General features: G+C 40.7%; 3 protein-coding genes, 2 non-coding genes and 3 pseudogenes across 10 annotated transcripts; 6 read left to right on the forward strand and 2 right to left on the reverse strand.

Moving 5' to 3' along the window:
* Positions 1–31,942: 31,942 nt before the first annotated feature.
* Positions 31,943–32,764, forward strand: LOC116584333 (annotated as a pseudogene).
* Positions 32,765–36,365: 3,601 nt separating this feature from the next.
* On the forward strand, positions 36,366–40,434 carry RPS3A (ribosomal protein S3A). The gene is made up of 6 exons (XM_032332508.1): positions 36,366–36,492; positions 37,229–37,332; positions 37,679–37,866; positions 39,207–39,415; positions 39,985–40,094; positions 40,262–40,434. The coding sequence occupies exons 1-6, from the start codon at positions 36,431–36,433 to the stop codon at positions 40,381–40,383; spliced, it is 795 nt and encodes a 264-aa protein (XP_032188399.1). The 5' UTR covers positions 36,366–36,430; the 3' UTR covers positions 40,384–40,434.
* Positions 38,446–38,518, forward strand: LOC116585445. The gene has a single exon (XR_004283634.1). It is a non-coding gene; the product is annotated as a small nucleolar RNA SNORD73 (small nucleolar RNA).
* Positions 39,691–39,762, forward strand: LOC116585446. The gene has a single exon (XR_004283635.1). It is a non-coding gene; the product is annotated as a small nucleolar RNA SNORD73 (small nucleolar RNA).
* A 12,718-nt stretch (positions 40,435–53,152) lies between the features above and the next one.
* Positions 53,153–55,849, reverse strand: LOC116584332 (annotated as a pseudogene).
* LOC116584329 lies at positions 54,119–55,845 on the forward strand (annotated as a pseudogene).
* Positions 55,850–58,548: 2,699 nt separating the features above from the next.
* Positions 58,549–237,896, reverse strand: SH3D19 (SH3 domain containing 19). 5 transcript variants are annotated; one of them, XM_032332503.1, is made up of 22 exons: positions 157,301–157,813; positions 146,934–146,973; positions 112,971–113,011; positions 108,103–108,143; positions 106,721–106,763; positions 104,314–104,452; positions 104,020–104,179; positions 102,089–103,090; positions 93,019–93,126; positions 88,384–88,496; positions 82,600–82,661; positions 80,750–81,014; positions 78,420–78,488; positions 78,110–78,250; positions 73,799–73,871; positions 72,449–72,579; positions 70,358–70,416; positions 67,847–68,049; positions 67,322–67,374; positions 64,629–64,815; positions 64,132–64,229; positions 58,549–60,486 (listed from the first exon to the last, which is right to left on the reverse strand). In XM_032332503.1, exons 4-22 carry the CDS (start codon positions 108,116–108,118, stop codon positions 60,370–60,372), a joined length of 3,039 nt encoding a protein of 1,012 aa, XP_032188394.1. In that variant the 5' UTR covers positions 108,119–108,143; positions 112,971–113,011; positions 146,934–146,973; positions 157,301–157,813; the 3' UTR covers positions 58,549–60,369. The 5 variants fall into 5 exon arrangements, with proteins under 5 accessions (XP_032188394.1, XP_032188395.1, XP_032188392.1 ...); XM_032332504.1 differs by lacking the exon at positions 157,301–157,813 and adding an exon at positions 148,684–149,014; XM_032332501.1 differs by lacking the exons at positions 108,103–108,143; positions 157,301–157,813 and adding an exon at positions 237,426–237,896 and having other exon boundaries at positions 104,029–104,179.
* Positions 178,935–183,174, forward strand: PRSS48 (serine protease 48). 2 transcript variants are annotated; one of them, XM_032332506.1, is made up of 7 exons: positions 178,935–179,158; positions 179,301–179,339; positions 179,504–179,663; positions 181,137–181,420; positions 182,219–182,382; positions 182,581–182,835; positions 182,928–183,014. In XM_032332506.1, the coding sequence occupies exons 1-6, from the start codon at positions 179,107–179,109 to the stop codon at positions 182,824–182,826; spliced, it is 945 nt and encodes a 314-aa protein (XP_032188397.1). In that variant the 5' UTR covers positions 178,935–179,106; the 3' UTR covers positions 182,827–182,835; positions 182,928–183,014. The 2 variants fall into 2 exon arrangements, with proteins under 2 accessions (XP_032188397.1, XP_032188398.1); XM_032332507.1 differs by lacking the exon at positions 182,581–182,835 and having other exon boundaries at positions 182,928–183,174.
* Positions 237,897–258,068: the final 20,172 nt, after the last annotated feature.

Consider the following 258,068-nt stretch of genomic DNA (forward strand, 5'->3'; position numbering starts at 1 on the left):
TGTCAAGTAAATAAATAAAATCTTAAAAAAAAAAGAAAAAGAAAAAGCAGAACAAAGGAAATCATCAAAATAATTCTTCCAGATTTAGAAAGCCCACTAAGTGCCAAGGAAGACAGATGAAGACTGACTCAAACAAGTTGTCCATTGTGAAATTTTAGGACACCTGGGCAGAGAAATGATTCCACTAACTTTCAGGAGCAAAAGTAAAGAGGTTACGCATAAAGGATAAAGAAATGTAACAGCTTTGGACTTCACAGCAGCACTGGAAGCAAGGCAATAGGCTTTCAAGAAGCAAGAGAAATATATTCAAAATCCTGAACAAAATAATCTCCATCCTAAAATCCTTTCCTCAGACACTCTCAATCAAGAATGAGGATTAAACAAAAATATTTTCAGACATTCAAGGTCTCAATTTATTTCTCATGTATTTTTTCTTAAGAAGCTACTAGAATATGTGCTTCATCAATATGAGAGAAAAAAACAAGAAAGAGGAAGACATGAAATACAGAGAGGACACAAGGGAGAGGGAATCCCATATGACAACGGTGCCCCACACATAAGGGTAACCAGGTCAGGTGGGGAATCTAAAGAATCATGATCAACACTCTCATCATCAAAATCCTCTGCCTTATATCCTCTTTTAATCTGATGATAGAGTACCTGGGTGAGCCTGACCCATGTTCTTTCCTGGGTTTGGGTGTCTTGACCATGTATTGATGAAGTTTCTGCTCACCTCTTCATCTGAGGACCATCAATTCACCTCAAAAGGATTTGAGCTTGACTTAGTCCTCAGACCTAGAGGGAGACCATAGGAGTTAAAAGTAGAAACTACAGAACAGCGCTCTCTGAGCAAGCTTCCACTGTGTGACCAGTATCTACTCCATACTACATACGTGTCAGATGGGTGGATTCTGATAAGCTATTTTCCAGGAGTCTCTGTGGAAAGAGACATTTCTTATAAACTCTCAGAGGAGCTGAAACCACACTATGACCCAGAGACTTCATTCGGTATATTTTCTCCCGATAGCCTTCAACAAATGATGAGAATATTGCCTTTTCTTTATACAACTAGGTTTGTGATTGCTACTCTAATTTTCAAAACTAAATAATATATTCTTTGGTGATATATATACACAGATGGTGGGACAAAGCAAATGAATAGTGGACACAAAATCAAAATAATAGTTGCCTCTGGGGAGAAAGAGGAAGATGTTATGGGAAGGAGCACACAGTAATGCCATTTCTTCATCCAAGTGGGGGGTAGACGGATTTATCATGATTATTTAAAACCATGCATATGTGCATATGTAGCTTATACATTGTTCCATTTAAATGCTACATTCTATAATAGAACACCTAAAAATAAAAAAATTAAATAGACATTTTATTAAGGCTATTTAACTGCATTTCATTAAAAGATGCTTCTATTTTATAGCAACTTTGATTTCAGATTTTAACCAAATTCAAAGCGTTTATAAAACTTAGTCTCTCCATGGGCGCTAGGTGGCTCAGGGAGTTAAGCCTCTGCCTTTGGCTTAGGTCATGGTCTCAGAGTCCTGGGATGGAGCCCCACATCAAGCTCTGTATGGAGCCCCGCATTGGGCTCTCTGCTCAGCAGGGAGCCTGCTTCCCCTCTCTCTCTGTGCCTGCCTCTCTACCCACTTGTGATCTCTCTCTGTCACATAAATAAATAAAATATTAAAAAAAAAAAAACAACAAAACTCAGTCTCTCCTGGTACAACTATCTGATTCAAATAAAAACTTAGACAAAACAAAAAACAAACAAAAAACCCCCAACTCATCTATCCTCTATTCATAGAACATTCCTAGCAAAAGGAAATCAAATGAGGGGCGCCTGGGTGACTCAGTTGAGTAAATGTCTGCCTTCTGCTCAGGTCCTTGGATCAAGCCTCACACAGAGCTCCCTGCTCAGCTGGGAGCCTCTTTCTCCCCCTGCCTCTGCCTGCCCCTCCCTGCTGCTTGTGCTCTCTCTCTGACAAATAAATAAAATCTTTATAAATAAATAAACAGATTTTTTTAGACTCTGTTTCATTATGATAAATAAAACATGATCCAATTTGATTTTCTTAGGTGAGAAAGATGAATAAGATTAAGAATGACCATTATGGTTTGCTTGTTGATTTTGACAATATCAAAATGTCATACCTGGCAACTTTTATTTTGTTTTGTCCTGCATCTGCAGATTCTGGAGGCAACTCCAATGTGAAATTTTTGGGGGGCGCCTGGGTGGCTCAGTCATTAAGCATCTGCCTTCAGCTCAGGTCATGTTCCCAGGGTCCTGCGATGGAGTCCTGCATCCGCCTCCCTGCTCAGCCACGAGTCTGTTTCTCCCTCACCCTCTGCCTGCCTCTGCCTTTGCTTGTGTTCTTTCTTGATATCTCTCTGTCTCTGTGTGTCCAATAAACAAATAAAATCTTTAAAAAAAAAGGAAATCATATGATACAATATTGAGGCTATGTTAAAAAAAAAGGAATTTCCTCTCAAATAAGCGTAAAGAAACACGTTTTTGCATTATGTAAGTTTTCCCTGACTGGCAATACACTTTTTTATACTCTAAATATAAAAAATTAGGGGTGCCTAGGTGGTTCAATCACTCGAGTGCCTAACTCATGCTTTCCAGTCAGGTCAGGATCCCAGGGTCTTGAGATGGAGCCCCGCCTCCAGGTCCACGCTCAGCAGGAACTCTGCTTGTCCCCCTCCGTCTCTCACTCTGCCCCTCCCCCTGCTCATGCTCTGTCTCTCAAATAAAATCTTTAATTAAAAGGGTCTTCTATATATATATATACATATATATGTATATATATATATAAATCTGAAAATATTTGCTCTATAGGAATATAGAATTCATAGTTCTATAAGGTATTTTATAAGCTATTCAAATAAACATCAGATATATTAGTAACATAGGCAATTTATTAAAAGTATATTAAAAATTAGAAGATCAAATGTTGCCACAGATTTACCAATCTCAAGTATTATTTACTTTTTAAAACACTGAAGTATAGTAGAGCATGCCACTTTTAATCTAGGGGTTGTGAATTCAAGCTCACATTGAGTGTAGAAATTACTTAGAAATAAAATCTTAAGGGGCACCTGGGTGGCTCAGTCATTAAACATCTGCGTTTGGCTTGGGTCATGATCCCAGGGTCCTGAGATTGAGCCCTGCATCGGGCTCCCTGCTCAGCAAGAGGCCTGTTTCTCCCTCTCCCATTCCCCTTGCTTGTGTACTTCTCTCGCTGTGTGTCTCTCTCTGTCAAATAAATAAATTAAATCTTTAAAAAAGTAAAAATAAAACACCGAAGTATAGAGGCATGCTGGCTCAGTTGCAGGTGTGTGCAGCTCTTGATCTCGGGATTGTGAAGAGGGGAGCAGAAAGAGAGAGGGGAGAGAGAGAGAGCCCCTTGAGGGGTTGGACCTCACAACCCTGAGATCATGACCTGAGCAGAAATCAAAAGCCAGCCACTCAAGTGACTAAAAAACCCAGGCATCCTGAAATACAGTAATATTTTGATGTACTGTTTTGGATTTTGGTTTGTTTTATTTTTAAACCCTGAATCATTGCTAAGGTGAAGTAAAGCAATTTTACAAAGGTTCATAAAACACAAATATTTTTCTAGCTTGGCTAAATATAAGCTATAGTTAAGAAAATTTTGATTTTCCTCTGGACATACTGCCTCGGGCAAATATCTACTTTTACCTATGCCCAGGGGTTGTCTGATTCATCACTTACTGAAACTGCAATTCACCTGATACCTGAAAAATGCTAATTATATCTACTTTTTCTAATTTGTGCTGCAATTGCAAAGCAAGTGTCAATCTACAACCAAAAATAAGTCATTTTCTCTAGTTATCAATAGCACAAGTGCTTTTTGTAGAAAAGTCTTCAGTATAAAAATTGAAGCCTTGCAAATTAACTAATTACAATTTTATTGAGTACTTGCTATATGCCAAGCACTGAAGTAACTGCTTTTGACACATCCATGTATGTATAAAACAGAAAAAAAAAAAACCCTGACTTCAGAGAGTTTATATTCTGATGAGGGGAAAGATGGTCAAAAAAATATAGGTACATTATATAGCATGTAAAATGGTATGAAGACATGTGGAGGGAAATATAATAGGCAAGGAATATGTATGTCATGACAGTTGTGATTTTAAATAGGGTGGTAAAGGAAGGCCTCACTGAGAAAGTGGTAAGGGCGAAGAGTTAAGGTGGCAAGGACGTGTGTGAGACCTGAAGCTCTCTGGGACAAGGCATTCTACGCAAGAGAAGAGCAAGTACAAAAGTCCTGAGATGAGAGTTCGTCTAGTATATTTGTGAAAAAGCAAGGAGGCCAGTGTTACAACAGTGGAATGAATGAAGATTGTTGCAGGTGAGATCACAAAATTAAGGAGCTAGATCATGAATGCCCTTGTAGGCCATTGTAAGGAATGCAATGGAAAGTCACTAGAGGTCTTGAGCAGAAGATAGACATGGTTGGCATATATTTTTAAAGAGTTGCTCTGGCTGCTGGATTGTGAATAGGCTGAAGGAGGGGCAAAAGCCAAAGTACAAAGGCCAGTTAGAAGAATACAGACAAGAGATAATAATGGCTCTGATATGGAGAGTAGTAAGAAGTAGTCAGATTCTGGGACACCTGGGTGGCTCAGTCTGTTGAGTTTCTTCAGCTCAGGTCATGATCCTGTGGTCCTGGGATCCTGGGATCAAGTCCTGCATCAGGACTGCATCTTAAAAAAAAGAAAGAAATTTGCAACATTTATCAATTTATCATTAATGGCAGCTGAATTTTTCTAGTAGTTTGCTTTAGAATTATCCTCAAGTCCTCTTTTTGTCATATTCCTCATCTTAAACTTATCAGCTCTATCTTCAAAATATATTCAGAATCTGAGCACTTAAAAAAAAAGATTTTATTTATTTATTGGACAGAAAGAGATCACAAGCAGGCAGAGAGGCAGGCAGAGAGAGAGGTGGGGAAGCAGGCTCCCTGCTGAGCAGAGAGCCCAATGCAGGGCTCGATTCCAGGACCCTGAGATCATGACCTGAGCCGAAGGCAGAGGCTTAACCCACTGAGCCACCCAGGCACCCCAGCAAATTTATTTCTAAATAATGTTTCACTACTTACCAAAGTATTTTATGGGTGAGAGATATTTATAAGTAATAAGCCAGTTGGATCAGAGTGTAATTTTTTTTATTTCTGAGGATCTGATAAATGAAAAAACATTCATGATGGTTGTTTAAAACAGTACTTCTTATATAATTGTTAAGTATAACTTACAATCTTTGCTCTAGTTGATCTGCTTAAGTCCTTTTCTTATGGTGGGTGTTCAAGTGCTGGTGACACATGCTGGTGCTGTCTATACAACACTTTAATTGTAGGAATTATCACTTAGCCTACCCAGCTCCTGATTTTTAATTATATTTAGAGAACTTATACATAGAAGTTCCACAATGATTACCTACTGTCCTACGCTAGTAACTCCCAAACCTGTTCATTATGATGTAAAGGGGACAAGAATATGTTCTCTGCTCCACTTCCTGGGGTATATTTCACTGTAGTGTCTCTCTCCATTTCTACAAATAATCCAAATCTAAAAATGTATGGTTTTCTCTTCTCTTTTTATTTCTTGAAAGATAAAATTCCTGTTTTCACAACTTTACTCTTGCATTTTATCCTGGTATCCTTTTTATTCTAATTGAAATCTAGCTGACATACAATATTTTATTAGTTTCAGGTATACAACATAGTGATTTGAGAACTATATACATTATTAAATGCTCACTACAGTAAGTGTAGCTACCATCTGTCACCATACAAAGTTATTATAATATTATTGGCTATATTCACTATGCTGTGCTTTTCATTATTCTGATATTAATTTTAATTTATTATTATTATTAATGAATATTAATATTCATTTTCATATTAATGAAAATGCACTGCTTATTTCTATGAGGCAAGTTTTGCTTTTAAGATCCTATAATTCTGTTTTTATTGCCATGGTAAATATTGGTCTGTTTGTAGTCTATTAAACCTTAAAATTAATATGGAAGCACATATTAGGCTAGGTTGGAAACCTGGAAGTAATCTGATTCAACTCAATATCTAATTACACAGATACCCAGGTCATTTATTTTAACCACATACAGTATCAGGGAACCCACTAAACCACATAGCAGTCATCACATTCTTTTTTTTTTTTTTTAAGATTTTATTTATTTGACAGAGAGAGATCACAAGTAGGCAGAGAGGCAGGCAGAGAGAGAGAGGGAAGCAGGCTCCCCGCCGAGCAAAGAGCCCAACGCGGGGCTTGATCCCAGGATCCTGAGATCATGACCTGAGCTGAAGGCAGAGGCTTAACCCACTGAGCCGCCCAGGTGCCCCCAGTCATCACATTCTTAAAGAGCTCCATTGGTTAGAAAGGTTTTCTTCACAACCAACAAAATAAAGTTGGCTTTCCTATACCTTTTATCCATAAATCCCTGAAACTACAAAAGCACAAATGTCTTTGATTCAGACATCCAGAGTTACATTATCAGGTCAACCAGTAACTAGCCATGTGACATTGTCAAAATCATAACCACTTTGAGTCTCACCTTTTTTAAAAAATTTATTTATTTGAGAGAGTGAAAACATGGGTGGAGGGGCAGAGGAAGAGGGAAAGAGAACCTTAAGCTGACTCCACACTGAGCATGGAGCCTGCACGGGGCTCAACTCGGGTCTCATCTCACCACCCCAAGAGCATGACCTGAGCCAAAACCAAGAGCTGGATGCTCAAGCAACTGCAACACCCAGGTACCATGAGGCTCACCGTTCTGATGTATAAAATGAGGGACTGGACCATTGAATATCACTAGTAGATCTTAAGTTCCATGTTTCTAGTAGCTCTTTCATAGGATCTTACAATGCCAGAAAGTAGCTATCATATTCTTCCCTAACTTACTTTTTTCCTACCCTAAGGTCCTGAGTTCACTCAAGGATTACCTTAGTGACATGGTTTCTAGCTCCTCCACAGTCCTTACTGTACTTGCCTGATAGACTCCAGACTGTCAACATGCTTAAAGACAGTACTCAGAACTGAGGAAAATAAATGTTCTAGATGTGGTCTGGGTCTTGAGCTCCATGTTCCAGTCCTCCATCTTTCTTTATTAATTATCTATACCTGTGTAACAAATTACCCCCAAATTTGACAACTTAAAATAGCAATAAACATTTAGTAATTCATAATTCTGGAAGTTAAGAATTTGAAAAGGATTTGGCAGAGTGAATCTGATTTAATTTCTCATCAGGTTGCAGTTAGGTCATTGACCAGGGCTGTAGTCATCTCAAGACTCAACTGGCCTGAAAGATCTCTTCTAAACTCATTCATGTCATTGCTAGCAGGCTGAACTTTCTTATGAGCCATTGACTTGAGGGTCTCAGTTCCTCATCATACTATGTGAGTCTCCTCTATAAGACTGCTTACATCGCAAGGCACCATGACAGCTTGCTCACTCGAAAGCAAGTGATCCCAGAGAGAGAAGGAGTGGAGAGGAAGAGAGAGAGAGAGAGAGAGAGCAAGACCAGAGTCTTTATAATTCAGAATGAGTATCCCATCACTTCTGCCATGTTCTGTTAGAATTGAGTCACTAGGTCCAGTTTATAGGATTATAGCTAGACATTGAACATCAGGAGGCATTGGAGGCTATCTTAGAGGCTGCCGCTTCAGTTGTGAATATCACCTTTCTATAAATGCAGCCTAAGGTTACCTAATAGCTTTATAACAATGGTTCATGTTGAGCTTCTGGTCAATTAAAACACAAAAAGATTGTTTTTTTTCCAAGCAATTGATTTTGCACTTAGTCCTTTGAATCTAAGGCAAGAATTATCTCTGATTTCATCGCTAGTGCATTTTTTAAAAATTACCTCCTATATCTTATAGTTTAAATTCCTATTGAGAGAATAGAGCTCTGCTAAAACACTGTTTCAGATGTTGACCAATTTACTTTAAGTAACTCCTGTGATATCCCTTGATAGGAGGATTAAAGTTGTCTCATCTACTTTAAATCAGTAAATCAGTACCTTAAAAGCCTTCAACATCTCTTATAAAACTTGATAAACATTCTTCATTAAATTAATTGAAGGTAATTATAAATAAACCATTCTTTTTCTTTTTATGGAGAAAAGAGAACTAAAAAGTATGAATAAAATGACTTATTTAAATGTTGTAGCTGTGTTAAAAAATGTTGTAGCTGTGTTGTATTGTTTGTAAAATATGAAATAAATATCTTTTGAATGTCTGTTTTTAGTAGCATAGTACAGTTGTATGCTGTAAATTAAGGAAGTGTGTTCCAAGTTAAGAATCACTGATCTGACTCAGAAATCTAGTCAAATAAAATTATGTAGGTTTTTGATACATGGGAGAAAAAGAGGTTTCAAATTGGTTTTCCTTCTGTCAACAGGAAAAACTGTTTTATTCATAGTCAAAATACCTGGGCTCTGTACATGGCACTCACTGTCTGTATGGTATAATCTTAGACCAGTCATCAATTCCTCTTTATCTTGATTACTGGTCTGTAAAAGGATGTGGTTGGACCAAGGTTTCTTTCAGATTACAAAGTTTCTGTTTTTATTAATTTCTTACCATTCTCACCAACTTCCTTTAATATTCATTTCAACCTAAAATGAAGGAATTATACAGAAGGGAAGCTTAGGCAAAATTAAATGTGTGGTGTCTGGCTCCTGGTCCACTACTATACTTTGGAATTTTAATTTATCTTTCTTTCTTTTTTTTTCATGACTTGCCTGGAGCAATTTTAGGTTTACAATACAATTCAGAGGAAGGTACAGATATTTCATATATTCCCTACCCTCACACATGCACAGCCTCCCTCATTATCAACATCACTCAACAAAGCGGTACATTTCTTTTTCTAAATCAAGGATGAACCTACATTGACACATCAAAATAACCCATAGTTTACCTTTGGATTCACTCTTGGTTTTGCTTTCTCTTGGTTTTGTCCAAAACTTTTATACAAAAGTGTAGTGCATGTATTCATCATTATAATATTATATAGTGTATTTCACTCCCCTAAAGTCACTAATCTTTAAGGATTTTATTTATTTATTTATTTATTTATTTATTTATTTATTTATTTGCAAGAGAGAGAGCCTGCACACAGGTAGGGGAGGGAGGAGGCGTAGGGAGAGGGACAAGTCGACTCTGTTCTGAGGCCGAAGCAGGGCTGATCTCATGATCCTGATATCACAACCTGAAGTACCTGGTTGGAAATCAAGTGTGGGATGTTTAACTGACTGAGACACTCAGGAACCCCTAAAGTCACTAATCTTTAAAAAAAAAAAAAGCAGATTTTTTTTTGGATTATAATTCATATAATCTCTATAAGAAATTCAAATATTTCAAAAATTATAATTTAGAAAAGTCTACCGTAATTTGATAGATTTTAAATGTACATTTTAACCTGCATATTAATTTGTTCTAACCTAACCTACATATTTAATGAGCACCTATTATGTACTCAGTTTATATAAAATCATATAAATATTAATTTTTCAGAAATGCAGTCACCTATTCTTCCAATACATACTATTTAAGCCAGTTTCTTTTTCACCTAAGGAATAATCTTGGACTACTACATGTTACCCCTTGTGTGGATATTTAAGTTGTTTCCAATTTACATTATTATGAATAAATTTGCAGTGACTATTCTTATACTTACATCTTCATGCACTTGTAAAATATTTCTCCAAATAAATTCTTTGAAATGGAATTGCTGAATCAGAGGATATATATATTTAAAACTATAGTCAACATTGCATATTACCATCCAAAACAATCATATGTTTACATTCTCTCACTATCAGGAAATGAGAGTGATTATTTCTAAACACTCTCTTCCACACTGGATATTATCAATCTTTTAAATCTTTCCCAATCTGGGGTGCCTGGGTGACTCAGTGAGTTAAAGCCTTTGGCTCAGGTCATGATCCCAGGGTCCTGGGATTTAGGCCCACATTAGGCTCTCTGCTCAGAGGGGAGCCTGCTTCCTCCCTCTCTCTCTGCCTGTCTCTCTGTCTACTTATGATCTCTGCCTGTCAAATAAAAAAGAAAAATCTTTTTTAAAAATATGAGTACTATTTTTGACTTTACCCTGAGTTAGTGGCAATAGATGGGCTATTACTTTAGTTGTACCCTTTACCTCCTCAAGGACATTTTAAGAGATCTCTAGAGGTAGTTGTTATTTCAGCGCAGAGAATAGTATGTCAGGGGAAACAAATGTGTTTGTAAATCATGGGGAAAATATTTGAGAGAGTATAATATGAATTTGGATATGACTAATCTTTGTTGACTATTGATGTTTTTCTATATACCCCTTACCTTGATTCAGAATGTATTTGTGAAATTGAAGTTTTCTTATAGGGGTGCCTGGGTGGCTCAGATGTTAAGCATCTGCCTTTAGGTCAGATTATGATCCCAAGGTGCCAGGGTGGAGTCCACATAAGACTTCCTGCTAAGCAGGAAGCCTGCTTCTCCCTCTCCCACTAGCCCTGCTTGTATTCCTTCTCTTGCTGTCTCTCTCTGTCAAATAAATAAAAAATCTTAAAAAAAAAGTTTTCTTATAATAATAGGACCTAAATAGATAAAAAATTAAAAATTTTTTGAGTTATAATTCCCATATCATACAATTCACCCTTTTATAGTGTGCAATTCAGCAATTTTTAGTATATTCAGAGTTAATCACCATACCATTATCCAATTTTAGAACATTTTCATCCCCCAAAGAAACCCCATATCCATTTTTCCTTTGTCTCTCTGCAGCTCCTGGCAAACATTAATTCATTTTTCAACTCTTTAAATTTGCCTATCTTGGAAATTTCATATAAATAGAATCATACAGGGACACCTGGATGGCTCAGTCAGTCAGATGACTGCTCAGGTCATGTTCCCAGGGTCCTGGAATTAAGCCCTGCATCAGGTTCCCTGCTCAGCCCCACGTCAGGATTCCTGCTGCTGCTCCCCTTGCTTGTGCGCTCTCTCTCAAATAAATAAATAGAATCTTTTAAAAATAAATAAATAAGTAAATAAAATCATACATGTGGACTTCCTTGTCTGGCTTTTTTTTTCTTTAATGTAATCTTTGCAAACTTCATCCATGGGTATAGCACGTATCGATTCTTCATTCCTTTTTATGACCTGTCTTAGTCAGCTTGGGGTGCAATACAAAATGCCACAGGCTGGATGGCTTAACCAACAGACATTTATTTCTTATAGTTCTGGAGGCTGTGAAGTCCAAGATCAAGGTATTGACCAGATTTGATTCTTGGTGAGAGCCCTCTTCCTAGCTTGCAGTTGGCCACCTTTTCACTATATCTTTCTGTGGTGGAGAGAGGAAGCTCCAGGGCTTCTTCCTTTTCTTTTTTCTTTTTAAGATTTTATTTATTTACCTGAGGCTTGTGGGTGGGGCACAAGCAGAGAGGGACAGAAGAAGAGGTAAAAGTAAACTCCCCACTGAATGTGGAGCCTGATACCAGGCTCAGTCCTAGGACCCCATGACCTGAGCTGAAGTCAGACACTTAATCAACTGAGCTACCCAGGCGCCCCTCTTCCTTTTCTTATAAGGGCACTAATTCCATTATGGGGGCTCCACTGTTATGACCTCATCTAAACCTAATTACTTCTCAAAGGCCCCACCTCCTAATATCACAATAGGGGTAAGGGCTTTAACATAGGAATCTGGGTGTGGGCACAAACATTCTGTACTTAACATGACCCTATATTATTCCTTTGTATGGATACACTTAATTTTGTTTATCTTATTAGTTGAGAGGCATTTCGATTGTTTTCACTGAAGTTGGCTATTAAGAATAATGCTCTTCTATGAGCACTTGTGTACAAGTTTTGTGTGGACACATGTTTTCAATTCCCTTAGGTACACACCTAGAAGTGGAATTGCTAGCTTCAAGTTTAACCACTTGAAGAATGGTTTCCCAAGTGGCTGCACCATTTTACAGTCACACCAGCAATATATGAGGGTTCCAATTTCTCCAAATCCTCACCAACATTTGTTACTATCTGTCTTTTTTAGTATAATCACCCATCCTACTGGGCGTGAAAGGGTATCTCATTTTGATTTTTATTTCCCTAATGACTAATGATGTTGAGCATCTTTTCATGTCCTTGTTGGTCATATGTACAGATATCCTCAAGTTAAGTCAGTTGGTCTGCTTTTTTTTTTTTTTTAAAGATTTTATTTATTTATTTGACAGAGAGAAATCACAAGTAGATGGAGAGGCAGGCAGAGAGAGAGAGAGGGAAGCAGGCTCCCTGCTGAGCAGAGAGCCCGATGCGGACTCGATCCCAGGACCCCGAGATCATGACCGGAGCCGAAGGCAGCGGCCCAACCCACCGAGCCACCCAGGCGCCCAGTTGGTCTGCTTTTATGAAAGATCTACATTCATACCTGTTTTCACTAACCAAAAGAAATCTGGAAAGGATTTTTGCTTTTATGTAAAAAGGCAAAAAGCAAAAATAACATTTGTCATGTTTTGCAGTGAGCCGTTATGGAGGCAGAGCACACCCTCAGCGGCAAGAGCAGCATAACCAAGTTCCTTCCCTGGGAACTACATTCAACATCTCACCATCAAGCTGCCACAGCTCTGAACCATGCCTGTGAGCGCCTATGCTCTACCTCTCTTTTGTGCATCTTTTCGCAAAATGTGTCCTAAGGTATCAGAAAAGCCGAAATAGGAGAGGGTTTTTTGGGGGATTTGGACTCAAGAAATTCTCCATATAGGTGTGCCTGGCTGGCTCAGTTGGAAGAGCGTGGGACTCTTGATCTTGGGATTATGAGTTTGAGCCCCACATTGGGTATAGAGATTACTTAAAAATAAAATCTTTTAAAAATTAAAAAAAATTTTAATTTAAATTTTTTTTAAAAATAAAAAATTTTAAATAAAATCTTTTAAAATTTTTAAAATTTTTTAAAATAAAAGATTTTAAGTAAAATCTTTTAAAATTTTTTTAATTTAAAAAAATTTTTTAAATAAAAGATTTTATTTTTAAGTAATCTCTACACCCAACGTGGGGCTCAAACTCACAGCCCCAAGATCAAGAGTCCCACGCTCTTCCAACTGAGCCAGCCAGGCATACCTATATAAAATCTTTACAAATTCTTTCTCTAAATAAATTAATGGTAATTGCTTCTTTGTTATATGACAATTTGGCTTACAAACGATTTCATAGGAATGCTTTCCTTTCAGATAGTTTGGGAAACCTGTATATTTTCTTTGGAGAAATGTTTATTTGAATACTTTGTCCATTTTTAAATGGGTTATTTGCCTTTTTGTTACTGACTGTACAGATTTTTAATATATTCTGGATAAGTCCCTTATCATATACAATTTGCAAATATTTTCTCCCATTCTTTGGGTTGTCTTTTTAGTTTCTTGATACTAGTCTTAGAAAAAACTTTTTTTTTAAAGGCTTTATTTATTTATTTGACAGACAGAGATCACAAGTAGGCAGAGAAGCAGGTGAGGGACCAGGGTGGGGGGGCAGCAGGCTCCCCGCTGAGCAGAGAGCCCAATACGGGGCTCCATCCCAGGACCCCAGGATCATGACCTGAGCCGAAGACAGAGGCTTTAACCCACTGAGCCATCCAGGTGCCCTAAAAAGACTTTTTTTTTTAACTTTGATGATAAATTGCTTTTTAAAAAAGCCTTTGGAGATCTAGTTCCAGAATAATGTTTTCCTAACATATAATGAATTTTATAGCAGGTAGGAAAGTAATTCAGGAGTGTAATACAAGAACATGAGAGCTTAACTGATAATTAAAACAAAAAATATCTTAATGGGCAGGAAACTAAATTTCACATAGTTAATACATATGAGGAAAAGCTCTGTGATATATATTTAGAATCTTTTAATATGTGCAAGTGCATATAAAGCAGATTGCAAGACATTATTTTATAAGTACAAGCCAAAGAAAACTCTGTGCTTACCCCTAAACTTACTAAGTGGACCTGAAAACAGAGGTGATTACTTAGGTTAATGGACTGATGTCTATAAATGACAAGAGGCTATATTAAAGAAGTCTTTAACTTTATATACTGAACTGTTACTAATGATATTTTAATAAAAGTTGCTCTTGAATTTCACCTTTCTGGCTAATTTCTCTTCTCTCTTTGGAATTTTTGGTAGTTAAAAAAAAAAAAAACTACTGAATTCAATATGCATCTGCAACTTTTACAACAGTTCATGTGGAGCATACAAAATTAACAGCTTATAAATTCTCCTTAACTCAAAAAAGAAAACGGGCATAAAGACACTATGAACCACTGTTGTAGTCACTCCTGTTAAAATAATTATCCAATATACTTTGGATTGTTCATTTCCTTCTTGTAAATACATTTTAACATTCTTTAAATAAACATGAAGATACCAAAAGCCAAAGAAGGAATAGAACAGGAATTTGAGTAAGCAGATGAGGTTTAAATAAGAAGGGAGCTCTTTCCGGTAAACTCGGAGAAAGTCTAACTTGTGTCGTCACACAGGGGAGAAAGGCCAAATGAAGGCAGAAATCTATTCCAAGTTGTCTAGTCAAAAGAGTTGAGAACTTAAGAAGAGCTGAAGCAACAGTCAAAAACAAAGTAGAAAGCAGGACCTTAACACCTTTTATATCCTTTATATTAAGGAAAGAACTTTTATGTGCTTCCTGTTAAGGATTCTCAGACCTGGCCTGGATGTGCAGTGGAAGTCAATGGGGTACCTGGCAGAAAGAAGAGAATAGTAGCTTCTGACAGAAATGAATCCTGACAAGACATTGAAGGATGGGTGTCTGGGAGAGTTTCTAAAATTCTGGAGCCATGTATATTCCCCAGAGTGTTCTCAAACTACACTGGAAAATATGGGATAAGTTGAAGAAAGCATTCTATCAGCATCTGGGGGAAAATCAATGTTACCAAGTGGCGCTAACATTTAGTAGATCAGTCGGAATGCTTTGACTATAAATAATTACCAAACCCCACTCATACTATCAATACTACCTATACAATAAGGAAATGTATTATGTCATTTAACAAGGGGATTCATAGGAAGGATCAGAGATAGATGCAGTTGCATGACTAAGCCAGAAAAGACCCAGGGTTCTTCCATCTCTTGATTTCAACATCTATCAGGTAAGAGCTTCACCTTATAGGTAACAGCTTCATCCTCAGGCAACAGAGAGATGGTTCAGAAATTCCTGGCATCACAACCTAGACATGCCAACATCCAGAGAAAGAAGACCACTCTTAGGAGGAGATATTTCTATGACCCTTGGCACAGTTGGTCAGCTGAAAATTTGTAATCAGTTCTTGGTAAGGCAATAGAATAAACTATGACTAGTTTAGACTAGTCATCTGGGGTGGATTAAATTTCAGGGTCTGTTATTTATATAATCTATTTACGCAGATTTTTGCTTTTGTTGGGATTTCCTTAGTTTCTCCATAAGTTGTCTACATGTTATTGTAAGTTAAAATTTTTGTATGGTATAACTAAAGATGTATCAGTTAATCATTTGCTCATCTGTTTTGGTAAAGAGCTCTTTTTTCCCCCTCAAGCCATGAAGCCATAACTGAGGGAAATGGATATTTGCCCTGCTGGCTTGTAAACCAACATATAAAATGATGAAAAATGTCTAGGAGAGAAATAGATACACATGAACTATGGCATACACATATGAAACAGTTTAGTCACATTTAATTCAGGATGATTAAGTTCAGAATTAATGCTATAAATACATACTATTGAACTCGAGGCAGCAGAGGGTATGAGAGGGGCATTGTGACCTTCTCTTGATTCCAGAAAGATAGATAGTAAAATTATGCAGTGTCATTTGAGTTTATCTAGCATCACAATAAAGACTCAGGGACCAGGCAGTGAGGGATTATAAATAGTAGTTCATTGTCTCTGAGATTACAAATGGTGGTCTTTCAGGTGAAGAGTCACAGTGTCCCTGTCCATCAAAAGGCCTGGCTGAATCGTGCCACAGATGCAGCAGAGGAAAGCCTAAACCTTTCACTCTTAAAAGAAGTAAAGAGGTTAAAGAAGTTCAATTCCCACCAAAGATCATGATTTCCAGGCACCTAAACTCATTTGTTTGTTTGTTTTTAATTTTATTATTTTATTTCTTTACTTGACAGAGAGATCACAAGTAGGCAGAGAGGCAGGCAGAGAGAAAGGGGAAAGCAGGCTCCCTGCTGAGCAGAGAGCCCCAGGCGGGGCTCAATCTCAGGACCCTGAGATCATGACCTGAGCCAAAGGCAGAGAGGCTTAACCCACTGAGCCACCCAGGCACCCCTAAACTCATTTGTATCTTCATCCCTGGCACGCCAAAGGTGTTGACCTGTGAACTATTAAACAGTGCCTAATTCCTGAATGAAAGCACCCAAAATAATTTTTTAAGGGAATTATTTTTTACATGTGTTAAAGGGGAAAATCCCTGCATGTGCAAATTCTAAAGTGAAAGAAAAATACAGTGAATTGTAAGAACCTCCTTTTTTCCCCTTGATTAATGGATTTTGTTAGATGTATACTTGTCACAGTGGTTTTAAAACTATTCTGATCATAACCCACAGTGAGATCCACATTTTACACGAACACACACTTTGTATTTTTAAAACTGAAACAAAAGCTCACGAAACAATAGTTAAACCTTCTAAGTGATAGTTTTTATTCATTTCATTTAAAAGTAAGTGCTGACTGACACCCAGTGAGTTGATTTGATGACCTACTAATGGGTCTGACCTGCGCTTTGAAAAACATTGTCCTAAGCCAAATGGGTGAAGAATGTTCTGAGGTCCTTAATACAAATTATACCTCTGCTCCTCTTTAACAGGTGGTGGAGGGAAGGAGACTATCCCATAGATAATGGTAAGGAGTGTCTGGGCTGCTTAACCCCCAACTGTGATGTCTGAGTTTTACCTTCCCTTTGGGAGGTCACAATTCTGCCACCACCTACCCGGCCTCAAGGGGATGTACTCTTCACTTTTAGCCTCTGGTCTAAAGGGGGCAGAGCTCTCAACTCCCTGTGGCCTAGATAAATCGGATTGAAACATTCAAATGACATTTCACCAATGGCTGAGGGTATAACAAGAGGGAAATGAACAAAAAGAGTAATAGGAACCTAGATAATCTTCTATTAAGATAAGGCTCATTTATTTTCAGCTTTAGTGTCTAGGTCATCAGCCTCTAGGGTGCAGAGGTCGCCTTTTTCTTTTCCTTCTAGGAGGGCCTTGAAATGAATTCTTAAGAAAACAACAGAGTGGCTCCCAGCCAAGTACCTGTAGTTCCTCCTCCTGACCGTCTAGTTTCTGGTTTCCTGTTTCAGTTCCTACCTCTGCTCTGATACTCAGCCCGGTAAAGGTCCAAATCTTTGGTTGAGGTCTTCACCCCCATGTCAGGAGCGTGATCTTACTCGGAGGGTTTATCCTTCTCAAACTTTAAGGCAAAAGCTTTACATTCTTAGGAGAGATGTATATAAACTCTTTTTTGTGAGTCCCCAAAGGACTGATGGAAAAAAAGAAGTCTGAACATCTAGAAAGTGAATTTACCCTGGTCCTTCTGAAATACAATAAACTCAGATGGAAAAGACATAATTAGAGCAGCAAAAACACCATGCTTCTCAATTTTAGAATCCCTTCCTTTCTTCCTTCTTAAGAGCACAGACTTCAGAGTCAAGTGTGAAGTCCAATTCTCCTTACCCTAAAGGGCAAGTTTCTTATTCTCTCTGAACCCCAGTTCCCTCACCCATAAGATGGACAAAAGTAGTACTCACTTCCCAGGCTTATAAAAAAGAATGAAATGAGCTAACCCACAAATAGGTATAATTCACTTAGCAAATAATCAGTAAATAACGGCTGTTGCTTATCTTAGGCTCGTTGGAGACAGACTAAGAAAGCAAACATTGTCAACTCGTTGCTTAACAATAAAATCATTTCAGACTGCCTATTTCCTGGTCTGATGTTTTCCTTGGGGAGGCTCTAGATTTGCCTATACCTAGAAGGATACTGCTCTGGTCTGCTAACTCCTGCTACTACAGAAATTGGATCGCTGGTGCAGTAGATATAAAAGAAGACCAAAGGGCAAATACAGGCATTCATATATTTCTTTCTATTCCCACCACACCCACCTTAAAGTCTCAAAAGTCTCTGACCATTACAAGAAGTCCATGCCTGTAGTCCATCACCCACCAACCAACCTTGTAGTGCCAGATGGATTTCCTAAAGTACAGTTCTGATTATGTCACTTTGTTGCTCAATAAATTTACTTCGCTTCCTACACCTGATCAAAGGAACTCTGAACTGTATATTTTGGTACCTGGTGTGCCATATGAAGTAAAAGGTTCTAACTTGCTTTTTTCTTTTTTTTTTAACATCTAGAAACCCATTTTGATTGTTGAAGTCAGTTTGCTTCTTTGTATTTGACATTTGTCTTAAACTAGATGGTAGGTATATGAGTTTTGTCTTTTTATAATTATTATTGTGGCAAGTATTTACTCTACCCACCCTTGCTCTCCCTGCCCTGGGGAACCACTAATCTGTTTTCTGTCTTTAAAGATTTGGAAGTGCTGGTTATTTCAATAAATGGAATCATGTAATATATGTCTGAATTCCTTCACTTAGAATAATGTTTGTAATGTTCATGAATGCTGTAGCATGCACCACTCTTTTTTATGGCTGAATAATATTCTACTGTATGGATCTACCACCTTTTGTTTATCTACTTATTTGTTGAAACACTATTTGGGTTCTTTCCACCTTTTGGCTATTGTGAATAATGGCACTATGAATACTTGGGAGCAATCTTTTGTTTGAACACCTTTTTTAAATTCTTTAAATGACATACCCAGGAATGGAATTGCCAGGTCATAGGGAAATCTATATCTAACATTTTGGGAAATTGCCAGTATGTCTTTCAAAGTTTGTTTCCTGTGATTAAGAGTCTTTTATGGTTTGTGTCCCTCTCTAATTTCGTCTTATTTTTTCCCTGCCTTCCTCTATGATCCCGTTTTGTTTCTTAAATTCCACAAAATAGAAAGATCAAATGATAATTGTATTTCTCTGATTGACTTATTTCACTGAGCATAATACCTTTTAATTCTATCCACATTGTTCCAAATGGCAAATTTCTCTTTCTTTCTTTCATTGCTAAGCGGTATTACATTGTATATATATATATACCACATCTTCCTTTTTTTTAAAGATTTTATTTATTTATTTGACAGACAGAGATTACAAGTAGGCAGAGAGGCAGGCAGAGAGAGAAGGGGAAGCAGGCTCCCCGCTGAGCAGAGACCCCTGATGTGGGGCTCGATCCCAGGACCCTGAGATCATGACCCGAGCCGAAGGCAGAGGTCTTAACCCACTGAGCCACCCAGGCTCCCCAATATACCACATCTTCTTTATCCATTCATCTGTCGATGGACTTCTGGGCTCTTTCCATAGTTTGACCTCTGTGGACATCGCTGCTGTAAACATTGGGATGCAGATGCCCATTCATATCACTACATTTGTATCTTTGGGGTAAATACCCGAAAGTATTTTGAGGTATTTGTATCTTTGGGGTAATTGCTGGGTCATAGGGTAGCTCTGTTTTCAACTTTTTGAGGAACCTCCACACTGTTTTCTAGAGTGGCTGCACCAGCTTGCATTCCCACCAAACAGTGTAGGAGGGCTCACCTGTCTCCACATTCCCACCAACTTCTGTCATTTCCTGACTTGTTAAGTTTAGCCATTCTGACTGGTGTGAGGTGGTATCTCATTGTGGTTTGGATTTGTATTTCCCTGATGCCAAGTGATGTTGAGCATTTTTTCATGTGTCTGTTGGCCATTTGGATATATTCTTTGGAGAAATATCTATTCATGTCTTCTGCCCATTTTTTTAAAAGATTTTATTTATTTATTTGACAGAGATCACAAGTAGGCAGAGAGGCAGGCAGAGAGAGAGGAAGGGAAGCAGTCTCCCTGCTGAGCAGAGAGCCCGATGCAGGGCTCAATCCCGGCACCCTGGGATCATGACCTGAGTTGAAGGTAGAGGCTTTAACCCACTGAGCCATCCAGGCGCCCCTCTTCTGCCATTTTTTTATTGGATTATTTGTTCATTGGGTGTTGAGTTTGATAAGTTCTTTACAGTTTTTGGATACTAGCTGTCAGGGATTTTTTTTTTTTTTTGGTTGTTGTTGTTTATTTATTTATTTTAGAAGGGGGGCATCAAGAGAGAGGAGAGAATCCTCAAACAGATTCCCCACTGAGCACAGAGCCCAATGTGAGGCTCAGTCCCAGGACCCTGAGATCATGATCTGAGCAGAAATCAACAGTAGGACGCTTAACTAACTGAGCCACCCAGGAGCTCCAGGGTTTGTCAGTTTTTGATCTTGTCAAAGGACCAGCTTTTGTTTTGTTTTTATTATTTTTCTATTCTCTATTTCATTCATCTTGTCTCTAATGTGTATTACTTCCTTTCATCTGCTTGCTAACTATTTAGTTTGCTCTTCCTTTGCCAGTGTCTTAAGGTGGAAGGTTAAGTTACTGATTAAGATCTTTCTTCTTTAATATACACATATTCAGATATAAGTTATCTTCTAAACACTGTTTTAGCTGCATCCTATAAGTTTCATTTGTGCTTTCATTTTCATTCATCTCGGAGTATTTTCTTTCTTCCTTTCTTTCTCTTTCTTCATTCCTTCCTTTCTCTCAAGGAGGCTCCACACTCAGTTTCCTGGGGTTGAACTCAAGCCTGAGGGCTCAAACTCACAACCTTGAAATCAAGAGTTGGATGTTCTAGCAATTGACCCAGCCAGGCTCCCCTCACAGTATTTTCTAATTTCCATTTTGCTTTCTTCTTTAACCTTTTGGGTATTTATGAGTGTGTTGTTTAATTTCAACATACTTGTGAATTTCCCTGAATTCTTTCTGCTACTGATTTCAATTTCCAATTTCTTTCCATTCTTGTGGGAAAACATACTTTGCGTTATTTCTATCCTCTTCAACGTATTTGTTTGTTTTTATGGCTCAGCATATGGTCTATCCTGAAGGGCTCTATGGATGTCCATTAGAGCTAGTTGGTTTATAGCATTGTTTAAGTCTTCTATTTTGTGGCTGGCTTTTATCCAATTCTTCTATCCATTTTTTTTTTTAAAGATTTTATTTATTTGACAGAGAGAGATCACAAGTAGGCAGAGAGGCAGGCAGAGAGAGAGGAGGAAGCAGGCACCCTGCTGAGCAGAGAGCCCGATGTGGGACTCGATCCCAGGACCCTGAGATCATGACCTGAGCCGAAGGCAGCGGCTTAACCCACTGAGCCACCCAGGCGCCCTCTTCTATCCATTTTTGAAAATAGAGTATTGAAGTCTCCAACTATATTGTACAATGAACGCTCCCTTCATTTCTATAAGTTTTTGCTTAATGCATTTTGGCAATCTGTTGTTAGATGTATGTATGGTTACAATTGTTATAGCTTCCTGACATTCATTATAAAATGTCCCTCTTAATCTCAAAGAACATTTTTTGTTAATTGATTTTTAAATCTCTTTTGTCTGACAGTAGTAAAATCAATTCCAACTTCCTTTTGTTGTTTGCATGATATAACCTTTTTCATTCTTTTACTTTCTATTTGTATCTTGGAATCTAAAGTATATGTCCTGTTGACAGTATATAGTTGGATTTATTTTTTTTTAATTTTAAAAAAGATTATTTTTATTTATTTGACAGAGAGAGAGAGACCAGAAGCAGGGAGAGCAGCAGGCAGAGGCAGAGGGAGAAGCAGAACTCAACCCCAGGACCCTGGGATTATAACCCAAGCTGAAGGCAGACTCTTAACCAACTGAGCCATCCAGGCACCCCAATGGGATTTTTTAAATCCAGTCTGACATTGTCTGCCTTTTTACTGGATTGGTTATACCATTCACATGTAATGCTATTGGATTAGATTTACACTTACCATTTTAATTTTCTTTTCTCTATTCCTTGTTTTTTACTGTGTTTCAAGAGGGGTAACCTGAGTTGCTCCCTAGCCAGTATATCCTAGGTTTCCAATCCAATATTGAATTTTGCATTATAGATTCTAGGTGATAAATACATGAGTCTTGCCCAGTGGTTCTTAAAACATGGACTCCAAACCAGCATAATCAACTGCACTTGGGGATTTGTTAGAGGAAAAAAGTTAATTTTGGTGATCAAACTTGGGTTTGAATCCCAGCTCCACACTTAGGGCTGTGATTTGGGGCAAGTCACTAAACAACTGAGTCATATTTCCTCAAGAACAATCTTATCCTACAATATTGTGAGGACTAAAAAAGATTAGTGAGATAATGTAAATAATTCTACTACTAGATCAGGACTTCCCTAATGTTAATTTTCTTTCCCATTACTATAATATAAGAAAAGCTTCTACTGTTTTCTCAGTACTTTCAGTATAACTATCAGGGGCTTAAATTATTTTTAAACCACTTCTCATTTCAGCAATTATTAGGAAGGAAAAATGCAGAAATAGGAATAGGAATAGAAAACATGAGGTTGTGTGGTAGTAAAAGAGTGAAAGAGAAATCCAGCCTGAGCTCATCTTTCAAAGTGCTCAGAAAAATCAGATGCAATTTAAATACTACCCTGGGTACTGGTATATGCTCAAGGACTGGAATAATAGCAATTAAAAAGAAATCATTGTTCTATGTATTTTTTACTTTTACTGAGAGCATGGCAATAATCCTGTGTGGTAAATAAGGTAGGCATTACTAGCTCCATTTTACAGAGACTTAAAACTCAGAGGGATTAAGTGCCTTGTCTGTGATTACATGTTGGTGGGGAAATTGGGACTGAAGTCATGTCAATTAATTGCAAATATCATAATATCACAATTTTTGAGAGGGCCTCAAAATAAAGAACCTATGAAGAAGATAAAGGTCACTATGTAACTAGAAAATCACTATGTAACTAGAAAACTATTGCATAAATAAATATCTGATTAACAAGTAAAAATTTTGTTGCAGTGAATACCATTGCAAAAACCCTATTTAAGAGGTTCTCCATGCTATTGAAGAGGAGACCCTATGCTATTTGTAATACTGATTTTGGGAGTAGAAGGTAGGAAGTGTGAATGTGGATATTCATTCTGACCAAAAATTTAAACAACATACATAATGTTTTTGAAGTCTTTATAATTTGACTTGACCATACATGGATTTTATGGTAATATGCACATTGCTGTCTTACTATAACATTTGAAGGGGTCACTGAGTGGAATACATGTATAGATTAGGTACTGTGCAAATATACAAGGCTATATTATTCAACCGCCATAGCATACTACAATTTTTGAGGACAGATCCTATGTTTCTCCCCCTGATTTCACTGTTCCTGCCATTAATGAGTAAATAAACACATAAATGAATAAATGAATGCACTTTCTTTAAAATCATCCTTTGTTTACTCCCCATTTTGTCAAAAACACCCTTCTCTGTTTCTGACCTTTGACATTTACAGTCACTATTCTCTCTTGTTAGTCAAAATATTTCCACCCAGACCCAGATTCAGTTCTCTCTAGAACCAAGATCCTTTCTTCCCCAGACCACTGATTTATCCCCTACCTGACAGATCAAAGTGATTCTTGCAGTTATTTTGATCATATCTTGGGTCCCTTGAGCTGCTCACATGAATTTGCTCATCAACATTTCCATTATTCTACTCATTTCTTATGAACCAAGCTACTAATCAAAATCAGCACATTCAAGATGGTTTCTGGTGCTTCCCTTTTCCTTTTCTCTTTCCCAAGTCTGTTATTTTTGCAGCACCTTTCATATACTTATTACAGTGTTCCACATCTTCTTATTATTTTATTTTAAAAGTTTATTTTTTTTTTAATTAATCTCTACTTCCACAACATGGGGCTCAAACTCACAACCCTGAGATCCAGAGTCACATGCTCTTCCAAATGAGCCAGCCAGGCACCCCCACAGCAAAAATAACAGTTGTGTGGGTATCAAAAAAAAGTGAGTATCCTCTGAATGTCTGGTTCTTAGTGATAGCAGTTGTAAGGAATCTAGTTTGATTGTACCACGGGGTTTTTGTAAAGACATTAATATCCCTATGTATGGATTTATTCACTTATTTTTAAAGATTTTATTTATCTGACACAGAACAAGAGAGAGAGCCAGAGAGAGAGCACAAGCAGGGGGAGCAGCAGAGAGAGAGGGAGAAGCAGGCTCCCCATTGAGCAGGGGACTCTCTCTGGGACTGGGATCATGACCTGAGCCAAAGGCTGACACTTAACCGACTGAGCCACCCAGGCGTCCCCTGTGTACAGATTTAATCTCAATTTTCCTTCTCAGTTCTCTTGCTCTGCTTCCTGGAACAAGTTCCTCCTATCTGCTACCAACAACAAACCACACAAACCATGTGAGCAGGGGAGCCCTTTCTCTAACAAGAACACACTTTAAATTTAACAAGGTTAATGATAGAGAGGTGTTGACAAGAGTGCAACTGGGCAGGTATTTGTTTTGGAAAAGAGAAAAGGAGAGTTAAGAGTTTCTGAGCACTTCCTACATGCTAAGCCCTGTGCTAGGCTTCTAATGTATATTGTGCCACTTAAACCTTGCAATAACCACAGGGAGGTAGGTATTACTTCCACCAAGCTGTGACAAAACAAAGACAGTATAGTCACACGGCAGGTGACAGAGCAGTGATTTGAAACCAGGTCTCAGTACAAAATCCATGTTCTTTCTATTATATCTTGCTGCCTTTTAACATTTTAAAGTTCTTTCGGGGGCACCACGGTGGCTTGGTGGGTTAAAGCCTCTGCCTTGGGCTCAGGTCATGATCTCAGGGTCCTGGGATCAGGCCCACATAGGGCTCTCTGCTCAGCGGGGAGCCTGCTCCGTCCTTTCTCTCTGTCTGCCTCTCTGCCTACTTGTGATCTCGGTCTGTCAAATAAATAAATAAAATCTAAAAAAAAAAAAGTCCTTTCAAAAACAATGTTCTCATTTTCAAATACATCATCCCCTCTATATGACTCTGCAGATTATCTTGGGACTTAAAGAAATTTACCAGGCCTCTACTATGTTTGGCATGTCCAAGAAAAATTCTATAGCATTCAGAAAATCCAGCTGATCCTTTGTTGTAGTATAATAAAAAGTGCCAGTGGCAACAAGATAAGGAGCTTAAGCTAGAATGCAAATCTGCGTCCTACTTCCTTAATAAAGTTTTACTATGGAAAAAAATGTAAAAAAACAACCACAACTTCACTCTGTCAAGAAATCCTTATCTTGGGGAGCCTGGGTAGCTCACTCATTGAGCGTCTGCTTTGGCTGGGGTCATGGTCTCAGGGTCCTGGGATTGAGCCCTGCAGCATCCGGGTCCCTGCTCCCAGCTCAGCAGGAAGCCTGCTTCTCCCTCTCCCACTTCCCCTGCTTGTGTCTCCTCTCTCGCTGTCTCTCTGTCAAATAAATAAATAAAATCTTCAAAAAAAAAAAAAAAACCAAAAAACAACTCCTTATCTCATTGCCAACTGGTAATAGTTTGTTGACTGGTAATCGTTCTGATGGCTGTATTTGGGGAAGCACTAGTGCAGGGTGTTTTTTAATAATCCCATCTAGAATACAATGAAACCTCATTATTATACAATACTTTCTCTTTGTAAATCGAAAAGCAAGGAGAAAGCTATTTTCTCAAAGAAAAAAGGTAATCTGCTCTAATGTAAAAATTTCAAACAGGATTCATCCCTTAATTGAGGCATTCATTCATTCATTCATTCAAGACTAGTTTACAAAGAAAGGTACTTAGGACAGAGCCTGCCTTCTGCTCAGAGGGAGTAGGGCAGGTAAGAACCAATGTAAAAAAATTATTATTATACAATGTGATTATCCTTGCATCCTCTTTTTATTCTCACACAACAATTCATCAGCAAATTCTGTTCTTTTTTTTTTTTTAAGATTTTATTTATTTATTTGACAGACAAAGATCACAAGTAGGCAGAGAGGCAGGCAGAGAAAGACAGGAGGATGCAGGCTCCCTGCAGAGCTGAAAGCCCTGTGTAGGGCTCTATCCCAGGACGCTGGGATCATGACCTGAGCTAAAGGCAGAGGCTTTAACCCACTGAGCCACCCATGCGCCCCAGCAAATTCTGTTCTTATCTTCAAAATATAACCAGAATTTTCAAGGCATCCCTCTACCCTGGTCAACTGCATTTCACCACTCCAGAGATGTCATTTGCATGTTAATCTCTATGAATGGTGTCCTGTTCCCACCATTCTTCAACCTCTTGCACCTCCTCCTCTAGCTCCCTAAACCAAGCTACCATCTCCTCTTTTAACTTCTTAATTCTATTCTTGCTCTATTACATTGTATTTTCCACACAGGAGTTGGAATGTCACTCCACTGCTCAAAAATCTCCAACGGCTTTTTAGCCTATACAGAAAAATACCCGAGTCCTTGCTGAAGCCTGCAAACTCCACATTATCTCGAGCAGGCAACAAACTTATTTTCTAAAAATGACAGGCGATAAGACTGAATTGGGGATGGGAGGATCAGGGTGAGGGACTGGAATGTTCAGACATTTTGAGAAGTAGGGGAAGGTAGCTGACAGGTAAAGGACTGATAGGGACTGCAAGAACCCAGGTGAGATGTGATCTGATTAATTTCTAACAGTTCTAGCCTCAGCTATGCAGTTTTCCCTAATCGTGCCACGAAGGTAAGGGTAAATGTAAGGTTAGAGAAAATGCATGTTAGTTTTTGCTGCAGAACAAATTCTCTCAACGTTCCATGACTTAAAACAACAAATATGTATTATTCATCACAATTCTAAATGTCAGCAAGGTAGTTCTTTTGTTCCAGGCTGGCTTAGTTGGACAAAATGGTCTAGAATGGACTTCTTCAAATGCCTAATGATTGGCAAAACAATTGTTCTGGAGAGACCTCAACTGGGGCTACTTATTTCTACTTTAAAAGAGCTCTCATTCTCCAGCAGGCTAATAGCCTTCTTAGTGAACTAAGAAGTGTTCTAAAGAGCAGACAGCAAGGTCCATATGTGCCAGCATTTTTTTGTTTGTTTGTTTTGTTTTGTTTTTTAGAGGGAGAGAGAGCGCACAAATGAGCAGGGTGGTGGGGCAGAGGGAGAGGGAGAGATAGAATCTAGAATCCTAAGCAGTCTCCACGCATAGAGGGAACTCAATCTCATGATCCTGATGACCTGAGCCGAAAACAAGAGTCAGGCACTTAACTGACTGAGCCGTCCAGGTGCCCCAATGCCAGCATTTTTTAAGCCATTGGCTTGAGTCACATTTGCTAATGTCCCTTGATCAAAGCAAGTCACATGATCAAGCAGTTAGTGTAGGAAGGACTGAACAAGGTCAGTACAGGGAGGAGTGAAAAAACTGGGACCTACACAATCACAAAAGTATAAACTGCGCAATGAACTTGATTTAGGGTTTTCTGGGCAGGGTCAGACAAGAATAAGGCTATACGGAAGTTTAGAGTTTCTCATCAAAGATGAGAAAGTTTGTTGCTCAAATGAGCAACCATGGGCTGCAGCTGAGAGGAAAAAGAAATGAGATCAGGACGTATTTACAGACTGAGAGAAAATGATGTTAAATGATCCTGGAACCCACCGATGGGTGTCATTCCCACACCAAGCAATTCTCAGACACCAGCTGGATGTGCTACAATTGAACTCAAATTTTTAAAAAAGATTTTTATTTATTTATTTATTTGACAGAGAGGGAGAGAGAGATCACAAGTAGGCAGAGAAGCAGGCAGAGAGAGAGGGGGAAGCAGGCTCCCCGCTGAGCAGAGAGCCTGATGCGGGGCTCAATCCCAGGTCGCTGGGATCATGACTTGAGCTGTAGGCAGAGGCTTAACCCACTGAGCCACCCAGGTGCCCCTGAACTCAATTATTATACTACCTATCCAAGAACAGCATCAGACCCCACAGGTGACGTGCTCCATCCTTTGAGACTGCCACCCCACCTCAGACAACAATCGCAAGTCCAGACTATCACCTGTTTCTGACTGGCTGTGGATCTGCGGTCCCAATGATCCCCTCCTTGGATTAACTTGATAGAGTGGGTCACAGAACTCTGAGAAACATTTTCCTTACTTTACTAAGTAAGTTAACCTTTGATTTACTTACTAGTTTACTAAGTTAGTAAGTTAACATTTAGATTACTGATTTATTATAAAAGGACAGAACTCAGGAACAACTAGATGGAGGAGATGCATAGGGCAGGCTATGGGAAAAGGGTGCAAAATCTCCATGCTCTCTCCAAACACACCAGCTTCCCCACATCTGCATGTGTTCACCAACTTGGAAGATCTCTGAACCCTCCCATTTTGGGTTTTTATTTTTATTTTTTAAAGATTCATTTTATTTTAGAGAGAAAGTGTGCATGAGTGAGCAGGAAGAGGGGGAGAGGGAGAGAGAAGCAGATTCTCCATTGAACATGGAACTAGATCCCAGGACCCTGAGATCAGGACTTCAGTCAGCTGAAATCAAGATTTGGAGGTTTAACTGACTGAGCCACCCAGGCACTCCCTTGCCATTTTGGATTTTTAAAGAGGCTTCATTGCATGGGCATTACCAACCACTGACCATTGATGATTCAGGGAGGTAGGACAGAAAATTCCAACCCTATAAATACAGGGTTGGCTCTTCTGGCAATTAGCCCCCATCCTTAGGTACATCCAAAACTATTAACATAACAAGAGACACCTTTACTGATCTCATCCCTTAGGAAATTTCCAAGGGTTTTTGGAGCTCTCTACCAGCAATGCAGAGGAAGATGTAAATATGTATTTTTTTTTATTATAAATCACAGTGTCACAGATGTATTAAAGAGAATGAAGGTCTCATGAGAAAGAGGATAGTTGGGGTACCTGGGTGGGTTAGGTGTTAAGCAGGGTCCTGGGATCAAGCCCCTCATTGGCCTCCCTGCTCAGCAGGGAGCCTGCTTCTCCCTCTCCCACTCCTCCTGCTTGTGTTCCCTCTCTCGCTGTCTCCCTCTGTCAGATAAATATATAAAAACTTTTAAAGAGAGAGAGAGAGAGAAAGAGGATAGATGTGTTGGTAGCAGTGGGGAGGGAGCTGGGAAGACTAAAGTTAGAATAATATCTAATTGTAAGGCTATAGGATTGACAAATTAAATATTTTAAAAAGCTCAAACACTGGGATATTTCATAAGCAATATTCACTTTAGAAATTATGTTTTTAATTTTTTAACAACAGCTTTTTCAGCTATAAAATTCCCCTTTTAAGGTACACAATTAAATGTTTTTAGTATATTCAGAGTTGTGCAACCACCACCAATATGTTATTTTATTTTAATTTTCAACTATTCATTTTATACTTAATGTCATAGGAAACTTGACAAGAACAGAAAAAAAGGAATATCACTCTAGTACAACTATGTTGACTTCCTCTGAGTCTGATATAGATGGGCTCACAAAATAACCTGAGAGATTTTAAATTGTTATTTCTTGTGGTTTTTTCTTTAAAATTTTAAAAAGGTTTTATTTATTTATTTGACAGAGAGAGAGCTCACAAGTAGGCAGGGAGGCAGGCAGAGGGAGGGGGGAAGCAGGCTCCTCACCGAGCAGAACCTGATGTGGGGCTGGATCCCAGGAACCTGAGATCATGACCTGAGCAGAAGGCAGAGGCTTAACCCACTGAACCACTGAATACTCTTGTATTTTTTTTTTAAAGACTTTATTTATTCATCTGTCAGAGAGAAAGAGAGAGAGACCACACAAGAAGGGGCAGCAGCAGGCAGAGAGAGTAGCAGGCTCCCTGCTGAGCAAAGAGTCTGACAGAGGACTCTATCCAGGACCCCAGGATCACTACCCCAGCCTTAAAGCAGATGCTTAACCAACTGAGCCATCCAGTTATCCCAAGTTTCTTGTGTTCAATATGTCTTTTTTTTTTTTACTGCCTTCTGCCTTTTATATAGTTATGATGAAGATGGAAATAAATTTTATATCTTTCATTGACTACTTTATCATAAGCATTTTCCATTTGTCTAAACACTGTTCATACTCATATTTATAATAGCTGGGTAATGGTATACCAAATGAGTATATCATAATTTACCATTTCTTTATTATTTTTTTAAAATGTAAGAATCATCATCCTTTTTACTATTTATTTAAATATTTATTTATTTTTGAGAGAAAGAGAGAGAGAGAGTGTGTGTGTGTGTGTGTGAGTGTGGGGGGGTGGGGGCAGAAGGAGAGGGAGAAAGATTTTAAGCAGATTCTGGACTGAGCTTGGAGCCCAAAGTGGAGCTCAATGCGGGGCTCATCTTCTGACCCCAAGGGTACTACCTGAGCCTAAATCAAGAGTTTGAGGCTTAACTGTCTACACCACCCAGGCATCCCTTCCATTTCCTTATTTTAAAGCATTTAGGTTATTTCTCATCTTCTAACTTTATGATTAAGACTGAATAATACTTTATACATACAGGTTTTCCCCAATTTTATTTCCTTATGATATATTTGCAGGACACTGATGGTTTTTGAATCACATGGACAAATTACTTTTCAAGTGGCTTATCTTTGTAAAATACCAACAGGTATGAATTAGAGAGCACTAGTTTCACTGCAATCTGGTTAGCATTTAGTAATACCATTTAAACATTTAAGATAACCTCATCTGCAAAAACACAAACTTGCAATTATTTTGTCAGGATGGTAACAAAGTAAGATTTCTTCAATTTTTCTCCATTTATGGAAGACATTTCTAAACATCAATTAAATGAATGATCTACTGTTCCCCAAACTTCTAAACAAAAATTCTACTTAAAATGCTACTCCTGGGACGCCTGGGTGGCTCAGTCCATTAAGCCGATGCCTTCGACTCAGGTCCTGATCCCAGGGTCCTGAGATAGAGTCCCACGTCGGGCTCCTTGCTTGGCAGGGAGCCTTCTTCTCTCTTTGTCTCTGCCTGCCACTCTGCCTGCTTGTGCGCTCTCTCTCTGACAAATAAATACATAAATAAAATTTTTTTAAAAATGCTATTCTTGGGGCACTGGGCTGCCTCAGTCCGTTGACCATGAAACTCCTGAACTTGGGTTTGTAAGTTTAAGCCCCATACTGGGTGTAGATACCTTAAAAATAAAATCATTAAAAAATGTTTCTTTTTAGTAAGGAATTAATTGTCCAAAACAGGATGGGGGCGGGGGAGGAATAAACAAATACCAAACTGCTTTTACCCTAAGTGTATTTCTTGGTTCCAGATAATACGTACACCCACTTGGATAGCCACTCTGGGTGACAGGGACATAAATCCAATCCCAGGATCCATGGGAGGTATGAACTCTAATAGGAGGTCCTCCCTTCAGCAAACTGTGACCCCAAAGGGTTACACCATTAAGAGCTGAATTTAAAGTAGGACACCTACAAAGAATTATATCTGCATTTGAACCTCCTGGGTTGCCCAGGAAGCCTAAAGGCAAAAAAGCTGGTTTACATGCCTGCAGGACTCCAGCAGAGGACTGTACCCGCTACTTTACCTTCTGGGGCTGGGGGCGGGGTGGGGTGGGGGTGGGGGGAGTTGTGGGGTAGGGGCGGGGCCTCGAGGGTGATGGTCCCGAGGGGGTGGGCGCTGGGGGCGGCCACACCCCCCACCCGGCTGAGTTTCCGACCCTACAAAGGGCCGCAGTGGGAGAGGGTCCTGGTCCCCAGCTCTGCCAGACCCCTCCCAGCATTTTAGGTGCCCCCGTGGCTGGGACATCCCAGTTCCTCTTGGTCCTCCTCGCCCAGGCCGCGCAGCCAGCCCAGTTCATCCAATGCACGCTGCACGCTGGCCGGCCCGCCCGCCCCCCACCACAGCCATGGGCACAAGCAAGAAGATGCAGATGCTATAGCCAGACAAGAAGAATGCCATCAACCGGGCGGAGCAGGCCGACGCCCATAAGAGGCCGGCTGAGAACCATTGCAAGCAGCTGGAGGAGGAGCAGCAGGCCTTCCAGAAGAAGCTGAAGGGGACAGAGGATGAGGTGGGAAAGTATTCTGAGTCAGTGAAGGATGCCCAGGAGAAACTGGAGCAGGCCAAGAAGGCTACCAACGTGGAGGCAGATGTGGCCTCCCTGAACCGCTGCATTCAGCTGGTAGAGGAGGAGGAGCTGGTCCAGGAAAGCTGGAGGAGGTCAGCAGACAAGAGTGAGAGAGAAATGAAGGTCATTGGAAACCGAGCCATGAAGGGTGAGGAGAAGATGGAGCTTGAGATGAGGGATGAGGGATGAGCAGGAGATGCCCCTGAAGGAGGCCAAGCACATCTCTAAGGGGTCTGCCCGCAAATATAAGGAGGTGGCCAGGAAGCTGGGGATCCTGGAAGGAGAGCTGGAGCGCCGGGAAAAGAGAGCAGAGGTGACTGAGAACTGTGCCAGGCAGTTGGAGGAGGAACTCTGAACCAGGGACCAGGCCCTCAAGTCCCTGATGGCCTCAAAAGAGGAGTATTCAACCAAAGAAGATAAATACGAAGAAGAGATCAAACTGCTGGAGAAGCTAAAAGAGGCTGAGACCTGAGCTGAGTCTGCCGAGAGTCTGTGGCAAAGCTGAAGACCATCGATGACCTGGAAGAGACCTTGGCCAGTGCCAAGGAGGAGAATGTGGAGATTCACCAGACTCTCGACCAGCCCCTACTGGAACTCAACAACCTGTGAGGGTTGCTCTGCTCCCAGCCGGGTTGCCCTCCCACCCCAACACAATAAAATGGATGTTACTCAGAAAAAAAAAAAAAAAGTCATATCTGAAGAGACTATCTTCATCACAAGCCTCAAATTATTCCCACAAATATTAGTTTTCACTTTTTTCAGATTTTTATTTATTTATTTATTTATTTATTTGAGAGAGAGAGCGCGGGAGAGGGAACAGAAGAGAGATTGTGAGTGGGGGGGAGGGGCAGAGGGAGAATCAGACTCCCCTGCTGATCAGGGAGCCTGATGTAGGGCTTGATACCAGGACCCTGGGATTATGACCTGAGCTGAAGGCAGATGCTTAACTGACTGAGCCACCCAGGCGCCCCAAATATTAATTTTCAAATGCAATGGCCAGTACACAAAGATAACTAGAAACTAGACTCTACTCAAAGAACCAGCACAGAAACAGACAATAGAAACAGACTGAGAAAGAATTCAGATACCAGAATTATCATACAGTGACTATAGAACAATTATGCTTACTGCCTTCAAAGAATAAGAAACTACAAAGTGACATAAATTGAAAAAGAACTAAGCTGACCTTTTAGAAATAAAGGCACAGTAATCAAAATTTAAAAATCACTAGATCAGTTTAAGAGATTAGTCACAGATGAAAAGAAAATCAGTGAAGCAATTTGACACTTTACTAGGTTTGATGCAGTGTGACATTTTTCTGTTCCATTTTATTCTATCTGAATTTTCAAATTCTCGGATGGTTGAGACCCAATAACCTGATTTCACATGCCCTGGGCTGTCTTTTATTCAACATAATTAAATTAAAACAGATAATTGCACCATTTAATGTAACAATGTCAAGGAACATAATTTTTTTAAAAAAAGCTTTTATTACAAATAGAGGATTCAAATATGTACCTCTGACAAATCCCTTATGTGCTGATTTTGCTAGAAGAAACTAGATGCAACTGACTTCATTACTGCCTCCTCTGTGGCTTTTTTACTCTTGGGCAGAAGGAGGAATCAGATTGGGAAGAAGACAAGTTTGATTTTAATTCTGGAATAGGTAGCCTTGGGGTCTATAACATTTTCCACTGGGAAGGTTTTAAACTAGTGAACTGCCACCTCTGAAGTAAACTTAGTCAGGGTTACTGTAAGTATAGAACTAATAAAGAGAGTTTATTAGACTCAATATTATATTTAGAAGGACTCACTGATTTCCATTGTCACTAGTTTTCACCAGCCTGCAGTGAGACAAGAAAAATATGATCTAAAGAGGTTTTCATAAAGTTGATTTATTTATTTAAAAGGACTGACTTTTTAGAGGATATGTTCTTTATTTTTATTTTGGGGTCAAAATATAACTTAAAAATGAAGTGATACAGATAATAAATGGCAGTTATCTTTTTTAATAGGTTGGTAAAATTAAAAAATTGCAGTTCTATTGGTTCTAAAATTATTTTGAAAATCTGGATTGATCCATAAAGTCCAAAAGACTGGGAAAACCACTGATGTCATCTACCTCTTATTTTTTTATACAACAAACTTTTTGAGGGCCTATGATGTGCTAAGAGAAAGGGCTACAAAATAAGAAAATGACTGCACTGTCACTCCTGCTGACAGTAAGAAAGGAACAGGTTTAATCCATAGTTACTAAGAAGTTAAGTAGTATTAGGTCTTCTGGGAACGGGTCTGAGGGAAAGCCGGTTTGTCTGGGGACTCCAACTCTTACTAAAAGAAGAAATGAGGCTAAGCCGTCTTACAAATGCACAGAGGGAAAAGGAATGAGGGAAGAGAAAACTGTTTAGGGTAAGGAATTTTATTTTATTTATATATTCTTAAGACTTTGAGAGAGAGAAAGAGCACGAGCAGGGGTCGGGGCAGAAAGAGAGAAGCAGACTCTTCGCTGAGCAGGGAGCCCTCAATCCCAGGACTCTGGGATCATGACCTGAGCAGAAGACAGATGCTTAATAACTGAGCCCCCAAGGCGCCCCGAGGGTCAGGAATTTTAAACAAGGGTTGGAGATCTGGTGAAGGCCAAGATGTAGTGATGATGAAAAGAGATGAGGAGGGCCAGATAAAAGAGTTTTTGTTGGCTTGGCTACGGACTTTAATTTTTGTTGTTGTTGTTGTTATTGTGAAATTGCAGTAAACAAACAAAAAACCCAAACCATGCAGCACCTGGGTGGCTCAGTCAGTTAAGCATCTGCATTCAACTCAGGTCATGATCTTGGGGTCCTGGGATTCAGTTCTTGCTCAGCAGGAGTCTGCTTGCTTGCCTTCTCCCCATGCTTGCTTGCTTGCTCTCTCTCTCTCAAACAAATAAATAAACAAAATCTTAAAACAACAACAACAACAACAAAAAAACAAACCCAAGCCATTTACCATATTTACCATTTTTTAAAAATTTTTTTATTTTTTTATTAACATATAATTATTATTAGCCCCAGGGCATCTTTACCATTCTTAAGTGCACAGTTCAGTAGTGTTAAATATATTCGTATTGTTATAAAATAAGGACTTTATGGTGTAAGCGCCTTAGATTAATGGTATTACTGAAAGATCTCAGAATAGGATTGGAGATTTAGGAAGACTGTTTTGGATGGTGGGAGTAGTAGGAGGTAGGGGATGGAGGTTAGGAGGACTGAAAGGGATTACAGGATTAAAGGTTTGTGGGGCCTTGTGAGTGGGAACCGGTTTCTGGCTTGGTCACAGGGTTTTTGCCAGAGGGAATGTTAGGGACCAGAACTCAACGTACCTCTGGCTAAGGACCAGGCTTGTATGGGCCAGCTTTCCAGGGGCTGCACTCTTTGAAGCTGTGAGCCTCATCTAACCAGGATGTATTCTGTTAAAACCCTAGAATTAAAAAGACTTTTTTTTTTTTTTTTTGCATCAGTTGCAGAAAAATGAAGTTTGGTGATTTTCAGCTTTTCTTGAAAAATTAAAATATCTTTAATTTTGTAAATTAAAGTGGAATCATAGACAGTGGAATCATAGTCCCTCAAGGAAACAATCACATTAACTTCGTTTTAATGTATAATAAACCGATAGAAAAGTGCACAAGTGTGTAACTTGATGTTCACCAGTGAACATTCCCCACTAACCAGCAATCCTATCAACATGCGGAACACTCCCAGTATCTCTGAAGTTATTTAATACTGCTTATTCAAATCCTACTAATTTATTTAATCCTACTAATTTATTTAATCCTACTAACAACCTTATGAGGCAGATTGTATTACTATCTCCTTTTTAAACACGAGGAAACTGAAGCACAGACCAGCCATCAGGCTAAATATTGAAACTAGCATTTGAACCTGGATCTGCTGTCCGATTCTGAATCCCACACTCTCCAGAAGAAAAGAGCGAACCGGTAAGTTCTTTTTTAACTACGTGGAAAGGCGGCCTCCTGCCACCGACACTTACTTCCGGGCGTCAGAGCCACGGAAACCACACGCCACCACTGGCTCGAACCTGAGGCCGCCAGCGCCAGCGCCAGCGCCCGCCCCTCCCGAGCGCGGCGTCCTGGAGAGCCGCCCGCGGCGTGCTGCGCAGTCTCCACACACGTGAGGGCGCTGTCGCAGCTTCAGTCGGAGTTCCTCTTTCTGTTGTCGCGATATCTTTGACGCCGGAAAAACGCAAGACCGAAAGTCCCGTAGATGGCACGCCTCTCCCAGTACGCCTAAGTTCTCGCGTGAGTTTTACTTCCGCCCTTTTGGCTCCCTGAGCAGCGCCATGGCGGTCGGCAAGAACAAGCGCCTTACGAAAGGCGGCAAAAAGGGAGCCAAGAAGAAAGTGTAAGTGTCTCCTGTCCTGGCCCCCAGCTTTTTGGGGTCATGCTGGGCTCGGCAGGCGGGTTCTGGATGGTGGTGTGAGCCGGATGGTGAGGATGTCAAGTGGATTGCGAGGGCCGTGCCGAGTTGGTAAACTCAGAACGGCGGCCTGGGGGGTATGGGTGCTGCATCGCTACGGGCTGGTTCCTTTCCTTTGGCCTTTCGGGTCTTGGGCGCCCGCTTTTGAGCGAAATTGCCGATGATCTTTGGGGCTTGGGTGTTTCGTATTGAGGGTTTCTTGGCATTGTAAATTTCACGGGTAGTCGATGGTACTACTCCCGAGAGCTTGTTCACCCGAGACCCCGCACCCCTTCCTCCGCTTGGGCCAGGTGGGACCCTTGGAGTTCCTTTTGGGTTCGTGTGAGTCCTTGCAGTGCCAGGGCTACCACTACGTGTTTTCATGCACCAGGAAGGTTCAAGAGCCGTGCATGTAACTTGGAGGCAGTGCTTCTTGTGAAGCCGAAGAAACGATGGGGTGGGAAGTGTGTACATTTATGGCGTAACTTTTTCGGTGTCCGGTCTGTGTACAGTGAAGCCGACCGTGGGAAGAGCTAAGTTTGCACCTCCCTGAAGGGAGTAGGTTCTTAGACTCCAGTTGCTTACATGAGCCATTTATGATCCTTAGAATGAGGAAAGTTTTAAAAACTCAGTAAGAATTACGTGATCTGCGGTAACAACTTAACTTGTTCTTAAAATACAGGGTTGATCCATTTTCTAAGAAAGATTGGTATGATGTGAAAGCACCAGCTATGTTCAATATAAGAAATATTGGAAAAACATTAGTCACAAGAACTCAAGGAACCAGTGAGTATTTTCTCGTTTTGTTTTTTGTTTTTTAAATACGCCTGCTGGTGGGAGAACTAAGTAGAATGGTCGCAGCTTTGGCCACGGTGGTGCTTGTTTGGTACAACACTTGGGGAAGGAAGGTGGTGCTTTGAGAATTAGTTAAGAAAATGTGCTTAGGTATTATTTTAGTTTCTTGTGAGGATTGTCAGTAAGTCATGGGTGTCCACATGGAATTAGGCTAACAAAAGTTAGGGTCTTTATAATTTACATTAACTTTCTAAGTTCAACCTTGTGCATGAATGTTCTTGGCTGGCTTGACTTTATGTGGTTCTTAATGATAAAAACACAATTTATTGGTTTCTAGAAATCGCTTCTGATGGCCTCAAGGGTCGTGTATTTGAAGTGAGTCTTGCTGATCTGCAGAATGATGAAGTTGCATTTAGAAAATTCAAGCTAATTACTGAGGATGTCCAGGGCAAAAACTGCCTGACCAATTTCCATGGCATGGATCTTACCCGGGACAAAATGTGCTCCATGGTCAAAAAATGGCAGGTAAGAACAGAAGTTTCTTAGTGCATGGTGTTCTAGCGTGCATGGTCAGGGATGCCCTTTTCGGAAAAGAAGGAACATATGTGATTGAAGTAGATTATATTTCAAATCCATGACGTTTTGTAGCTTTTATCGAGTGCTGACTCCGGGATTGGCACTCTTGAACTTGAGTAAAGCAGTGAGTGAGCCATGATCATCGTATTTAACTGGAGTTCAAGATTTATTATTTTTTTTTCCAAGTTTTTAAAATTAGGTTATCAGAGTTGGTAAGAGTGGCAAAGCTTCTTGTGAGGTTGGAATCTTTGCTCAGTTTCCCAATTGTGTTCTCTTTGGCAAGTAACTTAAAGCTTGCTGGGCTTTGATTCCTTTATCTAAAATGATATGTAGGTAAGAGTATCACTTCTTGGGAGTTACAAAGATGAAATAAAAGAGCCATGAAAACATGCTTATACACAGAATTTGTGCATAATGCACAGTGCTTTGACACAAAGCACTTAGAAGGCATTGTTACTACAGGAAATAATTACATTGGTTCAGATGTGTTTGACTAACCGTTCAGTTTTGGGATGTTTTGTATATGGGAATGAGTGATGACAAAATGTTTCGGTCCCAAATGATACATACTGATTATACCGTTACATTTATTTCTGACATTCCCTGAAGGTTTTATGGTTGAATTTCTGGAAATACTCTAACGTCCTTTCGCTATAAGTGTATTACTCATTTTTTTAAACTAAAGTATACAGTTTACAAAATGCAAAGACGGTATTTGTTTTTGTTGCTACCTGAGGTAGTTTTCATTTTTTACTTGAGGCAAAAATATGAGTAGTTAGTGGATTACTTACTAACATTTTAGCTGTGAAATTGAATATTTAATCATCATCACACTTTAGTTTGGAACAAAAGTTACATTTAAAAATAATGCATTTAGGGTTGTAGTAGTATTTCACCTATTCAGACAATACTTTTTAAAAAAGAATGACCTAAGTGTAGACTAGAGTCTCAGAACGGGTTTTCTTAGATGCAGAGGTATATAGTTGATCGGTGGGAAAAAAGTCTGGCATGTAAAAGAAACGGGGCTGGATGCTGCTGAGATTGGGATAGAAGTGTTCACCTAGGGTAGAGTGTTGAGAGGACTTGGTATTTATTTAATTAGACATGAAGGGTAGTAAGATTTGGAGTAACTGGGTAAGTTCACTTCAAGGAAGTTAATTCTGTAAATTAGGCGTGTAGTTTGTGTGATGATCATGTACTTGATATTTCTAGCATTTTTATATTAGAATTTGAGGGCTGTAAATTAATAACATTAAAACCTGGTACATCTGACTATCTTTTTTCACTAGACCATGATTGAAGCTCATGTTGATGTCAAGACTACCGATGGTTATTTGCTTCGTCTATTTTGTGTTGGTTTTACTAAAAAACGGAATAATCAGATTAGGAAGACCTCTTACGCTCAGCATCAACAGGTCCGCCAAATTCGGAAAAAGATGATGGAGATCATGACCCGAGAGGTTCAGACAAATGACTTGAAAGAAGTGGTCAATAAATTGTAAGTGTTTGTTTTCCTCATACCTCATAACAATGAATCTCTTCTTATCCCTCTGATGAAGGACTTCTCAGACCTGTGTTTAAATCCTGTCTGTGAAACTGTCTGGCTATATGTCCCTTAAAATATTTTAAGTGCTCAGTAAATGTGATTTGGTTTTTTTATCCTTATTTGAATGAAGCAATCTCATAGTGAGACCTGAAGTATAGGAAATGTTTTTGTCTTAATTAGAAAATATACTGAAAAGGCTAAACTTTCTACTGTCAGTGATGTATGGGAATAGATGATGACAAGATGTTTCGGTCCCAGATGATGTCTGCTGATAAAACTGTTAACATTTTTCTGATGTTCCCATGCAGTTGGTTTGAGAGGGAGAATAGAAAAGGCAGAAAGATCAAATGCTAACTTTCTTACTAACTGGCTATATAATTTAGGTCATTTTACCTCTACCCTTAGAAGTACTGTCTTACAAGACTGTCTTATAAGAGCACTGTCTTGCAAGAGGATTTGAGTGGATTAAATGAGGTGGGTAGTAATGTGTATATATTTATCCTTTCTTTACTGGTTTGCAGGATTCCAGACAGCATTGGAAAAGATATAGAAAAAGCTTGTCAGTCTATTTATCCACTCCATGATGTCTTCGTTAGAAAAGTAAAAATGCTGAAGAAGCCCAAGTTTGAATGTAAGTTAAAAGGTCATAGGATTCCTGAGAAAAATGTGCAGCAAGATATATTGGTGTCTTGTTTTTTTGAGTCTAGATAATCTTTTTTCTGTCCTGTGTATATAGTATTGAAGACATTGTTTTAAGAAAATGGTGTGCTATAAAAATTCTTTCTTTCTTTCTTTTAGTGGGAAAGCTCATGGAGCTTCATGGTGAAGGTAGTAGTTCTGGAAAAGCTACTGGGGATGAGACCGGTGCTAAAGTGGAACGAGCTGATGGATATGAGCCACCAGTCCAAGAATCTGTTTAAAATTCAGACATTAAATGGTGACAAATAAAAAATCTTATTTGTGATGTTTAATTTCTGATGATTCTTTTTAATAATGTAGGCTTGTTGAATCAGATACTCTGAACTGATGATGATGCAAACTTTTCTGAACTGTTGAATGGATTTTATCCATTGCTTTGGGTTACTAAATAGCTGCAAAAGGTAGTGATCTATTTTAAGTTGTAGTGATCTGGATGGAAGTACTATAGAGGGGTAATAAAAGGAAATCTTTCTTTTTTTTTTTAACATGGTGTATGTTTTAAAATTTTTTTTTTCTTTTTTCAGGTTTTGTTTATTTATTTGACAGAACACAGGCATCCCTTAAATGGTTCTTGAACCATCTGGAGGGCTTGTTAAAATAATGGCAGGGCCCTGCCCCAGAGCTTCTGATACACCGATTGCAGTGTGAGACCTGAAAACTTGCCCTTCTTTTGAAATTTGAATTAACAAAGTTTCCAGGTGGTGGTGATGGCCAGGGACCATACTTGGAGAACCACTATGCTAGATTGAATAATGGGAAGAGCCCGTTGACTTTTTTTTTTTTAAAGATTTATTTATTTGACAGATCACAAGTAGGCAGAGAGGCAGGCAGAGAGAGAGGAGGAAACAGGCTCCCTGCCAAGCAGAGAGCGGGACTTGATCCCACGACCCTGAGATCTGACCTGAGCTGAAGGCAGAGGCTTAACCCACTGAGCCACAGGCGCCCCTAACTTTTATTTTTTTAATCTAAATGATTTTTTCCCTAAAGCCTCAAAATGTCATATTGTGTACTAGTAACTGGGAGTTGAACTTGGCTAGAGAAATTGGTTGTTGATACCTGTTAATAAATGGGTATTTGATGTTGCACACTAGCCAGTAATTCCTTTTCTACTGTTTACCCATTCTTTTCTGTAGTCCTGCTCACCTCCAACTTTCTCATTTTCAATCAGCTGATGACCTTAAAATCATTAGAATAGTTTAAAGTAGATGAGAGAAAAGAACTTGACAAATTCCCACTCTGCTGTGTATGTATATAGTGGCATTTTTGCCTTCCCTCTTGGTTAATCAAGCTCATGGCTTTAGCAGTTTTTACCTTTATGGGTATTTATTCGACCATTCCCTTCCATCAGCATACATTCTGAAGTTTATCCTTCCAGGTGGCACCCTACCCAAACCCTTTGTAGAGCAAAGCTCAAAAAAGTTGACGATACATACTTTTTCTTGGAAAGTGAGTTTTTTGTTTGATGTTTGAGTAAACCATTTTCATTGTATCTTAATTTTACTTTTAAAATTATCCAGTTAGACACATCCACAAGCTGTTGGCTGTGAAAGTTACAGTGACTTCGTTGCTAAGTCTAAATGGTCTTTTTATGACCTTTTATGTGCCTCTAGTGGCATTTGACAGTTGATTTTCTTCGAGAATCTTTTTTTTTTTAAAGATTTTATTTATTTGTCAGAGAGAGGGGGAGAGAGTGAGCACAGGCAGATAGAATGGCAGGCAGAGAGAGAGGGAGAAGCAGGCTCCCTGCCGAGCAAGGAGCCTGATGTGGGACTCAGTCCCAGGATGCTGGGATCATGACCTGAGCTGAAGGCAGCTGCTTAACCAACTGAGCCACCCAGGCGTCCCTCTTCGAGAATCTTAAAAGATTTCCTCCCGTGTCAGTAACCATTACTAGTTCATCTCAGACTTGTTAGAGAGGCCTAGGGCTTAGTCCTTGGACAGTTATCAGTACTCTCCCTAGATACTATCCAGTATATATATATATATATATATATATATATATTTTTTTTTTTTTTTTTTTTAAGATTTTACTTATTTATTTGACAGATCACAAGTAGGCAGAGAGGCAGGCAGAGAGAGGAGGAAGCAGGCTCCCTGCTGAGCAGAGAGCCCGATGTGGGACTCGACCCCAGGACCCTGAGATCATGTGGGACTCGACCCCAGGACTCTGAGATCATGACCCGAGTTGAAGGCAGAGGCTTAACCCACTGAGTCACCCAGGTGCCCACTATTCAGTATATTAAACTGACTTCCAGATTTTTTATTTCTAGCCTATACCTTTCTTTGAACTGTAGGTTTGTCTATCCAACTGCTTACTTGATATCCTTACTTGAATAGAGAATAGGCATTTCCTATTTGACAGGTCTAAAATGGTATTCCGGATCCTAACAGTTTAAACTACTCTTAGGTTTTAGGCCAAAATCTTCTGGTCATCCTTGACAATTCAGTTTATTCAAAATAATATCTGGAATGTCACCATTTCTTTTTTTTTTTTTTTTAAAGATTTTATTTATTTATTTGACAGAGAGAGATCACAAGTAGGCAGAGAGGCAGGCAGAGAGAGAGAGGAGGAAGCAGGCTCCCTGCTGAGCAGAGAGCCTGATGCGCGGGGCTCGATCCCAGGACCCTGGGATCACGACCTGAGCTAAAAGCAGAGGCTTTAACACACTGAGCCACCCAGGCGCCCCAATGTCACCATTTCTTAACCAACTCCATTGTGATCACTTTTGTCATCATTACTAACCAGATTGTTACTGCCCATGGTCTGTCCACTCAAGGCCCAAATTGGAATTGTCCCCGACCTCTTACCATTCCTTAACTTTCTAGCCAGATTGCCCTCGCTATTCCTGGATGGGCTTGGTACATTGTTAACCTTAAGGATTTGGCACTTGTTCTCCCTGTGCTTGGAATGCTCTCCCCTTAAATGTCACAGCCCTTGCTCCTTAACCTCTAAATCTCTAAGACCCCCATGATGGGCTTGGCCTATTAAAAATTGTGCCATATCCTCCAGCATTCCCAATTTCCCATTAAACTTTTTTTCTGTAGTTTTGTGTCTACTAGAATGTTCCATGAGGATTGCTTTTTGGTCTTGTTCACCAATATACCTCCAGTGCCTAAGAGTTCAGTGTTGAAAAAGGAATGATGTTCCTATTAATACCTATGGTGAAGTAAATGTTTTCAGTGAAAAACAGGAGTTGTACATTTGGATCTGAAATACAGGGGCTTCCTTTCCAGGGCGGACAGAAGTTGGGTCTAAAAAGTTTACTGAGGGTAGGGTTCAGGAATTGAGTTAAATGGTTTTTTATTGGTGTTAATCAGTCAAGCTCCAATCTGCTACATCTATATAGGGCTTGGCATAGTTCTGTTTTATCTTAAGGGTTCATTTGAAAGTGGTTCAGAAACAATATGTGATTGGATTTTTTTTAAATGGTTCAGCCTGTTTGATGGTCGATTTAATTAAGTTACATTCTTGGCCAGCTTGAAGGTGGGTAACTTCCAACCAGTGGAAAATACGTAAAGGGTAATTCTGTTTCCCTTTTAAATCTTATAAACTTAATACATAGATCCTAAGTGTTCACACGTGGTTTTTCTCTGCTTGACTCTAATTGGAACAATTTCACTTCGTGAAATTGTCTTTCCTTGGAAAACAGCTGCTGTAACCAGGGATACGGGAACCTTCAAAAACAAGCTACTGAAGAGCTTTGTGTTCAGGCATGATTGGATTAGGCAGTAAACCTAACAGGTGACCTTAAACTGGCTTCTGCCCTTTTTTTTAAAGTGGCTTTTGCTTCTGAATGTGTACAGTTGAGAGGTATTTGAAAGTGTGTACTAATGTGGGGAAAAAAATGCTTAAAAGAGTATCCGAGATAATTTGGGTGCACATTATGTAATTCTACAGGTTTTTAACTGGAAAAACGAGGCAGAAGAAAGAGATAGGGGTAATGGAGCGTGAGGATTCTGCTTTGTTACTTGCTTTGAAGGGGAAAGGGCCATAGGCCAAGGGAAGTGGGTGGCACCTGAAAGCTGGAAAAGACATGGACATAATCATGTCACAATGGTATGATAGAATGTGGCATCATTCATCCCACGTTGATGCACAGTTGTCTTACCACCACCAAAATAAATTATTGGACAGTTTTTTAAAGAATGTGACATGGCCTGCTAATTTTTAACATTTTATTTGTTTTTAAAGAGAATGCACGTGTGCAAGTGGGGACAGGGGCGGAGGAGGGGAAGGAAGCCGTTCTAAAGCCAACTCCGCACTGAAGCACTGAGTCACAGCTGGACATGGCGCTCAACTCACCACCTGAGCCAGAACCAAGAGTTGAATGCTGAACTGACGGAACCGCCCCACAGCCCTGGCACAGTAAATTCTTAGAGCTGGCCTGACATTGCTTGAGCACAGAGCCATTACTTACATTCTCCTTCTTAGGCTTTAAGTAGTTTCATTGCTACAAGTATGTCGATCTTTAATGCCCACTTCCAGTTCTTGCATTGATAGCTATGTAGTTAAACTTGTTTGAAGCTTGTTCTCTGGTCAGTTCCTCTGGAAGTTCTCATGGGATTATTTTTTTAATTCTTGCATGTTTAGTATAGTTTGTGTCTTTATTCCTGAAAGTAGCTTTTATTTTCTTTTTTTCTTTGAGCATCTTAAATATGCTCCTGCATTTTCCTCTGCCATTAAACATTACGTTGCTAATGAGGGTCTGATGATGATTTTCTAGTTTTCTTTCCCTTATAAGTCACTTTCTGTTTTCGCTAGAAGCCCAGATTTTTTTTTTTTTTAATCCAGTGAGTTTATAAAATATATCTTGGTAGTTGTTCTGACCAAATGTCTCAGGTATGCAGTATACTCTGTAAATATGTAATTTCAATTCTTTTGGAGGCAGAATTTTCATAAATTAAGGTTGTTAGCATTTGTTCCGTTCCCTTGATTGGTTTCCTTTATTGGGACTTCTTTGCCTGTCATTACCTGGCAGCTGTTGTAATGCCTACCTGTCCATGTGATAAACTCCTTAGATTGTATTTTTTGTAGGATGTGTTGCCTAATACTGCCCATAGGCTACATCTGGCCACTGTCTGTTTTTTGATGGCCTGCAAGCTAAGAATGGCTTTTCCGTTTTCATATGGCTGAAAAAAAATAGTTATTACATGTGAAGATGACATGAAATTCAAATCTCAGTATACACAAAGTTTACCTGGAACACAGCTGCACATTGAGTTTTAGGTACCGTCAGTCACTGCCTCTGGCCCTGCAGTGGCAGAGTTGAGTAGCTGGGACAGACCAGCTGCGGCACACTCATTGCTTCACACTAAGGGGCAGCACAGTGCACACTGCAGCAACACAGTAACAACTACCTGAAAAGATCACTTTGAAGGCGCAAGACATAAAAATCTCATTACAAATCAGCATTTATAGATGAACATTGGCAGTTTACAGAGATTGCTGACTTGAACACTAAGGAAATGTCACCCCCAACCCCAAAAGAAAACTATTACTAAACTATTATTAAAAAATTTACTCAGAGCGCCTGGATGGCTCAGTGGGTTAAAGCCTCTGCCTTGGGCTCAGGTCATGATCCCAGGGTCCTGGGATTGAGCCCCATATCGGTTTCTCTGCTCGTTAGGGAGCCTGCTTCCGCTTCTCTCTCTCTGCCTGCCTCTGCGTACTTGTGATCTCTGTCAAATAAAATACTTAAAAAAATACTCAACTGTTACAGCTTCTACTTAAAATTTTTGCAGTATTTTGTTTCTGCTCATTATGCCTACATAGTATCCTCAATTTTGCTCCTTGGCCCCTTATAGAGAAGGCTTACTGACACCCGCTATAAATAAGAAAATAAAACATTCAAATTAACTGACAGGGTTTGGGCAAAAGTTGCAATGGAGAAAAAAAAAATTATACTTGCTGAATAAATGTGTGTGCGCTCACACATGTACTTCTGGGTCAGTCCAGCATACTACTGTATATTAAGGCTGAGATCGATGTATACATGCTTGTGCTATAAATGCTTGTAGAGTTTCAAAGATTATCCCATCCAGGGCACTGCTACTTTTAGAAAGTGTTAATAAGACAAACTCCCCTGCCATTTACCACCAGTGGGTGGGCTAGGATTTAACACAAGGGCCTCTACCCTTTGGTGGCCAGTATTTTCACTCTGTAGATATCATATTAGTTGGTAAGGGAGGATCCTTAATCTCATAGGCCTTGACTAGTTTTTTTCAATAGGGGTGTTTGAAAAACTCCAATAAAATACAGGACCTGCTCACCAAGTAGTTTCTTGGGACTGCTTGGGTGGATTTAGAATATTTAATCCTTTTAGTAATCAAGGCAGGTCTCTTGACCTGCTACAAAAGGAGGCCCAACTCCTTGGAGGCTTTGGGTATTGGAGAAAGCATACGTCTCAGTAAATGGACCTTTCCGGTCAAGTAAAAATGGCAGCAGCTTTAGCATCTTCATTTTGCATGAGGTTGTGACAGTTACTCTTGGGAATCCGTGTCTCCCAACCCATTGGCTGAAGCATAGCTGCTAGCTCATGGGGGCCCTCACTTCATAGAGATCCCCTAAATACACACTCTCAATCACTGGTGTCTCAGCCAAGCTGCAAGCTGATGGTACTCATTACCAATGTGGAACTAAAGGGAGTGGTCACTGCTCAGTGAGCTGAGGCGGTTCTCACAGACCTGCCAATCCGTCCCTTGATCAACAGTCCCCTTTGCTGACTCTTTGCCCACGGCCTAGCCATCTGGTCTGCCACTTTAAAGACTATATTCAGGCAGATTAAAAACATCCCTTTTTTAGGGCTGTGAATTGTGGGAACAAATTGCAGCTACTGATTGGGCCATCTGGTAAAGGCCAGCTCTGACATGACCTAGTAGAATCAAACTACTGATCAAGCCTGCACCACCTGGATTGCCACCACACACGGCAACACATTCACCATTAAAGGCTGTGCACACAGCAAAGAACTCTTTCTCATGCATGCCGGATGTGTGACTCCTGCCAAAAGCTGGCCCATGTGTCCCGAGGGGAATGAAGGCACAGACCGACTACTGACAGGCTGACTCCACTGGACTATGTTGCCACCACTCAGGGCAACTGATGGTTATGATGTTGCTGTTCCACTCTCATCATCTGACCATACAACTGTAGCCCCTGAAACTAATACCATACATGCCACGTTCTTAGCTTTTCAGACCACTCGCGATCTGACGTTGGGCCACTTTTTGTCACAAAGGCCATTTAGCACAGTGTCTGAAGGATATCTCATGGCTTTCTGCCATCCACAGATATCTAGCATCACTGGGCACTGGGAGCAGGTTTCTGATTCTACCACCCTCACTTCCTCCCGGTTCTACATACCTGAGTAAGGTAATTGGGGGTCACAGAATATGGCAGTCCCCAGAAAAGGATCGTCTCTTGGCTGCCTTCTGGGTGATAATCAGGACAAAAGATCTGGGTGAAAGTGGGGATGATTGGAGAAAAGATGAAATTAATGTCTCCTCTGGCATTGGAGGAGAAAACACCTTAGATCCTAGGAGGGAGGGCAGCACAGCAATCAATGTACTCTTTGTTACCTAGATCATTCTCAGTCTTGGCACTGTTAATATTTTAGGCTAGAAAATTCAGTTTTGTGCATTGTGGAATGGTCAGCAGTATCACTTGCCTCAGCCCACTAGATGCCAGTAGCTCCTTTCCCCTAGTTGTGACAATGACGACATTGGACATTGCCAATAGCCAAAAAAATTGCTCCCAGTTGAGAACAGCTAATCTTAATCTAAAACTCCTACCTAAATCATGTGGCAGTTGCAGCTAACAGTATGACCTGCTCCTGGGTTTCTCATCTGTGTCCATGTGCCAAAAAAACAAGAAAACTTGTATAGACATGTATGGTCCTGAACTATTCTATGCCTGATGCCATCAACCGCAGCTCCCAAATGCAAATGTGTACAAACTGGCAGATCAACACAGCCTTGATTTGATCTGGCTGATCACATGCTTTTTATGTCTGAGTGGCTTTCAGTTAATGCCAAAAATGGCAACTGGAGTTGTAACTATTTGATGACACTGTCCCTGTGACTTAATCAAACCAATGTGATGATAATCCCAATCACGCTTGACAGCAAAATCTGAAGTGAAGTTAGACCTTTGCCCTTTTGGTTGTATTTTTGGATGGGGGAAAAAAATATGGGTCATGTCCACTGAGACAGGGGTTGCTTTTTGCCCATCTACTCCCCTGTAATGATTGACGACTCCAAAGATAAGCCCATCAGTTGAAACTTATTTGCACAGTTTTTTTTTAAAGATTTTATTTATTTATTTGACAGAGAGAGATCACAAGTAGGCAGAGAGGCAGGCAGAGCGAGAGAGAGGAGGAAGCAGGCTCCCTGCTGAGCAGAGAGCCCGATGCGGGACTCGATCCCAGGACCCTGAGATCATGACCCGAGCCGAAGGCAGCGGCTTAACCCACTGAGCCACCCAGGCGCCCCTATTTGCACAGTTTTAAAATGAATAAAGGCCTGGCCTTAGAATCAATCATGGCTGCCTCAAATAAGAGCTACTGCTACCCTCTTGGGCTTATTCCCAGTTGGCTATGTGTGGAAGGAATGAGATCAATACCACACGTTGGCTTCATCTGTTGCTTCAAGTTTAACTGATGACAGTCTTAGCTATGTGCTGTGAGATTCTAACCTCTGTTGATTAATCAGAGTGGTTGATGGAGAAGCATATTCATATAAAAATTCAAATTTGGCTATGAATGTGTCACACTGAGTGAACTGAGAAGCAGTCTGCTATAGAGCCCAAGTGTCCCTGCATGTCGCTTGCTCTTTGGGGCCATTTCTCAGGTTTGTGTTTGCATCCCTGTGGCCAATCTTGAGGGATGATGTGATGTCTCCCCCTGGAAAAAGAGCAGGCTTGCTTCCACTTACTACGCAAGTGCTAAATCTTAGTGTTCCTCTTTTAGTATGCAATCCACTATATGACGGGCCCTTTGCATTGCCTCTGTGGGATTTGAGGGGCATGGGAAACTGGAACAAATGAACGTGAAGCTTCGGCTATTGGTTTGCTATGAGTAAAAAAATCCTTTCATTTCTAACCCAGGAGTCTCATGTCTTCTGCCAGCATCCATGAAATGGTGACAGGCTAACTTTTCAGACTGTATGTTGGGTAAGATGTCAAACAGTGCACAGTTCCTGACACTTTCTCTCCTCAATTATTTTGAAGCAAATTTCAGATATTAAATGTAAATATTTCATCAGGTGAGTCTAAAACAATTTCTTAAAACAAAAACATAACCACAATTCTATTAACATACTTCTAACTTTCAGTAATTCCGTAATAGTATTAAATATCCAGTCACACCAATTTAACTGGTGATTAATTCTCTGTTGGATATAATATTGTGATAGGCAATGCAAGTGTGAAAGCAAGGGTAGTGAGCTTCCATTTGCTAAGACCATTCACGAAGTCTACTGCAGGTATCATTAGCTCTTAGTCTGTTTGTGGAACGGTAATTATTTCTGTTCAAAAGAAAATATAATTCACTACAGTGACAGAAACAGACAATACAATTAGACTGTTAAAACCAAATGCTGGGGCACCTGTGTGGCTCAGTGGTTAAGTGTCTGCCTTTGGCTTGGGACATGAACCCAGGGTTCTGAGATGGAGCCCTGCATCAGGCTCCCTGCTTGGTGTGGGTGTCTGCTTCTCCCTCTGCCTTCCCCTTTCCCCTTTCCTCTGCTTGTGCTCTCTTGCTCTTTCTCAAAATAAAGTGTCTTTAAAAAAAAATAAAGGACAAACCAAATGCTGTTAAGAAGTGGAGTAACTGAACTCTCAAATATCACTAATGGAGTGTAAAATGGTACAACACTTTGGAAAACAGGCAGCCTTTTTTTTTTTTTTTTTTTTTTTTTAAAGGGAGAGCGAGTGAGCGAGCCAAGGTGAGCAGAGGGCGGGGCAGAGAATCTCAAAAGACACCCTGCTGAGCTGGGAGCCTGACGCAGGGCTAGATCTCACAATCCTGAGGTCATGACCTGAATTGAAATCAAGAGTTGGCCACTTACCTTAAACTGAGCCACCCAGGTGCCCCAGACAGGCAGCTTTTTAATAAAATTAAATATGTACCTATTTCACCCCTTAACAATTTTACTCCTAGGTATTTATCCAGGAGAAGTGAAATCCTATGTGTGCAAAGGACTTAAGAATATTAATACTAGGGCGCCTGGGTGGCTCAGTGGATTAAGCCACTGCCTTCGGCTCAGGTCATGATCTCAGGGTCCTGGGATCGAGCCCCGCATCGGGCTCTCTGCTCAGCAGGGGGCCTGCTTTCCTTCCCCTCTCTCTGCCTGCTTCTCTGCCTACTTGTGATCTCTGTCTGTCAAATAAATAAATAAAATCTTTAAAAAAAAAGAATGTTAATACTAGTCAACGATAAAGCTGGGGGAGGGGAATGCAGATACCAGTTTTATTCATAATAGCTAAAAACTAGAAATAAATCGACAGGATAAGTTGTGGTCTATTCATATGATGAAATACTACTGAGAAATAAAAGGGAACCAACTATATTACACAAAACATGGATGACTCTCATATATGTTGAGCAAAAGAAACCAGAAGAGTAGATACTATGTTATTTCATTTTTATGACATCCTAGAATGGGCAAAACAAACCTTTAGTGATAGAAATCAGAACAGTGACTGCCTCTGCAGGGGGCAGGGGGTGGAACAGGAGAGCAGGATGTGATCATTGAATGGAAGGCGGCATGAGAAACTTTGTGGTGATGGAAATGTTCTATGTATTTATTGATGGTTTTGAGTGCACAGAATTGTCAAAACTCACAGAATTGCATACTTAAGTTCTACACATTTTATGCAAAGTATGCTACAAATTAACAGCAACAACAAAAAATGGATCTCAACCAGCTATGTCATGGACTTGCTGCATTTTAGTATCTGTCACATTCTGGAATATGCTTTCCATTCTATGAGCTTCCTCCTTCATATCTACTTCGGTCTGGAACCAAATCTAAATACACTTGTTTGTCATGGGCTTCTAGGCCACCACAGGATTCAGGACCTTGGCTCCATGTATGGCTCTGCACCGAGGCTTGGGCATCATCTCCAGGAACCACGCCAGATCTGATCACAACGTCCAACATTCCAGTGGTTATGGTTATTACTGCCATCTATGGCCTGATGGCAGTTGTCCTTATTACCAAATTCTAAAGAAGAAAATCCTACTTTGTGCACTTGGACACCAGCTTGAGTGATTTGGCTACTGGCTTTGCGCAAGGTCTGCTCAGCAGCACTATCTGTGAGTGGATTTCTGAGTCTAATCTTTCCAGAGGAACTGTTTCTTTGGTCTCATCATTTGCCTTTATTCTCTTTATAAAGTAGTCCCTCCTCGTGTCCATCAAATAGAATGTGCTGTAGCAGCCATCCAGCCCGCTGAAACAGGAACAGCCTGACACATTGCGCCAGGGTAATCATCCCACTTAGCAGTTAGTCTTCCGGATGCATGGTGCTTTAGTGCCCTCTATTCTCTTGCTTTCTGACCTTGCCCCGAACTGTCTCATTACAGTGGAAAACTAAGCCTTCTCATAGCCCAACCAGGCCCCTCTGACCAGCAAAGATGCAAGCCTCTGTCTGCTCACCAATATTCTTCTTCCCTGAGAGAGCTCTGTATATATAAATGAATTTGATAATTTTTTTCATCACTGTACTTTTATTAATTATTTTTACTAACATATAATGTATTATTTGCTCCAGGGGTACAGGTCTGTGAAACATCAGGCTTACACATTTCACAGCACTCACCTTATCACATAACCTCCCCCATGTCCATAACCCCACCACCCTCTCCACAGCCCCCTCCTCCCAGCAACCCTTAGTTTGTTTCGGGAGTTAAGGTTTGTCTTATGGTTTGTCTCCCTCCTGATCCCATCTTGTTTCATTTTTTCCTTCCCTACCTCCCACCGCCCCCACTGCCTCTCAAATTCCTCTTATCAGGGAGATCATATGATAACTATCTTTCTCTGCTTGACTTAATTCGCTCAGCATAATACCCTCTAGTTCCATCAACATTGTTGCAGATGACAAGATTTCATTTCTTTTGATGGCTGCATAGTATTCCACCGTGTGTGTGTGTGTGTGTGTGTGTGTGTGTGTGTGTGTGTACACACACACACACACAGACACACTCCACATCTTTTTTTTTTTTTAAAAGATTTTATTTATTTATTTGACAGAGATCACAAGTAGGCAGAGAGGCAGGCAGAGAGAGAGGGGGAAGCAGGCTCCCCACTGAACAGAGAGCCCAATGCGGGGCTCGATACTAGGACCCCAGGATCATGACCCGAGCCGAAGGCAGAGGCTTTAACCCACTGAGCCACCCAGGTGCTCACACCACATCTTCTTTATCCATTTTTCTGTTGATGGACATCTAGGTTCTTTCCTTCAGATCTGTATATTTATTTTTTAACAGCTCTGACATTTCATATGTTAAAGAGAAGACACCACTGGTCTCCTTAGTACAGGTATAGCTCATTTTGTTGTTGTTGTTTTCTTGTTTTTTCATAAGTTGGAGGTCTGTGGCAACCCCACATCGGGCAAGCCTATTGATGCCACTGTTCCAACAGCATTTGCTCACTTTGTGTTTCTGTGCCACATTTTGGTAAGTCTTGCAATATTTCAAATGTTTTCATTATTATTATATTTAAAATGCTGGTGATCAGTGATTTTTTTTTCCTTTTATTGTGCTGTATGACCTTTATTTATTTATTTATTTATTTTTTAAAAAGATTTTATTTATTTGACAGACAGAGGTCACAAGTAGGCAGAGAGGCAGGCAGAGAGAGAGAGAGGAGGAAGCAGGCTCCCTGCTGAGCAGAGAGCCTGATGTGGGGCTCGATCCCAGGACCCTGGGATCATGACCTGAGCTGAAGGCAGAGGCTTTAACCCACTGAGCCACCCAGGCGCCCCTGTATGACCTTTAATTAGGTATGAAGACTTCCAATCATGTCACCTAGGGACCATTTTACCGGCTGCTCTGTTTGGCTGCCAGTCTTATCTCCCTCTTCAGCAATGGTGGGGCAGATATCCTTTCTATGGGGAAGAGAAATCTATAGTTTGTTGCCTTTGCCAGTATCAAAAATGTTGGTAGTTGGGTAGCAAAGCTGTTGCCAATGGCATCTTTCATGTGAACAACATCAAATGAACTGGGGTGTCTCTCTCTGTTGGTGATCACACCAGTACTTCCCAGGCTAGCACCCCTAGTCACCATACACAGATTATCAGTGTCAAACTTGATGAAATCAGTAAGCTTTCCGGTCTCCAGATCAATCTGGATGGCGTCATTCACCTTGATGAGGATAGCGGATGGTATGAACCTTGTGAGTCACCAGATGGGGGATTCCTTTTGTCCCCACAAAGATCTTTCTCACTTTGTACAACTTGTACTTGGCCTCAAGTGTAATGCGATGAAGAGCAAAGCGACGCTTGGTGTCATAGATCAGAAGGAAATTCTCCCCAGTCTTGTCCATGCTGATGACAGCCATAAAGCCAGCTGGGTCGGTCATATCAGTTTGGACCTTGCCATTGATCTTAATAAAACCCTGCATACATATCTTCTTTACTTCATCTCCTGTTAGGGAATACTTAAGTCTGTTCCTTAGGAAAATGATGAAAGGGAGACATTCTCTCAACTTATGGGGAAAAGCAGATGGGTGAGGAGCAAACACATTGGTCAGTTTATCCAGCATCCAATGCTTTGGCGCTGCTACACGCCTCAGATGCTTCTTAGGACCACAAGCCATGGCTGTGCTAGGCACGAAAAGAGGACTGCCTCCTTCTGGCACCAGAGATAAGACGGTTGGAGGCTGCGTGCCGATCGGTGATCTTTGATATTACTATTATATCATTTCCTTGAGACCCAACAATGTTGAAGTTAGGCCAACTAATAACTCTACAATGGCCTCCAAGTGTTCAAGTGAAAGGAAGAGTCGTGTGTCTCTTACTTTAAATCAAAAGCTAGAAATGATTATGTTTAATGAGGAAAGCATATCGAAAGCAGAGATGGGCCAAAACCCAAGCTTCTTGCACGAAAGTTAGCCAAACTGTGAATTCAAAGGTAAAGTTCTCCGAGGAAGTTAAAGGTGCTACTCCAGTGAACAGTGATTAAAAAGTGAAGAGCCTTATTGTTGATATGGAGGAAGTTAGAGTGGTCTGGATAGAAGGTCAAACCAGCCACAACATTCCCTTAAGCCAAACCCTAACCCAGAGCAAGACCCCAAGTCTCTTCAATTCTGTGAGGGCTGAGAGGTGAGGAAGCTGCAGAAGAAAAGTCTGGAGCTAGCAGAGGCTGGGTCATGAGGTTTAAGGAATGAATCCATCTTCATAACATCAAAGTGCAGGAAGAAGCAGCACGTGCAGATGGAGAAGCTGCAGCAAGTTCTCCAGAAGTTCCGGCTAAGATCATTCATGAAGGCGGCTACACTGAACAAGAAATTTTCAACAGAGATGAAACAGTTGTATATTGGAAGAAGATGCCATCCAGAACTTTCAGAGCTAGAGAGGAGAAGTCAAAAAACTTCAAAGGACAGGCTGACTCCCTTGTTGGGGGCAAATGCAGCTGGTGACTTCAAGCTGAAGCCATTTACCATTCCTCAGATCCTAGAGCTCTTATGAGTTACGGTAAATCTACTGTACCTGTGCTCTATCAGTGGAACAACAAAGCCTAGATGACAGCACATCTGTTTACAGCATGGTTTACTGAATATTTTCAACCCACTGTTGAGACTTACTGCTCAGAGAAGACGACTCCTTTCAAAATATGACCGCTCGTTGACAATGCACCTGGTCACCCCAGAGCTCTGATGGACAACATCAATGTTTCCATGCCTGCTAACACAACATCCATTCTGTGGCTTGTGGATCAAGGAGTAATTTCAACTTTTGAGTGTTCTCATTTAAGAAACACATTTCCTAAGGCTATAGTTGCCATAGTTTCTCCTCTAATGGATCTGGACAAAGTAAACTGAAAACCTTCTGAAAGGATTCAGCATTCTAGATGACATAAAGAACAGTTGTGATTCATGAGATGTCAGAACATCGACACGAGCGGAAGTTTAGAAGAAGTGCATTCCAAACCTCAAGGATGACTTTGAGGAGTTCAAGACTTCATGCAGGAAGTAACTGCAGATGGGGTGGGATGAGCAAGAGAACTGAATTAGAAGTGGAGACTAAAGATGTGACTGGGTGGCTGCAATCTCATGATCAAACTTGAAGGGATAAGGAGCTGCTTCTCATGGCTGGGCAAAGAAACCACTTTCTTGAGATGGAATCTACCCCTGCTAAGGATGCTGTGAATATTGTTGAAATGACAACAAAGGATTTAGAATATTCTGTAAATTTAGTTTGAGAAGACTGACTCAAACTTTGAAAATTATTCTACTGTGGGTAAAATGCTATCAGTCAGCATCACATGCCACAGAGAAATTGTTCATGAAAGGAAGAGTCAATTAATGAGGCAAACGTCACTGTTATCCTATTTTAAGAAATTGCCACAACTACCCCACCCTTCGGTAGTCATCACCCTGGTCAATCGGCAGCCATCAGCATTGAGGCCAGACCCTCCACCAGCAAAAAGATTATGACTTGACTGGCTGAAAGCTCAGATATGGTTAGCATTTTTTAGCAATAAAGTATTTTTAAATTTAGGTATATACATTGTTTCTTTTTAAGAACTTAATGCTATTGCACATTTAACAGACTACAGTATAGTGTAAACATAATTTCTATACACACTGGGAAACCAAAATATTCATTTGACTTGCTCTGTTGTGATATATACTTCATTGCCATGGTCTGGAAATGAACCTCCAATATTACCAAGCTTTCTCTGTAGAGAGCGAGCTTAGGCAGAGTACTGAATTGAAGGGTTAGTGACATGCTCTGATGCTCTTTGGAAGTACATCTGCCCTTCGGCTGTTGCTACTTGGAATCAGGAGAACACTGTGGTGGGCCTCAGTGGTCCCGGGTCAGGGCTCTATGGAATAAATAAACTTAGATACAACTAGAGAAATAACTGTTGCTGTCCTTTTTATTTTAATTGTAAAGAAGAACTAAATAATGCTATTTTGGTATTAAGACTGTCAGCTGATTCCTGTTAAAAGAGGATAGACAACCAACAGGTAATTTTCCTTTCTAAATTCTAAAGGAATTTGAATCACTATTTCTCCTGAAAAATATTTCAGTGAGTTATTTGCAGTATTTGAAGATAAACAATCCATGGCTTATATGCAATTAAGATTCCTTAAGAAATCCAGACTCTGAAATATAAATTTATTGGCTTAACAGTGCCTGAGTTAATCTATTAGACTACAAAATACTGTAACAGTGTTTTGCACTACATGAAAACTTAGGTTTAGGAATTTTTGCTCTTACCAAGAGCACAGCCCATAGAAACACCTTTTCATGATCTGATGTTTCAAGCATTCATAAATTCCCTATTAAGCCAAAAAGGAAACCCCACTAATGGATCAGTTTATGTTTGAGTTTTTAGGTACCATCAATATAAACTGTCTACATAAAATTGAGAAGCCAAGAAGGAATTTTCTTTTTTTCTTGAAGAGAAATAAATTTAAGGCTGTAATTTATTCTCTGCAACTTTTTTTAAAAAAAGATTTTATTTATTTATTTGACAGAGAAAGCTCACAAATAGGCAGAGAGGCAGGCGTGGGGGGTGTGGGGGTGGGAAGCAGGCTCCCTGCTGAGCAGAGAGCCCAATGTGGGGCTTGATCCCAAGACCCTGAGACCATGACCTGAGCTTAACCCACTGAGCCACCCAGGCACCCAATTCTTTCTTTTTTTTTTTTTTAAACTGGTATTTATTTATTATATTCGGTTAGCCACTATATAGTTCATCGTTAGTTTTTGATATAGTGTTCAATGATTCATTAGTTACCCATAACACCCAGGGCTCATCACAACACGTTTGGCAAGTCATTCTAATCATATGTATCATACCTGAGAAGTTATGTATACAAGAAAAACAGATCTACTTGTTTAATTGCTAGAGAGAAATGCATCATGTTAGCACAACAAATGGGAAAAGGTACTCATCCGGGAATCAGTAGAGCTAGCTAGGTTTTGCTTTAGGCTCTGCCATACCTGTATGACCTTAGGCAAATCATTTACCCTCTGCAGGTTGAGCTCTGGTGTGCAGACTCTTCTGTGGTTTAACGGGACGAGCTTGCAATTAGGAGAGAGGCCCCTAGATGGTACTGTTGTTCTGACTTAGGCTTTGTATTTTTTTCCCCTCTAGCATTACAGTGAAGTAAAAAAGCATAGGTTAGAAAACGATTTCCTCTTAGTTCTGAAAAAATTCACTTAAGTATTCAAAACGGCATTGAGTTATGAATCATAAGGCCCATGTGCATCTGGCATTAATTAAAAGGAATTAACCATAAAAAGGAATAAACCATTAATGATTATAATGAATATCTCCTATTATAATTAGCCCAAATATCCATCACTATTTCTCTAGATATATGTATCTAGGCCTAAGAAACTGAATAAAAACCAAAAAAATTACCTTTAAGAGTTGATGGATAACAAATACTATAGAAGAGTATTTTGTTTTTCTCAAATGCTAGTTCTAACCAAAAATCTTGACAAATGCACTGATGGTTTTTCCACTATGAATGTTCCAGGCTATATTTAAAACCTGTGATTTCCACAAGCACAACGACAGATACATTGCATTACCCCCCACCCCGCTCAGCTATGTAAACAAGGACATCTTTTTTAAAAAAAATCTACTTTAAGTATTTCAAAAGGATGAGAATAATGTATTAAATGACTTCTCTAGTTTCAACCCACTAATGACAAAGGATTTGAAGATTGTAGTTTGAGCAGGCTTTGGATGTACACTATCAGATTTCATCTAAAATTATGGAAAGGAAAAGTAATACATTCTTATTTCTCCCCTAAGAAATTCACTGAGTATGAAAATTAGGTTCAATCAATACAGAGAATAAGGAGGTACCTATTGAAACCCATCCTGAGCAACATCCTGGCCTCTTGTCAGTTGAGTGGGTAATAAGTGGCAAGCAAAAAAGGTGCCTTGAAGGAGTGAAATGATACAAAACTGAATTTTGTTTCAATAAAAACTTTTGTCAACAAGTTCAAGAGGTTAAGATATTGGATCTTGGTGTATCCAATATAGTACTGCTGTGTGTGAAATCTTTCCATCCAACCAACCAATCTACCAATTATCCAACCAACCAACCAACCAACCGTTTATTGAGCCCTGTATGGTGCAAAGGGCTGGAGACACAAAGGTATCACCTCCATTCTCAAAAAATTCAGTCTAGTATGAGAAAAGGACTTTGAAAAGTTCAGTTCAGTTTATTATAGTGTCAAGTAGATTTACAACTATTGCACTTATCATTCTGCTAACACAAGGCCAAAATTTAAGAGGGATATTTTTCTCCAATAAAGCTAGGCTTTCACGATCTTTGATATATGATGTCACAATTATAGGCAAAAATAATATACCTCATGTACTATTCCAGACACATCCCCCACTTCCAGCGGTTGTGCACCTTACTGCAAATAAGACTTTACTTGAGACAATACTCTAAGTCATTCATTTCTCATGAAATTACTCTTATGTGAGATTTGACAAGTTTTCTTTATAATGTCCTCTAACCAAAATGTATGAAAAACAGCTCCCATACTCCAAAATCAATGATAACCATGTAACTGAAAAATGAAGTTCTATCAAAGACAAAGTAAGTATCTCCTCCCTTACAGAACCCCACAGGGTGTTCAAATAATTGTTGAAAACTGGCTGCCAAACTTTTTGGACAGTGGGAAACAATGACAAAAGCTAAAAAGTGACCAAGCATATGAAACTCTTCTCAAAAATGGAAGAAAACTGGGAGGGCTGTTGGGGAAATGTTTTACATTTCCAATGAAATTCCATTCCATTGATCTGTTTGGAAGATTGTCTTCGACCTATTTGGCTTAAGCCCATAAACTGTAATTGATTCAATCACATAAAGAACCACTTTTATCTTAAGTCTGGAATGCATAACAAATGGATAGCAGGAAAGTGGTTTTTTAATTTACTCTAATAATTTGCACAGGAATAAACTGGGGACAAAAACCCAAAGAAGTATCAGCCTTGGATCTCCTTCAGTTATTTTTCATTCTGATTATAAGGAAGAAACGAGCTGTGGGGGTTTGGTGTTTTCTGTCTTAATAGTTGCTCTGTATTCTGAGATATATGTGATTCATAATGTACCAGTATAACAAGACACAGGTTTTTATGTATTACTGGGGTAACACAAAGAAAATGAATTTCTCTTTGGGTACCAGTAATTGTCAAAAGAATGATTGCAGATTCAGAAAATGTGCTTTATAATAACCCTGTTAGCATGAAGTATACGTGGAAGAAAGAAGGTGTGGCCGGTGTGTGGAAGGGTTAGTTGTATTAGCAAGGCGTTTCAGGATGGTTTGGGTTCTTTTGACTAAGATACATCAAATTCTAACCCCCTTTAAATCCTTGGACAAAGGGAAAAATACTTAGGAACAAAAGAAGCATTTGATAAGCACGGGCTGATTTACCAAGTGCTTATAAAGGCTCCAGCTAGTTAATAAACTGCCCCACCAGAAGCAAAGATTTGCCCTGGTAATAAGGATAATGGGCTTAAATGGTTAGAACGAATTTGAATGTCAAAAATGAAATTTAGATTACCAACCATGTCCTGACAGTTACAGCACAGAGAATATCAAATTATCAAACGTCCTCTTTTTAAACTAAAGTGAAAAATGAAGAAGCATGGTTAATTTCCTGGTGTTGAGGTCTAGATGTCCAAGTGCAACCTCTGCTCATAAGCCTCCCCACGCCGCCACGCCACCTGACGCTTTCCCTGGGGGAAGTGGGTACCCGCCTTGCTGATCCCACCAGACGTCCACCCTGGCAGGATACCAGGGTGGTTCACAGGTTTCCATGTGCATGTTTCTACTGTGAATGAAAGCGGACTACAGAACCTGGACATATTCTGCTTTCAGAAAATTCTAGTGTACCATGTAGAGCACAGATATTTCAGTTTACAAAAATAGTGCAAAAACGTATCTGATAGTCAAAGTAAGAGTTCAAGTGAGTGCTTGTGCCAAAGAACACAGTCATTCTTCACCTTTAGCTGACTTGTAAAAACTGAACGTAGTTTTTGGGAAATATTCCAGATTTTCCCATTAGTTCTCCACTCATCCAGTCATCATCTACAGATTCCAGCTCTGTTATGATGTCTCCAGCCTGTCAGAAGACATAAATTGGAAAAGAATGATTATTTTCTGTTGCGAATTAAGTGTGGAAAGCAGCCTCCTTGAAGAGGCATGGTTAATCTTCTCTTGGTGTCACTTGCTGATCTTGATCTGCCCAGTGGGTTACACGATGGGCCACACAGATGATGGAGACCTCACGACACCCTCTGCTTGTATGCCTCTTCTCAGAGCCCGTTCCTTCACTATTGTCACCCTTACTGCACTTTTATTTTCCCACTTGCATTTTGTGCCCCCCAAATTCAGTACTCCTAATCTCAAATTCTTCTTTAAGAACAGTCCTAGATGTCATATATGTTATATATAGATTTTTCATGTAACAATTACTTCCTGAGCACCCAGCATGTGTCAGACCCTGTTCTGAGTATTATGGACACAGAAGGAATAAGAACCTCATTTTATTTATTTATTTATTTATAAAAAGATTTTATTTATTTGACACACAGATCACAAGTAGGCAGAGAGGCAGGCAGAGAGAGAGGAGGAAGCAGGCTCCCAGCTGAGCAGAGAGCCCGATACGGGGCTCGATCCCGGGCCCCTGGGATCATGACCTGAGCCGAAGGCAGAGGCTTTAACCCACTAAGCCACCCAGGCACCCCAAGGACCTCACTTTAGAGTAGGGAGGCAAATAAATAAGCTGGCCCAAGAGGACAGAAAGTGGGGTTCACATCTCATTAGTTCCAGTCAGGGAACACCCCCCTGAAGGTGACATTTAAGCAGACTTAAAGGTAAGAGAGCCCATGTGTTTACCATAGGTAGTTCTACTCTGTGTACTTTACAGGAATTAACTCGCTTGAACAACACCATAGTCCTAGAGGTGGACACTGTTATTTTGCTGTTTGAGAGAGTTTTTTTTTTTTTTAAAGATTTTATCCATTTATTTGACAGAGATCAGAAGTAGGCAGAGAGGCAGGCAGAGAGAGAGAAGGAAGCAGACTCCCTGCTGCATGGAGAGCCCAATGTGGGGCTTGATCCCAGGACCCTGGGATCATGACCTAAGCCAAAGGCAGAGGCCTTAACCCACTGAGCCACTCCAGTGCCCCATGAGAGAGATATTTTTATGGACTTCTTCATTTTAAATCTCTCTGAAGCTCAGAGAGATTCAACAGCTTCCTCAGGGTTGCATGTCTAGTTAGTGGTAGGGTCAGGAGTCCAGTCCAGTGTGATTTCAGGGCCAGTGTTGCTAACCATTGGGGAACACGGCCATCACAATTTACAGTGGACTTTTTACTTTTATCATTTCCTTTTCTCAACATCCTGAGCATTTTGTACTGTACATTCATTCTTCCACATAATGGTATCCTCCTTTACCATTTAGTTCATTCCATGCTCCTATGGTCTAACAATCAAATTTATATTCATTCCTGTCTTTAAAGAGCTTCTCCCTGACTCAGAACATCTGATTTACCCTCATCAAGTTACCATCAAAGGGACTATGTGTCTTATTCATGCGTGAATTTTAATTCCTCAACAGATGAAGACATCATTTTTGAAATTTTCTCTTGAAACTATTTTGTTCTTTATGGATTCTAACCATTTCTTAGAATCTGGGCTTAAGATTCTTTAATGGTTCAGGATGACCCTGGCTACTTTTAAGAATATCTTTATCAGGCTAAATGGATTTTATTTATAGCACTAGTACACTGCCCTCTGTAAAAATGGTTTGATTTAAGGCCTTTCTTTATGGAAAATGGAAGGGAAAAATGCTGACTATCAAATGTCATTAATTTACTTTACTCTGCCAAAATCTGTAAAAATTCTGGCTGTTCAAAGTTTCTATTATAAATAAGTTCCTTCTGGTTTCTAAATTATAACATAATAGTTAAATGACGATTGTTTTTGGCTCTGGTCTATATGTACATACTATGTCAGTTTTCTGATGGCAAGGAAAATTTCTTTTTCAAAAAAAGTTCTACTAATATTCTGTGAATATTTAATAAAATATTAAAGATTAACAATGAATCCCTTAAGCTTAAAAAAAAAAAAACAACTCAGGAACTACCCTGTTTATATTCAGTCATTTGTAAAATGAAGACATCCTATTTTCTGGAGAATACTGTGAATTCTGTTATTTACACTGACATAACTTAAACAAAGGCCAACATAACATCCAAAAAGTTTGAATCCAGATTGTTCACTTGCAGTAACATTTTACGTAACAATAAAAAGAATTAACTCTGAGCCACTGATTCCCATGACTGAAAAAGATGGGGGCAACAGTTTCCAAACATTTGGATTTTGAGAACCAAGAAACTAAGGAGGGAAAAAAGGGAACTGATACAAGGTTACCAAAATATAATTCTGCATAATAAATAGTATTTACTCACAGCATTTTATTAGAGAAATGACATTTTAATATGAAAAGGAAGAAATTCCTAGAAGAATGGAAAACTCCGTAACAAAATAGGAAAGTTAGCAACTTTCTACTGACTTATCTCCGCATGCCCCTTACTCCACGACTTCTCCTTTGTTTTGTTTTTGATAGCTGGTGGGGTACCTACTTGTTTAAGTTTCATCTTCTCCAATCACTCCCTGATGATTTAATTTTTTCTATGGCAACTCTGCCTCTGGCCGAGCATCCGGTGATAGAGAACTTCCCAGCATCGGATGCAGGCTGCTCTGATGGCAACTGAAGGAAACCCACCCTCTTTCCTCTTGGAACAGTCCCAAAGTCCTGTCCTGAGTGCCTTCCTCTGACCATGGTCAGAGGAAATATTCTGTTCTTACTCTTTAAAAAACAAACAAAAAAGAGGAGGTACTTCTTCGGGAAAGTAAAACTGAATTTTAGGCTGCTAAAAACAAAAACAACACATTTGCAGGGGCACCGGGCTGATTGAGTCAGAAGATTGTGCGGTATTTTTTTTTTCTTTAAAGATTTTATTTATTTATTTGACAGAGATCACAAGTAGGCAGAGAGACAGGCGGGGGGCGGGGGGGAGCAGGCTCTCCGCTGAACAGAGAGCCCGGTTGCGGGACTTGATCCTAGGACCCTGAGATCACGACCTGAGCCGAAGGCAGAGGCTCAACCCACTGAGCCATCCAGGCGCCCCAGACTGTGCGACTCTTGATCTCAGGGGCGTGAGTTCAAGTGCCACGCTGGGTGTAGAGATGACTTAAATAAATAAATAAATAAGCCTTCGCATAGGAGCATAACCTTTTGGGATCATTTCCCCAAAGTCTAGTCAGTATCTTTGTAGACAAGACTCCAGTGTTTTATGAAGCCTGCTGCCGTGGCCAGCTGTGGCAGGAACCATCTGATTCTTCCATTGATTTCGAAGACATGATAGTAGCAGGCTGCAAAGGCCATGGAGAGAATTATCCTTCACTAGGGTTACCAATGAAAATTCCAGTATTGTTGAGCTCAGATGTTACAAGGCCCAGGAATAAGGAATTTGTTTGGGGATTGTGGGTGGTAAGGTTTTAAGTACTTAAATGCCTTGCTGATAATTTAAATGTGCCCTATTCACCTTCTCTAATCCTATCCATTAGAGTTAGGGTCTAAGATCTGTTCATTCCTGACTAATAATCAATTCTCCACCCAAATGTTCCCCTCTTCACTTGAAGACACTTCAAAATTTAGAGCCATTTAATGCAGTTACAAAAAGATACACATTCTTACCTTGAAAGAAAGTTCATCTTCATTCTCCCCATGGAAATCATACAAGGCTTTGGCCTTCTTCCCCTTCAATGCCAAAGCAGACATACTTTTTGCCTCTGCTGTGAAGACACCAAAAATCCAAATATATAGAGAGAGACACTGGACTAAAACACAAATCAAACATTTCAAGAAGCCCCCACTTCTCATTCCTGGGACAGAATAATTTCAATTAATTTTGTATTTATTTAACTTGCAAAAAGATGATTTTTTTTTTTAACCAGGAATAAAACTAGACAGCATATATTTAGTAGACAAAATTAGCCATTATTAAGTGAAGGCATTTTTGTCTTTATTTTCCCCCCAAAACAAGAGAGTGTGCATACATTTATGAATCACCTCTTTCAAATACAGGCAAGCAAGTTAAACTGAGCATGGCCAGAGGGAAAAGGAGTATCTACCGTTTCTAAAGGTCTCAGGCTCCCCTTGGAGAGAAACAGTCATTTCGGTAGTTGCTGTACCTGGGCAGGGCCGCACGAAGACTGCTGGGAAGATCCCCTCCCTGTCCCGCAGTCTGCCCTTGTACCAGTCAGCGTCCACACGCTCAAGGATCAGGATTCGGTCTCCCCTCCGGAAGGATAAGTCATCACTGGTCTCTGCTGTAAAACTGTGAAGGGCTTCACACCATTCTCCGGAAAGACTAGTATCCTGTTACAAACCACAGGTTTGGTAAGAAATGGGAGATTTTATTTGACGTTGATTCCTACAAAGCTTAAAAAAGTCGTGGGGGAAAGAAAAAAGAAGAAAAGCTAAGGGCTCAAAGATTTCAAAGCCTGAAGGCTTCTTTAAATCACCCAAGACTTCATGTTTTCTACCAACTTTCAGAAATAAAAGCGTCCAATAACTTTTTTCTTAAAATAGAATTCCAAATGACAGATATGATGAGATTTGCAGCTTTTTAGTTTTTAAGGTATACATACAATGCTTAAGCAAAACCTTTTTTCTAATTGAGATTTTTTTTTTTAATTTTATTCATTTATTTGACACACACACACAGAGAAATCACAAGTAGGCAGAGAGAGGAAAGGAAGCAGGTTCCCTGCTGAGCAGAGAGCCGGATGCGGGTCTCGATCCCAGGACGCTGAGATCATGACCTGAGCCGAAGGCAGAGGCTTAACCCACTGAGCCATCCAGGCACTGTCTAATTGTGATCTTAAAATAACATCTGTAATATGAGTTACATTAAAAACATTAGGTAAAAGCATATGGTGTTTACATATAGTATTTATGATGCTTTGAAAAAATTCTGGTGAAGCATATAAATTTCAGTAAAGCTCTTCTTTACCTAAATTAGGAAGGCTCAGAATGGGCACTCTGTTAATTCCAGATCTTGATCTGATTCAGAGGCTATCAGATTCCATCACATGGGACTTCATTCTTCACACTTTTAATTTTACGAGGTATATAGTTAGCTTTAAGGCTGGCGCGGTAATGACCCAAACATGGTGGGCTAGTATGAGGAAACACTCCAACAAGAATGCTTTTACCTCACACCCAACAGAGGAAGGTTTTGCTCTGTAAAAACATGTCTCTGCCAAGTCAGGATGGGAACCCCATGTTCGAGGAGCTCAAGCAGGGAGGAGAGGAAAATGCGAAGGCAAAGGCTTGGAGCCAGACAGGCCTGGGTTCTAGAACCGAGCCTCAGATTCATGTTAGTGCTGCTCGGTGGTGTTGTGAGGACGGAATGAGGTAATGCAGGGTGCACGCTGGACACAGCGCCTAGCATAGCTGCAGTTTGCCACAACTGATGGGTTACTATACAAAAACAAAAATATAAGCAAACAAACCCCCTCTTTTTCCTGAACTTGAGTAACCCATCTTCAAGAATGGCACTTTCAACCCCCAAGAAATGCAGGCAACTAATGTGAACATTTCCTTCTGGAGAACTGTAGTCACTCACCATCCTTCCTGTTTGACTTTATCAGTGAACGGGGATCAAAGAATTTAGAGGTATACAGCCCAATTACCAGTGACGTTTTGATAAACAATGACCCCATCAGGCTCACTCTTCTAAATAGGTCATAAAAACAATGGCAGTCACCCACATTCCTATTCCATTTAAACACTCTAAAGTCACATTATATAGCATATTCATTTATTTGACACACACACACAGAGAAATTTTAATATTTTTTCTTTTTTCCACTATAAAAATAATAAAATGTTCCCAAACATTTGGCAAGTTGGAAAATGTATGAAGTTGGGGAAAAAACACTACCCCTTACAGCAACTTAAGTATATTTTCTTCTAGTCTTTTTATGCTATATATTCAATTTCCCTATGTTTTCCTCCCATGGCATTTACTTTATAAATCTAGTATTCATGGTCTCAGAACATCCTCCAAATAATGGAGGTTATATTTTATATATATATTATATAAATATTAAATACATATATAAATTATATGCATTTTCTATATATATAATTTAGGTTGCTCCTAATTTTTTTCTATTATACAAATACCACCATGACCATCTTTGTGAAGAAAACCTTTTTTTTTCCTCCTTGGGGGGTGGGGAAGCAAGGGGAAGGACAAAGGGAAAGGGAGAGAACCTCCAGCAAACTCTGTGCTGAGCATGGAGCCCCACGTGGGGTTCGATCCCACGAACCTGAGAACACAACTTGAGTTGAAACCAAGAATCAGATGCTCAACCAAGATACCCAGGCGCCCTTTAAAATTTTTTTTAGTATCAGTCACTTATGCTGTATCTTTTATGAATATTCTAATCATGTCTCTTTGTTTTTATAAAAAAATTTGCACATCTTTTTTAAAAAATTATTTATTGACAGAGACAGACAGCAAGAAAGGGAACACAAACAGGGGGAGTGGGAGAGGGAGAAGCAGGCTTACTGCTGAGCAGGGAGCCCAATGCGGGGCTTGTTCCCAGGACCTGGGATCATGACCTGACCTAAGCCAAAAGCAGACACTTAATAACTGGGTCACCTAGGCACCCTGTTTGCATGTCTTCCTAACCCGTCTTTATGAGCTCTATTATACAGAATAAAGATAGTAACCTTCTAACCATTTATTTCAAACATTTGCTCTGTGAATTGAAAAATGGTTTATAACATTTTCTCTTGGTAATTATGATTTTAATATTCCTCCCAGAGTTGAAAGCAGTTTTCACTACAGTTGCCTATTCAAGCAGCCTACCTGAGAATTTACACCAGAATCTTCTTTTTTGGTCTTAGGTGGTACCTTTGTGCCTATGTTTAAGGAAAAAAAAAAAAAAAGTTAAAACTTGAGATGTTGCTATTGGAAATGCAATAGATGTTGGAGAAAAACCACAGAGAGAGAATAAAAATTCTGGGACTCTAGATCAGTTTCTTTATGTCCTGGTTAACTCTGACCAGTACCATCCTCTCTGGCCTTGTTTTCTTTACTGAGAAGTGGAGGATACACACTAGTTATACTAGATAGTCTACTTCTGTTTCATAGTCTATGATTCTTTACAATTTCTGATATGAAGCAATTGCTAATTACCTAAAACACCAATGCCAGATCCTTGAGAGATTACCACAATAACGGCTATCCCAATAATGATTATTCTCATTTAAAAATAATTTTTCTTTCTACTTTAAAAAATATAAATTATTAAGCAGCTCAAGAATTATCCTATTATTTGGTTTAGCTGAATTAGGATAGAACATAATAAAAACCCATATTCTCCATACTCACTGAAAACATTTGTTCCAGAGATGGGATGGTCCTCCACAAGTTCTACAAAATTAAGGGGAAAAATCCCAATTCTGTCTCGAAGTTCTCCTCTGGCCCATTCTTCACTCACATACTCTTTAAGAATAATAATTTCTCCCTCTGAGAAGCTTAACTCATCCTTCTGGTCTCCAATATATTCAAACCGAGCGACACATCTTGGGCCCCTGAACAAAGAAGATCATGCTGTGGGTTAACCTAGAGAGTACTAACTTTCAAAATGCTTTAAAACTTTCACTCGGTCTTTCAATAAACATGTATTCTGTGTTTATTGTGGAACAAGATACACGAGGCATAATTTAAAAATTCCTGTGGAAAAGAGTAAGCTATATTTCTAAATGATAGTCCTTACTTTCTGGATATGAACCTATACTCTCAAAAAGAGTAAAGAAAAAAGGCCAAAGTCAGGGTCACAGAGTACATGTAGAATTCCAAACAAGGGTGGGGGGGGGGGCGATGGTCAGTCTACACTCGTCACCTTTTGGTCCCCTTTACTTCATTGCATGCTTGTGTATGCCTGGGCCACAGTAATCCATGGCTGAATCCAAACCCTCTCAATCGGAGAGGGTTTAGGAGCTGAGTTTAGGAGCGCCCACCCTGAGAATCTCGGAGCAAGACACAGAACTTCCGCGGCAGAAGGCAATGGGCATCAGCTGGGCAGAGGAAACCGCAACACGTGGTGACTCATCCGTGAGTTGTCTATAGGGATACGTGGTCTTCACAACCAGGAAGTTGGAAGAAAACAGAAACTGGGCAAATTGTAACAAAAGTAAACTTAATGTGGTTTCTTTAAAAGATGATTTCTGTAATCACCTTTAAAAAGGCTTCACTTCTGAGAATAAGAACAATCCTTCAATGATCTACAATTGTGACTATAACAAGGTAAAAGTAAAGATAAAACAGTGTCTCCGGAAGGCACGGTTTAATACCGAACCTTCGATAAGGCTTCAGAAAGGAAGTCTCAGTCGGAGACTCAGAAGCAACAGTCACAGGAGACACAACTGCCTGAGGAGACAAGGTCAGTCCCGACACCAATCAAAGTCTGATTTAAGTCTGGTCAATGGACCAACGGCTGCGAAAGCCCACTTTAAATTCAACCTGCTGACACAGTAAACACTGCTTAGAAATAGGAGACAAATTGAACCGAGATAGAATTCAACTATTGTGACATCAGAAGTTTTCTTATTTGTGGTAACCTTTGCATTTATTTTCTGAAGTCCTTGGGGAGCATCTCCTTATGTCTGACCTATTCAAAGACAGGTTTACAGTCTTCAGCAGGTAGTGAATTCTACTAATTTGCTCCTCTACTGGAATATAAAGTTGCAGTATGGCAGTGTTTTAAATCACAAAGGAGTTACGGTGGTGCGTAAAAGGGTATATAAATTCACGGAAAGGTCTTTAGGCATAAAGGCAGACCCCTCCACCTTAACTCTTCCTTTACTTCCTTCTCATTCCTCTTAAAAACAAAACAATATAAAATGCCTAGCAGTTTTTGTGGGGTTCCTATTTCTATAAGGTTAAAATATTTTCAGTGACTAAAATATCTAAATAGCCTGTTGGTAGACAGACAGAAGGCCCAAACAAAATGCATCGATAACGAACCTGTCTCTGCTCGAACTCGGGCCAGGCTGTGTGTGAAAAGCTGCAGGAGTTAGTCTGTGGCTGTCTGTCTGTCCTGCATGACATGGAGCATTGCTCCTGCCAGCTTCTATCGGCATGTCGCATTTATCAGAATTTTAATCCACTATGGCTTTTTATTTTTATTTATTCATTTATTTTTTAAAAGATTTTATTTATTTATTTGAGAGAGAACGAGAGAATGAGAGAGAGAGAAAGCATGAGAAGCAGCAGGTCAGGGGGAGCCTGAGCAGAAGCGGAGCAGGGAGCCTGATGCGGGGCTAGAACCCGACTCCAGGATCATGGCCTGAGCCAAAGATTGTCGTCCAACCAACTAAGCCACCCAGGCACCTATTATTCACTTATTTTCTAAAAAGATTTTATTTCTGGGGCGCCTGGGTGGCTCAGTGGGTTAAAGCCTCTGCCTTCGGCTCGGGTCATAATCCCAGGGTCCTGGGATCGAGCCCCACATCAGGCTCTCTGCTCAGCAGGGAGCCTGCTTCCTCCTCTCTCTCTGCCTGCCTCTCTGCCTACTTGTGATCTCTGTCTGTCAAATAAATAAAATCTTTAAAAAAAAAAAAAAGATTTTATTTCTAAGTGATCTTTACACCCAACATGGGGCTTGAACTTACAACCCTGAGATCAAGAGTCACATGCTCTTCCAACTGAGCCAGCCAGGTGCCCCCCTCCCCCCACCACTAAGGCTTTTTAAACAAGTTAAGTTTTCCTCATCATTACAAAGACACACTGAGAAGGTGAATAATCACACATGTGAAGTGTTTAAAGTTTGGTAATTCTTTATGACATAAATGCATGCCTCCTTTGCATTTTGTGCAAAAGAACACAAATCAAACTTACTTAACACAGTGAGATGAAACAGATTCTCTTTTCCCATTTCCTCCTTCTGGAACATCAACCTGTAAAGACAACGTCAAGGCAACAATTTTATGTTTTCAAATTTTAGTAAGATAAACGTAAGCCTCGGTAATTAGGAAATATGTGACTAAAATGAGCCAATTTACATAGGTATTAAGCTGATGAAGTTGTACCACAGGTGCTAAAAGATAAGAAAACCAGAATTGAGGTTTTGAAAAAACATATGTAACCTGTCTTTCTGCAGTAGCCTTTTTTTGAATCGCCAATCAATCCTCTTTCTTGCTGGAATAAGCCCACTGATACTGCTCTACAATGGACTCCGTTTTCTCTCTCCCACATCCTCTAAGTCGAAAGCTTCAGATGAGGAGGACTGAAGACGGAAACTAGGCAGCAAGCACTCAGGCACCAGCCCGCCTATTTCAAAGCGTTAGTAGAATTCTGCCATACTTTCCTGACCCCCAAATAAAAATTTTAATCAAACTCGTGGATTCTCTCTCTTTTCCCCACTCTGGACCATTTTCTTTTCCTTCAGTGTGAGTGGGGAAGGAAGTAAGGAGTGAGTACTCAGTGAGCGTCTATTAAATGGCAGGCACTTTACAGAATACCTTGTTTTCAAGGCTCAGTAGAGCGGGGTTGTCATAAAATATTTGACCATAATGCACTACGCCTGAAAGCTACGTTAAGGTTTTCAGGTTTATTTGAAATAAATCAGCACCCTTCCCGATCAATTCTGAAAGTTCAAAAACAATTTTTAAAACTAGGAGGCTTCGAAGTGGCACTTATACCAATAAAGTGGCAGATTCGGTGTGACTGATTTCACTGTGGTTACTGGGCTTTTTAAAGTACTGCCATATTGGGCAGAAGAAAAATAAGGAAGAGTGCTAAAACAAACATTATTCTTAATATTAATTTAGAGAGAGTGGTAAAGATTTCTCTAAAGAGTCAGGGCATATAGAGATATCTATCTATCTATATATACACTGCACAATTTTTAAGACCCTCATTTTGGAATTCAAGAGACTCAAACTCATTTATCTTTGAAAAATACAGTTTTTTAAAAAAAGATTTTATTTACTCATTTGACAGAGAGAGATACACTCAGAGAGAGAATGAGCAGAGGGCGAAGCAGGCTCCCCAGTGAGCCAGGAGCCTGACATGGGGCTCGATCCCAGGACCCCGGGATCATGACCTGAGCTGAAGGCAGACTTTAATCATCTGAACCACCCAGGTGCCCCAGGTTTTCTGTTGTTTTTGTTTGTCTTGTTTCCTAGGTTTCTGATGTAATGGAAAATCCTTGGCTTTTTCCCCTTCAAATAAGCTGTTAATGCTCAACGACTTAAGCTAGCTTTATTGATATCTTCTGATATCAGTAAGTTATATTAGGGACTGAGTCATACTCTTCCTATTGATATAAATGTTCAAGTGGCATTCTGATTTTCTGTACGTGTTTCACAGACATCTGGGCTTACTAGCACTGAGGGCTCTACAATATGGACTCACATATTGCAGGCTGGGAGGGTGTAAAAAATTCTGATACTTTAATTTTCCCCAATCAGATTTGAAGTTATTATGTGAAAAACCATGAATGGACCACTACCTCTAATTAAAGTACTTTAGTAACCCCAAACCTTTTTTTTTTTTTTTAAGATGAAAATAAATGGGAATGGAAAGAAAGAAAGAAACCAAAATTGATATGTAGTCCAAAGAAAGTAAGTGGCACCATAACCTCAGGGAAAATTCCTCTGGGACTATCTGGTACCATTTAACTGTTGTTTACTAAAGTATCGTTTAGTGCCTACCCACCCCTCCAAGTTGGTTTGCCTGTTGACCTGCAGTCATTTCCCACCTTCGGATTTCAGACAGCACTGAGGCATTCAGTTGTATACTCCACATAATATAATAATAATTAATCATTATCTAGTTAAACAAAATTTTATTTTTCGAATTTTCCAAATACCAGATGCATCAATGTTAGAACAGGAACAAGAATGTAAGAATCTAGGCTTCCGTCTTTTTCCAAACTGCAAGTTACACAGAATATATGACAAATTTAAATAAGCATTACCCACTTACAATTACTCTGACGTAGTTGGCAGGAAATATGCCAGTCTGGTTTCTACATCTCCCTCTATACCAATCTGGGTCTATTTTTTCCAGAAGATAAACAATTTCTCCAGAAGTGAGGTGCAAGTCATCAGCTTGCTCTGTAACATAAAATTATAATTACGTATATGATGAATTCTCTTGGTTGCAGATTTGATTAAAGCAGAGCACAAAGTAACATTTACTTCTGTCCACTGAGGCAGTATGTTCCAGTGATTCTGAGAACAGATTAGTTCAATCAAATTGACTTAAAAATATATTCTTTTGGGGGGGGATATTGTTATTATGAGCTTCCTCTTTAAAGACCAAATTAGATGCATTTACCAAATTAGATGCATTGATTGATAGGAAATGGTTAAAAAAAAAATACTGTGCTGGCCAACGGTTCCTACAGGGCCAATATAAACGTTTGCTGAATACATATTGAACAATGAAAGATTTTATAGACATAGTATAATATTCTTATTATTCTCAATCATGCTTAAAAATCATTTTAATCTCAAATATTAACTAAGGGACTACTACAGCTCTTTAGCAAGCAAATGTACTCACACTAAAATAAAGATCAGTCTACCAAGCAGATCAGAAGAGATGTTAAATAAATCAGGAGTTTATTTGTAGTCCTGTAATCTTAGATATAAAAGGTATCTAAAAATTTATTACAAAAATGTGTATTTTCATCTTGCAAATAATAGCTAAGCTATGTGTGCAAATTTTGCAACTGTTAGGAGAAAATTATTTCACTTATTAAATTAGAACTAATCTCATTATAATTGCTAATTGGTATGCACTGTTTTTTTTTTTTTTTAAAGATTTTATTTATTTATTTGACAGAGAGAAATCACAAGTAGATGGAGAGGCAGGCAGAGAGAGAGAGAGGGAAGCAGGCTCTCTGCTGAGCAGTGAGCCCGATGCGGGACTCGATCCCAGGACTCTGAGATCATGACCTGAGCCGAAGGCAGCGGCTTAACCCACTGAGCCACCCAGGCGCCCATGTATGCACTGTTTTTAAAGAGTTAAAAGTTTGCAGTTGGTAGGCAATTTGCTATTTGTTCATTTTAAGGAACCCTCCCTCCTTTCTGCCTCCCCTCACTCTTTCTCTCTCACTGGGAGTTTCAAAGACAAGGGAATGCAGCTAAGCTCTCTGGAATGGTTGGGTCCAATCGACTCTTCCTTGAAGGCAGGGCGATAGATAAAATGACCTTTCCAATTCAGAACTCCACTGGTACAGAATAAGAAGATGTCCTTGAGAGGTTAGTTCAGGGAAGAAGGCTGCCTGGTGATCCTAAGGCTCTAGCACCTGATTACTCATGTGCTTACCTGCTGGAAAATCATGAAGAACAACAGCATGAGGGGCACTACTGTCAACAGGCTTCTGGGCATGGTTCGGATCCTGAGGGAGAAAACAGGGCTGGGAATGAAGTGTGCAGGATGGATGCTGGATTTGCCAGTCACTCTGAGACCATTTTTTTTTTCTCATTAGAATCCTCCTGACACAATTACATTCTGAGTACAAGATGCAAACCACACAGCTGAGCCAAACAAGGGAATCATTATCAAGTTGAAAAGGCATGTGTCCTTGTCAAGGGAGGAGAGGAATCACTCAACTGTAATATCCGCCAGCACTTTTTTGAAACCAAGAGAGTAAAATAAAAGGGAATTAACTTTTTATCATCATTATTATTATTTTTTAAACTAGTACCATTCTCCTCCGAAGTAGTGGTTTTTGATCTGTGCACCTTGCCAAGGTCGCTTTTTCCTTAAATTACGATCAGTACTATATTTCAACAGAGCCTTAAAAGTTGAATCTTCATTAAAATGGAAAAAGAAGAAAGCTCTGCAATTTATGCTCTTGCCTTTCATAATGAAAAGAGCTAATGACTTCCACACAAGTATAATTCACAAAAAGTAAAATCTATTTCATTTATTACCACTTAACAGAATGCTTTCTCTAATTTGAAGGCCAACAACACTACTTCCCATGCATCGTCTGGATTTTCTATTTAATCTAAATTGTTTATTCAACAGTAATTCTAAGTAAATTAGCAAAGAGAATTCAACACTCTCTACTCATGTAGCCAACTTCCTAGATTGGCTAGGGGAGAAGGTAAAGTTGAAGAGTGACATTTTCTCATTGACAAGCAGTTGTTACTCTTAGTTTAACATGAATTGGTTATCATCATCATCATCTAATCTGACTAAAAGATATTATTTGGAGTTATAACTTCAAACTCTTCAATACTCACAAACTTGTGAACTGAATGTAGATTTATTACCTCATCTTTCAATCAAAATACCTCCCCCCCGAGGCATGCTATATTCTCAAGTTAGGTAAACATAAATACTAATTTAGGCTAAGACAGCTTACCAAAGTAACACTGATATTTTCTTGGAAGCTGCTCAGTGCTTTTCTCTAACTAAATGAGCATGATGGGAATTTCAGGAAAGGAGCTGTGAGGTATCTGCAGTCTGGAGGGGCTTTAAAAAAAAATTCACTTAAGGGGGCACCTGGGTGGCTCAGTGGGTTAAGCCGCTGCCTTCGGCTCGGGTCGTGATCTCAGGGTCCTGGGATCGAGTCCCGCATCGGGCTCTCTGCTCAGCAGGGAGCCTGCTTCCTCCTCTCTCTCTCTCTGCCCGCCTCTCTGCCTACTTGTGATCTCTGTCAGTCAAATAAATAAATAAAATCTTTAAAAAAAAATCACTTAAGTTATTATAGGTATGTCTGTATGATTTTCATTTTTTTCTGATTTACCTGTGTGGAAAAAGGAATGACTGTTCAGTGAATAGTGTCAGGCTAGATGGCTATCCACTGGGAAAAAAATGAAGTCAGAGGCTTACCCCACACCAAACACAAACAAGAATCTTCAAAGGGGCCCAACAATCTGAACATTACCAAGCCTGAGAGGGAAGATGAGGTGGGACAGTAACTTGAGCCTCCCAATTAGTTTCCCTTCTCCGCCTTCAATGCAAGGATTTCCCCAGCAGTGAGGCCATGGACCTGGCCTGGCAGCTGAGGGGCAGAGAACAGGGTTGGCCACCAGGGGTCAGTACGACTCCGACCACGCCATCCGGGTGGGTATCTGGTAGGTACATGGATTATATTCCAAAACTCTTCCTAATAGGACCATAAATGCTGACACAAATGAGTAATAAAAAATGCTAATATTCAGTGTTTACTCACTACGTGCTATTCACCAGGTTAAACACCTTAATATGCATTAATTAGTTCTTTTAAGTTGTTTTTTTTTTTAAGATTTTATTTTTATTTATTTGACAGAGAGAGATCACAACTAGACAGAGAGGCAGGCAGAAAGAGAGAGGGAAGCAGGCTCCCTGCTGAGCAGAGAGCCCGATGTAGGACTCAATCCCAGGACCCTGAGATCATGACCTGAGTTGAAGGCAGCGGCTTAACCCACTGAGCCACCCAGGCGCCCAGTTCTTTTAAGTTTTTAAACATCTCTGAGATATCATTCATGGATCATAAAATTCACCCCTTTAAAGTGTACATAGTTTGAAAATTCACAGAACCGTGCAACTCTCACCGAAGTGAGAATTTAGACCATTTTTAGGTCTAAGTTTAGACCCTTTTTACCACTCCCCAAAGAAACCTTCTCCTGGTTAGCAGTCACTCCCCCTGCACCGTCCCCGTGGCCCTTAGGCAACCACTGGTTTACTGTCTGTATTTACCTCTTGTGGACTTTTTATAAAAATGGAATCATACAATAAATCAATTCTAAAGAAACCTCTGTGGTGTTATCACAACTATTTCCCACATTTATTTATTTATTTATTTATTTAAAGATTTCATTTATTTTTTTGACAGACAGAGATCACAGGTTGGCAGAGAGGCAGGCAGAGAGAGAGGGCAAGGGAAGCAGGCTCCCTGCTGAGCAGAGAGCCCGATGCGGGGCTCAATCACAGGACCCTGCGACCATGACCTGAGTTGAAGGCAGAGGCTTTAACCCACTGAGCCACCCAGGCGCCCCTATTTCCCACATTAAAAAAAATGAAGGTAGAGGTTAAGAACGGCCTGGTGACGTACAGTGAACTGAAACCATGATCTGAGACATTCAACCTCAACTGATAATGTTCACTATTTTCTGTTTACTAAGGCCGGGGAGAGTAGAACTCAGCTGTAGAAATCTTTACCTTAAAACTAAGCTTACAAATAGGTAAATTTTATTTTTCTGAAAAATGTAATGCTAAGCCATGAATGCAGAGTCTACAGGAGGCTTCATTGTGGCATCACGAATAGTTGGCCAAAGGAGGCCGGGTGTCTTCAATTCTATGGTACAAGGGGAAGGAGGTAACGTTTAAAGTGGAAAAAGCTGGGGTTCCTGGGTAGCTCAGTTGGGTGAGGGTCCTGGGGTCCTGGGACAGAACCCTACATCGGGGTCCCTGTTCAGCAGGCAGCCTGCTTTTCCCTCCCCCGCAACCCGCTCCTGCTCTCTCTTGCTATGTTCCTCTCTCTCTTAAATAAATATTTTAAAAAATAAAGTGGAAAAAACTTTGGACTGTTATAAAAGAATAACTTCTAATTTTTTTTTAGCTTTTGTTTTTTTATCGAGGAAAGCTTTTTGGCAGTACAAGTCCCACTATTACCCATCGGTGCGTTCTGAGAGAGGAAGGACAGCTGGGACAGATGGATAATGCTGTATCAAAACAAAGGGAAAATGAGCAACAGGGCAACTCTAGCTATGCGGACTAAACTTAGAATTTCAGTATCCTAGCGGTGAGAATTTCAGTATCCTAGCGGTGAGAACTTCAGTATCCTAGCGGTGACTCGTTTCATGCATATCTTCTCTGCTCTCCGAAATATCATCTCTTACGTTTCTTAGCAAACTTCAAAAGATAAACTGCCTTCTGGGAAGAAAGAATTGGACTAGATTTTGAAAAAGCAGGACAAATGGCCAATCAAATAAACCCCCTTGTGTTAAGTGATAGGCGGCTATTATTTTTCATGTGTGCCACGTTAACTACCAGATAGTGAAAACTTAACAGGGTAACTTAAGAAGCTCTTTTACAAACAGACCTCTGTAAATCATTTGGTGCTACTTTTCTGGCGAAACAAATGACCTTCAACATGCACCGCATTCTCCCAGGCTCCGCAAATTTGTTAGGCCTACCCTGTGACTTGAGGTTGTTGGATTACATTTCATTTCATTATTCTGAGCTACGATGAGAGAAATGAGGCTTGCTCTAAGCTTCAATCTTACAGGGAAGTGCTTCTTAATGTCAGACTTAGCATTTATAGGGCCCCCTTAAAAATAATTACCCATTCTGGTAGAAAACTAATCTCTGGCACTTTGGTAAACATGTTTACATTATTTCAAAAATAAATAGCTCTCACAGTTGAAAATTAATGACGGAGTGGCCTCCTTGCTCTAAGTCATCATGAGATGAAGAAGGCTAAACACATGGTAGTCATTCTCTGTAGCCAAGTGATTAGCATGGCAGAGGCAAGTCTTTTAGAAGTAATTTATTCTTAAAATGAAATAAAATGCTACCGTCATTTTTAACTCTGGTTAAGATAAACGTGCTAATAAAAACCTGAGGATGAGATATAATTAATAGTTCTATGAAATGTGCTGCCATGTGTGATACGAGGGCCGTACAGCATTAATTCCTTACATTTGGTCTGCTTCTAAGATGTTCATCAAGTGGAGTGATAATCTTTATCTGAGACAGGTGAACTCTGCCAGTATCTTCTCCCTTTTGGCATTCCAAGTAATTATTTTCTGCCTGCTTCAGCATCACAAGTACGTCCCCACGCTGTAAGGCACAATACCACACTCTGCAGCAATTATTATTTAATAAAACATTATTACTTTTTTCACATTTTAATCTTCAGAGCCTAAAGCATTTAATAACGTGTAAAGCAGTAACAGAGGCCAGTGATTTTTTTTTTTAATCAGTCAGTAAAGAAAGAGCTCTACTTTACCTTACAGGAGAGTTCTCCAGGGTTTTGGGAGACAATGTCTTCATTGGCAATTCCATGAGGCACAGACAGCTTAAACACAAACCCACAAAAGTATTATTCGCCATCAAATGACCTACTCATAAGCTGCTGATAACATGGGAGATTTCACATGTGTGCAGACGTGCGCGGACAGTGCAATGTCTCTAGCAGCTCAGCTGTCTGGGTTCCTCAGGCTCTAGATCTGGTGGGGCCTGCCACTCTCATGGATCCCTCAACAGTCCCTGGGGAGGTGTAGTTGAGCACACAGGACGGTGGCTTAACACGGCCCCAAGTTCCCTTTAACAACCACAACCTGCAAGTTCTGCTGTGCAAGACAAGGCCCACCATGTCTCCTGGGCATATGGATCAATGCTCAGCACCCAACCTCAAGCTCTGTCAGGACAGGGTCCTCAGTGGTTGTCTTCTAAAGGCTGACAGGGGGCTGGAGTGTCCTCTGTTGTGCTTGACTGACTGATTCCATCTGCCTTGCATCTCATTTTCTCCTAATCTCTTCGACACCAAGTGTCTACTTAAAGCTAGTTCACTGCCTGACCCCAGTCACTTCCAGGTCTACCCCACTGCTTTTCTATCTGCAGCCCACCCTGGCCAGAGGACTCTGTTCCCGGCCTCTGGTAAATTCAGGCCCGTGAGTGCAGATCAGAGGGCCTGTAAAATATAAAAGGCATACCCAGGAAATGTGAGCACACAAGCTCATTTCCAACAAGGATAAAGGAGGTTGCCTGGGCCCTTGGATCACTCAGGAGTGAAGACTCAAGAGTGCCTGGGCCCTTGGATCACTCAGGAGTGAAGACTCAAGAGTGCAAGAACATGTGACCCTGTAAGGCTGGTTGGGTGGTACTGATTCCCAGGATCTCTGTGAAGAGTCCCAGGCTCCTGAAGTAACCAGATTCCTGATTAGCAATTTAATGAAAGGGTCGCCATGGAAAAAATGGGAGATTTAAAGAATCATTTCACAATGAGACACTTTACTACCATTTTTAATTTATTAACTTAAGACATCTAAATGTTTTACACAGTTATGCTAAGAACCATAAGCAAAATGTGGTTCTTCCTAAATGAGACTCTGAACATGGAATGGCCAAAACAAGTAGACTTTACAGCTAGTAACACTACTGTTGTAGTATGGTTTAATGGCTACGAGCACGGACTCCAAGCCAGCTGACCTATGTTCAAATCTTGGCTCTACCATTAACTGGCTTTGTGATCCTGAGCAAATTCCTCAACCTTCCTGTGTCTTATTTTCCTCATTGGTACAACAGAGATCATTATAGTATTTACTTCACAGGGTTGGGTGATGAATAAATGAGTTATTTAAAAGGCATAAAGCGTTTCAAACAGTATTTGGCTCATAGTAAGTACTTAATACATCAACCACTGTTTATTATTTTAAGTCAAAGAACATCTCTGGGTTTTAGCCATTAAAATTTCCTCAGTTTAAATGAAAATGAAAATGAATATACTACATCTTCCTTACCTATTTCTTATCTGTCTATACCCTTCCCTCAGGGGGACTAGAAAATCCTAAATGGCTTAAGGTAGAAACAGATTCTGGCATAATGATGGAAATGTAGAACATGGACTTATTCATTAGTATCCTTGTTAAAAACCATTGTCCTATAATTGTTTAAAAAGTGCGAACAGTTCTGTTCCCCTTCTTTTTATTTGCTTTGCATTTTATCAGGCTAACCTGACCAAAGTAGAGACAGCACATCAGCTCTGTTTTCAAGCGTGGTGAATGGACAAATGTTTAAAGTCACACGGAAAAAAACCTTCAAAGAGAACAGAATTAATACCTCAACGATCTCAGTTATCGATTAAAAACTTCTAACCGGTGACTGTTAAAGGGGCCATGATAATTAGGTTTAGAAAAGGGAAAAGTGAGGAAGAACGTACCCATCCTAAAGAGGAATTCCCTGCTATTGTAATCTGAATTTTAGTCTGTGGGCAAGGTAGCTGTAAGACACAAACTGTATCAAGTTATGAACTACAACATCTGTCAGAGCTACTCCCATCAGTATAACACACTGGGTCAGGTTTTTCAGTTTGTTTGGTCAAGCCAGACAGCAGGTTACAATCTCTGTCTGCCCTACTTCCTTTTCCTTCATTTCTTCTAATAAGGAAACCCCGCTGGAAAGACCTAGGTTTCACTCTGGCCTACTTATCTCAAGCCTTCTTGGCGCTCAAGGGGCAATTCCACATTTGTCTCATCATCTTTTTCTAAGGAATAATGGGTCTTTTATGTACTTCAGGACAATCTCTTGACCAGAAACATTTTTAAAAGCTACATTTACCATGTATTTCCTGTAGAGAGGGTGTCCTGGTTTGGGGCGAGGGGGCAGCACCGGATCTTGAGTTCTAAATACTTGACTCTTGGCTTTAGAGAGTCCAGATGCCAAGTTACTTTGCTTTTTCTGAAGATCCATGTCAGAAGAAGACCGATTAAAAGGCAGTTTTTTACTGGATGCTCTGGTTGCAGAAAGTTTGGGGGGAGGTGGTCTCTCAGGGGCTCCCCTGTGAGGAGGTTGTCGAGCTGGTATCGCTTTTCCATTTACAGGTCTGAAATTCAAGTTGGTAGCTCTAAGTCCGTGCTTGATCAATATTAGGGTCCTGGTTGACTCTTTATTACACACACACACACACACACACACACGTTTTTGCTGGTGTAATATAATTTGCTAAAACATGCAGGGTATGCTATTTTTGAGCAAATGACTGCTGCATTAAACATTATATTATTAGAGGAAATGCCATGGTGCTCCAGCTTCCTCTTATCTTGCACTAGAGATTCATTAGTTTCAGACAAACAAGGCTTTACTATCATGAGCTCTCTAAGGCCCCATTTACTCTGAAACACACCATGATGACTTCAGAAGACTAAGCACTTTCTACCAAAGTCTCAGATAAGAGCTAATAATAAGGTATCAGGTGTATCTATGGGGTCTTAGACGTAATTATAAAAGGAACATCAAAGTCCAATATTCGTATTACAGGAATTATTATTAAAACCCCAATTTAGAGGGACGCCTGGGTGGCTCAGTTGGTTGGACGACTGCCTCCGGCTCAGGTCATGATCCCGGAGTTCTGGGATCAAGTCCCACATAGGGCTCCCAGCTCCACAGGGAGTCTGCTTCTCCATCTGACCTTCTCCTCGCTCATGCTCTCTCTCACTGTCTCTCTCTCAAATAAATAAATAAAATCTTAAAAAAAAAAACAAAACTCTAATTTAGATTAATATAAAGCAAGCTAGTTCTGCAAATGGGGTTGGACAACTATTATTTTGAAAGCCTTCCCTTAACTCCTATGATAAAAATAATTTCCAACATAGTAACATCTTCCATTAGCATCTTAGCTTTTTGTTCAAAGAGCCCTGGAACTCAGGAGGGCAGGGAACCCCTGTGCTCACAAAGTCTGTCTCTTTTTGGAGATAGTTCCCAAATCCAGGCTAGTTCTCACAGCAGGAAGCTTGTGTGTGTGTGTGTGTGTACGTACACATTCCAAAAGTGGAGTTGCTTTAGGTTCAGAAAGCAGTTTTGTTTATTTAATTGAGGAAAAGAAATAAAGATCCATGTCTGTGTTCTAGGAGTTGTGGGATTGTGTGAAAAGAAAGAAGGAGCAGAGATTCCTACAACCTGCCATGGGAAGCAGACCAGAGGTTGGTTAGTGCTCTGGGTGTTTGTGAGTTCAATGCATCTCTAAAAGATCTAAGACCAGCGACTCTCAGTTTTGTTTTGTTTTGTTTTGAAAGAACTTATTTATTTATCAGAGACAGATGGAGAGGGAGAGAACATGAAGGGGGCACTGGGAGAAGCAGACTCCCTGCTGAGTGGGAGCACAATGCGGGGATCGATCCCAGGACCCCAAGATCATGACCCGAGCTGAAGGCAGATACTTAACTGACTAAGCCACCCAGGTGCCCCAACACTCAGTTTTGGTAACAGAAAAGAGAGTCTAGTCTTTGAATCATTAGTTTTTCTCTAATTTACCTTTTTTTAAAAAGTTTATTTATTTTTTTAATAATCTCTGTACCCAATGTGGGGCTTGAACTCACGACCCCGAGATCAAAAGTCACATGCTCTTCTGAATGACCCAGCCAGGCAGCCCTTTAATTTACTTTTTACAAGTTTTCCCACACTTTACTTACCTTGGTGGCAACCTTGGGGGTCCCCGCACAGAGCCTCCTGTTTGACCCGTGTGGTCAGATTCCTACAATTATCAGAGAATTCTTTTAAGTTAAGGTAAATCTGAAACAGGAGCTTGTCGAGAGGAATTATGGACAACTTGTTGGCTAGATCTCTAAGTGAAAATGTAGCTGAGTTATAGACAGTAGCTTAAGAGTTTCTGGTCTTAAGCAATATTAACTCATTACTTGTTCCTACCTAAGTTTTCAAGTCCTAATATAAGTGAAAACAGAGAGGAGACCAGCAGGTGGACCACAGTGCAACCGAGTGGACAACGTGGTTATGCATGCAGGAGACCCACCACGTATGAAAGATGTTGCTGAAATCCTATATAGCAGCAACTTAAGCAGGCACTGTGGGGAATTAAAAAAAATATGGCCTCTATTTATCCCATGGTAACACCTAAAGTATGCACTACGCCTCGGTTTAAACATATAGTAAGTGAGGTGGCGGTTAGTTTGTTTTCCTTCGAACAGGCAGATCTCACATCGCTGGATGGTTTATATTTAATGTGGTGGCTTTTCAACTAGGAGAAGGAGAACACAGAAGCTGCTTAAGGGATGGCCTGAAAGCAAAGTATGTGAAGCAGAATAGAAAAGGCCCAAGAAAGAAGAGAGGGTAAAAGGGGATACCTGGAAAAAGAAAAGAGGTGGAGCAGGAATGTAGGTGCCTAAGAGCAGAGGGGAAGAACTGGAAGCGTGGAGAACAACAGGGAGATTTCTTTAGGCTAAAGGAATCAAACCGAGTTGTTTCAACAGGTTCTTCAAACACGGTGTAGCCCAAGGACGGGGACATGAATACAATACAAAGGGAAAATGCTAGTCCTTTAAAATTACACTGCCCCCCCCTTTTTTTAAAGGGAGACTGAACTGTTGCTTGGGGTTCTTTGGGCTAATTTAGACTGTTTTCCTCCTTCTCATCTGATAAATGAGTTAAAATTCACTTCCACAGTGTTTTAATTTGAACTGAATATTAACTTTTCCTTAAATACCAAATGATTAATCACCAATAACTGCGATCATTTAAGTATGTTTCAAAATCCCATTTTTAAAAACAAATTAAGCTTGCCCTTAAAACCTGGTTTCACTAATGAGTTCAGTTAATGTAGTGAGGCGAGTCACCAGCGCATAAACCCTGCAATATTCCAGTCTAATCCATGCCTTATAAATACACGGCTGCCCATTTCCCCCCCACTGATGAATACTGCTATGACTCTGAAAAACTCACTCATATCTTTGGCCCTCTTTAAGATTAACAAACAAACAAACAGAAAAACCATCTAGTAGACAGGCAGGAACTCTTATTGTTTTTTTTTTTTTTTTTAAATTACAGTTGTTAGGTAACTTAACAATTAAGGGCAAATTAAACAAATACATTCGGAGAATCTGACGAAGTTATAGGGGATGTACTTTAGTAACGACCCGCCACAGAATCCTAATCTTGTGTCAAATACGAGCTGCGATTTTCTCTCAGTGGTGTTCTGTTTATATGGAGGATCTTAAGTATCTTTTGAGTTTCTCAAGTTTTCTGAGAAAATTTTAACTCAGGAGAAAAAAAACGAGGAGGGGACGGGGCGCCCCCACGGGCCAGGAACGGCTGGCACGCGGGGAAGGCACTGCTGTGTCCCGCATCCGCAGTGAGTACTGAGAAGAGGGGAGGGGACTGTCCTCCTGTTCGCTCGAGTCCAGCTTTGCGCCCGGTTCCGCCAACAGTCTCTGGAAGATGACTGATTAGCGATTCCCTCCTTTCCAATATTCCGCCCCTAACTGGAGCCTCTCTGCATCTGCTTTTTTGTAGTTTTTCTTTAGCTCTGACATCTCTGCACTTTGGCTTTTGATGTGTCTGGACAGGCGTTTTAGTGCCTGGAGACGTTGGTTTTTCCGCTTGTACTGTTCCTGCGGATGCCATCTTTTTGTTCATCGGCTTTGAAACGGCTTCTTACTTTCTAACATCAAAATAACCTCCCAGTTTTTTGCAGAACTTCAGAAGACCAGGGGGTAGTCTTGTCTGTCCGAACTACTGAGCAGCCTCCACGGATGCTCCTTCTGTTCTTTCTCCAGGAAGTGGGGCCACTTCTTCGCTCCGGAAGGCCGCGGCCAGCGTGTGCGCCAGCGTGTGCGCCAGCGTGTGCGCCAGCGTGTGCGCCAGCGTGTGCGCCAGCGTGTGCGCCAGCGTGTGCGCCAGCGTGTGCGCCAGCGTGTGCGCCAGCGTGTGCGCCCGCCCGGATTCCTCAACCACGCCAGGGGGCGCCTCCTGCCTCCTCCTGCACCGGCTGCAGCTTGCCTGAGGAGTTCCTGAGGCGTTCCTGCGGCGAGCACGGGGCACACAGAAGCACCCGTTCTCGCTCCGGGGGCTCCGCATGGTCCTTACCCTTGAGTCGAGTGTGACATTCTGTAACGGTTCTCTTGTCCTAAGATGGGAAGTTCCCTGGCTCTCAAGGCAGGAGAAACAGTGGAGCGTTTTCGTCCTGCGCCTCGTCAGAAGACACGACCGGCCAAGACCAGGCCTATCCCCACCGGTAATTACACTGGTCAAATAATCTCTCCAGGTATCCTCCCCGATACCTGAAGGCTTTATGGTCTCTGGTCTATTCATTCAGTAATTCTAATTTTCAAACAGAAGGAATTTCTCAGGCATAGACTGGACTTCCTGGCCCTGGAATTCTGTGTGTGTGACTTGAGCCGGCTCCTGTCCCTTGCGGTCTGTTTCTTCTCTCTTCCTGCTCCAGACCCAGTGCGTCTCTCGTGGTATGGACTGATTAGAACACGGCACGGAATGCTTGGCCTTCCTTCGTCAACAGTGCAGGACAGGATTTTCCTGTTCACGTGAGGTGCCATTGTGATTACAGGACCTCTCCAGATGGTCTAGTTTATTCTAACTTCCTCTTCTTGTTTTTCTAGAATGTGGGAGTTGCTTCGTGGTCCGCTTAACACCCAATGTAATAATACCTAATACTTTAATAGAGCTTTACGGTTTACAAAAGCTCATTACACGACTTCCTGAATGAGGTATATGCCTGCTCATCATCCTCTCACTCTCCTTTACAGCCCTTTAGAGCAGAAGCCAGTAACCTTCTTAAGTAAATTTTCCTCCATGGAAATTTGGGATTCTCTCCTATTCAACAGTATTATAGGGACCCTATCATCCCCTTTTGGGCTTTCTTGGCCCAGTTTTAATAAAAATTTATTACCAAGTACTTTGAAAATGCAAATGATCACTAAATTTTAGTTCAGCCTACAGGAAAATCTCATTAACTTGATATTGGCTAATTCAATTTAATGTCTCCTTCAAAGAAATATCTTTTCACTAGATGATTAGATGGGTTTGCATGTCTAATAAAAGCATAGTTAATGCACAGAATAAAACTACTATGAAATTTGAATTGAAAATTTGGTTCAAAGGCATTAAGAATTTGTTCCTTAAAATTTTTTTTAATTTTGTTTTTTAATTTTTATTTTCTTATTGAATAATTAATATATAACATTGTATGAGTTTCTGGTGTACAACACAATGATTTAATATTTATATACATTAAATAATGGGCATTACAGTAAGTCTAGTTACCTACTCTCTGTCACCCATATGAAGTCATTACAGTATGTCTTCTTTGGAGAAGTATCTGCTCATGTTTTCTGCCCATTTTTTGACTTAATTTTTTTGGGGTGTTGAGTTTCAGAAATTCTTTATAGATCTTGGATACCAGCCCTTTGTCTGTACTGTCATTTGGAAATATCTTCTCCCATTCTGTGGGTTGCCTCTTTGTTTCGTTGACTGTTTCCTTTGCTGTGCAGAAGCTTTTTATCTCGATGAAGCCCCAAAAATCCCTTTCGCTTTTGTTTCCCTTGCCCTTGGAGAGTGTCTTCAAAGAAGCTGCTGTGGCCGGGGTCAAAGAGGCTGCTGCCTTGAGGATTTTGATAGATTCCTGCCTCACTCGGAGGTCGTTCATCCATTTAGAGTTTATCTTTGTGCATGGTGTAAGAGAATGGTCGAGTTTCATTCTTCTGCATGTGGCTGTCCAATTTTCCCAGCACCATTTATTGAAGAGACTGTCTTTTTTTCTCACTGAATATTTTTCCTAGTTTGTTGAAGGTTAGTAGCCCATAGAGTTGCAGGTCCATATCTGGGATCTCTACTCTGTTCCCCAAAGTTGTTTGACTATTACTGACCATATTCCCTATACTGCATACTACACCCCCATATCTTTATTTATTTTAAAAGCATAAGATTGTACCTCTTAATCTTCTTCACCTATTTCATCTATCCTACCCCCCCCCCACCCTTCCACTTCCCCTCTGGCAACCTCAGTTTGTTTTCTGTATCTATGAGTCTGTTTCTATTTTGTTGTTTGTGTTGCTTTTTAGATCCCACATATAAATAAGTCATACAGTACTTGTCTTTCTCGGCCTGACTTACTTAACTTAGCTTAATACCCTCTAGGTTCATCCATGTTGTCACAAATGGCAAGATTTCATCTTTTTTTGTGGCTGAGTAATATTTTATTGTACATAGACAGCACATCTTCTTTACCCATTCATCTATTGATGGACACTTAGGCTGCTCCCACATCTTTTTTTTTTCTTTTTTATTTACTTGACAGAGAGATACACAATGAGAGAGAGAATACAAACAGGGGGAGTGGGAAAGGAGAGGCAGGCTTCCCACCGAGCAGGGAGCCCCATGCGGAACTCGACCCCCAGACCCTGGAATCATGACCTGAGCTGAAAGCAGGCGCTTATTAACAACTGAGCCACCCAGGAGCCCTGCTGCTTCCATATCTTGGCTACTGTAAATAACGCTGTGATGAACAAAGGGGTACACACGTCTTTTTGAATTACTGTCTTCATTTTTTTTCTTAGGTAACTACCTAGAAGTGAAATTGCTGGATCATATGGTAGTTCTGTTCCTAATTTTCTGAGGAACTTCTACACTGTTTTTCACAGTGGCTGCACAAATTTACATGCCCACCAACAGTGCAAGAGGGTTACCTTTTCCCCACATCCTTGCCAATACTCGTTAACAAACCTTAAAAGATAATCTAGCATATGGGAATTAGAAACAGTATGGGGAAAAGGTATTGAGATTGAAAAAAAAAAAATATATATATATATAATACTTGTTAACTACCATTGTTTCACAAGTACATGGTAAGGTACTATTTTTTATTTAAAAAATTATTTTCCTTAAATTTCTTATGGTAATTATCTTAAAATTATGTCACTAGTTGGACATTTTAAATAAAACTGATGACTAAGTCTAATTCCACAAATATTAAAGGTTTTCAGAGATGTCAATAACTTTCTCATTATTAGTGCCATTTAAAATACAATATAGGACAGCATAGGACAAATTATTTTATGATGAAGTACAATGAACTGGCCTAATTCTTTTGTTCTACAAGAATTTTAAAAATATTGAACAACAGGGATGCCTGGATGGCTCAGTGGATTAAAGCCTCTGCTTTCCCCTTGGGTCATGATCCCAGGGTCCTGGGATCTAGCCCCGCTTCGGGCTTTCTGTTCAGCAGGGAGCCTGCCTCCCCCGCTTCTCTGCCTACTTGTGATCTCTCTGTCAAATAAATAAATAAAATCTTCAAAAAAATATTGAATATCACATTAAATAAGTACTGGGGCTCAGAACTGGTTTGCAATAGAAGTCTTTATGTGACCAACAGTAAAATAATTCACACATCATAATTTAAAATTAGTAGCATTGTCTTTGATCTAAGACAATTTATAAGGACAACTTACCAAGTTTCTAGTTCTGTCAACAGTACTGAGCTTTCCAGACACTGTACTGCAAGTATTTCCAATAGGTTTTTCAATAGGGAGAGGAGGTGGGCTTTGTGGATCCTCATGTAAACCTGGAAAAATAGCAGTAATTCATCAGTAATTTCTGGCCTTTGGGGATTCTGAAAGATGAAATGCTTGCAGCTTGTTTCCTCAGGAAAAAGACCATTTTAAGAGAGCCACACAAAGAATGGACAGCGAAGTAAATGAGAAGGAGCTAGGAAGCCTCAGAAGACTGATGGGTTAGGAGACATCAGGCAGTTTTACTGAATGTTGTACAGAGTAAAAATAATACCGAGTAAATAGTAGCAGTAGCAGCCCGCATTTTTGAGAACCCTCAGTGCGCCAGGCACTAAGTTAAGGCCTTTTGTTCATATACATTTCTCCAGTTGGTATCTATGTGCTCTATCTGCACAGTTCCCTGGCTAGTCGTCACATGTGGTGATTTAAACTTACATCTTAAACAAAATTAAAAATTCAGTTCCTTGGCTGAACTAGCTACCTTCGCTCAGTGGCCAAGCGCTCACAGCCACATCTGGCTAGCGGTTACTATCATGGACAACACCGTCCTGGAACATTTCCATCTTTGCAGGAAGTCCTACTGGACAGCACTGCGCTACATAACAACTTACCTATTCTATAGATGAAGAAAGCAAAGCTGAGAAGACAATAAATAAGCCATTCAATGTCTTAATGCTAGTAACTGTCAGATCCAGGGTTTTGAACCCTAAAGCCTGTGCTACTGTAATATGGCATGTTGCTTCTTAATAAGTTGTGTAATCCAGATGTCCCCCTCCCCCAAATAATTAAATGTTTTCTAATTCATTGGCTCCAGATTAGTGGACTTAATTGCCTTCATTTTAACAAACAATATCTTTACATCCAAACCATATCCTTAAGTCAGTGATAGCATAGGCCCCTTAACATTATTCTAAAAAGAAGAAAAAGATCAGATTTAATTAGTGACAGCTAATTAAAATCTGTGTGCAAAAACACTTGGAGAAAGGATGAGTTAACATACTAAAGGAGGCTAAAGTCACCATTCACACAAATTTAGACACTTAAAGGAGATGGGATTTTTTTTCCTTCTTTCAAATGAACACTCTCTACTCTCATTTCACATGAAACACCTATAAACAAGAGGATGATCTGTCAGGTTCCTATTTTATCTACAGGCAGGAAAACACTCTCTAAAGGAGGAAAATACCCAGGCCAGCTACTAGGAAACAACGAAAGAGAGACAGACAAGCATTCCCAGCGAGAAGCAGGTCTGCTCTGGAAATGAAGACACACAGCAACATTTCAACTCAGCTGCCATCTTGAAGACTCTCACTCTGGTACAGTTTTCTTATTCTTATAAAGAAACGATAAATCACACAGGATACTGTATTGCTCTGATGAACCATTAAGGGTACAAAGTCGTAATAACATGAAAGTAGAGAGGAGATACCTTACTGGCAGGACGGGACATAGGGATTATCAGGCATGGGTGTGTGGGCTAAGTGGAGAATTCCAATTTCAAATCATGTGGTCAGAGGAGGTCTAAATGAGAAAAGTGGCATCTGAACAAGACCCGGAGGAGTGGTGAAGGAGGGAGCCATGCACCTATCTGGGAAAAGGACATCCTAGTCAGAAGAAACAAACCTCAAGGGGAAAAATCTGACAGGCTCAAAGAAGACCAAGAAGTCTTGCACCACAAAGCTTTCCTTTCTTCATTTGACCATTCCAAGTTCTTCCAACACCGAGGACATTTTTTTTTCCTCCACAGCACATATGAATTGCTTAATAACTAAAATAATACAGTCCTGGGGAACTGGTTTTTAATAGAAATAATGCTCTAGAAACTGGCATGTCCGTTCTCTCATCTACGGCAGTTAGAATCCAACTTTCGAAGAGTTCCTGGAACTTTGTCAGAATAATAAATAAAGGTGCTTTCTCAATACATCCACTACAGGATTCTAGGACTATGAATCCAATTTGTAAATATGCAGACAAGAATGAATGTAGCAGGCCTGGGACTGCTTATTCATAGAAAAGCCTGCTTCCAGGGCGGGTCCTTGCTGGCATCTGGGAATTTGGGAGTTGGGGAAGGTTCCCACCAGCCCCAGAACTGATAAAATGAAAAAATATGGTTGATGCCGAATACCTGCTTTTCTTCTCAGAATCTAGAATTTTAGAATGTGCCCAAATTCCCAGAGGTGCCTACATGACCAACCCCTAATGAAAAACCCTGGGTATTCAGTGTCTAATGAGCTTCCTCAGCTGACAACATTTCACCTGTGTTGTCACAACTGGATCCTGGGGGAGTTAAGCAGAGCCTTTGTGATTCCCCTGGGAGACAACACCTAGAAGCCCGTGCCAGGTTTCCTCCAGACTCTGCCCAATGCACCGTTTCCTGTTGCTGATTTTGTTTTGTATACTTCTGCTGTAATAAATCGCAGCTGTGAACATAATGCTAAGTCCTGCCAGTCCTCCTAGGGATTGTCAAACCTGGGGTTTTGGGGGACCCTGGTGCAACAGGAGAATAAATTTAAATGTAAAAACTGTATTACTTAAAACCTACATGAGCGTCAGGCAATATTTATGCTCACTGTATTTCACTGGGCCTGTTAAAATCCAGAATACATTTTGACAAGGTAACAGCAAACAGACAAACAACCCACTGAACTATCATCTGGGAGACTTACATACAGCCCACTGGTTTGCGGGTTATCTAATGCTGTCAAAAGAAATATACCACCAGTTCTTTAACCTACCACATAACCTCCTAAGAAGCAAGAACCCACCAGAATTTGGTACCCTTGACTTTTTCTCCTCCGCATTCTTCATAGTCACTGTTTAATCTTCTATGTGGCTTAGAGCCACCAATTAATAAAAAAACACTCAAAAGACCAAAACCAGTATGATCCTTCTGGGTAGTTTTTTTACAGAAAAACCAAACCCCTGAACTAAAGGGGTTTCATGGCATTCTAGGGTATGCCTGGAGAATAGGCTGGGGATGTTACAGACCGGTAAAGGACAGGGACACTTGATCTGCTACCAGGAGCAACGGAGTGGCAGGATCTCCTACTGACTAGAGGCAAGGATGCATCTGGACCATGCAAAGGCACTGAATGAAATGAAATGAGAGCAGACGCTCCTGGCAAAAACTGCGTGATTGCCCCGAGCAATGCCAGGAACCGCTTTGGAAATCAGTGCACAAGCACGTGCGCACACATGTACACACACCTTTACACACAACTTTTAACCATCTCCAGGGTCTAAAATAAATGCGCCTGGCCTTCTTGGCCTCTCTTACAATAATTTCTTTGCAGTCCTTATAAAAGCTCACAGGAAATATCATTTATTGTACCGTTAAAAAAATCAAGGCAAATAATATCAAAATGGAAAGTTACACTGATTTTTAAAAATGTTAGACATTATTATGTCTTCATAATTCTTGGTTACTGCTCTTCATATAATTCATACATACTTAGACTATGGTATCCAGGCAGACACACACAATGTTATTTGCTATCACTTTCAATCAGAACTGACATGTGAACAACGTGAGGGTTAGAGGTGCTGATACCCTGGTGCAGCCAAAAATCCATAAGTATCTTCTTCTTCTTTTTTTTTTTTTTTTAAAGATACTATTTATTTGACAGAGCCCAAGTTGGGGAAGGGCAGAGAGAGAGAGAAGGAGAAGCTGACTACCTTTTGTGCAAGGAGCCTGATGTGGGGTCCAATCTCAGGACCCTGGGATCACAACCTGAGCCGAAGGCGGACACTTAACTGACTGAGCCACCCAGGCACCCCCAACATGTAACTTCTGATTCTCCCGAAACTTAACTATTAACAGCCTACTGATACCATAAATAGCCAATGAACACAGATTTTGTATGTTATATACATGACATACTGTATTCTTACAACACTGTAAGCTAGAGAAAAGAAAATGTTATTAAGAAAACCATTAAGAGGGGTGCTTAGGCGGCTCTGTTGGTTGAGTGTCTGCCTTCGGCTCGGGTCATGATCTCAGGGCCCTGGGATTGAGCCCCACATCGGGCTCTCTGCTCAGCAGGAAGCCTGTTTCTCCCTCTCCCTCTGCCACTAGCAACCCCCAGTTGAGCTTGCTCTCTCTCTCAAATAAATAAAATCTTTAAAAAGAAAAATAAGAAACCACAAAGAAAATACCTTTATAGTACTGTACTGTAAAAAGTCTGCATGTAAGTGGATGCACAAAGACTATACTTTCAGGGATCATTTCTATAGTTTGTAAGTGGATGCACACAGTTCATACCTGTGTTGTTCAAGGGTCAACTGTACTTTCCCACCACCTTTACCCAAGGCACTAACAAGATACTACAAGTTTTCTGAGTTTCAGTTTCCTTCTTCTCTCTGCCTCAAAACCACGGTATAGATAAATGAAATCCATATTTACTGTACCAACTGTCTAAAGAACTGTGAAAAAAAAACTTGTTTTCAAATATCCTTTGACTGTAAATAATAGCAAATGGCCGATCACACATAATTTCAAAAGCAGACATTTACAAATTAGTATTATATTTCTCCCAGGCTCTGAGAAGCAAAGAAAGAAGGCAGGTTAGTGCTTACATTTTCCTGGTTTGGCTGGAATTCGAATCACAGTGGGCTTCCTGGTGGGTGCTGGTTGAACTGCTCGTTCCTTTGTTGGTTCTGTTTTTATGGGGAGCTGAAAGGGATCTAATGAAAAACACAGTTTATTTTGCATGTTTTAGTTAACACGGACTCAAAACAAAAAATCTCATTCATAATTAAAGAGTCATATTTTCATGCCCCAGGGAAAACTATTCATGGATAAACAAAATCTCAGTTTGCAGAGACAAAAACAAAGTCGGAGCTCATGAAAGGAAATAAGTTGGTGCTCTGTAAATAATTCATGTGGCTTTTCTTCCTCTCTGATGAGAGAGATCCAGGACAATCTTGAATTATGTAGAAGCTATCTTCCACGGGAGTACAATCATTTCATAAGTGTCGCCTGAAAATGAGGGGCAATTGAAAGAGGAGCCAATTGCCCCCCTGCTGGGAGGCCTCCTAGATCCCCCAGGCAAGAGGTCTCTTCTCCCCCACACTGCTGCGCCTGGACTGGAAAACTGATGCACAGGGCTCACCAAGGGCCCTCATCCTGCCCAGCACCGTGCCTGGCACAGAGCAGGTACCCAGCGGAGGAGCGCCAGTCGTTCAGTCAAACCACACTTCAGTCAACGTGAAAATGGAAAGTGTTTTATCCTGGAGATAAAATCAGACATCTTCCTTCAAATATTTAATTTAGGGGCAAGGACACCGGGCTGGGCACTTCTCCATTTAACGGATTCATTTAAAATTGACAATACATGTTCAAAGAAAGTATTTTAAACAAAGACATAATTACCAAACTTTTTTTTTTTTTTTAAGCTGAAATAAATAGTCTTTTTTTTTCTTTAATGTAAATATTCTTTTCAGTACTTTGGGGAAATGACCATACAATTTCTTAAAGATGAAAAATCTAAAAATACTAGATCAGCAAAAAAATAAAATAAATGCTGTATAATGGATACTCTGTGCAGCACACAGACTCTCCTGAGCTGCCTCTGCCTTTAATTCTACAAGAGGCTGTAATTCTGCACCTGTTCTACACTCTTCACTATAGGGAGATACTCCCTGTAAAAACAACATACACCATAGCTCCTGTGATGAACAGCGTTCATATTCTGCCGATTCTGAGCTCTAGTTCCAGAAGCACCTTCTGCTGACCAGCTATTTTCAGGACACATGAAGAGCTGGGCTAAGGATAAGGAGGCCGTCCAGTCCTCCGATACCTGACCTTCCCTTGCCCCACGGCTCGCAGGCAACCCTACCATTATCCATGCCACCAAAGGCATCATCGCTCACTCACAAGCCACTTGCTCCCATGTGTATGTCTACCACGTGCCAGGAACAGTGATAGGTGGGGAGATACTGTGGTAAAGTACAATCCCATTTTATTATCTCCCACCTAGGAATGGCCCTCAAATGGCGTGCCAGGTAGAACAATTACTACTAGGCTACTGAGAAAAATAATATATTAGATGACCCTTTCATGGAAACATATTAGCTCACAAGTGAGGAAAGTCTTGTCTAAGTTCAAGAAACCAACTGGGGATTATCAAAACAATATCAAACTTGAAAAAAAAGTTGTAATAATACAACTTTCTTCTACTGTAAACTACGGGCTCACAAAACAAAGTTCCTTCTAGATTGAACCACATTTTTAAATTCTATATTTTGTTGTACCATTTTTTACTTCAAAAGTAGTATTTACTATAAAAATGGGAAACATTAAAAAATCTATGAGGCAAGGTCTCCTGTAATCCCATCTCTCCGGTAATAATGAAACTTTGGTGATCTGCCTACAGATTTTTTTTTTACTATATTACATGTATTATTATGTAGGTATTTGGATAAACAAAAACCCCAGGATTTTATACCTTGCCTTGTAATCTGCTTTTTTGCTTTTTTTCACTCGAAAGTGACTGGATGTCTGCTACAAAGCAAATGCTGTTCTATGTTGCTGAGAATACTTCAGTGAACAAAGCAAAGAAACCTGCTCTCGGCACTTACATTCCAGTAGGGAGATGGCAGTAATTAACAGTAAATACAATAGTAAGTAGTTTATGTGGTATTCCACGTGAGAAGTACTACTGAAAAAGGAAAATGTAGGGCATGGTGAGAGATTCCAGGTGTGGGCAGACTGAAAGCAGGATGCAGCGTAAAACAAGAGTGCAAAGGTGAGGGAGGGGGGGTTCTCTACTACTGTCTCTCCAACAACTAGATTTCACATATTCTAATAGTTCTTCCAACTTGGATTATATGCACCAGTGTCCGGGAAACAGCAGTGCCAGCGGGTAAAAAAGGGGTATGCTCATTTGTATTAAAGTCCATTATTGCAAATATTATCTGAATGTGAACTCTCTAAAGCGTTCATCTATTCTGAGTGATACTAGCTGAAGTGAAAGATTTTGAAGTGCCTTTGTAATCCTGATATGCATTTTATTCAAACACAGAAACATAGTATCTTTCATTTGTGTTAATCTTTCCTTCCTATTCATCTTTCCCTACTATTGCCCTTGTTCTGCCTCCTTGACCCTTATTGGACCCCACTGACTTCCAAGGACCCACCTTCCTTTTCCCAGCTGTGGAAGACACTTGACTGTTCAGAGACTTGACTGTCCTTCCTCCCCCCAGTCTTGGTTGTCACATCCCATTGTATTGGGAGTCTGTTTTCTGTTGGGAAAAGGACCAAAAACTCAAGGAAAGGATTAAGGCTGGTGACTGTTCACTGTGTCCTACCTTTCAAGTGGCATTTCTGCTTTAATAGTTGTTTCTGATACCTATAATTTTTTGGTTATTAGTTGAGGGTTTTTTTGGGGGGGTGGTATGGAGGGGGAAGAGAATCTTGAGCATGGGACGACTTCAATTATTTCCCAGCTCATAGTATATTCTGAGCCAGAATACCACCTACACTCTCTCACATTCCAGGGGGACGGCATGCATAAGGTGGCGCAGGGAAAGGAGAAAGGACACCCATCAATGCCTTGAGGGGCCAAGCACAGGGGCATCCAAATTATGCTTGCTGTTGCCCTCAAGACACCCGCTCCAAATCCTGCACACTGTGCAGAACTCACCCCTATTACATGGAAGGGTCCAGTTACTTTTTTTTAAAACCTAAAGGATTTACATTGAAGTAGTATAGATAAAATTTATATAACAAACTATTCCAAGTGTCCTAGTTACCTACCCACTCTTTCTCTTTCTTGGTCTTTATTTTTAATATCATTAGCTACTCTTTCGTAATTGGTACTCAGATCATGAAGCAAGGAAGTCTTCGGGTTCTAGTACGGCGGGCTGTTTGGCAGGAGTGGGTCTGTTTAATGACCTGCCCCAGCTGTGCTCAGTGAGTCAGTGAACTCAGCATCTGCCTCTCTGTCTGCATGCTGTCCAGGCTATAATCCAGATGAGGTGTGCGGATTAGTGGGGAGGGCACAGAGCATCACTTCAATAAGGGGGAGGAAAACTGGAGGCCTGTTTTCCATCTTGATGATGGTGTGCAAATCTCTTTAGTCAAACAGTACGCAGTCTACTTTTTATGTCTATTCATGAGCAGGGTATTTTTTCTAACAGAAATGAAAGTGCGCAACATATAAAGCAAAGGTGGCATCTCATGTTTGGGAACTCCAGGCGTTGCCAAGTGGGAAACTGGATCGCTGGTACAATGAAATGTTTCAAGTTCATAACCCCTGACCCAGCAGTCTCACTCCTTGGAAATTTATCCTTCAGAAATAAGAGCCGTAGTAGGAGAGGCAATATTTATGAATGTTTACTACAGCATTATCTGTAGAGGAAAAAGAAATCCAAAAAATCAGAAGCAATGTCCGTGGATAGGGGAAATGTTGACTCAATCGCAATATACTCACACTAAGAAATATTAGGCAGGTATAAGGAAACAAGGAATTAGATTTAGACCGACTGGACTGAGAAGTCCATAAATCTCACTGTTATATAAACAAACAAACAAGGGTATAGTATGATGAAAATGTTCGTAAAAAGTAGGAAAAAGTACATATATGTATGTTTGTAAGTTTTGGTTTGAAATGTCCAAAGGCACAGAAGACCATATACAAACAACATTGAGGATATGGACAGACTAGAGATAAAAATTTTTTTCTTTTAGTAAATGTTTGTATCATTTCACCTGTTACAGCAAATATGTGTTACTTTGTAACTGAAAAAATCCAGTAAAATAAATTCAACCACAAGAAAAAAGTTACAAGATGAAGCTGAAATAACTCCCCTGCCAAACAAACCAAAAATCACTTAAAAATAAGGGGGAAAAAGAGAAAATTCTAGTCCTTTTAGTTGCTTTTTAAAGGCAATAATGGGGGGCGCTTGGGTGGCTCAGTGGGTTAAAGCCTCTGCTTTCGCTCGGGTCATGATCCCGGGGTCCTGGGATCGAGCCCCACATCGGGCTCTCTGCTCAGCAGGGAGCCTGCTTCCTCCTCACTCTCTGCCTCTCTGCCTACTTGTGATCTCTGTCAAGTAAATAAATAAAAAAATCTTAAAAAATAAATAAATAAAGGCAATAATGGGCATAAAATTTTCCATAAGGTAATTAGAAAAATTAAAGCTATACGGAAAATTAAAACTCTTTTTTTGAGTCTATGTAATAGGATTTAATGCACATTTTTTTTTAAAGATTTTATTTATTTATTTGACAGACAGAGATCACAAGTAGGCAGAGAGGCAGAGAGAGAGAGAGGAGGAAGCAGGCTCCCCGCTGAGCAGAGAGCCCCATGTGGGGCTCGATCCCAGGACCTTGGGATCATGACCTGAGCCGAAGGCAGAGGCTTTAACCCACTGAGCCACCCAGGCGCCCCAAATGCACATGTTTTTGAATGTCTTATTTACACATATGTAGTTCAAAATAATAGGCTTTCATTTATAATCTTAATAACAGCAATTTAGAAAAATCATATACTATTATTTTTAACATTTCTACTCATCCTATGACTGAGGGTCAGTGCGGGAAGCAGCTATCTCTCTGCGGCAAAGATGACAAGCGCTAACTCCCCCGGGGTTTTCTTTTTCTTTTCTTTTCTTTTTTTTTTGAAGATTTTATTTATTTGACAGACAGAGATCACAAGTAGGCAGAGAGGCAGGCAGAGAGAGGAAGGGAAGCAGGCTCCCTGCTGAGCAGAGAACCTGATGCGGGACTCGATCCCAGGACCCTGAGACCATGACCTGAGCCAAAGGCAGAGGCTTAACCCACTGAGCCACCCAGGCGCCCCTCCCCCAGGTTTTCATCCTAATTCTGCTTATGGTTAGCTATTGGAAAACCAGGTTCCCCATCCTCTCCTGCCAACCCAGTTCCCTCATAAAGAAAACCTTTGTTACCAGCTTTTTATATATTTTTCCAAAGATACTACATATCTATATGTGTGTGTGTTAACACAAACAGTAGCTAAAATGCCACGAATATTAACTATACCTTGCATTTTTCACCTAACGATATCTTGGGCATTAGAACACAGCAGGAAGTAATAGGTGGTGTGCCTCCTTTTTAATTAGCACACAATCCTTCACTGCATGGGCGTACCAGTCCACTGGAGGTTATCACAATATTCTGTGGAAGTGTGCTTCATTTGGGGTCCAAGAATGGGCCCTTGAAGGTCTGGAAATTGTGCATACGTGAGCTAAAGGGCTATTTTCAAGAGAGAAAAAAGAGTCCCAGGATAATCAGATTCTCAGAGTTCTGTGATTCCCAGGAGGGGTTAAGAACCACAGTGCCACGACTGGACCACAGAGTTTGCTCCGGCTTCTAAAGAGAAAACACAGAGCATCTCAAAAAAAACAAAAACAAAACAAAACAAACAAACAAAAAAACACAAACAAAACAAAACAAAATCCAAAACGCTTGCCTATCTAAAACTAAGGAATGTCCATGGCATTTTTCTCTACTTTTATTTGCAGTAGTTACTCTGCCCTCCTTCCAGCGTCTCGCACCAAACCAATTATTCCACACCTGCTGCCAAACAAGCCGGCCGCTTTTACACTTCTATCCGCATGGTCTTCATTACTGGGCTGAGAAAAACACTGATGGTAATGTAGTTTTCTGCCCATTACCTGTCTCTCATAATATGCTTGTCATCATAATTAGTTTCACCATCCTTGGCTTGCTTTTCTGTCATTTCTTTCCCTTGAGTTCTGTTAATAGCAGAAATTGGCTGCTAAACTATTATTCTGGTCTGTGTAATGGGGCTGACAGCAGAGGCATTCTGCTTTTTTTTTGACAACTGGGTATGATTTGTAAAGGTGTGAAGAGGAATTGCTAATACTTCTCAGCTCCATTACATTAACCTGGAAGGCATTCTACCCAAGGAATGAATCCAGTATTAAATTGCTTGTTTTATGAGTTTTCCCTTAATAATTTTTCTAATCTTTACCATGTTTTCACAGCTTCAGTATTTTCTGATCTCTATTTCCTGAGATTAATACAGCAACTTCATTTTATGAAAACCAGCTCATTAGATTTTCTTTATTTTTGAGGGAAGGAAAAGGAGGAAAGACGTATTTGTGAGTTCCTCTCCTTTCTTTCGCATTCCTATCTCAGTTTCTGGCTAATGCCAGGATGATTAAGTAAGGTCTCACAAAGAGACCGTGATTCCTTATTTACAAAGACAATGCTACTGATACACCATCAAAAAGTCACGGAGCCCCAGATCGATAAACGAACAGAAACTTCTCTACATGCTGAGGAATTCAGGGTGATCCTAAAGGCCTCTGGAGGACATTAAGTGGGAGAGCAACAAGGTCCAGGGTATACTCTAGAAAAATCCCTTGGGTAGCCATAACATGGAGGATGATGGGTTTGAAGCAAAAGCAGGGGCTCAAAGTAGGAGGCCTCTGTAGTAATCTGGCATAAAGACCCAAAGTGGGGCAGTAAAGGCAGATGAAAATGAGAGGGCTCAAGAACTACTTCGAAGGTTAAACCAGCAGGAGTTGCTATCTAATTGGATGTGAAGGGCAAGAAGTAACAATGATTACTACTTAATAAGCACTTGCCACGTTTCAGACAATGGGACATGGCTTTCCTGCACAATCACATTTAATCCTCGCACTGCCTCCAAGAGGAGTATTATTACCATGTTTTATAGATGAGGAAATCGAGGCACAGTAGGGTTAAGTAAATAGCCCAAAGTCACACAGCAATTAAGTGGCAGATTCTGGCCTGACCCCAAGTCCAAACAAACAGCATGACACATAGGAAGACTCGAAGATGATCTCTAGGCTTCTCCAAGGAAGGCTGGGGACATGCTGGGGACATGATGGGGGACATGATGGCATTATTAAGTGAGTACAGAAAATAGGAAAAGGAGCAGATTTAGAAAGATGATGAGGTAAGCATTCAGTGACTCCACAGTCAAGAGCAATGGTTCGAGTCAGGTAGGGCAAGCAAATTACATACTTCGCTAAGAGACTGCCTACATAATTAAATATTGTGCAACGAGGTGGTAGAAATCAAGGGACAGAAAAGGCTGAGTATGAGGCATGAGACTATATTCATGTTGAATGTATACTGTTGACCTTCTTTTGGAAGATGACTATGATTATCCATTTGATGACAGGGAATAAAGTCTCAGCGGTTATTAATCAAGTTGCCATCCCCACAGAATCTAGCAGTTTCTACTAAAGGTGGTATTTCTTCGGCTTGTGCTGATTCCACCCCTTAACAACTTGCTGTTGTTGGTTTTACCATCCCTATCCCACCGTGAACCTTGTAACACCAAAAAGGTTTAAATAAGAAAATGATGTAACAAAGTCTTGAAGTGTTACCTGGGTTAAGGATTTATACAATGTTGGTTAGCAATGTCATATAATGAAAAATACACTAGACCTAGAATAAAAAGATGGGAGTTTGAATCATGCCTTGGAAGCTGCTAATGTTATGACACTCGGCAAGCTATCCACTGATTTCTCTCAGTCTCATTTTCTTCTTCTGCAAACTGAGGCCAACAATACCAATACCTTGCAGAGGTATTGACCAACAATACCAATACCTTGTAGGTCTGGGTACCTAGCGAAATGTTTGGAACACTGCAGAAGCTCAGTACATTCTAACGTCTTTCCTCCTACCTCTTATAGACAAGAGGCATGCTGTAGCCACACTAACATGTTGTATGCATAATAAATATTTAATAAATATGTTTGTTATCATTGAAAATACACCTGTGCTGTACAGAATTTGGTTTTGAATCACAGAGCTTATCCCATTTTGATGCATGTTAAACATTTATAAGATGACAGCTAACCTTTTGAAAATACTATTAAGCTCATATGTTCACATATGCTACCCAAATAAGTAGACAACAGTAAAAGGAATCATCAACGACAAGGAAAGCAGCTTACTTTGACAAATCAAAGGTAAGGTTTACCATCATAGCCTCCATCTGAATAGTGTGAGCAAAGAAAACATACTCTCTGAATTTCCTCTTGAGAAATTTAATTGTCCTGATCCTGGCAGGAAATGTACAGCTGTCGTATTTTATTTACAAAACTTTGCATTCCCCAGGGAAGATGTTCTGTGAAGATTAGCGAAAAAATTTTTGCTACATAAGGCTGGGTCGTCATTCCTGGCTTTGCTCTTGCCAGAGTCCTCCCCAGAGTCGATGCCTCTCCTGGCATTCCCCATGGGGCTGGCTCAGTCTACGGAGCCCTTCTGGGGCCACACTATTGACTTCTCATCTATGAGAAGTTTTCCCTGCCTCCCCCTAGTGCTTGACTCTCCACCTGCCAGAGTTAGGAAGCCAGCCTCACACCTGGTTTAGTCGCTAGACCCAGTCTGCTTATTTCTGGCTCACATAGTAGTCTACACGCGTCTCCTGCTTTCTCTGTCTCCATCTCCCCCATTCCAGATTTTCCTATCCCTCTGTCTCCATCTCCCTCCCAGCTCCATGTTTCTTAATCTGTGTTTCTGTCTCTGTACACACACAGGCATGAGCGCGCACGCGTGCGCGCACACACACACACACCCACCCTCCAGAAATTATGTCCTAGAAACTAAAACAGCAAGTGCCATTCAAGATGCCCTCTGGTGAGTTCCCACTCCCTCCCACTTCTCCTTTTTACTCACCTAGAACTATCTCTGAACCAAGAGATTCTTCAACCAGGTTCCCAGCTGGTGTGGGTAAAACATCATCATCAAAACTGATGAGGTCAATGTCCCCTGGAGGCTTGCTTTGCTGAGCTGCAGCCGGGGAGACGGCCAGGGGCCCTTCTCCCAGTGACCTGAATGCTTTGGCCTGTGACGCCACTGAGAGTCGGGGAGGAACGGTGACCGGTTTCAGCAAAGCTGTAGAGTTGGGGATTTCTAAGGAGACGGATTTCTTCGGCAACAAAGGCCGAGGAGCAGGGGTTGGGACTTTCTTCCCACCGTCAGGGCTCTCAGCCATGGGCCCTCCTCCCAGAATCTCATGATTAATACTTCGTGTAAGGCCAGCATTTGGTTTCTTTGGCAATTCAGGTTTGGTTACTGGGATGCTCCCTACTTCTTGTGGTGTAGACTGTGGGGTGAGCCCTTCCCTGGGGGCCACCTTGAGTCTGTTTTCAGTCCAGGAGTCCCACTCTCCAGAAGCTCGGTTGGCAGCTGGCTTGGGAGCCACTGAGGGTTTCCCTGAGGGAAGAGCAGGCCTGGGGGGCAGTGTGCGGGGAGCGATTTCTGGTTTCACGGGTGGTCCCGAGGTTTCTTTATTTGTCTGGCCCTCAAATGCTTTGATTCTTGAAACGACACTATTTTGGCTTCGTTCTGTGTTCATAATGTTCATCACTGCCTGACTATCCAAGTTGTTGGTACTATCCAACAAAGACTGGGGCTGGCTCAGCGAGGACTCCTTGTCTGTGGCTGTGGGGCTGGTTTTCTGGTGATTTTGCTCTTTAATGTGACTGTCTCTGGCTACAGGTCTGAGGTTGGCTTTTGATCTTGGTCTTGGCACTGGACATCTTGTAGCACTGGAGTTCTCTGGACAGTTCTGTTCCTCTGAAGTATCAAAGACTATTAAAGGTGCAACATTTGTTGGAAGATCACTGGCCGAGACCACCGGGGAAGGCTGGAGAGGCTTGAGAGGTGCCTGTAGTGCTGACAAGACCAAAACCCACAGACACAAGTTGCAACATTGTAATTTAAAAGAAAAAAAAACCCAGAAGATACAGAGACTGTTTAAATATACATGTAGAATATCAAGAGATCTTGGTTTCCTTAATTAGTAAAAAGTAATTCCAAAATCAATGCGGAACTGTTTACACTCAGCTTCTCGCAGGAGTGTTCTTCAAGTTGTATTTATTCATAAGAGAAATATTCATTACATAGTATTTTTAAAACACCATTAAATTCTCAATTCCCAGCAGACTCACCACATGAACCCTTTCCCTCTCGTCAGAATTCCAACATTGCTTGCTTTACTTTTCCAAAGTAAGAACTTACTCTTATCTGTTATACAAACACGATGCTTTTTAAAAGCCTAATGGAACAACCCATCTTTTACACTCTATCAAGTTTAAGGTTGCTAAATAGAGCATCCTTCTCAATGGGCATAAAGGGGATCAACAGTAATACAACCATGAGTTAAAAGAACGCTGTTTGGGGCACCTGGGTGGCTCAGTGGGTTAAAGCCTCTGCCTTCGGCTCAGGTCATGATCCAGGGTCCTGGGATCGAGCCCCGCGTCGGGCGCTCTGCTCCGCAGGAAGCCTGCTTCCTCCTCTCTCTCTGCCTGCCTCTCTGCCTACTTGTGATCTCTGTCAGATAAATAAATAAAATCTTTAAAAACAAAACAAAACGCTGTTTTTGCGATATGAACAGGGGTGAGCCCCAGACACTGGGGCTGCAGCTCATGGGAGTGATCTGTTGTGATAATCACAGCAAATCAAAATAATGGAAGCACACAGTGATCACACTGACTGGGAAGCAGAGCTCAATGAATTATGCACAAGTCACAAATTATTTTAAAGGCCAGAAGCCTACTGATAACTCCCCTAGATCTAGGTCAGAATTAGGGAAGACAAATTACTTGCATTACTTTGAGGCAGCTGGTTGTCTATTTCTTCTGGAAAGTCAGTCTGAGTTGCAGAAGTAATTGTGTGCCTTGGAGTGGCAGCAGCATTATTATTCGTAGTATTCACTTGAACTTGGTTGATTTCTTTTATGACTTGTTCATAAGATGGTGGGAGCTGTAAAATAAAGAATGAAGATTTTAGACATCTATGGACAAGAGCCAAAGTATTGATGTATTAATAGTCTCACTCTTATCTTTGAACTCACTTTAAAAAATAAAATGCAGAGAGATAATGTGATATTTATTTACCTCAGCAGGAACCAGCTCACTGGGCCTCCAAGGACCTGCTGCAGAAGATGGGGGAAATCCCAGTCCCGGGGGTGGGGCTCCTGGGAACCACGAGGCCGGCCTCAGGGGCTCAGCTGCCACGATGGTGATCTCTGGGCGCCTAGCAGACAAGACCTCAGTGAGGGTTTGCAGGTTGATAACAAGCTATTGTCTGCCTCAAACATTCAAAGATTCCTAAAAATAACCACTGCCTCAAAAAAGTTACATAAGAATTGCCGTAGTCCTAGAAATGACCTATCTGGCCTGGGCTATCAAGGAGCAGAGGACAGTCATCTTCCAGGACTCCAGGGCTCAAAGTTAGAGATGTACCTTAAGCATACTCAGCTCTGCCTTGCTGGATAAGAATAAGGGCTAAGGAAGGCTCACACAATCTCTTATTCCAGGGTTCTGCTATCCAGCCTATACCATGAATATAAATAATATATGGTAAGGCAGAAAGTACACCGGTCAAATAAAACTGCTTCATTTTCTGCCATTATAAATGATATACTCTGACATGATACCAAAAAAGAACAATATCCTTTTCCTCCTCACCCAGCCTCTGCCCCAATTCAAAGTCTTCTCTAAGTGTTTAGAGATTGCATGTTCATCTCTAGACCCTGCTATGTGTGTCTGTGCTCCTAGTCAGTGTGGTATATGACTCTGGTAACTAACCTTTAATACTGGCACCACAGTAGTTCAGGCAACTCAGGCATGGCTCCTTTCATCATTTTCTTAATCTGATTCTACATTCTCATGTTTAAACTTTATAGTCAACCTCATTTCCTAACAAACACCAATTGTGTGACTCTGAGCAAGCAATCAACCTCTCTGAGCCTCAGTTTTATTATCTAACAAGCAGGGATGATGAGATCTGCCCTGACCTTCTCTAGCACTCTACAGAAAATGAAAATAAAAAAGCACTGCAGGGGCACCTGGGTGGCTCAGTGGGTTAAGCCGCTGCCTTCGGCTCAGGTCATGATCCCAGGGTCCTGGGATCAAGTCCTGCACTGGGCTCCTTGCTTGGCAGGGAGCCTGCTTCTCTCGCTGCCTCTGCCTGCTTGTGTGTATTCTCGCTCTGTTGAATAAATAAATAAAATCTTTAAAAAAAAAAAAAAGGCATGGTATTGAGGCACCTGGGTGGCTCAGATGGTTAAGCATCTGCCTTTGGCTCTGGTCATGATCCCATGATCCTGCGATTGAGCCCTGGCATCAGGCTTCCTGCTCAGTGCAGAGCCTGCCTCTCCCCTCCCATTCCCTCTGCCTGTGCTCTCTGGCTCTATCTCTCTGTTGAATAAGTAAATAAAATCTAAAAAAAAAAAAAAAAAGCCCTGCTATTATCAAAACTGGGCATATGCACACATTCTCGGCTAGCTAATGAAACAGTAGAACCTGCTCATTGATTAAATTTGAATTGCATTACCTAAAGACCTCTGCTTAAAGCTTTTGTCTAACTAATGAGTTATTGGCTAATAAATATTAAGCACTACGCATGCAGTAATCCTTATGACAGCCTTGAGATAGGTATGACTAGCAACATTTCTCTTTAAAGATTTTATTTTTAGTAAATCTCTGTACCCAACACGGGGCTCGAACTTAAAACTCTGAGATCAAGAGTCGCAGGTTGTACCCATTGAGCCAGCCATGTTCCCTCATTAGCAACATTTTAAAGATGGGGATACAGAAGCTAAGAAAAGGTTAAGCAGCTTGCCCAAGGCTACACAAGAAGGCAGTGAAATCAAAATTCGAACTCGGTTATGTCTGACGCTAAAATTCTCATTCTTCATTATTCTATATTACCCTGTAAGAAATGTGAAAGCAGGTACCCTGTCTTATAAAAATCCCCCTATCCATGCTGCTTCCATCCATTCAACCATCTGTCTGTCTACTGGTACTTCCTTCTGTCTATCCAGCGACTCTCCCCTCCCTTCCCCCTCCTTCCCTCCCTCCTCCTCTCCAACCAGTCATCCAGCCATTTATCCAATTAGTTATCCATCCATCCTGACTCTTCTCCTGTCCTATTCTTCCATTGTTTCTATCTTTATCTATGCAACATTTACTAAGCAGTGAGGAGGTACAAAACATTTCTTTGAGCAACTCTTTGAAGCAGTTATGACAGTTCTTTACATAAAGCACTTAATAAACATTTAAACAATTAACTTCAGTAAATAATTATTGCCAAAAGAACATTCTGAGGTTTGTATTGCTCCTTTTCCCACTAAAATTTTCATCATTCGAGCTTACAGATTAATTCAGGAAATGTACTGATGAGGCAGAACACTGCTTATGTAAACACACTGCTTACGAAAGAGAAATATTTAACTTGTTAACGGGCAGCACACTTTGATTTCATTATTAGCAGAATAGATGACCTCTGTTATAGCCATACCTCCTATCTCGATGAAGCTCACTCTGAAAAGAAGTCCGAGAAGCTACAGAAGAAAGAATAAACTGTTAAAATACAAAATCAGTACATTCAATTAAGGTTTAAATTTTTCTGGGTACATTATTGGAAAAAGTTAGCTGATACTTCAAATCATAGAGGATATCTGAATTTTAACATCCATAAGTAGAAAAGCAAATCAAACTGATCTTTTTATATGGCATAAAAATAATTTTATTTACATATTTGAATTGCATAAGAAAACACAGATTTCAAAAACTCCCCAAAGCACATCCCATGGTTCTGAAAATAATTTGAAGAGTGAAAGGGAAAAGAAGACAACTATTAAATACAAATTGCCTGGTAAGAGCATTACGACAATGACATGAATTTACAATGGGCAGAAAAAATTTTAAATATCTATTCTAATCCATGAGACTGTACTTTTGCAATAGCTGTTAACAACTCTATTGTAAAGAAAGTGAAAGGGCTCTGATTTCCATCTATTTTCTAATATTTCTGGAATTTCATAACCTTTAAATTGTTTATTACTTAATTCAAAGATAATGGTAAGAAATGCAAAAACTGTTCGTAACACTTTTATAAACATGTTTCTAGCACATACTACTGTATACACAGCACCAAGTTTTCCTTTAAGCCTCAAACTCAAAAAACTAGATGGTTCAGACTTTTTCCAAATTTATTTTTAAATTAAATCAAGTCTTAATCATATGATCTGGAAAATGTCACATAACGGTGCCACACATTACACGTATGTGTAATGGAGAACAGTATTCCTATTTTCAAGAAGCACATTCTTACAATTCCTTTAAGAAAACCTTCAAGTACCAAACTGTAAAGATATGCACACAAAGGAGAAATTGTTTCTGATATAAACTATTTCTACCAGCTGCCTTTCTCTCTCTCTAGTAGTCTACTTTTCCATTCTTCTGACTGAGAAGGCTAAGCACATGAATTCCTCCTTCCTTCCTCCTATTAACTTCGGATCCTCTCCGACGACGGAGGCTGCCAAAGCCGGGGTGCAGGGGTGGAGGTTGGGCCAGTGGGGGATGAAATCTAGGCTGGAATAGGGGGAGCTGTGACAACTGTTGGGCTGGTCTATCAGGAATCCTACATGTGTATCCTTAGCCGATGGCATTGTCGAATTTTTATTGAGAGCTAAACCAAGCAGAGGTACGTTTTGTCTCCTGGAGTAAGAGAGGACAGAGAGGCTCAAGCTCTGAGAGGGGTATCTGATTCGTAAGAACGGTTGCATTAAGTCAGACAGAGGCACAAGAGTGCTATGATCACGTCACCACCGTCGCGACAGCCAGAATCAGCAGACACAACACTATTAAAAAGATACCATGTCATTGTCACAAACGTACCTCTTCCACGGGGCATTTTGGCTGTGCACTATTCATGAGTGCTAAGGGAAAAAAAGAAGGGTTATAGAAGAGGAAAGGGAGAAAAAAGAAGAGTGAACCAGTTGTCTAGGCTTTAAAGGGAATTCAGGAACAGGACTGTTCTGCCATGCTGCTGTTTCCTCCCATCTGCACACTGGGACAGAAAAGGGAAGTTGATGCGCCACAGTTTCAGAGAGTAAAGAAACAGACAAGGAGACATCTCTACAGACCAGGACATTCACCTACATAACCCCAGTAAAAATAAACCTACCTACAGTTTTTAACAACACTGCAAAAAACAAAACAAAACCAAAAAAACCTAAAAACCATTTTTGAAAAATCAATACGCTACTTTAACAGGGATTAATTTTAAACTATGAATATAGTACTTAAAGGGGAACCCGGGAGTCAATTTACATTCTCTTAAATCAGTGGCTTTTCACTTGATTTCGCTCCTTCACAGCAGAGGTGATTAGTGGCAGGAGTCCCTGATTGGCAGAGGGATACTCCCCCTCGGGAGGGGGCAGAACCAGGGACAGGCGATCTCCCAGCCTTCCTTGTCGATCTCCTCCACGTCCTTTGGGAGTCACTGCTTTCCTCTCTCCTGCTTTGAATTTCTTTTTCTCCTTCGTACTCACTGATGTATGAAATCTCTTTTCTCTCTTGATCCTTATAGAATGACCGACTCTTTTTGCCAGTGTTGAGCAAGGTTAGCTGCTAGAAATATGTCAGATTTTCATACAGCATCTCTCAGTCTTCCTGCTAATAAGTCAACTATCCACTTCCTCTCATTCTCGCTTTCCCAGATCAAACAGACTTGGTGTAGGTGTTGCCAGGACCATCAAATTCGCCACTGACGCTCATACAGACCAACATGTTCCTTTGAACCCTGCCACAAACTGCTAGCTACTCTTCTGTGTCTTTCGGATTAAGGCCACAGTTAAAAGTTATCCTGTTGTTCCACAGAATTATTTTCAAACTTGTCTAGTTCATATGGTTAAATTCTAAGTACAAAATAAATTCATATTCAGCTGTTTATAAAAGACAGAGATCTGGATTTGCAATATTACTACTAATAAGGAATCCTTCTAAATTCCAACAGGATCATAAGCACAGACAGACGCTCAGTGATTATCCTACTCTAACCTTACAGATGAGGAGGATGGGCCACAGAGAGGTTAAATGAATTCTCCCAGGTCACACAGCCTATTATGAGAAGGGCTGGGAGAACTTTGGTCCTTGAAGCAGTTTAACCCCTCATGGAGCCAAGAGAGGTGGAAGCTAATCCTGATTCTAAATAATTCAAAATTACTGATTAAATGATGATCACATGAAATAAACACATAGAAGGATTATTATAAGCATCATTGCTACAGGACCACCTTGCCAATGAAAACCACAATAATCACCAAAAAAAAAAAAAAAAAAAAAAAAAAAAAAACCAACTCCCTAACATTTCCTTGGGATGGTATGAGTCACGTGTTTGACATGGTAACAAGAACATCTGTAGTTTCAAAGCTCAATGACCTCGTAGTCAGGCAGTTTGGATTAACATCTCAAATCTACCTTGTGCAGCCATTTCATTTTTCTGAGACTCAGTGATCTACCATCTGTAAAATGGGGTTAACATCTACCATGTAGAGAGCACTGTCTTATAATGTATGTGAGCAGTTCCAGACTCACAGCAGGCAATGAATAGTAGCTGAATCTGAATTTCAGAGAATAATTTTCTCTTAAAAAGTTAATGAAACGAAAAGCATGAAATTCCAGATATATCCAATTATAATCCTTCAAAATCTTTACCCATAATATTTAGGGCTCACAAGAATGACTGCAAAAAGAAGGACCTCCAGACTTGACTGGAACCAGTATCATTATGGAAGAATTTAAAATACCACCCATGGGGCGCCTGGGTGGCTCAGTGGGTTAAGCCGCTGCCTTCGGCTCAGGTCATGATCTCAGAGTCCTGGGATCGAGTCCCGCATCGGGCTCTCTGCTCAGCAGAGAGCCTGCTTCCCTCTCTCTCTCTCTCTGGCTGCCTCTCCGTCTACTTATAATTTCTCTCTGTCAAATTAATAAATAAAATCTTAAAAAAAAAAAAAATAAATAAAATAAAATAAAATAAAATACCACCCGTAAAGGAACCTTGCTTTTCAAACGTAATGGAAGTCCTCCTTACTGGAGAAGGATGACTAAGTATGGGAGAGTAAAACAGGCATTTCACTGCGTTGAGTAGGCCAAAAATTGTTTACAGCTTTTTCTTACAGAATGGGCAAAAAGTGCAAAAGAGAAGGGGAGGACACAGTTATTCTTCATTCTGCATTTACATGGTATTACATGAGGATGTCTGACCTTCTTGCCTAAACATCCAGGAATAATACGGAATAATACAACTAACAAGTATTTCTCTGAGTATACGCAAAGTAACTGATAAATAAGAATTAAAAGACAACCGAGTTAGTTTTTTTTTTTTTAAAAAGATACCTCAAAAGCAAGTTTTCCCTCCTTTCATCTCCCTCCTCTGCTATTTCACCAAATGCCCCTTTTAACGTGCCAGTCTGATCTCTCCACAAATTCCTTCCCTACTGCCTACAAATGTCTCCAAGCTTCCAATTCTGAATAGGCATGTTCAAATCTCCCCTCTGTTTTATACTCCTCGGCCTTTCCTTCCTCTATTTACCACCAAGTGTCATAAAAGAGTAGCCTACCCCAGCTGTCCCGACCTCCACATATTCTATTCATCATTCAAATTGAGGCGTGGCTTCCAATGTCAGTGTTCCACTGAAAGTGCTCTCTCCAAGGTCACCACTGGCCTAAGGGCCACACATGATGACCTATTCTCAGCCACCTTTGGCTTGTTCTTACTGAAACATTAAGCGCTATTTGCAGTTCACTTATCCTTTTAAAAAATCTCCCTTCCCTTAACCTCTAAGGTACAGTTGTCTCCTGTTTTTTTTTTTTTTCCATTTTCTGATCATTATTTTTCAGTCTTTTTTTCTTTTTTGCCCCCTCCACCTTGTCTGCCTTCTCTAAAAGCCTTGCACAGCACAGGGGCCTCAAGGTAGAAGCAAGACCCATCCTAGAGGACCTATGGGAAGTCAGGTTCAAATTACAGTCCCCAACAAAGAGGTCCTAATATCCAAGAAGAAGCCAGCAGACAGGACTCAGTCTCTCCTCCTTAGCAAGGAAGAATTTGGGGGGGGGGGGAGTCATTCACCTTTTGCCCTATGGCACCCTAAAGGCAGAGCGTGGCCTCTCAGACATCAATTATTTCCCAGGATTCTGCCCTTTATCACCTTCTCTGGCCTCTAAGTTTCCTCTTTAAGGGTTCAGCTACTCCTAGGTTTTGCCTATAACCTTGACCACCCCAAATTATATCTCCAGCAAAAAATTCTTGCCTAAATTCCAGACCCTGATTTTTTTTTTTTAATTTTCTGTGCCCCCTCCCAATCATCTCCATACACCACCCTGCCCTCAAAGGGCTCTAAGGCATGAATTTTCCATTTTCATATCCGAATTCCCTTCAACATATACTGTGGCATTCCCATATCTTTATAATTCACTACCAACAAAAATAAAACGTGGGAAATGCAGAATATCCTTCTGTATGGGCACCTTGCGAAATTTCACTGCAATGGTTCAAATGCATGCTCTTCACAATCCATGGATATCCTAAATTTATACTCAGTACTACAAAATTATGTTTTCAAAAATAGGGTACATTCTCCTCGGGGTGGTGACCTCAGCTCAAATACTGCAAAGAACATCTAAAATCCCCACCTTATCAGAAACCTCATTCTGAAGGAGGTGAGAGGCTGGCAGGGGGAGCTCTCATGCTCTACCACTTGTCGCCAATTGCAGATCCAACAGGGAGAGACGGGAGCTCAGCAGATATGTGATACTCCGCCTTCAGGAAGAAGAAGGGCTTTCCTTCTCCCCTAGCAAAACCACAGTCAATGAGAGACCGTCACAACTCAGCCAGTGAGAAGCCACTATATTTTGACCTCCCCAGTTTACTCCAATGGGCTTTTTGTTTGTAGTAGTCTTCCCAATTCCCCCCTTTACTTTCTAAAAGAATGTTTTTATGTTTTTCTCTTTTTGTTCTGCACACTTGCCTATGGTTTTGCTGTAGCTTGCTTGTCCCAGATTGCGATTCTCTGCTACTCCTGAACGGAATCTATTCTGCTGGTTTAAAAAAGAAAAAAAAAAAAAATCCCCTCCTTATATTTAAAACAGGTAATCCATGTTCTGTTTAGTTTCCCTAAAACTAAAGGGAACTTTGCAGACTCTTCTGTTAAAAACAATGTAAAAATTCTGCACCAAAAGCAAGTTTTAACCAAGAGGTTTGGTAAAGCTTTAACTAAGAGGTAAGACTGAAACGTATGAATGCACCATTTTGGAGAGAATTCTATTCTGGCACTTGTATGTGAAAATGAGCCTATCTCCACAGGCATTTATTCAGTTAAATAAAAACACTACAGAAACAAATGAATCAAAAAGGACAGGGTTTGATTTTTCTTTTTTTACACCCATCAGATGTTTCTACCTATAGAAAATGGTAAATTTATTTTAGATCATAAAAATTGACCATAAAATCCGTATTTTTAAAAATAGTTTAGTTCTGTGAGAGGAAAATATTATTCTGAGGAATGGGCTTATCAATAAATGAAAGTTGAAAAGAAAGTTGAAAAACTAATGTCTGAAATGGTTTATTATTCCTTAGGAGAAGAGGGAAGCTACTTTTGTTGGGTTCTTTATAAGATTCATCAAATACAATCACTTGCTGGAAGCCTAAACCATCATTTAAAATACCACAGAGGAAAATACAGAGCAGGAAAAAACCAACTTACATCTCTTGATTACCGCTCTAATGGATGACAAAGGTCCTTGGCTAGAAAAAGAAAGAAAGAAAACATTATTGTATTCATTAATCCTTTTGAAGAAGAATCTTTCATAATGCCAGGTCATTTCTGGGACTCAATATGGCGCCAAGCAGCAAGTTTGATGTATTAGTTACTGGCTTATCCTCCTTACAAAACATAAATTAAAAAAAAAAAAAGTTTTTAAATTGCCTTGGATATAAAATGTTTTATGGGAAATGAGAAGGCTGGTGAAGTATATGTGCAGTGCAAATAAAAATCTGCCTTAAAATTGCTTTCACAGCTACCTACACACTGCATCTTCCAGTGATGCTTTGGACAGCCCTTGAAGCCAGGCAGCAATTACACGGTAATCAGAAGAGTTCTGACCCCCTATATGTCTCTGGTGTTTGACACGGGAATTCCTGTCTTTTCACAACAGATCAAAATAGATCATTTTTATAGTTAATTTGACCTAAGAACGAACAGCATTTCTTCCTAAGATTAGAACTTAGAACATCACCACCTAAAAATGAAACTCTTCTGGTTGCTTTGAGTTTTGTTCAACGGCTGGTTGGTCCTGGGTGTCCCTGACTGTGTGACCTTGGGTTAACAAGCACAAATCCTTCTGAGCCTCCATTCACTCACCATCAAGTTGTTAGCTGCAAAGGTTTATAATCACTAGTTGGTAGGGCTTTTTTTTTTTTTTTTGAAAATTTTATTTATTTATTTGACAGAGACACAGCAAGAGAGGGAACACAAGCAGGAGGAGTGGGAGAGGGAGAAGCAGGCTTCCCGCTGAGCAGGGAGTCCGACAAGTGGCTCCATCCCAGGACCCTGGGATCATGACCCAAGCTGAAGGCAGCTAGCTACTAGCTATCTAACGGCTGAGCCACCCAGGCGCCCCAGGCTGTTTGTTTTAAATTTTATTCAAACAAGCTGGCCTAACTGCTTTGGAATCATTTAGAAAAAATACACAAACCTAAAACATTAATGATAATGACTTTTTTAGGGGAAAAAACTGCCTTGTTTATAAAATTCTTCACTTTTTTCCCTGAATGCTCTTAAAATTTATACTTATTTTTTATCTTATTAAACTCATGCTTTTGGTAATCTGTATAAATCCTCTTGCTGTTTCTTAGGTAAATATGATAAAACTTGGAGAAGATGCAGTAACAGATCAGTTCATTTTATGGCAGACACTTTAAGAATATACTGTTCTGCCTGACCAAACAAAAACATTACAGGAGGTCATTACAAGGTCATGAAACTAGGACCGTAATATAAAAACATGTGTTTTCAGCAATACTGATTTTGTTATCTTAGATTTAAAGAAAAAAATCCACATATAATTAAGTTGTAGTATCAGGTGTACAACACACTGATACCACAATTCCATACATTACTCAGTGCCCATCACAGCAAGTGCACTTTTCACCCCTTCACCTACTTCAACCATCCTCTCACCCGCCTCCCTTCTGGCAGCCACAGGTTGTTCTCTGTATTTAAGAATCTCTATTTTTTTTTCCTCTTATTTGTTAAGTCTTAAATTCCACATATGAGTGAAATCATCCAGTATTTATCATTCTCTGACTGACTTATTTCACTTAGCATAATACTCTCTAGATCCATCCATGTTGGTTGGATAAGCAATGCTCATTTTTATTTTAAGTTTATTTTTTAGTAATCTCTACTACTCAACATGGGGCGCAAACTCACAACTCTGAGATCAAGAGTTGCATGCTCTTCTGACTGAGCCAGCAATGTTATTACTGTTTTCATTTTATTTATTTTAGAGAGAGAGGGAGAGACAGTATGTGTGGGAAGGGCTGAGAGAGGGAGAAAGAGTATCAAGCACACTCCACGCTGATTACAGAGCCTGATGCAGAGCTTGATCACAGTGAGATCATGACCCGAGCCAAAACCAAGAGTTTAATGCTTAACCAACTACACTACCCAGGTGCACCCCAGCAATGCTCATTTTTGAAAGATCTTGGGGCGCCCGGGTGTCTCAGTCAGTTAAGTGTCTGCCTTCAGCTCAGGTCATGATCCCAGGGTCCTGTGATCCAGCTCTGCATCAGGCTCCCTGCTCAGCTATGAGCCTACTTCTCCCTTTCTCTCCCTCTGCTCTTCCTCCCTGCTCAAGCTCTGTCTTCTCTCAATTAAATAAATAAAATCTAAAGTTAAAAATATTTAAAAAAAGAGTTTTTGAAGGCTTTCTGTAAACAACTACTTGAAAAAATTAGCATAAGGTCACTCAGAAGAATAACAGTAATAAAACGCAAATAGGTTGGCTGAGGTTGAGGGGGGAACTTCTGGGTGCAAAACTGGAGAGACTCTGCATGTTAATATTGTATCTGCTGATTCAAGTTTAGTAATTAATAGACTCAAACTCAGTACTTAACAGGCAGGGCCAAAAAAGCCACAATTTCATGCATATGTCCAGGCAGAACATATGGAATGTTACTGAATGTAACTGAATATTACATCCTTGCTCATTACCACTGATTGGTGGGATGTTATTATTTAAATAATAATATTGTAAGTATTACTATAATATTACCATGTTAACCAAAAAACCACTGTTACCTTTGTGAAGGAGGAAGGTGAAGTGACTGGGGTAGAATATAAGGGTGTCTGGGTCGAAATATTCCTCTCCCAAAAAAGATACGCTGAAATTCTAACTCCAATACCTCAGAATGTGACTTTTTTTGGAAACAGGGTCATTACAGACATAATTAGTTAAGATGATGTCATATTGGAATAGGGTGGTGCCCTAATCCAGTAAGACTGCTGTCCTTAGAAGAAAACCATGAGAGAGACACAGAGGAAAGGCACCAGGTGACAATGAGGCAGAGACTGGAGTGACAAGGCTGTAAGCTGAGTAATGCCCAAGACTGTCCACAAGCAAGCAATAGCCAACCAAGGATTCCCCTACAGATTTCGGAGGGAGTGTGGCCCTGAGGACATCTTGCTTTCAAACTTGCAGCCTCCAGAGCTGTGAGGAATTACATTTCTGTTGTTCTTAGTCACCTAGTTTGTGGCACATTGATAGGGCGCCCTAGGAAACATATACGTGGGGTCTTCTGGGCGCCAGGTAGATGTGGTTAATTCACTGAGCTGCGTACTTTGTAAATATATGTTACACTTCAATAGAAAGCTGGGTGGGGGCATAGAAGGGTGGTAGAACCTTGGCACAAAACAGAATTCTGTCTGAGGTCATCCCAGGTTCTACATTCTTAAGATTTATAGCATCATGTTTAGGCTAGCTCTATAAACCAACCAGCCAACCAACCAACCAGCCAGCCAACCAACCAATCAGTATCATATCTAAAACAGCGTTTTCCAAACTCTAAAGTTTAATGTTCTCCTTTCTTTCTTTTTTTTTTTTAAAGATTTTATTTATTTATTTGACAGACAGAGATCATAAATAGGCAGAGAGGCAGGCAGAGAGAGAGGAGGAAGCAGGCTCCCTGCTGAGCAGAGAGCCCGATGTGGGACTCGATCCGAGGACCCTGAGATCATGACCTGAGCCGAAGGCAGCGGATTAACCCACTGAGCCACCCAGGCGCCCCTAATGTTCTCCTTTCTAAGTTAACAGGTTCTGTGGTAGAGAAAATAAAAAAGGAGGCAAATGAAGACCCCCCTTTCTCCATCTGTATACAAAGCAGAGGATGTAGGTGAAGGTTTTTTTTTTTTTTTAAGATTTTATTTATTCATTTGAGAGACAGAAACAGAGCATGGACAATGGGGATGAGGCAGAGGGTAGAAGAAACAGCAGATTCCCCATTGAGCAGGAAGCCCAATGCGGGGCTTAATTCCAGGACCCTGAGATCATGACCTGAGCTGAAGGCAGATGCTTAACCAACTGAGGCAACCCAGGTGTCCCTCCATCCATAGTCTTAAAAGAATCCCTCATGGAAGTTCTCCCTTAGCATGATCTCAGGTTCATGTCTTAGCTGGGAATGTCCAGGAAGGATGGGCACTGTGGGACATGCACATTTTTAGAAACTAAATATACTGTTGATAGGACTGACACACTAATATTTAATGAGATAAATAATGAGTGGAGGTGGGGAAGATAGAGGTGTGCAAGAGGAGGTTTCTGAAAGTGCCAGGAAGGCAATGGAGAAGCCTGGGGTGTCTTATTTATGCATTCAACTATTCAACCATGGAGCACTTACTATGTACCTGGTGTCATACCCCAGGCTGGGGAAACCCATATGAATATACAACCACCACCCTCAAGAAGAATGCAGTCATGTTGATAAGATCAATAAATAAGGGACGCCTGGGTGGCTCAGTTGGTTAAGCGGCTGCCTTCGGCTCAGGTCATGATCCCAGCGTCCTGGGATCGAGTCCCACATCGGGCTCCTTGCTCGGCAGGGAGCCTGCTTCTCCCTCTGCCTCTAGCCTGCCACTCTGTCTGCCTGTGCTTGCGCTCTGTATCTCTCTCTCTCTCTAACAAATAAATAAAAATCTTAAAAAAAAATCAATAAATAAAAGATTAAAAAAATGTTATACAAAAAAAAATGTTATACAAGGAGTTGGAGAAAACAGCTGATGCTGGAATAGAGCTAATACAAGTTCTCCTCCTTGGCATGATTGACATTAGTAAAGGACGAGAGGTTGTCCTATTTATTACAGGATGACTGGCAGCGTCCCCGATCTACTGGATACCAAGAGGATATTTCCTCCCACCCCCTGCCAGCTGTGACAACCCACAATGTCTCCAGACATTGCCAAATGTCCTCTGGGTAGGCAGGGGAGGGGAGAATCACCCGCACTAGAGAACCACTAAGTTATTGGCAAAACAGAGCAATAGGATTTATTTGGATGCAAAAGCAGGTGACTTTGTCATTTCTGGTTGCCAGTTGATGGTGGCAGTAGTGGGATAAAATTGGGGGCTGGATATGAAAGAACAGGACAAAGGCAATGAGGAGAGAGGAAAAAAGTAAAAGAAATTTCTAGCACCAAGTTTTAGAAAAGTGGTACTCTGGTTATACCAGATGAAAAAATGAATCTTTTTCTGATGGACATTTTTTCATTCTATGACAAATATCCCTAGGTCAGGTGTTTATAAATCAAGGACGGACTGCACTTAAAAAAAAAAAAAAAGATAGTTATTTCAGGACTACAATAAGCAAAAGTCCTTGAGTTGCTCCATTTCAAAAAAATGAAAACCCCAAAATACCTTATATGTACTTTTATAAACAAAGCCTTAGGTCAGCCCTGATTTGCTTCTCAAAACAGAAAGCAATAATGCTATATCATGACAAATACTGTGTTTCACTCAATCTTTTATCATCCTATGTTATCTGCTAAAGTAAGGTAATATTATGTAATGGGAGAAGAAAGTATGAGTTAGTAAATAATAGTGTGCTACTGAAACAAATATAGAGCTATAATGCCATTTTAATAATACTTAAATTACTATCATCATCATAATATGTAGAGTCATATCTGATAAGCTGTAGGGAGTAGCAAAGAACAGTGTATTACTTGAAATTAATGAACACAGATTACCTGTTAGTTCTAAAACTCTGATGAACCTCCATAGTTTTAAGTTTGGGTATATAGCAAGGGGGTAATTTCTTCTTAAGAATTAGAGAATAGGGAGGTGGGGTTATGGACAAGGGGGAAGGTATGTGCTATGCTGAGTGCTGTGAAGTGTGTAAACCTGGCAATTCACATACCTGTACCCCGGGGCTAATAATACATTATAGGTTAATAAAAAATTAAAATAAATAAATAAAAGAATTAGAGAATAAAAGGGTGCCTGAGTGGCTCAGTCGCTAGGTGTCTGCCTTCGGCTCAGGTCATGATCCCAGGATCCTGGGATATAGCCCCACATCAGGCTCCCTGCTCTCTGCTCAGCGGGAAGCCTGCTTCTCTCCCACTCCCCCTGCTTGTGTTCTCTCTCTCACGGACTCTCTCTCTCTGTCCAATAAATAAATAAAATAAAATAAAAAAATTAGAGAATAAAGATGAGTAAAGAAAAATAATTGAGATCCCACCAAAATGGCTTTTGCTAAAGTTAAAAACTCTAACAAAACTGCAAAATACTTCTATTAATACTCTGAAAGCTTTAGGGAAAGAGTTATAGGAGTTCTGATTTCACTTTTTTATCACCATTGACAGCTCAATTATAGTAATTAAGATCTATAATACAACATGAAGTTACACAGGAAGTTTTTCTACTTAATCTTTTTCAAAGCAAGCAAATCATATGTACAACCTTTATTTACACAGTTTCAGAATAAATAAAGCCAATGCATATTTAAATGAGCTTTCATTAATATATCTACCCATTATAAATTTGTAAAATGAGTTTCGGGGGTTTTTTTGGTGGAAAATTTATAAGGGAAGCCTGGGTGGCTCAGTTGGTTAAGTGTCTGCCTTTGGCACCAGGGAGGCTGCTGCATCCTCTGCTTGTGCTCTCTTTCTCTGACAAATAGAATTTTTTTTTTTAAAGATGTATTTATTTATTTGAGAGAGAGAAACAGAAGGGGCGAGCAGAGGAAGAGGGAGACCAACAGACTGCCCACTGAGCAGGGAGCCCAATGTGGAGATCAATCCCAGAACCCTGAGATCATGACTTGAGCCAAATTCAAGAGTCAGATGCTTAAGCAACTGAGCTATCCAGGCTATGCTGTAAATTAACAGTCATATCAGTGAGCATAAAGAATATGGAGGAGGACAGGTAGAGAAAAAGCAAATAGGATGCATGATGTGTCTATTGGGGGCATCATGACTGTAGTGGAAAGAATACAGAATTTGAAGCCAGCCAGATACCTGCTTTCATATTTCAATTTACTTATTTGGTAGAATTATTTTCTTTGTAATGAGGATACTACTGTCTATCTTATGACTTGTTATTAAGATTGAATGAAAAAAACTACGTAAAATATACAGCACAGTGCTTGGCACATATTAGAACCTTAAAAAATGTTACTTATATTTCTTACCTTATTTTCCAATACACAATTTTGTCTAGTCCATAATTATGAGGCTGAAATTTTGGGGGCTATCCTGCGGATACCAGTTGAGTTACCCTACAGTTACCGTAACACTACCTTATAAATTCGAATAACTGATCATTTGCATTTCAGTTGCAATTATTATTCACTACTTGCAACCCTTCTGAGGTTCACAATGCATACTTCTCATATATCTAATCTCCTACCAAGCTGATGCAATAACAAAGCCAAGAGAACAAAACAGATTGACAAGCTTTTGTGAGCACTGTATAATTCCTGAGAACACAGATCTCTATTCCTTTCCAGGACCCTTTCCATGATGTTTTTCACAAAATGGACACGGTGAAGAGTAGCTCTAAAGAGTTTCATATTCCTTTAGCTCTATTAAACAAAAAAAATCCTATAAGTGTTCAAAGATCCTGGAAGAAACTTTCAGCTCTACTATTAATAACTACACTACATTTAAAATTAGAGTATGTTGCCCTGTTCTTCCCAATTCTTTGTTTTCTGTTTTTTTCCCCCAACACATAAATGTCTTGACTTCCTAATTAGACTGCCAACTTCTCAAGGAAAGAGACTGCCTTTTACTCATTTTTACAGTGCAAGTCAGTGGAACAATTATCGTGTGCTCGCCGAACTCCTGTGAACTCAATACTACTCACAGAGAGAAATAAACATAATTTGAATAGTACAAGCAATCCCACCTACAATTTACTTCAAAAGCAAATCCCCCACAAATAATTTTGCTGCTGGCTTTGTTCTGCCCATCTTTATTCCCAGTTACATCTTGCTGTATGCTCACTTTGTTAAGGGTACTGGGCTCTAATATTTAACAAGAGGTATTTTTCATACAAAAAGTCACCTTGATGAGCATCTGGTACTCAAGAGGCAGAAAACTGGCAAGGTTTGCCTTAGGACATGGTACCTGAGACTCCAACATGGCACCGGGTTTGGCAACAAACATACTTCAAGTGTCAGTTAATGGAAATTTCAGGGGTCAGTCTGCCTAATCACACATTTACATTGTACTCTATCTTTAGAACCTGTCTCTTTATTATATTTAAACTGTGGTAATTCCCAACTAATAAGCAGCACAAAATCTTCACTGGTGTGCTAAATTTCAAACCATGTATAATATACAATAACACAGAGTGATATTAATCAGAAAAAACTTATCTGAGTGGGTTTTATGATGTAGAACACATAAAACTAATTTGAGAGGAGATATAGGGCATAATATTTACTCAGCACCTCAGGAAGGTGGTATTTACTGTAACATGGGACAGCAGAATCTTTAACCTCATCAAATGTGAACACAAAAAAGGTTGAAAACTAATGATCTGAAGTGTGACTGTATTCAATAAAATATACTGAATAAATTAAGGAATTAATAACCAAAATGTATTTTTTCTAGGGTTATATATTTCCTCCACAGCCTTCCTAAAGTGATTTGTAGAAAGGGTTTAACAGAAAACCTAGGTAGACAAAAAGGGCTAAAATCTAATCCTTTCTTTTTTGGATATACAGCAACATAGTAGGATTAAATTTTATGATTAGAAGTTATTTGTTGGTAAAAGGCAAAAAAGGGATAGCATAGCTTTTTTTAAAGATTTTATTTATTTGTAAGAGAGCAAGAAAGAGAGAGCACGCGTACAAGTCAGGGGAGTGGGGGGGCGGCAGGCTCCCCGCTGAGCAAGGAGCCCACTGCAGGACTCGATCCCAGAACCCTGGGATCATGACCTGAGCCAAAGGCAGATGCTTAACTGACTGAGCCACCCAAGCATCCCAGGATAGCATAGTTCTAAAGGGGTATTCACTGTGTGCCAGGAAAAAGTAGGAAGAATAAGAAAATACTAGACAAATATAAGGCAGCTGCAGTTTGAAACAGCCTAATTACACCCAGAGACTGGTTTTTCAAATTTTGTTTTATTAGCTGGTTGTTTCTGTATTTTTGACCAAAAGACAAACATTCACTTAACTGTTCAGAGTAAATATTAATTTTCAGGAAATTTAATGCTTATGCTATTCCAGGTATTATGCTAAGTACCAAAGAAACAAGATCAACTAGGACATGGACCCTGCCCATAAGATGCTCATAGTCTAGTCAGAAGCCTACAGACAACAGAAGGGCTTATGCTCTGCTTGTGTTTTGTTTTTTCTTAAAATTGGGGCATTCATATACTTTCTACCTTGTATTAGAAGTATTCTGGTATGTTAGTTCCTCACTAGACTATAAAGTCCTTCTCAGGCAATGCACATATTGGAATGATGTTAAACCTTAAATTAAAAAAAATAATAATTATGACAAAATTTAAAAATTATAGTAATTTTTAAAGTCCTCTCGGCATGTTCAGAGTCTATGCCATATAGTATTTTAGATCGTACATAAGGAACAAGTCTTCTAAAAACAACTGACTCATCCAATTATATCCTACTTAACAATGACTTTTAAAAGAATGTAAAGAGAAGTTCTAAAAAAAAAAAAATAGAAAACTCACACTTTTCTCTCAAACCCATCATTCTGGTTTCCAAAACTACATGTATCAGAGCTTCTACCTAAAAAGGCTGACACACCCCTTTGGACACTTCCTTATGGACATTCAAGGAAAACCTGGTATAAAGTCCTAGGACTGACAAGAGACCGGCACGGGATCCTATTTGGCAAGAGAAATTAGAACATGGAAAAGTTTGGCAGAAATCCAAAGAGTCACTTGGTCATACTAGAGAAGGAAAACTTAAAAGAAGATGTTCCTTCCATCACAGTCCCTATATGGAATCCTAACACCTACAGAATAAGAAACAAACATCAAGTCAAAAAGCCCTCTGTCCAAAGATGAAAGAATACTCGAGAAAAGAAAGGAAAAGGTTTCTCGAAACCTACTAGTTTATCACCTACCTGGAAACACCTGCTTTATGCTGTTTGTTTTTTACTAAATATATACATATATAAATATTCCAATACAATGGTTAGCATCAAAACACATAATCTACTTTTGTCTTCCCTTGGTTCTATGATGCAAAACGACAGAAGATATTGGAATGTAGAAAGTCCTACCAATACTGTCTCCCACACTTGCTGCTGTGAACTCAGATGTAACCCTCTCGATGTGAGAGTTACGGAGAAGAGCTCTCTCAATTCTTACATTTCTGATTATAACTTTTAGCTATCTGTTTACTTCCTTAATGCAGGAACAAATCTAATACTTTAAAAATAACCTGAGATTAACTATTCTTTCAGGGACATTGAAAATCAAAGGAACATATATATGGGTAAGAAAAGGACAATATCTGATTAATAAATTATTTTAATTTTAGGTCATATAAAGGATAGAGGAAAGGGTAGGAAGGACGGAAAGATGAAAAGTGGAATTAGACTCCTGGTAAGTCCATCGAAGTAAAAGTGGGGAGATTAATTATTTAGCCGAGATACAATTAATATAGACCAATACTTTTGGGTTTTGTTTTGACAACTTCCTGACCCATTTTGAATCATTCAGTACTGAAACATACAAGACATAACTGCATAGTACAGGTGCCTGGTATTTCTTTGATGTGGCAACCAAAATCAGCACTAAAACTCAAAAGTTCCAGAAGCAGCTGATACTTGGAGCTGAGTTGGCAACAAAATATATTAAAAACAAAAGGGTGTGTGCCTGTATATGAATATTTGGAAACATGTCTTAACCTTAGCATTCCCAATGAGACCAAATTTGTCTCCATTAAAACTCAGCATCTATGAGCAGGGTCCATGTCCCAGTATAATAAAAAATAAAACCTTACTATTAATAAAAATGGACAAAAAATCAAGAGGGTTTGGTAGAAGGCAGCAGAGAAATAAAAAAGGTGAGAAACATGATTTTGTGTTTCTCCATTCTTTGTGGAATTAAAATAACACTGCCTCAAGGGATGATACCTTGCTGTTTCTCACTGCAAAAACAAATACATATTTTAAACATCTGAAAATGATTAAAATATTAATTAAGTGATGCTTCCAACAAGTTAGAAAGAAATTAGGCCAGTTTGAAACCTTGACTCTAAAATCTAAAAAAGGAGGCACCTGGGTGGCTCAGTGGGTTAAGCCGCTGCCTTCGGCTCAGGTCATGATCTCAGGGTCCTGGGATCAAGCCACCATCAGGCTCTCTGCTCAGCAGGGAGCCTGCTTCTTCCTCTCTCTCTGCCTCCCTCTCTGCCTACTTGTGATCTCTGTCTGTCAAATAAATAAATAAAATCTAAAAATAAAATAAAATAAAATACCAAGGCAGATAGTTTTAAAAAGATGGGATTAAATGTTATTAATAAAAATAATAAATTATTGAGGTTATAGGATGCTACAAGATTTTTCTACCCTAGTAATTTTTTAAAGTATCTTCTAAGGAGAGTGCCTTAGCCACCCATTTCTCACCTTTGTAATCTCTTGATCAAAAGTATTATGTTCGCTAAGCCCTTCCTTTTGCCCTTTATAAAATGCATTACATTTCTATCTTTTCACAAATCTAAGTAATACCTAAAACAGAGTGGACTTAATCAATGGTGGAGAAAACAACAATGAAGCAATGAACATATACACAACAGCAAAATCTAATCAATGTAATTTCATGTATTAAGAGCCTTAAAGAAGGTCTTTATTTTACTAATAAAAGCAAATTCTTCTTCAACGTTTTTATTCAAATGCCAGTTAACCTACAGTACAATATTAGTTTCAGGTATACAGTACAGTGATTCACACTTTCATGTATCACCCAGTGCTCATCACAAGTGCCCTCCTTAACCTCCATCATCTGTTTCACCCATCCCCCACTCACATCCCCTCTGGTAACTATCAATGTGTTCTCTGTAGTTATGAGTCTGTTCTTCTTCTTCTTCTTTTTTTTTTTTTAATTTATTTGACACAGAGAGAGATCACAAATAGGCAGAGAGGCAGGCAGAGAGAGAGGAGGAAGCAGGCTCCCCGCTGAGCAGAGAGCCCGATGCGGGGCTTGATCCCAGGACCCCAAGATCATGACCCAAGCCAAAGGCACCTGAGCCACCCAGGTGCCCCAAGAGTCTGTTCTTGATTTGCCTCTCTCTTTCTTTGTTTTTCCCCTTCCTAGTTTGTTTTCTTTCTTAAATTACACCTATGAATGAAATCATATGGTATTTGTCTTTCTCTGACTGACTTACTGCACTTAGCATAATACTCTTTAGCTCCATCTATTTCATTGCAAATGGCAAGGTTTCATTTTTTATGGTTGAGTAATATTCCACTGCATGTATACACCACATCTTTTTCCTGTCTCAGATTTAGGGTTAGTATTAGGGGTAGAGCCAAGATTACGATTAGGATTAGCGTTAGGGTTCAGGTTAGTGTTCGGAGTTAGGGGTTAGCAGTTAGGGTTCTAGTTTGCACCTGGCATCCTGCTTTGCTGGCAGCAAAGAACTCACATGACAGAGATCTACTGAGCTGAGGCAAAAAGGGGTTTGGGGGCTCTAGATAGTCTTCCTTAAAAAGAAACTATTTTTTGAAAATTCATTTAACTGAGTCCTTCAAAAACAGGCAGTTATTTTTTTTTTTAAGAATTTATTTGAGGGGCGCCTGGGTGGCTCAGTGGGTTAAGCCGCTGCCTTCAGCTCAGGTCATGATCAGGGTCCTGGGATCGAGCCCCGCATCGGGCTCCTTGCTCAGCGGGGAGCCTGCTTCTCTCTCTGCCTCTGCCTGCCTCTCTGCCTGCTTGTGATCTCTGTCTCTCTCTCTCTGTCAAATAAATAAATAAAAGACCTTTAAAAAAAAAAAAGAATTTATTTGATAGAGAGAGATCACAAGCAGGCAGAGAGGCAGGCAGAGAGAGAGAGAGAGAGAGGAGGAAGCAGGCTCCCCGCGGAGCAGAGAAGCCGATGCAGGACTTGATCCCAGGATCCTGAGATCATGACCAGAGCCGAAGGCAGAGGCTCAAATCTCTGAGCCACCCAGGCGCCCAAAAAACAGGCAGTTCTCAAAGACTTTCTGTTAAAGCCAAAGGCTTTGACCAAGAATGTAAGACAGAATACAGAAACAGCTGAGTTCATTCTAACAACACATGGATTTGTTTTCTGAGAATCAGAACACAAACTTCAACACTGAGTAGGCATGGAACCTTTTACTTCAAATGTTCAATAACTCTCCATTAGCAAATATCTGTTTTTTGCAAATATCTGTTTTTTGCAAAGCCACTGGAAAACTTTAGCAATGGAGAGCAAGAATATATATGGTACCTAAAGGACTTTAAACTTTTTTAGAATCATGACTATCAACAGTTCTATGAGATTACCCAAAGCAACAGACAGGTATAGGCTGGGGAGCAGAAAAGCTGATTATAGAATACATATTATGTATTTGAGGATACCTTCTTTTAAGGGTATGTCTTCACTAAGACTGTAGGCACTGAATCCATCTGCCTTCAAACAGGTAGTTCTGTATTTATAGGATTCAAAAAAGACTCAGAGAGAGTACAATGTGCCTCCTGTAAGCATCAGAAGGATGCAGAAAGGAGGGAAGCAAGAAAGTAACAGAAGAGGATACAGGAAAAAACTAAGTCTGGGGTCCAGCTGAACAAGGACAGAGCACCACATGGGAGGATGAGGAAAAGAAGGTTTCCAAACACTCTTCCCGTAAGGACTCTGCCTGAGGAATGATGAAGCCCATACTGGCACCACACTTAGAAATAAACAACCTGCTATGCAGGAGATTTACGCTGCCCCTGTCCCTACTCATTCTCTCCTCCTGCACTCACACTGGAGAGGAGAGACATTTTATTCAGCTACTCTGACCAAGTCCCCCTTAAGGCTGACATGGCTTTGCAGTCTGGGGCAGAGACACAGAGCATGACCAAAAGGTATTAGAATTGACTTCAGTAAGGTAGATAAGCAGATCCCCAAACCAAATACTTAATATGAGCTCATTGTTTTTATTATTTTTATTTTTTTAGATTTTCTGAGACAGAGAGAGCATGAACTGAGGAGAGGGGCTGGAGAAGGAGAGGTGTTGGAGAAGGAGAGGCAGACTCCCTACTGAGCAGGGACCCAATGCGGGCCTTTATCCCAGAACCCTGAGATTATAAACCGAGCCGAAGGCAGTTACTTAACCAGCTGAGCCACCCAGGTGTCCCTGAGCTCATCATTTAAAAAAAACAAAAAACAAAACACATAATTAAAAAATGCCTTATTTTAAAAATCTTACTTAAAAAAACTTATATGTGTATATACAAACACACATATACATAAACATATACATACACACATACAAATACGTATTATATGTATTTTTTTAAGATTTTATTTTTTTATTTGAAAGAGAGCGAGAGCATGAGAAGGGGGAGAGTCAGATGGAGAAGCAGACTTCCCGCTGAGCAGGGAGCCTAATGCAGGACTCGATCCCAGGACTCTAGGATCATGACCTGAGCCAAAAGTAGTCGCTTAACCAACTGAGCCCCCCAGGTGCCCTATATATGTACTTCTATATTTTTTTACTTATATAAGAAAAATGAGAAACATATCCACCCAGTGGTGGGCCAGAGCCACCTCAAACTAGCTTATGAAAACAGAAAAATGTTCAGACATGTTGCAGGCCAGTTGTTAGACATAGCCATTATTAAAAATTGTATCAACTTAGGTCCAAGTCCCTACTCCAGTGCATCAAATATACCTGGGCCCAAGCTTAAGCATGTCACCTTGGGGTCCAAGTCCCTACTCCGCTGTGTCGGGTATACTTGGGCCCAAGCTTGTCAAATAAATCCCCGTGTGATTGCATCGGTGCTTGGCTCCTTGGTGGTTTCTCAGACGTGAAAACTCAGGCACAACATCTGGAGGTCCCACCGAGATCTGGGAGACTTTTAGGACCCCAACCTGGAAGGTCTTGCGCCAGCTGTTCGAGTGGGAGGAGTGAGGAACTAAAGAGAATGTAGACAGTTGACATACTGAGGCCGTCTCTGAGAAAAAGCCCTGTGCTTCATGTTCCAGTTTTCAATTCCAGGGGGTGGAGAGAGAGCACAAGCAGGAGGCGTGGCAAGCAAAGGGAGAGGGAAACCGACTAAAACACTCTTTGTTCCATTCTGAGTAAAGTTTATTAACTAGTCAAAGAAATAAAATAAAATAATAAAAAATAAAAAATAAAAAAAAATTGTATCAACTTACAGAAATTATATGACCTTACAATGAACAAATCACATAAAGACAAAGGTAGTAAGTACTCAAAACTTATTTCCCACTTATTTTACCATTATCTATGCTCCTGAGATTATGTGTGCCTATGACGTCTGTTTGGTGGCAATACTTCTACAACAATGTGCTACTGAGCAACCCTTTCCAATTTACCACCAGGGCTGTCATGTTCTTAGCGTGTAACTGGCTACGGGTGGTGTGTGTACAAACAAAATCTGGCCAACCAGGGCTTAATTTATCATTTTACTGATTGCTTAGATTTAAGAAAGTGATGGGGGAAAATGTTAATAATACAGATTCGACATAAAAGCATGTTGTGTTTGTAGAGGTTACATTATGAACAGCACAAAACACTGAGGAAACATTCTCCCAATATTTGAACACTATGATCCAAATCCACAAAAAAGCCTCTTGGGTCATCAGCCAAACGGGTGGAAATCCCGACATATACTTTGGTTGTTTCACTTTCATCCTACTCATTAATATAAACAACAATATCAACTAATATTCACAACGGAGTTACACTCAAAGAGCTGGTTGTTAGGTATTGATTTATCAACACATGACTGCAAATGCCCAAAATGTTAACTACTGTAATTGTTTCTAAAAGGTACAGAATTATGATTTTCTGTCTGCCTATAATGAACATTATTGTTTTTATAAGTTATCTTTAAAAGAGATTTGCTGTAGAAAAACAAAACAAAACAAAACAAAACAAAGAGTAACAGACCTGGCTGGCTTGGTCAGTGGAGCACACAATTTCAGCCTCGGGGTCGTGGGTTTGAGCCCCACACTGGGCATAGATATTACTTAAGAAGATTAAATTTAAAAGGTTCATGTCAAATTTATGACTCTTGAATAATTAAAGTTGCATGCAAACCATCATATAATCAATCACCTTCTGGAAATCACAGGCAGAGATCAAATCAAGATGCTATGCACAAACAGTAGCACGCCTACAACTTCAAAACAATTTACAAGAAGAAAGCCATGTATTTCACAAATCTCTACTGCTACAGCATAAAATAAAAAGCCAAGGAGCTAATAATCAAATTAAGTGAATATAAACATTGATAATTTAAAAATCACTGAAGTAACTATTATTCTCTTAGCAAATTCTTTGTTCCAGGGTATTCTTTGTTCTCCTCAGTGTCAGGCAATTAGAGTAAAAATGATGAGCCCCGGTCCAGTTAAGTGGAGAAGACAGGAAAGTAAACAGCCAATTTGTCTTTAAGTGACTAATATTTAATACACATTAGGAAATGTGTAAATGCCCAAGGATATCTGGAATCTTTAAAATATATATCACACATACTGAACTAACCGTGAATGTCAATTCAAATGAGGTACAACTGACAGAGAGAGGAAAATAGAACCAAGTTTTAAAAAATAATAAAATAGATTCTCCGTGGCAAGACTGTGCAGCTATGAACAGTAACACTTATCTCCTTGCAGCACTCAAAGCCGGAGTCACTCCTCCAACTCCCACAGCTCGTCCAGCGTGTCGGAATTTTCCGAACTGGCTTGGCATGATGGCCCAGTCTTAGATCACACTTTTAGTTGCACTCAAGATCATCCTGCTCACAGCTATAACCAATGGCTGTCACCTGAAGAATGTCTGTATGATATGCAAGTTGTTTCTGGGCAAAGCAAGGCCCTTCCTGTTAGATTCCCAACAACTGAAATTAATGTGTATATGGACAGATGGACAGGCAGGTAAGCAGGTGGACAAATGGTCAGTTAAATAGATGGATAAATTTTGTTCTTAACAACATTTCTTTTGAAAAAGAAGATACATTATTTAGTAATTTGTAGTACCTGCAGGTCCCACCTATCTAGGGAGCAAAGACCTTCCTATTTTATTGATGGGAGTGACAGAGGGAGGAAAGCCTTTCCAAACATGGGAAGCTGCTGTCATGAAGTTACACACCTGGCTTCCAGATAGACACTCTGTTAAAACTGGGGCCACAACTCTCCTAGGAGACATATACAGCTGTTCTGGGCTGAGGTGAACCCAGTCAGGTGATATTTGGGATTATCTGTGGAATCTGGAGAAGAGAAGGTGGAGACAAAAGAGAAAGAGAAATGTAGCTGTGGGTGGTAGGCTGAGCATCTAAGACATGCTTTCAAACTCTACTCCAGATATTACCCTATTCCCACAAGCCACAACCCTGACACCAAGGGTCTGAGAAAGACTGGGTGCAATTCCCCTGAAAGGACAGTCAACAACAGCAGCAACCGTTCCCCCACCATTGTCACCAGCGATGTAGAACAATCCTGGGAAGTGGGGTAGGGTAGCAGAGCTACCAGATGATTTCGGCAGCCTGAGAAGACAACAGTGTGTCAAGATAACCAACACACAAATAAAAATCAGGAAGGTTTTCTCCAGCTCACTTATTTATTTTTGCAAGTAGCTTCAAAATGGAATACATTTCTTGAGCTCCTCAGATTTCTAGGTGTTTCTAGTCCTTCTCTCAAATCAAGGAACATTAACTTATCATCTGTTCTGTATCAAACCTGAAGTCACAAAGACGAGCATAATTCTTCCGGTGCGGGGGGCCAGACTTACACATATAAACTATAATACGAGATGATCTGTGCTCCAGCTAGAATTATGCTAAAGTAATTAGGGAGGGATCTTCAGTTTGTCCATTTTAATCCTTGTGATCTCAAAACATTTCAAATAGTAACTTTGGTCCTGATTTATTGTAAGTTTAACATAAAGACTGTACTTGTATTTCCTTTTAACGCCAACATTTTAGAAGTGTTCGTTCTCAAACTAGCATTTTTTATAGGAACAAAGACCTTTCCCTCACTGAAGTAATTCAGCCTCACTCACTTCATCTTATACTACCTGGTGAAGCAGAAGGAAAGCTGCTCGCTTTGCTAATATTGAATCGCTGCAACTTATTTTGCCACAGTAATTTTGTATGTTATGTTTTGTGGGGGAAGATCTCTTTTAAAATTGTAAAATTTTGTAATAGCTTTAGATTTGTGGAAATGTTGAGTTTTCTTATACCCCACACCTACTTTCCCCTACTGTTTACATCTTATACTAGTATGTGACATCTGTCACAATTATGTATGTGTTTTTGAACACTCTGATCATGTAAACTCTACTTTTCCATGTTTTATTTGTAAGAGATTACAGAAGGTTCTAGAAAAGATCTCCTACAGGAATTGGTGTAACACTGAACTATAAACACTGAGTGACAGCATTGTTCACCAGAACAACAAAAACACTGTCAAAACCCAAACATTTCTTCTCAAGGTTAAGTTAGGTCCAAACTGAGAAAAGGTCAAGCCTATTCATGGGGCATGCCACTTTGACTAGCTCCATATTAAGACAAGATATTTGGGATGGTATTTTATGAATAAGAGAATTTACCAGCAAACGGAAAAAAAATTCATGAGATATGAAGACTGCTACCCTTAACAGAGTTTAAAGTAAATTAGGATGAGGTGAAATTTTTGTAGATTTATTTTTTAGGGTTCTGTTTCCCTGGATTTAGTATAAACTACCTCAGTGCCTTGTAGAGTGTTTACCACATACAACTATTTGTTGAGTATTAGTGAATCCCACTTTCAAATACGTCATCGTACAGAAACCCCCAATACATCTGTTTGATGTCAAATTTGCATTCCTCAATGTTTCATGGAGATGTTACTTTTTTAGTCATGATTCTTCCAACATCAGGCCTAACACAAATATAATTTGTGATTTTCCCTCAGGATTAAGCAGAACAAATCTGTGGGAGATCTGAAGGCTTTGTTGAGAATCAACAATCACTGTTTAAGAGTAAGAAAGGGTAGTATTTTATTTAAATACTGAGATCAAGTCTCTTCTGTATGCAAGTAAAAGGCCAGGGAGAAGTAAGAGGTGACCTACCCTTGTACAGAAAGCACCTGTTTCATTAAGACTACAAGTAAATTCACAAAAAATGAAGGACTTAGGCCAAGGGTCCCTTTGATGGTGGTCAGATACAGCGAGTGGACTGTGTGAAGAGTTCGGAGGAGTGAGATCTGGGCTCAGCCCTGTCACTACTCACTTGTGAGCACAGTCGTATCTCTTGGTACAAATTTCCTCATCTCTAATATGACATTACTGGACTGGATCTCTTTTACCCACTATACTAAAAATTTTTAATATCAAACTTAAAAAAATACCAAGATCCCAATTTCAGTTCTACTTAATAAGAATCAATCACTTAATCTAACTTGGAGGGAAGGGAGTTAGATGTGGTAACTGATGCATTCTGGGAATAACGACCATGAAACCTGACTGAGTGTTGCTCTAATTTTTCACGTCTTTCAACTCTCTTGATCAACACACCCACTCCTAGTGGTAGGTCCTATTTATATCCCAGATTTACCAATTAGAAAAAAGGTGTTTATAATTTAAATGACCAAGGTCTCACAGCTTGTGACCAAGACTTGATTTAAACTTGGACAGTCTGGCTCTAGAGCTGGAGGTCTTAGCTACCATGCCTCACTACCTCACAAAAAGGTCACCTACAACCAAATGCTGTTGGGGAAAACACACATACACAAAACACTTATGCAAGTGAGAACCATGGATTAGTTACCAAGAAACCTTGAGAACTTGCTCTCTTTCACCACACAGCCCAAGGCTGGAAGATTTAAATCAGAAGCGGTAGTGGAGGAAGGGAGAAGGTGTCTTGAAAAGTATTAGAAAATGATTTAAGACTTCCATCACTTTTGGGATTTATTTATGATATGTAGTATGTCAAGAAGTATATGCAAACAAATGTCTGGAAATTCATGGATCTAGATGTATTTTGTGTTGCTTGAGGAGGTCCCATATTAGGGAGTTTTTTCCTTTGGCTGGTGGACGAAGACAAGAACGATAGAGACCTCTGTTACTCACTGAGGCACAGATCTGGTTTGTCAGTTTTCATAAGACAAGCAATGTATTTCCCTTTTCATGCACCATACTACATGGGATTTGGTGTGTACATAAATACCTTACAAAGTACTACTCTGCTCTGTTTTTTAAATATATTCACGGTGCCCTCACCTATGTGGAAATAAATCCTAAAATCAAGGCTATTGTCTGGGAAAGTCCTCAAGCCAATGTGTGCTAACTATGTAATTTTCATTTCTAAGTTTCAACACTGTTCTTGTTGTATCTTCTAATGGTATTAGATTATCTCGTGAGCTTAAAAGCAACTGAACTGCCTTTAAATTCAAATTAAATAAAAGAGGTTTAAACTATGAGGACGTAAGGTATCTTAGGAATCCCCACAAACAGCGTCCACACCGTCGCTGCTTTACTCCTCGCATCTGCTACAGTGGGACTCTCACTGCTTGTTCACCAACATACACAGCAGTATTCATCAGGACGTACATCCCGCCGAGCCAAAATCTAAGTAATTTTCAAAGTCCAGAAATCCTGGCTCTCAGCTCTGTCTTTGGTCTAAAATTTCAAGAGAAACAAGTTGATGATCACAGCATATAGGTCAGAAGTCCATCAGCTACGGCCAAAGAGGGCAGGGCCATGTGGAAACGCGCTCACAGGGAGACAGTTCTCAGAGGCGCCAGCGCAGGCTGGCTGCATAGCAAACACACTACAGTAAGTTACTCCCCCTCACCACTGCACCTCGTGGTGTCAAGGGCAGATGCTGCCCGGGTCAGGGGGTTTCCACAGAGGCTAGGTTATGTTCCCGGGTAGACTCCTGCGTGACCAGACACCAGGGCTCTGGCATGAAAAACTCTCTAGGGTCACAAATAATGTAACTGCACAGTTACTTAGGACAAAACAGATATACTTACCAAACAGATCTCTCAGAACTGCTGGATGAAAGACCCTTGAAGAGTGCTGATCTTGAAAAGCAGAAAGAACAATGAAACACCTATCCAGGTGAGTTTCATCTGCTTAACCGAGATCCAAAGCAACTGTGATGGCCAATGTTATGTGTCAGCTAGGCTAGGTTACAGTCTCTGGTTATTCAAACATTAATTTACGTGCTGCGGTGTAGGTCCTGTGTGGATGTGGTTAAAGTTAATAATCCGTTGACTTTAAGTATGAGCAATTATCCTAGAGAATCTGAGTGGGCCTGATTCAGCTGAGAGGCCTTAAGAGCAAAACGGAGCCTTCTCTGAAGAAAACCTGCTTGTGGAGAGCAGCTTCAGTCTATGCACTAAGGTCCAGCCTGTGCTTGGAGGAGATCTACTCTGTGGGTGTCTGACTTGCCTGGCCAGCCTTCATAATCACACAAGCCGATTATCTGCAATTAACCTCTTGATACATACACATCTCCTATGGGTTCTGTCTTTTTGACTAAACCTTAACTGTTACAGCAACTAAATAATCATTGTAATAACCCTAGGGAACAGGTATTATTAGACCCGTTAGACCCATGAATAGATGAGGAAACCAGTACAGAAAAATAAGAGCCTGCCCAAGGGAACCCAGCTCCTGGGTGGGAAAGCTGGATTCTAACTCAGGCAGAACCTATGTCTGAACCCAAACACGTTACCTTCTATTCCACAGCCTTTCTGAATGTTTCTACGAGTATGAACAGAGCCTAAATAACTAAAAAGGTTTATTTAGAAGTTCATTTTGGAGTACCCTAAAAGGTTCCCCAAACTTGAACACAGATATTCCCGATTTCAAATACAGGCTCAAGGGATATGAACATTGATGTCTACACCTCAAATCCAGGTACTCTCAGCCCCGAATGCCCTTGGATGGGCTTCTGAGAGGCTCTGGGTAAGGGGATCTCCAGAGGCTGTGGATTAGTACAAGACTCCTTTGGAAAGTATTATTTGGGGCCTAAAATAAAGCTTACAGAAATGGGTATGCTTAACAAACCTAAGTATCCTAACAGAAAAATGAGTTCAATTGAAAGAAGCAAAATTCTTAGTGTTTATTTTCTTCTGAGCCATTTACAACAATGCAGGGCCAGGGATGATCTTCAGCCCTGGTGAGAACTAAACCCTTTTCTGAGCAATTCAGTAGTACTAAGAAAAATCTTAAAATGTTTTTTTTCCACTAATTTTAATCTATTAATTCCACTGCTAGGAATTTATCACAAGGGGTTAATCCATGATGGTCCGTAAGAATGCAGGTTTAAGAATCTTAATCACATTGGGGTGCCTGGGTGGCTCAGTGGGTTAAGCCTCTGCCTTTGGTTAAGGTCATGATCTCAGGGTCCTGGGATTGAGCCCCGCATGGGACTCTCTGCTCAGCAGGGAGCCTGCTTCCCCCCCCCCCCACCGCCTCTCTACTTGTGATCCCTGTCAAATAAATAAACTCTTTAAAAGAAAAAAAAAAGAATCTTAATCATAGTACTGTTGATAATAGTAAGAAATTAGAAAGAAACAAAATGTCTAACAATAGGAAATACGTACCTGATGGAATACCATTAAAAATCATATCCTAGGAAAATTTTGTAAACTATTTTTTTGTGATAAACAGTACGTAACAGTATTATTACATACATATATATGTATGTATTTTAAAATTATATATTATATAAAATCACATGCGCACAGAAAAAAAAGACAACCACCAATTTACCAAGTTAGCATTCAGTGGTTGGACTACGAGTAATTTTAATTCTTTTCTTTTTAAAAGTAAACTTTCGGGGGGGGGGGGCTGGATGGCTCAGTTGTTAAGCATCTGCCTTCAGCTCAGGTATGATCCCAGGATCTTGGGATCAAGCCCCAAATCAGGCTCCCTGCTCAGTACAAAGCCTGCTTCTCTCCTCCCATTCCCCCTGCTTGTGTTCCCTCTCTCACTCTCTGTCAAATAAATAAATGAAATCTTTAAAAAATAAAATAAAATAAACTTTCTAAAATAAAAATTTATTATCTTGTAGTACAAGTTTTTTTTTTTAAGATTTTTAAAATTTATTTGACAGAGATCACAAGCAAGCAGAGAGAGTCAGGCAGAGAGAGAGAGAGGCGGGGGGAAGCAGGCTCCCTGCTGAGCAGACAGCCTGATGTGGAGCTTGATCCCAGGACCCTGAGATCATGACCTGAGCCGAAGACAGAGACTTAACCCACTGAGCTACCCAGGCATCCCTGTAGTACAAGTTTTAATCATAATTTCTAAGTTTAGTGAAGTGGGAACATTTCATGATATAATGTTAAATAAAAATAATTTTATGAAGCAGTGTATTCATGAGCCTCTATGTTAAAATTAGTGTCTATTTGAAAAGATACAAACCAGAAAAAAAATGAAAATGTAAGTGATTATGAGGAGGGATTATAGATTTTTTTCTTTTATATACTTATTTTTTCCCCAGATTTTCTATCATGAACATAATCTGCTTTATAATCAGAACAAACGAATGCAATTTCATTGGGGAAAAAAAAACAATGGTGTTAAATATTGGAATTCACCACATGGAAAAATTTTGAACAGTATAGTCCTGCTAATAAGAATTTTTTCTATTTGGAACTTCTCTTTAGAATCTGTAACCAGAGAGAAACTACTGGGGAACAAAGAGGGCTAAACTTTAAGTCCTGCTTGTCATCCCTGGATAAGGCAGTGGGCCAGGGACAAGACTATCTACAGGAAACCAGTTTACAATGGAAGTCATGTTTGTATCTTAGACATAATCTAATCCTTCAGACAATCAGATAACCAACATTTTCCCTTTATTCTTGTAATTTCTTAACTTCCGGAGGGTACTGATTCTCAACCCTCCTTTCCGAAAGGAGAGACAGACACGTGAGTTGTTCTTGGGCACACCTGTCTCCTTTCTACTACACTTAGTTCAAAGTGTTGCACAAGGGTGGGCAAGTCCACTGTGCATCTTTGCAGAGGTCCTCTACAGCTCAAACGAGAACCAAAGTGACAAAAACTTGATTTCTACCTGATTTATTATCTAGAGGAGGACATAGTCAAAAGGGAAGCCCCCAACCTTGAAATTATATTTTTTGGACAAGGCCTGATTTCTGGTTTGAGAAGGGTTTGGTGTGTAAGAACAGAATGAATTTGGATCAATAGCCGTTAACTATTAATGAGATAGGAGGTGACTGGGATACTGAGTGACTGTGTAGCAATACTGTGTGCAAAAAGATTCTACCAGGAATTAGGTAGTACGTGTCTGTGGTTTATAGTCCTAATCAATGCTCTTGAAGAATGTGATATACACTGTGCCACTAAGGGAAGAGATTTCAATTAAAAACTGAAGTCCAGCTGTATGAGGATATTTATTAGCTGGGGTAGAACCGTAACCTAGGAACATACTGAATCCACAAAGACGTATACAAAGTTCATCCCACTAAAGGCCATTTATCATAGATGCTGTAGAACTATGTAAATAACTGCTTCTAAATTACACTGCAGAAAAATAAAGGATGCATATAAAATGTAACTAACCCAAGGGGAAGAGAGAAATGAATTAGAATGAAAAAGTGGAAGGTCTAGGCATTTCATTCCCTCCTTGGAGTGCTGAGAAATGGGTAGCCATGCATGCCCATCCTGAGAAAAAGTAATGAATACAGGACAAGCAGCTGTTCCCAAGTTAACTGCCTGCTGACAGTTTAATTCGAAACAACCTCAGAGAAGCCCCCACACTAAGTACTACGGCAGTGGTAGGCCAGCTGATAAAACTTTTCAATTACCTAACTGATAAACCATATAAATGCTTCATTTTCATGCTCATCACTCTGGGGGCAAATGCTAACGTCACGTTGCTTAAAACCACAACAACATAATAAATGTACATTCTCTGTAGAATGATTCTCTGTAGAATCACATTTCTCATTGCAAAAAGATCCACCACCTCCCAAAAAAACCTGCATACACTTTTTCACCTCGTTTATAGAATTTACAGATGCTACAACAGAAGTAATGCTTCTCTTAGAGCTTAGAAAACATAATGCCACAAAGTAATTACACACAAGCTATAGTTTATAGAGGTACAGGAATCAAAACATATGGGCAGGGAAATGCTACAGAATTATAGTAGTTTAACTAAGCCCAGCAGAGCATGACATTTTAACAAACATTTTAGAAAGGAGAATATCAAAAACAAGTTAAATCTTTTGCTTCTAGCTAATCTATTTAAGCCATAATGTGATGATGGTAAAGGGTCAAATAAAATCCTCAACATCTTTGTCAACAAGGTACCAATGCAGAGAACCAAGACTCTTCCAAATTCTTAGCAATAAAGGGGTTGCTGATTTTTAACATCATCAATTATGAATGCTGAGTGAACTGACCTACTGCATGTTTAGTTTGAGTCCCTCCCTGTGGGGGGTGACATTTCAGGCCAAATTATGTGGAAGTAAGGCCCTTGCTGAATCTGGAGTGACACCAAACCATCATGAAGCAATCTGAGATTCAGGATGAAAACAGAAATGTAGGGTATGTAAATTTTCAAGACTTAAGATAATTATGAATAAGAGTACGAGTTCAAGAGAAATTTGAAGAAAGAAAATCTACCTTAGGGCACCTGGGTGGCTCTGCCTTCAGCTCAGATCAGGATCCCAGGGTCCTTGGACCGAATCCCGCATCCGGCTCCCTGCTCAGTGGGGAGTCTGCTTGTCCCTCTGCCCTTCCCCATGGTTCATGCTCTTGCTCTCTGTCTTTCTCTCTCAAATAAATAAATAAAAACTTAAAAAAAAATTTATCTTAAACAACAGAGATGTGTATACATCTTACACATGTATGCACAAGATGTGAACATAAAGATGTTTATTTCAGGGCACCTGGGTGGCTCAGTCAATTAAGTGGCTACCTTTGGCTCAGGTCATGAACCCAGGGTCTTGGGACTGAACCCCTCAACAGGCTCCTCGCTCAGTGGGGAGACTGCTTCTCCCTGACCCCACCTTGTGCTTTCTCTCAAATAAATAAAATATTTGTATTTTTTCTTTTTTTTTTCTTAAGATTTTATTTATTTATTTGTCAGAGAGAGCACAGGCAGACAGAATGGCAGGCAGAGGCAGAGGGAGAAGCAGGCTCCCTGCTGAGCAAGGAGCCCGATGCAGGACTCGATCCCAGGACGCTGGGATCATGACCTGAGCCGAAGGCAGCCGCCTAACCAACTGAGCCACCCAGGCATCCCTCAAATAAATAAAATCTTAAAAAAAAAAAAAGTGTTTATGACAAAGCACTTCTGCTATGCTATTGATAAGCAACCCAAACGCTATCAATAAAGGATGGATTAAATAAATAATAATATATTACCTTAGAAAATTCTATTAAGCTGTTTAAAAAATAATGAAGTAGAAAGTGACATGGTAAAACTTCCTAAAATACAGTAAGTGAAAAGGGCAAGTTTGCATAAATATATACATATATGAATATATATACACACATTTACTATACACACACATCCCTGTTTATTCTAAATATAATTTGAATATATACTATACATATACGCATAGAAAGCAGACTAGGCTAAACACTGAACCACTAGATTCTCTTTTCAAAAAGAATGTTTGTTTGTTTATTATTTACTTATTTATTTATTTGAGACACATGCATACATAGTGGGGAGAAGCCTGGAGTCCCACATGGGCTCCAACCCAGAACCCTGAGATCAAGACCTGTGCCTAAATCAAGTGTCAGATGCCTGACCAACTGTACCACCCAGGTGCCCCTGAAGCACTAGACTCTTAATAATAGTTGCCTATGGAATAAAGGCAGCTACCAGGTTTCTGTACTACTAAGAAATGTTTTCACATGTATTACTTATGTAACTCTTAAGTGACAAAATGAGATAAAAATCCACAAAGCAATAAACTAGGCTTCAAGTAAACGAGCTACAGGAGGGCGCCTGGGTGGCTCAGTCAGTTGGTTAAGCACACCTGCCTTCTGCTAGGGTCATGATCCCAGGGTCCTAGGATCCAGCCCCACATTGAGCTCCCTGCTCAGCGGAGAGCCTGTTTCTCCTTCTCTCTGCCCCTCCCCACTGCTAGCTTAACTTTTCACAGTAAAATTTACCAATCTTCTTTGTGGTACTTGTTGAGTCTTGTTCAAGAACTCATTCCCTACCCCAAGGTCATAAAGATATTCTCATATATTTCTTCAAAATTTTTCACTTTCATTTTTGGACTTCTACGTATTTAGATTCTACCTCATATGATAAAACAAATTCCATCTGAGATTTTTTGAAAAATATGGATTGTCAGGCGCCTGGGTTAAAGCCCTTGCCTTTGGCTCAGGTCATGATCTCAACGTTCTGGGATCGAGTCCCACATCGGGCTCTCTGCTCAGCAGAGAACCTGCTTCCCCCTCTCTTTTCTGCCTGCCTCTCTGCCTACTTGTGATTTCTGTCAAATAAATAAATAAAATCTTAAAAAATAAAATAAAATAAAAATATGGATTGTCAATTGTTGCTGGACCATCTGCTTACATGTCCATTTCCCCCATCATCTGAACGCTGCCTCTGGAACTGTGTGTATCCACCTATGTCTGTGTGGACTCTATTCTGTCTGTTCCCTCGACCTGTACTTCTGTTTACTGACAAAACACTGTCGTAATTACTTGCAGGAGTGAACCTCTCTCTCTGGAACTTCAAAACTGCCTTGGTTATTCTTGCTCTTCCTCATAAATTTCAGAGTCATTTTGTTGAGTTAAACAATGTTTTTGTGATTTTTCTGAAATTTCATGGAATTTTAAGAATAATTATCAAAGGGGGGCGCCTGGGTGGCTCAGTGGGTTAAGCCGCTGCCTTCGGCTCAGGTCATGATCTCAGGGTCCTGGGATCGAGTGCCGCATCGGGCTCTCTGCTCAGCAGGGAGTCTGCTTCCTCCTCTCTCTCTCTCTGCCTGCCTCTCCGTCTACTTGTGATTTCTCTCTGTCAAATAAATAAATAAAATCTTTAAAAAAAAAATAAAGAATAGTTATCAAAGGGGGTTATAACAGGTCGTTTTCAGAAGGCTTCAGGAAGACAAAGATACAAGTGATAATTTTTGAAGAAGTAGATTTAAGGTTCTTGTTTCAACGCCTTTTTTTTTTTTCTTTTGGCTGCTGTAAATTATTTCCTTGTAGTAGGTAAAACATTTAAGACAACGTAGCTGGGTTTTCAGTCCCATGAGTCATTGGGATCTATTATTCAGAGCTGGTAGGGTAGCAAAAAGAGCTCCTAATTTTCCATTCCTGGCACTATTGCCATAGGGCTTAACTTTCTTTATTATCTTTAGCTCTACTTCCCTCTCAATTAGTTTTCCCAAACTGTCATTTCATAGCACATTTTTCTAGATGTTATTAATAGCTGTGTCTGGGAAAAGAAGTTACAACTGCAAACAAATTTTTAAAATCCTGTATTGTAAATCTCTCACTTGGAGTTTTAGAATGTACTTTAGTGTATCAAAGACTCTTAGTGGAATTCCAGCAAAGAAATTTGTCTAATTTTGTTTTAACTCACCATTTCATGGGCTTTTTTGTGCATGGGTATTTATTTCTTGTATACTGATTAATATCCTACATAAGAATGTTCCATGGGACATCAATTTGGTAAATGATATATTTAAACTAACAAGGCAAAGACAAGAATTCAGATATTTCTGACTTCAAGAGAACTCAATCGGGGCACCTGGGTGGCTCAGCGGGTTAAAGCCTCTGCCTTCGGCTCAGGTCAAGATCTCAAGGTCCTGGGATCAAGCCCTGCATCGGGCTCTCTGCTCAGTGGGGAGCCTGCTTCCTCCTCTCCCTCTCTGTCTACTTGTGATCTGTCAAATAAATAAATAAAAATCTTTAAAAAAAAATTCTAAGACAAAAGAACTCAATCAGCAACAGGCAGATTTTTTGAATGCCAACATAAAAACAAATGAATCAAAAAACACCCATCAAACCTTTTACAGATGCTTGAGCGGTATTTTTTTTTTTAAATTTTTTTATTTCATTAATTTTATTTTTTTTTTTAATTTTATTTTTTTTTTTGTCAGAGAGAGAGCGAGCGAGAGCGAGCACAGGCAGAGAGAGTGGAAGGCAGAGTCAGAGGGAGAAGCAGGCTCCCCGCGGAGCAAGGAGCCCGATGCGGGACTCGATCCCAGGACGCTGGGATCATGACCTGAGCCGAAGGCAGCTGCTTAACCAACTGAGCCACCCAGGCGTCCCTTGAGCGGTATTTTTTTTAGCTTGAGATCTTAGTGTTGACCTATACCTGATTAAATTCTCCCTTCAACTTGACAAGAGTTATGCTTTCCTTCTATCAGCAATGAAATGAAAGGCAGACATCCCAGGTTTATTCACTTGTCACTGGAAAAGCTATATGAGTGTCCAGCCTTATAAAAATACAAACAAAAGAAACACATCTCTCTCATCCTTGCTGGGTGGTGAGCTCACTATTCTTACTGCCGAATGAGTGGACTGCAGAGAACCAACAAAAATACCAAAATTAAGGGGTTTCTGTTTATATTCTCTTCTTTCTGCTCCGCTGATGCAGCAGGTATGAATCTGCAGACACAACACGGGCCTGGGGAGGTAGCCCTGCTCGGCTGAGACTAGCAGGGGGACAGCAGGTCACGGCCAATCTCAGCCGACCCCCTGCACAGCACACAATGGTCCTTCCTGCAAAAACATTTCTTCTTTCTTATTAGGGCATTACTCCTTGCTGTACTGTAACAAACACAGTCAATAACAGTTACTGGTGAGCTTTTGACAGTCAGATTCCTCCCAATTTGCAAAGGAAGGACGCTGGCATTTCCCTTCTCTCTTTGAACAATAATTGGCATTTATCCGACAAACACTGATTTATTAAGTGTTTATCATGGACCAGGCACTATACTAAGTGCTAAGGTTACAAAGACTAGGAGCACGGTCCTTGAGAATCTGAAAATATAAATTAGAGGTCAAAGATAAAATACTTTCCAAATAACCTGAAGATTACCACTAGCATTGCCTAAGTCCAGCGATGAGGACCGGGAGGTTGACTTTCGAGTAAATGGGCTGAGATTGGGAGTATGAATCCCAGACAATGGGCGCTCTATGCTCCAAGCCTCTGGAGACTTTTTCTTATTTTCTGTGGTACCCTGAGCCCAGATTAGAGCCTCTCAACAAATACCTACGAGCTACTGAATGAATGAAGTGCTAGAACCGTCTAGAATAATAATTTAGCCATGTATGAATCTTTTTATTCCCCACACTAGCTTATCTAGCTTTTGCTTGGCAATGCTCCCTTACAGAGTAACCTGTTCCATCTTTGACCAGATAGGGTAGGCATTCCTTCCTCACACTGTGCAGAAATACAACCCTTTTCAACTTCCACCCATGGATGCACATTCTGCCCTCTGGGACTCGATGGAACACAGAACGGTTGCTTCCACTGCTGCTTTTTATTTTGCAAATTTCAAGTCCATAGAAAAGTTGAAGGAACAGCACAATTAACGCCCATATGCTTGTCACCTATTCACCAATTATTACTCTTTTCCTGTTTCTGCAGTTCTACCTCTTGCTTTTTTATTTACTCATAAATCATCTGAGAGTTATTGTGCAAACATAAGACTACATTACCTCTATTACTTTTGTGTATATCTCTTAAGAATAAGGACATTCTCTCACATAACAACATTTTTTAAATATCCCAAAGAAAAGTTTTATTAATAAAATATTATCTAAAATAAAATTCATATTTAAAATTTCTTAAATTATCCCCAAAATACCTGTTTTTTTAAAAAGAAATCTGGATTTTAAAATTCCAGGTTAAAGAAAAATTCAGTCTCTTTTAATCTAGAACTTTTTTAAGGCTTTTTCTACCTTTATTGCATTACCTGTTTCTGCCAGGACTAGTACTACAACAGTGGTATCTATATGTATATCTATATTGATCTATCTATATATCTAATATGTATATCTATATAGATATCTATATAGATAGATCGATATATAGATAGATCGATATAGATATAGATATAGATATACTGTCAGGATGTCTCACTAGTGATGATATGTAAGTTGACTGCCTGATTGAGAATGAGATCACCAGGGGTGCCTGGGTGGTTCAGTGGGTTAAGCCTCTGCCTTCGGCTAAGGTCATGATATCAGGGCCCTGGGACTGAGCCCTGCATCGGGCTTTCTGCTTAGCACGGAGCCTGCTTCCTCCCCTCTCTCTCTGCCTACTTATGATCTCTGTCTGTCAAATAAATAAATAAAATCCTAAAAAAAAAAAAAAAGGATGAGATCATCCGAACTATTCACTGAAAAGTTACATTTCCCCCTTTGTAGTTAAAAATAATTTTAAGGCAGTGTGTGTGAATATTCATTCCTCCAACAATTTATTGCCCAACTTTTAATAGCCACTTGATGATCCTTGCCTGAATCAACTAATATACTAAGAATTATAAAATGATGATTTTCTGATTCTACAAGTTCTTCTGCATGGATTTTTAAAAACCCAATGTGTTAGAATCCATTACCACTTAAAGGTTTTTTTTTTTTTTGATACTCAAAGTGTCCCAGATTTGACCAGCAGGAAGTTCTTGAAACTGCCTTCTAGGCCTTTTTGGTATGACCCATTAGTTGAGCTTTTCCCATCTTTCCATCACACCATGAGTCTGGACTCCCCTGTACTTTCCACTCCACAGACCCGAAATTAGCCATTCCTTGAAGGATCCCTGGTTTCTGGTGGTGGAGACTGGCCTTGAGGAGAAACAAGTATGCTAGAGTCTTCTACATAACAGCCCTTCAGGTGCTCAAAGCCAGTTACTTCTGTCCCACAAACTTCCACACCTAGGCTAAAAATTCACCAAACTCTTTACACAAGTCTTCCTGGGACTTAACTTTGAGTTACATCCTAGTCTTCTCTTTCATATTCCCAGTCTCAACTCAGTTGCTGTGTTCTATTCTAGTGGTTCCCAACATGGCCACACAACAGACTCACTGAGGGACTTCTTTACTGTACAGATTCCCAGGACCCACTCACCTATACTTACTGAGTAAGATTCTCTGGAGTGGAGTCTGGAACTCTATTCTTTATTTTAAGTTCCTCAAGTGATATCAACATAACCAGTCCACCTACATACTTCAATTTTTCAAGGCCTTGTGGATCCAGAATTAGATAGAATATCAAAAAGCATGGTCTAGAGCTACCACTTTTCTTTTATTGGACATTCTATTTCTTTTAATATAAATAAACTGAAGCTCACATTTTTGGGGGAGGTGGAAGCAATGACCTAATATTTTTGGCTCACCACAAATTTCCAAAGAACTAAATCCTCAAGACTTTTTCAGACATACTGTTAAGTTATAACTCCCTTATGTCCTTATGTTCCGTTGGTCTTTCAGAGCCAAGTGTAAGGATTTCTATTTGTTCTAATTAAAACTTCTATTGCTTGATTTACCAAACCTTCAGTGTCTTACGGATCCTGATTTTATCATACAAAGTGTTTTGTTTTTTTTTAACTATTCCAATTTTATGACATTCACAGTTGAAGTCTTCTCTCTTACACTGCTTTTCTGTTATTATTTTTAAGTATTAAAAAAATCAGTCTCACAGACTTTTCTATGATTGTGGTGGTGGTTACATATCTATATGTATTCATCAATACTCATAGAAGCATACACCAAGAAGAGTGAGTTTTAAAGTACATGAATTATATCTGGAAAAAAATCAGCCTTACACTCCAAATATTCCACTGTATCTTTCTCCCAGATTAGGCCTCACTGATATATGTTGATTAATAATTTCTGCAAAATGGAGGAACCCAACTAATGGAATTTTCATAGACTTTGTATTTTTATTCATTTGAGGTCAATGTATTCTGGGTTTGATACCTTGAAAAAGCATCAGGGTTTGTTTTTGTGTGGGGTTTTTTTTTGTCTTTTGTTTTTAAAATTTAATTTATCATATGACAGCGAGATCGAGAGAGAACACAAGCAGGGGGAGAGGAAGAGGGAGAAGCAGGCTCTCTGCTGAGCGGGGAACTGGATGTGGGGCTTGATCTTAGGATCCTGGGATCATGACTGGAGTCGAAGGCAGACGCTTAATGACTGAGCCACCCAGGAGCCCCTTAAAAGCATCAGGGTTTGGTTTACTAACCCAGTCAACCCAGTGAATGCATTATTACCATTTAATCTGTTCCCACAACACAAAATGCAAAGTAAAAGTGATGAACTGTGAAATAATGTGAAAATAATATTAAAGGAATTATAATCCTTCATAGAACTAGGCTTAAAAAAAAAAAATCAAACACAGGCCTATCTTTTTGTGTATGAGTAGAAGTTAGATCATTTTCCACCTGTAAGTTTGACAAGGATTTTAAAAAATACTCTTCAGTGCTGGTGAAGGTCTTGTGAAATATATCTTCTCTCGGTATGTGTGATGGGCTTAAGTGAAACAGCCTTTCCGGCCTTTGAATCTACCTAACAAGGACTTCAAGAATTCAACTGGAATACATAGATACTGAGAAAAACTAGAAGAATTACACCAAACTTCTAGCAGTAACCAGCTATCTCTAGCTAATGGAGACAGGCTGTTTGGCTTTGTTTTTTAATGCTTTATATAAAAAAGAATGTTTAAAATATTTCTACAGTGAGCCCATGTTAGTTTTATAATTAGAAAAAAGAAATATATATATATATATATCTTATAAAAATATCAAAGAAAGGGGAAGAAAATAAACCACCAAAGGAAGGAAATAGGGATAATTTGGGGGGGGAGTAAAGATTTAGCTGTCACTCATAGGAATGATCAAGTAGTCAATAATTTCATAAAGAATTTCTGTTCCGAAAATGAACAGTATTTCCCTTGTGAAGCTTCTCTGACTGCCACAGAAGATTCAAATATACAGCAGCTCGATAAGGGATACTTGAACTGCCTCCAAATATTTTCCAAATAAGAAGTGTTATACAGAATTATTAAAAACCATAAACTCATACCTTGAAGAACGATGCTCTGGTTTATTTCGTTCGTTGCGATCTGTAAAGGAAGGAGACAGTAACATGTCAAAATACTCTTCAGAAGCTCTGGGAAAGAAGTTCTCAAATGCCAGCTGCCATACCATAGATTTCACCAAGGACTGTTCAAAGGTTGCTGTGTCTTCCCCTGTATGAGGCTGTTCATCAGAGTTGAAAGGAATTGTCTGACAGAAGAGGTACAAAGGATACAAAGATAGACAGGCATGGAAAGTTTTTATGGTTTGTTAAAATCATCTACTTGGAAAGTATATCATTACACATATTATTTCATTTTCAAAGATCTTTGCTGTTTTAAACACTTTGCTAAAACCCAAACAAATTTAGCTAAGGAAAGAAAGTAAGGAAACTGAAAAGCCACAGATTACTCAGCTCAAAAAAATCATTCCATGAATCATGGTTGGCAAAAGCTTCCAACAGAATAGGGAGGGGGGAAAAATGAGCAGTCAGCTACAGCAACATCTGCAAACACCCTAAGACCCAGACAGCCTCATCCTTAACTCTCTAGTGCCCAGAACTTTTCAGAAGCCGGGTTTCAACATTTCACTGATAATGAGGTGTAATGTGCTACATAGAGGGCAGAGACTCTGGACCACGAGTGCCCCCTTCCCCTGGGGACACTTGACAATGCCTGGAGACATTTTTGGTTGTCACAACTGGGGAAGAAAGAGCTACTGGTATCTGGTAGGTAGAGAGCAGTGATGCTGTTAGACATCCTACAATGCAGCCTACAACAAAGAATTATGTCACCCAAAATGTCGATACAGCTGATGTTGAGAAACTTTGCCACAGGGTAAGAGACAAGGACATGGCTGCTTGAAGTTTTCACATGTGCCTCTTTGAAGGCTGCTGTAAAACGCTGTTAATTAACCTGAAGACAACTGTATAATAGAGAAAGGACTACAAAATCCACAGGTTGTCTTTTTTTTTTACTCCAAATAATTTTTTTCAGTACATGCTTAAGAATAAACAAAGTGAAAAGGTCTCAGTGCTTTGGAAAAACTAAAAACAGAAAGCAAAGTGTAAGCCACAATAAAATCCTATGCAATGTTATTCAAATACAGTTTTCTGAAGTTCTTCTAAATTAATACAAACAATACAGAATTTAATGGCAAAACAAAGACTGGACAGGAAGTATTTTCCCCCCTAATTTTACTGCTTGTGGAACAGCATAAAGATACTAAAAACATACTATAAAACTTCTCGGGAGAACTACGGAAGAAAAGGCATTAAGATTCACACAGTTAAATGTATTTATCAATTCTTTCTAAATAGGTTCATAATGAAAAAGAAATGTTTTCTAAACCAAGGAGTTAGTACACAGGAAGTATGTTTTCTGAAAGACTAACATGTAGGAAGAGTCACAATAAAACATGTTTTTTTAGATACACTGCTCTCAAAAAGCACAATGTTAATATGCTTCTGGTTCCAGTTTCTCTCCACAGTGACCTCGTATTACCGCCGCTTTGAAAACTTTTGTTTTAATTTAACTTCGTTTTACCCACCCTCAATAAAAACATTATGTTTTTTTCACTTGTGGAGCACTAAAAATTTAAAGTCATAGCAAGATAGCACGCATTTTAATCATTTTTTTCAATCGCTCTTCTTCAGCTTTAGGCTGCTAGTTTTGTTAACAAAAGGAAAATATCTCAAGGCAAAGCGGAAAACTGGAGGCAGATCAGCTATCCTCATATAACAAAGCAACAACTCTTACCTGTGGCTAACGATGAGCTAAAAATCTGCCCAGGATACCATTTGCTGTGGCTGGGATCCTAGTTTCGTAGAGTTTATTTAGGCATGGAATAGCAAACTCCCCCCCCAAATCTCCCTAGTGGTACAACACACAGGAGGAGGGGAGAAACAGAGTCATGATGCCTGTAAACAAGACTCAGCATCTGAGGGCTTCCCTCCAGGGCCTGTTCTGATTGGCAGATGTGCTATGACCAATCTGCACAGCTGGAATGTGTCCACTCAGGAAGCAAAAGCCTCGTAGCTCTCCTTCATTCTTGGTTAAAACAGGAAATTCTACAGTCATTTTATACGTTGTGCTCTAAGAAGACATAAAATGCCTCCCCACCATACTTCTCTGTCAAACTAGTTGATAATCTGTTGGAAGACATTTTTAACATTCCCTTCCAAATTCCCTCTGCATTGTATGTGTTATATTCCTTTGCAAATATACGTGCACAGTGATTGTAACATTTTAACACTCCCAAGACCCATATATTTCATAATTTGAGGGTAAGGGTAAATCATCTGTTACTCACAATAACCCCCATTCTCCCAGCTCTTGACAATGGAAAACAAATTAAAAGGTGTTCTTTTCCTACTATTTTTTCTCAAAGTATAAAAACAATCGGATTTCACATTTTGCCATAACCCATCTTTTAGCTTGAATACGTATATATGTAGTATGTATCTGTTGTGTATCTGTGTGTCTACACAAATTTTTAAATACTTACTTTAAGCAAAGTAATTTTCATGACAATCAAGATGATTGTGCAATTGTCAAGAAACAACACTAGTGGTGATGCTGAATTTTTGGCAAATTAATAAATGGTTATTATTTTGGTTCAAAATCCAAGACTGAACAAAACAAAGCACCGAGGGCAGATTTGGGATCTGGATCTTGCCATCTCTAATGAAACATCTGGATAGATCTCCGTTAAGAAAAACGAGAACAGATTCATAGCGAATATGAAAACTTCATCTTGTCTATATATAGTGCTTTAAGCATATGGATTTTATTTATTTCAAATCAAATACTCCTTGGCATATAACCCCAGCCTCCAATTTTTTTTTCAGAGTTTCTAATTTTTAAACAATTAGGAGAGAATATACTTGCAAAGGTTTCTTGAACTTTTACATACTCAGGAATCATACAAATAACTTATCAGACAAAAGTCTCACCATTTATATGAAAAGAAAGAGTTCCTAAAAATAAGAAGGCTCCAAATCTAACATTTAGTTGCCGAACAGTGCATCATCCACAGCAAATGTGCCACGACTCCGGGGGCCTACCAAAGGCCAGCAGCACACTCTCAATGTGAAGGTCAGCGTGGCCGGATAGCAATGTAAAGTCTGTTGGTTTTGTAGGTATCTTTTTTTCTCTCTCTCTCTCTCTCTCACACACACACACACAGTGAGGCAAGAGAGAGAAAAAGAAAACATGCTTGCATTCCCTGTTCCTATTCATCCATGTGTCCTGGTTAAAAAAACGAATTGAGGAAATGGAAGACTACCCCACAAGCAGAACACAAGCAGAACATGAGGCAGAAGTGGTGTAAAGGGTGTTGTTGGCTGTGTGAGTGTAAATGTTATCGGGAGGCAATGGGGGAACCCAGGCACATCAAGGGGTCTGAGATCAAGAGAGTGAGAGGACGTTATTATCATGGGTTGGTGACTCTGTAGGAGAACTCTTTACCCAAAATTTCCTGCCCTGATGACTTGTGATTCTAAATAATCTGGACATACATGAATCCAATGTTTATATATTTAGGTGATATTCCACTTAGGTAGAAATGGGCCCCTGTTTTGGCAGGCACAGCTTTTTGGGAATGGCTAGGCAGAGTCTACTGATGTGCAACTATTCAGGGTGATTCTGAATCTAGTAATACGGCAAACACTTTGAAATGAAGATGACAAAAATGCAAATGTCATCCTTTGCTTTGATTAAAACTATGAAGAATGGCCAACTTAGAACTTATTAGAATCCATGGTAAGACATTCAGGCTTTGAGGATTTGGCTTTGATCACTTAACTGGACAGAAAAATCAAACCCCATTGGGCAGGGAACTTAGACTACTAACTCAAGTTGGCAGTAGAAAGTTCTAAATCATTCTTTGAAATTAGCAGGAAGACTCAAGCTGACATGAATGAATACTTACAGACATGCTCACAACAGAATAGGAAGTGGTATAATGAAAGCTACCTTCTACCTCATATTAGGGTATTAAAATGAATAGTATCTTTAAAATTAGTATTATCTATAAAGGGATTCTATACCATACTCCCAAGAATTATTATCAAATTCCAACTTGGGGAGTATATAGTATATGTTACTTTTAAACAATGGATCAATCCTGGGGCGCCTGGGTAGCTCAGTGGGTTGGGCCTCTGCCTTCGGCTCAGGTCATGATCCCAGGGTCCTGGGATCGAGCCCCACATCAGGCTCTCTGCTCAGTGGTGAGCCTGCTTCCCCCTCTCTCTGTCTGCCTCTCTGCCTACTTCTGATCTCTGTCTGTCAAATAAATAAATAAAATCTTAAAAAATAAATTAATTAAAAAATGGATCAATCCTACAGAAATCCTTTGTGCCATTTTTAAAAATGATTTTATTTATTTATTTGACAGAGAGAGCAAGAGAGCACAAGCAGGGGGAGCAGTAGAAAAGGAGAAGGAGGCTCCCCGCCAAGGAGGGAGCCTGATATGGGGCTTGATCCCAGGACCTTGGGATCATGACCTGAGCTGAAGGCAGATGCTTAAAGATTGAGCCACCCAGACACTCCTATGCCATTCAGTATTAACCAAAGGATCCACACATTCTGAAAAAGAATTTCCTGCAGGAACAGTATCATTACCTCATTACTTAGAAACAGAAAAAATAAAATAATGTGTCCATCCATTAGAAGGAGGAAGATATTCATGGATCATGAATCTCACTTTGGCGACTCTTGGAAAGACTGGGGAAGTAGTTCCACTCAAATAGCTCATGGGTGGAATTGTACATATATGAGATAAGAGTTTTCAGAGGCTTTATTAAAGTTTTTAAATGGTTCTTTTATTTAGGCAAAGAAAACTGCAAATATAGGTCTACTTGAAAAGAAGCTAGGGTTCATTCTACAAAATTACTCACACTAATACTTCCTCAACTCCTCCTTCCAGTCCATTCCGCCACCCTCATTCAGGTATGTCTCCAAATTGGCTAGAAGTCATTTTTGAGACTCCTATACTAAACTGTATATTGGTCTTTCATCCTTTTATTTATTTATTTATTTATTTATTTGAGAGAAAGAGAGCTCAAGCATGAGCACAAGCTGGGGGAGGGGGGGACAGGCAAAGGGAGAGGGAGAGAAGCAGACTCACCATTTGGTGGGGAGCCTGAAATGGGGCTCTACTTATCATGACCCTGAGAGCATGACCTGAGCACAAATCAAGAGATGGATGTCTACCCGACTGAGCCACCCAGACACCCTAGTATACTACTCTTTTAAATAGCAGGTTTTCAATAAATATATATTTGCTGTTGTTGAACTTAAGCGAGTTATTACTACACCAAGAAATTAAAGAGAATCTCTGTGAGTTACCACTTCAGGAGGCTTATTATAGAGTTTATGTGACTGCTACCCACGCGTCTATGGTAAGTGGAAAAATTTAGTCTACAGCATGGTCCATACTGACACCTGTTATTAATTCTAAAATGTCTAAACTCATTAAAATGCAGCACCCTAATCACACAGAGAGGGAGAAACTAGAGAATATGGGAAGTGTTTTTCAATAAGGGAATTATGTTTCAACAAAGCAGACTGTCTCTGGAATCTGCCCCCCACCCCCACCATAGCTACTTTAATAAAATAAATTTTATTTATTTATTTGACAGACAGAGATCACAAGTAGGCAGAAGCAGGCAGAGGGGGCAGGGGAAGGAGGCTCCCCGCTGAGCAGAGAGCCTGATGCGGTGCTCGATCCCAGGACCCTGGGATCACAATGGGAGCTGAAGTCAGAGGCTTAACCCACTGAGCCACCCAGGCACCCCTTTACCTGTATTTTATGTTCTGATCAGCACTTGTCAGGACTATTGCGTCTTGACTGGATTTTCTGGTTCTAGTCTCTTTTCCTCCAATTCAGCTACCTTGCTGGCCAGACAACTCTGTGCCTCAGAAAAATTATCAATCACCTCATGCTTAGAGTCTAAGAGGATTACATGAGCTAATATCATGACATCCTCAGCACTTTGCCTTTGCAAAGTACTCAATGAATGTCAGCTGCCATCTTGTGAAAAGGCCAGCTATTTACTAGTGGTAGTGACTGGTCCTGCCCTTTGGTGACAGCACAAGTTACTCAGTCTCTTTAAACCTAGGTTTTCTCATCTACACAATAGAAAAAATGCTATCCTGATAGAGCTATTGTGAGCTAAAGGAATTCAACGGTATAAAGAACTGAGCTTAGACCCCTGAAACAAATGATACATTATATGTTAATTTTTAAAAATTAAGAAAAAAAGAACTTAGTACCTGGAACATAAATTCCATGACCCTGTTACAATCGCTCTTAACTATCTTCAGTGCCTGGCTCAAAACCACTTTCTTCACGAAACGATCCCTGACTCCTCTTTCTTATCAGCATCCTTGTATTTCGTTTCCTTTTGCTGCTGTAATAAATTACCAAAACTTAGTGGCTTAAACAAACAAAAACTGACTCTACTATAGTTCTAACGACCAGCAGACAAAACAGGTCTCAATAAGCTGAACGTCAAGGTGTCTGCACAGCTGCAGTCCTCCTGGGGGCTCAACATAAGAATCTGTTCTCGAAGTCTCCTGCATTTCTCGGGTTGTGGACCCCTCCTCCAACCACGCAGCATCTTTACATCTTCCTCTCACTCACTCTGACCTCTTCTGCCTCCCTTTTCCACTTAAAGGACACTTTGGATTACAAGAAGCCCACCAGGATCATCCAAAATTATCTGTTCATGTCAAGGTCAGTTGATCAGCAATCTTAATTCCTCTCTGCCAGGCAAAATAACATCTTTCACAGGTTCCAGGGTTTCGACATGGGCATCTTTGAGGGGGCAACATTATTCTGCCTACCATATCCCATCAGAATTCTCATACTATCTGTATCACTCGACACTTAGCATATGTGTCTTATTACTTAAAGTTTCAGGCACATGTCTATCCCTTATCTAACCAGTGTGCCTAGTGAGGGCAGTACTCTTTTTTAGTAAGCTCTATGGCGGGGGGGGGGGGGGGGGGGGGGGGGGTGGTTTGAACTCATGACCCCAAGATCAAAAGTAGCAAGCTCTACTGACTGAGTCAGCCAGGCACCCCTGCAGAACTCTATCTTAAAACTCTGCTTCACAGGCAGACTGTAAATATTTACATCTGTAAATGTTTGTTGATGATGGTAATGTCCAATGAATGCCGGTGAAAAAAATGTGTCTTCCTAAGAATGCCCATACGTGTATTTTACGTTTTATAAACACAGTAGTGATTCAAGAGTCACCTCTGCCCTATTAATGACCCACGTTTGGTCTACTCACGTCTCGAAGTAGTTCTCACCAAACCAAACCATACATAGAGGAAGAAACGACAGCACATTTGAACTCAAAGAAGAATCACCTCTTTGGCAAGAGACTGCAATTTTTAAAATATTTTTTTCTTTAAAATAGTTCAACTGAATCATTTTGATTATTGAGTGCAACTCACTACTGAACCAGGCTTTTTAAGGTAATAGTTTCAGAGATGAAAAATCAGAGCCACCATCTACACTTGCCCCTCTTCACCCCAAGGTGCATTTTGATAGCAACTTCAGGAAGATGGACATTTTACCAGTGCCACTCCGGTCCTGGGAGCAAGGTGGTAAAGGCAGGAGAAATGGAACCAGGCTTCGAACAGGGTGCCATCCACTCTCCTTGCTGTTCCCACCTCAGGCTCCCTAATGATTTTCTTAATAATTACTCTCAGACCTCTTTTTGATACAAAATCACACGTCTTCTACAAGTGAAACTCATGATTCAAAGAGGAATGAAAAGACCTTTTAGTTAAATTTGAATCTCTTTAGTTAAATATGAATCTCAACTACCAAATTAAAAATATTAGAGCCATAGTCAAAACATGAGGTCATTCCTAAGGATTTTTCTAAAGAAGTCATAAATTTTAACTAGAATGAGTAAGATATGCTATAAGAAAGGCAACCTGAGAAAGTGACTCAATAACAGGTATTTCTTTCAGTGTTTCCCAAATTATAATAACCTCTTGGATAGTCACAAAGCATATTATTATCTTAAAGGCTCTGAGAAATCTTGCCATTAAACACAAACACAAACAAAAACAAAAACAAAAAACTGTTTAACTTTGTTTAACACAGGATTTCCCAAACTAATTTGAGGATGAAGTCATACTTGGTATCTGGTAGCCTGGTACATTGTGTGATCTTATCATCACCATCCACTCCCCTGGAAAACCAAAGTCCCTTACACAGAGTTTTGTGTAAGGAGCTCCCAGGCCAGCACCAAGCCTGGTATGCAGGTGGCCTGGCTCAAATGATCTCAGCTGCAGTATGCAAATAGAATGAGTCTCCATTCCAATCCTATTAGGTCAAGCCCTGATCTTTTAACATGGTATTAAATGTCCTCTCTAGGGGCGCCTGGGTGGCTTAATGGGTTAAGCCTCTGCCCTCGGCTTGGGTCATGATCCCAGGGTCCTGGGATCAAGCCCTGCATCAGGCTCTCTGCTCAGCGGGGAGCCTGCTTCTCCCTCTCTATCTGCCTGCCTCTCTGCCTACTTCTGCCTACTTGTGATTCCTCTGTCAAAGTAATAAAAAATAAATAAATAAAAAATTAAATGTCCTTTCTATATTCCCCTCACTTATTGATCTTTGATTTTATCACTGTTTAGGTTAATTTGTGCATCTCAGAATAATGTGTTCCACAGAGATGAGTGCACTTAGTGCCTCCAGGTACCTACTACTGCGTCATACCCGCAATGGGAAATCGACAACTACTTCAGTAGGACAACCCAGACAGAGGTTAAGTGCAGGCAGTCTAGGTCAAACGGCCTTGTTTCGAGTTCTTGCTTCACCATTTATTACCTGAATGGCCTTAGCAAGATATTTAAGCACTGTAAGCCTCAGCATCCACTTCTGTAAGAAAGGGTAACAGGAGTACCCATGTCTCAGCAAGATGAATGGGGAGTACGGGAAGAAATACATACAAACGACAGGATGATTGCTGACTAGGATAAATGCTCAGTAAATGTTTATTATGATGATGATAATATCAGGGAAGCAATATGCACAGAGTTCATAATACTGTGACTACAATGATCTAAAAAGGTTAAGTATCCTTTGTCTAGTATGGATTTTTTAATTCGTGGGATTTTTTTCTCCTGCTTATTACTGGTCAAGAGGACAGGACTGTACTAATAATTAATTTCTGAATCTCCTCTTACCCAATCTTATCCAGCCTCTTACCCTTCTGAACCAAGGGCTAACTATAAAAAATTAGTAAATCTGGACTTTCACTTTTCTTCATTTTCCCACTGCAGCCTCTGACAGAAGTGATAAATAAGGCCTAAGTAAGCAGCAGAAAGAAGAAAGAGAACTCAAAAGCAGACAGAGGCAATGCCTTCAGGATGAAAACTGTGCCAACCAAGAATCACCACCTCTCCCACCTTTGAAGTCTTTCCCCATCCCTAGTTCATCCTGAAGGTATTAAACCCTCAGAGTCATTTTTTGAGACCCAAGATCTCGAAAATAAATTTCTGGAGTAGGATTAATGAGTGATACAAAGAAAGAAACAAAATAGAGAAAACATTTCTATTTATAATATGTTACTAAAAGTATTATTTAAATGTGTATGTAAATATATGTATAAAATTACTGACATCTGCCTCCTTATCTTAGGATAGTATAGATTTCTTTTATAAGAATCCAAAAAACAGGGTGCTTGCATGGCTCAGTTGGTTAAGTATCTGCCTTCTGCTCAGGTCATGATCTCAGGGTCCTGGGATTGAGCCCCGCATAAGGTTTCCTGCTCAGCAGGGAGTCTGTTTCTCCCTCTGTCCCTGTTCATGCTCTCTCGCTCTCTCTCACTCTCTCAAATAAATAAAATCTTTTTTAAAAATTGTTATTTGTTATTGCAGGTGTCAAGGATAGATAACATCTCTAACCACAGGTTGCTTTTTCAGCTGTTAGAGTAAAAATGATGATTTTTTTCTTTAACAGGCAAAAGGCCCATTCTTACACTCCTTATTCCTTTAGTTTTGATTAATTCACAGATGTTATAACAAAGTTTTACCTTTTCACACCTGTCTCTACAAAATGAGCAATTATCAGAAACCACTCTAACCAGAGACTCCTTCATCTGCAGGGAAAAGGAGAAAAAGCAGGGAAAAAAGGGAAGTTCACCATATTCCAATTACCATACACCTCACTCTGAGGTGAGATCATTAGGCTGTGGAAATCTTTCTTACACAGGTAAGAATTTTTCTGATCGGAGTCCTCAAACAGATTTTTAGCCACAGTGGGGCAGTCTTGGTCTCTAATCTAGAATGACTTTTTCCCTTTTAATCAAGTAAAGGTAAAGCCATATCTGGCAGTGTCACATTACCTTACCTAAGGATAGACAACGTATTCTTTGCACAACACCACACTGCCTCTTGCAAATTCAAGCCCACCTGTCTCCTTCCTCTCCTCTTTCTCAGCAACCTTCCATCTGCACAACCACCTTCAAAAGGCTACTGGGACCCAAGCAAAGAGAATGCCCCATTGTCTCATTGTGTTCTTCAGCTGCATAGAATGCTTCTGAACTAAGTGTTCAGTTCTGATTTTTCACAGTTCTAGAGACACACAGGATCTTTAAGAGACCTGAGAGACACCTGCCATCTCAGCTTTGAAGCCTTACTTGATTCCCCACAAGCAGAAATATCGCTTCCCCACCACCGCACCACACAGTGCCTAGCACCGGTCAGCACTTTCCACATGTTGAATCACCTTATAATTCTCTTTAACTACGTCTTATTGCTTCCACTTTGTAAGTTTCTTCAAGACAGAGCATTTATGCCTTGCCATGGCTGGCACAGCACGTTACACACAGTAGGTACAACCCGAGTATCTATTGTAGAGCATACCGGTATCTATTGTAGAGCACACCTCTGCAAATTGGGAACCCGCAGAGCTACAAAAGCCTTTGTATCATCTACTGTTTCCTTTGGGGGTGCGAGGGAGCAGTTGTTACTAATTCATGGAGAAGACAGATTGCGCATTACCATGCAAAGACTTCAAATAATTTTGATTTGGAATGAAAGCATTTTGAAGTGCGGCTTCAGAGTTGCAGGATTCACAAAACACTGTGCCATGAAAAATGCACCATTTAAGGGAAGGAAAAAGCAATGCAATCATTACGAGAAGCACAGAAAGCTACACAAGGGATTCACCTTCTGTGGCTCCCAGGTCACAAAACACAGTGGAGATAAATTCAGAGCCCGCGATCAGCATAATGACAATGACAACGATGACAGCTATTATTCACCGAGTCTCACTATGTTAGAGGCATTCTAATATAGTCTCATTTACTCTTCATGGAATTCCCACGATATGAGTCTTTTCCACTTTATTGATGAGAAAGCAAAGCCTCTGAGAAGCTAGTTAAATAAAAAGGGACTATGAATTTTCAAACCTGGATCTGAAGAATCCCAAAGTCCCTGCTCTTTCCACTCAGTTAGAAGGCTGGAGGTCCCACTCATTTGATAAACTACAAGGGTAAAAATGTAGAAATGCTGTTCACCATAAGCCACACTTACACTTCAGTATCAGACGGTGTGTCGTTTACAGACTGAACCCAGGGCCTCAAATTCCTTCTAACTGTCTCTGAGGCTTTCTTCAGCTTCACAAAACAAACACCCTCTCATAAATTCCTAAAAATACAGAAGATTTTGCCTTGGGTGTCTTATGACAAGACCCCTGCACTGGGAGAATAGCTCCAATTCACTACCTGGTGCTGTCAATAATTTTATGCCACTAACATTTATCTATGGGTTCAACAGAGTATGGAAATAGGTACACGGTGATAGGGACAGTTCATTATAAAATTAAACAGTTATGAGAATATTGCTTATTGTTAATTCCTGTACTTACAGAGTGAAATTTTTAGAAAAGAATAAAATGACCTACAGTAATTATTAAATTTTTGTATGACACCAATCTGGGTATTGGTGATTTTCTTTTCAAATACAATTAGCCATCTTTTAATTGCAACACAAAATCCACTCTTTTTTTTTTTTTTAAAAGATTTTATTTATTTATTTGACAGAGAGAGATCACAAGTAGGCAGAGAGGCAGGCAGAGAGAGAGGGGGAAGCAGGCTGCCGGCTGAGCAGAGAGCCCGATGTGGGGCTGGATCCCAGGACCCCGAGATCATGACCTGAGCTGAAAGCAGAGGCTTAACCCACTGAGCCACCCAGGTACCCCAAAATCCACTCTTAATAATGATAGTTAAAACATACAAACACTGGGCAGCGAGGAGGAAGAAATATTAGCCACATACCAGAAACTGGCTCTGGGGCAGCTTATGTGTCATTTATGCAAAGCAGACTCTCAGATATCATGGGTTTGCCCGTCATCCACTAGCCAAGATTTCCACACTATTCCACACCCAGACTCACTGACACATCTGAAATAATGTCTGTTTGCATCATTGCTGAGTTAACCCATGCACCACAAGCAATTAAAAAACAGGTCTGAGAAACAGCGGACACTTCTAGTAATATGGAGATGAAGTACAGATCCAATTCTACTTTATCAGAAACCCGAGTAAGGCGTTGTATGCTTTCTTCCCACAGAGCTGTGAATGAAACACCTGCAGATGCAGGTGCGTGAGATCAACCTTAGCCACTCTCTGGCTCAGTGTATTCAGGTACAGACCTCTCTGATCTACCCAGCTCTGGCCCAGAGAAAAAAGAATCAAAGACAATGCTGACTGTCTTGGAGGATAAGAGGCTGTGGAATACTCCTGGAACACAACAAAAGCTACATTCAACAAACCTACAACGTATGTTGAGACACAAGAGCGAACAATTTCTTCTTTTTTTTTTTAAGATTTTATTTATTTTATTTGTCAGAGAGACACAAAGACAGAGAGTATGCACAAGCAGGCAGAGTGGCAGACAGAGACAGAGAGAGGAGACCCGAGCGGCTCAACTGACTGAGCCACCCAAGAGTCCCTCTTTTTTTTTTTTTTTTTTAAATTTTATTTATTTGACAGAGAGAGAGAGATCACAAGTAGGCAGAGAGGCAGGCAGAGGGGTGAGGGGAAGCAGGCTCCCTGCAGAGCAGAGAGCCTGATTCAAAGCTTGATTCCAGCACCCTGGGATCACAACCTGAGCCGAAGGCAGAGGCTTTTACCCACTGAGCCACCCAGGCACCCCCTTCTTTTTAACTTTACATTTTATTTTATTTTTTTCAGTGACCCAAATTTCATTGTTTATGCACCACACCCAGTACTCCATGCAATACGCGCGCCCTCCACAATACCCACCACCAGGCTCCCCCGACCCCCCACTCCCTCCCCTCCAAAACCCTCAGTTTGTTTCTCAGAGTCCACAGTCTCTCATGGTTCATCTCCCCATCCAATTTCCCTCAACTCCCTTCTCCTCTCCATCTCCCCATGTCCTCCGTGTTATTCCTTATGCTCACAAGTAAATGAAACCATATGATAACTGACTCTCTCTGCTTGACTTATTTCACTCAGCAGAATCTCTTCCAGTCCTGTCCATGTTGACACAAAAGTTGGGTATTCATCCTTTCTGATGGAGGCATAATACTCCATCGTATATGTGGACCATATCTTCTTTATCCATTTGTCTGTTGAAGGGCATCTTGGCTCTTTCCAGTTTGGTGATTGTGGCCATTGCTGCTATGAACATTGGGGTACATATGGCCCTTCTTTTCACTTCATCTGTATCTTTGGGGTAAATACCCAGTAGTGCAATTGCAGGGTCATAGGGTAGCTCTATATTTAATTTCTTAAGGAACCTCCACACTGTTTTCCAAAGTGGCTGCACCAACTTGCATTTCTAATGCATACTGTGAGTACAAACAATGCAGAAGAACCTTTGATATGTCATGAGAATTTTAAGAATCCACAAAATCTTTAACAAAAATATTTGTGTAACTTCCCAGACCTCTCTCAAATAACAATTTCACCAAAATCCATGTATTTCCTGTGCATACCTGTATACCATGAGTTAACTGTGTTTTCAACGTTCACTACAGTTTTATCAACCACTTGGATTCATGTACTTGCCTTACAGCAGGAATAAAAAATTCCAACGTCAGCTGACATGAAAATTACTTGAACTTACAGGGTTTCTATTGAACCATCAAACGGTGAATATTAAATAAATGAATGCCCAGGAGCTACTAAAATCTAGGAATATAAGGGAAGGATTTTTTTTTTAATTTAAGATTTTATTTATTTATTTGACAGACAGAGATCACAAGTAGGCAGAGAGGCAGGCAGAGAGAGAGAGAGGAGGAAGCAGGATCCCTGCTGAGCAGAGAGCCAGACTTGGGGCTCGATCCCAGGACCCTGGGATCATGACCTGAGCCGAAGGCAGAGGCTTTAACCCACTGAGACACCCAGGCATCCCAAGGAAGGTTTAGTTGTGACTAAGAATCTTAAAGGCTTGCCAGAATAGATAGCATTTGGTTTGAGCATAACTTTAAGCTGGCAAAATTTGAGAAGTAAATATGGGAAGAAAGGCATCTAAGTTTAAGAGAACTATATACAACACAATAGTAGAGAAAGCACAAAGAACTGAAGGATAATACTGAGTAATCCAGGTAGATCCCAGAGTGTGAGGAAAATATACTGGGAGATCGTATTACAACATGAATTAAGGATCATTTGGAGCAATTTATGGATGTTGTATGTTAGCATGTGTACTTTTGTGCAAGAAGTGGAGGAAGGGTAGCCTGGTAGAACGGACTACAGTGGAGGGCTGGAGGATGAAAGAAGAGAGACCACGAACAACAGTATGAACCAGGTGGAAAGCTTGATGTAAGGAAAGAGTAGGAGGAAATGAAAGTGGGAGGGCTGGGTACAAACAGACAGGATTTGGAATGGGCAGTATGTGTTGACGGAGGGAGCAGGAGTCATGATTTGGTACATGGTATATGTTACCAGTAACTGAGGTTAGAAATAAAGCAAGATCAGACAATGGGTAGGAATATACCACATTTAGGATAACATTCACTACTTGGCACTATCAAGAATCTTATGCTACTAACATTTATGAGTTCAGCACAGTATGGAGCCAGGTTTGAGGCTTTTCAATGAAAAATCATATGTAGGGTCGCCTGGGTGGCTCAGTTGGTTAAGTGTCTGCTTTCGGCTCAGGTCGCGATCCCAGGGTCCTGGGATTGAGCCCCACATCGGGATCCCTGCTTGATGGGAAGCCTGCCTCTCCCTCTCTTGCTCTCCCTGCTTGTGTTCCCTCTCTCACTGTGACTCTCTCTGTCAAATAAGTAAGTAAAATCTTAAAAAAAGAAAGAAAGTCATATGTAAATGTTTACTTGACTCAGTGGTTATATCCACCTCCTCTGCTTATAAATTGAAAGATAATGAAATAAAATATAAAAACCTGAATAGAGGGGTGCCTGGGTGGCTCAGTGGGTTAAAGCCTCTGCCTCCAGCTCAGGTCATGATCCCGGGGTCCTGGGATCAAGCCCCACAACGGACTCTCTGCTCCACAGGGAGCCTGCTTCCTCCTCTCTCTCTCTCTGCCTGCCTTTCTGCCTGCTTGTGATCTCTGTCTGTCAAATAAATAGATGAAATCTTTAAAAAAATACAAAAACAAAACAAAACAAAACCTGAATAGAACCATGACAACTCTAAAACAAATCAAGAATGAGAGTGATCCAATGAATCAGACATCCTAAGAAATTTGAAACCAAGGTCAAAGACATCAGAGGTTAAACATGAGTTCTCTCTAGCAAGCTCTTTCTGAATCAAAGAATAAAAACTGGCCCCTTGGACATCCATGAAGATAGCTAATTAAAGCTATATTCAGATCAAGAGATCAAACTCCTCAGCACTGTTCAGCCCATTCCACAACAAATTACACCTAAAAGCCAGACAAGGTTTCCCTTTTGAGCTGAAGGGAGAAGACTGCTACCCATATGAAGTTAGTCATCTGTTAAGGGATAGTCCCAGTGGGGGACCTGGGACTTGATGAGGGAAAAAGAGTATAGTTTACGGTAATTTAGGCTTTAAATTAACTTCAGACCCAGAAATTATTGGGAGACAAAGAGGAAAGACAGGACCTACAAGTAAAATATAGTAAACCACTCCATTTCAAGATACATCTTACTCCTGGAATAACAACTTTCTTAACTTGGCAATTTTAAGGGTCTGAGCTTGTCTTCCAACTCCCTTATAGGAAAACCCAAAATAGTATAACCCATTGGGGTGCCTGGGTGGCTCAGTGGATTAAAGCCTCTGCCTTCGGCTCAGGTCATGATTCGAGGGTCCTGGGATCCAGCCCCTAGTCGGGCTGGCTCTCTGCTCAGCAGGAAGCCTGCTTCTACCTCTCTCTCTCTCTCTCTCTGCCTGTCTCTCTGCCTACTTGTCATCTTTGTCAAATAAATAAATAAAATCTTTTTTTAAAAAATAGTATAACCCATTAATACACCATTTACACAGTAAGTTATGTCATTCAGAGGAAAGCACTTCTGGAGAAATAAAACCACTACTTGTATCAGCCAATTTACTCTTCATTCATAAACATGTACCTACAACCAATGCCAAGCAAACATCTAAGGAAAAAGCAATGGTATAAAAGGTAAAGATCAAAATGAATGATCAATTCTGGATCAAAACAAAAGTGAATTTAGAGACTAGAAGAGAATGTTTAAAATATTCTACCGGAGGGGCGCCTGGGTGGCTCGGTCGGTTAAGCGTCTGACTCTTGGTTTCAGCCCAGGTAGTGATCTCAGGGTGGTTAAATCAAGCCCCACTGGGGGCTCCGCACTCAGTGGGAAGTCTGCTTAAGATTCTCTTCCTCTGCCCCTTCCTCGCTCCCCCCCCAAATAAATAAATAAAACTTTAAAAAGGAAAAATATTTCTGACTTACACATACTGGCCTGCCAACCTGATCTATGCCAAACTGAGAAGTAATGGTAATAAAAGAGCTGCATTTCCATTCTCTGTACCATGTGCATCAACTAACTGTCACAGCCCTGCAATTATTCCCATTTCAAGATGTGCAGACTGAAATTCCCCAGGGTTAAGTAACTGACGCAGGGTCACAAGACCGACCAACAAGGGCAGATCTGAGACTGGAACTCAGCTTGGTCTGACTCCAATCCCACACTTAAGATGGCTTTTCAGAACAGCACATTCTTGATGTGCCTTTTTAAAGAAACAGTGAGGGGCGCCTGGGTGGCTCAGTGGGTTAAACCTCTGCCTTAGGCTCAGGTCATGATCTCAGGGTCCTGGATGGAGCCCTGCATCGGGTTCTTGGCTCAGCAGGGAGCCCAATTCCTCCCCTTTCTCTGTCAGCCTCTCTGCCTACTTGTGATCTCTCTCTATGTCAAATAAATAAAAACTTAAAAAATATATTAAAAAATAAAGAAACAGTGAAAGACACTGAAAACACCACATCTCTACTAACAAGTCCGAATTTTATTTGTTAAAAGGAAAAAGTCCAACGGAATATAAAGGCGAAGGTGCATTTAGAACAACAGGTTTTATATGAGCTTATATGGTTCTTTTATGCCCTTGGGTAATAGTTGATTGGGAAATTAATGATAATATTCTAAGATAAAGTCTCCAGTATGAGGACTTCAATTATAAAGGGGGCTGTATTTAACTAGGAATATAAGATTCTTAATCCCTAAATACGGTATGTGGAAAATAAAAAAGATAAATGATCTTTCAATAAAAAGCTGTAAGAAAGTTCTCCTGGGTACAGATAAGAAGTCGAACTAGATTTGGCATTGGCAGTACAACTAACAAAGCTGCAGGAATCAAGAGGGAAAACAGAATAAACAGAAAAAATTTCCCAATAATAATTCCAAGTAACAAACACACTGATAATCCTAGAAATACTCCTGACTATTAAACAAACTATAAAAAGATTCAGAGAGAACAGAATACACCCAAACTTCTGAGGCATCTGGGTGACTCAGTCGTTAAGCGTCTGCTTTTGGCTCAGGTCATGATTCCAGGGTCCCGGGACTGAGCCCTGCATTGGGCTCCCTGCTCAGGAACTCCCTGGTCGGTGGGAAGCCTGCTTCTCCTTCTCCCACTCCCCCTACTTGCGTTCCCTCCCTCGCTGTGTCTCTGTCAAATAAATAAATAAAAATCTTAAAAAAAAAATACACCCAAATTTGTCTTCCATTTCCCAAGAAACAGACAGCATTGTAAAAGGGAAAGAGCTATCACTAGTTCTCTCTCCTTGATCTTTATGATGTTAATCAATTAAGAGCAAATAAATGTGCAATCAAGAATTTTTATACTTTTAGTAATCTGTGTCCAAATACTTATTAAGAAAAATCATTTTATATCTAGATAGAGAGCATATTTCTGATATGATCAAATTTAAAAGTATAATAGTAAATAAAAAGGTGAGACTTTATACTATAAAAGGAGAAAATAAATTGAAGAAAGAGATAAAAAGGAAAAAACAATGTCCCATTTCTAATTCACTCCGTGAATACCATTAAGATGTGGGAGAGGAAATGTATAAACTGATGTCACAGACCCTCAACAAACATGGCAGTAAATAAAGTGATTCCAGTCTCTAGTGAGGATGTCACTGACAACAGAAGTTCTCAACTGTTTTAGGCATTCATATTGTGTTGCCTACTGGCAGAAATTAAGTCATAAAAGGACAAGAGGTGGACAAATGGCAATCATTAATGTTATTATTTTGAAAGACTGAAACACAACATGAAACATCGGATCTGTCCCATGTGTTTCCAAGGCTATTCCCTAAGTCAGTGCAGGACAACTATTGGAGAAAAGCTGAACATTCAAAAATTCTCAATCTGTTATTCTTTTCCTGAGCACTAAGGAAAATTGCTTTTCGTTGCTCTAAGCTCAGGGAAGACTGATGTGGCTTGAGAATAGCTGCTAAAAAGGAGATAGACTATAAACAGAGAGATTTTCCAATCCTTGCCAGAGCGAGAACCGAACAGGGAGTGCATCTCCATGTATGTCCTTTTTGAGGAATGAAATAATCCACAATTTTCAAGACTCATTTTGAAACTGAATTTCTAAGGTATAACATATACTTTTTCAGAGCAGTAGCAGGCGCTGATTGGTAGGGAGGCTAAGTGATTTTTTGCGGGTTAGTGAAAGAGCTTTCAGCTCCTGAACTTAGTAACTAGGAATCAATGGCTGATTTGACCTTCAAGGGTCTAGAGCAAACAAGACACACACATCTTACCCTGACACCAGAGTCTGAAAAATGAAACTGCAGAAGGGTTTTGTTTAACTCAAAGACAAGCTAATACATGAGTTTGGGGGAACGGTACATTTAGATTTTAGAGAAATTGGGTCAAAACCCTGACAGCATGTATAAGGAAAGCTCAACATTCAAGTTAGTCCAAGGAAAACAGAACTGCAACAAAGTCAGGAAAGGACGATGCTATAATTATCTGATTCTCCATTGTTGCTTTCAACATTTGAGGATCCCAGGAATGGCTTCTTCTCAGAATTATCTTTTAAAAAAACCCAAGAATATTAAAAATGAGATTTAAACATAAACCCAATGTGGGACGCCTGGGTGGCTCAGTTGGTTAAGCAGCTGCCTTCGGCTCAGGTCATGATCCCAGCGTCCTGGGATCGAGTCCCACATCGGGATCCTTGCTCTGCAGGGAGCCTGCTTCTCCCTCTGACTCTGCCTGCCATTCTGTCTGCCTGTGCTCACTCTCGCTCGCTCTCTGACAAATAAATAAATAAATAAAATCTTAAAAAAAAAAAAAAACATAAACCCAATGCTTATTTTTAAAGGGCTTGACACCACCACGTTATAGTCAGAGACCATAAGATAGACATGTCAAGGGAAATGCATGTTCTGGGAAAGTATAAGATGCAAATAGACATCAGAACTATGGCAGCTTCTCAATCTTGCCACCTAAAATAATTAATCTGTACAGAAAAAGTGTCTCCAGTGTTGAACTGAAATGTTAACCAAGTGCCAACAGGTGTGGCTGTCTCTAAAGCACAGCCATAGCAAAACCGACAGGTCACAGGCAAGCAATCTCTACTGTACAGAATCCAAGTACATATAAGAATAAATTGCAGGGCGCCTAGGTGGCTCAGTCGGTTAAGTCTCTGCCTTTGGCTCAGGTCATGATCTCAGGGTCCTGGGATCGAGGCCTGCATCGGGCTCCCTGCACAGTGAGGAGTCTGCATCTTCCTCCCTCACACGCTTGTGCTCTTGTTCTCTCTCGCTCTGCCCTCTCTCTCTCTCAAATAAAGTTTTTTAAAAATAATAATAATAATTAAATTGCTAAGCAGTTTTCATCACTACTGACCTTTCTGATTTAGTCTTTAAACTCATTAGTATATTAACATTAATTTGCTCAAATCCTGAATAAATAGTGTAACAAGACACAGTCCTCTATTAATTTGTTTTTTAGGGGAAATGTAAAGGGATGTCACTATTTGTTAAGATTTCAGGTGAATGTTTTAATACAGGAAAAGGGAATCCTCCCTTAGCAGTGCCACACTTTCAGAGAACAAATCTAGGACACAGATGAGTTATTTCTACCTTCCCAGCTTTTAGTGGTGACTATACCCAGAGCCCTTTTAGATGTCCTTGAGGAAGACACACACATTCCCTATAAAAGATGATAGAAGTTCCTGGTTTGATCTAGCTGAAGTCATCTAAATTCAAATTGAACAGGATGGATTTGCATTGGCCCAATCTGGCTTACGAGTTTTTCACTGGGACTTGACCCATTCTCACTTCCCAAAGAATTTAAAAACTGGGATGGATTTAACTGGAGAAGGAACAACAGGATTTTATAACCATCTTGAAGACAAAGAAAAAAGGGCTACAAACTGTTTTTCCCTGGTTGCACTGTTTTAGGTAGATTTTTCTTTTTAATATTTTATTTATTTATTTGAGGCAGGGAGCAAGCACGAGTTGTGGGGGGGCAGAGACAGAGGGAGAAACAGACTCCTCACTGAGCAGACTCCCAGGTGTGGGGCTCAATCCAGGGAACCTAAGATCATGACCCGAGCCCTGGGCCACCCAGGCATCTCAGCAGATTATTTTTTAACTGATGTTTTTAGGAAAATTTCTCCATCAAACTAAGTCACTTGAAGCAAAGTTACAAAAGGCAAATATCCTAACATCATGTTGATATCTGAATGTGAAAGGAAACCCCAACTCCAGATATTCATCTAAGGAGCACTGACAATATTTTATTTCTCAGAGTTTCAGGTGCTTTGTGATAACATTCTGAATTAAGGTTTTGTTCTATGCTCTCAATATTTGAAGGCTATGAACTGAGTTACTTTCTATTTTGGGCTTATCACATTACCTAAGATTTTCTGTTCGATGATGATGTTCAATAGTGCTTTGAGTAGTGTAGAGAGACCCTCTTACCTATCACCTGTAGGAATGGGTACAATCTTTCCGGAGAGCTATTTGGGGCTTTAAAGTTTATAGCTTTTCCTCCAAAATTCTACTTCTAGAAATCTACCTTCAGGAATAGAAAAGTGAGGGAAATACCCATATGAAGACATTTAATTGCACTATCCTTTACAATAGCAAGTCCACATGGTCAACAGTAGAGAAATGACCATATGTTGACACATTTATAATTTTTAATAAACTGTGTGGTTATTATCCTATTCAACATTTATTGCCAGGACTTACCTAAAGTGCTTTACTCACTCAGCTTCCCACGAACTCTATGAAGGAAGTTCTCTTATTTACTGATGGGAAAGGAAGAAGTTCAGTTACTTTGCTAAGGTCATGGAGCTAGAGGTGAGGGTCCTGGGATTCCAAACCAATCCTGCTCCAGAGCCCAAACTGTTCAACACCAAACTGCTGTTGTGTGTGTTGCTTTTCAAAGGCGATACTGCATTACAATTTTTCTTCCAAAGATTTTTGCTTCAATATTCACACCCAAAACTGATCTCTGGTTTTCTTTCAGGAAACATACCTCTTCCTTGTTTCAATATTAATGTTATTTTCCCTTCATAATAAGGAATTTGGACATTTTCCTTCATTTTCTGCGTTCTGAAACAGTTGGAAATCGCACTGCGATCACCTGTTTCTTAAAGGTGTGGTTGAATTACCTTGTAAACTTGAAGGAGAGAAAAGGGAGGGCAGCTCGTTGACAATTTTCTCTATTCCATCAGTAATAACTGTCTTTTTAGATGTCCTATGTCTCCTGAGGTCGGCTATGGTCACATATTTTCCTTTTCATTTAAAAACAAAAAATCAATAGCTTTATTGAAATATTATTTACATGCCATAAAATTTACCTGTTTGCAGTACACAATTCAACAGTTTTTAGTAAATTTACAGATTGCAGATCTGTGCAATCATCAGTCATTTTAGAACATTACCACCACCCTAAAAAGATGCTTTATGCCCATTTGGAATCAATCCTTGCTGCTATCTCCAGCCCTTCCAACCTGTTTTAATTGTACAACTCTATAACCCTGATGCATGTATGAACAGATGGATTCGTTTTATATGGATTTAATAAAACAAGAGTCAAATCTAGGATATATTGCATACAGTGTGACTATATTAAATTATTTACTTCTAGGAAACTAATGTAGTGCTATATAGAAGTGGTATCATTTTCTTATAGCTCATTAAAGTTACTTGGCATTTATGGGGATAAAAGACAGTATGATTGTTCTTATTTTCTTATGTTTAGTACTGAGACTGCAATAAACATGTATTCTTAAATGCCCCAATGGCAGCCAAACAATAGGAAGCAAAACCTGAAGTATGATCACAAAAACCACCCTGCCTCCAGCCATATCAGAAACTGCCATGTTTCTTTACTTTGTATTGTCCAACTGTAATATAGTTTTAAATTATTTTCTTACTTTCATTTTTTAATTTTTCCTAATGAAAGTATGAAAAAAATCTAGCTATTTCTGAATTGGACAAAGTGTTTTTTCCATAATGTTCAGGACCTGAGTGCTGAGAATTAAGCTCAGCTGACTAGACGTCCAGCCAATATATTTTTAATTAACACAGAATAGAGATTTCTCTCATTAGGAAGCATTAGTGTCATTTGATTTCAGATCCTTGCTTCAAAGTTCTCCCCATATAATAGGGAACATTAAGTATAAGATTAAACTTAATTTAACAAGAAAATCTTTCTACATGTTCAAACATGCATAATTCAGTCAGTAGCATATTTAGATTGAAGATTAGAAAAAACTGCTTTGAGCATTGAGAATTTCTTCCAGTGATAAAGGTCAACAGAACACAGACTCGGGGGGCACTTGGGTGGCTCAGTGGATTAAGCCTCTGCCTTCAGCTCAGGTCATGATCCCAGGGTCCTGGGATCGAGCCTTGCATCCGGGATCTCCGCTCAGTGGAGAGCCTGCTTCCTCCTATGTCTCTGCCTGCCTCTCTGCCTACTGGTGATCTCTTTCTCTGTCAAATAAATAAATAAAATCTTGGGGGGATGGGGAACAGACTCAGAGAAGCAGAAATAGCATTGACTTTGGTATAAAGAGGGGTTCAAATCCATCTTTTTCTTCTTCCCTTTTTCACCCCACCCCACCCACCACGAGGGCTTATAAAAACAAAACAAACAAACAAACAAACAAACAACAACAACAAAACAAATGGAGACAAATCACAAGCAAAAGACTTCAGGGGAAACAAAGTCCCAGGACTTTCTTAAAGTGACTTTATACTGTTTTTTTATATATATATATATATCTTTAACTCAGGAACTAAAGTAACTAAACTAAGTTGCTTCCCTGTCAATTTAATATCCTTGTTGGCCATCTGTTACTTTTCTATTGTCTTCTCATCAAAGACATAAAGTAAGCCTCAAAAACAGTTAAGTGGGTATTAAAAGATTGTTTCGAGTTTTAAACAGATGTGTACTTATGTGAAAGCCCAACTATAGAGCACTCAAGGGTATGTAATTATTTTGCTGACAGGTCTGAATTCACAATCAAGTTATCCGAAACATACATACACTCAGGCATATTTTCAGAGTCTATACATATGCTTTGTCCTAGGTATACACTCATTACATCCATAACATTTAAAAATATTTTCTTGGTTAAATAAAAGAAAAAGAATTTACTTAGCTCTTCTAGTTTCATACCTAAAACTTGTTTTCAAATGTTTCTCTGAAGAAATTATCAGTTATAAGGCATCAATAATAAATATCTTTTAACTGGAGGGAGATCATAAATATAAATTTCTATATAGAATAAGCATGAGAAAATGAAAAAGCAGTACTAAATCTATACTGTTACATCTTAAATATGAACCATTCGAGGTTTCTCCTTCCAAAAAAGGCCAAAACTTTGAAAAACGATCAAGTAGAATAAATAAAACTTCATATAAAATTTCTTTCCAATTCAGTCACCACAAACTCAGAATTCAACTCCAATAAAACCTGGAATCAATGATTTATAAGGGTTTACCAGAGAACTAGAAATCTTTATAAACTTAAAAAAAAAAAAAAGATTTTTGAAAACAACATTTTCAAGGACAAAACCGAAATCAAGTCTGCTCTTTTATTATGATGGTTTCCATTACTCTCCAGCCTTGCCTCTGATCACTTTCCTCTTTAAAAATTCAGTTAAGGCCCTCTCTGTTTAAGCTCAGCCTTAGAATTTGGAGAAGTATTAATATTCCATCCCCTGCATAAGGAATAAGAATAAAATATCTTCTTATTTTTCTTATTCCCCAATTTCAGTTACTCCCTCTAAATTAGTACAGTATTGTTTAGTGAAAATGTTTTCTCCTAACAGTCCCATCAGATGAGCTACTGTGGAGGAGTTGAGGAAATCAACAATGAGTATGAATGAGGAGGCAGGAAAAGGGATGCTCTCAGTCACCAGAACTCGGTACCATCTTTGTGAAAGACAATTTAGCAACAGAGATCAGACTTAAAACGCTAGGTATTTTCTGGGCACCTGGGTGGCTCAGTTGGTTAAGCAATTGCCTTCGGTTCAAGTCATGATCCACGAGTCCTGCATCGGGCTCCCAGCTCCACGGGGAGTCTGCTTCTCCCTCTGACCTTTTCCCCTCTCACGCTCTCTCACTGACTCTCTCTCAAATAAATAAATTTAAAAATCAAAAAACAAAAAACTAGGTAATTTCTTTAGTAATTCCATGTATGAGCAATTCACACCAAAGCAAGTACAGAGGTACCTAAGAACATAGATATTCCTTAGCATAATTTATAATAGCAAAAAATAAACACTAAGTTTCCATCAGTGCATATGAATTTAAAGTCATGCTCTACTTCTGCATTGTGTAATGTTATGCAGCTGAGCTAAAGAAAAGTCTTCAGCTCAGTATATGTTGGTATGGAAGGACCTGAGGGAGACAGGTAAATTGCATGTAGAATACTTCCACTTTTCTGTGATGTATTCACACACACACATAGACACAGAGATATGTATACACAGAAGCCACACAAATATACATGCACAGGCAGAAAATGAAGGAAAGACATCTGGAGCGATGCTCAGAAAAGCACCCAAGAGGTGCTAGAAGTAAAGAGGGCGAGGAGGGAAACTTTCTATTTTACTCCATATCTTCATTTCTCGACTGTTCAAATTTTTTCAATAATTGTAAAGAAAAAAACCAACTATATATTATGCCTCGCATGCAACAGAAGAGGGAGCCAGACTTAGTAGGATTTTAATAATAATTGTTAACTCTAGATTTCTTTCCATCTGACAGCCTGGAGAAAAAGGGCATTCTGCTCTGGTCACAGGAGCACCAGATCTAACGTCAAGTCTCCCATGATGGTTTTGGGAACCAAATGGGGAACTGTGGCCAAAGAAAACAGTGGTTTTTGAGCTGAATCGCTAGGCGAGGCTCGGTCAACGAAGAGGACGACTGAGGGACGTATCCCAGCCTCAAGTTTCAGTGGCCTTTAAGCCTGGGGTCTTGGTGTTCAGATCCATACTTGGAAAGTCTCAGAAAAGTGAAAGAAAGGACAGCCAGAGGCCTCTCTGTGCTTCTGACAGTTCTCTCTGACATCTAGGGCCTCTCCCGCCATACTCTACCATCAGGACTAAATGATCTATCACCCGACCTCAGATGCTACCTCCGTGATCTTCCCCGGCCTTGTTATCACCAATAACTGCATCTTCTCTGTGACCTCAACCTCAAGCATTTCACTTCCCAGCACACTTAACTGTCTTTCCCGCACTCCTGAGAGCAAGAAAGCCAATTCCAATCATTTTCAACCCCATTAAGATATATAACTCACTGATTTTTGCCTTGCTTTCCTCTCTACAGTCCCCTCCTTCCTTATTTCCCTGCTTCCCAGCTTAAGTTCATGATTTCTCATTATAATCACTCCCTTTCCTGGCCCCGTCATTGTACCCACTTAGAGAACCTTGGCCTGGGTACCGCCACCACTCTGCCTCTCTATGCCTCCACCCATGTTGCCAAACACTACCCGTGAACAACGTAAGTCTGGCAATATCACTTCAAATGCCAGTGGACGCTTTCTGCTGTCCAGCAGTCACAGTATTCTTTCTCCGGCCCATTCATCTCCCACACTTGTGGATGACTAGTTCACTCCCTCTTCTTGGGTCCTCAATACTTCCCTTCCCGTCCTCACTCTCAACAGATGATTTCTCTCCCACTGAGGAAATGGAAACCATCAGCAGAGAACTTCTACCACCACATCTCCTACCAAAAGGCATCTGTATGCACATACTTACTGTTCTTCCTGTTGTACAAAAGACCTGTCTGTGCTCCAATCTAAGCATCCTCACGCCCCAGCGGATGGTTAGGTTCAGTCCCCTCCTGTCTGCTCAAGGACACTGCAGCGATTCTCCTGCTTTCTCTCCTGCATCAATTTCTCCCTCTTCTAGGTAATTCCATTAGCACACAAACATGAAATAATTTCTCCCATCTTAGAGCAAGAACAAAAAATTGTACCACCTAGGCTCTTCTGCCAGCTGTTTCTCAATTTCTCTTTTTTCCCAAAGATTTTATTTATTTATCAGAGAGCGAGCGAGCAAGCACATACAAGCAGGGGGAGCGGCAGGGACAGAGGGAGAAGCAGGCTCCCTGCTGAGCAGGAAGCCTGATGTGGGACTCCACCCCAGGACCCTGGAATCATGACGCTTAACCAACTGAGCCACCCAGGCGTCCCAATTTCTCTTAACAGTAAAACAACTTTAAAAATTGCCTTATTTGCTGTCTCAAATTCTTCCCCTTTCTGTCTTGAATCTGTTGGTTTGTAAGCACCCTGGGAGCTTCCCAGGGGTGATCTGAAACAGAGGGTAGGGAGAGACCAAAGAAAGAAGCAGGCCACTTCCAGACTGGTAGTTTAATAAGGAAGGGAATTTACACAAGGCTTGTTTTGGGCAGCCACCAAGACAACTAGATATCTATCCTCACCTGCCAAATATTAGAACTACACAGAGGCCTTAACTGGGCTAGTCACATATACTGTCTGGACAGTCTTAGCACCACATCACTGTCTCAGGGATGTGTCTTTGGAAAGCCTCTAGGAATATGAAAGGCAAATGGAACCCACATTCCAAGAACAGAGGAGGGGGTAAGGAACCTCTGAATGCCCAGGTCCAGTTCTTGGGTCAACGGACAGTCATGTCCACTTGATAACCTCCTTCAACAGAATCCATCCATGAGGCTAAATCGAATGGTCAGTTCTTCATTGTCTGCAGCACTTGGCAGCCAATCACCTCCTCCTCCCTGAAACACATTCTTCACCTGACGACCAGAAGACTACTAGCAGTTCTCTGCCTAACTCATGCTATCCTCTCAAGTCTCTTACTGGTTCCTGTTTATCTCATCTGAACTTTGGTGTGGTCAATCCTTGAAACTCATAGTGGGCTCCATTTCTACTCATTCCCTAGGTGACCTTATCTCATTCTAAGGCTTTAAATACTTTGACGGGCTGGTGACACCCTAATCCAGCCCTTCAGTTTGTGGCAATCTCCTGATTCCACATTCATATATTCAATAGCCTAGCAGACATTTCCAGCTGGACATCCATCAAGCATCTTAAACTCAACCTGCCCATAAATGAATTTCCTATCTACCCCCTAAAAACCAGGTCTTACAGTGTACTCCATCTTAGTAAGTGGTTATTCCACAGTTCCAGGGGCCCAGGTCGAAAAATTAAAGATTTTGTTTATCTGTTTGATAGAGAGAAAGAGATCATAAGCAGGGGGAGCAGGAGAGGGAGAAGCAGGCTCCCTGCTGAGGAGGGAGTCAATGTGGGGCTTGATCACGACCTGTGCTGGAGGCAGACATGTAACTGACTGAGCCACGCAGGTGCCCCCAGATCTACCACTTTTTACCACTTTGCCTTCACAGCTCTGGTCCAAAGTCATCATTACCTCCTGCCCAATTTATTCCAACAGTTTTCTAACTGTTTCCCTGCTTCTACCCCTCACCATTCTCAACCTAGTAGTCACTGTGGTCCATTTAAAACTTTTAAGTCAGACCCAAATCTTCCCATTCTACCAAGAATAAAAGCCAAAGTCCTCACCCCATGAGGACCTACTCGGTCTGGCTCACTCCCTGTCTGACCTCATTTCCTACTGCTGGCACCCCTCACGCACTCTGCTCTAGCTTTAGTGTTTCTCAAACGCCCAAATACACCCCTGCCTCAGGGGGCTTTGTACTGCTATCATTCGTGCTTCAACTCCTCTTCCCTCAGGCGACCACTGGCTCAATGCCTCTCTTTCCTCCAACACCTGCTCAGAAATTACCTCAGTGATGTCTTCCCTGACCACGATTATTTAAAAGTCACCACAGCTCCACCACAGCATCCCTTTCCTATTCTATTTTTCTGCCCAAAGCATTTGTCATGATCTAAAACTGCAATGTAAGCTCCATGAGGACAGAGGCTTTTTCCATGTTGTTACTCCTCCTATTCCAGAACACTGTCTGGCACGGACAATGAAAACATGATCACTGAATAAATAAACAATGTCTCCTGGACTTGGGAGGCTGCCGTAGCATGGAGGGAAAGATTACCAGACAAGGAATCAGGAGATTTGGATGTGAATCTGATTACAGTAGTCCCCCGCTTAGCCACATTTTCGCTTTCCACAGTTTCAGTCACCCCTGGTCCACCGTGGTCCAGAAGCAGATGTCATCAGAAGGTCTGTACTAGTCTAACCTACTAGGTCCCAAATCCTACATCACTCACCTCACTTTACCTAAGCACACAGGCATTTTATCATCTCACAGCATCACAAGAAGAAGGTGGATATAGTACAGTAAGACATTTTGAAAGAGGCCACATTCACATAACTTTTATTAGAGCGTTGTGTTATAACAGTTTTAGTTATTATTAGGTATTGTGGGTAATCTCCTACTATGCCTAACGTATTAAACTTTATCCCAGGAATGTACATGTAGGAAAAACAGTACATATAGGGTTTGGTACTATAGTTTCGGGCCTCCACTGGGGGTCTCAGAAAACATGCCCCAGGGATAAGAAGGGGGACTACTGGGGCACCTGGGTGGCTCAGTTGGTTGAGCGGCTGCCTTCAGCTCAGGTCATGCATGATCCCAGCGTCCTGGGATCGAGTCCCACATCGGGCTCCTTGCTCGGCCGGGAGCCTGCTCTCCCCCTGCCTCTGCCTGCCATTCTGTCTGCTCACTCACTCGCTCTCTCTCTCTGTGCTCACTCACTCGCTCTCTCTCTCTCTGACAAATAAATAAGATCTTTAAAAAAAAAAAAAGAAGGGGGACTACTATTGTACACTAGGAAATGAAAGCAATTCCCAGGTTTGTAGTGCACAGTAATACAGCTAGTTAAATCAGTTAACCTCTAAGGTCCTCTGTTTGCTCATCTATAAAACAGAAATGAAAACCTTCCCAATCACCGTGTGGAGGAAAATGTTACGCAAATGGAAAATACTATCGAGCTCCAGTAACTGATCACATGCTAACCTACTGAGAAATCAATGTTAACACTGCTAGACAAAAGTTTATTCTTGGGCACCTGGGTGGCTCAGTGGGTTAAGCCTCTGCCTTTGGCTCGGGTCATGATCTCAGGGTTCTGGGATCGAGCCCCGCATCAGGCTCTCTGCTCGGCAGGGAGCCTGCTTCCTCTCTATCTCTGCCTGCCTCTCTGCCTACTTGTGATCTCTCTCTGTCAAATAAATAAATAAAATCTTAAAAAAAAAAAAAAGTTTATTCTCTTTGTAAACTAGAAGGACACCCTGAACTATAAACAAAGACTTTAAACTTCCCTTCTCCCTCTCTCCAATTTGTAATGTGCCTACATTATTAATTATACACATTAGTATCCTTATACTAGTGTCAAACTTCTGGGCATCACGGCTAAAATAATTTTTGCTTTCTATCCATTTCACCCAGGGCCAGGCACTGAAGGACCAGACTTCAGAAGTATGGCTGCAAGACCCAGGGGGAAGCTGGGGCCTGAGATGCCCTCGGCTGTCCAGGGAGAGAGGGTGTCTGGGGCTTTTGTCTGGCGTTGGGGAGGGACAGACCTTATCCATTCCCTTCTGAATAGGGGAGATGAAACTTTGTGTGTTGAGATCTTTGGTACTTTTATTTGGTCCGGAACTGTCCTCCTCACCGGTCTTCCTGCAGCCCATAACCAAACAAAGCTGAGAGAGGCTCTTCAGAGGCAGAAATACAAGCCAGGTTCCTTAGTCAATTAAATAAAATGTCAATAAAATGTCAAGACAGTCTGAAGGGTGTCTAGAAAATACAGACCTCGCCAAAGCACAGCTGGAAAAACTGGTACTTGAAAGAGGAAAGAGGCATCTTCTCTAAATTCTACTTTTGTTTCAAGTTACATAACAAGAAAAATAAATACTTCATTTAAGTTAGTTTAGTTCTTCACAGAAATCCCTTAATCGTGACTCAGAATGATGGCATTAGCGTGTATTAAGGGAATATAAAAACCAAGGTGTGTTTCTCAGTCCTCTAGAAAACTTCTTGTTACATTAACCCCTGCACTTTTTATAATATTCTAACAAACTCACTGAATTTATTGCCAAGGCGGAGAAAGTCACCTCCTGACTACAGGGTCTGATTATGCTCATTGGTATGCTTCAGGTGATGTGAACTATATAGCTCATCCTTTTCTCCTTTGGTCTCAAGTTAAATTAATTCTCAATTTTAATAATCCCATGCTTGATTTTTTGTAAGTAAAAATTCCTCCCACCCCCGATTTCTGTAGGCCTTCTAATTGCACTCATTTTTACTGTACCCACACTGCCCTCCTGTGCCAAGCACCAGCTCTGGAATTAAAGAGCCTAAATAACTGTGTCAACATCATCCTCAACCTCCTCACCATGGTTTTGAAAACAACAACCAACATTTGCTCAGTATGTTGGTTATGTGCCATATCCAAGCCCATTCAGATTTTAGAGCCCCTGGCTCTCTTTTTTTAATGAACAGGAGACCAATTATAAATAAAAACCTCCTGAGTTACATCCTTATTCCACTTCTCTCCAACTAGATTGCCAGCACCTTGAAGGCAAGGAGCCCCCATAATTCATGCTTCTTTATACATTCTGCCATATTTAGCATATTACCTTGTGCATCATACAGAGCTAATAAATATTTGCTGATTTAGGAAGGCCAAGGACAAATTACAACAGGTAAACCGACACAAAAAGGGGAAAGAGACAAAGCAGAAAATACTGGTCAGCTATCTGACTGGCTTATTTCCTTTTCTTTATTTTCTCTTGTCAGTTCTGTAACGGGTCAGGAGGCCAAGGACTTAGGGCACCGCCCTTTGGGATCCAAGCTCAGGGATCCGCCCCAGGTTGGTTCACCTTTGGCCAGAGGGTAATTACATGAGAGCAAGTAGGGCAAGTCCCTGAGATGTGGCAGGCTGGACAGAAGGAGGACTTGCTCCACACCAGGATCACTGCACTTACTGAGCCCAGCTCCCTCTGGTGCCCACCCCAACTTGCCCCTCTTCCTATTGGCAGAACCCCAGACATCCTGCTCTCCTGCACAGCAGGGGGCGCCTCAGGCCCCAGCTCCTCCCCCTGGGTCCTGAAACTCTACTTTCATCCAAGTCTGGTCCTGTCAGTGCCTGAGTGTTGTGAAAACCAAAGGAGAGGAGGAGGTGAAGCAGGAGAAGCTGGTCTTGACCCCCTTCTCTGGCGGCTCCCCAGCTGGCCTCTCCCTGGGAGCCCGAGTCCGGAAAGAAGGAAGTGTTGCTTCTGAGGGGAAAAAAAAGACATGGGCCCAGCTGGTTGTGTCTTCCTGCTGCCCCTTCTGCTGGGGATCCCAGGTGTGTTCCTGGGGTGACGAGAGTCCTAGGCAGGGGCAGGGGCTCAGCCCAGGACAGCTGCTCAGGGCATGGGCTGTGGACCTCCTATGGCAACAAGAATTCATCATGGGTGTCTCCCACATACCCCCTTTTCTCTCCCTAGGCGCCAGTGAGGAGGAACCAGAGAATCTCCTTAAGTCAAGTAAGAGGCCCCAGCCAGTGCAGCAGGACTGGGCGGACCAAGTGACGGGCATTTGTGCCAAGCTGAAGAGAGGACACCAGTTTGGGAAAGGAGTGCAGAGGGGTGGCGGCAGAGGAGCAGGTCTCCGGGCAGATCTCCCATGCCTTTCTCCTCTTTGTCGGCAGTCTGCGGGCGCCCTGCTGTCTCATCTGGCATTGCCTCGGGCAGGGAGGCCAACGTGGGCCAGTGGCCCTGGCAGGTCAGCGTCCGCCAGGGCCTGCTTCACATCTGTGCAGCCACCCTCATCTCAAAGCAGTGGGTGCTGACCGTGGCAAGCTGCTTCCGGTGAGTGCGGGCCTTGCTTCAGAGAGACCTGTCAGGGGACTCGGGTGACTGGAGGTCCTGGGCTACGGGCAGACAGGAGTTTACCTTGCACTGCCCGGTATGGTACCCTGTGCCTTAGAAGAGGGTCCAAATGTTTCCTGCCCTAGGTCTCTAGTCAATACAACTACTCTTAAGATTTCAGGCATCCTCATATTTGACAATCACTTTGACTGAAATGAATGCCTAATAACAGTTATCCCCTGTGCCCCCAACTCAGCAGCTACCCAAGGAGATACTCCCTGAGGGGGGAATCCTCCCTGTCCAGCATGCCACGTGTTCACACCACTCTGCATGCACAATCCTGAGCCCTCTTCACTCACCCCAGGTGACCTCATTCTCTCCTATGGTTTAAAATATCATATACTGGCTGGCAACACCCACATGGACATCAATAGCCCCAAGCTCTAGCTCTGCCCCAATTCCATCTGGAAGTCTCACTGGTACCTCAAAGGTCACACGAGCAGGACAGAGCTCCAATTTCACCACCACCATCATCCCCAAACCAACTTCTATCTTCCCTGTCTCATTCAACAACATAACCTGTTGCTCAAGCCATACTCAGAAATATGAACTCACTCTCCCCCACTCTCCATATGCCAATTCTGTCAGTTTTATTTCCAAAATACACTTTGACTCCAGTATAGCTGGCCCCAGACCACTGCAGTAGTATAACAGGTTTTGCTACTTGATTCATACACATAACAAAGTGATTTTTCAAAAAGTCAGAGGTAAGATCCCGTCACTCCCTCCTTCAAATCCTTCAGTGGATGCCCAGGCAAGAGAATAAAAGCCAGCTGCCTCACTGTGGCCAATAAGCTGTGGATCACCAGATAGCTGCTCATTTTCCCAACCTCATCTCATTCTACTCCAGGTTCACCTCGATTCCTAGAAACTGCCAAGTTCTTTCTCACCCTCCAGGTCTTTGCACAGTCTGCATTATATTCCCTCTGTCTCACATGCTTCTCCTGATAGCTCTCCTCAAGGCTGAAACTCGTGTCTTTTGGGACCCTGGTGAGAACTTATCTCTTCAGTGAGACCTTTCCTGATTGCCCAATCCAAAGACTTTTCTCCTGTCCTTTATTCTCTAACTTAAAATCCCATTTTCTTCATAGTATTTATCACACTTTAAAAGGCTGTACTTGTTAGCCTGTTGCTTGGCCATCTTCTTTCCCTCCCTTCCTCACTCCCCTCTCTCACACACACTCGCAGTGCGCACAGACACGCACGCATGCACACAATCCACCAGTCCTGTGAGGGCCAGATCATGTCTAAGTCTCATTCATATCCTCAGGAAATGCTCAATACTTAGTGAAGGAACAAAAGCTTACGAAGAATCAGAGGAAAAATGCAACCTCCAGAACTGGGGTTTTCAGGGACACCCCATGACAGAGTCACAAGAAACTCATGGTCCCCCCACTCTGCTTCTCTTTTCAGGTCTAAGGACACCAGAAAATACCATGTGTTGGTAGGGTCACTTCAGGTCTCTGATCGCCCAAGCTCCAAAACAACGACAATCCCTGTGTCCAGGATTATCCCCTACCCTCACCTCCAGGGAAACACAACTACTAGTGCCATCGCTGTGGCAAAACTGGCCTATCCAGTTTCTTTTACCCCTGTTGTCCTGCCCATCTGCCTCCCCTCATCTGCAGTACAGCTCAAGAACTCAACCTCCTGCTGGGTGACTGGATGGGGCTATTCGGGAATGCACCAACATGAGGGTAAGTGGATTTTCTGAGCTCTCTTTCCTCAGCTGACATTCTCTAACCCCTGCTCCCTATCCCAGCCCTAGCTCCACATATACTGCACTCTCCAAGGCAATTAATCTGTCACGCCACAGACTTCAAATTCTCCTTGACCCTGTTCCCTCCCCTTTGCTTTCATACTTCTGCTGCAATCTCTCTTGCTTATTCGTGTCTGCCTCTGCTCTTGTTTAGCAGTAGTGCTAAGACCTTCAAAGTGATAAAGACAAGACAATGAGCTTACGGAGAGGGTAGCTCTCAGTCTGAGATGTAATAGAGCTTTCCCTCTGCACCTGGGTGGTATATGTGGTTAGGTGGAGAGGGGAAGCGGGCATGAAGATGTATTAAAAAAAAGTAAGGCTCCTCAGCAAGTCTCAAGTCAGGAGAGGAGAGTAGAGCTTCATGACTGAATCAACGGTCTTCATTCTTCAGTCTGCTAGATCTACTACCTCTTCGTATTCAATGGAATATAACAATATATTCCAAGGCCAAATGAGGTCATTCTGCGTCATCGTTTTGGGTTTTCCTGAGTCACAAGATTTTCTGTTATCTGTGGCATCTGAGTGGGAGCAAATGCCTTCTGCCCTGTTCAGACCCAGGGAACTCAGCCCTTCAGCTATTTCCCGAACTGGAAAGCAGAATGCCATCTGATATGGAGGCAGAATATTTAAAAGCAGAGCTGAAATCCCTGAAAAACAGAGGCATGAAATCTCTATCCCTAGCTGAAAGTTGCTTCCTGCATTTTTAAGACAGCTCGGATTGTTTTTGTTCTCACAGATATGAAGCCGTCTTACATACTGAAGGAGCTGGAAGTGCCCCTTATGGATCTCCAGACATGCCGTGACTACTATCAGAAAGCAAACTTGCGTGGAATCAAGCCCATCATCAGTGAAGCCATGATCTGCTCCAAGCTCCCAGTGGGGCAGACGGATCAGTGTATAGTAAGAATCCATCCTGTAGGCACCTTCTAGAACCCTCCCCTTTCCCATATCTCTTATCTTCCGTGTCTCTTATCTTCAGAATCTCTGGGTGAATCCAGCAGTGCCTGGAGAGGCCCTAACTCCACAGTTCTTGACTAACCAACCGGGAGAGTTATGTCTACCCTGTGCAAGGCTTAGTCATCTTTCTTCTCTCCCCAGGGCAGTAGAGGTGATCCCCTGACGTGTAGAGTGGAGGATTTCTGGGTCCTGGCAGGAGTGGTCAGCGGGGAGTCAAACTGCATCCAAAACAATGATCCTGGAATATATACAAACATCAGTTTCTATAAATCTTGGATTGAGAAGTCAGTCATTTCATATACTGACTTTTCTGCTGTCATCAGTCTGTACTTCTCTGGGCTCTTCCCTGTAATGCTTCTACCTCTCATTTTCCTGGGGCTACCTTAAGTGGCTGAGGTTAGTACAACCACAGTAAGTGACAATTAAGAATGAGGGAAAAAGGCGGGAAATTCTAATAAGTTGATGGCTTTTGTTTGTTTTTTAAATAGGCTCCATGCCCAGTGTGGAGCCCAATGACCGAGCAAGACCTGAGGGGAGATCACGTCGAATTCCTAACCGACTGAGCCACCTAGGTGCTCCTAGAAGTTGATAGTTTTGATTAGAGATTTTGAGGAGTCACCAAGACAGATGCAGTTCTGCTATTTCTGCTAGTCACCATAAGCCTAACATGTCTGTTGCCTTTTATCCCCAAGTCAACCTGGAAAAAAAGATCCCCAGTGTTAATAAAGTTTGGTTGATTCCAATTGTTATTTCTTATATTCATTCTTTTGATGAAACTGGAGACAGTGCCTGGGGAAATCCCAAAGCACAGAACTTTAGGGCTGAAAAAGATCTGGAGATCACCTGGCCCAACCAATCCCACACTCCACAGAGAAAGAAACTGGAGTCCAGAGAAATTAGTAGGTTTTCCCTTGCTGAATTCCAGATGAAAATCATCCAATATGGGGGGCACCTGGGCGGTTCAGTGGGTAACCCCCCTGCCTTCAGCTTGGGTTGTGATCCCGGGGTCCTGGGATCGAGTCCCATATCGGGCTCTCTGCTCAGCAGGGAGCCTGCTTCCCTCTCTCTCTCTCTCTGCCTGCCTCCCTCTCTCTCTCTCTCTCTCTGCCTGCCTCTCCATCTACTTGTGATCTGTCAAATAAATAAATAAAATCTTAAAAAAAAAAAAAGAAAAGAAAAGAAAAGAAAATCATCCGATATGGGCCTAGACTGGGTTCTGAAGAATGAGCAAGGAGTCAAAAGATGAGGTTTCAGTGGAAGCACAGCAGGAAAGAGGAGCCGAGGGCAGTGTGTTAGTTATTCCTGTGCAACAAATCACCCCAAAACTTAACAGCTGAGAAAACTCCCAACACTGATTCTCTCACAGCGTCTGGGGTCCATAACTAGGGAGGGCTTAGCCAAGTAGTTCCGGCTCAGGGTTTTTTCAAGGGGCTGCTGCTGTATCAGCCACAGTCATCTCAAAGTTCAACTAGAAAAGGAGTGCTGTCAAGCTCATTCATAGGTCTGCGCCGGCTCCAGAGGATCTGCTTCTAAGGTCACTCACACATCTCCGTAGGGCTGTCTCATGGCAACTACCTTTCCCTAGAGTGAATGAACCAAGATAAAGTAAAAGAGAGCATTCAAGATGGAAGCCACGGTCTTTTCATAACCTAATCTCATAACTGACATCTCATTACTTCTACTATATTCTAGTCTTCATTTATTTATTTATTTATTTTTCCATACCCAGCATGGAGGCCAAAGCAGGGCTTGAACTCATGACCCTGAGATCAAGACCTGAGCTGAGATCAAGGGTCAGATGCTCAACCAACCAAGCCACCCAGGCACTCCTACTGTATTTTAGTCTTTAAAACAGTGAATCAGGGGCGCCTGGGTGGCTCAGTGGGTTAAGCCGCTGCCTTAGGCTCAGGTCATGATCTCAGGGTCCTGGGATCGAGTCCCGCATCGGGCTCTCTGCTCAGCAGGGAGCCTGCTTCCCTCTCTCTCTCTGCCTGCCTCTCCGACTACTTGTGATTTCTCTCTGTCAAATAAATAAATAAAATCTTTAAAAATAAATAAATAAAACAGTGAATCAACGAGGTTTGAGTTTCAGGAGGCAAGGATGGCTGAGGCCTCGGGATTTTAAAGGGTGCCTTCTATAGAGTCAGGGAAGGGTGTGGCCTAAGGAACTAGAAAGCTAAAACTCACCAGCATTTAGTAGTTGAGGATTAAATGGAGGGAGGAGGAGTTTAAATAGAGATATTCAGAGAAGAATGCCCTCTGAGCCTTCCCCCTACCCACTGAAAGCACTTCATGGTTGTACTCTCAGGTGTCCTGGGGTTAAGGGAAGGTGTTTATTAAAGACATCTCCAACTCACAATTTCCTGACTGAAGAGTGATCTAAGAACATGTCTTCATGTAAGAAATCTATGGGTGCTTTACCTGTGTCCTTTTCCTCGGCAGGTATACAAAGAGTGGTTAAGAACATGGGATCTGAGGGGAGCGTGAGTGGTTTAATTTGTTAAGCCCCTGCCTTCCGCTCATGATTTCGGTGTCCTGGGACTGAGACACAAATTGGGCTCCCTTCTCAGATCAGTGGGGAGCCTGCTTCTCCCTCTACCTGCTGCTCACCCTGCTTGTGCTCTCTCTGTTGCAATAAATAAAATCTTAAAAAAAAAAAAAAAAAAGAACGAACAAACGTGGGATCAGACACTGGCCAATGCTGACTTAATTTACGGATTTCGTAACAAGCTGATTAAAATAATAACAGGATTCTCTGTTACTAGGCAAATAATAGTTAAAAATATAATTGGTAGAAGTTTGGCAAGACAGTGGAATGCACAACAAAAAGTGGACATACATCCCTTGCTCAAATTTCATTAAATACCAATAAAATCATTGCTTTAAATGGAAAATTTTCATTAATAACTGTGAAGATAATTACTTAAAGATACGTAAATTAAATCTGGGCCATTAAAAAGCTTTCTGTACATATGAAAATGATAACTTTGAAAAAAATTAATTCTCTAAATGAAAAAATGATACAAAGTACCAGCAGGATTCAAAGAATGATAACAATTTATTCTCAAAGGGACACTATTCATGCTAATAATTTTCCTCAGGATTTTTTTTCAGACAACAACACTACAGAATGGCAAGCAGGGACACATGAACGTAACTAACAAAACTGACAAAAGATAAACTCACTAAACATGTGAGATTCTAAGTATAAAAGATAACGTTGTGAGAAAAGACAATGGATCTAGATACTAGAGCCAAGAAATCCAACAAGGAGAGCAAAGGTTTTAGGATCAGGAAATAAATTGTTGAAAGGCACCTTCCAAGTTCCCTGACAGAACTCTCCAATCAAGGCCTAGGTCTACTTATATTGAACAGATCCAGTAGATGATCCTTACCCTTCTTCACACAGCAGCACTGGAAAATCAACTAAGTGAGTAACTGCTGGGAACGTAAAATGCACCTATTTCCACTACAAGGCACCGTCCCCCTTTCCCACCAGGACGCTCCAAAAAAATGGACACTTAGCAGAAAAATTGACACATGGTGCACGAGATGGAATGAGGTAAGTATCTGTAAAAAGAACCTCCCAAAATTTCAGGAAATACATGCCTCTGTGTTTTAATAAGCTGAACTTGGAGATCTGGGTATAAGGTCAAAGCAACGGTTAAGAGGCGTGAAATCGTTAAGTGAGAAGCTTAAATCTAATCAACAGCACAAGGCCCTGACCATAATCCGAAGGGAAAGGTCAGCATGGAATCCAAGGCAGCAAAAGCCGGATAACTATACGAGTTCATCAGACCCCAGGCCATTAAGGGGAAAAAGACTCTGAGTTTGACGAATATAAACGTCACATTTATTTAGAAAAATACGTTCTGTTGTGGAGAAGCACTCTTTCACCTAGTTTTCATAAAGAAGGGATATTTCATCCTCATAAGTGAAATGCTCAAGAGATGAGATTAACCACTTCCATTTATTCAGATCTAAGTCTCTTTAAACCACCACCCACTTACTAATTTGTCCCTACTCATATCAACAAGATGTGTCCTGGTTAGGAAAAATGAAAATTCCAAATAACAGAAAGGAATAGCCCTCAATGCAAATAAACATTCTGGCTCATACACAGGTCTCTTAAAATTTAGTGAGTCCGTCTCTTGAACTTGATGTATTCTAGGTGATCTGACAAACCTTGAATTTCTGAAGCTAAAAAACTAAGGCCCCAAATTGAGAGGACTTGTGCAAAGTCACATTGCCTGTGAAATACCTGCCTAAGGGGGACTCTCTGGGTGACATGGCATCTTTACCTCATCTCTGTAGCAGGAATTTATATTTACTTTATGCCTCCTCTGTATTAGCTAGTACACTGATCACTTTATTTATTTCTCTTTTAAAGATTTATTTATTTTAGGGCACCTGGGTGGCTCAGTCGGTTAAGCATCTGCCTTCAGCTCAGGTCATGATCCTCGTGTCCTGGAGCCTCACACTGGGCTCCCTGCTCAGTGGGGAGCCTGCTTCTCCCTCTCCCTCTGCCTGTCACTCTCCCTGCTGTTCTCTGTCTCTCTGTCAAATGAATAAATAAAATTTAAAAAAAAAAAAAAAGGATTTCTTTATTTTAGAGAAAGAGTGTAAGTACATGCATGAGAGTGGGGTAAAGGGGAGGGGCAGAGGAAGAGGGAGAAAGAGTCCCAAGCAGACTCTGTGCTGAGCACGAAGCCCAATGCAGGGCTCAACCTCAGGACCCTGAAATCACAACCTGAACCAAAACCAAGACTCAAATGCTTAACTGACTGTGCCACCCAGGTATCCTGTTATCACTTTATATATTATCTTACTTAGTTCCTAACAATTCAAGAAGGGATTACTAATTCTGCTTTCACCACTCAAAACACACACATACACACACATACACACACACACACACACACACACACACACACACTAAACACAACTGAGGCTCAGAGGGGTTAAGTAACTTGCCAAAGATCACATAGCTAACATTTGACCATCTGACTCCAAAGATTTGGCCCTTTTCACTATACCAGATTACCTCCACTCACTGTTAGAAGGCTCTACTAAAGGTTCGTCTTTATACTATGCCAACATAACACTGCCCTTTTTCCTGGTTATTTGCACTTACTATACTCCTAGCTCCACTTGTAATTATTTAGGTATATCCAACTTTACTTTTCCTGAATAGATAAGAACATCCTTGAGAAAATACCCAGTTATCCTATTCATGTTCTTGACCTTCTAGCAGCATCTAATATAGAGACTTGCAAACAGAAAGCATCAAATCTTATTTTCTGAAAAACAAAATGAGAGCTATAGACGATAGAAAACCAGTTGTCAAAACCATAGCAAGAATTCCTTTAGCATGAGAACAAGTAAACAAATAGAAAAAGGGAAATATTTTTTCTCTTAGTGATCAAAAGAACAAGACCAACAGCTCTTGCAAAGAGGGACTGACTGATGCGCAGGCTGCAGGGCCCTGGCCAAGTAGGATGGCGCTCAGAACAGGATCAGTCCCGTGGAGAAGGTGACTATGGAAGAGGGAAACTATACAGAGTACTGGCCAAGAAGGCAAAACGCTGGGAAGAGGAAAAGGGTGTCTCTAAAAAGTTGTCCAGGGCTTAGCCCTGAAATAATGGATGCCAAGTTTATGGACTAATGCTAGAACACACTGGTTAGTGGAACTAAAGGTGGACTAAAAATGTCTTGTACAAGTTCAAAAACTGAGAACAGACTGGATCTTTTAACAGGCCTAGGGTCTATTGTGGCGGTGACAGAAAAGGCAAAATGCCAGAGTAATCAATGATTCTTTAAAAGATAGTTTTGTAAGGGGATTTATTCATTTTCCAATATAATACATCAATCTCATGGGTTGAATTATAAAAGAGACAACGGAATCCATTTGCTCTTCCTGGAAATACAGACAAAAAGCTACAAAAACTTGCAAATCTACTGCTGTCCCTGTTTTATTCTCAGATGCTCAAGAGAAGACTGCATCCCTGAAGTGGCATCCCCACTTTCCACAGTGGTTTCCAACTGAGGGTGATTCAGCCCCCCAGGGGACATCTGGCAATACTCACGACAGGAGGTGGTAGTACTCCTGACAGCCAGTAAAATAAAGGCCAGAGATGCTTCTTAACATCCTACAATTCCCAGGACAGCACCCCACAATAAACAATCATCCAGCCCAAAATGCCAATAGAGCCAATGCTGAGACATTCTTATCCACAGGTACCATCAACATTAATCTAAGCCATCACAGAGATGAGTTGTTTGTCCAGAATTAAGTTAGCACTTAAAAGGGAGATATTAGTTTAATAACAACAATAAAAACTGCAGCTACTCTTTATTATTGCATCCTTAAATAGGCCAAACCCAAGCTAAGTACTTTCTTTTTTTTTTTTTTAAATAAAAGACTCTATTTATTTGAGAGAGAAAGAAAGAGAGCGAGCTCTCAATCACACAAGCAGGGGGAGAAGACAGAGGGAGAGGGACAAGCAGACTCCCCACTGAGCAGAGAGCCCACTGTGGGGTTCGATCCCAGGACCCTGGGGATCACGACCCAGACCAAAGACAGCCACTTAGCCGACTAAGCCACCCAGGCACCCACTAAGAACTCTGACTTTATCTCATTTAATTTTTACAAAAATCTTGTGGGGTATTATGATTTTTATTTTGCAAAGATGTAAAAGTTCTAAGTTGGCCACAGCTACGTGCAAGTGATAAAGCTCCTATCACTACCATCACACTGCCCCTTTTCCAAACCAGCAGTTAGCGTGCAGAGCACAGGTACTTAAAGAGCATTCTAATGTTACTAGGGTAATGATCTGGGAATACAGAATCTAAGACCTGGAAACAGAGCAGAATGAGAAAGGAAGAAAGCTCCCAGAGCCATCTCAGGAAGTCTCTGGAGTGCCACTGGCATCTAGTCTCTAGAGGCTTCCAAGTCCCTGGCACTTCCTTACCTGAGAAGAAAGGGAGCAGTAAAATGGCACACCAACATGTCCGCTGACTGCCACACCAAAAATAAGAAAATAATTGTAGAGGGACAGCTGGGGCATAGACAAAGGTAAATAAATAAACAGATAAATTAGCCATGTATAATTCAGTGTTACATCTGTAAAGAACCTGAGATCAACTGATTGCAATGCCTTCACAGAATAGGAAAACACAGGCCTTAGGAACAAAGTGACTTGCTTAAGATCTTAAAGTCGTCCCCATGAAAACCAAAGAATAGTCATTGTGGGTTGAGAACCAGAGTGCATCTGTCCAGTATAATCTAAAAAATAAAAAAAATAAAAAAAATCAGGGGCACCTGAGTGTATCAGTCATTAAGCGTCTGCCTTTGGCTCAGGTCATGGTCCCAAGATCCTGGGATAGAGCCCCACATCAGGCTCCCTGACTGGCGGAGAGTGGGGTGTAGAAGAGGGTAACCTGCTTCTCCCTCTCCCACTCCCCCTGCTTGTATTCCCTCTCTTGCTGTTCTCTCCCTCTCTGTCAAATAAATAAATAAATACATAAATATCTTTTTTAAAATAGTAATAATAAAAAGTGAAAATAAAAATTAGCTTAGATTTAAAAAGGACTCATAAGTTCCAACTCTTTAAAAAGGAACATTTTCTGGAGAGTGTCCAAGACAGCAGCACTGAAAGATCCTAAACTCCCCTCCTCCCATGGACACAACAAATCTAAAGCTACAACATACAAATCACTTCCCTCTACAGAAGACCTGAAAACTAGATGAACTGCTCTCAAAAATGGATAAAAGGAGCAATCAAGATATGCAGGAGAGATAGAGATATGGTCTCATAAACAACCCCACCCCTGGCATGGTGACAGACAACAGGGAGGGATCTCGCCAAACAGGCACTCCTCTCAGGGCAAGGGAGAGGTTGATGCCCCATACCTGGCAATCTACCCCTGCTATCCACAGGAAGACAAAAGCCTCCAAAACATCTGCCTTGGAAAACCAGTGAGGGTATGGCTGGGGTTCCCAAAGTGTTAGAGGAAACTTAGATTCCCCCCTCAGAGGGCTCACATGTAATCTTGAGGGCCCTGAGACACAAATCTGAAAAGTGCCTATGCTATATGTGACAGAGATTCATTTGCTAATCTCGGGGCATTGGCTGGAGGAGTGGGAGACAGCAGAGATGCTCACCAGAGCACTACTGGCCACTACTGCTAGCACAGGCAGGTGAGAATGGATGCAGTATCCTCCTGCTGCTTTGCTGGCACAGGTCAGGGCAAGAAGTCACAGCACTTGCTAAGGCTGGCAAGTGAGGGCAGGAGAAATGTTCCGTTCCGTTGGCTCCCTGGCTGGGGCAGGCAAGATCACAGAGCTCTCCCACTCTCTAAGACTGTGAGTGTGGGCAAACGCAACACTCTCCTGCCCTCTGACTGGGGCTGGTGACTGTGAACAGTCGTGGCATTCTCCTGCTGCCGGCCCAAAGCCAAAGGGGGCAAACTGAAAAGGCACTTCCAGTGAATCACTGAAGCCCACAGATGCAAAATGCCGTTAAGGCATTTCCCCCACTGCCTTTCTGAAGCCAGTGACCGTGCCCTGCCCCTACACTCTCCAACTGACTCAATAAAGCCAGCAGATAACATGCAATTCACACAAGAGACACCCTTGATTGGCCCTGGTGACCAAGAGGACTGGTGTTCTAAAGCTCCATAGAACTGTATAACAACTGGAAAGGCGGTTCTGGGCAGGCTCCGACCCCCAGGGCACTACACAGACAGCACACTGAAACACAACTCCAGTCTCTCCGTGAATAAAACCCATTCACTTAGCCTGAAGCTTCAGCCTGCAGGGTAGGCAGGTTTCCCGAAGGAGTGGTCCCAGGGAACACAAGCAGGGAGACATCATCCTTGTACACCCTGTTAGCTTCACTAGAGTCAAGGAGACTTCCCAGAAGGGAGCCTATATACTCATCTGAAGCCCCAATTTTTGCAACTGTCACCCAGGGGACTCCCCCCCACCAATCTACTAATCTAAAGATCAGCTAAGATTACAGCTGAGGTCCCACAGGACTATACATATTTGCATACTTGAAGCAGCTGCCTGAGAGTCTAGATTCCAATCAGCAGGTGCTTTGATTACAAACAGGTCTTGGCACACTCTCTACAATGGAAGAACATCAAAAACAATTCAGGTAGCTTAGGCAATCATAAAGGCTCAGAGACAACCGATAGCTAAAGCAAGATTGAATGAAAAGGATCATACTTACATAAGGCCATTCCTTCGAGACTGAGAGAGGTAGATGTTTGCCTACTATACAGAAACAAACACAGAGAGTCAAATAAAGTGAGGAAACAGAAATATGTTCCAAATGAGAGAATAAGACAATTCTTCAGAAAAAGGCCTTGCTGATACTGAGTAAGTAAACTATCTGATAAAATAATTTAATGTAATGGTCATAAAGATGCTTGCCTAACTCAAGAGAATGGGTGAACACAGTGAGAATTTTAACAAGATTGGTTCAGTTCATGATTCAGGGTCTTGGGATCAAGTCCCACATCAGGCTCTGCACTCAGTACAAAGTCTGCTTGGGATTCTCTCTCTTCCTCTCCCTCTGGCCCTCCCCCTGCTTAAACTCCCTCTCTCTCTCTCAAAATCCACATTATAGGAGTCCCAAAAGGAAAACAGGGAGATAAAGGGACAGAAAACTTATTTGAAGAAAATAATGGCTAAAAACGTCCCTAAAGAAAAAAAAAAACAGGCAATGCAGGTCCAGGAAGCCCAGAGTTACAAATAAGATGAAACCAAAGAAAACCAAACCAAAATACATTATAATTAAAATGTCAGAAGTTAAAGGTAAAGAGAGAATATTAAAAGCAGAAAAACAAACGGTTACATATAGGGAAATTCCATAAGCCTATCCGCAGATTTCTCAGCAAAAACTTTGCAAGTCAAAAGAGGGTAGCATGACATATTCAAAGTGCTGAAAGGAAAAAATTTCCACGAATACCCTGAGAATACTCTATCAGGCAAGGTTATCTCTCAGATTTGGAGATAAAGAATCTTCCAGATAAGCAAAAGCCAAAGGCTAGTAAACTACCCTTAGAAGAAATAGTAAAAGGCTTAAACTAAACAGATATAGCACTAATTAATAACAAGAAACATACAAAAATAAAAAAAAATTACTGAAAAGGTAAATACATAGTAAAGGTAGTGGATTATTCACTTACAAAGCTACTAATAAGGTTGAAAGGCAGAAATTGTAAAATTAACAAAAACTACAATAATTAAGGAATACATAAAATAAAAAGATGTAAAAAGAGACATCAAAAACAAAATGCAGGGGTCCTGGGTGGCTCAGTGGGTTAAGCCTCTGCCTTTGGCTCAGGTCATGGTCTCAGGGTCCTGGGATCAAGCCTTGAATCTGGCTCTCTGCTCAGCAGGGAGCCTGCTCCCCCCCCCAACCCCCGACTCTCCACCTACTTGTGATCTCTGTCAAATAAATAAATAAAATCTTAAAAACAAAATAAACAAAGAGCAAAATCTAGGGGGGATGGGGAGTTTAAAAATGTAGTTTTAGAATGTGTCCAAATTTAAGTTATTACCAATTTAAAATAGGTTTTTACACACAAATGATTACATATGTGAACCTAACCACCAAGCAGAAACTTAGAGTAGATGCACAGAAGAAAATTAGAAAGGAATCATATAAATATAACACTAAAGAGAGTTGTCAAACCAGAGGGAAGACAGAAAGAAAAGAATAAAGAAACAGAGAAACTATAAAAACATCCAGAAAACAGTTAACAAAATGGCAATAAGTATATACTTATTGTAATATAATGTAATGTAAATGTGAGTGGACTAAAATCTTCAATCAAAAGACAGAGAATGGCTGAGTGCACTAAAAAAAAATAAAACAAGATGCATTCATATACTGCCTACAAGTGACTCACTTCAAAAGTTAGGACACACACAGACTAAAAGTAAAGGTATGAAAAAAGATATTCAATGGATATGGAAACCAAGAGAAAACGGATGTAGCTATACTCATTTCAGACAAAAAAGACTTTGAAACAAATACTGTAACAGGAGAAAGAGGAGCACTACATAATGATACCCAGCTAGAAGATATAACATTTATAAATATATATGCAAATAAAACATGAGCACCAAAATACATAAAGCAAATTATTAACAGACTCTCTCCCGACTTCATTTAACATTGTACTGGAAGTCCTAGCCACAGCAATCCGACAAGAAAAAGAAATAAAAGGCATCAAAATTAGTAAAGAAGTAAAACTGCCACTATTTGCAGATGATGTGATCCTATCTATAGAAAACCCTAAAGACTCCACTAAAAACCTGCTAGAACTAATAAATGAATGCAATAAAATTAAGAATACAAAATTAATATATAAAAATTTGTTTCTTATAACTAATAGCAAACTATCACAAACAATTCAAGAAAACAATCCCATTTACAATCCCATCAGAAAGTATAAAATAAATTTAACCAAAGTAGGTGAAAGCCTATAACCTGAAAACTGTAAGACACTGCTTAAAGAAACTGAAGACACAAAGAAATGAAAAGATATTCTGTGCTCATGAATTGAAAGAATTAATGTTACTAAAATGTTCGTACTACCCGAACCAATCTACAGATTCAATGCAATCCCTAACAAAATCCCAACGGCATTCCTTGAAAAAATAGTGTAATTCTAAAATAGGTATGGAATCACAAAAGATCCCCCAAATAACCAAAACAATCTTGAGAAAAAAGAACAAAACCAGAGGTATCACACTTTCTGATTTCACACCATACTACAAAGCTAAGGTAATCAAAACAGCATGGTATTGGTATAAAACAGACACATAGATCAATGGAACAGAACAGAGAGTCCAGAAATAAACCCACGTATGTATAGTCATTTACAATAAAGGAGGCCCAAATAGACAATGAGAAAAGAACAATTTCTTCAATACATGGTGCTGGGAAAACTGGACAACTACAAGCAAAAGAATGAAACTGAACCATTATCTTACACCATATCTAAAAATTAACACAAAATGGTTTAGAGACTTGAGTAAGACCCAAAACCATAAAACTCCTAGAAGAAAACATGGACAGTAAGCTCCTTGACATCAGTTTTAGCAATATTTTTTTGGACCTCAATTCAAAGGCAAGGGAAACAAAAACAAAACAAATAGGACTACATTTTTAAAAAAATGCTTGTCCACAATAAGGGAAACCATCAAAAAAACAAAAAAAGCAACCTACTGAAAGGGAAAAGATACTTGCAAATCACATATCTGATAAGGGGTCAATATCCAAAATATATAAAGAACTCCAACAACAACAACAAAAACCTAACAATCCAATTTAAAAATTGGCAGAGAACCTGAACAGACATTTTTCCAAAGAAAACATGCAGCTAGCCAATGGGCACATAAAAACATGCTCAACATCATTCATGATCAGGGAAATGCAAATAACAACCACAGTGAACTACCACCTCATACCTATCAGAATGACTAATATCAAAAAGAGAAAAAAATAACAATTGCTGGTGAGGATATGAAAAGAGAACTCTTGTGGACTGTTGGTAAGAATGTAAACTGGTACAGCCACTATGGAAAACAGTATGGAGGTTCCTCAAAAAAATTAAAAATAAGAGCTACCGTATGATCCAGCAATTCTGCTACTGGATATTTTGAAGAAAACAAAAACACTAACTCGAAAAGACATATGTACTTCTATGTTCACTGCAGCATTATTTACAGCAGCCAAAATATGGAAATAATCTAAGTGTTCATTGATGGATAAATGGATAAAGAAGATGTGATTATCTGTCTGTCTATCTATATATCTAATGGAATACTATGCAGCCATAAAAAGAGTGAAATTTTATCCCTGACAACTTGGATAAACTCTGAAGGCATTATGCTAATTGTAAGTCAAAGACAAATACCACAAGACTTCACTTATATGTGGAAAATAAAAGACAAACATGCAAACAAAACAGAACTAAATCCAGACTCAAAGATATAAAAACAAGTTAGTGGTAGCCAGAGAGGAGGAGGATTTGGGTAGGTAGGGGGCAAAACGAGTGAAAAACAAGATGTACAAACTTCCAGCTATGAAAAAGACATGGGGATATAACATAAAGCACAGGAAATACAGTCGATAATATTGTGTTAACTTTGTAAGGTGACAGATAATAATCAGACTTATTGTGGTGACCATTCTGCAATATGTAAAAATGTCACATCACACTGTTGTACACCTGAAACTAATATAACAGCGTATGTCAATTATGCCTGAATTTTAAAAAAATAACAACAAAGAGAAGAAATGAAAAAGAGGACATTTTCTTCAATAACTCAATGCCATTATCACACCTATCAAGACTAGGAATAATTCCTTGATACTATCTAAATACCCAGTTCATTATCAAATATCCTTGACTGTATCAAAATGTCTTTTTAAAGTTGGTTTGTTACAAACCAAACAAGGGCCACACATACTTATGTCTCTTAAGTTTCTTTTCATCCAAAGGAACTTCCATCCCTTTTTACTCTCATACCATTTGCTTATTATAAAGAAATCATCAGTTTGTTGTTTTATATAATGTCCTGCATTCTGTATTTGATTATAGACTTGTACTATAATTAAACTTACTCTTTATTCTCTCTGTGTGCTATGAGTAGAAGCAGCTTTAGAGACTCGGGTTTCACCTTTTTTTATCTGAATACGTCACTGAATATTGCTTCATACTTTGTCGTATCAGGAGACACACATCTGCCTTTTTCTAATTTTCATGATGCTCAGATTGATCAGAGGATTCAAATGGTAACAGACTGAGGACTCTATCAAGTTCTCATCTGAAACTATCCACTTCTGATAACCATCCCCCGAATCAAGGATCTTATGAGGGGCTGCAAGCAGTGATTTTCAAATTCCATCAGTCCAAGCACATTTATTAACTGAAATTCTTCCCTCTCATCAACTAAGCCCCCTGGTTGTTTTTTTGTTGTTGTTGGGTTTTTTTGTTTTTTGTTTGTTTGTTTGTTTTTTACTCTGAACCACCATTTGGACAGGAAAAGCAAGATAACTACTTAATACTTTCCTTTCACTTCCAGTTTTCAGAGGAAGGAGCTGATGTCTTAGCTACTTCCAGTAAAGCTTACTTCTAACTAAACTGGAACCAAAATAAACTATATATTTTTTGTAAGACATTTAAACAAAAGGGAAAAGAAGAGATCCGTAAGCAATCTACTAATTCTGAAGAGTTAACCAGCGACTTCAGATTTATCCCGGGATATAAAAGTCCAAAGATCTAGGACAGCTAGATCTAAGACTTCGAGAGGAAAAAAAAAAAAAAGGGTCTGGTCAAATTCTTGTTCCTTTGATAAATCAACAGAAAGACCTGTCCGGAGCTTTGGTGTCTTTGCCAAAGGACTACCTTTATTCCAAACATGACTTGAAGGCAAATCTCATCCCGAGATCTTCTTAAAAAGCTACACTTACATGAGTTGACTAAATAGTACCATTTCCTGTGGATACCATACATAAATTGGAATACCCTGAGATACAGTGAATCTAGCTTGTGTCCCACTACAACAGTCCCTTCTGCTAAGCTGGCCACATTTCTGCATCCTCATCTTCCTCGCTACATGCAAAAGGGCACTCACACCGAACACAAGAAGTTCATAGCCAAGGAACTATGCCCTGACAAGACAAGACCATCTGTTCAAATTCTTGGGAATTTGAAATGAAAATAAGGAAAAACTTGGGCAGGGTATAGTAGAGAGAAAGAAAAGGCATGGACTATGGTTGAGCCATACAACTGGCAGAGGACCCGAACGAAGATCCTGAACTCTCCTGAACTCTCGTGATGAGCTTCTGAGTTATCGAATCTCGAGCTACCTTCCTACTCTGGTCTCCATCCAGATCTGTCGTATGATAGCTCCAGATGTCTTTGTTACTCTGATCTCCCTATTGTTCCATAGATAGCTGTATTTGTTTGCTAGAGATGCCTTAACAAAGTACCACAAACTGGGTGGCTTAAGAAACAAAAGTTTTTTTCTCACGGTTCTAAAGATGAGTCTGAGATCAAGGGGTCAGCAGGGCTGGATCCTCCTAAAAGACATTCCTTGGCTTGCACATAGCCATATTTCCCCTTCGTACATGTCTGCGTTCAAATTTCCTCTTTGTGTAAGGACGCCAGTTATACTGGGTTAAGGCCTACACCTAATAACCTCATTTACCTGAATTACTTCTTTAAAGACACTATCTTCAATTGTCACATTCTAGGTACCCCACATTCTGTGGTTAGGACTTCTGTGCATGAATTCTGGGGTATGCACATTTCAGCCCATAACAGTATCTTTAAAGCGATCCCCTCTTTACTTATGCTAGTCTGAGTCTTGTTGGTTGCAACTGAATAAACCTTACCAAAATCGCTCCCTTTTTTGGTCTTCTATTATTTAATTATTCATGTGTTTCTTTCAAACTTCCCAAGAGTTTGAGCTATGAGAGAGTAATAACATGCTTTAAAAGATCAGTGAATTCTATCTCCACAGACCTAGTACCCTACAAATAGGTGGTACCAGAAACATAAAGGGCACAGAGAATTCTGTAGAAGATGCTGTGCCATGGCACCCAAGATCCCCTTTCAGGACTAAAGTATTCATTCTCTTAGCAACCAGGAGTGTTGGCTGCTCTTAGCTCACGGCTAAGTTCTATCCCAAGAATTGTCAACAGAGTCACTTCACCCAAGGTAATGCCCGTTCCTTTCCAGCAGCCTACATCCAATCATACTAAAATCCAAAGGCCCAGCCTTCTTGTCTCCACTCAGGACATCTCTGAAGAGCCACCCCAGCTCCAGAGCAACTTGTGAGATTGGCTGTGGCCCTTATGCAAGTGAATTACAGTCCAACTCTCCCTCTGCCCAATCCTGCTTCCTTCCTGCTTCTGTCCCCACTCACCCCTCCAGGTGTTGATCCTTAGACTACTCCCCAATAAACTTCCGCACACAAATCTCTTAATCTACTTCCCAGAAAATCTGACTTGCCCTATATTCATTCAATGGCTAACACTGTGACAAAGATGCTACCCTTGATCTTAGCCTAAAGGCCAAGAACTGATAACACCATGACAAAGAAGAAAACAAAACAAAACAACAAAAAAAAATTTGGGAAAAATTAGCCAGGTACTAGGTAATTTCCTCGTTTCCGTTTCTTGCTTTTGAAGAATCCTGTCCATCTTCCACTTTCTTGCTAGAGAAAGGGTCCGTTCCTTCTGATGCCCTCTGACTTGCCCTGTGCAGACATCTATGTCAATCCACAAGCATCCTCCAATCCACAAGCAGGAACCCCAGAGATCCTGCTCTCCCTGGACAGTAGGGGGCGCCTCGGGCCCCAGCTCCTCCCACTGGGTCCTGCCACGCATTTCTGAAGTCTGACCCCTTCACTGCCTGGCTCTGTGGTGAAAACCAAAGAAGAGCAGAGGGTGAACCAGAGAAATACATCCAAGAGCAGAAGCTGGTTCCGTCCCCCTTCTCTGGCTACCCCCCAGCTGGCCTCTCCTTGGAAACAAAAAGTGCTGATTCTGAGGACCAAGACATGGGCCCTGCTGCCAGCACCTTCCTACTGTCTCTACTACTGGGTGAGCCTTTGAAGGAGGGGGACACGAGCGGGGGATGGGGGTTGGTGGTAGAAGTTTTCGGCTGGAAAAAGTTATCATATAAAATAATAGGACACTTCACCATGGGACATTACTTACGAAGAGTGTGTCCTGGGGAAATCCTGAGGGGTTATTATTCACGAAGCAGTAAACAAAGACCCCTGCCCTCGTGGGGCTTGTAATCACGGCATTTATTAAATACATATATTTTAAAGCAGGTTAGAAAGTCCTAAATGTTATGAAACAAAAGGGGCAGCAGGGGTGCAGGGCAGGAGGTGTGGTGTAATTTTAAATAGAGTAGTCAAGGAAGTTTCACTGTGGAATCATTTGAGCAAAGCCCTGAAGGAGCTGAGTGACTTAGCAAGGAGCATCTAGGAAAAGAGCATTTTAAGCAGAGGGAACAGGAATTCTGAGCGATTTCAGGCATAAGCTTGTTCACTTATTTTTCTGGCCCACGATGATTTAAAATCAGGGTAGGCTGAGAGCAGGAGAAAGGTAACAGGTAGCAGAAAAGATACACAGATACTGTAAAATGCCAATTCAGACAAAGAAAACAGCTCATTAACCTCAAAAGCGCCTGAAGACATCATTGTGTTTAAACCTAATATGCCTGATATTCCTGATGACAATCTTGAATCTTCCAGTAAAAGTTAAATTACGTTCTGTGTATGCTGCTAAAGAAGGCAGGTTAAGTATATAATTTTTGAGATTCTCACTAATGGGCAGACATTTATAAAAATCTGGCCTTTAATATAAATCTGAGAAATTAAAATGTGTGGAAAGCTTCATCATTCAATGAATCTAGACATAAAATGCATTACTGTGTATTAACGATATGGTGTTTGTCTTAGGGTCTTGCCCAAGCTCTTCCCCTGAAAAGAAAGATCTGCAATCAGGTGAGTGGTCTCAACCTGGACTGCTGGGTTTGGTACTGGGATAGGATGGAGGCTGGAGCCAAGAGAGGACTCAGGTCCTAGGAACAGATGGGAGTTTGAGGATGATAAGATGAGGACCTGAGGAGCAGGACACCGAGGTTCTACATGTCTGTCTCTCTTCTCTCTCTAGTGTGTGGACGACCTGTATACTCAGGCCGTATTGTGGGTGGCCAGGATGCTGTTGAAGGGCACTGGCCTTGGCAAGTCAGCGTGCGCGTGGGCGAGAACCATGTCTGTGGAGGGTCTCTCGTCAGTGACAGGTGGATATTGACAGCAGCACACTGCATAAAAATGTGAGTCCTAGTTCTGGTGACTAGCACGAAGACAGGTTCTCAGTAAATACTTGAATGACTTCATGAATGAACCAACAGACAAATGAAAGTGGTAAGACAGGCTGGGGCAGCTGTGTGGCTCAGTCAGTTAAGCGTCTGACTCCTGATTTAGGCTCAGGTCATGATCGTGAGATTGAGGCCCAAGTCGGGCTCTGTGCTCAGCGTTCTGTTCTGTCCACTTGAGATTCTCTCTCTCTCTCTCTCTCATTGCTCCTCCCCTTGCTTGCAATCTCTTTCTCTAAAATAAATAAATAAAATCTTAAAAAACAAAGAAAAACAAATACAAAACAAAGAAAGTGAGAAGGAGGCAGAAGGAAACCCTACATCACCTTGGACGAGGGACAGGACATAGAGGTAGAAAAAGAAATGACAGAGATAGGCACTATATTAGAAACTTCTCTTACTTTGTGCCAAATTATTTCCTAAACATCAGCCAGGGAACTGTCTTAAGCTTTTCTGGATCACAAACACAATCTGAGCTTTCTCGCTCAGGGCTACTGCTGTAAGAGAAGAAAGGTGCCATGTGGAAAGTAGTTCTAGGGAGAGGCTCATGTGAAACTGACGTCTCCAGCCTGTAACAGCTAGTGAAGACCTGAGGCCTGCCACCATAAAGGCATTTGGAAACAGATCCTCCCAGAATCAAGCCTTGAGATGAATGCAGCCCAGCTCAACTGTAGCCTCGTGAGAGAGGAGTTGGAGGCACCCACCTAAGTCACACCTGATTCTTGACCCACAGAAACTGTGAGATAAATGTTTATTTTTTTAAGCCTCTAATTTGTGATAACTTGTTATGCAACAACAGATAAGTAATATATATAGAAACCAAAATGGCAGGACTTTTCAAGAACAATACCAAAAGCTCAAAGGAAATAGAGCAAGAACTTCAGAATGCTGGGAGAAAATTATTTCCAACCCAGAATTCTACCCTCACACAAATTATTGATCAACTGTGGGATAGAAACAAGACATTTTCAAATATACAAAGCAGCAAAAATATTACCTCTCATGCACATTTTCTCAGGAAGCCTTGGGAGAATGTGCTTCAGTAAAATCAAGGAGAGAAAAACAACATGGAATCAAGGGGGGGAAAGGGGACACAACACAGAAGAGAATTCCCAAGAAAATGGAAGAGAATACTGGACAAAACTGTGGCCATAAAGCATGTAAGAGGAGACCGTGGAGACAGGAGACAACAAAAGAAAGAGTGATTAGGAAGAGAGGAAAGGAGAAACAGCAACAAATCAACCCTAGTCCACGCTGAAAGAAGCCTGGTTCATTCTAGGTCTATTACCACCCTTTCTTCCCTAGAGACTTGTTCTCACCCAGCTGTAGCACCCGGGATGCTCCATTTTTATTCTCCCTTTTCTATTCCCCTTAGGCGCTGGATTCCTTTGTTTTATAATGTACGGCTGGGATCCATTCAGCTAGACCAGACAAGTCAAAGTGTGAACCATCGTGTGTTCAAAATTATCACCCATCCCCAAACTCAACGTACTACTGCAGACATCGCCTTGCTGAAACTGGTCTCTAGAGTCACCTTTACTTCTTCCATCCTGCCCATCTGCTTGCCCCGGATCAAAAAGCAGTTGAAAATTCCAGCCTCTTGTTGGGTGACTGGATGGGGAAATGTTAAGGACGATGAAGGTGAGAATGGGTAAAAAAAAAAAAAAAGAAGGGTTGTTTTATCCATCCTCCTCTTTTTGCACCGGCTCCAGAACATTTGCATTCTATGCATACCACTACTATGGCAAATATTTTTTAATAAACCCCAACCATTGATATTATCTATAAGTCTTCAAATAAAATATCTTTTTTCACATTTACTATGTTTATTTTATTTACTTTTAGATCCTGCCTAGAGTCTAGCTACAGCTGCAAGAGCAGATACTAACAATTTGAACACGTAATTACTTCTTTGAAACAAAGGTTAACAAACTTGATCTAAAGCCTGGAAGAGTCTAGTGGTTTTGAAAATCTGTTTTAAAGTGTTGGGTCAGCTCTTTCCCAGAAGGCGTGAACGCAAGACAAGAAATGATCTGAGAGCAGAAAAATAGGAAAAGAAGGACTTCAAATACTCTTATCTTTACTGAATCAAACTGTATCCCAATTTCTCTTTATTTAGAACACGAGGAATGCCCTACATTGGCACATCTGAAAAACCTTAGGACAAACTGAAATAATTTTGAACTACCCATTGTGTTAAGATTAAATTTACCAAAAATATTCTTGCATCAGCAAATATGACTGCAAAGTGACTATATTCTGCTTTTGGATTCCCCCAGACATTTCTGCTAATCATGAATGAAAGTCGCCCTTGCAACTTTCCAGATTGCTTTTCCTTTCATTCCTGTCTCTCTTTACAGATCCTGATTCTCCCTCCATTCTCCAGGAAGCAGAAGTACCCGTCTTTGACCGTCAGGTCTGTGAACGACTCTACAACCCAATTGGTTCCATGCTGCCAGAATCAATGCCAGTCATCCAAGACGATGAAATATGTGCTGGTGATATAGCTAAAATGAAGGACAGTTGCAAGGTTAGGGTTTGCTCTGAATTTTTTTTTAATATGAGACTTTAATTTTGATCTGGGTTTTCCTGTATGTAAACAACAGTAGATTGGGAATCAGGAGACAAAGGTTCTGACAATAATTCTTGTGTTATGCTGAATTACTGATGAATTTAATTCTCTTCCACTTTTGATCTAGAGAAATGCTAACCATTGGTTACTGGGGTTTTCACGGACTTGTATATTTTTACAAATATATTAAGAAGTTGACATAGAACTGCCAACTTTATTTTTAAGTAAGAACACTGCATTCTAAAAAAAAAGAACATTGCATTCTACACTCAAAAGATGTCATTCCACTGTCTCCTGATCATAACTGTCCAATGAAGAATGTCTTCTTCCACTGAGTGTGATGTGTTGTTTTGCTCTGATTGTTTTCAATACAATTACCTTCACATTTGATTGTCAGAAATTTCAATGTGATAGGGCACCTGGGTGGCTCAGTTAAGTTAAGCATCCAACTCTTGGTTTTGGCTCAGGTTAGGGGAAGTCAGCGTGGGATTCTCTCTCTCTCTCTCCTTCTGCCCCTCCCTTGCATATGTGCAAGCTCTCGCTCTCTCTAAAATAAATAAATCTTTTTTTTTTTTAAAGGAGTTTGAATATGATGTGCTAGGAGTGATTTTCTTCATATCTATCCTATTTAGGATTCATTGTTTTTGCTTTTTTGGTTTTTGTTTTTTTTTTTAAAGGTTTTATTTATTTATTTGACAGAGATCACAAGTAAGCAGAGAGTCAGGCAGAGAAAGAGGAGGAAGCAGGCTCCTGGCTGAGCAGGGAGCCCGATGCAGGGCTCGATCCTAGGACCTGGGATCATGACCTGAGCCGAAGGCAGAGACTTTAACCCACTGAGCCACCCAGGCGCCCCTGTTTTTGTTTTTTTAATCTGTTCTTTTATTTTTTACCAAAACTTAAGAATTTTTTCATTCATGACTTCTTCAAATATTGTCTCATTTCTCTGTCTAGTTGAAACAGAAAGTTTAGGTTACATCTTTTGATATTTTCACACTGTCTGATACTGTTTTTTTGTTTTGTTTTGTTTTTTACCTTTCTCTCCTCTTTAAATTGGATACTTATAAATTAATCTATATTCAAGATCATTGCCTCTCTCCTGTCATCTATGTTTTAGTGTTAGGGTCATCTAGTGAAAGTTTTCTTTACATATTTTCACGTATTTTGTTTTTTAGTCCTAGAATGACCATTTGTGTTTTATTTCTTTTTCCTCACTCCCTCTCTCTCTTTCTCTCTCTCTCTCCCCTTTCCTCCCTCTCTCCCTCTTCTTCTTCTTCTCTCTCACACACACACACATACACACACGCACGCACATACTTTTCTCTAATTCTGCCAAGATGTCCTATCTGTATATTCATTATTTGCAATAAAACAACAGTGGAGCACGGTTTCATATCCACTAAGATGGCTATTATCAAAGCAGACAATAACAAGAGTTGATAAGGATGTGGATCAATTAGAAACTTCATACTCCCAGTGGGAATGAAAAATGGTTCAGCTGCTTTGGAATTACTATTCTTCAAAAGGTTGTATACAGAGTTACCATATTACCAAGGAATTCCACTTTAGGTATACACCCAAGAGAAATAAAAACAGGTCCACAGAAAAAAATTACATATGAATAGTCATAGCAGCATTATTCATAATAGTCAAAAAGTGAAAATAATCCAAATGCCCACCAACTGATAACTAGACAAACAAAATATGGTCTATCCAAATAATGGAATAGTACTCAGCCATAAAAAGGAAGGGAGCAGTGATAGATGCTACAAGGATGAACCTTGAAAAAAGTATTCTTTTTTTTTTTTTAAAGATTTATATTCATTTATTTGACAGACAGAGATCACAAGTAGGCAGAGAGACAGGCAGAGAGAGAGAGGAGGAAGCAGGCTCCCTGCTTGAGCAGAGAGCCCGATGCGGGGCTTGATCCCAGGACTCTGAGATCATGACCTGAGCTGAAGGCAGAGGCTTTAACCCACTGAGCCACCCAGGCACCCCTGAAAAAAGTATTCTAAGTGAAATAAATCAAACACAAAAGATCATATATCCTATGATTCATATGTCCAGAATATGCAAATCCATAGAGGTAGAAAGCAGATTACCAGCTGGCCTAGGGCTGAGAAGAAAGGAGGGCGACTATTAATGGGTATGGGGTTTCTTGTAAGGGTGACGGAAATGTGGTGATGGTTGAACAACATTGTGAATATACTAAAAAACACTGAACTGTACACTTTAAATGGGTGAATTGTATAGTATATGAATCATATCTCAATAAAGTGTTAGGAAAAGAGACAGCAAGATTCAGAGATAAACCATCAACTACTATCACTATTATTTTATATAAGAAAGGATTATTTTAACATTTAAAAAGGCAGTAAGAGGGGCGCCTGGGTGGCTCAGTGGGTTAAAGCCTCTGCCTTCGGCTCAGGTCATGATCCCAGGGTCCTGGGATCGAGCCCCGCGTCGGGCTGTCTGCTCTGCGAAGAGCCTGCTTCCTCCTCTCTCTCTCTCTCTGCCTGCCTCTCTCTGCCTACTTGTGATCTCTGTCAAATAAATAAATAAAATCCTAAAAAAAAAAAAAAAAAAGGCAATAACCTAAGAATAGAAAAATAAGGACTGTTCATTAAATTGAAATAAATTTACCTTTAGGGAAAAAATTCATCACATTAATTTTTCTTCTTTATCACAGGTGAGTATTTTGAAACTACTGATATATTTAGCTAAGGTCTCTGCCAATTTCAAATTCTATGATTCTAGAATTCCCATGATCTTCCCCTAATGCAGTAAGAAGCCTAGCTCCCTCTAGGGTTCTCCTGCACCATGGGTTCCATTGCCCCATTTAAGGAACTCTCCACCTCTTGTGGCCACTTTCCTCTTCAAGGTCCCTTCTCACTACCCTCATGACCCTTATCTTTCCTCAGGGTGATTCTGGAGGACCTCTGTCATGTCATATTAACGGTGTATGGACCCAACTAGGACTGGTAAGCTGGGGATTAGGCTGTGCTAAATCTCTCCCTGGAGTCTACACCAGTATTATCTACTATCAAAAATGGATTGAGACCACTATCTCAAGAGCAGAGGTCTTAGATGCCAATATTTTGGACTTCTCTGACTTCCTGAACCTTACTGTACTGCTCTTTCTGGCTCTCCTGGGACCCTTCTGTGCCTTTGGGCCTAACATTTTACCAGGAGAGTAGACAGTATAGCTAAAGCCACTGGCCAAGTATAGGGTCGGGATTGGAACACAGAGAGATTAAGCCCCAGGAGCAGAGAACTCACAGGAGAGTCACTGGGAACCCTAGAGCACTTCATTAAAAGAATTAGAAATTCCTTTGTTTCAAGGTTCTTTATTCTGAAAGTATGTTTTAGTGGTTGGAATGTGAATAGCTGAGAAATGAGACTGCCGGTTTTGTACATGGCATTCTTTGTCCCTGACTATGAATCTTACAAGGCAAGAAAGGTGCCTTCTATGAATAAGTAATTATGGACACAGATAAAATGGCTACTGGAGAAGCAGGCAAGAAAGGAAGTATCTGTGAAGGCAAAAGGGGTGAGTCCTCAAGGAAATATATTAAGAGCTGACTTTGGGGGCACCTGGGATTCAGTCCCACACTGGGCTCCCTGCTCAGAGGGGAGTCTGCTTCCCCCTCCCCTCTCCTTGCTGCTACCCCCACGCTTGTGCACTTGCGCTCTCTCCCTCAAAAAGAAAGAAATTTAAGAAAAAAAAGAGTTTACTTTGGGTCCAAGGTTTTCATTATCGGCTTCATTGTCTATATTCCTCACTTCCTCTACTATCCTACATTTTGCCTCTGCAAGGGATCAAATAAAAAATGTGTATGTATAATTCAGCTCTGTGTTTTTCTGAAATTTTAACTTTTTGAAATACCAATGTGACCTACTACCAAGAGATGGATTAAGGCCATGATCTCAAGTTTCAATAATCCAGACCTTCCCGGGTTGTTTAATGTTATTCCAATAATAAAATATTCAAATGTTTAATAAGGACAGGATAACGTCCCTTGCTTAACTAGCATGCTTCTTTTTGCTAATCCATCCCATGACCTACTATTTCCTACTTTACCTAGGCTTCCAGGAGCTCAGAGCTAAGTTAAATACTCAATTTCAGTCATTATCTTTATGCTAGATAACTGAGTGTAATTTCATTCACATCCCTTTTAATTTAAATCATCCTTCATTTCTCATTTGAGTGAACGTTAAGTTTTATTGCATCTGTGTCTTTCGCAGTAAGTCAGCTTTCAAAAAACAACTTTTTGGATAAACAAACACCTTTAATAGGAAATGAGGGTAGGTTTGGAAACTTAAAATCCTTGCTAGCTGTTAACCCCATCTCTCTTCTGGACTGCCACTGCCACCCACGCCCTTTCCCTCACTCACACCTATGCTCAATGCCACTTACTCTCCACAGCATTCAGATGAGTGTTTTTTAAAAATAAAGATTAAAAAAATAATAAAGGTTTTTTAATACATTTCTCCCCCCCATTTTCCCTGCTTCAGCACTTCAAAGACATCTCCTTGCTCAGAGGGTAAGGACCAAAGTCCTTAAGAGGACTGACAAGGCCCTGCGGGCTCTGATGCCCACCTACTTCTTCAGCCTCCGGGCACCCTGCTCTCCACGTTTTCAATTCTTCAAATGTTTCAAATCCCCTCTCAGCGCAGGGCTTCTGCATCTGCTATCCCCACTCCCCTACCGCCTTTGCCTAGTTAATTCCTACTGTGCCTCGGATCTCAACTCACCCTTTACTTCCTCAAGGAAGCTGTGCCCAACTCTCCTGAGCAGATCAAATCCCCCAGTATATATCCTCATAGCATTATGGAGCCCTCTTTTGTAGGACGCAACACAGCTGTTAATAGAGTATTCGTCTGTGTAATTGTCTAGTTGAAGTACATTTGACTTACCAAAGTGGAAGAATTTTTGTTTTTGCCAACCACTGTCTCCTAGTTGCAGTAAATACTTGTTGAACAAATGAATGAATGAATAATATTCAACCTCTTTGTTTCCCCCACTAAGAACATGGGTATTTTGTTCAAGAAGGTGGCCCAGAACCTGACACAAGGTCTTACACAAAATAGACCTTCGAATATTAGTTAAATAAAAGAAGAAAAGAACGTTTCAGTCTCATTCCTTTTCTCATCTCTCTCCAGTCATAGCAAACAAAGGAGAGCAAAGAGCACGTACAACAGGCCAACTGGAAGGTTTCTGTAGGCAAGAATTTAAATTAGGCAACCGCTGCAAAGACATAGAGGGCAAAGCAAAATGGCAACTGAGAAAAAAGAACAAAAGAGAAAAAAGGGGCAAGAAAGGAAGTAGAGGAGAAAGCACAGACTAAAATCAAAACAAACAGGAAGAGAAAGCACACAAAAGTATGGGCCAGGACAACACAGCACAAGGACATAAAGAAGGTCAAGAAGGCCAAAACACTGCTTCCTATCATTTCTCCAGATTCTCAAGAAGACCTGCTCTGCAGCATGGGATCTGGCAAAATTCTTCTCATGAACCAAGAGGTGAAACTTAAAACTTCTGGAGGGACCAGACCATTCAAGGGGAAAGAATAAGATAATGAAAGAAGAGGACCACATGACCTCACTGTCCTGGCCACTACTGGTTGGATGTACCAGGGATAAGCAAGCCCCTGCTTAAACAGCTGCCCAGAGAGGATCGGGCGGGTGGCCTAAAACCTTACCTGACAGATGCACTCAGCATTGGACGAGCCAACAGATCCCTTCTCCTGGGAAGTGTGAATATGCATCGTATAGGATTCAGCATGCACTCAACAGTACTGAGTGCCCCCGGTGTTCCAGGCACCATTTTGGCCACTGAAGATGCAGTATGTTCAACACATCAAGCCTGCCTTCAAGGAGCTTACATTCCAGTGGGGGAGAAGGACAATAATCAAATGGAAAATAAATGCTTATTATAATGTCATGTATGGGAAAGTCTGATAAAAATAAAAGAGAAGCAGCAGTTAGAGGATCACAGTGGGGGATTCCATTTTAGATAGGGTGGTCAGGGAAATTTCCCTGGGGTGTCGACCTTATATAGAGGCCTGCATAAAGGAGGAAAGAAAGAAACAAACAAACAGACAAACCTGAGAAAGAGCATTCCAGGTAGATCGAATAGAGTAAAAGGTTCTGAGTTAGAAGTATGCAAGGTGTGTATGTGAGGAAGAATAGAGAGGTCCGCGCAATGCTGGAACACTGTGGGCAAAGAGGGAGAAGGGGATGAACTGTGACCAGAGAGGGTGTCAAAGGCAGGTCCTATGGAGTCTGGAAGACCCCAGTAAGGACTCGGAATTTTATTCTCAGTGCAACAAGAAGGCACTGGAGGGTTAAGACAAGGGGAGTGATGAAAGAAGAGAAGAACAGAAAATCTCATACAGCAGCACATGGGAGTATGCGGAGGCTATGAGGGGATAGGGTAACAGAGAGGGGGTTCAAAAAGCAGAGGGAATAAGAATCTTATACCAAAGTACTATTGAGCAAAACACGAGGGCTGCATACAGTATCCTGGAGCATCAGTGAGGAAGGATGGATTCCATAAGGCTGTGTGTTGTTGTCTACCCTAGTCCCCATCTGCACTACCCTTACAATAGGGCCCCACAAACCAGGGTGAAGAAAAGCACAAGCCCAGGTTTCTTACCATCTACTTTGTAATTCATCATTAAGACACCAACCTAACTTCCCATTTGTCTTTCTCCCTTCTCACCAGACCAACGTTCTTCTCCCTTCATCTCACTTTTATCTTCAGCCCTTGATTTATCTGCCCTCTATCCTGATATACCCTTCTCTGATAAACCTCAACCCACTTATTTTTGTCTACTGATTAAGAAAAAGAGGCAGTAAATATCTAAAAAGCAGACTGAAAGGACCCTAGGAAATGGTTTTAAAAATTAACTGGAAAGGGGTGAACTATATGATGTGTGAAATATATCTCAATGCTATTTTTAAAAAACAGGGAAATTTTTCTTCTGTTTAAATTAAACAAAAATGATTCATCTGTAATGTATTTGGGACTCTAGGATCTTCTAAATAATTCTTTAACTGTATTTTTTTTTTAAAGTTCAAACTAACTACATACATTTTTTGTTTCAAATGCTAACACACAAAATGTAAAGCTTAACCCAGTACGAAACAGCAACTGGTATACATTACGGGGGGGGGGGGGGGGGGGGGGATCAATAAACATTTGTATTCACACAACTAAAATGTCAAGTACTTACTGGTAACAAATTTAGTCAATGACACCACAAGTGACTAAATGGGGAAGAAATAAACAGGGACATCTTTACACTCTATTTTGGAGGGGGGCTCAGCAGCATTTCTGCTCTAAAAATCAATTTTAATTTGTAGAATACTTTATTCCTTGGAATATCTGACTTATGCTCCAATTTTCACTCTCACATCTTGAGGAATTTAACTAAGGTGGGATTTAAGGTCCCATTTAACAAATAAAGCTGTACAATAAGGCTGCTGAAAATCCAATCAGCAATTTTTCCCCTAAAAGTGGGGGAAAAATTATATAGCTATTTCCAGATCTTCTATTAATGACAAATGGACTAGTACAAGTAATCACCCATTTTTCCTTTATTTCACTGAATTGTGAAGTCACCCTCAAAATGTAGGGACATTATGGAAAAAGAATTCAAAAATAATAAAATGTGGAGGTTGAACTTTGAGATTCTTTCTTTCTTTTTTTTCTTTTCTTTTTTTTTAAAGATTTTATTTATTTATTTGACAGACAGATCAGAAGTAGGCAGAGAGGCAGGCAGAGAGAGAGGAGGAAAGCAGGCTCCCCGCTGAGCAGAGAGCCCGATATGGGGCTCGATCCCAGAACCCTGGGATCATGACCTGAGCCGAAGGCAGAGGCTTTAACCACTGAGCCACCCAGGCGCCCCACTTTGAGATTATTTCGACAGTGACTCTTTTATCTTTTCAGATGTTTGACTTAATTCTGAAGCTGTACTATTTTCCCCACCACATTTGATTATGCATAGTTTATTTATATACTGGAAATCAGCTACCTGAGAATTTTATTAAACAAATGCCTTCTTCAGGAAAGGGAGGAAGAGGAAGGAGTCACTCAAAATAATCAGAGGTTAGACTGATTATATTCCCTACTGTCAACATTAAGAGAAAAAACATTATCTGTCATAAGAATAAAAAAGACTGAAATATTTAATAAGAAATTCTAATTGTCATTCAGGATTATCACCCTTGACTGAGCCAAATTCTCTCCATGGCATCGTCTACCATGTAAGTGTTCACTTCCTCTCTCCACATGGTTGGAAGAAAGTGACTGGGGTCTGGTCCTGTGGCACATGACACCTAGCCCACACTACCTTGCTCCATAATTAACTATGAACACCCAGGAGTGAAAAGAGTAAGACAGGATTAGGGCCTAGGGCTCCAAAATGCTAAAAGCTTCTGATTTTCGTGAAAATTAGTGAGAAGAGGATAGATTCTAGATGCAGTTGGGTAAAAATGAGATAATACTTTGATTGGATTTAGATATGATGTGATGGATTGGATGTGGATGATGATGAGAATGGTAACTGGGATACAAAGATAGGAAAGAGAAGGACCTGAAAAGAGAAATCAAGAATGACTCTTAGGTTACTGGCCTCAGAATGGTCATACTATTAAATGAAATAAGGAAGGATGGAAGAGGAACAGATTTGAGGGGCTACCTAATCCAATGGTAGGCTGAATTTCCCCAAGGATGTCAATGTTGTAATGCCCAGAATCTTTGACTATGTGACCTTACCTGGTTAAAAAAAAAAGAAAGAAAGAAAGAAAGAAAGACTTTCCATACATAATTAACTTTTTTTTTTTTAAGATTTTATTTATTTATTTGACAGAGAGAGATCACAAGTAGGCAGAGAGGCAGGCAGAGAGAGAGAGGAGGAAGCAGGCTCTCCGCCGAGCAGAGAGCCTGACATGGGACTTGATCCCAGGACCCTGAGATTATGACCGGAGCCGAAGGCAGCGGCCCAACCCACTGAGCCACCCAGGCGCCCCAAAGTTAAACATTTTGAGATGGAGAATTTATGCTGGATTATCTGGGTAAGCCCCACAGAATCACAAATTTTCTTGTAAAACAAATGCAGGAGAGTCGGAGTCGGAGGTGTTTACTCCACTACGCAGAAGACATAAGGACTGAAGCAGAAGGAAAGGAGGAGCAAAGATGCTATGCTGCTGGAACTGAGGATAGAGCCAGGGGCTACAAGTCAAGGAGTGTGATCAGCCTCCAGAAGTTAAAAAAGGCAAAAGCACGATTCTCCCCTAGAGCCTGAAGACCGAACGCAGACTTATAACACCTTGATTTTAGCCCAGTGAAACTGATTTCAGACTTGTGACCTCCAGAACTGTGGGACAAAAGATTCATGTTGTTTGAAGGCACTAAAGTTTTACTAATTTGTTACAGCAGCAACAGGAAAGGAATACATTCATCTCAGACTTGAGAAGCCTATTAGATAACCCAACTACCAATACCAAGCAGGCAGTCTGGAGCTCAGAGAGGGCAAGACTAGAGAAACAGACACACAAGAATGTTTAAAATACGGACCCTCTTATCCACACCCCTCTAACCCTACACCAAAGAAAATTCAAGCTGTTCAGGCATTCCTAGATTTATTCATAGAACCTGCAGAATATTTTAAGTAGCCAGAAGGAAGCTTATTCTAACCCTGATAAGAAGACTGTTTCCTCCCTAAGGAGGAGGAAACCAAGTAACTCTTCACTTAAAAACAAAACAAAACAAAACAAACTTTAAAAATTTGCTTCCCAATACTGTTTATTTAAAAAGAGAGAGAGGCACCTGGGTAGCTACCTCTTGATCTCCCCTCAGATCTTCATCTCAGGGTCGTGAGTTCTGGCCCCAGCAATAGAAATGTTACAGAAATATCTAACAGAGAAAGTTCAAATCCTCCATGTAACCACTGTAAACCACTGTATTAATCACTACCACCTTTTATACTCCTCATGCTTAAGGATGTGGTCAAGATGCCTCTGACTTCTTTTTAACTGTTTACTCAGATGTACAGTTGTGTTTTTTTTTTTAACCTTGCTTTAAAAAAAATTGAGGGGCACCTGGGTGGCTCAGTGGGTTAAGCCTCCGCCTTCAGCTCAGGTCATGATCCCAGAATCCTGAGATCAAGCCCCATATCTGGCTCTCTGCTCAGTGGGGAGCCTGCTTCCCCCTCCCCCTCTGCCTGCCCTGCCTCTCTGCCTATTTGTGATCTCTCTCTCTCTCTATCAAATAAATAAATAAAATCTTTAAAAAATCAAAACAAAAAAAAAATCGAGCTTACTTTTCAAAATTAGCTTACAATAACACAAAGCTGTGGTTACAACCTGCAAAGCCTCAGAGCTGAGAGATATTGGATTCATTTTATTAATCATTCCATGAAATTAGGCTAGATAAAAAGACATGATAACAGTTGATCAAAGAAATTTTCTGTCAGTGAATTTTTTTAAATAATGAAAACATTTATCTTTAAAAACTAAAATCACTAGTTCATCTTCAAAGGCAAGTATTTCAATGTCAGGAGAAATCTCCTATCCTCCTGTGAGTTCAATGAAGCTATTTTTACTTCTGAAATAGAGACCTAACATGAAGGACCTTGCAGAGACAGTATTTTAAAAATGTATTTTTTTCCGCATTCTTTTGTCCAGAAGCTGCTGAGTTGGTCATAAGGAAAAATATGTTAGGTCACTAAAAGAGGCCAAATAAATGGATAGATCTAAAATGGATACATGTTAAAAATTCTGAAAGCAGGTCACAGAGAAAGCAAAACAAAACGAATGTCAATCTACCTTTCTTTGCAGCTCATCAGGCCTAACCAAGCTCTTCCAAGAAAGAATGATCCCTTGAGCATCACAATAGGAGCACCCTTGCTGTTGGATCATGCTGAAAACTGTGCACAGTCAATGGGGCGCCTGGGTGGCTTAGTCCGTTAGGCTTCCGACTCTTGTTTTTGGCTCAGGTCATGATCTCAGGGTTGTGAGATCAAGCCCCTCATGGAGCTCTACTTGTCCCCTTTCCCCTCCTCTCTGCCCCTCCCCCATTCACATGATGCTCTCGAATCTTTTTAAAAAAACCTGCACCAGTCAACTTTGCACAATATTTTTCATCAAGTGTTTTAATCTCTGTAAGTGGAAAACATCTACCAAATACTGTGTGAATTCATAAAATAGACTCTAGAAAAATCTTTTTTGGACAAACACTGTTTTTCCAGTCATGGAAATAAGCTAAGCATACAGGATATATCTGGGAATTCCCAGGAAAAAAAGGTCCGAGGCCCCATTAAGAAATCTGAGCTTTAAGGGGAGGATACAAGGTACGAAGTGCTGGGGAATAACAAGGTCAATTTACATTTTAGAAAAATCACTTGGGGGACGCCTGGGTGGCTCAGTGGGTTAGGCCGCTGCCTTCGGCTCAGGTCATGATCTCAGGGTCCTGGGATCGAGTCCCACATCGGGCTCTCGGCTCAGCGGGGGGCCTGCTTCCCTCTCTCTCTCTCTCTCTGCCTGCCTCTCTGTCTACTTGTGATCTCTGTCAAATAAATAAATAAGATATTAAAAAAAAAAAAAGAAAAATCACTTTGATGGATGTGTAATGAATGAATTACAAAAATGCAAGTATGGAGGCAGAGAAGCTAGCTACAAGGCTGTTGTGAATGGTGAAAAATACCTGGACCAGGGTGGCAGCTGCGAGGACAGAGAGAAGAGGACCAAGTCAAGGATTACATAGGAATGTATGTTCAATAGAATTTGGTAAGAGAGGATTTAAAAATGTAAGTAATCGCGGTGGGGGAGGAAGTTAAGAACTTTACCTAGGTTTCAGGGTGAGAAATATAGATTAAAAACATCAAATATTAAAAAAAAAAAAAGAAATCCAAACAGACACATTATATTTTTACATTGTTCATTTATTAAATAAGCCAGTTGAGAGAATCAGAATATATTCCAAAAGCTCAATAGGCCAATTTCTAGTTACTTATTAGTTACAGAAAGTTCATGAAAAAATAACACACAAAGAATCCTAAAATCCAAGTTTCTGCCATGGTTCCAGTCTCCTCACTAGCAAACATTTTAAAGAGGGTGTGGTAAACGATGTTGTTCCTAAGGACTCACAGCCCTCCCTGGAGAAGGATTATCCACCCATTGAAGGTGCCAGGTGACTTGCGGGGGCCTTCTGCAGAAAGATTACACTTCCCTATACCACATTGTTGGCCAAAGAAACGTGAGTAAAAGAAATATAAGCTACTTCTGAATAAAAGTTTTAAGAGGTGGCACATGATTTATCCATTGTTCTTTTTCCCAGGTAGGAATTGCTCCTTCAGCCAGGATCCCAGAATGAAGAAGACAAGTGAGGCTAAGCTATACCTCACCAACTGAATATAATTGTTACAAGATACTGAGCTTTGAGATTGTTGATAACCACAGCATTAACAACAAAATACGACAGATGTGTCTAACAAGTAACAATATAAGACTTATTTCCCCTCTTCCAGCTGAATTTTTCTGTTGATTTGCTAAGAAATCAGCGGATAGTTTAAAAAAAAGAAAAAAGTTGGCCCAAGTACTCCAAAACTAAAAGAACTTTTAAACTGGAAGGAAAACTTGATAGTCTGTTACAGTAAACTTTTTCCATAAAGGTCTAGAAAGCAAGTATGTTAGGTTCGTGGACCACATAACTGTCAGAACTACTCAGCTCTGAAGATAGAGCACAAAAGCAGCCACAGACAATATGCAAATGAATGAGCATGGCTGTGTTGCAATAAAACTTTATTTATAAAAACACTGAGTCAGATTTGGCCCACAGAAATATAGTTTCCAGAGCACTGGCCTAAATCCTTCACACTGTCAATGATGAATCTGAGACCCAGAGAGATTAAAGGTCATACAATTGACTAGCTGCAATATGAGCATCAGAATGCAGTCTCCTAAATCTAGTCCTCTAGAAAAGGTTCTGCTGGGTCACAAGATGGAAATGACATATACAGGAAAGTATAAGGCAGAGAATGCTAAGGGTGGGTTTTGATTATATTAAGTAGCTTTCAACAGTTTAGTTACAAATGAGGATTTGCCTTTCAAGTACTTATGGCTTTCAATAAACAAGTGAAAATCACAAGACTGAATTGGTGAACAAATGATAAATTAGCCAATGCCTGAAAAATGATCTTCACAGGAAACACAATTATATACCTCCTTCCTATTATCATGTCCTCACTTTATCAATCACTTAACAACAGGACAACAATTGCTATGATCATTGCAATCCAACTCATCTTAAGGATTTTTTTTTTTAAGGGCATAATATAAGCAACAGATACACTAGACCGGTAGGCAATTATTTTACATGGTATTTTAAATTTATTTCTTAAAGTAATACTCATATTGGAGGAAACTCAAACAATACAGAAATATATACAATGACACACTCTACGCCCTCATCAATTCCACTCCCCACAGTTTTAACACAACTGATTTATATCAATCCCAACAGTGTCAACTGTGCAATCAAACTTTCTCTTGGGACTCCTGGGTGACTCAGTCAGTTAAGTATCTGCCTTTGGCTCTCAGGTCATGATCCCAGGGTCCTGGGACTGGGTCCTGGGATTGAGTCCCACATCCAGCTCCTTGATCAGTCGGGAGCCTGCTTCTCCCTCTGCTTGCTGCTCCCCCTGTTTATGTTCTGTCTTTCTCTCTCTCTCAAATAAATAAATAAAATCTTAAAAAAGAAAAAAAAAGCTACTTTCTCTTTCAATAACAGGAGGAATATAGAGTTCCCTTGGCCAGATATACCTTAGAAATCATGTTTTTAAAAAAAGCAACAGAGGGGGCGCCTGGGTGGCTCAGGGAGTTAAAGCCTCTGCCTTCGGCTAGAGTCAGGATCCCAGGGTCCTGGGATTGAGCCCCCGCATCGGGCTCTCTGCTAGGCGGGGAGCCTGCTTCCCCATCTCTGCCTGCCTCTCTGCCTACTTGTGATCTCTGTCTGTCAAATAAATAAATAAAATCTTTAAAAAAAAAAAAAAAGGCAACAGAGAGATTAAGGATTGTCTATGGCCTGAAACTGAGAAAAGCATGCTGCTTATGCAGGGTTTAAATAGAGGGTCTTGACCCCAGCACAGTAACCCAATGAGTGAGACTCCTGAAATATTTTGATAACGTGTACAATACACAAACACTTCAAAACGAGTAACAATATCCACACCTTCTCTTTTGGTATTAATTGGGAAAACTTGGCTAACTTGCTGATAAAAAGACTGACAATGAGATTCTTTAAAAATTCATACTTGAGTAATGTCAGTGAAAATGGCAGAGGAAGGAGCTCCAAAAGTCTGTCCTCTGTAAAATCAATTTAAAAAACCTGGCAGAAACTGGCAGAACCAACTCTTTGGGAACTCTGGAAACTAACCAAAAGCTTGTAACAACATCTTATTGCACCTAAGTCCAGTGAAACACTTAAAAACAATCTGAACTTTGGTTAAAGTAACAAGCTTTGTAACACTTTAACTTACCCTGGCTCCATCCTCTACTCTCCAACTCAATGGGTAGCCTTGAAAAATAGCTTGTCTTCCTGGTACCAGTATCAAACAGAGTTTAAAAAAGGGGGGGGGGGGTTAGAATAGACCCTCATTCACAAATTGTAAGGCAGTGGACCCTTGAACAACATGAGGGTTTAGGATGCCAACCCTCTGTGCAGTCAAAAATCCACACAAAACTTCTGCCTCCCCCAAAACTTAAATATTAAAAGCCTACTGTTGACTAGAATCCTTACTGATAAGCCTATTAATATATATAGTATGTTACATGTACTACATACTGTATTCTTACAATAAACTAAGGAATGTTACTGAGAAAATACATTTATAGTACTGCACTGATCAAAAAACACCTGTGTTGTTCAACGGTCAACTGTAAAAATGGGTGCCTTGAAAGACCAGCACAAAAGACTTGCCTTTATCTTGCTTAACTCAGAACTCTCCAAGTGCTAAAAAGTGGCTAGCTGGAGAAGTCTGTTGAAAATATTTACAGGTAAATAAATATATTAGTTGCTGCTATACGGGACAACGGATAACAGTTGAGGGAAACAGACTAACCAAAGACATTGGGAGGAAAGCCTGGAGAATAAAAAGCTTTGGGGAGTAAGGACTTTGAAAAGCTCCCCCATATTCCTGGGAATCTAGAAAGCCCTGTGCATTCCCCAAGGCTAGGGGGGAGGGGAAGACAGTCTCAGAAAAGGTCTGAGAAGGCCCTAAACTCCCATTTCAAGCTGATCTTCAGGCTCTACACGAGCAGGAAGTGAAGGCTACAGCAAGTTGTACAATGCCTGGCTGGGCCTTGAGGGTATGCTTGATACACCCACAGAGCCCACTGCAAAGACTGGGAGATGGGGGCGGGGGCACTCTAGATATTTAAGGGAAATTATCCAATCACTAACTGACCACTAAGGTAATGAAACTGATACTTCAGTGCCACACATCACAAAGAATACATACTTTACAAAATGAGTTCAAAAAAGTCACTAAACAAACAATACCCAAAAGAAGCAGTAATAATAAACTTTGTGGCGAGAGAAGAATCTGATTTCCAGCACTGCTACATTGTAATATTCAAAATGTCCAGTTTTCCACAAAAAAATTACAAGAAATACAAAGAAACAAGAAAACATGGCCCACACACAGGCGGGTGGGCAACAATCTAGAATATACATGGTTCCTGTGGAAGCACAGACACTGAACTCACTAGACACTTTAAACCAGCTATTTTCAAGATGTTCAAAGAGCTAAAGATACTAATAACAGAATGAAAAAATTAGCTACAGACTAGGAGAACTATCTTCAAATCTCACATGCAGCAAAAGATTTGAACGCAAAATATATGAAGAACTCTTAAAAACTCCACAATATGAAAACAACCAACCTAATTTTAAAATGTGCAAAGACGATATATGGATATCAACTAACCACATGAAAAGATGCTCAACATCATTATCCATTAAGCAAATGCACATTAAAGCCACAATGAAATACTACTATACGTCTACCAGAAGACCAAAAACAAGTAAGAAAAACTTGCCAATACCAAGTGCTGATGAGGATGTGGAACACATGTAATTCCCACACATTCAGCAATAATGCAAAATGGTACAGCCCCACTCTGGAAAACAGCTTGGCAGTTTCATATAAAGTTAAACAGGGGCGCTGGGTGGCTCAGTGGGTTAAGCCTCTGCCTTCAGCTCAGGTCATGATCTCGGGGTCCTGATATCAAGCCCCGCATCCTGCTCTCTGCTCAGCAGGGAGCTTGCTTCCTTCTCTGTGCCTGCCTCTCTGCCTACCTATGATCTCTCTCTCTGTCAAATAAATAAAAAGTAAAAAAAAAAAAAAAAAAAAAAAGTAAACATACATTTACCCTATGAGCCAGCAAACTGGTATCTAGGTACTTACACTAGGAAAATAAAAATTTCTACACAAAAAACTATGCATGAATATTTATAGCAGCTTACTCAAAATCTCCAAAAACTGAAAACAACTTAAATATCCTTCATTAGGTAAATGGATAAATAAACTGTGGTACATTCACAGAATTCTACTCAGTAGTAACAGGGAACAGACTACTGATACAATATAACAATACAAACGAATTTCCAGGACATTGTGTTGGGAGAAAGGAGCCAATCTCAAAGGTCAGATTCATTATGCTTCCATTTATACCATATTCTAGAGAAGTTAAAACTACAGACACAGAAAAACAGATCAGTGAGGTTGACAGGGGCTAAGAGTGTAGGGAAAGTCTGAATGTAAGGGGAAGCACAGGCATTTCAAGGTGATGAAAGCATTCTCTATCTTGACAATGGGGGTAGTCTCATGAATCTAAACATGTATTCAGGGGTGCCTGGGTGGCTCAGTGGGTTAAGCCACTGCCTTCGGCTCAGGTCATGATCTCAGGGTCCTGGGATCGAGTCCCGCATCGGGCTCTCTGCTCGGCAGGGAGCCTGCTTCCTCCTCTCTCTCTCTGCCTCTCTGCCTGCTTGTGATCTCTGTCTGTCAAATAAATAAATAAAATCTTTAAAAAAAAAAACATGTATTCAAATTCATAGAAGTATATACCCCCAAAAAAGTCAATTTTTGTATATAATTTTTTTTAAAGATTTTATTTGAGAGAGAGAGAACATGAGCCAGAGAGAGCACAAGCCAGAGCAAGCACAAGCAGGGAGAAGGGCAGAGTGAGAAGCGGACACCCTGCTGAGCGGGGAGTCAGACCAGACCTACTGGAGATTGGGCCCCAGGACCCCGGGATCATGAGCTGAGCCAAAAGTAGACTCTTAATTGACTGAGCCACCCAGGCACCCCCATATATAAATTCTTAAATTAAAGGAGAAAAGAAGACTGCATGGGTTCAAAACTTAGCTCCCCTTAATTTCTCTTTGCCTCAATCTTCTCATCTGAAAAACAGAATCTGACTTTGTGTTATTAGGGGGATTATGAGTTCTTGGCATATATTAAGCATCAAACAGTGACTGATAAATAAAATATTTTGTTCAAACATGCCAAAAAGTTGATACTTTTTATTTTTTTTTTAAAGATTTTATTTATTTATTTGACAGAGAGAGATCACAGTAGGCAGAGAGGCAGGCAGAGAGAGGGGAAGGGAAGGAAGCAGGCCCCTGCTGAGCAGAGAGCCCGATGCGGGACTCGATCCCAGGACCCTGAGATCATGACCTGAGCCGAAGGCAGCGGCTTAACCCACTGAGCCACCCAGGCACCCCAAGTTGATACTTTTTAAAGACCTACTACAGGAGTTAAGAAATCTAGTTTTCAATTAAATGAGCGAAGAACTAAAGAATATTGGAATTAAAAACTCACAATTCCCCATTATCATTAAACATTCTCTGGAAACCTACGAAGTGATTAATACCAAATCACCTTCTGCAAAGTGTGAACCTGTGTAAAACCTCTGAACATGAGCAGCTCTACTTTAGGGACTCAAACTTTGTCCTGTTTTCTGAAACAGTAACTACACTGCACTACTGAACTGGGCAAAAGCAGACGACCGGACACAAGATTATTACACCTACCTTCTTGATAAAAAATGGGACACTGCAGAAAATAGTTTCCTAATAATTGTACTCAAAATATTCATTGTAATGTAAAATATAATTACATCTCCCGATCATCATTTTTAGGAAAACACTTCAATTCCCTGCTATTTCCCCAAACTGCTAATAAAAACCCCTGGCTCTTAAACGTCAACAGGGCACAGTTTGGGTTGCTACCCGAATCTGTGTTCCCTTGAACTGCAATTCTAAGACCCCAGATATATGCTTTTGTTTTATTTCGGTGCTTCCCCCCTCCTCAGTGAACAAAAGTTCACAGAATCCTTCTGCTCAAGGAGCTACTGAAAGGTATGTTCCAAGTACTACATTAAGAACTCATCATTTTAGGGACGCCTGGGTGGCTCAGCTGGACGACTGCCTTCAGCTCAGGTCATGATCCCGGAGTCCCCGGATCGAGTCCCACATCAGGCTCCCAGCTCCACGGGGAGTCTGCTTCGCTCTGACCTTCTCCTCGCTCATGCTCTCTCTCACTGTCTCTCTCTCCCAAGAAATAAATAAAATCTTAAAAAAAAAAAAAAAAAAAGAACTCATCATTCTACACTTATAAATGCTCTGATTAAGACTTCCTACCAAACGTCCCGTACCACCGCCCCTTTCCTGCGAGGCTGTCGAAAGCAAACTCCTCCTCCCACGTCAGTCAGGTAGCGTGTGCGGCGCTGGCGCTGAACCCGCTGCTTGCGTTGACGCCCTGCACGCCCTCCGTCACTTGCCCGGCCACTCCTCCCTCAGGGGCCTGTGGCTTTCAGGCAGCAGCGGCGGCTGCAAGTAAGGGTGACTCCTATTTTCCCAGGGTCACTCTTCCTACCTGAAAATCAGCCTCCTTTCCATGGCCAAGTATCCAAATCCACATTTGAACGTTAAAAGCAGGTTCAAGGGGGACCCAAGATGGCGGCGCCCTGGCCCGCGGAAGACGCGCAACCGTCTGAGGTGGCCGCGCTGCGCTGCCCGCAGGCCCAAGGCGCCCGCGACTTCAAGGCCCCCACGGAGCTGCTTTGCCGCCCCAGGCTAAGAAGACCCCAAAGGGAGGCCATGGGGGAAGGACTCCCAGCCCTGGACTTGACATCCATCTGCTGCCCTTTCAGACCCGAGCCCGGCACTAGCTGTATTGACGACACCAAGCGGCAAACGACCTAAAGTTCTTCTTCTTCCCTTTTTTTTTTTTTTTTTAAAGATTTTATTTATTGGGCACCTGGGTGGCTTAGTGGGTTAAGCCGCTGCCTTCGGCTCAGGTCATGATCTCAGGGTCCTGGGATCGAGTCCCACATCGGGCTCTCTGCTCAGCGGGGAGCCTGCTTCCCTCCCTCTCTGCCTACTTGTGATTTCTCTCTGTCAAATAAATAAATAAAAATCTTTAAAAAAAAAAAAAGATTTTATTTATTGATTTGAGAAAGGGCGGGGGCGGGGGGAGAGTAGAGGCAGAGGGAGACTCTTCACGGAGTGAGCAGGGAGCCCAATGCTGGGCTTGATTCCAGGACCCTGGGATCATGACTTGAGCTGAAGGCAGACGCTTACTTAACTGAGTCACCAAAGAAAAGGAAAGAGGGAAACTGTGAAGTTTCTTAGTGTCAGAGCACATCCTTTCTTCTCATCCATGAACAAAGTAGGAATTTGCTTTCCATCATGGTGTACATAAGGTTCTGGGTCAAAATAAAACAAAAATAATAAAGACCACATTAAATCACTTCTTACTAGTTCAATTCTATTCTATTTTGGCAGATATGTATTGACCATAAATACCAGACACTGTTCTGAGTTATGAGGCTACAACACTAGGGGGGGAAAAAAAAAAGTACGTCTCTCCCCTTATGGAACTCATAGCCGGAAGTCAAGAGCATTCAGGTCATGCATGGAGTTGGCCAATTTTTATCCTCCACATTCTAATAAGCCTCATAACATCCCCAAGATCTGAACTCCTATGTGACAGAAACAGCTGTAGGTGATTCTCAACTGTCCTACGCAGGTACCACACTCCCCTAGGAAAAGGGATCTGAGATGGGTCCAAAAAGGTAGCTATCTATAGTTTATCCTGAGCCTCTAAGGTAAACTGGCCCGAGAACCCTGCCCAAAAGGGTACAGGGCAGTAGCTGGCCAACATACTTAAAGCCTCTTTCTTGAAGAAGCTGACTATAAGAAAAACAAGAACGCCAATTCTTCAGTACCTGTAGAAGCCATGGAAGCAGACAAAAGTAAACTAAATCACAAAAATTGTGGTATCACTACATACAAGTAATAGTTATCCCAACTTTGAAAGAAATATTCTCTGGAGTCGCTATTTGCTATCAGTTTCCCAGAGTACACTGTATTTCCAAATGACTTCTGAGACTATTTCTAGTGTCTTCCAGCTTACCCGTGTATCCCTGTAATAAGCCTCCATCAGCTGAGGTTAGCCAAACAGGACTCTATTTCTTGCACTCTGAAAATACATAACTATCACGTACATTGCTTTCCAGTTACTTCAATGATAGTGTCTTACAACATTATTTATGTTCAGCCCCGTTATGCTACAAGATAATAAAGGGATTAAATAAAATCCCTGTATAAAATGCATGATGGATTCTGATTATTTCTTCTGTTTGACTACAAGTCATCACAATATGAATTACTTAGGATGGAAAAACGGAACAGTTCAAATTACAAGAGAGCATGCTGATACCACCCAACCTCACCTTTTTTTTTTTTTTTAAATATTTTATTTATTTATTTGACAGAGATCACAAGTAGGCAGAGAGGCAGGCGGGGGGGGGGGGGGGATGCAGGCTCCCTGCTGAGCAGAGAGCCTGATGCGGGGCTCAATCCCAAGACCCGGGGATCATGACCTGAGCCGAAGGCAGAGGCTCCAACCCACTGAGCCACCCAGGTGCCCCGATCAACCTCACATTTTTTAATAGGACACTAGAGCAGTGACTCTCACTTCACACTGAGAAAGTTCAAAATCCCAGCTCCCCAGCAACTATTCCAGAAGTAATTAATGAGGAAATCTGAAGATGGGGTCAGGAGCATACATCTCTTTTTAAGTTCTGCCCCTGTTCTGATGCTAGCCAGTGTTGAGAACCTTGGCACTGAGGTGTAGAGGTAACTGTAGGTAGGCACTGGTACAATGTGGTCCAGGGAGCAGCAGCAGCAGCATCTGGAGCTTGTCAGAAGTGCGGAGTATCAGGAACCACCCCAAACCTAGTAAATTAGGGATCACATTTTTATAAGATCTCCAGGTGATTTATATAGGCATATTAAAGTTTGAGAAACACTGTTTAGAGCACCCATTGCTACAGAACTGTGAAAAATACCCATGCCGTGTTATAAAGTTTAATTCCTCAAGAAAATATTCTAAGAAAAAATAGGAATAGAACAGCGTAAGACGTAAAAATGTTTGTGATATTAGGCATTTCACATTATTAGGCATCTTATTAAGAGGAACATTCAAATGCAATCCCTATTTTCTACTTACAAACCACACCTTCCACTGGCAAGAGTTATACCTCAACTGGGTAACACAACTGTACTTTATAATCCCAGAGTTCCACTTATCTCCACTGAGCTAGTAGTGTGTCTAAAGGAGGAGTCCTTGTAGGGAAATAAAGAAATAAGGGGTGTAGTGACAAGGGATCATCTACAGGAGTGGCCCCATGCTGGGGTTCCTTCCAGTTTTTTGTGAACATCTCTCTATTAGTTTCAAAGGACTGTATGGAAATGATGATTCTTATTGCGAGAAAAGCTAATTCTCCACAGGTTATGCAAACCTTGTCTTGTGTGCCCCTTGTTCTTGGCCAGCTCTCAGAGAAAAAGCATTTAAGTTATCTTCCAGTATAGTGATTCCTTGATTAATGTATTTTCAGGAAACAATGCTCCAGAACAATGAAGGCAGCCCTATCAAACTCAAATGAACTCTGAATCCTAAGTGGCAGGCCTGGCATGCATTGTAGGGCTCATCAGCAATGCAATTGTGAACCTGCTCAAATGCAGCAAAGGAGGGACAAAATCACCTCCCATCACAGCTTCCATTTACTTATTCCTCAAGAAATATTCTGACTTGGCAATAAGCAAAATGACAACATCAGAAAACTGTTTTCAGATCCTACAGGTTTCCTTTTCAGCTCCCTTCAACTTGTCCTAGAAGGACTGGCACCCTCTTAAAGAACTCTATATCACAAAAGGGAACTAGCACCCTCCCTGGAATACACTTGTAAAGCAGTTTAAGAATGAGTATTTCCTGGGGTGCCTGGGTGGCTCAGTGGGTTAAGCCGCTGCCTTCGGCTAGGGTCATGATCTCAGGGTCCCGGGATCAAGTCCCGCATTGGGCTCTCTGCTCAGCAGGGAGCCTGCTTCCTCCTCTCTCTCTCTGCCTCTCTGCCTACTTGTGATCTCTGTCTGTCAAATAAAATCTTTAAAAAAAAAATGAGTATTTCCTTTTCAAAAGATTGTGGGGGGGGGCTGCTCTAAGTGATTTTTCAGTGGTCACATGACAATAAAGAACAAAACAGCAACAAGAATCTAGGTATCTTCAGGTTACGTAGATTCTTGTTACCATGTTACCATGCATTAACCCTGGTGATAAGGAGAGAAAATAAGATCAAATTAGAATTTGTATCAGTGAGGAATTGCATTCAGCTGCTAGTTGTACAGGCCGAAGATAACAGTGGCTTTAACCAAATAGTTGATGTTTTCTCAAATAAAGGGAGTCAGAGGTGGGGCTCGATCTGACCTGAGAAAAGGCAGAGAGGCTTAACCAACTGAGCCATCCAGGTGCCCCCCTGAGTCCCCTCTTTAAAGTACTTTCCTATGGGCATCTGGGTGGCTCAGTGGGTTAAAGCATCTGCCTTCGGCTCAGGTCATGCTCTCAGAGTCCTGGGATGGAGCCCCACACCGGTCTCTCTGCTCAGCAGGGAGCCTGCTTCCTCCTCTCTCTCTCTGCCTGCCTCTCTGCCTACTTGTGATCTCTGTCTGTCAAATAAATAAACAAAATCTTTAATAAATAAATAAATAAAGTACTTTCCTAGAAACCCCACTCAACTTTTACTTGCATCTCATTAGTAAGTTGGTAGAAGTAGTTTCAAGGCGGGCACACTGCCACATTTGGCAATACAGGGTTCCACTGACTAAGGGAAGAAGGAGATGAATACTGGGTAGGCAGCAGGAGTCTCTGTCACTTCCTAGCTGTGTGACCTTGAGTAGATAACTTACCCCTCCTAGGTCTCATGTTCCTCTATCTGTAGAAGTGAAGGAAATCATCACATCTACCACATAGAATTGGCACAAGGACTAAACGTAAAACAACTACAATATTACCTGGTACCCAATGCACAATAAATATTAACTGGTTATTATTTGGTTATCTGAGTCCACTGCTTTTCCAAATTCCTCTCCTACTCTAACTTCCTCTCCATATCCAAAACTGAAACACAACTCATATTAGCCCTTTGTACATGCTGATACTCTAGTAGGAATGAGTTTTAATCACAGGACGCCTCAATGAGACGTATGTATTTTATGCCTTTCCTTTCTAATTATGAAATGAAATTATGTGCCTGACATCAGGACATACCAGATATTCTGGACAGAATTAGGGTTCAGGAACTGAGCTTACATTCTCCTCCCAAGGCAGGGTCTAAAGACAACCCCAATGCATATGTTTAGAGAACCTCAAGAAATGAAGGAAACAGTAGGAAGTAAAAAAAAAAAAAAAAAGGAATGGTATTTCTGATGCAGAGGGATTAAAAAAAAAATGTAGTAGATACTCTGCCCTCAAGAAGTAAGAGCGTAACTCCTGCCTCCTTAAGTGTGGGCCATGCACAGTGATTTCCTTCACTTCCTACAGGATAGAAAGGGGTTTGGGGGTGGATAGTGTAACCCTGAAGTAGAGAAACCTGAAATATACTAACTCAGCTGAATGATCAAGGTCAACATCAACAGTGATAAATGATGTTAATATTATGTGCACTTAGTATACAATAAACATGTGGCAAACATTCATACTTCCCAAACACCCAAAGCTCCACTCTAAACATGAGAAAACATATCAGACAAATCCCAAGAATGACATCCTACAAAAATATCTGGCCAGTAACCCTCAATACTGTCAAGATCATCAAAAACAACGAAAATCTTTGGAAACTATCAGAGCCAAGGGGAACCTAAGGAGATATCACAACTACATGTAATATGATATTTTAGACAGGATCCTGCGAAACAAAAAGGAATTAAGTAAATGCTAAGAAAATCTGAATAAAGTATGGATTTTAGTTAATAATGTATCAACACTGGTTAAGATGTAAATAATTAGGGAAACTGGATATAAGTATATGGGAGCTCTATGTACTATCTTCACAACTTTTCTACAAATCTAAAACTATACTAAAAAACAAAGTTGTGGGACACCTGGGTGGATCAGTCAGTTAAGTGTCTGCTTTCAGCTCAGGTCATGATCCCAGGGTCTTGGGATCAAGTACTACATCGGGTGGGCTCTTGCTTGGCGGGGAGTCTGCTTCTTCCTCGGCCCGCCACTCCCCCTGCTTATGCACTTTCTCTCTCTCTCTCTGACAAATAAAAAAATAAAATCTTTTTTAAAATTTTTAAATATTAGGGGCTCCTGGGTGGCGCAGTTGGGTTAAAGCCTCTGCCTTTGGGGCGCCTGGGTGGCTCAGTGGGTTAAAGCCTCTGCCTTCGGCTCAGGTCATGATCTCAGGGTCCTGGGATCGAGCCCCAAATGAAGCACTCTGCTCAGCAGGGAGCCTGCTTCCTTCCTCTCTCTGCCTGCCTCTCTGCCTGCTTGTGACCTCTGCCTGTCAAGTAAATAAATAAAATCTTTAGAAAAAAATAAAAATAAAAATAAAGCCTCTGCCTTCGGCTTGGGTCATGATCCCGGGGTCCTGGAATCAAGCCCCGCATTGGGCTCTCTGCTCAGCAGGGAGCCTGCTTCCCCCTCTCTCTCTGCCTGCCTCTCTGCCTACCTGCAATCTGTCTGTCAAATAAGTAAAATAAAATAAAATAAAAAATAAAAATTTAAAAAATTAAAAACAAAGTTTATTTAAGAAAGAGGGGAGGACCTGGGTGGCTCAGTTGATTGAGACTCTTGATTTCACCTCAGGTCCTGATCTTAGGATGGAGCCCTACCTCAGGCTCCGTGCTCAATGTGGAGTCTGAGATTCTCTCCCTCTGCCCTTCCTTCCCCTTTCTCTTGCTCATGCATGCTCTCTCTCTCTCAAATAAATAAATCTTTAAATAAATAAATAAGATGGTCTATAGCCTGTACCCCCCACACTCCCCCATATACCCATTTCCAACCCAAAGGCAAGCTTAGAGCTCCTAAAGATGAGGCCTATAGTTAATGAGAGAACAGAACTGATTTCCACCTCCTTGTAAACCAGAAGGCAGGCTACCTTCCTGCTTTGTGTCAGGCTCTTTCCACTTCCTCCCCAACATTAACCCCCTCTATACTCCAAAGCTATTAAACATATATTTGCAACTTGTACTTAATTGATAATATTCCCATCATACCGACCCTCCTTACTATAAATTCCCTAAAACACATCTCCTGTTTTCCATTGTCAAAGTAGATCATCACTTCATCAGTAGAGATCCTGTCTTTTTTTTTTTTAAGATTTTATTTATTTATTTATTTGACAGAGATCACAAGTAGGCAGAGAGGCAGGCAGAGAGAGAAAAAGGGGGAAGCAGGCTCCCCACTGAGCAGAGAGCCCGATGCAGGACTCGATCCCAGGACCCTGAGGATCATGACCTGAGCCGAAGGCACAGGCTTAACCCACTGAGCCAGCCAAGGGCTCATGGAGCCGCTGTCTTAAGCATGCAGGACAACTGAAGCTATGTAACTGTTCTCTCCAGGTGAGGCAATTTCTTGAGCTTTGCACTTTTGGATTCTCCCTTATCAACAGAGCACTTCACAAAGAGCCCTAAGAAAATTGCCCAAAATCTTATCTCACATTTTGGCAAACATCTATAAACCAAGTCAAAAGTTACTTTTCTTCTCATCTCCTAGAATCTTCAAGTGTAAAGTTGGAAGCCTCATCCTTTCAATTAATAAAGCAAAAACCAAGGCCCAGAGAGATGCTGTAAATTGCTAGAGGCTAAGCAAAGCTAATTGAGAGAGACTTGATTAAAACCCAAGTGTTCAGAGGATTAGTTCCAAAGTACCACGGAATGCAAAAAAGCTGAAATGATCTAAGGGAAAACAGAGTTGCCCTCAGAATATAATGTGCCAATGAAGTTGGAAGCACCAATGAATCGTGTCAAAATTTAACAAAAAGAAGAATAAAGAGATGCACCATGGTTAACTTTGAACTAAATGAAAAGCAAAAATGAGCTTTTCATTTTTAATGATAAATAAAAGGTAAAGGTCTATACAAGACATGCTGAAATTCTGTATGGAACAAGAAATGCCAAATGAAGAACTCCGCTCAGTCTTTGGAGGTCTTGTAAAATTGATGCATTTCTAAAAAATGCATGAACTCCAAAGCAAAGCAACTATATCAGATTACAATATGCTGAAGATGCAGGTTTACCTCCTTCTTCTCCACCAAGTGAAATCCCATTAACTTCTCCCAAATGAAGAAAAATGTGGATTCAGTTAAGTGTCAGCTATTTAAACAAAAACGTAAGTATAAATAAATAAACACAAGTAACTTTATAGGTATTTACTACATTCCTCGCCATGTTCTAAGAGTATTAACTATACTAACTCATTTAATCCTCAAATTCTATGCAGTAGGGCGCCTGGGTGGCTCAGTGGTTTAAGCCTCTGCCTTCAGTTCAGGTCATGATCTCAGGGTCCTGGGATCGAGCCCCACATTGGGCTCTCTGCTCAGCGGGGAGCCTGCTTCCCCCTCTTTCTCTGCCTGCCTTCTGCCTACTTGTGATCTCTCTCTATCAAATAAATGAATAAATAAAAATCTTTAAATCTTTTTAAAAAAATTATATGCAGTAGACTTTATTAATATTCCCATTTAAATCACAAATAAGGAATGGAAACAGAGGTTAGGTAACCTGTTCAAGGTCACACACTTTGTGAGAGGTAAGCCAAAAAAAAAAAATCAACCATGACAGTTTTGGTTCTTTTGCTAAAGTCCCTTTGGTAATCATCATAGACTACTTTATATTCTTATTTACCTTATTTATTATAAAGTGCATTAGCCTAAAAGCATGGATAAATTCCTAAAAACATAAGACAGGGATAAATTCCTAGAAACATGTGACCTCTCAAAACTGAAGCAGGAAGAAACAGAAGATTTGAACAGACTGATTACCAGCAATGAAATTAAATCAGTAGTCAAAAAAACTCCCAATAAACCAAAGTGCAGGACCAGATGATTCCACAGATGAATTCTACCAAACAGATAAAGAGGAATTAATACCTATTGTTCTCAAACGTTTCAAGAAAAACAGAGGAGGAAGGAAAGCCTCCAAATTCATTCTATGAGGGCAGCCATTACCCTGATACCAAAACCACATCAAGACAACTATTTAAAAAAAAAAAAAAAAAAACAGAAACAAAAAAAAAAACCTATAGGCCAGTATCTATGATGAACCTAGATGCAAAAATCCTCAACAAGGGGCACCTGGGTGGCTCAGTGGCTTAAGCCTCTCTGCCTTAGGTTCAGGTCATGATCTCGGGGTCCTGGGATCGAGCCCCATATCGGGCTCTCTGCTCGGCGGGGAGCCTGCTTCCCCCTCCCTCTCTCTGCCTGCCTCTCTGCCTACTTGTGATTCTGACTGTCAAATAATTTAAAAAAAAAAAAAAAGAAAAAAAAATATCACTCACTATCATCAAGTGGAATTTATTCCTGGGATACAAGGATGGTTCAATATTCACAAATCAATCAACCTGATACATCACATCCACAAGAGAAAGGATAAAAAGCATATAGCCATTTCGACAGATGCGGAAAAAGCATCTGACAAAGTACAACATCCACTCATGATAAAAACCCTCAACAAAGTACGTTTAGAAGGAACATACCTCAACATAATAAAGGCCATATATGAAAAACCCACAGCTAAAATCATATTTAATAGGGGAAAAACAGAGCTTTCCCCCCAAGATTAGGAACAATTAAGGATGTCCACTCTCACCACTTTCATTCAACACAGCACTGGAAGTCCTAGCCACAGTAGTCAGACAGCAAAAAAGAATAAAAGGCATCCAAATTGGTAAGGGAGACATAAGACTTTCACTACTTGCACAGGACATGATACTATAAATAGAAAACCCTAAGACGCCACCAAAAAACTACTAGAACGGATAAATGAATTCAGTAAGGTCACAGGATATAAAATCAAAACACAGGAATCTGTTGTATTTCTATACAGTAATAATGAAGTAGCAGAAAATTAAGAAAACAATTCTATTTACAATTACAGAAATAATAAAGTAGGTAAAAATTTAATGAAAGAGGTAAAAGACCTGTCCTCTGAGAACTACAAAACACTGATGAAGGAAACTGAAGATGACACAGACAAATGAAAAGGTATTTCATGCTCATGGACCAGAAGAACAAATACTGTTAAAATGTCCCTATTAGGGGCACATGAGTGGTTCACTGGGTTAAGCGTCTGACTCCTGATTTCGATCAGGTCATAATCTCAGGGCTGTGATCCAGCCTTGCAGCAGGCTCCATGCTCAGTGGGGTGGCTGCTTGGGATTCTCTCTCTCCCTCTGCCCCGCCCCTCATGATTGCAGGTTCTTGCTCTCTCCCTCAAATAAATAAACCTTTAAAAAAAAAAAAAAAAGTCCAGGGTGCCTGGGTGGCTCAGTCAGTGAAGTGTCTGCCTTTGGCTCAGGTCATGATCCCAGGGTCCTGGGATGGAGCCCCACATCAGACTCCCTGCTCAGTGGGGAGCCTGCTTCTCCCTCTGTCCGCTAACCTGCTTGTGTTCCCGTCTCGCTGTGTCTCTCTCTGTTAAATAAATAAAATCTTTAGAAAAAAAAAAAAAAAGTCCATATTACTCAAAGCAATATACAGATTTAATGTGATCTCTATCAAAATACCAAGAGCATTTTTCACAGAACTAGAACAAATGATCCTAAAATTTGTATTGAACCACAGAAGTACCCAAATAGCCAAAGCAAACTCAGAAAAAGAACAAAACTGGAGATATCACAATCCCAATCCCAGATTTCAGTATACACTACCAAAGCTGTAGTAATCAAACCAGTATGGTTTAGCACAAAAAGAGACACACAGGTCAATGCAACAGAAAAGGGAGCTCAGATATAAACCCATGATTACACGGTCAATTAATCTACAACAAAGGAGGCAAGAATATGCAGTGGGAAAAAGACAGTCTCTTCAACAAATGGTGCTAGAGAAACTGGATAGCTATATGCAAAAAAGTGAAACTGGATCACTTTCTTATACAATACACAAAAAAAAACCCTCAAAGTAAATTAAAGACCTAATGTAAGAACTGAAGCCATAAAAATCCTAGAAGAGAGCAGACAGTAATATCTCTGACATGAGCCATAGCATCATTTTTCTAGATATGCCTCCTGGGGTAAGGGAAACAAAAGCAAATAAACCCACACCCACACACACACACACACACACAAAAGGACCCCCCCAAAAAAACTACCAGAACTGCAACAAAATAAAAAGCTTCTGCACAGCAAAGAAACAATCAACAAAATTGAAAGGCAACCTACCGAATGGGAGAAGATATTTGCAAATGACCAATCCAATGTTAGCATCCAAAATATATAAAGAACTCCAATAACTTAACACCAAAAAGCAAAAATAATCTGATTGAAAATGGGCAGAAGACATGAATAAACATTTCTCCAAGAAGACCTATAGATGGCCAACAGACGTATGAAAAAATGCTCAACATCACTAAAAATCGGGGAAATGTGTATCTAAATCACAATGAGATATCACCTCACACATGTCAGAATGGCTTAACTCAACAGCACAAGAAACAAGTGTTGGCGAGGAAGTGGAGAAAAAGGAACCCTCTTGCACTATTGGTGGGAATGCAAACTGGTAGAGCCACTGTGGGAAACAGTAGGGAGGTTACTTAAAAAAATTAAAAATAGGGTGCCTGAATGTCTCAGTCGTTAAGCAGCTGCCTTTGGCTCAGGTCATGATCCCAGGGTCCTGGGATGGAGCCCCACATCAGGCTCCCTGCTCATCAGGAAGCCTGCTTCTCCCTCTCCTGCCCACCCTGCTTGTGTTCCTTCTCTCTCTGTGTCTCCGTCTGTCAAATAAATAAAAAAAAATCTTTTGAAAAAAGTAAAAGTAGAATTACCACATGATTCAGTAATTCCACTACTAGGTATTCATCCAAAGGATACTAGAACACTAATTCAAAAGGATGCCTGCACCCTAGTGTTTGTACCAGCATTATTTACAATAGTCAAGATATGGAAGGAGCCCAAGTGACCACCAATGATAACTGGATAAAGAAGATGTGAGATACATATATAGTGGAATATTAATCAGTCATCAAAAGAATGAAATCTTGCCATTTGCAATGACATGGATGGAGCTAGAGAGTATAATGCCAAATCAAGTTAGTCAGTCAGAGAAAGACAAATACCATATGATTTCACTCATGTGTGGAATTTAAGAAACCAAACAAGTGAACAAAGAAGACAGACAAAAAAAGACTCTTAAACATACAGAACAACAAAAAAAATAGTGACAAACTGGTGGTTACCAGAGGGGAAGTGGGTGGGGGGGACAGGTGAAATAGATGATGGGGAGTAAGAAGTACACAAATCACAATGAGCACTGAGTAATGTACAGAACTGTCGATTCACTATGCTGTACACCTGAAGCTAACATCACACTACATTAATTATACTAGAATTATTTTTAAACAAAACAAAAATAAATAAAGGGTATTAGCCTTACCTTCCTTAATTCTATGACATGTTCTTTTAAAAACAGGGATCCTATTTATAAATCTTTGTGTTCCCTGTATTTTCTATACCATTTTGCATATATTATCCTAAAGAGGATAACTAGACATATTTTTTTTAAGAATTATCTTTTTAATTGAGAGAGAGAGAGAGAGAGCACATGCATAAGTGGGGGTGGAGGGGCAGAGGGAGAGAAAAGGGGATAAGCAGACTCCCCACTGAGGGGGGAGCCCCACACAAGGCTTGATCCCAGGACCCTGAGATCATGAGATGAGCCGAATTCAGACGCTTAACCACTTAACCAACTAAGCCACCCAGGCACCCCTAGACAGGTCTTCTTAAAGAATTTGGAGAATGCAAGTCTCTTATATATATATATTATATATTATATATTATATATTATATATTATATATTATATATATATATAATATAAATGTATCCATAGTTTCCAGGGGACTTAAAATAAGTTTCTTCAACTTTTTAGACAACTGCAAACTGGGCCATATGACCTGGAATGTCCCATGAATCAACTCAAAAAAACTGTAGTTTATGACTTAGAACACAAAAGAGAGGTAACTGAAGTGAGGCTGTACCTACCACCTGTATTATTTTAGACTAAGTCTTCTCACATTTCTGAGTTTCAATTTACTTGTCTTTATTTCTTTTCAAGATTTTATTTATTTATTTGAGATAGAACCAGAGTGAGCAAGAGAGTGCACGTGCAGACCACGAAGGGGGCAGGGGAGGGGCGACTAGGCTCTCGGCTGAGCAGGAGAAGAGCAGGGCACAGTAGCCTGAGTCCAGGGCAGACACTTAATTGACTCAGCCACCCAGGCGCCCAGAAAAAGCATTATTAACCAAGCAACACAGTAGGGGGAAGAGGGACACAAACTATCAAGAAAGACTCATAAATACACCTACATTAAAATTCAGAATTTCCACATCAAAAGAAACCATAAAGAAAATTTTTAAAAATAAGCCTGAGTGGAAGAAGATATTTGCAACATATGGAACCAACAAAACTTCAGATTCCTTTGTAAGAACTCCAGTAAATCAATAAAAAATGACAGACAAAAAGGGTGATATATTTATGCAATGAAAATAAACTACATCAGCATATAACAATATGGATAAATTTTACAAACAATATTGAGTGAAAAAAGCATAACACTAAAGAATACAGACAGCATGGTTCCACTCATATGAAGTTTTAAAATAGGTAAAATAATAATACTGTATAGGGATGCATATGCATACAGGTAAGACTGTACAGAAAGGCAAGAAATAATAATCGCAAAAGTCAAAAAAGTAGTTTCCTCAAGAGGAGAGAAGAGGTCATGACCTGGAGGCATCCGAGTCTGCTTCTGGGGAACTGATAATATTCTATTTCTTGATTTGGACACAGGTTACAAGAGTTTCACTTTATAGTTTATAGGCTTTATACACTCTTCTGATTGTATACTGCAAAAATAAACACACCTTCCAACCACCTACAGTTAGCAGGAAGAGGAGTTCACAGACTCCTCTAGTCCATAAACTCCAAATATATGGTGTCAAGTTATGTGAGATCAAAGAGAAAATTTAGATTGTAAAATCATGGGGGAAGAAGGAAGCAGTGAGAACCGGAGAGGTCAAAGATTAGAAAGACAGACGATAAGCAGAAGAAACACTAAGCCTCTGGGTCAGTTCACATTCTCACTTGGATAGAGAGCAGCATCTAACACAAACAGAACTAACAAATGCCCAAGCTTGGTAAGGAATGCAATGGTGTCTAAAAAACACGTGAACTAATGAGCAGAGTTTGTAAAGGAATGTGAGCTATTAAATAATGTATCGCAAAACAAAGAAGACCAATTGTTGCAAGTTTAACCTTCTGCCTGCTCCATGATCATCCCTCACTGCCTAATGGAAATAGGACATATTACATGGTTAGAAACCGCAAACACCAATTTCTGAGTGAAAACGTACAAAATGTCAGGTCCAGCAAAGTAATATCACCGAACCTAGAAAAGCTTCTGCCAGCCTTGGAATAAACACAAATATTGCAACTAAATGATGAACATGTATCTGGATCATATCTAGTCCTACCTCCAATATTCTTCACACTACAGTCCATTGTAAGAGAAAGTGAAGCTTTTTGCTGAAGATAACAGGAATCCAAGGCAGCCTACACTGTTTAAATCAGCAAATCAATGGAGGTTCATCTTTGTGAAGTTTTTTCATTGTATTCTTGCAAGAAATATTAATTCATATCTAACAACTGCCCATGATTTCATTAGTCTGGATTATATCGAACAAAACTATCAAAACGTCTAGTGTTCATGCAGAAAGTCAAACGCTTTATTTTGATGAAAAGCCCCTGTAATGGGCATCAAGAATTATTTTTAAGGTTCCAAGATCCTACCAAGGGCATCAAATTGACTATTTCTTTATGTTCCACTAAATTCTTGCCCATCATCCCATTTTCTATCCCTCATTGGTTCCCCTCAGACCTGTTCTTTTCTCTTAATTCTCCAATTTTCCCTCAGGTTAAGCCACACAGAAAAGCTTCACCATGACTTGATGGAATGTTTATATGGTCCATTTTCTAAAGAAGCTCTACTAACTCGTTCTCATCTAAATCTTTCTCACTTCTCTATCTCCCTCCTGTTGTCATCTCCCTAAGTTTGTTCTTCCCTCCAGTGTGCAGATACGCGGCTAATGCCATTTTAAACAAAGGCCAAAGAATTTCCTCTCCATTACGTTTGATTGAAAAGCTGCCCCAGGAACCCAGAAGGGGTGTGTGGATCTACCTACTCTTCCACTTAAGTTCCAAACTATCGAGCCAAGCCGCCTTTGTGCACCCAAAAGCACAAGACCATAAAAGTAACTAGAGGCCCAGAAATGAGTCTCGGTCCAAACGAACTGCCTTCTGGCGTGCCCCATGCTGGACTGGAGGGCTCACAGAGGAACTAAAGCAAGTGCGAGACAGAGCTGGTGAACTCGGGCGGTGGGGCCTGGGCAGAATCAAAGGTCCGAAGTTCAAGAGACACGAAACCAGACTCGACTATCAGCACACGGTTCCACCTGGTAGCCGCCCAGCAGGCCAACCCATCGGGCGGGGTCGTCCCCCGAGACTGCCGGACCCAGAGAATCCTGCACCGGCCCTGACTCATCTAGAGACAAGCCGTCAGTCACCCGGGCCGCCCAGTTCAAGCCAGCAGCTCCTAGACTAGCGCGCACGAAACGTCCGTGGGTTCGCCGCCAGCACCACGAGCAGGTACCGACCAGTTTCGGATTTCCCGGGGGCTCGGCCCGAAAGTGAGGACGAGGATGGAAAAGCCACTCTTCCTGCGTCTCCCGGCGCAGAGTGAAAGATGCCGGTCGCAGCCGGGCGGGTGAGCGGCCGCCGCCGTCCCGGGCAGGACCTGCGCGGCCCCGGGGCGCCCGGCCCCGGGTCCCCTCCTCCCCCGTAGCCCCTCGCGCCGGCCGCGCCCCTCACCTGCGGCCGAGTGGCCCGACAGCGCACGGCCGCGAGCGCGGCGCGGGCCCCCGAACTCGCGGCGCTCGCGCAGCTCTTCCTCCTCGTCCTCCCGCCGCCGGCCCTCAGCCATGGACGAGGCGCAGAGGCGCAGCCCGGGAACGGCGGGCGAGCCGTGGGCCTCGGCGCCGGGTCCGCAAGCACCGCGCGCTCCACGCCAGCGCCCTCCGGCCCGGGGGAGGCGGCGGCTACCTCGGCGGACTCCACCTGCAGCCCGCGGGGGAGCGGCCTGGCTCGGGCGGGCCTCTTTCCCCGCCTCCTCGCGGCGCCCCAGCGGCCTCCTTCTCCCGCTTTCTGTCTCCCACTCTTCCCCCCTTCCGCCTTCCCTTCCCCGCCCCGCAGAGTTGGAGCCGGGATGGGGCGGGGGGTGGCCTGGCCTCGCCTCCCGGGGGAGGGGTTCCCGCCGCTGGGGCCGCCCCACAGCCACACGCTGGAAGCGCCCGCCGGACCAAAACAAACGTGTACAAAATAAATAAATGGGATAGGAAGCTGGGAAAGAGGAGGCGGCTTGGCCTCTTCCTGCCCTTTCACGACGTTCGGGTGTCAACAGGAAACCCATTTGCTTGACACTTACACAAAGAGGGGGGAGGGGCAACCTTCCCTTGGCTGGACTCGGAGAGCGGGTCGGCTGGGAGCCCTCAACTTGGGAACAAACGTGGAGTTTGCTCAAGCCTCTAGGCTGCACGCTTTTCTTCTTTTCCTCTCATAGCACCCTTTTAAATGGACTCTTGCCAGAACACAGGATTTCTAGGGCAGTGGAATGATTTTGTGTGTTGTAACGGTGAATACATGTCAGTATACATTTGTCCAAACTCATAGCACGTACAACATGCACGGAACCCCAGTGTAAACTGTGGGCTCTGGGTGATTGTGATGTGTCAAGATTATGATGTGTTCCTCAGTTATAACAAATGGATGGATCCCTCTCTCCCAGATGTTGATAATGGGGGAGGCTGTGCAAGAAGGTTACATGTGAAATCTCAGTCTTAGCTCAATTTTGCTGTGAACCTAAAATATATAGCCTAATTTTTAAAAATTGGTTGTTGGTTTTTGTTTTTGTTTTTCCCAGCCTCGCTGTATTCTATATACCTTAGGGTTAGGAAGTGGCCACAAGCCCTAGAAGAAAATGTGTTTAAGAACCATGTACCTGGGCGCCTGGGTGGCTCAGTGGTTTAAGCCGCTGCCTTCGGCTCAGGTCATGATCTCAGGGTGTTGGGATCGAGTCCCGCATCGGGCTCTCTGCTCAGCGGGGAGCCTGCTTCCCTCTGTCTCTCTCTGTCTGCCTCTCCATCTACTTGTGATTTCTCTCTGTCAAATAAATAAATAAATAAATAAAATCTTAAAAAAAAAAAAAAGAACCATGTATCTGAGTAATTGCAAAGAAATGATTTGGTGTTGGAGTGAGAAACTGTAATTTGAAGCACTTAGCTATGAGACCTCCTCCCTTTTTCAAAGGTGAAAAGGTGAGAGAAAGTTATTAAGTGTATCTGTATAGTACACATCTTAAGTTCAGGACTTGCATATGCAAACATTCTCACAGAGAGGGGCAGATCCTACAATCTCAGAAAAATATCCAAGCGATATTTTTGGCAGGGACACTGTCTGGACATGAACCTGTAGGAAACTCCCTGGTGGAATGAACAGGCCTTTATCTCCAGCTTGGTGCTCTATTTCTGAGAGATTGAGAGAGTTCCTGATGTCAGCATGTGAGAGAAAAAGAAAGGGAGAAAAGGGTCACTGAAAATAGAATTGCCTGCTGTACCTGAGTGCCATTTCTTTGCCTTTTCAATAGTGGTTGTTGCTGCCTGAAAAAATCATTCTGCTTTTAGGCAGATAAGAACCACAATCGATTTTGTGGAAATGAGGTCAAATCCACCAGTTAAAATTTTATTATTGCATAAGCAGTTAAATACGTAGACATCTGGAGAATTTGAAATTGAACTAGGGAAAAAAGTGTTCTGAACCTGTCAGGTCATTCTAAGTGCTTGGGTTCACTTTAAGTGAAAGCCTGTTTGTAACTTACCTTCAAGGATGAGAATCACTTGAAGGCTCCTACTCTGACAACTTCACAACTTCACTGAGCTGTTGGGAGTCAGTCTCTGGTATTATTCAAATTCTTAGTTTGAAGAGGCTTGAAGGTGCTCTGGATCTCCTATCCAGTCAGAGTTTTCAGAAGCCACCTGCTTCTTTTGAAGTGCATGCTCAAGACCACTTTACATTCAGCAAACATTCATGGGAACTATTTTGTGCCAAATACCACACTAAGTGCTGTGGGGAGACTCAAAAGAGGGAAGGAAATATTTACTTTCAGGCCCTATGGTAGGTGTTCTTCATATAGGTTTTCCCATTTTTTTCAATTTTTAACATAAAATTTACTATCTTAACCATTTTTTTTTTCAGTAGGCTCCACACCCAACTTGGGGCTTGAACTCATGACCCTGAGATCAAGAGTTGCATGCTCCCCTGACAAAGCCGACCAGATGCCCCAATTTGCTCATTTTTAAATGAGCAAAACATGCTCCCTATTCTCCAAAGACAAAGAAAGATTTGTCCAGTTTACCACAAAACAAGGCTAACTTTGGTAAATCTTATAATAGAGATATAACCTCAGAAAAGAGTGCCAAGATAATTCATTGAAGAAGGAATTTTCTTTACAAATGATATTCATATGCAAAAGAATGAATTTGAGGGGCCTTTGGTTGGCTCAGTGGGTTAAGCCTCTGCCTTTGGCCGGGTCATGATCTCAGGGTCCTGGGATGGAGCCCTGCATCAGGCTCTCTGCTTGGCAGGGAGCCTGCTTCCTCCTCTCCCTTTGCCTGCCTCTCTGTCTACTTGTGATCTCTCTCTGTGTCAAATAAATAAATAAAATGTTTTTTTAAAAAAATGAATTTGAATCTGTATTTCATACTGTATCAAAAATAAACTTAAACAGGATCATAGATCTATATTTTAAGACCTAGTGATGAGGAAAATCTGTGCTCTAAGATGGCCAACCCAGTGAGCAAAGTAGTTCCAGCCCCTATCCCGGGGCTCTTCCAGGTTCTTCTCACTGCTCTGCTTCCCAGAGGTGCCAAAAGTACCAAGTATGCAGAAGCAGAAGGGTATAAATTACCCCCTTTGTTTGTGCTCAGGGATCAGACCTTTGAAGATCACTCTCCTCTGAGACCACTGGTGTTAAACCTCTGATCCTCCAAGGTCTCCGAGTGCCGCTTGGTTCTTCCAAGATTCCAAGGTTCTTCCAGGATCCAGTGCAGATTCTATAACACTAGAACTATAAAGCTCCTCAAAGAAAACATAGGATTGAATCTCTGTGACCTTGGCTTGGACAATCATTTCTTAGGATGACATCAAAATGTGTAAGCAACAAAAGTAAAAGTAAATTGGATCTCTCCAAAATTAAAAGCTTATGTGCTTCAAAGGACATCATTAAGAAACTAAGAAGCCAAACCTCAGAATGTGGGAAAATGTTTGAAGATCATATATATAATAAGGAACTTGTATTCAGAATATATAAAGAACTTACAACTCAACATTTAAAAAAAAAAATTAGCCCAACTTTAAAATGGGCATTCTCGAGGTGCCTGGGTGGCTCAGTCAGTTGAGCAGCCAGGTCTTGTTGATCTCAGCTCAGATCTTGATCTCAGGGTTGTGAGTTCAAGCTCTGCATTGGGCTTCACACTGGGCATGGAGCCTAGTTAAAATAAATAAATGGACATTCTTCAAAGAAGATATATAAATAAATGGCCAATAAGAACTTGAAAGATGTTCAACATCATTAGTCATTAGGGAAATGTAAGTCAAAAATTACTGAGGCATCACTTCACACCTCCCGGGATGGCTAAGATAAAAATATAGACAATAATAAGTGTTGTTAAGGATGTGGAGAAATTACAACCCTCATATGTAGCTGATGAGAATGTAAAACGGTACAGCCACTTTGCAAAACAGAGTGGCTTCAAAAAGTTAAATATGGGGTTATCATTTAATGCAGCCATTCTACTTGTAGGTATATACCCAAAAGAAGTGAGAACATGTCCACACAAATATTTGCGCATGAATGTTCACAGCGCAAAAGTGAATACAAATGTCCATCATTTGATGAATAGATAAGCAAAGTCTATTCAATTCAAAGTCTATTCAATTCAATCAGGAATACCCGATTAATGCAGTATTATTTAGCGATGATAAGGAATGAAATGCTGCTACATGCTACAGCTTAGATGAACCTTGAAAACATTATACTGAGTTAAAGAAATCAGAGACAAAAAGACTGCTATGATGTCTGATTTTGTTTATATAAAATGTGCAGAGTAGGTTAAGCCATAGAGACAGAAAGTATATCAGGGGTTCCTGGGGGCAGAGGAGAACGGGAAGTTGCAGCTAATAGGTACAGGATTTCTTTCTGAGGTCATGATAATACTGTAAAATTAGATAGTGGCAAAAATTGCACAACTCTGTGAATGTACTAAGAGATGAATTTTATGGTATGTAAATTATATGTCAATAAGGCTATTTATTGAAATATTTATGTATAAGTATATGTATCTAAATCACCATAAAAACACAAGAAACAAAGACCAGTAAGAGGACTGCACTCTGAAGTCATCATATTAAAGCAGAGAAACCAGATGGGAGTAACAAGCAGTGACAATTTACTCATATGAAAGAAAACCAAAGGTGTGGCCAACTAGCAACTAAATAAACATAGTGAAACATCCTACCCACCCAAGTGACACAAAGGCCAAACCCATAGAAGGAAGATGTTAAGAAACTTGGAATGAAAATTTACAGACTAAGATAACAAGATTCACCATCAAAGCTTTAAGGTATTAAAAAAATTTTTTTCGGAAGAGAGCCCTGAAACATTTCCTAAAAAAAATGTTCTTTGCTTCTCACTTTAGATACACAGCCTGTAATAAACTGGTATATTGAATAAAATGCTACCAAAAGGGGCGCCTGGGTGGCTCAGTGGGTTAAAGCCTCTGCCTTCGGCTCAGGTCATGATCCCAGAGTCCTGGGATCAAGGCCCGCATCGGACTCTCTGCTCTGCAGGGAGCCTGCTTCCACCTCTCTCTCTGCCTGCCTCTGCCTACTTGTGATCTCTCTCTCTCTGTGTGAAATTTAAAAAAAAAAAAATGCTACCAAAAGAAAGAAGAATATATCAATAAATATGTCATAAAATTCTTGGCAAATAGATAACACAATAAGTACTTGTTTAATGACTAAATGAATATAATTTCTTTTTTTCCTGCTGAATCTCCAGAAGGCATGAGTCTCAAGTCCTTTAGCTTGGATAAAAAGAAAGTATTTGGAATTTAAAATGGATAGCTGAAGACCTCAAAAAAGGAAAAGCAAGGATGGTACATAGTAGGTATACAAGGGTATACAGTATTTCCAAAGTTTTATTTCTTAAAATATCTGAACCAAATATGTCAGAATTTTAAGAATTATTCGAGTAGGATGGTGGATTCCTGAGTATTAATTGTATTATTCTTCACATATTCTGTGTGCTTTTAGATTTTCACTATATTAAAAGAATTAAAAAGCAAAAGGCACAGTATAGTTGACTGACATAGCTATAATTTGTGTTTTCCAGTGGACTCCACTGTAGGCCCTTCTCCCTGTGATAGATAGCTTGTTAAAATGTCCCCATTTCTTTATGTCTCCCTCTTCCTATACTTTATGACTGTATCTCCTCCAACAAGCAGTGGTTTCCTAACCCATGAAGTTGGGCCAGCTTTGAGATTTTGCTCTGGCCAAAAGAATATGGCCACACCTAGATCTCAAGAGGCCTTGCTTGCTTCAGCTTGTTCCCTTGAAAGCCTTTTACCACCATGTGAGCAAGCCAATGTGAGCTGACTAAAGAACAAGACATTCTGAAGGGAAAGACCACTTGTCCCGGTGGGAGCCACCTAGACCTGCCCATGGCCAATGACCCCTAAACTTGGGAGAGAAGCCAGTCGCGATTGGCGGAGCTGCTCATCTGTGCCACCGCTGACTACAGGCACAGAAGTGACCCGGCTGAGTCCAGAACTGTTGCCCAGCTGGCCTGTAACCCCATGAGCAGTAAGAAGTGCTTAATGTTTCATGTTACTGAGGTTTTGTGGTGTTTTGTTATGCTGCATGTGCTGATTTGGGAACCCCTGCAATCAGTCAATGAAATAGAATTAGAGGTGCAAAAATGGGATTAGAGAGTAACACCTGTGAAAAGACAGGGGAGACAGAAGTACCAGACAATGGGAAGCGTCATATCGCTCTGCAGACCCGACAAAGCCTCTGCAGGTCCAGGACTTTAAATGGCTAGGCCGTCACTCAGTCACTGGCTGAGGCTGCTTGAAAGCTGGGACAGACACTGAAGAAGCCACCAAACAACGGGCTGTCTACTTACCACTTCTCCATACCTGGGCAGCAAGAGCTTTCTTGAAGGACATGGCATCTGTCCCTGTCTGCCATTGTTCAGACACGTGTTGCAGCACTCAAATCCACTGCTCCATACACGTCCAGCGAGCAGCCCAGGGTAAGCTCCCGTCACTGCACAGGGTTTTAGGGCCTGCACTCGCTGTCCTAGCCTCTCTTCTCCACTCTCCATCCTAAATTCCCCTCTTTTTTTTTTTTTTTTAAGATTTTATTTGTTTATTTGACAGAGAAAGATTACAAGTAGACAGAGAGGCAGGCAGAGAGAGAGGAGGAAGCAGGCTCCCTGCTGAGCAGAGAGCCCGATGCGGGACTCGATCCCAGGACCCTGGGATCATGACCTGAGCCAAAGGCAGCGGCTTAACCCACTGAGCCACCCAGGCGCCCCTAAATTCCCCTCTTGCCTCAGCTACCACCTCTACTGGTCTTGATGGCTTACCTGGTGGTATGACCCCAACTTTCATTATCAGGGTATCTTAGCCATTATTAATCATATCCTTCTCAGACTTGGGTCGCTTCACTTGTCTATTCACAATTACAGTTGGTCAAAGGAGAAACAAGAACCAAGAAGGTGACCAAGTGGGTCATCTGAGTTCTGAACATGTGCCTCCCTGTTCCTGTTGTATAGAATTAGCCTTACCTCCCATTGTTGATAGGAGTTAATTATCCCTGCCAAGACGGTCACTATTCTCACTTGCCAGTCCCTGGCCACAAGGGACTCAAAGTGCCCAGATGGCAGCCATTGTTTGTAATTCAACTGGACCCTTGCTGTATCCTCTGGTAAAAGGCTGGCTCTATCGACAACCAGAACCTCTAACCCTGTAGACCCCAAGAAGCATAACTCAGTAGGTCACTGGGAGTGACCGCTCCTGTTTCTGCCCCCTCATTTCCAGATCCACATACCCTTTTTTTTTTTAAGATTTTATTTATTTATTTATTTGACAGAGAGAGAGAGGGTGAGAAAGAGATCACACGTTGGCAGAGAGGCAGGCAGACAGAGAGGGAGAAGCAGGCTCCCTGCAGAGCAGAGACCCTGATATGGGGCTTGATCCCAAGACCCTGGGATCATGATCTGAGCCAAAGGCAGAGGCTTAATCCACTGAGCCACCCAGGTGCCCCCCACATACCCTTTTGATTGGAGACACAGCACTATGAAAAGAAAGATCTTGGGGCACATGGGTGGCTCAGTGGGTTAAAGTCTCTGCCTTCAGCTCAGGCCATGATCCCAGGGTCCTGGAATGAGCCCCACATCAGACTCTCTGCTCAGCAGGGAGGCTGCTTCCCCTCCTCTCTCTCTGCCTGCTGCTCTGCCTAGTTGTGATCTCTTGTCTGTCAAATAAATAAACAAAATCTTTAAGAAAAAAAAAAAAAAGAAAAGAAAGAAAGATCTTTGGTCTAATATGCATTCTGCATTGTGGAGGGTTAAGGGCCACCCCCCTTCACAGGGGATTGTCTCCAACTTTGCACTTCAGTGATGGCCCCTTTCCTCATGGGAATACACACACACACACACACACACACACACACACATACACATACATATATATGTATGAAACCAGAGGTAAGAAGTGTAATGTAGAATAGTTTTTTAAAATAAGTACCATTGCATCCATCAAAAACAAATCCATAAAGCATGTGAGCATAAAATCCAAATCTCTCAAAGTCACATTCATGGAACAGGCGATTATTACTAGTCCCTCTCTTCCAATAAAAACGAAGCCTATATTGCAAAATCAAGACCAGGGCTCTCGGGAGTCATAGCTTCAGGTTCAAAACATAATAAAATACATGGACGTGTCAAAAATGAGAGTTCATTTCCTGACAAAAGGACATTTTTATTCAAACTCTTGACACCTCTGAAAAAGAGAAATGTTAGTGGTTTATGTGCAGTGAACTAGAGCTTCTAGTGTTCTTTGGCCAAGTCAAATTTTAATCCTTTCCTTTGCCACTTCTTTCTTTTTATCCCTGCCTACATCGTAACTTTTCCAAAATTTCCTTCCTCCCTTCCTCCTCCTTTCTTTCAGTTTGTACATATCTCTTTCACTGTATTTCTCCTTGGCACTCGCTTTGGTTTTCTTAACTGCAACATGCCTCAGTTTCCTCATCTCTAAAATAGGGATAATAATAGTTTCTTTCTCACAAGGCAGTTGTCAAGATTAAAAGGAATTAATGTATTAGTTTGTTGGGGTTGCCATAATAAACGACCACAAACTGAGTGGCTTAAACAACAGACATTTATTATCTCACTGTTCTGTAGTCCGGAAGTCCAAGATGAATGTGTTGGGAGGGCCATACGCTGTCTGAAGGCTCTAGGGAACAATCTGTTCCAGGCCTCTTCCCTTGTCTCAGGCAGTTCCTTGGCTTATGACTACATAACTCCAGTCTTCACATGGTGGTCTCCCTGTGTACATATCTCTATGTCCACATTTCTTCTTTTTTTTTTTTTTTAAGATTTTATTTATTTATTTGACAGAGAGAGCTCACAAGTAGATGGAGAGGCAAGCAGAGAGAGAGAGAGAGAAGCAGGCCCCCGGCTGAGCAGAGAGCCCGATGTGGGACTCGATCCCAGGACCCTGAGAACATGACCTGAGTTGAAGGCAGCAGCTTAACCCACTGAGCCACCCAGGCGCCCGCACATTTCTTCTTTTTATAAGGACCCCAGTCTTATTGGATTAGAAGCTTGCCCTACACCAATATGACCTCATCTTAATTATATCTGCAGCTACTCTATGTCCAAATAAGGTCATAATCTGAAGTAGTGGGACTTTAACACAGGAGTTGTGGGGGAGAAGGAGAGTGACACAATTAAACTCATATATGTAAAGAACTTAGAACAGTTTCTGGTACATAAAAGGCACTATGTGAATATTGCTATTTTTTGAGTGCATATTATCTGTGGAGCACTGTGCTAGGAACTGAGGATGTAATGGTAAAGGAGACACTGTTCTATTCCTCAAGGAGCCCAGAGTTTGATAAGATCCCAGGTAGAGATAACATAGGGTGACTATCATCCCAGTTTGCTTATCAATGATTGGGGGCTGGAGGGTGGAAGGGGGTACCTGGAACATGGGACTTCAGTGCAAACACCTGGAAAGCCTAGGGCAAATCAGGCCAAGTCATTCACTCTGGAGGTGAGCAAGATGGGAGGATATACAGGATCTAAGAGGGAAGTAAGAGAGGTATAATGGCAGGAACCGCTTGTTTCCCCCAATATCTGTACATTCCTCCTTGGCATTTGATCATCAAGGATAAAGACTACATTCTCCAGTGTCCCATGAAACTAGGGATGGCCGCGTGATTAAATTCTGGCCAATGGGAAATGGTGTGTACAACTTCAGAGAAATGTTTAAGAGAAGGGGCATGTCCTTCTTCACCTCTTTCTTCTGTTGGCTAGAATTTGAGTATAATGTTGAAATGGGAGCAGCTATCTTTTACCACAAGATAGAACCCAAATATTAATAAACTAGCGTGAACCTCTGGTGATTATAGAGAAGGTATACCTATCAGACCTCATACATCCAGACTTCATTTATGTGAAAAATAAACTACTTTTTAATGCTATGATTATTTTGGCTTTTCATCACACAGTTAATATAATTTAATATACTATACATATTAACCTCTGTCTTAAACAGTCATAAAGAGGAGCTAAGAGGGAAAGAGTTTTACACAGAAAAAAGGTCATGTTTCATATCTGATAAAGGTTTAGTATTCAAAATAAAAAACTTATAAAACTGAACACTCCCCAAAACAAATAATCCAGTTAATAATGGGCAGAAGACATGAATAGACATTTTGCTGAAGAAGACATACAGATGGACAGCAGGCACATGAAAAGATGCTCAACATCACACATTATCAGGGAAATGCAAGTTAAAACTACAATGAGATAGCACCTCACACCTGTCAGAATGGCAAAAATTAACACGACACAAGAAACAACAGGTATTTGTGAGGATATGGAGAAAGGAGAACCCTCTTACACTGTTGGTGGGAATGTACACTGATTTGGGCTCTCTGGAAAACAGTATGGAGGTTCTTCAAAAAGTTAAAAATAGAACTACCCTATGATCCAGCAGTTGCACTGCTAGATATTTACCCAAAGGAGAAAAAAATACTGATTTGAATGGATACATGCACCCCGATGTTTATAGCAGCATTATCAACAATAGTCAAGTTATGGAAAGAACCCAAATATCCATTGACTGACGAATGGATAAAGAAGTGGTACGTATATATATGATGGAATATTACTCGGCCATCAAAAAGAATGAAATCTTGCCATTTGCAGTGACATGGATGAAGTAAAAAGTAATATGCTAGGGCACCTGGATGATTCAGTTAGTTAAGCATCTGCCTTTGGCTCAGATCATGATTCTAGGGTCCTGGAATCCAGTCCCAAGTCAGGCTCCCCGCTCAGTGCAGAGCGTGCTTCTCCCTCTGTTCCTCCCCCTAACTCATGCATACGTGCACTCTCTCTCTCTCAAAAATAAATAAAATCTTTAAAAAAAAAGTAGTATGCTTAGTGAAATAAGTCAGCCACAGAAAGACTAATATCATATGATTTTACTTGTATGTGGAGTTTAAAAAACAAAACAGATAAACATATGTGGGGAAAAAGAGGCAAACCAGGAAACAGACTCTTAACTATAGAAAACAAACAGAGGATTGCTGGAGGGGAGGTGGGTTGGGGGAAGGGTGAAATAGATGGTGGGAATTAAGGAGGGCACTTGTAGTGATGAGCCTTGGGTGTTGTACATAAGGGATGAATCAATAAATTCTCCTGAAACTAATATTATACTATATGTTAACTAACAGGAATTTAAATTAAAAAAAAAAAGGAAAAAAGGTCATATCTAAAGGTTTGCAAGCAGGAGAGTATACAATAACTTCAGATTTCACGAGAGTGGGCTAAGCAATCAGGAAAAGACCTCCCCATTATACAATACCCCTACAACTCTGTTCCCAATTCTAATGTGTGGGTGATTTCTTATACCACCAACTGGCTCTCGGACAGTACAAGTGTCCTATAATTCAACTCAATTCAAGCACTGTCTACTAAGGAATAGCATCAGACTAGAGGTTCTAGTGACTTCTCCTCAGGTTTAATTAATTTGCTAGAGCAGCCATAGAAGGTTATGGGATAGGTTAGATTGAACTCAAAGAAACATTTTCCTTACTAGATTACCCATTTATTATAAAAGAATAAAACTCAGGAACAGCCAGATGGAAGAGATGCTTAGAACATGGTATGGGGAAAGGGCATGGAGCTTACATGTCCTCTCTGATCCTGCCTCTCTCTCCAAGTCTCTGTGTGCTCATCAACCTGGAAGATCTCCAAACCCAGTCCTTTGGGGTTTCTGTAGAAGCTTCACTGCAAAGGGATGATTACTTAAATCTGACCATTGGCAACTGATTCAACCTCCAGCCCTTCTCCCCTCCCTGGAGGTCAGTGACAAAATTCGGTCATCACATGGTTGGCTTTAATTGGCAACCAACCCTTATCCTCTGGGGTCGTCCAAAAGACACCTCATTAACTTAACAAAAGAAAACTTTTCCTTTCTCTTCACAGGAAATTCCAAAGGTTTTAGGGGCTGTTTGCCAGAAGGAATGAGACCAAATCTATGTCTTTTTTTTTTTTTTAATTTAAAAAAAAATTTTTAAGGCTTTTTTTTTTCTAAGATTTTATTCATTTATTTGCCAGACAGAGATCACAAGTAGGCAGAGAGGCAGGCAGAAAGAGAGGGAGAAGCAGGCTCCCTGCTGAGCAGAGAGCCTGATGTGGGGCTCTATCCCAGGACCCTGGGATCATGACCTGAGCTGAGATTATGACCTGAGCTGAAGGCAGAGGTTTAACCCACTGAGCCATCCAGGTGCCCCTATATTTCTTATTCTAAATTATAATATCATTCCCCTAATAGAGTAAGGGAAATCTCCAAAGGCTAAAAGTGTAGACGGAACTATAACCTGAGTGTTAATAATAGCTGACACACATAAAATACTATTCTAAGTGTTTTAAATTTATCCTTACTCACTTAATCCTAACAACAACCTTATGATGTAGATACTGTTGGGCTGGCAGAAAGAAAGGGCTACTTAAGATGGTGAAAGTACCCGCCACAAAACCTGAGCTCTGACAGGAGAACAAAGAGGCAAGCAGGAATCTGAAAACCCTCCTGCCCAGGCTCCCTTGGACCAATGGGACCCTGATAAGCGGGAATCTGAGACTCCCCGCCCCCTCCCCCAGTGGACCAATGGGACCCCCAGGAGCAGGCGAAATATCCAAATAAGGGAAACTTGCCAAAAGACCCCTGAACTCCCCTCGAGGCCCCTTAAAAGCCCCCTTCTCCCTGCCTTGGGCGCGACTTCCGCCACTCTGCTTTCCAGAGTCTCGGAACCTCGCCGGAGGATGCCCACCTCCTCCTGGCGCAACTTTCCTGGCTCCCCTTCTCCTGAGCCCTGAAACTTTGCCGGAGAGTGTTTTTAACAAATCTTGCCTTGCACCTGCTTTGCCTGGTGTTGTGTTTATCTTGACGGAAAAACTTTACAGATACTATTTTGTTAAAAAGAAACAATAGGTTGAAAATGGAGTCACTTGTACTGAGCCCCATGCTAAGACTTGTGTGAACCAAAGTTAATACCTAACGTAATTGTAGTTTCAGCCTCTCCCGTGAATGTCTTAACTAGTCAGTCTGGAATTCCTGGTCAGCACTACTGAGGCAATCTACCTGATAGACTTCCTCCATTCCCTAAAGGAAGGTGACCTTGTCTGAAATAATCCACTCTTGTTCTCCTTCTGCTTATAAAAGCCTCCCATTTTGGGGCATCTCGGTGGCTCAGTAGCTAAGTGTCTGCTTTTGGCTCAGGTCATGATCCCAGGGTCCTGGGATTGAGCCCCGCATCAGGCTCCCTGCTAGGCGGGAAGCCTGCTTCTTCCTCTCCCACTCCCCTACTCTCCTCAAATAAATAAAATCTTAAAAAAAAAAAAAAAAAAAGCCTCCCATTTCGTACAGGTTCATGAAGCTCCTTTCTATTTGTTAGATGGAATGCTGCCCAATTCATAAATCAGTGAAATGGGTCAGTTAGATCTTTAAATTCACACAGTTGAATTTTTTTAAAACAGATTTGGTGGTGGAGATGGAATCCAAAGTAAACTTTTGGTAGCATTCGGAGACAATGAGAAACAGGAATAGTACCTGTAAATCCTTCTGAGTTCTTTCTTGGGGTTTCTGTGGGCCCTGAGTAAGCTTCTCTCAGTTCTGAATTCCAATGTCTTTGCATCAAGCTCCTTATTTAATTGGCTTTCTGGTCAGTTCCACACTGAGAGTGGCTGGTAGTTCAGGTTGCAATTGTCATGTAACTGAGGGAAACCCTTAGCCCTTGATTCTGTCCCAAGATCCAGGTGGGAACTGCTGGAGGGAGTTCACAATTCCCCACTTATGTGGAGCTCCCTGGTCCATAGTCCCATTTGTTGAGGTATACTTATTCAATCCTACCCCCATTCTAACTTCCAGTGTGGGAATTGGTGTTGCAGAATGGGGTCTTCTGTCGGAAAGAATGCATTAACATTTCTTGGTTACTGTCAATATATTAAGGTGCACACGTTTGTCTTCTTTTGTGTAGATAAAGGCTATTGCTAGTGGGAATCTTGGAAGCTGCCACAAAAGTGGCAGGCACAAGCTAAGCATTTGAAAGTCTGTGAGAGTGATTGCCACCTAACCTGAAGTCTCCTGTGTTGGGATAAGTTGGTTATGGAATAGCTTAGATTGACACTGGGTCATTCACCAACTTCAGGAAAATTTCCAATTGGAAAATTTCCAATTTGCAGTGAGGTACACTGTAAAACATCACAGTTTCCAACCCGGTGCCATGACCTTAGTGGGTATTATATCCAAGAGATCCAAAGGCTTAGATAGATAGTTAGATAGAGCCTTAAACTCCAAAGAATCAAATGTGCCACTTTTCTGCACACCTGGTTATTTTATATCTAAGAACTATATGGTCCCCAAAACTATAACTATCTACAAAAGTGGCAAAATCATACTAAAAACAATACAGAATTACAATGGCCATTATGGGGAAAGTTCCAATTAGATAAGATCATTCATTTAAGGGGCACCTGGGTGGCTCAGTGGGTTAAGGCCTCTGTCTTCAGCTCAGGTCATGATCCCAGGGTCCTGGGATTGAGCCTGGCCTCTGGCTCTCTGCTTAGTGGGGAGCCTGCTTCTCCCTCTCCCCACCCCCAGGTTGTGCCCTTCTCACTCACTCTCTCTCTCTCTCAAATAAATAACATCTTACTCCCCCCAAAAAAAGGCTAATGAAAAATTAAAGACACGAGGTACCTAAAACAACATGGTAAGACCAGCTGTTGTGACTCCTACTGAATTCCTCTCTCTTTCTTTACCTGAACACTCAAACGTTATTTACTCTTTGTCTGACTTGACTTGCCACTCTGAAAATCTACCTTTAGTAATAAAGCTACTTGAGGTTATGGGCAATCTTCCTCGGATATTTTTAACTCCTTGCTCAAATACCAAACTAAGGGCTATGATTAAAGAGTTTCCTTGGGACGCCTGGGTGGCTCAGTGGGTTAGGCTTCTGCCTTCCACTCAGATCATGATCTCAGGATTTGGGGATCGAGCCCCGCATTGGGCTCTCTGCTCAGCAGGGAGCTTCCTTCTCTCTCTCTCTCTGCCTACTTGTGATCTTTCTGTCAAATAAATAAATAAAATCTTTTAAAAAAAAAATTCCCAAGTCCAGGGAGGGTCCCCAAAAGTTTTCTGAAGAATTTAGAGTTATTATCAAGGCCTATGACTCTGGGCTGTCAGATCTTTATCAGTTTCTGCACATGCTAGGGGGACCTGGTGGAGTCCAGAAATGGATGCAGGAAACAGGATGGTATAACCCAGAGCATGATATCTGAGATCCTTGACCTTCAACGTGGTCCCCTCATGGACCAGAAAAAGCTCACAAAACAGCAACTGATTTTTTTTTTTTAAAGACTTTATTTATTTATTTGACAGAGAGAGAGAGATCACAAGTAGGCAGAGAGACAAGCAGAGAGAGAGAGAGAGGAGGAAACAGGCTCCCCGCTGAGCAGAGAGCCTGGCAGGGGGCTTGATTCCAGGGCCCTGAGATCATAACCTGAGCTGAAGGCAGAGACTCTAACCCACTGAGACACTCAGGTGCCTGCCCCATAGCAACTGATTTTTAAAAGTCATTCCTAGAGTCTTCCCTACCCACATCAATTTCATGTTTATTCAAACACGAAAACAAAGGAAGATGATGAACTGTGGCAGACTTTATTTTTTATTTATTCATTTTTTAAAAAGATTTTCTCTCTTTATTTGACAGAGAGAGAAAGAACCTAAGCAGGGGGAGCAGGAGAGGGAGAAGCAGGCTCCCCACAGAGGAGGAAACCCGATGTGGGGCTCTATCCCAGGACCCTGGGATCATGGCCTGAGCCAAAGATAGATGCTTAACTGACTGAGCCACCCAGGCACCCCTTCCGCAGACTGTAAGGCCCATCTGGAAGCTTTCTTCTTGTGGCATTCCAGGTTCCATGCAATAAATGAGATCACCCAGTCTGCTCTAGCTGTTCTGTTTGTAAATGAATTATCTCCTGAGATTAGTGGATTGATAAAAAAGCAGAAAATAGGATGGAAGGTTACCAGTTTGAGTGAACTTGTGACACAGTTGAGTACTTTGAAACGACTTTGCTGCAAGACTAAAGACCACCAAGCTACTGGCCTTACAGATAGAACGGCTCCAAAACTATGCACTAAAAATAACACTTGGACACCACCCCCGCCATCGTACACATCTAAGGGTCCACCATCAAAATGATGGCCTAAGGGTCAATATTCCATTTGCAATCAACTGGGACACTGGGGAGAAAAAGGGTCTCCAAGACTCCTACACAAATTCCTCAACACCAACTCAAATGAAGTAAGTCTGTAGTCAAAAGCTGATAATCAGAAGTTGATTTAAGCTGCAACCCAAATCTTTGAGGCATTAAAAGCAATTGTCCTTGCCTTATAAATCTTTACAAGACTAAAAAACAACTTGGATTCAAGTTCTTTTACAACTAGTGAGTTTTGTACTGGCAGGGTCCTGGGATCCTGGGATGGAGCCCTGCATGTGGCTCCCTGATTGGTGCGAAGCCTGTTTTTTTCCCCTCTCCTACTCCCCTGCTTATACTCCCTCTCTCACTCTCTCTCTCTCTGTCAAATAAATAAATAGATAAATAAAATCTTTAAAATACAAAACAAAGCCCCCCAAAGCAACCAGAATAAAACTGCCTGTGTGATCTACAGGACCTTAAAATTTTACTGACCTCCATGATTGTGACCTTTCCAGGCCTGACTCACAGATTCCAACGGGAATTGTCAGGAGGCATTCATGATTCAGGATTGGCTTCCTTTGTCAGGCCCCTACTTCCTTGGTCAGTAGTGAGTATAAATGAGACTATGGTCAGGAATTTCTCCTTAACTCTCAAAATAATAGAGAGTCTGCTGCTAAAACAGTAGTTGTCCAACAAAAATCCTTTGACTGTCTGGCCAAAGTTGTCCTTGATAACAGGATAGCCCTTGATTACCTTTTAGTCAAGCAGGGCGATGTCTGTGCTCTGGCCAACGTCACCTGCCACAGCTGGGTTAATACTTCAGGAGAAAGTTGAAACTCAGTTACATAAGATCACTGAGCAAATCACTTGGCTTAAAAAGGTGTCTCTTTCAACGGGGTCTTTCTTTGACTTATTTGTTTTTGATTGATTTGGGTCTTAGGGACCACGGCTTTGAAGCATACTCCGGACTTTGGAAATTATCCTGCTTGTAATAATCAAAGAAATCTCCCTGCACTGTATTCTCTTAAGACCTTTAAATATATGTTTGCAGCCACTAACCACCAAGCAAGTGATCTCCCTAAGACTGGAACTCAGAAAAGGAACAAAGAGAATGGCCAGTTTAAAGCGAATGTCACAGTGATTCGGCCGAAACATCACAACATACAGATACCACACAGAGGATCAACAAAGACTCTGAGAATTTCAGAGTGATAGCTAGGAGTGGTGCTAGTGCCTTAAATTTTGATTACATTTCTCAGTTAAGCTGAGAGTCTGATCAAAATGGGTTAATTGTTAAAAAGAACAGACAAGCCCCAAATGGAGTAACTGTGCTAAGCCCCAAGTCAGTAAAGGAAGATTTAATGTGTAACCTAATGGACCTCTCCCAGGAATGTAATCTTAACCAGCTGATCTGGAATTTCCTGGTCAGGACTAGTGAGTTAATCCACCTGACAGACCCTTTTGTCCCAAGGAAGTTCACCTTACCTAAAACAATCCACTCTCCCTTTCTGCTATAAAAGCTTTCTGTTTTGTACTGTTTTATTTGTTCAACAGGATGCTGCCTGATTCATGGATCATTGAATAAAGTCAGTTCGATCTTTAAATTTACTCAGTTGAATTTTGTTTTTAACGTTTGTATCCTCATTTTACATATAAGGAAGCTAAGTCACATAACGATTAAAGAAGACATAAGGTATATAGTACAAGGTACATGGATGTCGAACCAGAGTCCCAGAAGAGAAAAGAGAACGCACTCGAGGAAAGGCAACTTGTGAAAAGACAATGACTGAGTATTATCCAGAACCATCAAAATCATAAATCTTTAGATTAACGAAGTATACCAATCCCCAAGTAGATCTCTAAAACTACGCTAATACAAAAAAATAATAGCTATTATTTGTTGAGTGCTTAAGAGTTAGGCACTATTATTCTAAATAAATTATATAAATTATATCATAAATCTTCACAGCAACCTTATAAGATAGTCCCTGCCATTATCCCCAGTTTGCAGATAAGAAAACTGAGACAGAGAGGTCAAGTAACCCTTCTAAGATCACAGAGCCTGCAAATGGTTAAAGCCAGGATTGAAACTGAACTATTTGATTTTGAAGAATACACCTTGTGCACCAAGAAGAGTTAAAGTTTTCATGTTACTTTATGCCCTACATCTTAATGATTAATCATACTTCTTAATAATCTATGTCCTTACTACAAAGTGTGGTCCATGGACTAGTGGCAACAGCATGACAGGACACAATGCTTAATATAGAATATCAACTCCATTCTAGACCTACTGGATCAGAAGCTGCGTTTTAATATGATCCTCAGGTGATTCACACACAAAGCTTGAGAAATGCTGTTCTGTATATTCACAAGCCCAATCCTCTTACAATATACTAAGAAAAATGCCCAACTTTAACTCTTTGATGCAATTGCTTGTAGTTTTCTGGCATTTTACTGCAAACTCCCCTAGAGCAGAGACTGTGTCTACCTTGATTATGACTGTGTGCTTAGTGCTTGACACGGAGCTGGGCACAGAGTACATTCTCCATTACTAGTTTGGTTAGATAAGTAAACAAATATTGGCAAAAAACGAATAGTTTTTTTTTATGGGAACAAGAAAATATGGTATTGAATTGACCTGTTTCTTTGCTTTTGTTTAAGTTAAATTTTAAAAATATATCAAATTAGTTGATATTGGTAATGCTCTTGAATTGTTCTCAGTTGAAATTCAATGCTATTTCTTCTGTTACATTAAAATCAATGCTAAACATATTATTAAAATAATTAGGCAGAAATTAATTTTCGGGGAGCCTGGGTGGTTCAGCGGGTTAAAGCCTCTGCCTTTGGCTTGGGTCGTGGTCCGGGGGGTCCTGGAATTGAGCCTCACATTGGGTTTTCTGCTCAGTGGGGAGCCTGCTTTCTCCTCTCTCTCTGCCTGCTTCTCTGCCTACTTGTGATCTCTCTCCCTCTGTCAAATAAATAAATAAAATCTTAAAAAAAAAAAAAAAGAAATTAAATTTCATTCCCCCCCCAGAAGGTATGAATAGCATTCAGCCCTTTCAATTTGATGATATGATGATATATTATGATTTTGGGGTGCTTGGGTGGCTCAGTCAGTTAAACATCTGTCTTCAGCTCTGGTTGTGATCCCAGAGTCCTGGGATCCTGGGATCGAGTCCCACATCACACTCCCTGATCAGGAGTCTGCTTCTCCTGCTCCTTTTGCCCCTGCCCTCTGCTTGAGCTCTCTCTCGTATACTCTCTTTCAAATAAATAAAATCTTTTTTTTTTTTTTTAAGATTTTACTTATTTATTTGACAGACAGAGACTCAAGTAGGCAGAGAGGCAGGCAGAGAGAGAGAGGGGAGGAAGCAGGCTCCCCACTGAGCAGAAAGCCCAATGAGGGGCTCGATCCCAGGAGGACCCCAGGATCACGACCTGAGCCGGAGGCAGAGGCCTTAACCCACTGAGCCACCCAGGAGCCCCTCAAATAAATAAAATCTTAAAAAAAAAAAAAAAAAAAAAAGCATATGATGATTTCAAGAGTATAATAGCAATCAAAGGTAAATTTTCTTATTTCTACTTCTTAAATAAAGAAGCCATATGGTGATAAAAAGAAATGCCCTCACATGTAAGCATTCCAGCTATCCAGAGGAGAAAGCAGATGGGTTTTCTGTGAAGTCTTGGGCTTAGTCAATTTCATTTCCTGAAGTTGCTCTTCAAATTGGTGTTTATTTGCAAAACACATTGTGTATGGAATTTTGATTTACTGCGCTTCCCTCTAATTTTGCTTTCGGAAGACAAACATTTTGGCTTTTCTTTGCTTATGTTGTGTCCCCATAGCAATTGTCAGAACTCTTCCTCAGCAACAAACCCACCACATTGACCTCAGCAAGACCAAAAATGTCTTACACAGAGCTTGTCTTATTTTGTACACTCCAAAGGGAATGTTCCGCTTCAGCAGTTCTTAGAGCTAAATATCATGAGCAAATTAGTGGGACAGACTATTTTATGAACTTCAGTACTTGGAAGCCTTTCATAGCCTGTGACTAACCTCTACTGCCCACTGCCCCCCTCTCTACCTTCTGGCTTTAATCACTCTCAACTGGTCACTGTCCCCCGTACACCCTTCTCTTTAATGTCTCTACCTCAGGACATGATGTTACTTCTGCCGGGCCTACAGAGAAAGCAAGAATGTAGAGAGAACATGGGCTTTAGACAAACTCAGATTCATTTTTTTTTTAAAGATTTTATTTATTTTTTTAAGAGAGAGAGAGCACACGTGAGCAGGTGGGTGGGGGGTACGCAGGTTGAGCAGAGAGAGAGGGAGAAGCAGACTCCCC

The sequence above is a fragment of the Mustela erminea genome, chromosome 2 (genome assembly GCF_009829155.1).
Source record: "Mustela erminea isolate mMusErm1 chromosome 2, mMusErm1.Pri, whole genome shotgun sequence".
In the NCBI taxonomy this organism is placed as follows: domain Eukaryota; kingdom Metazoa; phylum Chordata; class Mammalia; order Carnivora; family Mustelidae; genus Mustela; species Mustela erminea.

Excerpts from the sequence above, each read along its gene's own strand:
- RPS3A (XM_032332508.1), top strand. The coding sequence starts at position 36,431 with ATGGCGGTCGGCAAGAACAAGCGCCTTACGAAAGGCGGCAAAAAGGGA. Across the intron at positions 36,493-37,228 it reads AAGGGAGCCAAGAAGAAAGT|GGTTGATCCATTTTCTAAGA; the intron begins GTAAGTGTCTCC and ends CTTAAAATACAG. Across the intron at positions 37,867-39,206 it reads CCATGGTCAAAAAATGGCAG|ACCATGATTGAAGCTCATGT; the intron begins GTAAGAACAGAA and ends TTTTTTCACTAG.
- PRSS48 (XM_032332506.1), top strand. The coding sequence starts at position 179,107 with ATGGGCCCAGCTGGTTGTGTCTTCCTGCTGCCCCTTCTGCTGGGGATC. Across the intron at positions 179,159-179,300 it reads CCTTCTGCTGGGGATCCCAG|GCGCCAGTGAGGAGGAACCA; the intron begins GTGTGTTCCTGG and ends TTCTCTCCCTAG. Across the intron at positions 179,340-179,503 it reads AGAGAATCTCCTTAAGTCAA|TCTGCGGGCGCCCTGCTGTC; the intron begins GTAAGAGGCCCC and ends CTTTGTCGGCAG.
- SH3D19 (XM_032332500.1), bottom strand. The coding sequence starts at position 237,537 with ATGGCTGAGGGCCGGCGGCGGGAGGACGAGGAGGAAGAGCTGCGCGAG. Across the intron at positions 82,662-88,383 it reads TTGACAGAACTAGAAACTTG|GAATCTGACCACACGGGTCA; the intron begins GTAAGTTGTCCT and ends TGATAATTGTAG. Across the intron at positions 78,251-78,419 it reads CTGGAGAACTCTCCTGTAAG|CGTGGGGACGTACTTGTGAT; the intron begins GTAAAGTAGAGC and ends TGTGCCTTACAG.